Source organism: Athene noctua, chromosome 10, assembly GCF_965140245.1.
Source record: "Athene noctua chromosome 10, bAthNoc1.hap1.1, whole genome shotgun sequence".
In the NCBI taxonomy this organism is placed as follows: Eukaryota; Metazoa; Chordata; class Aves; order Strigiformes; family Strigidae; genus Athene; species Athene noctua.
The window spans coordinates 23,832,844-24,103,428 of NC_134046.1; the positions used below are offsets into that span (position 1 = coordinate 23,832,844).

The 270,585-nt window shown below is 41.3% G+C and overlaps 2 protein-coding genes across 5 annotated transcripts; both read left to right on the plus strand.

Moving 5' to 3' along the window:
- Positions 1 to 9,020: 9,020 nt before the first annotated feature.
- On the plus strand, positions 9,021 to 104,136 carry BICD2 (BICD cargo adaptor 2). Of its 2 annotated transcripts, XM_074913987.1 has the most exons (8): positions 9,021 to 9,469; positions 57,908 to 58,120; positions 80,148 to 80,300; positions 82,676 to 83,128; positions 84,124 to 85,143; positions 86,230 to 86,381; positions 98,622 to 98,832; positions 100,425 to 104,136. In XM_074913987.1, the coding sequence occupies exons 1-8, from the start codon at positions 9,230 to 9,232 to the stop codon at positions 100,470 to 100,472; spliced, it is 2,490 nt and encodes an 829-aa protein (XP_074770088.1). In that variant the 5' UTR covers positions 9,021 to 9,229; the 3' UTR covers positions 100,473 to 104,136. The 2 variants fall into 2 exon arrangements, with proteins under 2 accessions (XP_074770088.1, XP_074770087.1); XM_074913986.1 differs by having other exon boundaries at positions 98,622 to 104,136.
- Positions 104,137 to 120,469: 16,333 nt separating this feature from the next.
- FGD3 (FYVE, RhoGEF and PH domain containing 3) lies at positions 120,470 to 231,795 on the plus strand. Of its 3 annotated transcripts, none has more exons than XM_074914287.1 (19): positions 120,470 to 120,905; positions 179,053 to 179,223; positions 185,899 to 186,067; positions 187,184 to 187,775; positions 195,306 to 195,395; positions 196,590 to 196,726; positions 198,459 to 198,615; positions 202,570 to 202,708; positions 203,596 to 203,654; positions 207,113 to 207,259; positions 207,817 to 207,909; positions 208,373 to 208,452; positions 208,881 to 208,911; positions 209,433 to 209,534; positions 213,523 to 213,585; positions 219,627 to 219,749; positions 221,791 to 221,943; positions 224,076 to 224,216; positions 230,391 to 231,795. In XM_074914287.1, the coding sequence occupies exons 1-19, from the start codon at positions 120,758 to 120,760 to the stop codon at positions 230,613 to 230,615; spliced, it is 2,820 nt and encodes a 939-aa protein (XP_074770388.1). In that variant the 5' UTR covers positions 120,470 to 120,757; the 3' UTR covers positions 230,616 to 231,795. The 3 variants fall into 3 exon arrangements, with proteins under 3 accessions (XP_074770388.1, XP_074770390.1, XP_074770389.1); XM_074914289.1 differs by lacking the exon at positions 120,470 to 120,905 and adding an exon at positions 152,312 to 152,409; XM_074914288.1 differs by lacking the exon at positions 120,470 to 120,905 and adding an exon at positions 154,309 to 154,367.
- Positions 231,796 to 270,585: the final 38,790 nt, after the last annotated feature.

Genomic DNA, 270,585 nt, shown 5'->3' on the forward strand with positions numbered 1-270,585 from the left:
GATGGGCTATGATTACCATATAATTTGCATTCATTACTGCATATAAGAATTGCAGGTATTCCAGACAAGAATAGGACCATTAACATTTTTTTAATTTGTGCTACATGTTGAATGATGTTACCTGTATAATAGTGTGAATTTCTTCATGACAGGGTGATAGAGGGTTGCAGTTCTTTGGATGTGGTTTCACATCAGGCTGTCTCTGGCATTCAGCTCTTCCCCTCCAACTGCAAGTCTTTTTCCAGATATGGTGATGAAAGATGGAGCTTATGCTTTGGCTAGCCTATAGTCTTTCCTGAGAGAAGAAGAAAGCAAAAGTCTAATTCTACTTTTGTTCATATTTTTGCCAACTTTTTTCTTTGTTTATGTGTTATTGACAGGCCACTATCATGTGGGGAGCGCTAGTCAGCTACCAAAAGAAATGGGGCGTGTGCTAAGGAAGTGAACCTCTGCCTTTGCGTGGTCCCTGTGGTCAGTCTGGTGGGCTGACACTGTGGATGGAAGCATCTAGTCCCACAGATATTGCTTAGGAAAAGCTGTGGCATGTCTGCTTTTATCTTTCTATGGAATTAATTATGTTTATAGCAGCAAAGAATTTGACTGCTGGGTACAAGCATGTGCTTGTGAAGTAATGCACCTCTGGTTTTTTTATCAGTGTAAATGTAGGCTTGTTCTTGCTTTTTAAGCAAGTCTCTGTATAGAAGGGACCTGACTTGCTGTGCACCAGTAGTATCTCCAGTGAAGACACTACAGCTATATTTGTCTATAATAAGTGTTAATAGATGTCCACTACTGCAGGCTGTGAGTGCACACCCTGCATCTATACACCCTGTGTCTGCTTTGCAGATACACAAAAGCCACTTTGGAAAATAATTCAGATATATAAAACTGCAGTACAGAAAGTACACCATTAAGGTCTAGTTGTTTAAAGGGTTACGTTTAACAAAGTGCATTTAACTTGGCGCTCTGTTTCCTTGTTTCCCTGAACCCTCCCATGGGGGCTCTGAACTGACCAGTGAGGCATTTTATTATAATTGTGGATTTTATAACATCCAGTGAAAATGCTGCCCATAAAGACACATTAGAGGTATCCCTTTTTATATGTCTGATGTTTGTTTAGTTGCTTGAGGATGCTTTCTTTTGGATTTTTGGTTTTGGTTGGGAGTTTTTTTGATAGCAGGTGTTTTTAATTTGCTCTGGAAAGACAGCATTATCTAAAGGCCAGAGCAGAGGAATAGACATCAGAGAACAAACACCAAGGTATATGTCTATTTATTTCTAGCCAGATGTATAAAATAGGAACCTACTGTTACAATCTTAAATCCACACAGTAGTATGTCCAAGTGCTAAATCTGAGCCCCTCCTCAGTTACCAGCTGCTGACATTGACCACAATGATACATTTTGCTTTCACAAAACATTTTAATTGGGAATAACAGGAATTTAATAGGAATTCAAGTTATTAGTAATTAATACAGACATTATAGCAGATGTCAGTGAAATCTGTGAATTCCCAAAATGTGTAAGTAACATTCTCCAAAACCCGGTACCTTTCCGTTCCATAATTCATTAGTTTAGTGCTTAAAGCACAGACTAATTCAGCTGGTTTCTGGATCACAGCCCATGTCCTTTACCATACCACTATCAGTGAGCTAGCTGGCTGGCAGCTTTGTCCCTGCATACTGTGATCTCTCTGTGTGCTTCTAGCTCTTTCCAAAATGCAGTAATTTTGCTTTGCTACCAGCCTACACAGCTTCACCAGCATTGCGATTTTTCTTTATTTGAACCTGATGCTCTTGTCATTGAGGGCCCTTATGTTTATAGAACAGGAAAATAACAATGAGCTCAGACCTACTGTGGATTATTTAGTTGATTAGCTTTAAAATTAATGAAATGTAACACCACAGTTAGGGGGTTTTGGTTTTTTTAAAAGTTTTTCCTTAATCTAATCTAGAAAACTGGCACTGAGGAATACTATGTTCAGAACAGGGAAAAATAGAGGACTAACAGTCATTTCTCATCTTCTTGAGCTACTTAGCAGCGCAATGGGCATGTGAATGCATTAGCAAGAGATGTAATTTATAATTTGGTTTCCCTGATGTGCAGAAAATGCTCTATTAAAACTTATGTGTCATCTATTGAGTGACATTAAGTCATTCAAAATAGATCAAATTTTGGCCCATATGTGAGGTGCCACAGAAGCGTGCTTGTTTGGAAGCAGAGAGAAACTTTTGAAAGTGACATTTACATGAGCTTTGTCTTGAATCAAAAGCAGATCTGATGCACTCCCCAGAGGCTTGCTTTATATTAAGAAAACTGGCATTGCCAGGAAGATGTTCTAGCAGTGAGGAAATCGTATGACTGCAGAACTGCTGCCTTGCTGTTTCTCCCAGACGAGCTCTTCAGCAAAAATGATGGAGGACGTGGTGCCAGCAGCATCCTGGGACTCTGGCACATTGCAGAGGGTTGCAGAGATGCTCTTCAAAGGCATCAAAGCTGCTTGTGTCCTAGTGCCGTTATAAAAGCATCCTCTATGGGGCCAAAACTCTGACCCATTTTACCCATGTTACATCAGTTTGGAGTAATTCAACTCACTTCAGTGACATTCCTGCTGCATGTGACAGTGCAGCCAAAAGCAGGGTCAAGCCTTATCTGTTTCACTTCAGACCTTATGTAAGAGGGAAAATATACAAACTTCTTTTCTGACACTGGTGGAAGTAAGTAGAAAAATTTCTTGCTTGTACAGAGAAAAACAAAATCTCTCCCTGTAAATGTACTTGCTGCAATTCTGTGTGTCTGCATAATTATATTACTCCCCTGTAGGTGACCTTTGGCACTTGGGACCCTTTTGAGTTATAACAGGAGAATGGGAAGGAAAAAAAAAGAGAGAGAAATAGCATTGCAATGATCTGCTTGGTTATACCGGTACACCCGCTGTGTGGGCTCTTGTTTTCCTTCAGTTTAAACATGTGCCTGAATGATTTATCTAAAATGAAACAAGCTTGGCTGAAATCCAAATAAGGGTGTATTTACCTCATCAAAAGAGAGTGAGTAATGGCAGCTCATTTACTACTTGTCAATCAGATTTGCAAAGATGATTTAAAAGGGAACATTTTCATCAGCGAGAAGTGTAAACATGGTCCTTTACTGCAGCTCATAAGAGGTCAGCCACTTGGGATGACCTGGTCCTTTCTGCAGACATACAGGAGAGGCTTTCTCTGGTGAATAAGACCAAGGAAGAAAAATGCTGAAAAGCAAGAGGGCACAGCATGGTCTGGAGAAGCTGTAGGTGGCTCTGAGAGAGGTGTCAGGCTTGGAGTGCAGGGAGACGGAGAAGAAAACAGGGAGATGTTTGTGAGGGGAAAAAATCCTCCCTTTCTCTCTGGCTTGTTCCCTCCTGGCAGAGTAAGGAAGTATTCTGAGCATCTGCTCCCTGCGACGCCTAGCAGATGGTGTGCCAGACATGCTGTTATTTGGACCCTCCAGCCATTGCTCCTTCGCAGCTCCTGGCAGTGGGCTAAGTGCTTATCAGGCAGGATACCCAACTGCTCAGGTCAAGAAGCAATCCCCACAGTTGTTGTACATTCCCAGATCCAGCCCAGGCATTTCAGCAAATGTCCAAAGTTAAGTCGCCTCTTTCTCCTGATGCTTAGACATCTTAAGAATTCAGTTTCACGACAAACATCTCTTAATTCCTCTGCTCATTTCTTGCATGCAGATGTTACCTCCATCAGCTTTCTGCCAGGAACTAACCAAACTCTCGTAAATAAATATTTTCAAGACACCTGAGCTTTTCAGGTTCTTATTTTGAAGAACCTGAAGGGGTTTTTTAAGTTTTATTTAAGAACAGTCACTACCATATCTTACCCAAACACCTAGCCAGTCCAAAGTGTTCTTACCCTTGAAGTATTTTTTTTTCTTAAACAGAAAACAAAAGAAGGAACTGGGAACTGCTCACAGGGGTTTTTATGACTGTTTCAGAGCCAGTTTAAAGATTTTTTTTGTTCTGTTTACAGCTGAGCTGTACACAAATGCATTGGATAAAAGGAGAATGAAACAATGATGTGCTGTACCACCTTATTTTGGTACACTTGAACTAATCCAAAGTAATACATATAAAAAGAAAGGCATTTCTAAGGATTCTTATGTCTGCAGTCACCCCAGTTTTAGACACAGGTTAGGCTGGCTTTCCACATCCGTTCAGCAGGGATTATCAGAAAATTCAGCTTTTGCAGCTGATCATGCCTGCAGATACCTGAACATTTTGCAGCATTGGATTAGACTGCCTAAGTGCTTTAGGGTTTGGATTCAGGTTAAATAAAACTAGTGTTGCAGTGCTTTGCCTTTGCCGTGATTTTTCCACTGGGGAAAAAATTTTTCTGTGGGTTAACTGCCACAAGAAGAAACACTATCCAACTTTATGTTAGTATTCAAGATGGTTCTGGTATAATTCTACCACCTTGTGCTCAATAGTTAGCTTTACGATCTCAGCAGGAGAAAGAAGACCAACAGTCTGCCTTCTCCACCTACTGTGTAAGGCTTATAGTGCTGCAAATGCACTTGGTCATGACACCTTGAATCAGTGGGGTAACAGCTAAGCCTTTGCATTAACGGAGTCTGGGGACAGTGAACAGTGCCCAAAATGGGCAGTGGCCTCTGGCTGTGCCCAGGAGGAGGTGATGGGCATGGGCCAGGCTGTGCTCCTGCACTCATTACAAGTTTTTATTATGCATTACATCATTACCTTGAAGAATTATGGCAACTTTGGCTTTGACAAGGCACTCCAGTTTACTAAAGCTGTGCAGAAATGCTTTTGAAATAGCTGTTCCGATATTTATAATTGCTGCTGGATATTTTTGCCTTTGCATTTTGGGCAGTTTATCAAAATTACAAAGTGTGAAACCTAGCAACAGATCTTAGTTTTAAGAATGACCTAGAAAACAAATAATAACCCAGTGAAGTCACTTGTGCCATGACAAGTTGATCTATTAATCCCCAAAACTGGTCAGGTCTCACAATTTACTTGTAAGCCCAGCAATATTCAGGATGTGAACTGAAACTCCATGTCCTGAGAGCAAGTCATAACATGCAGATGTCAGTTTTGGAAAGGGAGGAGCACTGAAGGGGAGCTAATTTGTTCAAGTCTGGAGTTGCAGAGAAAAACCGGAGCACAATGAAGGCTCAGAAAGTATGAGATGAAAGAAAACAAAAATATCTTATTGATGAATCAGTTGTGAATGGGTGGGATTAGCGATGCTACCTAGCAGGGGTAATAAAAAGAAAAACAGAAAAGGCAACAGATTTGAGAAGAAATCCTAATACTTAAAAACATAGTGTGGAGGAGAATCTGAGAAATAGTTTTTATTTTCTTCGCTTGGGTTTAAAAAAGAATCCAGATGTTTAAACCCCCTGAAAACATTCTAGGTTGCACCGTGGCAGTTGTGGTGGTACAGCAGCATAAATCCAGTGCAAGAGAGTGAATTTACATGAGAATTCAGCTTTATGGAAATGTGTCCTGCACATGGGTTGGGGCAATTCCATGCATAAATATAGGCTGGACAATGCGTGGACTGGGAGCAGCCCTGTGAAGGAGCTGGGAGCAGCAGTGGATGGAAAACTGTGAACCAGCCATGTGTGCTCACAGCCCAGAAAGCCACCCGTGTGCTGGGCTGCACCCAGAGCAGTGTGGGCAGCAGGGCGAGGGGGGGATTCTCCCCCTCTGCTCTGCTCTGTGAGACCCCCCTGCAGTGTCGTGTCCAGCTCTGGGGCACCAACATCAGAAGGACATGGACCTGCTCAAGCGGATCCAGAAGAGGCCACGAAGATGCTGGGGGGCTGGAGCATCCCCCTGTGAGGACAGGCTGAGAGAGTTGGGGTTGTTCATCCTGGAGAAGAGAAGGCTCCAGGGAGACCTTAGAGTGGCCTCCCGGGACTGAAAGGGGCTGCAGGAAAGGTGGGAGGGACTCTTGATCAGGGGTGTAGGGATAGGATGAGCGGTAATGGGTTTAAACTGAGAGAGGGCAGATTTAGATCAGATGTAAGGCAGAAATTCTTCCCTGTGAGGTGGCGAGGCCCTGGCACAGGTTGCCCAGAGCAGCTGTGGCTGCCCCCTCCCTGGAAGGGTTCCAGGCCAGGTTGGACGGGGCTTTGGGCAACCTGGGCTGGTGGAAGGTGTCCCTGCCCCGGGGCTGGGGGTGGGACTAGGTGATCTTTAAGGTTCCTTCCAACTGAAACTATTCTATGATTCTATGAAATAAAATTAAACTTTTGTTTTCACATTAATTTTATCTGAAAATGGTGAGTTGAAGGTACTTCCATTTTAGTGTGGGCATTTCTCAACAAATCCATGGGGACAAACAACAAATCCACTCTTCCGAAGTGACTTGCGGAGAAAGATTGTTTAGACTCCCCAACTCAGAAGGGCACCAGAGGCACCAGATCTTAAGCAGACGAGGAGCAGGAGCCCGCTCTGCCACCTCAGATGAGCATGCCTGTGGCAGGATTTGAGAGGGTGAGGTCAAACGAAGGTCTCCTGCCAGGCCCAGGGCTGTCCCCACATCACTCACCTCCCTGATGGGTTTCAAGGCATTCTTAGCTGGTGCAAGAATCCTACCACAGAGCTGTAGTATAGTTTGAGTTGGAAGAAGAGAATTTTGTTAATTTACACATCATTTATGATATATTTTTCTGCCTTCCTAGCATGTTGGCTGTGGCACGTTAGCTCCCAGGGACACCTGAGATATTAAAAGTAACTCTGAGGAAATATTACTGACTTTAAGTGACCCTTAGTGACACTCTGCCTATCTCTCTGCTCTTTTCTTCATCAGATGCACCTTCCCCCACTGAGGACACCTGTCAGAGGCACCTCTCATTATCCAAATCCAAATCTCCACAATTCACAACGAAGTAACTATCTGGATTATAATAAGCCCTTTGGGGTGTAACATTAGAATTTGCCAACACAGGGCATTCCTTGAAAAAAAACCAGCTGAAATTTCAGGTTTCAGGTAGAAGTTAGAAATGAGAAGGGAAAACCAATGCAGCAGTTGTGTCCACCAGCCTCTTCTCTTAACAGTCCACGTCTGGGCCAGTGTGAGGCCCAGATGCTCTCCTCCATGTCCTTTGCTGCCAGTTTACCAGTTCTCTTAGGGGGTAATGGAGGAGAAACATATTTTGTTTCACATGAAATGGGGCTGCCTGGAGGTTTTACAGTTCTACAACCGTATGGTGTGTTTTGCACCAGTTGAAAATGATGTAAGATCACAGACAGCCCCAGGTAGTGCCTAAAAGTAACAGATGTGAATTTTAAATGAGCTTTGGCTCATGCAGCTGACATGGCTTCAGAGAAACATAAAAACCTGACACTACCCGTCCCAGCTTATTGATTACAGAGCGGGTATGTGAGTATTTTTCTGGCTTAGGCCAGATACTTATTCGCTGTTAACAAAAAAGACTTCCTTGAGGAATTCTGAAAATAAAAAGCTGAAGGAATTTCATATACACGCCATAGGCTGAGGACATCAACTTGCTACTTCTTAGATCCAGGTGACTGAGTGTCGCATCAGTGCTCATGGGACAAGAACATCCCTGCACGTGAGGCACAGGGAGCTCCAGGCAGTCTCAGGGCCCTGAAGAAAATTTGGCCAAAGCAGTTTCATGACTAAGAGGCAGTATTCAGCCATTATACAGTTTATTAAAGGGATAAGGGTTTATATGCACCAGGACAGAGCGTGATGAACACAGGCAAAATATGAAAGTAGCTTAAAAAAACCCTGCAACCAAATGCAACCAAAAACCCTGTGACCAAATACATTTCTTTATGTTCTAGACCTCGTGGAGTGCTCAAATGTGTAATTGTTTTTATTATGTTTGACATTTGTTTACCAACTATTTTTGACACTGGAAGAAACTCCGAGCTGCATTTGCTGCACTAAAGGAGGGTGAAGCAGCAGGGAAGCCGGGTGAGCTCTGGTGGGGAGGTAAAGCAGTCATCTCTTCTACACGGGTGTGGAGCAGGGGCACATTCACACCACCTTTATGGAGTTCCTTAGGAATTACAATGGTCCAACTAAGAGAAGCACGTGGCTCTGATCAGCCTTCACTGTATTTTAGAAATTAATTCTATCTGTGGTGGAGAAATGAGTATCCCAATTTCTGTGCCTTTGCCACCATAGTTGCCCAATGGTGTAACCTGTAGCCACAGCTGATCACATTTTCCTACCAGACTGGCCAGTCCTTTTCCAAGCAGTGCAGTGAGGTTGCCCAGGTGTTTCTGTCTCACGACCGTCCGTGCCAGCTGAACTTGCTGCAACATTTCCCTGCTTCTGTCGGGTGGCCTGGCGGTACGTGAGCATCCTGTCCCACGGATGTGGTTATCTTCAGGGTGACGCTGGGGAACGCGGCTTTTGTTCCACGTTGGTGGATGGAGAAGTACTTGGAGCAGGAACTGCACCAGAGATGTGAAACTCAGGAAACAACTGGGATACCGGCAGCTGCTGCGTGCGGACTCGGGGCTGACACAAGGGCTTCTCATTTTAACCTTTCGCTCTTTCCGCGCCGGCGTGGCCTTACGCTACCCTCCGTTCTGGCCAAGGGGAACCCTCCCGCCGTGCCCGTGCCTCGGGTCCCACGACACCTCCTGACTTCCAACTGCCCTGAACGAACTCGGTGGCGGCGAGCGAGCCGCCAGCGACGCGTGCGCGGTGCCTGTGCTGCCGCACTCTCGCTCGGGCCGCCCCGGGGTGGAATTCCGGGCTCCGGCTGGCGGGACAGGCCGCTACAGCCGCACCGGGCCCGCACCGGCGGCCACTCCCGCCGCCGCCCCCGCCCGTGGCCGCCGGCGCCCGCTAGGGGCCGCTCTGCCCCGCCGCCGCCGCGCCTCCCGCGGTGCATGCTGGGAGTTGTAGTGCGGCGGGCGGGGCGGCCCGCGGGCGGGCGGCGGGCGGGGACTACCGGCCCCAGCGTGCCGCGGGGCGCCGGGCCGGCCCGTTCCTTTTGAATGATTTCACTGCGGTCGGCGCTCGGGGTGAGTTTCGCAGCGGCGGCGGCGCGGCGTGAGGGAATCCGCGGCGTAGCGAGCGCCTCGGCCGTTGATGGCAGCCCGGGGGGGCTCTGCCATGGCCGTCCGCGGGCCGCGGCGCTGTTAGGAGCGGCAGACGGGCTGCGCGTCCGCCCTTTCGCCCGCCTGCCTCGCCGGCTGGGAGCCGGCGGCCGCCCTCGCCGCCGCCGACATGTCGCTGGCCATGGAGGAGGAGGAGTACGCCAGGCTGGTGATGGAGTCGGAGCCCGAGTGGCTGCGGAGTGAGATCAAGCGGCTCTTCCAGGAGCTGGGCGAGACCACCCGGGAGAAGATCCAGGCGGCGGAGTACGGGCTGGCCGTGCTGGAGGAGAAGCAGCAGCTCAAGCAGCAGTACGAGGAGCTGGAGCTGGAGTACGAGACCATTCGCACGGAGATGGAGCAGCTGAAGGAGGTGAGGCGGCGGCGGGGGGCCCGGCGGCAGGTGTCTGCTCTGCGGGGCGGCCCTAGCCCGCGCCCGAGCTCGGCCGCTGCGGGGGAAGGCGCTTTGGGGAAGGTGGGAGAGGGCCAGATGGCCCTCGGTGGAGCCGGGCACGGTGGGCTGAGGGGCCGCGGGGCTGCCGAGGGGTGGTCAGCTTCCCCCCGACAGAGTTCGGAGGAGAGCGACCAGGCCTCAGTCTGGCCCCGAGCTGCGCGGTTAAACCCTTCGTTCTGCAAAATGACAGCTCTTGCAGACGATTGCCTTTCAGATCAGGAAAGAAGGGGAAGAAAAAAAAAAAAGGTTTTCTGCTCCTAACCCCAGCCCTGTGCCCTGTGCCAGGGGGATGTGGGAGGGAAGCGAGTAAATGCTTTTCTTTCTCTTCCCGTCCCATTTTGCCTCAGGCTCTGGTAGCAGGCCGGCCTCAGGGCTGCAGCAAGGAGAGGAGCCTCTTGGCCGCCCTCGGTGAGGCAGTGCGGCTCAGCCTCCCGGCGCTGGCTCTGCTCACTGCTGTCACCTCGCTTCTCGTCGGAGAGGGGACCCGAGCGGGCGGTGCATGGCGAGGACAGAGGCTGGGGATCGGGGTTCTGATGGGAGCAGGGGTGCGTCTTGGGCGGCTGTCACATGCCTGCTTTTGTGTGGAGAGAGAGATCTTGCGCTGGTGTTAAGGTCTTCCGTCATGTGGACCACCACGAAAAAATACTATAGCAGGCTTTAGTCCACACAGCTTTGTTTCGGTGCAGTTCCTTGTTGTTGGCTTTTTTTTTCCTTTTTAAAAGGAAACTTCAGATCTAATATATACAGTGGAGTTTGTCAGAAGAAATGCTGTTTTCTTAGGTCAACTGGCACATACGTTTTTATCGTGCAAGGTCTCCAGGTCTAGACCATGGGAAAAGCACTGCTTCAGGAAGAGTCTGTGCACAGAGTGGCACTGACGTGACAGAATATGTAGACACATGATTAGCTCTCCTTATGAGAGCATAGCTGATCCCCTGCCAGTCTACTACATAGTATGGCCCATGGGAACTTGTTTGTCTGCCTGTACCCTTGGTTATTTTGGTGAGTGTTTCCAGTGCAGGCAAACCCTGTGCTGCTTTTCAACTGATTCAGGCTTTGCCTTGGTTGCAAATGATCTGATACAGCTGAAGAGATGAATATATGTGGATTTATTTGACCAGGTCAAACTGTAACCTATGGGTCTTTGGTTTAGCTTATTTAGTTGGAAATGGATTTGAAGTAACATCAAAAGACTCTTTAAAAGGGAAAGTGAATACTTGTAAATGGACTGATATAAATTCAGCTGAATCTGTGAGCACCATCACTTCCTGCATCCTTGTGTGTTTTGGTCTGGTAAATAAAGCTTTATTCTGCTTTTATTATGTTAAACAAGCATAAGCAAAAAAGGTTAATTACTTTGAATTATACAGCTATAAATTTGTTAACTAAATATGCAAGCTGAACTGATGTACCGCTATAACTAAAGCCAGCTGAGACCAACATGGTTACAGCGGTATACAGTAGGAGAGATGTGAAAGTCAAGTGTAGAGTCAGTCAGTCTTGAAAAGATGGTGAGAATGGTAGAGTTGTGCTAAAGGGAAAGAAAAGTCAGTAAACCTGTTTGGTAGGTGGAATGGGAAACATGGCATGGAGAGGTGAAGCGACTGGCCCAACCTCATTGAACAAGCCAGTGCCTGACCTACACATGGAAGCCAAGTTGCCTCAGTCACAGGTAGCGCCTTATTCACTGGGCTGTGCTGTGCACACCTGAGCACTACAGGTTTTGGCTTTCAGATGGAAAAAGGCTTGAAGATTCTTTTAGGGCTGCAACACTTAAGAAGAGATTTTTTTAAAAAATGGAAATGGCAGTATCAGCATTGCTGATTCACTCCTCCTTGCTTTTAACATTCTAAAGGATTTGCTTTGTGTGTGCATGTCCTGTTGTAATTAAGTCAAAACCTGGGAGGCAAACAATTCTGGGAACAGCTTGAGGACTCTGCTAGTTAGCCTACACAGGGAAAAAGCATGGCTCCTCTAGCTTTCTTGTGATGCTGTGGAGGAATCTGGTCTGCATTAGATCTTGTAAACCTTTAGCAGATGAATGAAGCATGCTCTCAGAGGAGGAGTTTATCTTCTTTGCTGTTCATGCAACTTCTTGCTTTTCCCAGGCACAACTAGAGGAGCGTTGCATACAAGGCTTGCCACATGTCAAGCTCCAATTTAAAGGGACTCCATCTTGTGTTACCTGAAGTTGTTCTTGGGGAAGGCAGGGGGATTGATGGCAGCACGTCTGTCTAGAACAGGAGCGCTTTCCATCTCTTGCTTCTTAATTGTGACTTCATAGAGCCTTTTAAACATAGAGCAATTCCAGTCTCTGTAGATCTTGGTTTTTTCCTCTCCGTCTGGAGACCTCAGTAGCACAAGGCCATGTTATGCTGAGTGCTCTGCAGGCACACAGCAAAGTTTCTTTCCTGTCTGCTGAGTGTTGTAGATTTGGATATACGTTTAATTTGTTTAATGTTTGAAGCACCCTGTATCGTGGCCCTGTTCATACCATAGGTAAACAGGCTTTGAGCGTGGGAACTTGTTGAAAATACAAGCTTTTCTGCAACAGTCATCAGATCTTCCGTAGCTTTCTGACCAAGTTCTACTACCTTCCCCCCATCCCTGTTTGTGGCAGAATTTAATAGCGTTTTAACCTCCACAGTTTTATCCCTTTGGTAAGTGCAGATGGCATCCTCAGAGCTGTACCTCACTTTATAAAGATGTCTGTGTACACCCAATATTTGCAATTGCTGTCTTCCTGGTGAAGCTGGAGAGCTGTCCTGTGCTTGTACTGAGGTTCCACACCAACTTCTCTTTAGTCAGGATACTTGATAAATTGTCGACTCTTTCCTGAGTTTGTCCTTTTACCTGCTTGCGTGCTGACTTGATCTCATATCTTTTATGGTAAATTGTGCTGCATTTCTTTCATAATTTTCATTTGAGAGAACTAAATTTAAATACAAAGTGTCTCCCCAGGTAAACTTAGTGGTTGAGTCCCACCTTTGCTTCTGTAATAGGGATTTTATTTCAAACTTCTATTAAACACTATAGATAAATAACACATTTTTTTCTATTTCAGAGTAATAAGATACAGGCTTTCTTGTAGTGAAATATTACACCACATTGTATACATATAATTTTTATTGTTTTTTCCCCTCTAGGAGATGAAGTAATAATGAGTTGCTTCTGTTAGGCTGTGTTCAACCAGTAAGTCATCCTGCAAGCCTTTGTCTGCAGTGGTGCAAATTGTATAAATTATAGGGCTGCCTACTTGCCTGAGCTGGGATTTCTGTACTTATGGGGAAGATACGTAGGATCAGCTCTTTGTGCTCTAGCTCGCAGAAGTGATTGTCTGAGGATTCAGTTATTGGCATTCCTGATGATTTGTAGGGGAATGTGGCATGGAAGGTTAGCTTGGAAAAGGGGTTATCTGCTTCACTCAGTACTTCTGAGTTGCTTTTGAGATGTCAGTTAAATTTATAACTAACTGTTAGCTCAGTTATGAAACTGGCTGCTATGCAAAGTCCTTTCTGATTAGGTGGTTATGTTACGTTATTATATTCTATTAAGTGGTGGTAGACTTACATTTAAATCCCTCAGAAAACATGGGTGTTGCATACTTTTACATTATTACAGAAATAAATAATTCATATTGTAAGTAGACTGTGGGTGACCTTAAAGTCTAAAAGTGTGTGTCAATACCTCACAGTTAATGTGATGTATATGGTTTGTATGTGTTTTTTAACATGGGGGAGGGGGGGAAGCTTACAAGAAAGAGTGGCAATGATTTGCACATGACTCTTCACTTCTTTGTAGGGTGGCAGTGGCTCCTCTTTCTGTTTTTTGTCTTTAAGGATCACATATTGACTATGACATGACATGAATTCTCTGTAGAGGATTCCTGGGTAGACTTGGAAGCTGATTTGAAAGAAACACTCAGATAACACCTTGCTGCTTTATTTCCCATTAAGCTAAAGTGCACTGTGCCACTGAGGTCACACATCCTGGGCTGTAATATTTGTGCTGTCTGTTTGAATGTACTGCTCAGGTGGAGTGTGCAGTATCTGTGATCGCTAACAGAAGTTTTACTTTGCTTAATTCACTTATATATGTAATAGTTAATTGGATAAGTGATACTTCATCCAGACTGGTTTAATGTTTTAGCTGTGCACCTTCAAAAGTGAAGGAGAAATCGTTCCCTTTCTTATATACCTTATATATTGCTGTGTACCTTATAGACAGAAATATAAGCTGGTTAGTCATTTTCCTCACTGGATTTATCTACTTTTATAGCATTTTACCAGTTGTGCCGCTGTACTGCTGTGCTTATTTTGTGTGTAGGAATATAAGGGCAAAGAGAGAAGAATTGTCAGGGCTAAAGTCACCTAACAAGCCAGTGGTAGACTGACATTAAATCGTCTGTGCTTGTAGTTCAGTGCTGGGTTTGACCAAGTCTTTCCATTTAATCATGGTAAATAATGATGCTTAGTACTAATACCTCTAAGGCCTCAGGTGCACCTCTGTAGCCTCCTCCTAATATTCAGGTGTAATATTGATTCCTGCAGAAAGGAAAGGATCTCAATGACATTTGAGATTACCTCTACCTTAACAGCACTGTTAAAACCAAAGGATATAGTGCATAAAATAAAGGAAATGTTTTTTTTTTTTAAATAGACCAGCTCAGGCGAAATTTATTTTCGGTTATACATATGTAAATCCAGAATAAGAAAAGTACAACTAGAAATTGATGTTGAGGAACTGACACCAGTTTCGCCCATACTAGTGGAAAATAGTTACACTTCTGTGAACCTGTCTGGTGGATTTAATGGTGATTGTTACTTGGACTCTAGCACCTGCCACACTTTAACTGTAAGAAGAGAACAGAATTGCTGTCTCCAGGGTAAAATCACATTGAAAACTGTGGCAAGAAAAATATTACTGTGTAAACTGAGCTTCTTATATTTTGATAAATCATAGTCGGTTTATGTTAAGAATAGAGCCACCTGTTATTTTAATCTGATGTCTGCAGTGGTATAGACACCTAGTACTGTGTTTTGGAAAAGCTACTTTTCTTACATATCCTTATTTTGGAAAAAAACAAGTCTGAAAAGTTAGACATTCCAGTTTTTCCTGCTATACTAGAAATAGTAACCTATAAGGCTTCATTTTGCTAACTTAATTTTCTTTTGCCAGTGTTTCTTGAACTGCCTTTCTTAAAAATCAGAAATAATATTCTTAAGGTGGTGATTTCAGATTATTTTCTTGTGAAATTGCTGAATTTTCTTCTTGGTCTTTTTCTGATAAAATTCACTGTACCATATGTAATACAACATCCATAAACATTTGGGTTTATAATAAGGACCTTCATGTGGAATTAAATTACTAGAAACCCCCTCATGTTTCCAGAGTAGTGGTTCTCCCTAAAATGCTGTAGTCTCAGCTGAGAGCGCTGCAGAATGAGGGCTGCCCCTGACCTTCTAGCAAATGTTAGATAATTTGTTTCTAATTTTCTACATTAGATTAAACCCAAGGTTTCATAAAACAAAAATTTGACATCAGTAGTACCATTTACTACATATTTTCCCCCTGGAAATATGGGGCACTGGGTGTGTGCTGTCCCGGGTGGATGGGATACAGTGAACTGCACTGTGGAACTGAGCCAGATTTTCCTCTCTATTTTTCTTTTTTTGTTAGGTCAGTTGCCCAGTTTGGGTGCAGACAGGCTGCACGTGGTTGTGCAGGTACCACCTCACTAAGAATGTATTATAGTGGCACCAAAAGAACATCAAGCTAAGCTTGATGGTGAAACTTCTACCTGAAGAGCACAAACCATAGCAGCGTGCATGGTCCGTCCTGTCTGAGGACTGGGAATCAGCAGTCTTGGGGATGCTGCGATGGCAACAGCACTGTTGTCAGGCTGGCAGTTATGGTAGGGTCTGTACTGGGATGTAGACTCTGTTGTGACGCTTTTTGTCTTTCGCCGAACAAACTGCTCCTATTGGAGACTTGAATTTGGCATCCTTCAGCAAGCAGCCCTGGATGAGGGCACTTGAGAGCCGAGGCTCTGCATGTGGGATGGAGGGCTGCTTGGGTGTTCAGAGAACACAGCCATGGGCTCAGCAGCAGGGGATAGGCAGTCTCGGCAGGAGGAACACCTCTCTCTGCAGGTGCTGCAGGGGAAGATTTCTTCAAAGCAGTGCTGCTGAGGGCTTGAGTGAACCTGGAGGGCTTCTGATGGGCACCACTGCGTGGGTGACAGCTGTGTGTTCCTGTAGCCCTGAAGCAGAAGTTTGTGCAGCCCCTGACGTGGCAGACATCCTGCCTGCAAACTGAAAGTCTCAAACCTGCAGTCATCAATGTTTTGTCATGTGGGGGTTTTCGTGCAGCTCTGCTACAGTGATACCCACAGTTTACTAATTTCAAATCATAATTCTCACTTGCCATTTCAACATCTGCTGGAACAAACTTGCTAGTTTCAGGGGTGTTAATACCCAATTTATCCCTTTGAATTTAGGACCATTTTTCTTCTAATTAGAAATAAAATTCTAATGATTTGGAAAATTGCCTGGTTTCCCTGGGAGGGGGGTGAGTGGGTGGGAACAGCAGATCTCAGGTCTGTGTGCTGCCCCGGAGTTAATGGATTCACCATTTCCTTTTTGCTCTACTGTATGTGAGGTTGTGACTAATCTGTAGCAGCGTGGGGCCATAAGATGACTTCCAGAGGGTGATGCATCCTCCAGGCATTCATTTGTTTTCTTTCTCTGCTTTTGGCAGACTGCGGAGAATTGTTTGTTCAGATCTGGTAACCCAGCAACAGAGGAGTATAACGTGGGTTTGAAATATGAACTACAAAACCTTAGCAGAGGGAAGTGACATAAATAAACTTTGTCATCCAAATGAATGCAGGAGCCTCCATTTCAGAGAAGAGCTGAAGTATTGTGACTTTTTTCTTATTTTCTCCTTCCTCCAGCTCTTGTCTTCCTTCTTTCCACCTCCTGCTTTCCTTCTCCTCTCTCTCCAGCTGTTTTCCCTACTCTGGCTGAAATACACACCAGGCAGTGGAGTCTGCCTCCACATCCTGACATGTGTCAGGTTTGCCCCACGCAGGCGTCACTTCAGAGTGAGTAGATGGGACCTACCTGAAGAGTTTGCTGAGAGCTGTGGTCTGTCTTGCCCATAAAACAGATGGGTTTGCCACTGGGGCTCTGAGGAAACAGGGACCCACCTAGTGTCTAGAGGGTCTTTTACACAGAAAAATGCTTGCCTCTGGGGTCCGTGTGCCTGGATGTGGGCCTAACTGGGAATGTTTGACCCAAACGTAGCTGAAGCACGGTGTGGGTATGGATATGGTTTCTCTGCAGTCCTGTGGCTGTGTTTGGCACTTGGGTCGGGGAGGGGCTGTGCCACGTTGGGACCTGTACAGCTCTTGCTAATGGCAGGGCTGGTAGCGTGTTGCACTCGGGCTGTATGGCCTGGCATCTTTCGGGGTGCTGCCATCCTTTGTCTCCTTAAATCTTTTGTTTCCACCCTTAATTGCTGCCAACATGCAGTCTGGATCTCGGCAAGCTCATGGAGTGCTGCTGAGCACAGTGCTGAAGGCAACGAGGCAGTATTATGGTAAATTCATCAGGAAGTCTCTCCACATGCGCTGTCTGTCAGTGCTGAACAGAACTGTTCCGGAGTTCAGCTCTGGCTCCAAGGCAGAAAAGTGTATTGACCGAATGGATGAATAAGCCTATTTCTTCAGTATTGCTACAGACTAAAGAGACATTTGAACTGCCATCTAACCTGCTGAAACCGAACAAGTTGCATTGCTTCCTACGCACAGAGTGTTTGTTACGTCTGATTTTAGTTCTTTCCAAGGTAAGAATCCTTTTTATTTTCAAATGATCAATGGTTGATGTTTGTTTGGAGCTTGTTCTGTTGCGTGAACAGATGACTCTAAAGTAGAAGGGATTTTCTTGCACTCTGCATGCAAGGCTGTGTGTGTTTCGAGGGAGAGATTTCGTTGTGATGCCCAGTTTGGCTAAATATCATGACATGTCTTCAGTCCAGCCCAGCCCTCGAGCTCTTGCCTAGAGCTCAGCAGTGAGTGCCCTGCCAATAGCCGTGAATGAAACTTTCTGACAGTATGATGTTAGGAAGGAAACAGAATATGTTTTCAAGCAGACAGTGTATAATTATTTTGTGGTTTTCTCTGATGTCATTTGGAGGGGGCATATGGCTTTTGAAAAGGGAATTGGCTATTGTAGGCTGAGTATGACTGTCCTCAAGAGGCAATGAGCAGAAGAAAGCAGTGTCATGTAGTATGTGCCCTCAGCTTGGTACATACTATCAAAAGAAGAAAGATTATTTTGCCAAAACATACTTCCTTAAATAAATTTCTGCCCTGATTTAGCTGCAGTCCTTCAGCAGTGGTCCTGATTTAAACTTTTCTCTGGCACAGTTTAATGCCGTTTCTGAGACCTGTATCTATGTGAATAAAAGGCTCCAGTCTGACTTGTATCTTCGTTTGCTGTGTTCAACAGCTGTGCAAGCAATTCCACTTGGCTCCCTTTTGGTGATGCTTTCAAAAAGTGTTTGTTTTTAACCAATAAGTGGTTAAAATCAAATATTTTCAGCTGTTAAAATCAGGTAATCATTTTTCACGTAAATAATTTCTCTTGAAGTGATGAAAAGGGATTGATCTATTAATTTCCAACTCAAATTATGTACATTCATATAAAATTTGAAGGCGACAGAAGAAAATTTAACAGCTGTAATGTCAATAACAGTGAGGTTTGACCTATGACAAGAGGTATCTTTTTCCTCAAACTTTTGTGGCTACAATCTCTGAGATTTCTCATTGTAAAAGTGCTTTTTACACATTTGGTAATGGTTTTCATTCTGTCACTCAGCAGTACTGGGATGTTCTCCCCTATTTTACAGCTGTGGTGGTAGGCAGAGGGTTATAAAGAAGAATTTGCATTTTAAATACAGGAACATATTTAGTGTGACAAAACATGTAAGAAAATGCAAACCTTTGTACACCCACTGATGTGTTAGTACCCTTAAGAAGGATTTATCCAGACCTTGTCCTCTAGAAAAATATGCTTATTTTCTTTTCTCCCAATTATAATGGAATGATAAGCTTTGTGATCTTAAATAAATCCGACTGCTCTAGCTCTTGTTGGCTAGCTTTTTGGTCTTTTATAACAATATGGATGGTTGTTTTTAGATGTGAATGGCTGGTTGGTTTTTGAGATGTGAGATCCTGTCAGGTAAAAATCTGTTTTATGTGCACATAACAAGTAATCCTAATCTGAGAGTGGGATTTTAGCATACTGTACAGCTACATGAAATCCACAATTAAGTAGCATAAATGAGGTAACTTCAAGTGCATGAAAATCAGAATATTTTTTAAGTTGGAAAATCCCCTTGCTATAGCAGGTTTATTAGGCACTGCTTGTCTGTTTGTGGAGACCTTTCTTTCCTGATGGGAAGGAGAAGATAGGTACAGTAGATCAGTATTATACTGGGCTTATTTTTTAGTCTCGCCTTGCCATTTCTTTCCTTGTGTATCTTTAATAAGAATTTTACTTTAAATCCAAACTTTTCTGATCTTTGTCATTGGTTTTGGCAAATATCTCTGAATTTTTCAGTCTGCTTGTCTTAGTTTTTTTTGTGTGTGTGTGATCAAAACCATTTCAGATGGGCAAGAAGGCATTTATCTGTCCCCTTATGTCAACTGCAAAGGTTACATAGAGCTGATGAGGGCAGAATTGGAATTTACTTTTTCTAATTGGTAAGATGCCTCTAACATCTGATTATTTGGTTGTGACGAGATCCTCTGAGACTTGAGTAGGAACAAAGACCAGCCCAGTCTAACTTTGTTTCATAGATGAGTTATGACAGTCTTCCCAGAAAAATTAATTGAAGCAAGAGGGACTTAAGAAAACATTAAGGCCTGTTTTCTCCATGTGCTGGGCTAGCACAGGACGTGCAAAGAGCAGTGCCCATACTTGTGCAGCAAATCTGTTCAGGGGAGACAAACGTGAGAAAGCTGCCTCTCTAGCCTCAAATACAGTTTTTCATAGACAAAACCTTGGCTTTTCATACTGCCTATTTATTGGCAGTCTTGCCAGTCTTAAATGCCAAGATATCGGGAATTGTGCCTTAAAAGTCATGACTACAGTTTTTTTGAAGTGAGGATAGAAGAGGGACAAATTGAGAGTTGACTTCTTTTTTTTGTGCACCCACAGAGGCTAGAAAGTACCTGAACTGGCCCTGCATTTTCCTCTTCCTCTCTCCCAAAGAGGACAAATACCATGACTCCAGTAGTTGTGTTTTAAATGCCAAATAATTTAAGACCTCTAATACTTGTGAGATGGTTTTATATTTGTACATCTGAAGTGTTAACTGAGCATCTAACTTTGTACAGTTGCTTGTACTCCTAAACCCTTAATGCATGCACAAAATCGTGCCCTTAACTCTGTAGCTGCTTTGAGTTTAATGTGAGTTAAGGCTTGTGTTTTCAAAGAGTCTTTGTGGCAACTTTTCTAAAAAGAACATAAAAGTGTAGACTATGTTGTGCTCTAATTACTTACAAAATGGGACATTTAATGGGAATGCAGATGGACCCTGAAACCTAATGAGCAGCACTGCAATGACGTTTCTCCCCTGACAACAGGAAAATTTACGTGCTAGCATTTCCTTGGAGCTGTACCTCAGTGTTTGGTGGGAGAGCAGGCATGTTGCAGCATGGAAGTTCAGTGAGACACCCTTGTAAATACATGGATTCTGTTCTGCAGTTGCAGGACCAGATTTTTGTACTTTTTTTCTCCCTCCTTTATTTTAAATGGGTTGGGAATGTTTTATGGACAGGAAATGGGAATGCCTGTTTTCGTTGAGTACAGCTGTTTTAAATAAACCAGTGGAAGGATGCTGAACTCTCTCCTTTTGGAAACAGCCAAAAACCTCATGGAATTGGAATAGCTCACTTGCTTTTCAAAGCAGCAGTCTTAGTTTTTAAACTGTTCTCTTGCATCCTTAGTTTACAACATCACAAGTTTCCTTACTGTGTCAATGAGGCTATTAAGGATGTTTCCCTCATTAAATTTGTGAGAAAGTAAATGGAAGGAAAGGGATTTTAGATTTTATGCCTTACTGCTGCAGTTTAATTTTAAATTAACATTAATTCCTTTAATTCTGTTTAGGGTTTGAATTTCTAATTCTTACCACCTTTTTTGAGAAAGGAACTACATCCTGAAATTCCAAAAATCTGTTTTCAAGTAAAACTTAATGTACTTAAGCAATTCTTGATAAAAGTCCCTTAAATACAGTTCATAAGATCAACACTTTCTCTCACATTTGCGTTACAGTACAGGCAATGAAATACAGAATGGGTGGACTTGGCTAATGTATTGTGACCTTAGTGAACTGCGCTGAGAAACCTCTCTGAACACATCAAACTTAATTGTAAACACAAATTTCCCTATGACACACAACACAGATTTCTGTATTACACTGGAAGTTAATAAAGCATAGATGTGTTCTGAATATCTTGCAACAGGAGGCAGCTACTTGCATTTTTATTCCTTACTGTCTGTGTAAAGAAGTCTGGCAAATTCTAGCAATGAGAAGACTAAAAAAGCTCAAGTCTTTCTTTCTTGCATGCAACAGCTAAACACAAGAAGACAAGACCCTCAATCTGGTTCTTTTTTTAAGAATGTATTTTTAGAGATGCTTATGATTATTCACTTTTTTATATATATAATGAAATAATGAGTAAATTGTTCCCTTATGTAAATCTCGGCAGCTGCCTGTTGAGTGGAGAGAAGTGGAAATGAGATCAAAAATGAGACATGAGCTAGCACCTGAGCTTGTAACTTTAAATCCATGTTTATGCTGAGCATTATCAAAACATTGCCCATAACTGCCCAAGCACAGTGTTCAACAGAAACCTCCTTCCTGGAGCTGCTTGGTGGAGGATGTTGCAGCCTTCTCTGATACCTTTCACTTTCTTCCCCCCCCGCCCCGGCCCCTCGAGTTTTTAAAAGGGTGTTGTGTCTGCTTTCCAAGTAAACTTTTCTGGAGAGTTTCACTGACTCTGTGAAAGGCTTTTTGAAGGCATCTTTCCCAAAAATGAGTTGGGTAGTTGCAGAGCTGCCTCTACCCTTTTCTGGCTCCAAGCCATGACATGCTTGCTATTGCACGAAGGTTTGGCCCTTTTGTTCAGATCCCTTCTGATTACAGTTGCAGAATTCAATCTCCTAAATTAATACGCACCTTTTAGGTAATTCAGTTTGGTCTTGAAATTCCCTTGTGTTCAGAAGATAAAGGAAATACATGGAAAAGATGACTTTTTTTTAGCTTTTTTTTCCTCAAAAGATGCTGTTTCTCTCGCCATCCTGCCTCTCCCCATATTTATTGTGCACTCTAGAGCCACAGTCTTCATGGACTTGAAAGGGAATCTCTGAGGCTGGGGATAATCTAAGATGGGCGGGGTAGACAACATAGGTCTGTTTGAGCTCCCCACAGGATCAAGGAGAAACTGCAGTTGCTTGGTTCGACAGACATCAGCCAACTCCAGCCTTCTTCCTGTCTTCAGTCATACGTTCCTCTGTAAACACACAGGGCTTTGGTTTTGTTTTGTTACTATCGCTGATTGTGAAATCCCTGCAGTTGGAGTGCAGAATACTTTATGTAAGCATTATAAAACTTCCCCTTTTTCTGTTCATGAAGAATTTTTACCAAAAGGTCTTCAAAAGTGAAGGCCTGGAGTAAAATAAAAAATATTATGTATTTTATTTGAAATTTAACATTACTGATCTGTTACAAGCCTGCCATTTTTCTTAAAATGTTAGCAATTACCATGTGTAACTTGCTTTCAGTTGTGCATGTATGCCATGTGTTGTCTTGCATGGGTTTATTTATATAATAAACATTACATGGTAACTTCTGTATTCACTGTATTAATATTACAGCAATGCCAGGTGTACAAGTATTTGCACAATTGGCTTAAAAAAGAAAATTATAGACCTTGTCCCTGGCTCCTTTGTCTGAAACATAGTTAGCAGGAAGGAATGTTCTGCCTGGAACAAGTAATGTCCAGACAATAGATTTGTCTGCTGCTCTTGTGACTATCACTAAATACTAGCCAACTTCAAATGGAATATCTTTGCAAGACAGATAAGTTTGTCAGTGGTGGAGAGCTGATGGTGATCTTACAGCAGATTTGCATGTTAATAGCTTGGTGCTTGTTTGTCTTGATCAAGTGGTGGTTTATCTGGGGGGAGCCTGCTGGGTGCTGTGATGGTGAGCAGCAGGAAAGGGGATATTCCACTGAGAAGTTGCCACACAACAGCGCATAGCTGACTTAAAAACTGCGATGAGAGACGGTACTTTCTGTGTGAAAATAAGCGAGATTTGCCTCGCAGTGGTTTCAGGCTGGGATGGATGGAAAGGGCTCAGAACATGCCGATTAGGAGCATTTGCTGGTAAGAACGCACACGTGTGGGTACCGGACTCTTCTGACTCTCAGGTGCAGTTTGAGGGTGTGAATATAACATCTGGTAGCTCTCACCTGCAGTTTTGTCAGTGGCTTCATTTCAGCAGTCACATTTGACTCGGACACAGTAGGCAAAATATAAGCCAGCAGTTTTTGTAAGCTTTTTCTTTTAGGGGTAATTAGTACTTCTTTTCTTCTTTTGCATGACTGCAGCCTATGTTCTATACCGTGAGTTCAAATCAGAAAGCTATTTAAAGGTGGGCTGAAGCCAAAATATCCAAACTAATCACTGGGAAATGAGACCGCTTGCACTTAACTGACTAAATTACGGCAGTGTTTGGGGAGCAGGGATGTCTTAAAACATTTCCCCCCTCCCCCACTGGTTACAATGGAGTCTTGTTCTAAGATCCTTCAATAATTATAGAAATATTTTAAGAGCATATTTGAGTCACTTGGAACAAATCCAGCTGTGGAGTTTAGCTCCAGCCTCCAGTGTATTTTGTTGCTACAGAACAGTCCATAAAAACTAAAGACTGAACCATAGCATGTACATAAGTACCCACAAACACGATGTGCCATGCTTAACTTATTCTCTCATTTTCTATTTTTTTGCCCATGGCTTAAGGAATTTTCATATTTGGAGGCATTTAGAACCCAACTGGGCAACATCCTGAGCAACCTCTTGTATATGGCCCTGCTTTAATTTAAGGTGATCTCCAGAAGTCCTCTCCAATCTCAACTATTCTGCTATTCTGTTATCTTGCTGCTTATATATGTATGGTTTTTTACATACTGTGCTTTATAATATGCCCCATAGTTTGGGATACCATTCTAAAGTTTGATCTAATTTTTATGATTTCCCTCCCCTCTAGCTATTTTTAAACAGTGAATAGATCCTGAAGGATTGAAGGATCTACATTTTAGCAAGTGGAGCATGTGAGATATGTTAGTTGTTTGACTGGATTTCAGGAGGGCTGAAGGAATGCTGACTGCTGTGACACTTAAGCATTACCTCTTAAGAAAGGAATGCAGAGATGGTCCTCTTCAGTCAGTGCTGAGCCTTTTACAGGCTTTATAGTTTTGTTCCCGCATTTAGGTTTTTGCAGTGTTCCTAGTAATCGCTCTCATTTTAGGAGTTTTGGAGCCCTCGTCTCACGCCTGCATGTACTCTGCATCATTTTACCCTCTGTCCTTCCAAACTACTATTTAAATCCTAGAATGATGTGCATGAATTATGGTCACTTTTAACTTCTGTGGAGTTCTGAGATGGGAAAAATCCTATATTCTAGGATTAATTTTGACTCAAGTGACCTGTGGTTGATTATACTTTCTTGTCTTCCTGGGTCCTCAGTGGAGGTAAGCGCAGTGGTGAATCAGAGGGGAACTGTACCTAGGGCTGTCCATGGCCAGTTGAATCAGGCTTGAAGTATGTATTTTAGCTTGTGACTCATCCTTTCTGAACTTTGGGAAGTTTTTAGGAAGATGAGAGGAGCTCTGAGGTCTGGGACGTAGGCTTTGCATCAGGGCTGCTAGGACAGTGGACTGGAACATCATCTGGCCTGGAAGTCTGGAGGAAAACTTTCCCATCAAGATGTTCTGTATTGCAGTCTCTCATGGATACATGCTAGGGTAGGGAGAGCATAGCTTTCCTGGCAGTTTCATATTTTAGACATCACCCACCCAAGGACTTACTAATAAATCATCTTGGTCTTAGCCTCTCTGTGGAAGGAGACAAGGAAGAGGAATGTCTCCAAAGATTCCTTCTTGCCTACTCATTTGACTTGAGAAACAGGTAGAAACCAAACAACAGGAGTTCAGTAAGAAATGTGGTGACCAAGAGTTTCTACTATATGCAGGTACATCTGCATAGAAGGAAAGCTGTGTGGATTTACGTTAGCTACTATAGTGGTTTGTAGCCGGTTGTTCTAATCTAGCCTGTGTGGCCAAGTGCCCTAAAATATAAATGAGTTATTGGGACTGAAGCAAATGGACTCTTTTAACGTGACACAAAGCCTGTTAACGTCAAAATTGGTCTGATATTCCCTCTGACCTCCCCATTGTTACTGTTTGCGGGGAGCATAGTAAGGCATTCATTCCTTTCATGCTCCTCAGTGTGTGGGACTGCAGCTGGGGAACGTCTCCTGGAATTTGGCTCATCCGAGGGAGGCTTTTGGGGCTGCCCCTGCCAGGCATCTGTTCACTTTTAAGGTTCTTGGCTCTGAGAATTGTGAGAACTGGCCTTGGCACGTTTATCAACCCCAGGGTCTACTGTGCCTCTTCTTGATCAGTGTGATTGTGTGTGCCCTTATTTTCACAACAGGCCTGTCCTGTACTTACTCACAATAGGCCTGAAGTAGCATTAAGGTTGACACTGTATTTCTGTGTGTGCTTCACAAGGAATGTATTTTCTCGTCTCACTATCATTGTTCTCTGTGGCAAGGTCATCTCCATAGAAAGTGATTAATTTGATGAAAGTATTTCTTTTGCCCTGGGCTCCTCTATTTGCTGCCTAGTACCGTGCTGTGTTAGTCATGTGTTAGCTTTGTCTTATTGCACATAATATTAGGCTTTGTATGAAGAAAGTGGCCTTAATCTTTAATGGGCACTGCTGTACAAGGGAATAGAGCCTCCACAAGATGTGGAACGTGCAGATACGAGTTTTGTTCCATTGCATCTTGGTTCAATGAGGCTCTAAAGCTAGATTTTACTTGTAAAAGAACAGCCCAGTACTTGGTGTCTGTGTGCACATGAATGCTTTCTAGTGCACAGGCCTGGATTGTTTAACTCTTCCTCTTGTGCTTTAAGATTAGTCTTAAAGCTGCCTTTGGAACTGGTGTTGCAACACAGCCGAGTTGTATGTTTTCCCATTAGACTTACTGATCTAGAGTCTTGAAATTTCACGACTGTAGATAATGTGTATATTTCTCCTCTTTCTTGGAGTGCAGAAAACAGCTGTAATAATGGAAAAGTTATATGTGAGGAGTTTGAATAACATCTGTGGGGACAGTGAGAATTCCTCTTAACTCCATTTCTTCAGTTTTTCTTTCACTTTGTGCCTGAAAACAGTGTCTGTTTATAACGCAACAAATAACTTGCTCAAATTACAGCTCTAAACGTGAAATGAGCTCTTGGAGAGACAGTTCTTCCCTGTAGTCTTAAATAGAACTGATCTGCTTCAGTATGTCACTGAGCGTGAGATGAGGCACTCTGCTTCTCTCAGTTCTGTGTTGGGATCATAGTTTGGTTTTTGAATTAATCGTGCTTTAGACATTAGACCTTTATAGACTTACCCAATGTTTCGTTTAAGAATGAACAGCAAGGGCAGCAGTGGCAGTGAATGCAAAGGAGTGTAATAACATCCAAGGAAATGGTGTAGTGTGCCATTAAGTGTGCGGTTAAGAGGAGCCATGTGTTTGATTCTGAAGGCTGAAGAATGTAGCTTTAAAACTTATTTTAGTCCTGCCTTTGCTTTTCACTGCAGTCTGCTGCTTACTCTTCTAAATCTGGGAAAATGTACTTTTGATCAATTACCTCTTTGTGACCAGAGCAGGAAAACATGAATGCAGATGTGCTACACCAACCCGTGAAGCTGAACACAAGAGGTGTAGCTTAATACACTCCATGGTGCTGTGTCCCTGCTGTGTGGCAGCATTAGATATGTATTGCATACTTAGGGTCTGGTTTCCTTCCATGCCCACTCTCTGCCTATGTGTAACGTCTGTCTCTTAGTACATTACATCTGAAATATAGTTAGATGTTTCCAGTCATCTGTTGGCAGTAACTTCAGCATCCCTGCAATCACACCAGAGCATGTGGAATTGCTTCACATTTGGTCCTGGGGAGAGTGGCAGAGCAATGAACTTTTAATGAGCATGCCAAGAACGTGGTACTTTGCAGTGGTTTATTCAATCAGATAATATTACACAAGCACTCTGGATATATAACTGCAAAAATGCATCCCTCATTAAAAAACAAAACCAAGCAAGTCAAAATTCCACTACTGTTTGCTACTCTAAAGTGACTTCCAAGGCATTTTTAAGTGCAAAGCCAGGCTACTTGGTGTTGAAGGGAACTTAAATGTTTAGGGAAGAATGCCCTGGTCAAATTACACAATTATGCAAGTCAGGTATTGTTCTCAACTCACAGTATTTCAAACTAGTATGTGCTTACTTAATGAAACTGAACTTTGGCCATCCACTTTCTGTTCTGTAGCTTCTGTGCAGCTGACAGAATGTCAGAAGTGGTCTGCTTGCATGTGTGAAAACTGAACAGAAAGTGTAGCTTTCTCATGCTGATAAGTTTAAAACAGTGCGTTTTCTTGTCCTGGCTAGAATGATTTCTGTGTCCTATGTAAAGACTGAAATAATTTCTTCAACTGACTTGTGTCTCTGACAGTTGCTGGTTAGCTAGACTTGGTTAATGTGTCATAATTTTAAGGACTCTCACACAGCTCTGTTGGAGGCCGTGTATTTCATCTTTGTCTTGGAGACCAGCATGGGAGACAAACTTTAGCCTTAGGCTCAGAAATTGGAGGCAGTTAGCAAACAAAGGGGATGAGGACAGTTGGCTGCCCTTCATATCTGAAGGGCAATGTGGATGAGCAGCTACAGGCTCCTGTCTTCCCACTCCTACTTCTTCTTGCCCTTGGTTTTGTTCCTCTTCCTCTGTTTCCTCCTGAACTCCACTGCAGTTTCTGCTGAGCAGGTTCCCTGAATCTCCCTGCTGCTGCTGTCACCCCGTGCCATTGTCTTGACTGTCTTGTCTTTTCCTGTGGACACATGCTCTTTGCTGCCTCCTTTGAAGTTTTGCTCTGTCGCTTGACACTAACAGTTCTTATGGTTCCTCACCTCATCAGTCCTTCCCTGACCACTTTCTTCTCCAGCTCCCAGTCTCCTTGCTGAAGAGCCTCTTTCTTCTCTCCCAGGTCCCCAGTATGTTCACAGGGCTTAGCCAGCTGGGCAGTAGCATCATCTTTCAGGCCTGAGGCCATCAGAAATGCCAGATACTGCCAAGCATGGGTAAGAAGTGGAGGGGGGAGGAGGTTCACCCTTGGCTTAAGGCCTTGTCTATGCATAGAAATTACTACTTTTCATTGAACTTTTAAAAATAAAGCTGGGTTGAGTTAAACTGCAGTAGGCTCTGGGATGTCCTATGCCAGCCTAAACTGGGAGTAGTCCAGTTTATTGTTAGAACACAGATGTAAGACAGGCATTACCGCTGCAGCAAAATCTGTTTGAACAAGAATTAAATTTTCCTGGACCTCGTTCTGGAAGAGCATTAGGCTTGCTCCAAATTAGATGACATTTGTAATGGGCTCCTGAGGGGCTATGAGCTACTGGATCTTGGCAGGGATCTGGCAACCCTACACCTGAGGCATGTCTGTGCATCTGCTCTGGCAGAGCTCTCGCTGCCTGAAAGTACAGCCTGACGCCTCTCTCGCCTTGTCACCAGGGAATGGCAGAGTGGCGCGGCAAGGTGCCTCTGCTGACCTGGCCAGACTGATGCCGAAATGGACGACACGAGCATCTCCCCCGATACCTGATCGCTGCCTGAACCAGTGAGGGCCCTGAGCTGAGTGAGCTACTGCCAGCCCAGGCCCTCTGTTCTATTTACATCTGAGCCCTCCCAGAGACTGCGGCTCCTCCAGAGCACTGTGGCACCGTCTCTGCCCCGCAGCCCGCAGGCTCTCCCCGGTTTGCATGCCGATGGATGAGGAGTTTGTGTCCCCGCGCACCCCGGCGGCCCGCGGTGGCCGCCCTGCCCGCTCCCAGCCGCCGGGCAGCCCGGGCCGGCTCGCCGCTGGGGACCTGCCGCGGGCCGCTTGGAAGCTTTGCAGGATAAAGGCTTTTCATTGCGGCCCGTGTCTGCCAACTCCTATTGCAATTAAAGGGTAATCTTTTCTAAATGGTGCTAAATTAAGGCTAAATCCCTCCCTCATGCCACATAAGAGGATGAATCCCCGGTTTTCTAAAAACAGCTTATTGTTTGGGCCACTGGCCAGCCGGCCCGTACAACAATGGTCTGGGTGATTTGTCAGTTGAGAGGCCTCGGAACTTTTCGGTCGATCTGTCAGTGTAGATCCTACTCAAAAATCCTCTGTGGGGGATGTGGCGAAGTAGAGGAGTTATGTAGCACTTCCTTGTATTGCATTTGGTTTGAAACTTGAGAGGAGTTTTTGCTGCCTGCAGTCTCCCCCCCCCCCCCCCCCCGCTGCCTGCAGCCTCCCCCCCCCCCTGCCGTGGCGGTGCGGGGGGGACTCTCCCGGTGACTCGCTGTGCTGGGCCCTGCTGGCAGCCGCCGGTTCCTCAGCCGCGGGCCCCACACCGGGAGCGTTACGGAAACACTCCTGGCAGCACGGGTTGGGTTAATCAAAGCAACTGGCGTGCATAAAACTGTACCTTAAATTATTGTCGTTTGACATAAGGCTACTACCACAACATAAATCAGTGAGGAGGGGGAGTTCTTTTGACCTGTCTTTTTTTGGATTGCTGATCTGGATTAATAAACATGATACGCAGCAAATTTCACTTTTGGGAAAGGAGGGGGCTGACTATCACTCGTTAACACTAGGCTTTTATGCCTCTTTTCAGGTGAACTGCTGTGTCTGTAGGGCAAGCTGCAATCAAAGGTTTATTTGCTTATAAATATGTGGATTTGTTTTTAAAAAGGTTGTTAAATAAGTGAATGCGGTTGAGTAGTAAGGAGGGAGGGGGCAAGAATGGGGGCACAAATGAGTGCCCGACTCATCAGTGAATGAGCTATTGTAAATCTCTGTCCAGAAGCTTGCTTTTATTCCATGTTTTAACACAAGTTTCTTGGGGAAAAAAATAATTTGAGGAATTTCAGTGGGATGATTCCAGCAATAGGATCTGAAATACTGTAGTCTACATCTTCTGCCTGCTTTTACAGTAATATTACTGTTATGTTATTATTGTTATATAAAGTGTTGTTATATAAACTACTGTTAAATTTTTTTTTTCTTCCTGTACCCTTATGACCAGATATATAAATGTCTGTAGCATCCCTACAATGATCAGATCTGGTTTTGGCTTTCCTAGCGTGTCTACAGGCTCCAGGACTAGATGACTCCTGAAATGGTCTGGTCTCACCAAAGTGTAAGAGTTGGTGGTTCTTGCTAGGATGCTAGCAGATGTGTTCAAATGCATAACCTCCTCAGGCAGGTGACCGTAGGCAGCCTGACCCTTTATAGAGATGTCTGGATTATAATTGTCAGCAATGAAACTTGCATTATGTTCCTACTAAATGTTCGTTCGGAACTTGCATCAAGATGTGTTTACTTGTTTAAAGGTGGGTTTTCAGTTAGCATCTACCATCTATAGGACGTGTTCCAAAACTGGGCTGCACCCACGTGAAAGGCTTCTGGCTGGAGATATGGTAGAAGTCTTTAGCAGACATCCCCTGTCTTGAAAAACAAAAACATAAGCAAAACTGAAGAGCTGGACAAACAGCTGTGCTGATGAAAAGTAGTCTTTGAATGAGTCCCTGCAGCAGTTAAAATGGAAAGTTCCCTCACATGTCCAAAATCCTAAACGAAATTTCCTGTATGTGTGGGGGTTTTTTAAGTTGATAATGATATTTGTTTGGTTTTAGAGGGTATGGGAGTGAGAGCACTGTTGAGGAATGTAAACATTCCTCTGTGCTTCCTGCTGCTCTGCTCTGCTTTGCTGCAGTCTCCTGCCTTGCTGAAATCAAGGGTGTGATGAGTGAACACAAGAAATAAAATTAAATCCATTCAGAGGAAGAAAAATATTTTTATTTTTAAACAATACTTTGCCATCACTTAATTTGTACTGCTTAAAAAGATAGTCTGAACTTAGTCCTTTACCTCCTTGTATTGGGTTTCTGTGTATGCAGTTCTGTCTCGTGTTGTTTAACAAGCAATTTACAATCTGCTATTTGTGGTCAGGATTTTATGTTTGTCATCATGGCTCTATTTACTGCCTGCCATGAAAATCAGAGTTCTGCACACCTTGACACAATGGATGTACAATTATACTGGATCTGCATAAATTGCATTTTGCATCGAAGTTTACAGTTGGACACAATTACTCATGGAGCAAGGCAAACAAAATTGAGATTCTTATCTCCTGAAATGATAAAGCACATGTCATTATTCTTAAATTTGTCTGGAGGGGGGAAAAAATGGGTTCACTAGATGTATGTACGAAGTTTCAGCCTTCTTAGTTGGAAATTAAATCTTTAATGAAATACAAGATATATTTATGTTTTGACAGCTATAAACAGATGTATTCCACCAGCTATTTTAGGAGCTGTAACTGTGATCTGCTTTCAAAGACTCCAAAATTCATGGATGTAATTTACCACCTTTTATTTCTGAATGTCTGAAGCTTTGGAATACAGTAACAGCGTGATTCAGGTTTCTTGTCTTTGATAATCTTGAACAGATTGCTAAAACTTGATACACTCCTTTCCTTTGTAATGTTTTTTTACAGTTTCTCACTGTGTGTAAATCCATCATGCTGTTTGAACACCTTTATTGCTCTTCATTGTGGCACTGTCATTTTCAGGTTTTCAGACCTTGGGACTCCCAAGACAGAGGTTTTCAAGATAAACTTCTGGAACTTGTAATGATCTGTATTTCTGTTGATTTCTAACTGTAGTTAAACTTCTCTTTGTGTGTATTATATGTCTGCTAAGCAATTCTCTGAAGAGTTTGGTAATTCCATTGTTTCTGTGTTGAATCCTGCAAGTTTTGATGCATCTTCTAGCTTCGAATAAGTTAATTTTGGTGTTTTTTTGATGGTTTCTTTTTCTGTTGAGGTGCTTTACAGTTAAGCCAATAATTTAAAAATCTATGTGCTTTCTTCATAGTCTTTTAATTAACAAAAAACCCCCCTTTGGCATTACCAAAAATAATCTTGTCCTGTTATCATTCAGACATTTATTTTCAATAATTCTGGTCTCTTTTCAGTATCCTGTGATTGTGTACAACTAATCTGCTGTCTGAAGACAGCATTTTCTTGACTTCTTCCTGTTGCTTGTTTGCTGCTGCATTGCTGGCAAGGACAGGCTACTGACTTTTAGCAATTTTTTGGGTTTTTTTTGCTTTCCTGAAGACAATTGTTTTTTAATGACAATTCTAAAATTGTTTAGACGTCAGGAATAGACCATGTTCACAGGACATCTTTGGGTTTCTCGGATTACATGCAATTTGGAGAATTCAAAGTTTATCCTGATTTCAGACACTGGGCCTTGGTGTGATAAGGTAACTAGACAAGGAGTCTCCTGTTGCACTTAGTTCTGTCTTACAAATGATGAGACTCATTCATTTCCTCTCCTCCCCTGGCCCAAGCTTAAATCTGTCTGGTAGAACTGAGAAGGTTCTGTATGAAAAAAAGATTGTGTTTTAAACTGTTCTTTTTGAAAATCTTGAAATACATAACAGGCTTTCAGTTTTCTTAGAGCTGTAGTTGCTCTTGGGTAGAAGCTTAGACCATGCCTCATTTGCTATAGAAGTAGTTTACTATTCAGTCCTCTTCCCATTCTTCCACAATCTGCTTGAACCTGACTGTAATTCTGGGCATCTGCGAATGTGGATGTGATGTAAAATCACATTCTCCTAGTTAGTACTTAGCAATGCTAATGAAAGTGTCACTGTTTTGCCAGGAGTGGAAACTGCGATGTCCTCATTGCCAATCCAAACAGCAGGGTGTTTACCATAGGAGTCCATCAGATGGAAGGTGTGCACTCTCTTACTATACAAAAAAGACGTGTTATGCTATACAGAAAAGATGTGGACAGGCTGGAGAAGGTCCAGAGAAGGGCCACAAAGAAGATCCAAAGTACTTGGAAGCCTTCCATATGAGGGAAGGCTGAGAGAACTGGGTTTGTTCAGCCTTGAGGAAAAAAAGGTTTAGGGGAGACCTTATCACCATGTCCCAGCATTTAAAGGGTGGCTACAAAGAAGGTAGAGACTCCCTTTTCACAAGAAGTGACATGGAAAAGAGGAGGGGTAGTAGGAGTTACTCCTGGGAAGATTCCAATAGGACACAAGGAAAACTTCACAATGAGAACAATTGGCCACTGGAATAATCTCCCCAGGAAAGTGGTGGGTTCCCCAACACGGGATTCAGCTGGACAGGGTGCTGGGCCATCTTGTCTAGATTGTGCTTTTGCCAAGAAAGGTTGGACCATATGATCCTTGAGGTCCCCCTCAACCTGGGATTCTGTGATTACATGTATGATCTGACATTTACTTGCATGAGGGCAAATCTACAATGTGTCTGCTGTGATCAATAGAGTCACATCAACATAAACCAACTGTGCTGAGTAAATTCTGGGACTCAGACTTTCAGTGCATGGACCGTGCTGACTGGTCTGTCTTTTTTAAAATAAATTAAAAAAAGGAATTTGCAAAGCCATTGAGAAGATGGATTTTTTTTTTTTTTCCCCACAGACATCTTTTGGTGAAAGAGGGAAGTATCTAAATGAACGAATTCTCCTATGTAACTCATGCAGACACATTCTAACTTGTATTTGGATGAGAAATTGGCCAATTTTGAGGAATGGATCTGTTTTTTTTCTCATCAGTTTTATTTAATGTTGCTTAGTGCAATTTGAGAAAAGATCATTATTTCCAGGTGAAGTCACTTCTGTTATTTGCTCTTTGTATTTATGGGACTGAATTTCAGGGAGGCATTGCACTGTTCTGTAAATATGGGGAAGAGAAGCTCTGAAAAATAGCTGCCAGGAATAATCATAGCTCTAGTGATCTTTGTGATGGCACGTACTGTTTAATTTATCCCGAAGTCAAGATTGTGTGGCCTCTGTCATGGAATTTCTGTGAGTCTTGATTTTAATTTACTTTCTCCTTGTTTCCATGCTAACTTGTCTGTCACCTTTATTTCAGCTCACTTAACAGTGGTTTAAGACTGCATCACTGATGTTGAAGGGCTTTGTGCTTTTGATGATTGCTAGATGATTGCTGTTACACAAGATTATTCCTGGTGTAGCTATATTTCATAAACAGAAGTCCAATACCTACTAATAAACTCTACTATTTTGTGCACCCTGCACCTGACTGCATGTTTTTTGTGTGTTTTGCATTCTAGCTTGTAGCTTCCTTAGCTGTTCACCTGTATTCTTATTTACCCCGTTTCTGTTTCCAACATCTTTATTCCCTTGCAGTTCAGGCAGGATACATAACATAAGCTTGATCTGTTTGGATCAACGTTGTTCTGCTGTATTGTCAGGGAGGAGGACCTACAACAGTCGGCAATGGGGCTGTATTTGGCTGCTGATCTCACCGTGGTCGGCGTGGCCTCCTGTCACAGGCTTCCCTTGTGCAGAGCACAAGCTGGACATTGTCTGTAGTGGGTGACTTCACTTTGCTTCAGCTTTGCTTTTGCAGCACCTCTGTCGTATTGCAGATTCCTGTGTGTTAACAATGGCAATTTTTTGTGCATGTGCACGTTATACTAAAGCCTCGTGAATTGAGGCCTACACATTAGGGTAATAGATAAATTGAAAATTTGTAAGACTCTATCTGTGTTAAATTGAGATCTAATTGAAGAAAGTTAATTGGCCAAAGGGTCTGAAAGATTTTATGAAGTGACGTGGCTGTTTTAGGATTGCTTAACGTTTTAAACACAAGGGCCTTGCATAGATGAAAGTGTGGCAAGCACTGAAAGACTGATGCTTTTAATGGGGATCTGTAATTCTTAGCAGCAGGACCTCTGCATTCACAGCCTGGGAGTGGTAATTTTTCGTAATTCTAAACAACACATGATGCTTATTAAAATCATTAAGAGCTGAAGAATGAAGACTTTGTTTTGGTAATTTTTTTTAGCACTGACCATGGAAAAAATTAGCATCTGTATTGAGTGAGGCTTCCTGGGTGTGTTTTAAGTTGTCTTACTAAAATCAGCAATGGTACCAAAAAAGTGGCAAGAAATCACTACCACAGTGGCCTATTTGCAAATCTGGGAAAGATTTAAAATGTACTGAGTGCTTGTTTTTTTCTGTGATACAAACAGGATCTAACTCTGTAGCATGTATGAAGACTTGGGTATCTCTTCTGATACGGTCTATTTTCTATACTTGTTTTTAATCTTTATTATTTTTCACTTACATTTTTGTAAATGAAAGCAGAACTTAAGCGCTTGGTGTAAAATTTAGGTCAGGTAGTGGGAACAGAAAAGACTTTTTTCTAAAGTTGCATTTTTGAGCCAGCAATTACGGCTGGAAATGGCAAGAATGCTGTTTGTCAGTAGTTAACTACAAAGGTCCTTAAAATGCTCCTGCCATCCTTTGGAATTCCTCGGTAGAGAGAGGAAAATTGCCTTTCTCTCATACTGTGGCACAACTAGTTAATTTGTGGCTTTGACATCCATTAGGAATGCACAAAGAAGGAAGACAGACTATCCATGCTTTAAGGAAAGACCTCAGTTTTTTGGGGGAATGTGAAGGTGGCTAATGTGGCCAGCAGGTCAGGGAGGTGATTCTCCCCCTCTACTCTGCTCTCATTAGATTCCCCCTGCAATGCTCTGTCCACCCCTGGTGCCCCCAACATCAGAAGGACACAAACCTGCTCGAGCAGGTCCAGAGGAGGCCATGAAGATGCTCAGGGGTCTGGAGCATCCCCCTGTGAGGACAGGCTGAGAGAGTTGGGGTTGTTCATCCTGGAGAAGAGAAGGCTCCAGGGAGACCTTAGAGTGGCCTCCCAGTACTTAAAGGGGCTGCAGGAAAGGTGGGAGGGACTCTTGATCAGGGGTGTAGGGATAGGATGAGCGGTAATGGGTTTAAACTGACAGAGGGCAGATTTAGATCAGATGTAAGGAAGAAATTCTTCCCTGTGAGGGGGGTGAGGTCCTGGCAGAGGTTGCCCAGAGCAGCTGTGGCTGCCCCCTCCCTGGAAGGGTTCAAGGCCAGGTTGGACGGGGCTTTGGGCAACCTGGGCTGGTGGAAGGTGTCCCTGCCCATGGTGGGGGTTGGAACTAGGTGATCTTTAAGGTTGCTTCTAACCCAAACCGTTCTGTGATGCTATGAATGTTATGGATGCCTTTTGATCTGGCTTTATGTGGAATTTCGTGACTCCTTTTGATGTTATATGTCAAGGTTCTGAAGCCTCGATGTCAAGGAAATAAAAGAATGGGCTTGTACTAATGTTGATTTTATCAGTGTATTGAAGTGTCTTGCTGTTTCTGGACAGTTCCTTAAAATTCTACAGAATTGCAGTTGTTTGTAATTGAAGAACTCAACACTGAGTAAAGCCCAGTGCTGAAAGGTTGAATTGCTTGTGGTTGTCTGTGTGATAACCAGAATTAAGCCACCTCTTGTTACTTGGTGCCAAATGTGGACATCTTTACTGTTCAAGTGGAGTCTGGGATAAAGTCCGAGGTCTGTACCCAAGTTAGGTGGATACCTGACTACCATTCCTCAGGTAGTTGGAAAATTATTATCTGGAAATACAGTGACTATGTATCTACAAAACAGAATAAAAAGAATGTGAAACTGATATAAAGAAATTTTTTTAAAGTTACAGTATAGCATAAGTATTTGCTTTGCAGCTATTCCAAGGAATGGCCCAGGGGCATAAAAAGCAAGCAGGAATCTTTTTGATTATATTAATTGCCGACATTCTTTAATTATTAAAACAATATGGCACTTGAAAGAATCTGTGTAAGAGGAGACGAAGCAGCCCATGGTACTGTCAAGCCTGGGCTTGGGAGACCGTGGGTTTGCTCATAAGGTGGAGACCAAAATTGAACTTAAATCATGAGAATTATGAGAAATATTTGGATGTTCATTGAGAAAGAGTAACTTGACTTTGCAGCTGATACAGCATCATGAAAATTTGGTGATTTAAGACTCTTTTGTGCTATCCATTCTAGTAAAACCTCTTGCTCTTTCTGTCTGCCAGTGAAAATGGTGTATGTTTTTTCTTTATTTTGACAGGCATTGTGCTCTGAAATAAGCAGCGACTGCTGTAAGCCTGACGGGGATATGTAAAAATAGCTACCAGTGTGTTTGGGATGTCATGTGATAAGGCTGCTTCCTCCTGGCCTGCATGGTGGGAGCCGTGGGGAGGGAGCGAGCGAGCTGTAAAGGAAGCCTTGGCTTCCTGTTTGCCAGTGTTTAAGTAATGCACCAGTGCTTCATGTTCTCCTGTATTTTGCAGTTCTCTTCCTTTTCATTTCATTTGTCCTCCCTTTTTTTTTAATGATGGAAAAAGCCTGTCCTTGAATCGTTTCTGACAGTGATATCACTAGCAGCTAGACATCTGAGCATGGTGGCAAGTACCCTGCCAGAACTCCCTCTAGCTGAATGGAACATTGATTCAGCTCTGTGTTTCAGATTAAATGGTGCACACCAGTGACTTGGCCATGTGTGCTATCACAGCTGGCAGTTGCTCTCTCCTGTCTGACTGTAGAAACTGTGTTATGAGGAGAAGGCTGTGTTTTTTCACCCTCCTTTCTTGCTTTTTAACTCAAATCATAAAATAAAGCCCCAAATGTGTCTGTCTTAATATCTGTTTTTTAAAATAATATAACTGTTGTGGGCAATGCTAAATAGATATGCTGTAGTTCACTGGGAAGATGTAGGCTGAAAGCAAGTAAGTGAAATGCAATCAAGAGACTCATCTGGAGTGCTTTGTAAATATTGTACTAGCTGGATGCAAAAGATCATGCAGTTGTAGTTGGATTAAATTCTCTGGCTCTTTGCTTAGATTCCAAGTGAAAATAAATTTGCTGTTCAGGTGTAAGGAGTTTTTAATGAACAGGGTGGTAATATAACAAGAAAAAGTCTGCTTTTGCAGTGCAGAAATCGCTGATGATGGTATATTTGGTGATACACCTTGTGCAGCCGTGTGTGTGTGTCAGAATTATTGAAAACCACTAAGATCAAAAGCCTGATTCATAGGTATGGCTTTTATAAAGCTCTCTGTGTACAAGGTAAATGAGCATTTGAGCTCACATGAGCACAGGTAACTTATGCAGTAAGGGATTTCACAGTTATTGTTCAGTCTCCTTTACTACTTCAGTGATTAAAAGTGGGCTTAGGTATTTAAAATAATTAGTCTGAGACTCTTTTTATTTTCCCTGAAAGTGCCTCATGTCTTGGTTAATTCTGGTACGAAGAGCTCACAGGTATACATGTGCTGGACTGTGTTTGTGCAACCGTATTTCTGACTCCTTGTGTACCAGGGTTTGTTCGTGAAAGCCTCTACTATTGCCACACCAGAGGAAGCCACTATCCTGTTCAACAAGCAGCAGGGTAATGAGCTTTACATTAAGTATGTTTTGCAGGATGCAACTTACTTCCTCTTGTTGTTTCTTTAGTGGGTGTGCCCACTCAGCAGGCAAGCATTGTTCTTAGTCAGGATTCCTCATGCAATGAGATGCTAATGCCCATTAGCTATTGTATTAAGAAAAAGAAAAAAAACCTTACATGAGTAATACTGCATACTCACTGTTAGCCATATAGATAAAAGATTATTTGTTGGGGAGTAAAGCCTTCCACAGCACACTAGGTCTCAGTGCTGAAGAGAATGGAACGAGGCTTCCAACGCTGTACTCTGTGTTTGTGGGTGGTCCTTTGGTTACCATTCATTAAAGAGTGAGCGGAAGCTGAGTCTTCTCATCCCTAAATGTTCACATTTACTCCCAGTTAAAACAAGTCTTCTCAGTTCTCTAATTACAAATGCTGGGTTGGGGCAGAGGAAGTGAGAGGGAGGTTAAGCCTATTTTCTTGGGGCTGGGTGCTGAGCCAGAGAGCAATTCCCTCAGCACCGACTTAAATTCTTGGTCAGCCTTGTAGAAGTCTCCAGTTAAACACTGGTTGCATAAGCACTTTGTGTTAATATTTAATAAGTAATCTTTCTTGTGTGAGATGAGGTGTTATATCTTGTATTTTATTTTTAAGCTAACTTTATAGAGAAGTTGCTCATAATATTGCAGCAACATCTCTCAATTGTTAACCCATCACACTGAAGGACATTCAGCGGTCTTTTATGATGATCTTTTATAATGAGGAGCTGATACCTCGAATTTCTGCAGTGTCACTTTGTTTCCTCACAATTACAGTCTATTACTGAACAGGCGATAAGTGAGCTCTGCTGCAGGGTTGTGCTGCAGCGATGCTTTAGAACGACTAATCCTGCTCCAACTCAAGCTACAACATTTTAGAGAAAGGCAGTCTAGAATTATTTTGTATATTAATTGGGCTTTCACTAAAGAAAGTGTAAAACATTATTTTGACAAAATCAAAGTCAGATCAAGGACTGGACTCTTTTCCGGAGTGTGCAGAAATCTTCATCTCTTGGAAGGTGTTTGGTGACTGTGTGTGGCATGGGCTGGCGTGATAGGAGGTGATGTATTGTTTTGTAAAGCCCCTAACTTCCCATAGGTACTGGAGTAAGCTGGTGTTTGTGAATCTTGCTCCTGCTGCTTAGTTAAGGTTTGCCTTTGGCCCCTGGGGATATTTGAGTGTGGGAGAAAGAGCCTGCTCCCAAACTTGTGGGAATGAGAGAGCTTTTGTAATGGTGAGAAACAAATGAGGAGCTGAGGTTTACCTGGTTGTACTGGCACCCCTGCAGTGACTGGCCACAGTCTGAGCATGGGCTGAGGCTCTGGAGGAACCTGGTGTTGGTGCTCGGTTGGAGATCGGAGGCTGCCATGGGGGGACTCGGCCATGCCTCCTTATAGGAAGGCCACACATGCTCTCGGTGGATATGCTCCAGACTGCAGTCAAACTGTTCGCAGATGTTCAAATATAGACAAAAAAGATTTTTCTTAAGGGGCATGTGTGTGAAGCAATTACGCTATCTCCATTTTGGTGTAATGTGAAGGACATAATGCATCTACTTGCTTTGTCAGCTAAGTGTAACTCCTCTTAACTTTAAATACATGTGTTTAGAGGACCAAGATCTCATTTGTTTTTTCTTTCATCCTCTTTCAGAAGGTTTTGGAGGTAACAAAAGTTCAGCTGACTCTGTGGGAATGCATGGTATGATATATAAGGCTGGATGTAAAAGAGCAAAATGGCATGTGCGTTGGGGGGGGGGGGGGAACGCTGGTGCTAATGGTATTGAATATTAATACTTATCTCGCTGTCAAGTTGTGTTTATGGGTTGAAGGTAAAGATGAGAAGGAACGCAATACTGTCAGCAGAGGTCCATGATGCGTTTGCTCAGTTTCCAGGGATTTATTGGTCAGGTGCTTGCTGAACATCATTGGGTATCTGTGTTTAACAGCACTTGATGAAAGCTGTCTCTTCATGAATTTTTATAACAAAGCCTGTGTGAGGCATGTACTTAAGATAACCCTGCATTGTACTTTATGAAGTGTGTAATTTCAGTATGATATTAGTGAGTTTTAAGTAAAGAGCTAACATTTTAAGGATGAATGGGCTTTTCCTAACATTTGTAGTCTGTTGATAGGCTTTAGGTATGTACACTTTGTGGTCAGCTGCCAAAGATCTGCTGTAGTATTTATAGATCACTGATCTTGGTTTTCAGTTTTTAAAAATGACTTCATTTTAGATAATACCTATATCATATTTCTGCACTATCATTTTTTTATGCTAGTCCTGATAGTTGCACAGCTTGAGCACCTGCAGAAGAGCAGCAGTCTAACAGGACACTACTGTTCATAATCTATTTGCAGTCACTTCTTGATTCATACACAGGGGATAACAAAGGTCCTACGGCCTGCTTAACAGGATCAAACGTTGTGAACTGGCCTGTATAAATAAAACATTCCATCAAATTTAGCAGAAGGGTTTAAAAGTCAGCAATTGGTGTTCAAAATTTCTGCAATGTTATTTTTGGAAAGAGTGAGTTTTAGCTGTGCTTTGGTACCCCAGTGGGTAGTGAAGGGCACCCTTTGTGCTGTTAAGTAGAAGTCCATAGTCTCCTTTCTCTCAAACCACTGAATAGTGCTGATGTTCAGTAGCATTAACTCCTTATCCTGCACATCTACATCTATGGCAGCATCTTCTTTTCTTTGAGGTTTGGTCTTTAGCTGTGCAGATGTCTGCTTACAGCAGACAAGACCATTAGTTTATGGATCTGTTATGATGCAGAGGATAGAAAGATGCCTCAAGGTAGCTTTTAATTTTTTTTCCTTCGCCCATTAGGCTTGAAATTGTCCTCAAAGTAGGACTTCTTTGTGTTGACTTCTGTATCGATCCTTTTCACCTTCCTGCCCCCACATGCTCTCCTTTTCTTTCTTTATAAGAAAACACAGATGTATGCACACCAAAACCCCCGCTCCTCTCTAATCTAAGCTCAGCAAAATGCATTTGGAGCCTTTTAATTTTCAATCCCTGCTGCGGTTAAAGTGATTTTTTTTTTTTTTTTTTTTTCTTAAGAAAACTCAGATGTTGGATGACTGCCCATTTCAGTAGCTGAGAACAACTAGAGCAGCTGCTGGTGAGTCCCTTAATCGCAGGCAGGCTTTGAAGCCAGCCGCTCATCCGGTGGCTTTCCCAGGAAGATGTCTAGTGGTGGAGGCAGCAGCAGGTTCTGATGTGGTCATGGGGGCACCATCCAGCTAATTGTCCCCAGGACAGGATACTGGGGGCTGAGGAAATGCTGCACATTGTCAATAAATGTATTTTTGATGTCAGTAGTCGCATGTGCTTGTGAGTGACAGAGAACACGTTATGGGAAAACATGAATGCTGATTTATAGCAGGATCTGTGAAACGAAACAAGTGTGTTGGGACTCCTTCACTGTGGGAGGTAACAGTAATGAATGAAATACCTTGTGACTAATGTCCTTTGGCTTTTAACTCCAAGCCCTCCAGTCCCTCTCCTTGGAAGTCATAGTGGACAGTAATGAGTACTGGCAGGGCTGGCTTTGCTCACCGACACCAAAAGGAGAGCACGTGTGCCCTGAGCACATTTCAGTGCTTGTGGCTGAAGGAGGATAGGATGTGTGGTGTTCTCTGCTAATCAATACAGAGCCTTCTGAGGGGAAAAAGCCTCAAATCTCTCTGAGTTGTAAAGTACAACTGAAGGAAATACCTTGGGGTTTTTTTGTCACATGACTTTTATCCTTATTTTAAAAAAAGGACATCTTGATTAACTGCACCTTTTTATGGAGGATTTGGGTTCTGTTTAGTTTTGCATAGATAAACCCCTTTTTCACTGGAAGAGTAGCTAATGGTAGCCTCCTGAAAGGGGCAGTTTCTGCAGATCCTGCTAGATTTTCAGCAGAGAAGCAGCTAAAACACATCTGCTAGAATGCTCCCAAATTGTGAACAAGCACCTCTCTTGTGTGTTTACTCTAGCAATGGTATGTACGTGATACTGCTCTCCTGGTGCACACACAAACATGGGCATCGGTTTGCTTTTCAAACTTTGAGAAAGACAAGGGATTTTCAGACAAGTTCTCTTTTATCACCTTTCTTTTGTGTCTATGCCTGCTTTTCTATTCAGTGATTTAAACTAATTCCTTTTCTTCTCGACATGCCTCTTAGAGGAACACATTGTGCATGTTCCAGTCTGTGGTGGTGCACCATACATGGTTGTGTGACAGAGATAACAAGGACTGAAGCAGACCTTAAACATCTCTGGGTGAGTGACAGCAAGGGTTAATGCCTCATGTTGGTTCATCTGTTGAGTGCAATTAGCTTCATATAGCAGTGTTTCACTGCAGAGAAAAGGGCAGCATGGCATTTATTAAAGACTGCCCCTCTCTGCTTGACATTTCAGCATCATGTGTGGCTAGATGCACAGTCTGGAAAATTGGGAGAAATGTGCTTCTTGGCTGGGTTAACAGCACTGGGGACATATACAGACAATGTAGGCTTCACTTGAGCAGAAATGAGCATGAGGGACACTGGTGTCCTATTTTCCCACACAATTCCTTTATGAAAAGGTTAAAGGAGAAGAATGTGCAAAGTTGGGTTTGTAGGCCTAGTCAGTCATGCCCCATCTCTCACTTCTAACTGACAATGCTTAATTAGAGCCTGCTGTGATGAGGCCGCCTGACTCAAGGGCATTCGCTGTTGGGCAGGAGTTGTGTCGTTGGCTGCCAGCATACTTTATGGTGTCAGATTGATCCTGTTTTCATTATGTTTTTCAAACCCTTCTTATACTTTTGAAGATCACCTTTTTATCTCACAACATTGGTTATTGAAGTAATTGTCTGAGGAATTAGGGAGGCTGGTGAATAGCAGAAAGGCATGGGTTTTCATGAGTGTCATGGTGCTGTTTGTGGGACAGAAGTTCAGATTGGAATGAAAAAAGCACTCCTTATGTAATCACTTTCCATTCTGTCATGTGATTCTGAATGTAGTAACATAAATGTGTTCATTCTGTACATTATGCTTCTGAAGAGATGGCCCTTGGCCAGTGGTGTGATCATATGGAAATATGTGGGAAATACTAGTTATGACTCAGGGTGCAACTCAGGAGTGAGCAGAAGCTTCTCATGTTCATTATGAAGTCCACAAATAAGTGCTGTTCCTGGCAAATTGAGTTTTTAACGAAGTTAAATGAAGAAGACTTCCTCATGGGAGGATTGCCTTTAAAAACTGCTGAAAAGTATAAAAGTGCAGGGGAATTATCACAGATGTGTTATGTCCTTCCTTCAGATTTGACTGTATAAATCTCTTCTTGAGATAAGTACATTTTTGGAATAGTGCTTAGATTGGCTTCACCTGCTTCTTCATATAATGAAAAAGTGCAATAGGTGAAGTATAAACCCAAAATTTGTTTATTGTGTTCCTGCCCTCCTTTTTTCTAGATTTACTACTACCCTGTACTTCACAGGGCATTGGGAGTGTTGTGTCCCTACTGTAGGTCAGGAAAGTGAAGCAAAAAGTGATGAAATGGCTATCCAAACAGTCACAGGAGAAATTCACTGAAGAGCTGGTAATAAAACCAGTCTCCTGGAGACTGATAATATTTAGCTTTCTTACTTAGCAAAGATTGTCTGAAGGGAAGCAATTGCAAAAATTAGATCACACATTTAATATTAACAAGCAGTTTTATGAATAAGAGTGGTTGATTTGTTGGGATTTTTTTTGGTTGGTTGTGTGTTGGTTTTTTTGGTGGTTTTTTTTTTTTTTTTTAATGTGTGTTTTGTTTTCTGTTGTTCGGGGTTTTTTTCTACCTGAGGCATGTTTCCTTTAGTCTTTGGGAGGGATGAAATTGGTGTGAGGACAGGAAAGTTCTGATCTTTTTAGGCAGGACAGACAAAGCTTGTGGGTTTCCTCTGTTCCTGCAGCGGATGGGGTTGGGAAAAGTCAGTACCTAAGCACAGCATGACCAGCGTAGGAGGATTTTTCTCTCCATTCCTTTTGGTCCACTCTTTCCTTTTCTAGTGTAGGTCTTGGTATCTGTGCTAATTTTGGGTTAGATTTGTGTTGGCTGATCTTGTTTTATGTAAGTTGGTGTTGATACATTATTGACCAGCCTTCTGACCTCTGAAGTGCAATCATCCTCCTGGCATCATTCTCTAATTCATTCTCTATTTTTCAGCCAGCATACAATCTGATGAGCAAGGAAGACAACCCCCCCCCCCCCCAAATTAAAAGATAGGGCTGAACTAGGTTGCACAAGGGGGAGTGAGTGTAGGATTTTTTTTTTTTTTTTTTCTGAAACTCTTTATCAAGCTATGTTGGAAAGTGCTTTTTTGGTTTGCATCCAAATTTGGATTGCCATGTACCTTGTATGTTACTACTTTTATTGTCAGGTCACTCATTCCCCTCTGGTTTTATTCTGAGTTTGTTTTATTTTTGGTTTTTTTTAAGTGTATTGATTTAATTTTGAAGAAACCTGTTTGATGCTTCCTCACAGATGCCTTGGTATATCATCATTTCTGCGCGTTACACACTGTCTGTTCAATACTGTGGTGAAGAGGCATGGGCAGGATAGCTAGATATTACTGTGCAGTAAAGTGTGCCCACAGGAATACGTTGTCAATGCAGGTATTTGCTTGTAGGGAGGCAGAGTAATGAAGTTGAAGCTTGTCTGGTCAGGAGACTCTGCAGGTGCTGCAGGTGTTGGGTTTATTCCTTCTCTCATGTTGATTGATGGTGGTAAGGCCTTTCACCTCTTTGTGTCTCAGTTTCCATCATGAAAAATGGGCTGTAACACGTCCTCCTTTTTGTGAGAGTTGAACTTCCAGGATGAGAAAGAGCATAGAAATGTTACGCGTAGCGTAAAAAGCCTCAGTAAATTACTTGTCACTTCACTTGTTCCATCTTCTGAGCATTTTCTGAGAGCACAAGTCCAAGACGTATGTGTAAATCCTTACCTGGTGTTATGTGTGTACATTGCAGTAAATGGGACCTTTCTGTAGTTTAATGCAAGTGTTGATTATGCAGGTCTTCTCTCAGAGAATAGACGTGAAGTACTAAAATCTGCAGCATGAATTTGTTAACTTGAGCTGTCATATTTTTCTTCCCTGTACCATCTCAGAGATTCTTGATGCTCCTGAAATCTCTTACCTTGCATGAAACCCAGAAGCCTTTTCTTAAAATGTGTTTCATTACTTGCCCCTGTTTAGTGGAGCATTATACCTAATACAGTCCCTCGCAGTCTGTGTATGGGTGTATGTGTTGCAGGTGGAACAGTACAGTGTTGAATCAGTGACCAATTTTTTGATCTTTACACCACCACAGAGCTACTGACTAGCAGTGCCTGGCTTAATGGTAACAAATCATGGGGAAGCTCCTATGAATTATGCAGGATAGCCCAAACCATTTGCAGGCTGGTCTGTTTGCGATTCAGGGCAGGTGACGTGGGGTCTGCAGGACTGCCTTTGCCATCAAGGCTGATGGCTGCTCCCAGTGGTGGCCCTGCATGGCTTGCCTTACCAGCCTACCTTTTGTGTGGGGAAAGGTCTTAACGTTTTTCCAGATTGTGTAGTCCCTACTGGTCTGAAGGTATCATTTCAGCAGGACTGATGAAAGAAGTGGTGAATCTAGGGGAAGTTTAAAATACCTGATGATTGCTTTTCTCTTTTTGTACTTGAGCAAAAGTGTTTCTCTATCCCCATGATGCTAGTGGGGCAGTTTTGTGGGTTGATATGTTAAGTAGGTGTTTTTAAAAGACAGAGAGCAACCTTTTCCCCTCCTTAACATGTTTTATTTGTATACCATAAAGAGGATCGGAGCTGCCTCAAATTTTATCTTGACAATGGGGTAACAGGATGGGGCAGCCCAAGAAATTTGGCCTTGGCTCAAAAGTATGCAGAAATAATTGCTACTTCATACCTGGTGTGTGGCCTTTGTGAAACAAAGGGATGGCTTTAGTGTGGGCAGGTGTCCATATCATGAAAACTTTGAAATTAAGAATGCAGTTTGAGTATCTAAGACTAGTGAGAATCACTGCCAAAGGAGCACAGGTACAAGTGTCTAAAGAAATGTCTAGTTTCTTTATTTAGGAAAAAAAAATTCCGCAAATAGCACTTTTCTAGACTTGAAGTATCTAGCTATTACCTTTTTTGCATTAAAAAAAAAAAAAACAGAAAAAGCATGACTAGGTTGTTTTGCAGTGCAATCTTCAAACTATTTTTTTGCTGTAATTTTTGCATTGTGGGTTTGGGTTTTATTTGTTTTTTCTCCAAGTAGCTGTCAGTTTGAACTTCTGTACCTGGGGATGAATGTTTAATGAAGACTCCGCTTTCACTGCTGCTGCCTGCACTTGCTTAGCTCATGCTGTCTGATTTGCCTGGGCTTATTAAGGTGGTTCCGATTCTAACACTTGCTAATGAGTCTAAGATTTATTGCGGAATGAGGGAGCAGAAGGGCAAGAATTGAAATGGCTAAGAATAATTTTCAGATTGACTTGCTGGTGAGGCTGTTAGCCTTGCCGAGGAGAGAGTGGGCAGAGGAGCAGCTCTCTGACACACCTGAGCCGTGATCTGCAAGGGCAGGGAAGAGGGTGTTGGAAGAAACTAATGCTGTCGATGCTCCTCATGCTGTATCTTGCGTGCGTTTCTAAACCTCCTGACTCAAGAGCTATCATGTTAACACCTTTTCACATGAATTCACTTTGAAAGCAAACTGATTCTTACCTGCTTCAGCAATTTCCACACCTGAAGCCAAACTCTGAGCTTCAGTAATCCCTTCCGGAGCCTCTAGACTCCTTGGTTTAGTCTGTAAGAGCATCCTATCACGCCTGTGAACAAAAGAAGCCAAGAGCTGGTGATTTTAAATGTAATGCCTCCTGCATTGCTCAGAGCCATTTCCACTGCCTTAGATTTTTTTTTTGTGTGTGATGCCAAAAGAGTATTTATTGAGGGAGGAGAGGAGGCTACAGCCCCTTCCCAGCTGTGTCTAGTATGGCCAACATGTGGCTACTAGCTCTTGTAACAGTATGCAAAGTTGCTGCTTAGCTATTGATTTAGGCACAATTGCAGTTAGCCCTCTGGACTGTGCAAGTTAATACAGTTTAAGCGTCTAGCTAACTAAGCTGACAGGCTAAATTAGACTTTTATCATCAAATCTTTTCATCCCGGTGGCACTGCACTGAATCAATATATTCTAAATATAGGCTCCAGTGTGTTTGTACCATTTAAAAAAAAATCCCTCTAAATCATCTGTGGAATGTCCCTCTAATCTGTGAGGAGAAGAACATCGTGATCTTAAAAGGCATTTGCATTTCTTCCTGCTGAGCCTGAAACCTTGTTAAATCTCGTGTAAATCTGATGATCACGCTGGCTCAGCTCGAATGGAAGCAAAGGAGCACCAGAGCTTGACCACACTGCTGCCAGCCTGTCCCTCCTGGCTTGTTCTTCCCTGGCACTGCCAGAGCATCCCTTCTGGTCTGCTACGGCTGGTGGTTTGGGCAGGGAAACTGTACCACTGACTTCTCCTCTATCATGCTGCCCTCATATCTCTGAGGAGAGCAAATAGGAGCCTGCATGGGAATAATTCATGCAGCACAAGACCCAGAAGTCATCTGAACCTTGTATTATGGTATCAAAACCTCATGGGTATTTTTGGAGGTTTTATTTTCTTTATTCTTCTAAAATTTCAGTCTCTTAAAAAACATCAACCCCTGTAGGACGCTTTCTTCTATTGCTACAAGTGCTTTTTCTGTCTGGGCTGCAGCTTCTGTGGTGCTGCTAAGGGTTTAACAGCAGTGAGGTCTGTGAAATGAAGCAAGGCTTCAGTCAAAGGTACTGGAGGATTTAGAAGAAATGTGAAGGAGCTCCTTGCTGGCATTAGGAACTTCTCTCTCAGCGGAGCAGCTGAGCTGGCTGCTGTTGGAAGGAGGGATGAGCATCTTCTGGCCCTGGTCCGTGCACCTCCATCTATCCATCCATCTGTCCATCCCTTCCATCATGCCAACGTTGCTGTCAGCCCTTGTCACCCAGCTGAGGGAGCTGAGAGCCGGGAGGGACTGAGTCAGTGGGAGTGCAGGATTAGGTTGTGCTCAAAGGATTATGATGTTTATTGGAGCACATGAAAATGCTTGTGTCACTGCAGCTTTAGGCTTTTGATTCAATCTAGTGTGTTCATTTAACGACTGCTGAGAACCTGTTAGTCAAAGTACTGGTGTATTAACTTAAAGAATGCATGAATGGCCACTTTACAAGAAAATTTCAAATAAATATATATGAATACAATGCACAAGAGGAATATACCTCCTTTTGTTAAATTCCTTGCTCCGTGTAAAGGTGTCAGTCTCTTCAGTGTTTTTACACTTTGCTGTTTTAAATCAGTATGGTCACAATGAATTTGTTGTTATGAAAAATGTGCAATGCCTGGTGAAGCCACGAAAAACATCTTTTATTTTGAATCTGATAAGCATAAGAATTAGGAGCTGAACTGGTGCTAAAATTTTGTAATTAAATTCAGACTGACAGTGCAGAAACATGAACAAAAATTTGAGTGGCTTTTAGTACTAATTAATCTTCTGATGCATATTAGCATATCCTGATTAGTTTAATGTCGATGAGACCTATTGATAATTAAAATGAGGTGGCGTTGCTAGGAGCAAAATTTGAAAACATGGAATTTTCACATAGCGGGAGGAGAATAACAGTATTGCATGGTAGCATTTGAAAATTGCTTGCAGAGGTAACTGTAGCTTGTGTGTTACCTGGCCAGCTCTCCTGATGGGGAAGGCTTTTCAGAATAAGATCGAGAGGCATCTTTCAACTCAAATTGCAAGTTGGGTTTACACACAGTTCTTAAGCTGCAGTCTGCACTTCTGAAGGTAAAACTGCCCGGTACTGATCAAACTCCCCCAAATCACAAAATGGGGAGGAGGGCCAGAGAGTCCGGAGGCTGCGGAGAGGTGAGGACTGAGCAGGAGACTTTTCATGCAGACGATGCCCTTTGGCAGCTGTTGTCACCACGGGCTCTGCAGGATGGGTGGATTGATGAAAACATTTCTCCTCTGATCTCTTGTGTGTATTTTGGGTTTTTGATTTTGAATTGCACTTGGCTATGAGATTTTAAGAGCAGCTGGTCACTGACCAAAAAAAAAAAAAAAAAAAAAAGCAGGTTGCTGTTGAGTGTGGGAGGTGGTATGAGAGTATGAATAAATTGTCATATTGAATCAGATCTGTCATATCTTCAGTTCGGTGTTTCCGCTGATGACCAGCATCTCCAAAAAGGCATTAGGAAGATGTAGAATTATACTGTCAGCACAAGGTAGCAATCCTAGTGACTAGATACCATCTTAAGCCCCAAAGCCTGAACTTTAATAACTTTTCCAAAAGATACTGACCTTTGCTTCTACACTCACATGTCGTTACTGTGTTTTATGTGCAAAAATGGCCAATGTCTTACTGGTATTTTTATCCTGGAGATATGATTCTGTAGCAATGTACTATGGTTTATACTTTCATTGAAATACTTGTGTCTTCCTTTTTATTTGTTAATTATTTGATAAAAGCAAATCTGTAGTCACTCCAGAAATGAACGTAACTTTCATTCTAAGAGGGATATAAAATGTTAATTTCTTTACTGCAAATAAATTATTAACATCTTGACTCCTTCAGTTAAAGGATTTGTGGTTAAACATTCACATAAATCTAGCATTTCTTTTTCATTTTCATTGACTTTTATTTTTAAGTCTCTATTTTTGTGTTATTGTCATACCAGGTTTGTGGAATAAGCAGATAATCCTCAAAATTAAGTATCAATAGCAAGAAATATCTGCAAGAAACTTACGATTTTATACACGATCTTATCCAGAGCTTGTATATCAAACATCTAATGCTGACTGGGAATCTGTGACAAGCAGAGAGCATATAACTATATTGACTTTCCTAGCTCCATATTTATGTTAATAAAGCAATCTGACCCCTCAAGACAGCAAAATAACCTACAGTACAAAGAAGTCTCAAAGAGAGTGGTTTGGAGAACAAAGGAAGGTTGGGCATCCTTGGGTTTAGTCTCTCTATAGTGGAGAAAATTAAGTCGTAGCCTCTAAAGTATGAAAACTGCAGTGCTAGAGTCTTGTCGTGTCCAAAGCAAGCTGGAGCTTGTAGGCTGGATGGTGTGTAATCTGGATGCTCTTTGTAATGTGTGTCCATGAAGGTTTTTTGAAACAACCCTATCCTCAGTGGGGGATGCCAGGGCTAGGCATCATTACTGTCATGCATTATAAAAGAAGGCAAGTAGTAACTTTTATTAGTAGCAAAGGCATCCAGTTACCCAACACTTTGAAAAATGGTATGAATCCTAAAAGGACAGTGTTTGTTATGTCCCCAGCAGTTTCAGGTGATTTACCACACTACATTTTAGTCTTTTTTCCCCTTGCTGTCCCTCGGTGGATGTGTACAGCTTGGTGGATAGGAGCATCCTGCTTCTCAACAGTGAACATGTGCTCTCATATATAGTACCGCATGTATGTGACTATAGAGCACCTAAGGATTTTGTAAATACTGTAATGCAAAAAACCCCCAAGACCAGGAAGAAAAACCCCATTGTTTAGACCGCATCTGTCCTTCTCTCTACCTGCAGACAGAGAGGAAAATTTTAGAAACACCCAAACCTTATGTTTATTGAAGAAGGGGTTGACGTTCTTGACGTGCTGAGGAAGAGAGGTGTGATAATCTCCCTGAACGCTGCAGAGAAGGAAGGTGTGTTAAAATAGTGAGCTTCGCCTTGCAAACTCCAGCCTTAACCGGCCCAGGAGATGATGGGGTGATGCATGGGGAGTCCCCAGCTCCCTCCTAGGAACTTTTTTTCAGTCAGGTGATGCAACTTGAGCACAGTGTTAAAGCCACTTGTAGGTTGAAAATACCCTTGGCATACCCAATTCATTTAAAAGTGTTAAAAGCAATTTGCTGTTCTACGTGGGGTTTCTTATGCGCCCTTGTTAGGACTTTTGTAGACTTAAGAAGGATGTACTCAAATTTGCAATGCTTTTACATCATAAATATATTTAAATGCAACTTTTAAGCGGTTGCAGAATAGACATTACAATCACTAATAGTTCCCTGCTGCTGCTGAGATGGCTATTCAGTAACTCATGACCGGTTGGGGTTAGCAGTCAGTATGTGAGATTTTATTTTTTTCAGAGAATAAGCTGTGTATTTCAGCAGAACAAGTAGACAGCTTGCTTCAAAAAGGACGAAATGGTCCTTTATTGTACTGTGCATGAAGAGGCATTAGCACGCTCAGTGGGGTTGGCTCCGAATGATAATCAGTGCCCAGTACTTGGCTCTAGGCTATGTATAAACTGGTTAAGCAGGTACCTGCATCTCGTTGAAAATCTGACCTTGGTTTCTGATAAATGTTGTAGAATATGTTGGGGTTTTTTTTTGTTAATTCTTAACTGATTTTATCATAGCAACCGACCAATGCGAGATAAGCTGACTAAAGGGAAAAAAAGCAAAATGGTAGGTTTTTCTTTGAAAAGATCAAAAGATCATTTTTACTTCTGTTTAGGCTTAAGAATTAAACTAGCAAAACATTTTTGTGGAGGGGGAAAAGAAAGTTTTTCATGTTTGTTATAGGCCGAAGTACTTTTTTTTTTTTTTAATCTGAAGGAATAAAATAATTTTTCATGTTACTAGGATGACACATACTGTCCAGAAGTTGATTTGTATTGTGGAGCCCTAAGCCTCTTCAAGATTTTCCTTCCTTTTTCTTAATCCTTCAAATCATGTATAAGCAGTTTTCTTTCACTGCTCCCCCCCTTCTTTAAATGGAGAACATTTTAGTTCAGTTTTAGATGACAATTTGCAAACAGAGCTCATTCACTGAAATATTTTTGTTGTTTTCTTGGGTGTGTTCTTTCATGGCACAGGAACCTCCCCGTTATTTTGACCCAGTAAGAGGGAGATTTATTTCTGCTGTTTGTTCCTCTGTAACATCTCGGGGGGGTGTCTGTGACTCTTTCCTTGTCAATGCACCTGCTTTAAGCAGCTCTGGGACTTTTTCTTTCCATTCTTGCTCTGGTTCAGTGTGTGCCTTGACTGGCACACCAGGTAAGAAGACAGCTACAGACTGGAGCGTCTGCACAAGGCAGCCTCCAGCGTTACTGTAAACGTTTTGGCTTTTCCCCGAACCTGTAGCAGCCCCTTTGCAGCATGTGGACTAGTGTGGTATCTTAGAAGGCCTTAAGGGACACCAGCTCTTTTTGCAGAAGTCAGTAGAGGATTTGAGATTGTACTGGTTTTGCTCTAGCTCAGAAAGAGCTCTCCCTAGCTTTTTAATTTATTTTTAATTTTTTTTTTTTTTTTTTTATAGTGGCATCCTAGTATTTTGCTCTATGCCAAACTCCAGGTCGACTTGTTGACATCTTGTTTTCAGCGGTCTTGTTCAGGAAGTCCCAGAAAAGAGGAAAGTGTAACCACCATACTTCGAGTGAATGTAATGATTTTTAGGATTTTTTTTTTTTTAGAACCTGCTTCTGGCTAAGTAGACATCTGGAGTGACAGATCAAAGAAAGACACAAACAAAGCAGCACTGTTCTGAAGTTCCACAAGGCCTAAAAGTCTTGATTTTGAGCATGACAGAGATAATTTTTTTAATTTCCCGTATTGCAGCAGCTATTCTGAGAGAAGCATAGCATTTGAAACTCCAAGAAGTGTGTTTCAGCGATTCTTCACATATCATGGGATCAGTGAACATCTGCACATGAAGGAACTTTTTGAAAAAGGTTATGTTTAAAATCTTAACAATCTTATTACGAAGTACTTGATACATTAACAAGTATGATAATCTTAAAGGAACCAGGAATACTTTCTTCTCAAAGCTTGGAGTTTTAGATGAAAGTCTGTTTCAGTGTGGGTTTCATGCAGAGGCTATCTGCTCATCTATAAGATGATTAAGATCAAATTCCTCCTGCAAAATACACAGATGAACCTGTGTAATCATCAAACCTAGAGGAAACTTCACCTTTTACTGAGTCTGTCTTTTGGAAATTGGTACTTTAAACCTGATTTAAATGCAGTTTGATCCATGACTTCATTTGAAGTGAGCTGGGTTTTTGACCATTTTATAGAACATCTCAGCTATTGGATGAGTCTGCCTCATCTGTTTGCTGTCCAAATTCCTTTTCCCATCCGTAATTACCATGGAGAGTTTTGAATTCTTGAGATTTAAGACATCATTGACTGAAGATTAAATTTGTAGAAATCTTAATTTTTAGCAATTATATTTTTTTCGGCTATTTAAGAATATGATAACACGTGTTTGAGTATGCTGATGTAAGTAATGCTGCAAACATGAAAACTGATTTAATAACATTTTGGTTGATTATCCTTATTTTGGTAAACCTTCATCAGCTCATTATGGTAATTTTTTCTATTGGCTTCCAGGGTGCCATAATTAGCCTTTGGGCAACATTTCCTAGTGTATTTGGGGGAGGAGGGCTGAAGGCCCACAAGTATGGGTATGGCTGGTAGGGGATGGCAGCTTGACAAGAGAAAACTTGTTGGGGTTTCATCTGATCTGCAGCTTCCCAGCAGCTTCAGCAGCAGGTAATTGGTAATAAGCAATAATCAGCATCTGAATGATGTGGCGCATTTCTCTGGACTCGGTGTGTGTTCCTTGCTGCCTTGTGGGGTGCACTGCCCTTGCACCACGTAACTGTGAGCACCCTGCCTGGGAAGTGTTTCATGTCCACTTGGTCCAGAGATAAATGACTACACAGAATTTGAGGTTGCGTGTGTTTGGGGTGGAGGTTGGTTTTAGGGTTAAAACCGAAGGAGGGCTTTCGATCTCTGTCTCATGCAGCTTTCTGAAGAGATAGATGGAAGCTAATTGTACCTTTGTCCAGCAGTGTAAAGTGTTTTCCAGTGTATTAGTGAGGGCATCAAGCTGAGCAAATAGCAAGATAGCATTTCAGTTTATGAAATCTTCGATTTTGCTTTTGACCTGACCTTGGGAAATCTGGAAGAAGGGAACTTTGATAATCCCTTAATATTAGTGTATTGTAATTCCTTGAGCCAGCTGTTGAGCAAAACATGATGCTTTGCAGCCCTTGCATCCAGTAAGGTATGTGCAAATGAGTTGTCAGAAACTCGTTTTGTGAAGAGACTATACTCCAAAGAGTTATCATTCTGATAAACTGTGAACCATTTTCTTCCCTGTTTTGGTACTACTAGCTAGAAATAGATGTTTTGAGAGAGGAAGAAGAGCAGAGTAACTTTGGTGTCTATTCCTGTGTTTTATATAATGTTAAAGCAAAAGCGGATGGGTAGATGCTGGACTTCTGGGTACATGAAGGTTTATGGTTTTCATGCATATCACTAAAAAGTCAGTTTTCCTTTTAATAGCTTGATTTAAAACAGGCCTGGGCTGTAGCCACGGAAGGTAATTGCATTGCCTTGTAATTTTGCACAATTTTGTTAAATAAATTTCCTGTTCCACACAGGCTATTGCAATTATGAAAATTACTTATAACATGAATGTATGAGGTCGTTTCTAAGCATGTACAAGAGAGATAACGAAGCCTGGTTAGAATGGAGGTGGTTTTTAAGTGTTCCTCTATAAATCCACCCAGGTGGAATTGTTCCAGGCTGCCTGCCCTGATGACCATGTCTGTTAAGGTTTCTTTTGTTCTGTGTAGTGTCAGGGTCCATTTACTCATGGTTCTGCACCCAGCTTCCTGACCCCAGACAGTAATACTGTTTTGTGGTAGGATTTGTGCTGAAATTTCACAAGTCTTGCTGGTTGAGAGCAAATGACAGCCTTGATGTGCAGAACTGTCTGGAGCCCACAGTGAATCAGCAGCATCCTTTGGTAGGGATGGTGATCCATGAGCTTGTTTCCACAGTTGGTCTGTGTGAGCTGACATCTGCAGTTCCCATTTGGTTGGGTTAGTTTTGCCATTTCATATAAGGTATAATAAAAGGCAATTTCTAAAAAAAGGGAGTCTGACTGTCTTAGGGCTTGGAAAAAACCTCCCAAACATAAAAGTGATAATTTACAGAACGTCACCTCACCTTCACCGGGGAATAGAGAGGTGTGATGAAGTCTTTAAAAAGAATGGATGATTGACAGGGGATCATGGAGTAACAACACTTTCAAGTCTGAACAAAAATACATTCTCTTTTATGAAAACGTGGGAAACTTGTAAACTGACAACATGTCATGTAAGAGTATGATTTAAAATACAGAATTTATTGCTGTAGGATTTTGAGGCCAAAAATGAATAAACCTGTGAAAAATAAGGGGATATTTTACATGGGTAACTAAATGTTAATAGCACTTCTAAATTTACATTAAGCATTCTGCTTCAAGGTTTAAGGTGATCCCCAGCTCTGGGGAGATTATGGGGTTTTTTGCACCTTTCTCTGAAGCATCTGGCATTAGCCTCTGTAGAAGACAGGTTACTGTATTTAAAAAAAAAAAAAAAAAAAAAAAAAGCCAAAAAAGCCCAGTCTCATCTAGTGTTCCAGCTTCCATGTTCAGATAAACTGTGTCAATAGTGGCTTCTGCAAAATGATGACATTTTCTTTTCAGTTGTTAAAGAAACCCAAGACCTAGTATCTGCATGGAAAGTTTTAAAAGGAAATTAGCTATTATTCTCCATAATTTCTCCCTTAGTGGTATTACTGAGTTTCTTGATTGAATCATGTTTGGACTCTGCTGTCTGGCTGATCAGATGTGGCTCTGAGTATCCTGAGCTTCAATGTGCTCTGCATTGTCATCCTGCTACCAAGAAAATGATGCCATTTCACTGGGCAAATGGATGCCCAGAGTCCCTTTCTCTGCGCCAGAGATTTGTAATAAATGCAGGTCTATAAAAGGTGGATCTTAATTCTTTATGGAAAAAAGACAGTGTATTTGAGAAGCTTGCATGTTTTTTGTTATCCCTTTAACGTTTATGGAGATCTTGGGTATTAGGCTTTTAAGCTGCTTTGTTGAAATTCATTTGACAAGGACTTGCACAGATGGTGCTTTACTTTCTGTCTGAAATGTGATGCTTTTTTAATTTCCCTTGGGTCATCTCAGTGAATCTGGATAGAATTTCTTCAATGAATATTTGTCTCCAGTATCTCTGACTTGCTTATCTGAAATAGAATTTAGTCTGATAGGAGAAATATGTGGGTGTCTTTAACTGTAGGCAGAGCTAGCATGTTCAATCATCTGTTTCAGCCCTGGTATATTCAATAATTACTGTACTATTAATACATCTGGTTTAATATACAGAAGTAATAAATTACTGAAATCTGTTTCTCTTCAAAGCAGATCTTTTTTCTGTGCTGACATTATATTTCTGAAGAGCTGGCAAAAGATGATTAATAGAAAATCTAATGCATGACTAGACGAGGAGTTTTATGAGATGCTGATCTGTCCTTGACCTGGCTTAATGCCTGATATTAACGTTGGCTGTGAAAACCTGCTGTATGGACACTGGCATCCCAAAAGATGCTGTGGCACCTGAAAGCTCCAAAGACATCTTGCTTGCATTGGGTTGTGGTGCACACACACAGAGCAGTTAAAAGATAGCGTTTGTTAATCTCATTGACTTCGGTCCATCTGTCAGACAGTGTGTTACAAATATATACCTACTTAAAATGTTAACCTCTTTGCTTTATAACATCTATTAGTGAAAGCCACTGACAGGTTTCTTAAATGCAGTAGCTGGGGTGTCTCTATGGGCTGCTTGTTTGTGTCTTGGAGAACGTTGCTGCTGGGAGCATTACCTGGTAGTTTCAAGCAAAATGAAAACCCCCCAAATAAGTGGGAGGTGGTAAAAAAAAATGAGGGTGTCAGGTCTAAACAGAGATGTGCTATGCTGAAGAGGTTGGATCTCTGACCTGCCTCAAAGTCCATTTGCTGGCGTGCTGCTAGAGATGCCGTCTCTGAGAGCAGGCAGCAGAGCTGGTTGGGTGAGCATCCACTGACCTGCTTCAGCCAGAATAACCCACGGTAGCTTAACCTGGTTATGGAGTAGCCCTGCTAACCTCACTCGCTTATGGCTGCAGTGGGTTAGCAGGTTTGAGGGGGAAGTAATTTCCAGCAATGAGCAGCTGAGGGTGGCGATATGTTTCTTTGGCATAGCTGCATCAGGAAAGGTGTCCTCCCAGCCTAAGAAGTGGAACAGGCTGCTAAAACTGAATCTGTTTTCAGTGATGCAGTTTTTGCAGAAGCAAGTCTGACCCAACTGTAGAGAATATGCACCTGCAGAGGTGTCCAGTCCTCTTACAGTAGTCTTGTTGAAAACCCAAGTCTTGTTTTAACAGCAGACTCAAGTCAATAGTTGTTCCCTCCCATAAGGCTCTATAAGGCTCTGCATAAGTATCCTATGCATCACAAAACACTATTTAGGTGCTGTGTGTTACTTCTAAGAGCCCTGTGTTGGCCACTTAATAGCATTTAAAGGTCTGATCCCAGAGGAGGGGGCTATAGGAATAGGTTACACTGTCTTGCATCAAAGAAATCTGAGGGTAAATATTTTCAAAGATTTAAAATGGAAATTGCTGATTTACTGATAAAAGATTTGTTTTCTGACTGTCCTAGGCTTTTGGGCAGGCCCATACCAACCACAAGAAGGTGGCAGCAGATGGAGAGAGCAGAGAGGAGACCTTGATTCAGGAATCGGCTACCAAGGAAGAGTACTACATGAAAAAGGTTATGGAGTTGCAGACAGAACTGAAGCAGCTCAGAAATGTCCTTGCCAACACTCAGTCTGAAAATGAGCGCCTTAATTCTGTCGCACAGGAACTGAAAGAGGTGAGTGAAGGTGTGCAGTGCACTCCACAGCTTGTATTGTGGTTGTGTTTTCTTATGCTGTGTACCAAAATAAGGAATATTCTGCGGCTGATTGATATCTGCTTAATACTGGCAGCTGCTAAGATGGGTTGTCTCTCTGAGACCCCAGTGTTAGATCCAGCCAAAGCTGTAATTCAGTAGATCAGTAAATCCAGCTTTGTGGTTCCATCTGCTGAACCAGCCCATTGTGCCCGCAATGGTTCTGACCCAATACAAATTCACTGTGCCTTGTTCAAATATCTACTAATTCTGCAGTAACCACTGTATAGTGTTGCAGGTGTTTGACAGACATGTGGCTGTGTGTTTGGGCCACGCTGGTGCTATGGGTACTGTATATCAGTTCCCTCCATCCAAGAACTGCTGCCTTAAAAACCAGAGGAATCTGTTTATTCCAAGCACAGAGATGCTTTGGATGTACTTTTTTTGCCTCGCTCCCAATTCAGATTTTCTTGCTGTGAAGTATTTGTGGCATAGTTTCTCCTTTTATAACTTTTTCCACCCAAACTTCTAAGGATGTGGGAGCATAACAAGACACTGAATTGCACAAAAGAAATAATGCTAAAGTTTATAGTCTTGTGTTTTCTTTCATGGAAGTGATGACTTTTACTATTTTATAGGTTGCATAACTTACTATCTCAAGGTACCTTTGACTTTTTATTGTTTTAGTGTTGAAACTGCCTGTTTCTGAGAGGAAATAATTGCTGAGAAATTGAGTTTAAAATTTTAATTACGAAATCTGTAGCTCAGCAGGAGTCTCTGTAGCACTGATGCAGAAAGGATTGTTTTGAGAGCTCAAACCTTTGTTGGGTAAAAGTTAAGAGACAGTAAACCACAGATGGATTTAGTAGACAATCAGCAATTATTACTCATGAGCTTTCTTGCACCTTCCTTTGAAGTGTTGGGTACTAGTCTCATCTAGCTCTGAGATAACTGACTCCCCTGCCAGGAGGGAAGGTTATCTAAGAGCCCACTTCTTAATCTCAACATACTCTAGACCACAGCTGAAAATCAGAAGTGTCTCATTTAATTTCTTTAGGACATAGTAACAAATATGTGTATAATATTTGGTGACAAAATTAATAAGGAAATGTAGGTTACTTCTGTGGAGATGTAGGGGTTCAATAGTACCTCACTTTGAGGTATGACAGAGAAGGAGATTTGTGCGGCCAACTGTCACAGGTCAAGCAGGCCAGTCAAGCTCTCCTTTGATTTTTATGGTCCTGGCTGTGGGATAACAGAGCTGGAATCAGGCCATGTGTGCTTAGGTAAGGAACCAGTCCTTGCAAGCACGCACACAACTCTTGTCTTTATTTCCTAACTTTTAAGAACACCTCAAAAGAAAAGCTCCCCACCCTAACGGCAGCATTGTGTCCATAAGGGTTCCAGACCCACTCAAAAGTGTGCTCACCTGCAGATTTCAATCCAGGTCCCTGTATCGCTGCAGCTGAAGGTGATGTTTTCCTTCTGGATACTGCCATGTTTCAGCCACTTTTGTTTCGAGCTGCATTTTGCTTTATACAGCCCTTGGATAAGCTGTCAGTTTGCAAGGTTTCTTGTGGTTTTTCTCTTGTGCTTTGTCCTTCCACCTCACCCATGCACCCTTTTACACAAACATGCTTGTGTGAGATGGACCCCAGTGAGACCTGAAGAGTGGGAAGAAGGTAAGTGGATGATGTCAGGTTTATTGTGAAAATCTTTTTTTTTTTTTTTTTAAAGACTTTTTTTTTTTAAAGCTATCTTCTGCTGAACATGGGAAGATGCATTTTGTGACTTGACTAGAAAAAAGGCTGATGATAATTAACTGGATGTGACTAATTTTAAACTTTGAATGGAAACTGAACTCTGTCAAAAAATAAATAAATAACCGGAATCTTGAAGTTAGGGGTTTCTCTGCCTGTCACTTTGTGTCATCTCAGTGTGTACATTCTTCTTTCCTTGCCCTTTTTTAGCCTAGCTGTTTCTTCTGTTGCTGGTAAATTGTGGGTTGAAGAGGTGAGGAGGAAAACAATAAATGGCATAAAAGCTTTAGTGTTAAAATGAAATAATCTGGGCCAATTTACCATGGTGGTTTGGGACTCTTTTCTTCTGAAGATGCCTATTTAAGTATTGCATTTTGGTTTGAGTATTGATAGGGAATAGTGCGGCAAGGTGTGTGAACAGAGCTATTAGTCTTTTCCTGGCCCACAAAAAAGCTGAGTCAGCATGACCATTTTGAGAGACTTTTTTCTCATATGGTGTGTCAGAAAGTGGCAGAAGTTCAAATAGTTGCTATTTCACCATTGCTGTCCAGGTAAATGGAAACAGGAGGATATGCACATCCTGTGATGATTTATAGGTCTAATAGCAAATTTAATTTTAAAGTATTGTGTGAGAGAAATCAAGGAGAACGTGTTCTGATGGTTGTAAGCTAGTGAGCAAAATGAGCAGTGTGGTTTTCCCCAGTCTCTGTTGCCATGCTTGGCTTTAGACTGTCTCATGGTAAAAGTTGTTATTAGTCCAAGGAGACTGTGCGGTGAAGAATGCTGCTGTAGTCTGAAAATGTTGGGGATGAAGGTGGAATATGATCTACTGTTTTATACCACAGAGACATAGTAGAAATTCCTTCCTTCATTTTTTCTGACTGCTGATGAAAGAAAAACTATTGTGGCTCTTCATCCTGTTGTAAAGAATGTTTATAGGCAGATGTAGTCTTTATAGCGTGTATTTTGGAAGTCCTGTGTTAGTACTGCCTATCGAGAGAACTGACTTGCAAGATATTTGGGGGAACAGGAAACTTTACTTGCAATAGTAGAAAATTTACTTACCAGCAGTTCTGGACTTGGTAATAATGATAATAAGAGGGGGGATGTCAAAAATGCTTGGCTGTATGTGCTCTAGCCAGGCAGAGGGCTGCTCCTGTCAAAACTAAAAGGAAATTTAAAAGTGAAAAAACACAAAAACCTCAGGAAATTAACTGAGGATGAATCTATGCTTTATTTTTAAGGGAGACTTGCTTGTCAGGGCTGGCAACAAAAGTTTTTATCTGCTGTTTTGTAGCTATCTGATAGGGTAAAGATTTTTGCTGTTGTTGGGGTTTTTTTGAAAAAAATCTGTTCAGTCTTTAATAGCGGCACAAGGAGGATGGTCAAGTGCATCAGGTAGCAGCTCCTCTTGAGCTGGCAGTAGTGGTGGTGGTGGGTTGAAACCAGATGTTGACTCACATTGGTTGGAAGAGCATTTGACTGCGTGTTTAAGATGTCATCATTCCTTTTGTATGTTTTCAGGACACTTGCACAGAAATAATTAGTTGGTTTTGGAAGGAGAAAAGTGACATTTGGTACACCTAGCACTGCTGTAGCGGACATGAGTGGTTTAGACGCTTTCTGTTGAATTATCTAACTTTGGCCTGTTGGGACAGGATGGCAGGGTGGTTACCAATTATGAGTTTTACTGCTGTCATTAGCTAGCTCAGCAGTTCCTGTGTCCTGGAAGAGTCACTGAAAGGAATAATTGCTCCTGAGTAATTCCTAATTGCTATTCCTTTTTAATCTTTTTTCATCTCTCCTGTGTTTTAGTAGCACCAAAACAGATTTCATAAGGTCATTTGACTGTGAAGTCATGAGGTAGCTGTGCCCAGTATAGAGCTCACAAATGAATGAGCGATTCTTTCCCAAGAAATAAAAAGGTATTGTGATTATGTAAACTAAAAAAGGAAGTATATTGGGTGTGCTTTTATTCATTAAGAGGAATAGCTGACATGACATGGTACAATATAATATGTACTAAGTAGCACGTGTTAAAAACCTCACAATTTACCAGCAACCAGCAACATATGAGTAATTTTATTCCTCCAAGGCTATAAAATGAAAGCTGTTTTTCTGAAGTCTGTTCTGAAGAAACTTTCTTGTTCTGCATTATTGTCTAATAGGCTTTATCAAGAAAGTGTGTGTCAATCTGAAGGATGACGAATACCATGTGTACCTGGCCCAGCTATGGACAGGGAATACTCTTTAATTGATAATGCTGGGATTTTAAGATCTGTGTTGAACACAGAGACACAATTGTTCATCCTGGGGTTTCTTTATTTCTTTTTAACCCTAGAGAAAAGGGATACGCAGCACGTAGACCTCTATAAAGATCTGTCAGCTTTATCCATCCTATTCTCTTGCCTCATGTTAGAGGAGTTGTTCCTGAGTTTGTTTTTCCAGAGTCTTGAGTGACTAACCATCGTGCTGTAGTCAAATCCTGTAAATAATTTCTTTCACTAAGTTTATAGCTTATGAAGCTCATCCATACTCTGAGTAAACCTAAAAAACCAACCAACCAGCCATGACATCTTTATTCTTCAGTGAAGACCTAGAACTTGGTTGGTCTCTTGTGGGTAGCCAAATGCTTCACTGAAGGACAGACAGGTAATTGTCAGCACTCTGATTAGAACAGCTTCAGGTGGAAGCTGATCTTTCATCACTGAAAACATGAGATGCACTGTATTAGATCAGGCCACTTCAACCAAGCAGTAACGGAATTGCTTGCAGTGATCTCTCCATGTTCTTGAACATAGCAATACCGCAGGTGCTTGTATCAGCTTTCTGGGTCTTGAAGTTAAAATAGATGAACAGAGGTGGAAGAGACATTGCTTGGAAGCCCAGGACACAGTCTGTTCACAATATTTGACTGTTTTAATTGCTTAGCAAGTGTTTTATTTTTTGGAGCCAGTGTTTTCAACCATGGCAGGCCATTAAGTTGTTTGTTAGATGTGACCCTGTCTGTTGAGAGCTATTGTGGCTGACAATTCTTCTATAAATACACAGTGATCTGATTGTTGAAGTTTTCCAGGTTTCCTTAATACTGTCAGTGAAAGAAGAGTATTCCTAAAGTTATGATCACACTTCTCTTTCCCACTAGGATTTATAGCGAAGGTGCTGAATAGTCCTTTGTGTTGGTTTCTACTTCTCCATCTTGAACACACTGGTAACCCATACAGGAAAATGCACAACAGATCTCCCCTGCAGTCAAGGAAGGAAAGCTTCCATGTTATTATTCCCTAAAAGCTCTATCAGAAGCCATGCTTAAAGAAGGCATAAGTTTTATTATAAGAGAATATTATAAGAGAATAAGTTGAAACAACATTTTATTGTGCTCTAGATTACAGACTGTGCAGTACTGGTAAGTGGCCAAAAAATGTGTTCAAATAGTTTATTACAGTGTATTCTAGATTTGAAGTTCATGTAGCCTGAGCTGTATTTCTGTATCAAATCAAGAGGGCTTGTTCTTTCTTCCCTTTTTAAATATGGGAGGAAGAGGGGAAACATTTTTGGTGCAATGAAATCATATGAAATTCTCAATGTTAGTGCTGTAATATTTCTGGATATATTGCAAAGGTCAAAGAAACTTGAGGTAACGTTAATCATGTAGCAAAAATATGCTTGTACAACATTTATCTTCTGTGCACACTTGCGTGGTGTAGGGTAAACCACCTTTCCCATTCCGAATAGTGTCTAATCTGTAATGCTTATATAGGTGAACAGCTTAGAGAAGGAGAAATGCTGAAAGATTTATTGCCTTTCATGACAAGAATCTTTGAGAAGAAAGGAATTAAAAATTACTTCATGTCTAGAGGAGTTCTTTCCAATCAGAAAGGACAGTAGCAGAGGAGGATTTGCAGCTTTTGAAAGCAGAAGTGTGAAAAATGGAAAAAGATGTCAGAGATATGAATGGCATTAAAATGGTGTCATTTTAATAGAAAGCAGGGAAAAGGCACATTTTTCATGGAGAATATGACTTGGAGCAAGGGGAAGGAAGATGCCTTTAGTGGTAATATTTGGATTAAATAGACAGAAGTAGGCTGAAAAGCTCTGAAAATTGATAGTAGAATTGGTTGCTGTGGAACAACAGAGCTTGAAGTTTTGGAAGTGTAAAGAGTTTTGGTTGCACTGAAGGAAGGTGTAAATAAAGGCTTTTCTAGAAACTTTGCCTCTAGGGGGTACAGAGAGTTGGAGACTCCATGGGAGGCAGAATGTGTTGAGAGAGAAACTAATCATGGTCACCAAAGAAACAAGAGGAAGGTTGATGATTTAGAGAGAGATGAGAAGAAAATGGGAGGGTTGGGGTTGGGTGTTGACAAAGAGCAAGGAGAGAGCTCCTTTTGTTGAATGAGCAAAACCAAAAAAGTGGTCTCTTAATTACAGAATATTGTGAGCTTTGCTAGAAAGCAGGGCTTTGTGGGTGGCTTTATGCTCCAGCAGCGTATACCAAATGAAGCTGCCTGAATGCTGGTATAACTACCAGTGCAATCCAGAGGTAGCCAGCATGGGAGAGGTGTACACGAGGGCAAGTGGACCAACTATACTGTCAAGTTGCTGGACCAAAAAAACCTACTGAGCTAGCAGAATTGTGTAAGAGCGCTGAGCACTTTGCATAAACTTTTATAAAAGCAGATTGCAGACTGGTGAGTCATGGAGAAAAGGCTATTTTGGTTGGGGTTTGGTTTTGGTTTGGTTTTGTTTTTTTTTTTTTAAAAAAAAAGCACAGCATTTTCCTTGCTCTCAGCCTGATGAGTTGCAAAGTGTGACCTTCTGAGAGTCGCTCTGCTCCGTCATGTTGTGACTGTCCAGTCTGCAGGAATGGCTGCAGAGTTGGTATCACGCATCATTTATGCCATTCCCATATGTTGTATGGGAAAGGCAGCAGCAGGTAGGTACATTTTGCACATTGTCTTTCTTGCCTTGAAAGCTGGTAGAAATTGATGTGTTTATCAGCATTGAATTTGGGAATAAGGCAGCAGTGTAACACGGCTTTTGGTGTAATGCTCTGGGTATAAAGATGGGGTTCTCCCCCATTTCTCCGTGTTCAGGAATCCCTTGGCAACCCTTAACTTCTTCTAATGGAAAAGCCTCTGAGCACAAAGGCTCTTGCAGAGCTGATTGCCTGTGGATTTTTAGGTCCCTTCTGGGCCCAGGTGTAATGCTTAAATAATATACCCCCACAGCAGTGTGTAGAAGATATTCCTTGATTCGTTGCTCTTTTTTAAAACTTTGCATACAGAAGTACATTTAAATAATGCTAAAATACACTGGAACAGTTATGTCTGAAATGAGCAGTGTGGCTGGAAATCAGCTGCTAAATGTGCTCCAAATGTAAAAGTGACTGATCATGGATTGGTAAAGCTCCATTTCTAAAAGCAAAGCAGTGACGAGCCTGTTTTGTGAGGGCATCACATTTAGTGTGCAGGACTGGGTTTCTTGTCCTCTAATGTGTTGAAAGAATTAGAAAGGCCACAGTGTGAATAGTTTTGTTTTATTTAAAAAACCCCCAGAACAACCCCAAAATTGCCTTGTCCAATGCAAGGAAGTTAAAAGGTGATGATAACAGTATGATAGCGATGCACTGCTGTTTGCTGGCTCAGCACATTGCAGATGGCTGCAGATGGCAGCTGTTTTCTTCCCACCTTTTTATTTTCATTGAAGTTGATTTTTATACTGACAGCTTCCTCTTTTTTTTGTTTGTTTTTGTTGAGAAGGATGAGAGCTGAGGAAGTACTGCGTGTCGTTTGTATCCATTTGAAACATAATAAAAATCCATTCCAAAGAAGATGAATTGTCATAGAAATTCAGTTGATGTGCTTTGCACGTATTCAAGGAGGCATCTGCTTGTGATTTCTTTATTGTTGTGCACTGATATATTCAGAGGAAAGATGTGAACAACAGTGTTTCTCTTTCTGTAATGGCTGCTGCCTAGAAACTCAGTGTCCAGAAATGAGTTAACACTGAAAATGGGGGTGTCGAAAGTCACCATTTGAACACTATTTTCAGATTTTAAAGGAATATTAAAATCTTGTTTTCTGACATTATAAAACTAAATATGATTCTCAACGTTTCAATTAGCAGTTAAGATTCCACAAGACTCTATTGTTTGGGAATTAACCTGGTATCATGCTTGCTGGGGATCTTTTCATTCTTCTGTGACAGTGAAATTGCTGGGTGCTTATCAGTGCTGGAGTACTGGCAGGATGAGTCCTTCTCTTTAGTCAGGGCTCCTGGCGACCTCCATTACCTTCAGCCTGCCGAGGGTTTCCGACTAGCATGAGTAGTGAAGGGAGAAAGTCTCTTGTATGCAGCTGTAGTCTTAATAGATGTGAAACCACTCTGTACAACTGAAAGAGTAGCTGAAAATGCTCTAATCAGTGAAACAGTGGCTCGAAGTTACTTCGCAAGCTGTTAACTAAAGAGGTTTGTGGTGGAGGTGTGTGTATGTCTTGCTGAGGGAAGCTTCTGTTCTGTTGGTAGTGTGGTTTTCAGGATGCAGAAGGAGGGCAATTGCTTTGTTTGCCTGTGCTTAGCACTGCTTTCATTGAAGTGGGTGATCCTTGGCAATCTGTCTAAGCAAGATTTCTTTGGGGCAGACTGGCATTTGTTCGAAAATAGGAAAGAGTGTGTACCACAGTATGCCTCAAAGCAGTACTGTAATACACTTGGGAAAAAAATTCCTTTGTTTCACCTGGTAGTTCTGTGCTGATAGATGACTCAAAACTGCACCCTGAGATTTATTTTCAAGTCACATACAGTAGGTTTTATGAACGTAGCTTGTGACAAAACATCGCTTGGGCAGCAGCACAAAGAGCCAGCTAGGGGATGTTCCTATAGTATCAGAAATAACATTGCTGTGCTGTTGCCACCCTTGTGACTGTATCAAAATCCATTCTTTTTCTTTTTTCTTTTTTTATTTACCCTATGTTTTGGTTTTCAAGTTTAGTTTTGATGTACTTTTACTGATACTAGTCTTTATACTTTTTTTTTTTAGGTGAAGTAAGTTTGAGGTGGTAATGTATTGAGTCTTCCTCCCCATCTCCCCATAAATGCTCACTGGATCATCTGCAGATGGAGGGCATCCAGATTTTTTGACATTGCTTAGTATTCTCTCCCTTTATTTCATTAGTGTAGCTAACTCCTTAACCCCTACTACTTTTTAGCATTTGATTGCCCAGAGGGAGGTGTCTGCTGCTCTAAAAGTTGAGCAGGTGAGAGAAACCCAGGGTGGCTGGTGTTTCCCTGAACCAAAGCTGCCTGCCCTCTGTATGTCAGACTGGCACTGGTCCGAGCTGTTCCTGATGTAGCCAGGACTGCAGGGAAAATACCGAACAGAATAACCAGATATTAGGTAATCACATGCAATGAAATCCAAGCTGCTTCTGCGAGTAGCTTAGGTTTCGAAGACAGGGAGGTATCCTTGTTTTTTCTTCTCTGAATTCTTCTCTTCCAGGAGATTGAAAAGATGGCTGGTTTCAACCAGATAAATAACTGGTTTGGATCTCCTTTTTGAGAATTTATAAGGAAGTTCATGGTGTTACAGTTGTGTGGCCAATATGAAAACTGGTAGCAGCTCTAGAGGTCATATTTATTGGGACAGCTTATGACTAACTAGCAATATAAAAGGTACTGACAATTGCTTCCAAGAATTGGATGACACCACTTCTACTGCATGGTGTTTTGCCCTAAAATGCAGAATCTAAAATGTAAACTTGTCCTTTTGTGTCTTAATGATGGCAGTGTATGTTCTGGTGGTTATTCTAACCAAGCTGTTTGATCTTCACAATGTGTCAGTCATTTGAGTTCAGAGGAACTTGAACAGAAGCTCTTGTGGAAGGAAAAACCAGCATGGGGTCAATGAACATAGCTTTTTCCATGAAAAAGGGGCTCTTTTGTTTTGCCGCGGCCAGTTTTACCTACATGTAGATTATTATACAGTGTAACTTTAGTTGTTAGAAAAAGAATCGTTTTTTTATAGCAGGAGGAAGGTGTGGTACTCTTATATGGCCAAAGATTGACCTTTTTTTTTTTTTTTTTCTTTCCTCCTTGCTTTATGGAAATACAGGTCTTTTAACAGGCAGGGTGCACTTTGAGTGCAAGTGGACAAAACAGTATGCTGCTCATTACTGGTACACAACTACAGTGTACTGTATTCTGCACACAGGGATTGGCTGCTCCCTCCAAAGCGTGTCATGCAAAGAAGAGGCTGCTGTGGCATAAATACATTCAGAACAACTGACCTTATGGTGTGTTTGACCTTTCAAAGTGTTTGTAGCTGTAAGATAACAGTTGACAAAGGAGATTTCTGCAAACAGTGTTTAGTCATTGTTTGACAAAGATCCAATTGCTATGTCCCCACATCTGTTTATTTCTGTAGAATACAAGCTAGATGTAACGCACTGTCTGAAGTACAACTGTGAAAAAAGGAGATTTCATAACTTAATCATGAAATATATGAAGTAATTGTATTAAGTCATCAGAAGGTTATTAAAGTCTGTTCTGCTAAGTGGTAAACAAGAATGCTGAAAGGAAGTCTGGGCTGCTTGGGTCTTGTTATAACCTACAGTTTGTTGGAAAATGGGAATGCAGGCTGTGATATGGCAGCAGCTAGGGTTATGCCTATACTGACCTCTTTCTACTCTATCCTTGCTTTCTATCCCTCTTCACTTGATCCTTTTCTTTCACCAGAGGTTCTGCCTCTGGTTTAGTGCAAGTTATACACAGCAACTTCATTAAAAAAAACTGCCCTAGAGACACTTGCAATTTGTGCAGTCCACGTGCAGGTTGGTGTGTTGTGTGTGAAACATTACTTGAAAATGTTGCTGCTGGAATAGAAAACAACAACTTTGAATTGGGAATGCTGAATTATCCTGGTTTGGCAGCATGAATTGTGCTAGAGCCTGACTATGCTAGTGTTAGGAGCTCTTTGTGTGAGAAAAGATTGGTAGGAGGATGCCATTAGCAGATCATACTCAGGAATAAGTTAAGAAGATGTTTTTTATCCAGAATCACAGTGTAGAGCTTACTGCATTGATCAGTTGTGTGGGTTCTAACAGTTCATGAGTGCCTGAGTGTTTCTGACTACCCAAGCAGCAGGGGGAAGGTTGCTGCTTCCAAATGCATGGGTGGACCTGGCAGACGCTCCTTGGAGTTAAAAGGGATGGGCATCACTTCATGACTTGTACCATGTACCTGTCGTCCTTCCAAGCTGCCAGGCAGCTTCACCCCTGCTGTACTCCAGAAGGAATGCTATGCCTTTAAAGGAAAAAAATCTTTTTTCTTTTTTTTTTAATTTTTAAATCCAGCCTCTGTGAGGCTTCCATATGATATTGTTTAATACTACGGCATTTTCCTTTATTCCATAGCTTGGATCAGAAATAGCATGGCTAGCAGGGACAGGGAAGTGATCTTACCCCTGTACTCGGCACTGGTGAGGATGCATCTTGATTACTGTGTTCAGTTTTGGGCCCCTCACCCCAAAAAGGCCATTGAATGACTTGAGCATGTCCAGAGAAGGGCAACGGAGCTGGGGCAGGGTCTGGAGCACAGGGTCTGATGGGGAGCAGCTGAGGGAACTGGGGGGGTTTAGTCTGGAGAAGAGGAGGCTGAGGGGAGACCTCCTGGCCCTCTGCAACTCCCTGCCAGGAGGGGGCAGAGAGGGGGGATGAGTCTCTGGAGCCAAGGAACCAGCGCCAGGCCAAGAGGTAATGGCCTGAAGTTGCACCAGGGAAGGTTTAGACTAGATATTAGGAAGCATTTCTTTCCAGAAGGGTCTGTTGGGCGTTGGAATGGGCTGCCCAGGGAGGTGGTGGAGTCCCCATCCCTGGAGGGGTTGAAGAGTAGAGTTGACATAGTGCTGAGGGATCTGGTGGAGTTGGGAACTGTTGATGTTAGGTTAATGGTTGGACTGGATGATCTTCAAGGTCTTTTCCAACCGAGATGATTCTGTGATAGTATTTTCGATAAAGAAGTACCACCTCCATAATCTAAATGTAAGCGAAATCTTTCATATGCTTCTGCTATTTATAAAGTGGTATAATTAATTTAGATAGATAACTCCTTTGGGTTTTAGTTCATTAAAATTGTTTGAAGTAGTGACGGAGCTCTAAGCTAGTGGTTTTGAGATGATTGTGTCTTGGCAGGATTTGGTACTGTAAACTAAGCACTTTCCACATCCAGGAAGTGTGGCACCTAGTGAAATTAGGCCACTGATGCTGGGAGTATAAACTTAGCCAAAGCTTTCATCTCATGCTTTACATATAAATTAGTCATGGCCAAATTAAGTCAGTAGGAGACCTCTAATCTTTGATAGCTGTACTAACTTCGACTTGTTGTCAATACTATTTTAATTGTAAATTCTTTTAAGTCTCACAGATGCATGGTATCTAGTGTTGCAGTCCCATAAACTTGCTTCTGGCCTGCTGCTGCAGTGTGCTAGTGTTAAATCTGCCCAAGAAAGACTGTCACTGCTGGAAACAGTTAATGGAAACTTTAAAATAGGCCTTTAATATTAGAGTAAGAACTATGAGTAAGAAAATAAATGAGCCTCCAACAGACCTTGTAACAGAGGAGGGCAGGCTTTAATTAACAAGAGAAACTTGTGCTTATGGTCATTGAAAATAGGTGGTTTGTGGACATTTCTGAATGGAACTTAACATGGATTTGCAAAGGGACATCACAGCAGAGTAAAACTGCAGTTTTGGACTGCAGGCACAAAGCATAACGCACAGCATAGAGTGCTTCTCTAATATTATTGAAGTGGGAGTTCTTTGGTCAATAATTACCACAAATTAACAGAAGGGTGTTAAAATTAAAACCCAAAAGTAAAACAAAGAAAAGCTTGACCAAGGAGAAAAGCCTCTAGAAGCTATCAGTGTGCTAGAAAAAGTGGTTTATGGAAATACTGAAACGTTAGAGGAGTTTTAGCTTGGTTAGGGATAAGTGAGACTATTCAGAACATTGACTGCCATGATGACAAGGAAGGGTTCCCTGCCGCCTCCCCACGAGGGTCACCAGCTTGTCACTGCTTCTGTCCCAAGGCTATTCTGTACCTGGGAGTATCAGCAGCAACTGCTCTGCAAGACTTTCCAAGCTGGGCAGAGGTTGGGGCTGGGCACGTGTGGGTGCAGCAGCTCACCCGCTGCCCAGCAGCCCCCTTGGCACCCTCTCAGGGCTAGGGTTTGGTCAGCTCACTGGGAGAATCACAACACTGAGGTCCAGCAGGCAGCAAATTGGCATCTCACCAGAAAAAGTCCCTATTCTGATGAGCTCTGTTGTGGATATATGGTGAGTCACATTCCAGCAGCATGGTTGTTTTTTAGAAGAGGAATGTCTTCCTGAAACCAGAGATGGAGGCCAATTTCGAGAAAGGGAAATTTGCCTGTTCCTGAGTTTGCTCCCAAATTATTGCAGTGGATTGCATGTGTTTGACTCTTCTAAGACACCTGCTGTATTAGAGTAGTCTAGATCATATGCTTCAGTTGGGAAATTAAACCCTGAGAGTTTTTACGGATCTGAAATCAATTTCAGCAGACTACTGTTTCTAAGTTTATTTTGTGATCTCTTGTTCTGTAACTCCTTAGACCACCACAGCTTCTCCAGGCAGAGCAACATCTCACTTGTAGGTTTTATTGCTGTTTTCTGTTAAGGATTGCAGATATAGGGGATGACTGATTTTGATTAGTAGCTTTTAATAAGGAGTCTCAATCTGAAACATAAAAAACTGTTTGATGGCACAATATATTTTTTATTAAATGTGACTTAGAGCTACTAATTTAAATACATCTTTGGTACTACTTTATTCCTGTAAGTGTGGGCTGTAGACAAACTGCAAAAGAGGCAGCAAAGGCTCTTTATGACTCTTATGTAAGTCTGGTTTACTGTTTATTTTGTTTTCCTGAAAGCATGCTTCATCCTTCCAGTCCCTTTCTAGTTTGCATCGATAGGTAGAATTACTGCAGTTGGATCTTGAATTCTTATATTCCCAAGGTGCATCCAAGTTTAGCTATTCCCCAGTGAACAACATCCCTGTGCCCTTCAAAACCTGGGAGAATGACAGGCAAGGCGTTGAATGCAGAGGGCTGTTGTCTCAGTTACTGAGCTCTTTTCTCCTTCACCTTTCAGTTTGAGGGAGGTTTGTTGAAACAACCTCAAACTTGTTTCATTAGCATCTGAAAATGCAAACACAGCACACAGAAAACCCTTCAAAACCTGCTAGTTGAGTCTGCAGGCAGACAGGTTTGCTGGGTGCAGTGGTGAGCAGAGCTGCTGTTGAGCATCGTCCATCTCTGTGGGTGGTTTCTTGGGGACGCTTGGGGTGGCAGTGACCTGTCTTAGAGCTGGCTCCACTGGACCTTCTGGACATAAAAGATGACAGCTACCTAAAAGGTTATTGGCAGGCCTTGGAAGGGTTAAATGTTTTCATTGTGGCAGTGAAGGACATGGAAAGCTGCCAAGCATTTAGATTTGAGATTTGGAAAGCAGCTGGAGTTTAACTGCTCTTAGCAAGCAATTCAGTGCAGGAAGGAGGAGGCAGTAATAATGTTACACAGTGCCATTCATAACACTCTTGTTAAGTTTGGGTCAGCGTTTTCCATCCCGACTCTCACGCTTGGTTGGAGGTGAGGTGCAGAGCTGGGGCCCACCCAGCACCCTGGTGCTGCAGGAGGACAAGCCAGGTTTCTGAAGAAGAAAGGTGGCTGGAAATGCACAGGGCAAACAGGGTCCCCTCTTGTGCTCCTGGAGCTCAAAAATGGCTCAGTTTTATAGGTAATGAGATGACTGTTTGGAAACAAGACCATTAACAGTAACTGACTTATTCCAGTTTTAAAATGGGTTATTTTGGATGGTTTTAAAAAGTCGACCTCTGATCTCACAGACTTATCAGTGCCTTCAGCTGTTGATCACAGGGCTCATTCCAATGTTCCCAGCTTCTACTGCAGCATTGACCTATTTGTTTCTGTGAAGACATCACACTGCTGCTGTTGCCGCCTTGTGTGGGCTTGCATCAGGGCCAGACACCAGTGTTCAGTGCTCGGTGGATTACCGGGCAAAGACCATTTGGGTGGGCAGCTAAAGCCTGTGGGTCGGGGCGAGGTTGTAACCCTTGCCTGGGCTGTAAGCTTACAGGAGGAGAACATCACTAGAGCAGGGCTGGATCCTGGCACAAGGAACTTAAAGAGAGTAAGTGGTGTATTGCTGTTTGTGCACAGGTGTTAAGCCTCTCTGTGACAAAGAAAGGGTTTGGAGGATGTGCTTTGGATTTGCCTCTGGATTGGATCAAATGTTTGAATGTGGGTCGATAAAGTGGTAAGGGATCTAGGGTAGTTGGGAACTGTCAATGTTAGGTAAATGGTTGGACTGGATGATCTTCAAGGTCTTTTCCAACCTAGACGATTCTGTGATTCCGTAACAGATAGTTACCAAGCAACATGTTAAGTAATAAGACATATGTATTGTAGCAAGACTTAATGCTGATTAAGTAGTTATAAGAGATTTAAATGGCTCCAGGATATGCTGCAGTAGGTGAGTCTCAGCTCAGGTGTCTCTAATACCGTGCAGAAAATAAATCCATGACAGTGCATTTCTTTGTTCTCCAGTGTTGCAGTAAACCCATCCTTGATGTCACAGCTTCACAAAGCTTTTTATTTAACGGTTTGCAAAAAAAAATATAAATCAATAAATCTTGAGCTGAATATATAAGTAGGGTGGTGCTGCAGTATTAATCACAACTAAAGAAAATCCTGAGACACATGTATCCATAGTAAGATGCTTTGTCATGGGGTAGGTGTTTGGATAATGGGATGACAGGTAAAAAAAAAAAAACAACAACAAAAAAAACCTCCAGCTGAACAAAAAAACCCCACAAAACCTACAAAAAACCCCAGCCACAAACCAGACAGTTGTGCACATTTGTTACCAAAGTTTTAGTGTAGCTGCATGGCTTCCATTAATGCTTCAGAGCTATTGGGGCATTATGTATAAATTATGATAAATAGCTAGTATGCTCTTTTCCCCACTTTCTGCAAGAGAATAAATGTGTTGTGAGTTGCACATATTCCACCTCTTCTTCTTCCCTGCCATCTCTGATTTTTGTTCCCTGCAGGATATTTGTCATGGAGTTCAGCCTGACTGTGCTTGGGAACACTGGCCATGTCTTGTGAATTAGACTTCTTCAGATCTTGTCTCCTAGTCCAAAAAATAGAAAGTAAGACTGCAACTTCTGCTGGGAAGGAGAAATCAGGTCATATTTGCTCAGTGACTCCAAATGCATAAAGTGGGCGTATACCAGGCCCAGGTGTAGGAAAACCTTGAAAGGAGTGAGGTGAGGACCTTTTAGTAAATTCCTTTGGCATTAGCTACAGAGCAACCCAAGGTGCTAACACAGGTGTTCCTGGTGCTGTATTTGGGAGGCTTGGATCATGCTGCTGAGCTGTGTTAGGAGGACAGAGCTGCCTGGAGTGGCATCCAAGCACAGTCTGGATTTCCACAAGAGCGCTGGGGTCAAGTGCTGCACTGGTGGGCTTGGAGCTTCTTGCCTGATTTTGACTACAGTTGCCACTGCTGGGATTTTGGTGGATTTTCGTTGGGTTTTTGTTTTTCTCCCCTGCTGTTCCCAGAATGAAATGGGATTTCAGAAGCACCTGGGAAGGGTAGACTTTGACTGGGATATGGGTCATCTGTCTCTTAGGAGTTTTTTGGCTCGGTAATTTTTTGCTGTATGAAATACAATTAAAGCTTGACTTTGTTTTTGAAAATGCACAAACAAAACACTGTTCCTTCTGCTTCTATGTGATCACAGTGCTCTGCCTTCTTCTTTCCTTCCCTATTTGTATCTTCCTGTCTGCAGTCACGCCAAGGCTTAGAAAGTCAAGCAGCTTTTCAGCAGATAGATTGTGTCATGGAATGACTTGCAACAAGAATGGAGAAGAGGTCAAACTACAGTTCAGCATAATATCTACTTTATTCTTCTCCAGTGGGCTTGTGTGAACAAGACACTGAAACCACTGCTATAAATTCTGGAAAAGACGGTCTGACTGATGTAGGCTTTCTGTACTGGTTGTGTGGTCTATTTTCTGCAGTATTTATTTTGAATATGTTTGTGTTTGTAAAACACTGCTGAGAGGAAGCTAATTTTTCTGTCACTTATATGAAGTGTTTTCTTAGTAGTTTTCCATGCAGTGTTTGGAGAAGAGGACACAGGTGCTAGATACAATTATAAAAACCAAAGATTTATATCCAAAGGATGCTCTGTTTCTGTTGCATAGGGCCAGAGAAAGATGTTTGTGGCTCATGAACTGAAGTATAAAAGCTGTGATAGTTACATTTGAGTAACTCGGTGACCACTGTATGTCAATGAGAATAGTTGAATGTTGAACAGATGTCATAAGTTTGGAGTGGTAGTTGTTAATATGTTTTTCGATACATAGAAAACCGCTATAGGTATACCTGTGCCTGGCTGTCAGCCTCCAGCAGACTTGTTTTCATTTGCTGGCATTCACTGTGTGGGATGTGTGTGTGTAGTGTAATATAGCCTGAATTTTATACAGGGATTGCATGGGAAATAGAGTTGGTTCTTTTCCTAATTTGAGGTTGCCTGAGCCATGGTACCTACAGGTGTTCTGTTTGTAAATCTTTCCTCATACAAAGGAGCATCTTACGCTATACCAATACATGTGCACACGTGATAACACAGGTGCAGGTGTGACTAGAGGCGGTTTCTCCTGTAAATGAGGAAGCAGAGCCAGGCGACCGTGGCATTTCTCCTTTGCATAAATAAATAAATGGTTTTGTATGATTTTATAGTTCTTCTAGCATAAGAACAGAGTGGGCAAAATTTTAAAAACAAGAAGGTCTTGTAGTTCCTGCATCTGAGGAAGATGAGAGAGAGAAGGCCCTTGTTAGGGGGTGCAGCTGGCCATGTGTTGCTGCTGGCCTGCCTCTCTGCCTGGAAAGCATTTCCCCTTTGCTAGGGTCTGCAAGCAGCAATGTCACACAGGTGATCTTTATTGCAGTAGTGAAAGTTCAGGTTTCCAAAGCTTTTGCTGATACATAGTAAACAATTGGATCTAATGGAACTTTTTCCCCCTCTCAAATATTAGTGCTTTCTTTAATATTGATAATAATAATAAAAAAAATTAAGAGCCAGTAGCTTGAGAACTAGTGGAAAATTTATTTTTGGTTTCTTATGCAATCTAAATTCAGCTCTGTTCTAGGAATATTTTATATCCCAGCCCTTGATTACAGTTGTGTGATACTTTCCCACAGGACCCCAGTCCTCACATGTGCAAAGGAAACACAATTAAAATCAGATGGACAGCTGTGAATTTCACACACAACTTGCAACTACTGGTCTCTGTAGCCTAAATAATGTAATTTGTTAGTTGTGTTAATGTCTAGTGATTAACCGGAAGTTTTGTGCATAGAAAAACGTTATGGTCCATATTTTGAGTTCTTAATTTCACCATTGGTACTGAGGCTAGAAGATATAGCTTTGAGGTTGGCTTTTCTGGAGTGACAGCTTTGAGTATGAAGGCAGTGTTGAGAAAAACATTGGCTGAAGTACCTCATTCAAAGAAGTGCCAAAGCAGGCGTTAGGTGTCTGAGGATTAGTCTTCCAAATTTTCATGTTGATACTTAATATGTCTAAGAGAGGATGTTTTATTGATTATTTTGTTGGACTTGGTAATTAACAGTTGGACTCAAGAGTCTTTTTCCAACCTAAATGAGTCTATGATTTTCTTCTCCTTCACAGCAACAGAATATATATGAGTGGCCATCTTTTCTGACCGCACTGTATTTCTTCCAAAGAGTCTACATACTTTTCTGTGAATCCTTCCCATGAAGAAGACAAAAGGGAATGATCATATCTGGAAATATTTATTGCATAAAGTACTAAATCTAATCCTAGAATTAGTAATAAATTGGGGCAAACTAAGTTTTGACTCTTGATGATGATAATGACATGTAAAACTAGGGGTGAGCATGTTTACTGCAGTGGGGAACTTGAACTGAGCCGTGACCTCATGAGTTGGTGCAGTTCAGGTTAACAGAAACTGCTAGTGACACAACTTTGCTTGCAAGATCAGCCTCTGGTTGGTGTCCTGGAGGTTGAACTCTGGTCAGGCTGTGCAGTGCCCAAACCAAAGAGCGAATAAACTACCTGAGATTATCTTCTTAATTATTTTCATTCTCTGGATCAGATTATACGTAACTTTATATGCTGGGCTGTACTAGAAAAGTAGGTGCTAAGGAGCAGTCTTTTGGCAGTGATAAGGAATAGTAGTTGTGTTTTTGACATGCAGGCAAGTGTGAATTCAAACTGGTCCTGAGGAAATCCCTGCTATTCCTAGCACCAGTGCTGCTCAGAGGGGCCCCTTGCCAAACTCTTCTGAGGCAAAGCTGAGAGGATGAAAACGCTGAAGACAAGCTCTGTAGCAGCAGGAGGAGGGTGGTTTGTGGCCTTTAGCTCAGGCAAAACCACTCTCAGATCACAATCTTTTCCTGGGCAGAATGGATGTGAGGCTTCTGCACAGCGGGGATATTCTCTGTGTTGAGAAGCTGAGGGGTTTTGTCAGGTAGGCTACACTCAGTGGGATTTTATGGCCATCAATTCTTCACACAGTGGTAATGATATTTTGAAGTGCTATATAATTAGCTCTGGGTGGAGGCGTCGCTTTTCTCCTGTGCTCAAGGGTTGCTCGGAGAAGGACGAAGCCACTAAGCCACTGAAGCAACAAGAGTCACAGAAAGGTTCAAACTGATCAGTAGGTGAACTCACCTTTTCTGTAGACTTGAGGAACTGTAAAAACACCACCTGTGAAAATGTGTGCAATGTCTGTCTTAAAATACATGAATACCACTTTCTGTATAGGTAATAGAAAAAATCTGACAAAGAAGGATGCAGTAGCTTCTCTCTCCTGCAGAAAAATCCCACCATTTTGACAGTTATATGAGAACATGACACATAATTTAACCTTGCAGCTTGCAAGCACGCACATTTATTTGACAAGAAAATGCTAAGATCACGCTGAATGTACAGCTTACTAAACAGCCAATAAAATCTAGATTATATCTTCCTTCTCTAAGCAGGAAACAAGGGAGCTGTTTGTAAATCTGGCCTTCCTGGACACATTGAAGTAGAAGGATTTTTCTTGTGCTAGACAGAGCATGGCAATACTTTCACGTTAAATAATGAACTCTTACTGTTGCTCTGAATTAAATGGGCAGAATTGGACAGAAACCATTCTTTCTTCAGAAAAGACTGTCTCCAATGATTTTTCCAGGCCTTGGCCTCCTCTGCAAAGATTAGATCATCCAGGGAGGAAGAAGAGCAAAGCAACCTGAATGGTGGGGATAGAAGCTTGCCAGTAGATTTGTGGGAGGTCTTCCATTGCATTTCACTTACTCAGGAATGGGGGAAATTACAGATAAGATCTCCTAATTTGTATGAAACTTGGTTTGATGCAAGAGGTTTTTGTAATTGTAAATTGAAACAGTTTGGATTATCTGGCTGGAGGCTCCCTGTCAAAGGCAAGAGGTCTTCACTGCAGTTATTAAGGAGAAGAAGTTAAGATGTCAATTCATGTCAGCCTGTAGCCTTTGCTACCTGTGGCACATCTTTCCTCATGACCCTGGGTTTGTGCAAAGATAGAACCGATGCTTGCTCAGGCATGGAATATGGAACGTAGCAACTTTTTGTTTGTATCGTTGTACTGTAGTGTCTGGTTTTAGTAATTAATGTTTATTTTGTCTTCTCAGTGTACTGGGAAGTAGTGCTCTTCACTGCTAAAAATAAACTGACAAGTTTACATAGTCTAATCTTCATTAATCTTTACCTGACATGTGAGTGAGCTATAATTTAAATGTATTAGTCTTAACAGTTGCAGGTAATAATTTGTTTGTGTTCAGAATATGCCAGATTCAAGTCTTGGCATATGCTCCTGCCGCAAACTTTTCCTTTATCTGTTAGCTTTCTGTAGGTGCCTGTTGATGCCCGTCTTATGTTACTTCTGTGTGTTCCCTCTTCACGCTTACCAGAGGACTGAGACCATATTCTGTTCATGCTGGCATTCTTGTTTCTAGCCAGAAGTGGAGAACACAAGGGAATCTGAGTCTCTATACCAGAGGATGAAGCTTTCTTGGCTAGGCTGCTGGATATATGAAAACAGAAATAAGACCCCATAACCTGAATTGATAGGCTGCCTCTTTCATGAGTTCATGTTTGGTTTGTGTCAATTTAGACCTGTCTGGAAAACGATCATGTCATTTCACAGGTACAGCTACTAAATGTCTGGATGGTTTTATAGGCAACTATATTGCCTATTTGCCTATCTCTGATGATTTTTCTGCTAATGTTTTAGAACCTATTTTTCACTTTCTTTTAATTAAGTATTTAAAGATGTGGCTTGAAGGAAAATAATGTGGAAAAAAAAAAAGAGCTAAGTACAGTGAGCCATTCACATAGCTGGATATGTGCTGGCTCAGTTTACTTAAGTGTCTGTATATATTCACAAAAGATCTAAAGATCACGCTACACCAATATATCGATTTTTACTTCCTATCTATCCTGAAACAATAATGGTGGGGTTTTTTTAAAAAAAGTTTTTCTTTAAGGTCTTGCATAAGTCTTGGGGCTGAGGGGAGGGAGCATCTTGTAAGTCAGTCAGAGCTGCTATTTTTTTCTACCTGGGATCCTAGATGTCATTTGAGCTTTAATTCAGTGTCTCTCTCTAAAGGGGATTCATTATATTTCCAAATTATTGCACTAGGCATAAAGAAAAGGTCTCTTGAAAAACAGCAACAGATACATGTCCAAATAAGAATGTCTGGAGTCATCTGAATCTGTCTTTCTCTTGTGGAAAGGCTCTTCTTGTTTAAGTGTTAACAGATTCAGGCATTGACTTCTGATCTGGAAAACTTTTGGCTGTTGCTTACAGCCAGTGAGACCACATAGGTGGCTGCTTTCCCTGCTTGCTCATTAACTTCTGAGTCAAGGATGAGAATTTGTAAGAGAAGCAAGAAAACAAAATTAATTATTGTGTAACTAACTTGGTTTTCTGTAATTTCATTTCAGGGGGCAGGGAGGAAGAGTTTCTGTTTGAATAGAATCTAATTGAGTATTGCACATAAGGAAAGATAAAATTTTCAAATTTAATTGTAGCTGGCCAAATCGACATCATTTTGGGGTTTGTTTGTTTTTCCAGGTGAATCAGAATGTGGAGATCCAAAGAGCCCGTCTGCGAGATGATATTAAGGAATATAAATTCCGAGAAGCACGTTTGCTGCAAGACTACACTGAGCTTGAAGAAGAAAACATCTGTCTCCAGAAACAAGTGTCTGTCCTGAAGCAAAACCAGGCAAGTTTTTCAAAATACTGAACATTGCTTTGACAGCATCAGTTAATTCCTGTGTTACAGCATGTTTCTGTCTCATTTGGGCATCCAACCACTCCTTTATGTTTGTACTGCTTTTGAGACTATAAGCTCTGTCGTTTAGTACCAAGAGCTGTCCCAAAATGTTTAAGTCCTTTATGACTCTGTTTATACAGAGACTTTATTGCTTCTACTTTGACCTCCAAGTCCTTCCGTTGCCTTTTCTCTCTTTGATGGGTGTGAAGTCTCTACCAGTCTGCTTTGTTACTTGGTTTAGTCTCTGCTACATGAGCTTTTCAGTGTCTCTTTGCAATGCTCTCCATCCATCCCATTCTACGGTATCTGTAACTGGGTGTATTTTTGAACATATGTTTTTATTGCTACTTAGTGCTCACATTTACTCTCCAGTTCTGTGCTCCTCCTCTCCTCCAGCTACTTTCATTAAACATGGACTATTGTGACAGTCGCTCTATACTGTCAGACCTGTGTGACTGCTCATCTGAAAAGTCACATTTAATTGCATAGTTCCAGCTATTTTCAGAATTTTAGCTGCATTTTTTTAACAACTCAAGAATTTCCCCGAATTATCATTTGTGGAGGTAATTAGATGAGATGTTGTCTTTGGCATGGCTCCATGGGGACTTGCTATTTTTATTGTTCAGATACCTGTCACTCTCACTGTATAAATAAAATTCAAGGTTCAGCTGAGAAAATGCTATGATATTCCTGAAATAAAAGCTCTTGAAGAAAACAGTAGAGTTAATAGCATCTGTTGTAGTGAGCACATAGCAAAAGCTTCTTAGGATTTGCTTGAGAACTCCTTCAGTGTTGTGAATGAAAGCTACCCTACCAAGTGAGGTATTTGGGATATTTCATTTATGTCTGGGTGAAACTCCATGTCAGTGTTGGATTACTTTGACCTCACTGCTGTGCCCAGAATGGGGTTCCAGGTTGGACCTGTTCTCACATGAATATATTTGGTCTAATTATGCTGGTTTGGGTGCTCTGAATCACATGGTAAGGAAGAAGGGGCTATTACACTCTAGATGCAGACTGGAAGAGATAGTGATCTGGTAAAAATCCAACTTATGTAGGTGGTTACTTTTGTTCTTTACCCTTTTTTTGGTCTCATTTATTGTATTCAGAGGACTGAGTGAAAGTTCCCACCTCCATGTTCACGTTCTAAAATAACAATATTCAAGAATGCTGTTATTCTGGGCTGAGCCAAGTTTAACCTTAGATGCTATCTTGTCAGTTGCTAGTAATTATTGACTACTGTGTGTGTATTCTGGAACCTTGGAAAACAGAGTGCAAGAAAGATTTGAGCTCAGTGGAGCTAATTCTTTCCATAGTAATGGATTACTTCATTTTCTACCTTGCCCTAATCCTACTTGATGAATATTATTAAGCGTTATTATCCTATTGACATAACTAGAAGCAGCCATCAAGATTTCCCAGGCTTAACTTGCAAAACGGAATTAACATGATTGGTTCCTGGTTTTTAAATCGGGTGTGGTTTGGCATTACCAGATTGGTATATGTTGGCATCTAAAACTCCTTTAGCACTTGGCAAAACTGGGTCATATACCACATAGTATGTTTTTCTTTGTTTCAGGGTAAGGAAGATGTATTCTTTAGGCTTTTTTTCCCCCCAAAGATTCAGAATTTTACACTAATCATTGGTGTTCATAATTTCAGTGCAATCGAGGTTTAAAATAAATGCAATTTTACAGGTAAACTTACAGCATGCCATCAAATTTCATGTAGGAGCACTATGAGTCTGAAGTGTAGAGTCTGAATTGTAGCGCGCTCAAGATGTGCTGGAATGATGATGACCGAAATGGTAAAACATCTTATTTTGAACGTGTAGAAGCAGAGTGTTATTGCTAGGTGCACCCCGACAGTGTTAAGCCCAGTGGCATATTCTAACAGCAGTGCAGCAGAGTGTCAGAAGCATAGCTTTGTGATCCTGGGTTTTTGAAACGTTGAGCTTGAATTTGTGGGAAGATCGGCAAGGGAATTTGTTAATCAAACAGAGAAAGTGTTTGCATAATATTCTAGGAAAGCCTGTTTTGTGATGCCTCTCTATCACACACTGTATCTCCCATCTAGTTAAGCTGGAATAGATCAGCCCATTCGATGGATTGCTTAGAGATTTTATTCCATGGTCTCTGTGAAGGTAAATTATGTACTCAGTGTTTACAGTCATAGTGCCAAAACTAGACTCCAGAACTGAGAAAATTATGCTATTCTCACCATATTTAGTGAATCAAACATTCAGAAGTAAAATTACTTGGTGCCTTGCAGGCAGACAATTTTCACTAGGTTTTTTTTTTTCCTCTCCATTTGTATATGTCCAGGTGGAGTTTGAAGGCCTGAAACATGAAATCAAAAGGCTTGAAGAGGAAACTGAATTTCTCAACAGCCAGCTAGAAGATGCCATACGGCTGAAGGAGATCTCTGAACGCCAGCTTGAGGAGGCCTTGGAGACGCTGAAGACAGAGCGGGAGCAGAAGAACAATCTTCGTAAGGAGCTCTCCCACTACATGAACATCAATGACTCCATGTACAACAGCCACCTGAACATCTCTTTGGATGGACTGAAGTTCAGTGATGAAGCCACAGAACCCAATAATGATGAAATCATGAATGGATTTGAACAAAACTGCCTCAGCAAACTCGGCAATGGCAAGAACAGTACATCAACACCCAAGAAAAATGAAAGCTTCCCTCCAGCCCCGAGTCTGGTTTCAGATCTTCTGAGTGAATTAAACATTTCTGAAATCCAGAAGCTGAAACAACAGCTTGTACAGGTAAATGGGTTTTGTGAACAACTCTGTACTTCCAGGTAGCTGCTAGAGTTTGTAATTTCAGTCTTTTCAGTATCTCATGTGGCCATCATACAGTATGAACTATATTTGTAAAGGTTCTGATTTTAGAATTTGAGGATGTTAAATGTTTGTCAATGGAAAACCATAGCTTTTTTTCTCTTGTATGCAAAGAAACTAGCATTCATGTCCTGTGTTTGGAGGAAGGCTGTAATGCATCTTCTGTGCAGTACATGCTGTGTCGTGTCTACTTCATTGTGTCACTAGCAAGAAAGAGTATTTTGTTCAGAAATTGAAAGTTACTCCAATCTTCTTCATCAAAAGGGGTTTTGTATACCATAATTTTCTGTAATTAGTTCAAAGTTCATGAAGTTTTAGTCAGTACCAAACATTTCTGTGTTATATTTGTGCTATTGGGAGGTTGGACAGTTTGAAACAAGGTACATATTTGTGTTGTTTAGAAATGTTTTAGTTATTTTGTCAAGCATTTCTTAAGTGTTCTGTAAGAAAAAACATTTCTGGAGAAAGTTACTGGATTTAAAAAAAAAAAAAATCCAGTACAAAAAAAATATAAAAACTTCCAGAGGAGAAACCTTAAATGTTTCAGTATTTTTGAGTCTTTCATGAAGCTCCAAGCTTCCACTATAGACTAGCTGCATGTTTTCTAATATTTACTTGATAATTTGCAAGATAACAGTAAAAGTTAGCTTATCTTCAGCTGAAATGATGTTTTCACAATGAGACCATCAGCTCTGGAAGAAATGTGTAAAAAAAAATGTGCATTTTGAAGTGGAAATGAAAAAGAACTGGCAAGAAACACAGTGCTTGAGTAGTTTTAGAAAAAACTAAATAGTCTTTTTCATAATGTGCTTGTGATTGGATTTCTGTAACCACATGGAGCGAAGTTGCTGTCTCTTATAATAAAACCATTTAAGTGATACAGTTCCCTTTACATCGATGTCTCTGTTCATGCATTTCAGATGGAAAGAGAAAAGGTGAACTTGTTAACAACGCTACAGGAATCTCAGAAGCAGCTGGAAAATACACGGGGGGCCCTCTCAGAGCAACATGAGAAAGTTGGCAGACTCACAGAAAATCTGAACGCAATGAAGAAGCTCCAAGTCAGCAAGGAACGTCAGTCTGCCCTTGACAATGAGAAGGACCGAGACAGCCACGAAGATGGAGACTATTATGAAGTTGACATCAATGGGCCAGAGATCCTGGAGTGCAAGTACAAAGTGGCTGTAGCAGAGATTACTGACCTAAAAGAAGAGCTCAAAAATCTTAAGGCCAAATACAAAGAATGTGAGTCTAAGTATGAGGAAGAGAAGAGCAGATACGAGACTGATAGCCAAGCTCTCACTGAAAAGATCACCTCACTAGAAAAAAGCAGTAGGCATGATAGAGAACAGGTGGCCAGACTGGAGAAGGAGCTGAAGAAAGTCAGTGATGTTGCTGGAGAAACACAGGGCAGCCTCAGTGTGGCCCAAGATGAACTGGTCACTTTCAGCGAAGAACTGGCCAATTTATACCACCATGTCTGCATGTGCAACAACGAAACTCCAAATAGAGTGATGCTGGATTACTACAAGGAAGGTAAAGGTGGACGCAGTAGTCCAGAGACCAAGGGAAGGAGGTCTCCCATTCTTCTTTCTAAAGGGCTGTTAACAATAGAGCTAGGAAAGGCAGAGAATGGGAGTGGTGACAGCAGCCCATCTCCAGTGTCATCTCTGCCATCTCCTGTGTCAGATCCTCGTAAAGAACCAATGAACATTTACAACTTGATTGCTATAATCCGGGATCAGATCAAACATCTTCAGGCTGCTGTGGACAGAACAACTGAGTTGTCCAGGCAGCGTGTTGCCACTCAAGAACTTGGGCCAGTGGTGGACAAAGACAAGGAAGCTCTGATGGAAGAAATCCTGAAGTTGAAGTCCCTGCTGAGCACCAAGAGAGAACAGATAGCAACTCTGAGAACTGTGCTGAAGGCCAACAAACAGGTAACCGGGTCTTATAGCTGTGAAGGTTGTAGTGTCAGGGCATTATGTTATAAACACAAGAGAATTTATCTTTGAGGTCATACTGCCTCAACTCAGCAGGGCTTTTGTTGCTGATACTTGTTCAGTACAAGGCTGAAGCAGGCTGTTTCATCAGAGGCACTTAACCGTCCTGCTGTAAAGCTGAGCGCTGGGGCTTTAACTGGCTTGAGCTTGTCACATACTCATGAGGTTTTTATTAAGCTTAAGGTAGCTTCAGTGTACTGTCTATCTGAATTGTATAGTTTATATTTAATGTAAGACACCTAAAATTGAGACATGACTCTTACTTAACACTTGAGAGAATTCTAGTAGTTAGCCTTAAGAGTTCTTAAACTTAAGTTCTCTCTCCAATTGCAAAATAAAAGAAAGTCTTCCAAGATGAGGATGTGATATAAGAACATGGTCAAAATAACAGGGATGAAAGGTAAAATTAGCTTTTAGGGACTGGGCTGTGCAATTTGATACACACTAGCAGTGCAGTAGATGAAAGTAAGTGCTATTAATACATGGGGCATGCTTCATTATCTCCTCTGAAGTTAAAGTAATGCAAATTGAAGTCTTAAAAAAAAACCCTCAAAACTATAGTGTTGTTTAAGAAATATATGCATACTTGCAGTTTTCTTTTGTACATTTTAATAAAGGTGGCCCAAAATGTAAGATGGGCAAAATGCTGAAAGGGTTAGAGAACTGTGCAAGTGATTGATGAATGCATTTAAATATAGAGATACTAAATAGACTACTGTTCTTTGTGTTGAAGTATGTAAAGTTTAATTTCTTCTAGTAGCTGGAGATAGGTGTCACTATATGTATATTCTGTAACTTCCTAGATGTTGCTGCATGGTTAAGGGGAGTAGGAGACCCATATCTGTTCCAGTGTTCAAAATGAAATTTTATTTAATCTGTACAAGAAAAGTCAACCAGAAGTTTAACATTCTAGTGCAAAATATATGTTTCATTATGTGAATAGTGATTAGAAATCTCTTGGCAAGCCACATTGTGAAGAGTTTCATTAACTAGTATGTTTCTGTTCTTCTTGGTAAACAATAGACTGCAGAGGTAGCCCTTGCCAACTTAAAAAGCAAGTATGAAAATGAGAAAGCTATGGTTACGGAGACAATGATGAAGCTGCGAAATGAGCTGAAGGCTTTGAAAGAAGATGCTGCTACTTTCTCTTCCCTGAGAGCAATGTTTGCTACAAGGTAAAGAACATACAAACTCTGCAAAATGTAGTTTCTTGCTTGTGTGGAAGAAGAGCTGAACCCACCTACCCATGCAGAGTATCAGGGTGGGGTGCCTTTTTCCAAGTTCATTGCTTACGGTGTTTGTCTGTGGTATGTTCTAGTTGATGAGGAAAATGCCAGGGGTGCAGTATGTTGCTAGGAAACAAGAAGTTGTTGCAACAGTATTTATTTGATTTGGGATGTGAGATTATCCCTGTTTCTCAAAGCCATTAACTCTGAGGAGGAGTGACATTTAACAGTGCAGAATGAGCATTTGTTACATCATGAAGATGCGGCTCTGCTTGACCTGTAATGATCTAGAAAAAAGTGAAGATGTTGCAAACTTCTTAGACTGTCCATCCTGTAGTTAGCATTTCTTTCATTTCATTTACTTGTGTGAGCTGTTTTGGGTTGCATATGTCTTTGGAACTTGCTTCTGCTTCTTAGTTGTACTTTGTGGTCCTCCTGACATGTCACGTGCTGTAGAAGTGATAAATGCTGGTTTGATCTGCATGTTGCTTGCTGCTACTGCCATTGATTTTTTTTCTTTAAGTCTACGCATTTCTTCTGGGAAACGTTGAGGCAACAACATCATGTTGCAAAATCCATATCTGCTTCACAGCTAAAGAACATTAGTTGGTTCCTGTGTGGAGGTAATCCTGGAAAATGGGAAAAGAAAGCACTTTATCTAAAAGTATCATAGCTCAGTGAGATTCACAGGACACCCCTGACAATGTTCATTTGCCTGCATGTTCCATGCTTTGCCTAAAGAAGATGAAGAAGAGAGACTGTAAAGGATGCTGTTTAATGAACCTAGGCACTTGCTTTTAAGCTAACCCAAGGGGATGGGAGAGTCTGTATGTGCTGTACGCTGCTTCATTGTCTGCCTTCTCTGGACACTTTTAAAAAAAAAACGAACAACAAAAACAACCCAGACTGAAAAGCTTTTCTTTCTGTCATTTGCTAAAAAGTACCATAGTAAGGAATCAAGAAGGTGCTTATGCGGATTCCTGAAGCTTTTTTGTGTGGTGTTTGGGGGGGCTCTTATGTTCCTTGAGTAATCTTAGACTTCCTGGTGATTCAGCCTTTCTCAGCAGTATCTGGGCCTGTGTGGGTTAGCATGGAAAGGAGAAATGGATATCAAGGAATGCTAAAGGTTGAGTTGTGGTGGTTCATTATGCTAGAGAAAGGCATGCCCTGTGCAGTCTGGTTTTGTCTTAGTTTCTTTCCCCTCTCTCTCCTTTTCTGGAGTGTAATTACTATGCAAAAATTGCAAACTCTTTGTTAGTTGTACATCAGCTTGAAGCTGAGAGGAAAGAGAAAAAGCATATTGTTAACTTTCGGTTATTTTTCCTAGATGCAGATAGCTAGCTGTCTAATTACATGTAACTGCAGTATGTTTTTCCGACACTTTGATTTTCCTGCCTCAGTGTGAAAGTGAGAGAGTGACTGTGAACTGGTTTGGAGAGGAAGAATTGCAAGAGAAATGCCTGAGGGGTAATTCTCTCTTTGCTTTTCTTCTGGTGTTTTATCTAGAGGTCAATCTTGTCCTTTTACTAGGAAGACAATAATAAGGATTCCTTGGCATGGGGAATTTAGAGGCAGAATAAAAGATTTTCTGAAAGTAACAGACCTAAGAGCTCTGTCCTGGAGCTCTCACGGGGTTGTGAGCGATTAGAGGCAGGAGTGAGCTCTGTTTGGGATGCACAACAGACTCCTGCCTAAATGAACAATTGTAATTTCTGAATTTATGCTTTTCTTAGTAACTGTAGTGAATAAAACAAGCTGTCAAGAGCAAATGAGGACTCAAAGCTGAGGATGGAGTGAGTGGAGACATGGTCCATGAGCCTTTCATCTCGTGAGCACTTGCATTTCTGATGGTTGTGTGGCAGATAGGCAGCTGGGCCTTGTATTTTGCATCCAACCTCAGACAGTGGCAAATGCACAGAGCATGAAGAATTGCTTCTTTCTTCCAGTGTGTCCAGTGTTTCAGATGCCACAATAGCTGTCAAGACCTATTACTGCAGGTAGGGTACTGTCACCCTGTCCCTACCTGATCTCTGGTCAGAGAGGGTTAGGAGCTTGGTGGCTGGCTGAGTGTATTCCTCTGTCAGTGGTTGTTTCATCCTAGTCTCTGTTTTAGGTGAGGTAGGTTTGGAAGGAGTATTCCTAGGTGCTTTGGTGAAGATAACCTCAAAAACTGTTTTGGAGTCTGATTATTAGGTGTGTTCAAATATCAGAAGTATGTAACAGCCCAGTTTGTCTTCAGCATCGCAAACAACCTGCTAAAGGAGCACCTCTTAACAGTCTACAGTAAGTTGTGTTTCTTCTCTGACCCAAGAGGTTTGTATCAGGGGAGACTAATAACAAGTGATGGGACTTTCACCCCATTGCATTTGTTTCAGTGTTGTGTTCATGTGAGATGAAGCAGACTGCTGCACACAGATACATGCATATTTTCCACAGGAAGGCGCCCATTTTGTAGGATGCAGGAGAGCTGTAACAATACATGAGAATTGAAGGCTGGGCATGAATATAGTAACTGACCTAATTTCCTTTTTAAAGTAGGTTAATCCTACTAATTTGACAATACTACCAGCTATTTTTAATAAGTGATGAAAATGCAATAAGACCTCAACCTGTAGACAAAGGAAGGCTTGCAAGACAGATTAGCAGCTTCTAGCACTGAGGGACTGCTGCAGCATGCTAGACAATGCTGTGCACCTAAAATTAAGCTGTTGTACAAGGGAATAAATCAAGATATGCATAATGTACTATAGACATACATGCAATAGCTGTCCTGTTAAAGTCCAGTTTTTCTTAATTAACATATGTATCCGTGTTGTATATACAGACTAAAAGCACTGGAAACCAGATTAAAATCTGCCCTGTAGAGCTGAAAATGGAATTTATCTGCTTAATAAGACTCTAATAGGTTTTTATGTATCACTGTATTACAATCAAACATTTTGATGTTTCATTAGTTTCATTCTCTCTTCACCAGAAAAAAAGTATGCAATCACTTCTCTATTTAAAATGCAAACAGAAACTGAACATCTCTTTTGTTTTATTTTGTCAAGTAGGTTTGCACTTGCTAACAGGCAGCTTGGGTGATGCAAAATGTAAACAAACAAGGCCTGACAGTGGTGCAGTAAATGTTCATTAGGGTGGAGCCTTCAGCTTTATTGTTAAGTGATAGTTCTTTTTCTTTATGGATACCATCTGGCTCCTGTACTTTACCTGCTATCTGGAGAAGCTATTTGAAAGAATATTTCACAAAATAATCTTTCTCAAAATTCATTGTACAAAATGCACTGCTGTGGCTGCTGTTTTGAGAGGCTTATGAATGTATTTACTTAGGAATTTAAAACAGAATAGTTTGTGTTCACATGATGAGATTGAACATTGTAAAGAAATCAGTAACTTTTATAGTACGCTTGCAACACTGAGCTGCAGTAATATCTGGGTGAGTATGTTCGGTATTTTAAAGAACAAATCCTTGCAAACTGGCAAAAGAAAATACAGCTCCACACAAACCACTCATGGTAGAATTTTTACCTTAGACAGTATAAACTGATAACTGATTTGGTTTTGAATAAAATCTTCAATGGAAATTTCCAAAAGGCAGAGTAAGCCTTTAAAAAGCAGTGTTTACTCTCAGAATTTGAACTGTCTCTGAGTTTTAACTGCGTCTCTATAACAAGAAGGTATAAAGAACACATATTTGCAGTTAACTCATTTCAGTCAGGTCTTTGTTCAAGTATATATGAAACAAGAGGCTACTTTCAAAGTGTTCATTGGGTATTTATTGAGTTTAATGTGACCAAGTGCCCTATGTTAACAGCACTCAAGTAAGGAAAAACTTAAGTGAGAACAGGAGTTACCAGACTAGAGGTAGATACAGTGGGTGGTATTCAGGTCACTTCAGAGTGATGCATAGGGAGCATAGAGCCAGGAGTTGCTGCTGTTTTTCCTGGCAAAAATATTTAATCTCAAAAAATACTTTATGGTAGCCTTAAATTATTTTTTTTAAACTCTCATTTAGTAGGTTAAGCAAATTGCAAGGTTTGTTTATGCAGAACAACATAAATCCCTACTGAAGGGTGAGGAGAGGGGGCTAGTAGCAAATCTGAGATAAATTAATTCATCTTCCTCTAAAATATTGTCAAAAGAAAGACTGATTCCTTTCTTTGCCAGAGAGCGAGCTTCTCTTAAGTGCTCTGAGGGATCTTTAAGTGAGTATGTCCTATGTTCTAATGATTTGGGGAGGGAGTGAAGCAGGGTTTCCTTGTCACGTAGATCAAGATATGTTTTTAGATTGCCTGTAAGCAATTTGTCATTCAAACTTGCAAGCACATTAGATGAGAAAAATTGGGCTTGGAATTTAAGCTTGAGGCTTCTTTAACTTTTCAGTAAGGAAGGAGGGAGTGAGAAGACTAGGTTTCTGCTAGTTGTTTGGAGAACACCTCCGAATCTGCTATTTCCAGAGTACGCTGCAAGTGCTGATGGTACACAGATTCACCAACTAGCAATCCAGGTTAAGGTCCTTAAAGGATGGTTAGATGAAGAGCAGGAGGCCAGTATTGGCATCACTTCACAGCCAAGAAAAGAATACATTGAGAAAAGCTTGTCATGGATTGGACAAGAAGGCAGTTTAAATACAATTTTGCGTTTTAAAAAGCAAAGCTTATTTTATTTTGTTATGCTAGGTTTTTTCCTTGATTTTTATTTGCTAGAATTTGAGTAAACATCCTTTCAAACATTCTACTAAATAGAGAAAATGGCAGAAACATGTTTTTTCACCTTTCTCTTCCCTGTGTTATTTTTCAGCTGGTTTTCTGTCTTTTGATATAGATTACAAATTTCTTGTCTCTAACTTGCATGGTAAGTACTGTGTGCACTCATGGGAGGACACCATGGTCTCTTTTCTCTAGAAGTACCTCCTGTGTGACAAGTTACAGCCAAACTCTTGCAGTGAATGGAGTAAAGCAGGCTGAAAACAGCCAGGCTGTCTCCTTGCTGGCTTATTTGCTCAAGGTCAGGCAACAAAACCAAATAACTATATTCATATGAAGTTGCATTTGTCCTGATAAATCCTGACAGACTCAAACAGGCTCTGAGAACTGACTTAGAATGCATCTTCGCTCCTCTGATTAAAGACACGGGTTTCTCAACCTTGCTGTTCATGTATGTTCTTTTCCAGAGCCTGAGAACAAGCAAGGATAGTAAGAGAACAGACATTTGTCATTCATTGAAAATAAAGATACAGTAATAAAGAAATCTAGCAGAAGCAGAAGGCTTTGAAAAGTAGAAAACAAATATGCCTAGATATAATTAATGGCTACCCCCGTGTTCCAGTGTTTCATAAACACTAAGTAAAGAGAGAGACAAACTGCAACAAGTCAGCAAGGGGCCAAGTGGCAAGTGTTAGAACATACTGGAAAGACTGACAGCATGTAACATTAGATTAAAATGACAAGATAGTGCTTTTGATAAAGAAACAAAGCCATGAATACACATAAGAAACTAGCAGCTAGCAGTTTTTCACTAATGGAGAAAAGGTGTGTTTCACATGAATACATATGTCAGTTCAGAATCATACATTCTCTGTCAGTTTTCCAAGTATCCAAAGCATTTGGGAAAATATTCTTCTGTTCATGGACTTCAAAGGCCTGCAGAATATAAAGCAGTTGAAATCATGCAGAGAACAGTACAGTCCTCACAGGATTGAGAATTATAGCTAAAGGGTCTTCCTACTGGACTTCACACAGAAGTATTCAACTGCTCTAAAAATATCCTGTAGCATAAATGCTTTGAGGAGCCAGACACAGAAAATGTGACTTTGAAAATTTCCAGAATGGGATTCCCATATGGGAGTAACAGCATTTGCCTCCTATTCCTGGTGTTAGATCTGGAGGTGATGAATGATGTCTGGAGAGAAAAATGTCTGGGCCACCAGCGCCCACGTGAAAGCAAGGAGACATCCAGGCAGGACAGAGGCATTCGACTGTCTTACAAACATGGTACAAAAACCCATGTGTGATGTCTTGCACGTAGTCATGTTCATCGCATTGATAAGCCTGCTCTAGACTCTAAATGTATCTGGCAGTTAAAATGTCCACTACAAGTAATGCTGGATATATGGAGACTCAACCTTGGTGAAGGTGCCCCTTGCAGACAGACCCTGGACCTGGGTTGCAACAGTGAGTTCTCACTCTTCTCTCGGATTTTTTTTTGAAGTGGCTGTGTCCCCAGCAGTAACTCCTCTGTGCCGTGGTGATTTGTTTGAATGCCTGCTGTTAAGGAGAGTAAAACACAGAAGGGGTTCCTGTGATGATATAGTGGTGCCATAGAAATATTCAGAGTAAAGACAATGCCAGCTCTTGAAATATTCAGAGTAAAGACAATGCCAGCTCTTGTTGTGTAGTTTGTCTGCCCTTTTTAATCAAAATGGAACGTGGGTTACTTTAGAATACCTTATATGGGAGACTACTGTAGCAGCAGTTATTTGTGTTTTAGATAGGCAATTATTGGTTTCATTTGGCAATTAATAGGAAGTGTTATAGTCTGAAAAACAAAGCATGTGCACAGCTGCAGTGGTATAGGGTAGATAGGGATGGAGCTCAGGATGAGATTCTCCACCCTTTCCCTACTTCCTTCAGTGAAGAACTGGGAACAATGTCCCCCCTATGCGATAGCTTTAAATTTACTTCTAATCTAGTGGCGTAGCATTGTTAATTTCACCCTTTCAATATATAAAAAAAGGAGTTTTCTTTTAAATTCTAGGAGGGGGGAATTTGCCATAAAAGTTTATGATCTCTCCTTGAGAATTTTTATCAGTGGAAATTTAGAAGAGCTGTAGTGTCCAGCAGTGTGGGGCTGATTGTTCCCTCTCAGTGCAGGAGGTAATTCTTCCCATATGTTCCAAACTACAAGAGAGATTCGTGGTCTGATTACTTTCTTTAATAGGTTTTACTAATGGACATTGTTTACACATGGCTGATTATGAACATTCTGGAAAACTATAGCTCGTTATAAGCTATTTTCTGTTCTTGGTGAAAATCACAATGACTTAAATAAAGGCCACAGCATTTATTCCTTTCAAATATACAACTCCAGATGAGTTTTCAGTGCAAGGTATTGAGAAAGTAATTACAAATTAGCAATTGGCTAAGGTTTCTGTAGATACTTCCTTGAATTTGCTAATCTATGATCTTAAACTGCTTAAATCTGGGGTGCTTTGCTCTTCTGCCGCCTTCAGGATTTGTGCTTTATTTAATTTTTCTGGAATTTGGTTCTGTGTGGTTTATGACTATGCAAACCAAGGCAAGAACTGAGCTTTAGTATACTTCCTAAAAATATCTAAAGCATGCTGACCTAGCAGAGGGCCTTGGTTCTGCAGTCGGATCTGAGTTCTGGTGCAGCTGCACTTGGATTAGTGCATATGGCAAATTTACCTGCGTGGAGAATGCTTGGGTGGGGTTAAACTTTTTAATACTTCTGCTTCAACAGCTTTTTAAAAACCAAATGTATATGGTTTTATGGCTATGCAAAATCATCTAGTATGAGCTCCTTCAGAGGAGACCAACTCAAACAGATTGGGTGAGAATAGCTGTGATCTAATTTCTGAAGGCATGCCTGTTTTCTGCTGTCAATCCCTAGTAACAACCTTCTCTGTTCTTCCACTTAAAAATCAAAATTGTGTATGGGCTGGCTGTAAATCTTACCCTTGGTGCTGAGGAGCACAGCTCTGCAGCACATCGCAGAGCTCATCTGCATTTGCCACACAACACAGAGTGGAAGGCCATCTTGTGAAAGGAGGTTCAGTAGCTTTATTGCTGCCACAATCTTCTTTGTCTTCCTGCTTTGGTAATACAAAATTGTTGCTTTCTCTGCAGATCAGCTGGTTTTCACCAGGGGTTGGGGTAAGGGGGAGCTGTGAGGAAAGTGTTCAAATTCAGTCTTTACTATTGATTTCTGATATAAAGATTCAGTTTGAAATAGCAGGTGGCGCATATCCCTTATAGCCGAATGCAATCAGTGCTCATTTACATGTCATTTCAACTGCTGCTCTGCTGGTACGTTTCCCAGTTTTTAATAAAGCTGAAAAAATGTGATTTTAATCCTCCATGTTCTGATTTCTTGTGTAGCTTGACAATTTAATCTCAAGGTAGAAGTTGAAGTAGTTGGTGGTTCTCTCAAGGCCTCCTTCAGTTGCATCTGTCTTGGCTTCTTGGAAGTTGTCATATGGTCCCCGCTGACTGCAGAGGAGGGGGAAAAAGTATAATTATACCCAGGTGCATTTGGTTACATCAGGTTTTTCTTCCAGAACAGATCTTCATTCAGTAATGAATTTAGCTATAAATGTTATTAAATATAGTACCTGCTAAAGCTTAAACAAAATGGTATGTAGAAATAAGGCACAGCTGGCATTTGTGGGAAGTAGTGGCATGCAGCTTTTGAAAAGGAGACAACCCATTGTTATATTTTTCAATAATTTGGCTTCAGATAGCGTTTTAGAGGCTTTAGTTTTTATTTCTCATAATTATATTTAACATTCAAGACATTTCCTCTCTGTAGATGTTCTAGTTGGTGTTGTTTTAAAAAATCTAGTTTATGTCTCCTTAAGCTCCCTTTTCTGTTGTTAATTACCATTCATAAGAAAACAGGCAACATCAAAGCCTTCTGTTCAGTATCCACTTAAAACTGTGAATGTGTAAATGTACAACAGTCTTATGCTAATTTCATATTCTTTAAAGCATGCAAGCTCAATTATTTTCTTTCAGAGGTGATTTTAAACCAGACATTTTCTGCTCTGACCTTCTAATGATTTTGGTATTGAATATGTAGCTGGGAAATAGCTCAGCACGTGGCAAATGAAATTGTAAAAGGGAAGGATCTTTTATTGTTATATCTGCAAAGCTGTGAAAATATAGATACATATACCACAAAAATATGCTGCCATTGGGGAGGCTAACTATTTTTTGGATAAAATTAAAATGGGAGTCAGTGAACAGCAGGAAGGAAGAAATTAAATAAGGCAGATCCCAGTCCACCTGTGCACACAATGTCTATATCCAATTCTAGGAAACCTTGCAACCCTCACTTGTTCTGTTCAGGTGAACAGTTGCTGTATTTTGCATTGTGTTGTGTTCCTCTGACCCTGGACAGTCATGCTTGCAACAGGAGAAGGTTTGGTTTTGAGGCTGTATCATTTCATTTGACTTAAAGATCAGGAAAACAAGTTCAGGATGCATGACTGTGTAATCATAGTAGTTAAAACTCCTGCCTCTCCCTAGTCCTCTCCTGTATGTGAAAGAACATTTATTCAGGTACAGTAAAAACTGCAGCTGTATGTATGCTACTGATAACACTTCCTTTTTGTTGGAAATGAAGGAAAAACTCCCTGCATAGAGTTTTATGGGGGAAAAAAAAAAAATCTTGATTTAGATACTTGAAATAGTGAATGCCTTGTAATTTCTAAGGACGGTCATTTGATGTTTTAAACCTTTGTGCTAACAGAAAGCTTGATGAGATAATGACTTGCTACTATAACCATTTGGAGTCAAAATCATGGCTTTAATTATAGCTTGGATCACATGTGAATGACTTGACTGCCTTTTAGACTCTGACAAGCATTTGTCAGTGTTACCAGACAGCTATCAGGTTTGGCACAACTCGATCAAGAGGCATTTGAGTAATACCAGAAACAAGAAGAGGATTAAGGGACATTAGCAAGAGACTGTGGGAAGTCCCTGCTCTGCTTTACTGCAGTGGTTTTGTTTTCATCATCTCTCATTTTTAAAATTTTATTTTTTATTAATGGGGGGAGGGATGGGGGGGTGTTGGGTTGGGAAGAAATCTGCCCCTCTTGCTGTGGCTGACTTTGATTAGCACCTCTGGTGGAAGTCAAATGAATAAACAGACTGCCACAGTCTTGACACTGCTTCACTGAGCTGAAATTTTTGGGGCTAAATTATCTTCCTGTTCTGTACAGAAAGAAAAGGATAAATTCTGATTCACATGAAAGTTGTTGGGAGAGTGGGGCTAAACCTCCTCATAATTTTACCTTGCCCAAATCTTTTGGTAGGGCAATACTGAGAGTGAAACAAGGGTAACGGGGACAGGTCACTCCAGTGACAGATCATATTTTGCTGAAGCAATCGTATTACATTTCTCAAGGACTTCGTAGCACTTTCTGGACTTTCCCCAGCTTTGCAGCAACAGAGCTTTGAAGGAATTGGGATTGAGGTGCGGATAGAAAAGAAAACAGCAAGGTAGCTTGTGATATGAGCAGATTTATGCTTTTCACCTCTAACGTGATGAGTGTGTTTGAAAACTGGATGGAAACCCCATAGCCCTCAGGCCTCCCACTGACCTTTTGTCTGTGCCTTGCTCCCACTCCCAAGTGAAGAAAATACACCGCTGACAATCTAGAGCAAGAGTGTTAGCAGTGATGCTGTGAGCTGTTCATTTCTGTAGTTGTGCCCTCATTTGGGAGCTTGTGCCACCTTCCGTAAGAGGCAAGGACTGTTGTTACTGTCTTTTCAGACTTCCTAGGGCCGTTTCAGTCTCTGTTCGTCTCTAGTGCTAATGGTAAATTAGGTAGGATCTGGCCCTTACTCTGCTTCCACACACTGAGATGTGTGGATCAGTTTTGCCTTTTAAGGTGTCTCTAGTTATGAAAAGGGCAGGTGCTAGGCTTCTAGCAAGTTTAAGTTCCTAGTTTTCTCTCTTAAAAAGATAAACCCCTCACACGCTGGTTTCCCACTATGCTCCACAGAATGAGAAGTACTGTGATGAACCTTAGAGCAGGAGGCACAGAGATTTGAGAGGATAGATTCCCGCTCACATAGTGGCCCTAAACTCAAAACCTTCTGGTATGCTGAGCTACACTGGTTGTAGTTCAGACAGGTTTTATATGAATATTTCTGGGTTATTGCTTAATCTCCATAGGTATTAAAAATTAAATCCTGTTTTTTCCCTTCCCCCCCCCCCCCTTTTTTTTTTTTTTTCCCTTCCCAGACAAATATAATTAGAAATATAGGCCTAATCCTGCTATTTGAAGTCAGGGAGAGCAGAATTCCAGACTTGATAGTAAAAGCACAGCTGATGAATCTGCATGTGAATGCGGTTTTGTTTTGTGATGTGGTGGGGTTTTTTTCCCAATCTGCTTTATATTACGTAATGGTGATAAGTGTCCCTTAAAGTCAGGGGCTTTTCCATTTTGATGTCAATAGATGCTTCTCTGCTGATATTTTTGTTTTTATGAAGAAGTTGTATTTTACAGATGTGTCCATTGTAAATTCTAGCTGGTACCTATGAATATTTATTTTTCTACCCATACTCATAATTAGTCTTCCACGTGCAGTAAATATTCATCTACATGTAAAGACATTAATTTTTTAAATTGTTCATGATGCATCGTGCAAGTTAAGTAGCTTCCAAGCTCAGTGGGAATGACCGTAGATGGAAGCTTGCAGGCATTCATACAGCTCTGCCTACAGGGTTCCCAGTAACACTCAGTTCCTTTAATTGTTTTTAAATTAATTTTGATGGTGAATACAATTATATAAAGGACACTTGCTATAGAGAAAACAGTAATAAAAACTATTATAGAATCTTTACATCAGGAATCAGAGTAGGTTAAAGTAGAATTATGAAAGATGCTTGTTCTTAACAATGTTGTTCAGTCACCACTGGAAATTTGTTACTTGGATTCCATGTGTAAAGTAACAAACTACAAAGTTCAGGTGCTCATCAGGTGCTATTAATAGCCTTAGTAATGGTCATTTTGCAGCATCCCTACTGTTCCCCTCAGACTCCCTTTTTGGCCTAAAGCTTAGAACTGTTGTGGTCTCTGTAAGTAGAGAAAAAAGTAATTTGACTGCGTTCTGTCTACTCACTATGGAAGGATATCTTACTGATCTTTAGACAGGAGTACTTATCTATCAGGTGCCATACTTGCGTTATCTAAGGATGCTGTTAATTATACTGTGTCTTGAAAGGCATTGAATGTAAGTGCAGAGTGTGGGATTGTAAGAACCCCTGTGAAAAGTAATTGTGAATTTCTACTAGGTTTGATTGAAGTTCCTATTTACAAGGGTGTGTATGAAAGCAACTGCAAAGCTGTCACTCTTGCTAATACCGGCCAGACACAAGGGATTAATATTTAATAGATGGAAACAGGATTGCTAAAGATTATATATTTCGTTGCAGATGTGACGAATATGTCACACAGCTGGATGAAATGCAGCGGCAGCTCGCAGCAGCTGAGGATGAGAAGAAGACTCTGAACTCCTTGCTTCGAATGGCTATCCAGCAGAAACTGGCATTGACCCAGCGCCTGGAACATTTGGAGCTAGACCATGAGCAGTCCAAAAGGGTGCGCACAAAATCTGCTTCCAAAGCCAAGAGCGGTAACCCTAGTGTAAGTCATATTCGGTCCTGTGGAGACAGATCTGAAGGATCTGTCCTTAACAATGAGGTTTTTTGTAGTGAGAAATATAAAATCTATTGTGACTAGGACAGGTGTGTAGAAAAATCATATTATGCATCTTATTTTAAGCTGTAACTGTCAGCATAAATCCCCACTATCTAATGTCGCAGTGAGTTGACTTGTACTAGTATGTTGTTGAACCAGGTAATACAAATTGTATTATGGTGGTCTTAACTGTAACTAATTCATAAGTATGGGGATGCTATTAACAAGTTAATAGTGGAAAGGAATTAGCTTTTTCCACAATTAACATGTATGGGGTTTGCTGTTTATGGTAAGTGTTAAAAGAGTACACCTGATATAGTATATCTGGTGCTACTAATTGTAGTTTGTATAGCACAAATGTGATCCTTTCTCCAGGGTTGCAGCATACTTCAGTAAATGCTTTCACAGCAGAAACAAACAGAAAACCTTCCTTGTTACTGTGGCTTAAGAAGTGGTGAAAGGCAAATATTAAAATTAGAGGCATGTCTTGAAAATGCAGATCATTTTGAAGCTGGAACCAAACTTAATTTGCCTGTTGTGGCAGATACTAAGAACTTACTGTCATAACACCACTGACCAAAGTCCTAAAGCTTTTATAGGCTATAAAAGCTAGACAAAACTTGGTAGGGTACATTATTTACACTCTGCTTCCCTCTCTTCAGAGGGTTAACCAGAAGAAACTTGCACATTTATATTAAAATATGCAATATTTACCCCATCTGATATAAAACTTAAAATTTTAAGAATTGGGATCCTACCTGGTAGACAATTCCACTTTAAGAAGTTATGCTGTGGAAAAGTGTCACATCCTGAAAGGATCTTTGTGGTCTCATGTTGCTCCTTGCAAGCATAACACTTCAGAAAGAATCTGTTTTTATTACTGTAGCCACACAGCATACATGTGTAGAATTAATGTGACTATGGTCTAGTATTGTCAGTCACAAAACAATTTTTCTCAGCTTTCAGTATTAATCTAAATAGGATAGTATGTCAGAGCTCTGATCATTTTTTAAATACATGGAAGATATCACATTCCTTATGCAAGCACATGTTTCACAGGGCTCTACATTATAGGCACAGGAAGTTGGACCAGATCATCCTGCTAATAATTATTTATGAAGTAGCTTAGTATACATATTAGTATTTAAAAACACATAAACCTTTGTCTACTATTGACCTTTTAAGGGGCCTTTTTAGCCACATAATTACAATATGTTTGATAATATGAAAGTGTACTTCATAATTGGTGCCTACATAAGAGAAAAAGATTGAAAACGTTGCTTCCAAAATCGTGGAAAATTTGTGGAGCACAAGGCACACATTTTTCTTTAAACCAGAGTTTTAAAGTGCCTAGCCTCAAATTTTATTTTAATGTAAAGCCCTGTTCATTTTGTACTCTTTCAAAATAATTTGTATGCCTATAGTATTACTAAAAGCAATGCGAGACTGCACAGTTGTCTGCTTGATAGTGATGTTTTTTAAAGCCATTCTAATATTCCTGGTGTGGTACTGCCTCATCTCACTACCATTTCTTGTAGATGGTCAGCAGCTTGCTTCCTGTGCATTGCCGCTCTGCCTATAAGTAGTCAGGAGATATCACAGTACTAATATAAGGTAATAAGGAGCACAGCTTGTTTTCCCAGTGAGGGGAAACCACATGGGATTTTGGCTTCCCAGATGTTAGGGAGTGGGGGGAGAAGAGAGCCTTCTAAACTCATGCAGTGAGATTTTAAACAAACGGAACCGTAGAAACCTTGCCACAAAGCTGGGAAACATCAGATTGCCACAGTCCAGTGCCAGAATTGCACTTACCAATATGGAGAGGAGGAAAAAAAGCCCCACGTGATTTCAGCCTAATGTGTTGCTCAAACATCACTGCTTGAGAAGTTTAAACAAATGGCAATCCTGGCTTTAGAAACTAGGCCCTGTGCGTCTATTATTACTCTTTTTGGAAAACACTGAATTCTCCTGAATTTGAGCTTTAATATTGTTAAATAGCAGGTTTGATATTTTAGAAGTGAGACATCTTTTAACAGTTCTCAATCCTGCTTTTCTCTTTGCTGCACAATCTTCCAAAAGGCCTTTATTCTTCTCATTCCTGCATTGTCATTTAAAAATACTTTGTAAAAGCAGGCATTTGAGTGCTAACTTTCTCTGCTCCAAAAGAAACAGTTACAATTTAGCTTCCAGTGTGGTAGGGAGCTTTAATACAGTTTTCACTGCTTCCGTGTCTCTTAATGGCAGTAGTTTTGCAAAATACTAACGGCAAAAAGGTAAATTGGAAAAACTAATTGAAAGGCAGTGTTAGGTTTTTTCAAATTAACTGGAACTTTCTGTAAAGATTTCAGTGTTACCAGACAGTGACTATTACTATCAATCTTGGCTCATGCTTTCGGTTCCAAATATGAGCAATTATAATATTAGCCCAGTAGTCTTAATAGTCATTTCCATATTCATTCATTTTTGTGGATCTTTAAAAAACAAAAAAGCCAACCTGACTGCTATCTGAGCTTGTCAAGGTTATGGCTTCTTGTAGCACCTGTTGTAAAAAGAATGAGGAATGGTGGTAAGGTGACTTGATCCTGCTGTTTGTATTTTTAGATAATGTTTAGATTGAGTCTTGTAATTCTTGATTAACAATTTCTTGAAACGTACATTTGCTGTAAGTCTTTCGTATCACTTTGAATGGGTTTGGGATAAAGCATGGAAAATTCCTTAAGCCATCACCTACCTCTACAAGCAGGCTCTTTTTCTGAATATTCTCTGCATTGGTCTGCATGATATACTGACCTGCATGTTTCTGGAGAGCCTAAAGCTTCACTGAAAATGTTTCTTGCACATTTATTGCTATTAACTTGTGCTTGAACAGCAAAGCTTTATTCAGTACTTGTAAGAAACCTTCTTTCTGCAAAACTATTGCTTCGAAGCTAAACCCATAAAGCATTGTTTCAATCAGCTTGGAGAGCATCTGTGAGCTAAAATGGCTGCTTCTACCCCAGTAAGTTAAGACACCCTTAACCAACTAACCAGCTTTTGCAGCATGTCGGTTTAAGTTTTCAGTTCTTTAATTGAGAAATAAACACTGGTTTTTAATTTATTTTTTTTTCTAATGCTATTTTATTTTTTCCATTTTTCAGCTGTAGAGTAGTCCCTGGAGAAGGCCTTTCCAACAGTGCAACAGCATTTCTTAGTCTCTTTCATATTGGTTAAAAGTGGTAGCCCATTGCACAAAGAATGGAAACCACTGACCTGATCCTAACTTTTGAAAACACCTTTTCCTATATACTACCTGAAACTTTCCTTTTACGTCTGAAGCTATAAAACAAACAAGCTTTACCTATAAGTGCTGATGCAGTAAGAAAACTTACAAGTGCTGAAGAAACTTACTTCAAATGTAACGATCACCATATTAGTTTTATGTTCTACTAGAAATGTTCGGATGGGAGAATTTCTTATTTCATTGCAGTTGCTCATTTCTTATCAGATTGTTAAACCTGTGCACTTTTGATATTTTGATATTTTTCTTTAGCTTCTTTAACTCCTTATGTAGAAGAGTTTATATAAATGCAGTGGTTTGTGCTCATAGTCTCTCTCCAATTTGGGCTTGTGATTCTTGAATTCTACATCAGCATGTGGCAGAGATTTTTGGAGGGCTCTAGATTGTGATTAGAAAAGAGTTTCAACAAAAAACAGGAGCTCTGCTAAACTGTGTGCTGTGCTTCAGCAGCTTTTTTTATTATTATAAAATGTTAAGCTTTATATGTTTAAATTACTGATTTTTTTTTTTTTAACTGCCATGTTCATTAAGAAATCCAGGGTATTCAAATTCTGGGGTTTTTTTCATATTGTATTATTATTCTTAGGAATAGTTCAATGTAACAAGAAGAAAACTTGACTTTGCTCTGGTTAAAACAGTAATAGGCACTTGAAAAATATTAAATAAGTAGTATTACCTATAAATTCCAGAATTCCTGGGTTTTAGGAAGTTGAAGTATTATTGATTAACAGAATTTTATACAACTATACCAGTTAAATTCCAAATTGGAATTGTTTTGTTACTTTTTCATTTTATTGTGCCAAATTATGGTACATTTAGAAAGAAAAATTCTAAAGTTGTCAATGATAGGGTGTTATATATCAGCGCCTTTCTGTCATTAATTATTGCCAGTAGTGCCTTTAATAATTTTAAGGGAGACTCTTAGAATAGCTTAGTCTAAGTCCTGTAACTTAGAAGACATGGAATGGCTGTTTTGGAATTTATTAAAAACATGGAGCAATAAGTGCAAAGTGAACTCCCCTTTCGCACATTTTTAATGGGTAGTCTTACTATAGAGATTATATATTCAAGGAATTGTAAAAAATTCTGTTAGTCAATGATATTTCATCATGCAAATCCTTGCAAATTCAGGGGTATAGAGAAAAAAACAAAAACAAACCCGAATACATTTTGGGAACCAAATGGACTCATGCTGAACAAATGAGCAAGATGTATTGACACATTTGTGGTAACAGTACAAAGAACGTATCAAGAATATTGATGTTATGTTAGCTTTGTATGGTGGTGGATGCAGTTAACCATAGTATTGTTTGCAAATGTGAACAACAAAACATTGATATCTTCTCTTGCATGTTGTATCTAATCATTGTAATTTCAGGAAACAGAAACAGAGAAGTGCATCAACAAGCTGTACCTATCTCTCTACTGTTTGTTGAGGCTCACACAAATGATTAAATTGGTACTTATTGGGGGGGAACCTTCCCACTCCTCAAAAAAAGTACAAATTGAAATAATATTGACAGCAGGGAAAAGATTTCTGTTTGCTGGAAAAAAAGCATTATTATTCCTAGATGTGGGGACTTATATTTCCATCTTCTGTTACAGTATTGATTCATAAGAAAAGTTGTTGCATTTAAAATTACTACATTTGTATGTGGGTATTTATTTGAAATGATGTCGAAGTACTGTATTATGTTTTATGTGCATTACCTTTTAGTGGTGGATTGGTCTCCATTTAATGTCATATGCATGTATTCTTGCCAAGTAACCTTTACACAGATCTGAAAAAAAAAAAAAGTTAAAGAGAAAATGTGAAAACTGCTTAAAAGTATAACTGTGTGTTAATTGGATAACCTTAGGAGGTATAGAGGGCAAAATGTTACTTCCAAATTAATAAAAAAGTGCTTAATGTAGGAAAGCAATCTGCCTGCGTAAAGGTAGTCACATTGGCAGTATCAATAAAAGAGAAAAGGAATCGCATTTTCTGCTTGTTGTGTTTGTGTTTTAAGAAGGCGCCATTTTAATTAGTCTTTAAATACTAATTTTTACCTGAGAGATAAAACTAAGTTTACTGCAGTCCTAGAAAATTAATTATTTATGGTCATATTTGGGGGGCACCATCCTCTCTGCTGTTTCATGGGATTTTCCTGGATTAGTTTTGGCCTGGATCAGGCTAGTTTAATCTGTTTCACCAAACAGCCATGCAAACACTGGTAGTAGTACAGGAGTGGGGAGGGTAGGACTAATGCTTTTGGTGGCAGTGGTAACAAGTCTTCCTGAAGTTACATCTGTAACTCCTCATATACTCTCAAAAATGCGTTATGATGATGCTTATCCAGTAGAATTTAACAAACTCACAAAAAAACCCTAAGTAGTATGCTTAAAGTCTGAGGGTGAGGCTAAGGTTTGCCCCGTCAATACAAGGATATGAATTGATATTGGCCCCTAGAAATATTAAATACAGTTTTATACTACAGTTGAACAACTCTTATGTCCCCAGGTAGGATTCCTAGAACTAGTCTGTTAATTGTTTATCTGGTAGCAGTCAGTTGCATTACACCAGCTAATCAACATAATTAATACTGTAACTGGAGAGTAATATGACAATTTTTACTTGGGCTTCGAAAATTTTTGTTGAATTGCGTGCAGTAAACTAGCAGAGCATATTTGCTAGAACGCTTGCCCTGACTGTACAGTTTTGCATTTGCTATAATGGGAGCTTTATCTGCAGGGTGATCTAAGGGAGAAACATGTTATAAATATATGTGCATGCAAATGACAGAAGAACAAGAACAAACCTGTTGAAATAGAACAGTGTGGTTCAAAAATGCTTTAGTAAGAAAATAAGAGAAGGAGAATATTTAGTTTAAAAGCTCGTCTAGTGACTGGCTATTCATTAAAACATCAATTTCTCTGACTCTCTTCTGTGCAGAAAAAATACAGTGCCTGGAGGGAATGTCGCCTATGCTGAATGGGGAGGGTGGGTCACCAGCTACATTCCAGACTGCAGATACTGCTGTATTTAGTCTCCAGAAAAGGAATCTGCCAGCTAATATAACGCTGCTGTTTGCCGTAGATTTAGGAATTCAGTAGTGATCATTTGTTTCTTGCAAGTAAGGCTTGAAAACCAGCTACTAACTTCCCACAGGGAGAACAGGGCAGATTGTCAGATGTACTTAGCTGCCTAAAAAAGAGAAACAGATCTAAATGTCCCCATGTGCCTAGTTTTATGGAATGAAGGCAAAGAAAATTAAGATATAGGTGCTTTTGGGAGATCCCACTGGATAAGATAGTAAAATTCAGCTACACAAATATTTACAGAAGTTAGACTTTCAAAAATATATTCCTATTCTTGTGGTTTTTAAAGGCTGATGATGTAGATTGACCTACAGGACCAGGAAAATGTGTTTTTTTTCCACCCAAGGACTTAATAAAAACAATGAAAAACTGTAAAGATCACCTATGTGAGCTCAAAAACAAGCAAAGCAGCTGGTTAACCTGATTATTTTGAGTATATGGTTAATATGATTGAGTATATGGTTAATAAGATTGTTTTGAGTAGGTACTTATTTTTATTACATTGAATGTTTATAAAAGCTTCAAGCAAGCATTTGTTAGTGGTTGCTGGGAAAAACACTGATGTACAAACTACTCAAAAGATTACTTCATCTTATTCCTTTCTTTTCTTCCAAGAGAGCTGTTTTCGCTTCCCTGTAAAGGAGGAGGGTTGCTGCTTCTCTGTGCAAAGGCAAATTTCCACAAGAAGGAGCCATCACAGCTGTAAAGTGAACTTTTTTCCCTGGTATACTGAGCACGGTATCTCCCAAGGTAGTCCGAGACATGATCTTGTACAATGAATTGGCACAGCCAACCTTACCTTACCCAACCCTGTGACTTTGGGACACACTGCTGTAACTAAGTCATCAGATGTGATAATGATTAAGTGAAGTGGCTGTAAAATGTCTTAGATCCAGTAACTGTTTTAAACAACAACAACAAAAAAAGCCAGCAAACAAGCTGGATCTGGTTCTTAGATAAAGTAGACTTATTTCTGAAGCAGTATACCAAGTGGGAGCAGTGTAATGAAAGCTGATTTTTGTGTTTACGATGGAGAAAACCTGAGAATCAGTTTAAGTTAGTTTGAGTTAGCTACATGTAGGTGAAGTGAATTTAAGCTAGGCTGAAGTGAGTTCTAAGTATGCACACCCAGATTTCCACCAGCTTAGCAAGCGAGAGTCGAAGTCGGTTAACTAAGCTGGAAATGACTTTATGGGCAGAACCCACAAATACTGTGGTTTTTTACTAAATCACATGTCAGGTTAGGAGGACACTGCGAAGGCCAAAAATGTACCTGCCCGATTCTCTTTGTTGCATGGATTTTGAACACCTTTATATTTTTAAAATACCTCTGTGATTTAACTTTCAAAAATGTCAGCAGTTGGACATTTGAGTTGTCAATGTCCTATGCTAAAATACTGTAACCTGCTTAACAGGCAGGAGAAACTTTAAAACTGATGATTCAGTATATCATTTGAATGAGATCATATGTATTAAAAGAGCAGAATTTTTAAAAGTAAATTCTTGGTAGTGCTTGCATAATCCGTTACTCTCAATAATGGTATTTTTTATCTTTTTTTTGAAACTGGTTAATCAAAGAGTAATGTATTGGAGGAATGACAAATTCCATCTTTAAGCAGAGAAGGAAAAACAACTGTTCATTTTACTATATGCTGCTTCATATTGGTTGACATTAAAAAGATAGTATATCTTCTCCTTGAAACCTTGCTCCCTATCTTTTACACAGAAATTTTAGGTTAAGAGAGACTCCCAGCATTCAGGTGCATGCTAACTCAAAGCTAAGAACAACACTCAATTTGGCAATTTCATAATCGCAAACATTTTTCACTTAATTTCTCGTGATGAGACTGTTCCTAACTAGGACAGTTTGTATCCTTATTCCACATTATATTGAGTAAACATTTGGGCAGCTTCTACTAATCTCAGATGTTATTTAGCTTATTTTCCTGTGTGGCTTCTACCCTGGAATTCAAATGAATGGAGCTCAAGGCTTTATCAAGGGATAAAGAGTAAAGTGTTTGATCCAGCAGTAGAACATTAGCTTCCTGTTATTGCCAAATGAACAATGAGCCTTTATTAAGCCAATTATCAAAGTCTTAGAGACCAAGCATTAGTATCTCTCCATTTAGAAGACTGACATCTCTGTCAGGGAGAAGACTGTGGAGCCTATGCTATTGACAGCTTTGGGAGGAGGTTTTAAAGTGTGATCTTACCTGGATCGAACGAATAGCCTGAACTTGTGTCTTATTAGGATGGGGAAATCATTAATTCTTTTTAGCTGGTAGTCATGTGGTTATTTGGTAACAGCTCTGAAGAATAAGGTTTGGTTTGTAAAAGCGAGTTCCTTGTGGTTTTGTCTTTCTCCGTAGGGTCAGAATTCCTAGCTATCAGCTACAGCCAGTATGCGCATGCTTTTCATGCTTAGGGTGGCAAGGGTTTTTTGGTTAGTGCAAATACTTGAGTTGAACAGCAGAGGCCCCAGCACCTGCTGGCAGTGAGTCACTGGTTTTAGCTGCAGGTACTGCTAGTTAGGTTAGCACTGGTAATTACTCACCACTACAGCCTGAAATGCCAGAGGTTTGCTGTGCTTCACGTTTGTTGGCAGCAAGTTGTTTACTCTCTCCTGACTCCAGATGCTTTAATAATCCGAAGAACAGACCAGGTAGCAGCAGACTTGGAACAGAGTGCAGTTCTGTCAGGTGCTCTCACGTTGGAGGGTGAAGCAGCTGCCCCTCTGAGCTGAAGTGGCGCATCTGACCATGCTTAAAGAGCTGGGTCAAAAAATGGACCACGCTGTGCCCCTCCCTGCTGTTCAGCGTCAGACCAATCTCCCTGTCTTCTATCTGTTCTCCCTAACAAGGTAGTCTTTGGCTTTCAGATCTGATGCCTTCAATCTTGCTGCAAACATGAGCACTGCTTGTCTCTTGTCGTGCTGTTGGGTTTGTGCAAGCTGCTCAGCAGCCATTGGGTATCAATTTTGGTCTTTGATGACATTACTTTAGGAACCAGCTGGAGCAAGAATGAATCCAATTTTCAGGCACCATATAATTTCGTTTTTAGTCGCAGAAACAAAGCCATCTTACTCTAAGACCTGCTGGCTGTTTTACAGGCAGCACTGTGGCTGGCACCTTCTGTTGTGCTGCTGGCAGTTCATCAGAGATGGTGCCGTCTTCTAGATGTCTCTGAATTGCACCTTCCTATCAGCTGCCAGTGAAACTGCATGCCTGACTTTGCATCACTGATAGTGGGTTTTAGTGTTTGTGGTTTTCTTAAGTTACCACTTTTAGGTACAATAACTAGAATGGTAGGGGAAAAGAAAAAGTTTACATCTTTGATTTGTACCTTTTTTCCCTTGTGCTACATAGATGAAAGCCTGGATATTTTTTATTTAAATAACAGAGTAAAACGCTATTTATATATAACATATATATATATATAAATCTATCTTTTAATAAGTTAATAAATGTTTACTTTCTGTTTAAAAATATTTGCTAAAAGCTTGTTCAACCTTTAATTGGAACAATGAGGGCATGGAATAGCTGAGAACACTTCTAAGAGCTGTTACGCCAGAGGCTAAAGTATCTTTCATCAACTCAGTAAAATATGCAGTTAGGCTCTCAGTGATGTTCACAACCCCCCTAAGTTACCAACAGTCCACAGCAGAACTGGAATTACAGCCTCAGGAAGGGCTGGGAGCTAAAGATGAAGTTTGTGTTCTGCCTTTTCTAATCCAGTTGCAGAAGCTGGTTGGGCGGTAGAAAGCATGGTAAGAATACATGCCTTTTTCTTCTCACCTTTGTTTCTTTTTACCCTTGGAGTCATTGTTATCATGATCTTTCCTGATTTCTTTTCTGACTTGGGTTAGGCTCTTCACTCTCATCTGGAAGGGTTTTCCCAGAGGTGTAAACTGAGACTGTTACTTTCGCTGCTTCATCATGTTTATGAAGCTCGGGGCTCTTTTAATAAACCTGACAGAACATCTGCCAGCAAAGGGGCAACAAATGTATCTGCTTCCATCTGTGTGTCATTTGTAGGAGGCAAAATTGTCATTGCTGCTTCTCTCATTCCACTGGAGGCCAGCTTTCACCAGTGTCCTGTTTCAGAAGGGATGTTGCTTTCACGGAGACAGAAAAAAGCTTGCAAAAGCAGCAATTGGTCCAATCCCAAATAACCTATTTGTAGAAAAACTGATGTGTTTCTGTGGGGTGAGGAGAAGGGGAGGTGGCAGAAGGGTAAATGAGAAAGTGGGGGGAAAGGGTGTGAGCATGAGGCAGGTTTTAAAAAAAAAAATGAAAAAAGGGAGGGAGCTATGTGAAAATATGAAAGAGGCAGCAAGGAAAAAATGGCAGCAATGGATTAGGATGGACTGTTGAGCAACTTGGAGCAGCTGGATCTGCCGTGGGCAGGGATTGTTTGGCATAGAGCCTAGGAACAACTCAATTCCAGAAAAGCAGCTGGCAATTTAGTGTAGTCTGGTAATACAGACTGCATAATATGCATTTCTCCATCTTAAAGGGATCAGCTAACACATTTACTAGCCGTCAGGGGCAAGGAAGAGGCACATGAGACTACAGAAAGAAGGAACAGTGCAAGAAAATGAGGAGAATGTGTGGGAGAGGAATAAGTTCCCTGGCATATTTAAATGCTTTTGTGTGTGGTTTCAGAATGTCTCATGCAAGTCTCCTGGGTTGCAGGAATCCTCTTTCTTTAAGCTTCAGTTTATAGAACGATTTTCTATCTATGTATATCAAGATATTTCTTCTAATCAATACCTGAGTCCATCTAAATACAGCTCTACTTGTCTGAATGTCAGTATCAAGTGTAAGCAGGCACATTTGACTAGCCTTAGGTTAGGCTGCTTTTAAACATGGTTTTAATAAAATTAGTTTCTATGTTGTTATATTAAGAGAACTAAGTTTGCTGCCCCAGCTGCCTATGGAAAGCTTCCAGCCAAGTCAGTGTCTGTGTCAGTACCAGCTTCCAAAGCTAAAATAGCCTGAACACTGAGATCCCTTATCCTAGTGATGGACACGTCCCTGGGGGGGGCTGGGGGATCTGCAACCCTCAGTACCCTCTGGAAACTGTGCAAAAAATCAGGGATAGAGTGAAACAGAAGGGTAAGAAAGCTTGGCAGTGCAGGACAGGTCCACAGGGAGGGAGCCACAAGACTGGTATGGGAAGTGTGACAGTCCGTCCCTGAACCTTTTAGAACTTAATATTAGAGCTGTGCTATCACTGTGATAACCACATAGTGCCCAGCTCTGCCTTACTCATTTAGAGCGTGTATCTCTGCAATGGCCTCACGAGCAGTCCCTCCTTTAGCCTTCGGTGCACACGGCTAAAATGTGTAAGTGCAGATGCTGTTTTAAGTCTGCTGTGGTGGTATGTTCACAAAAAAAGGTTGCAGGGCTTGTGTGATTACAGGGCTCCTGACACAACGTACAATTATTTTCATGTGTAGTTGTTTATACTGGACAGTCTAAAACTGGTTTAAGTAATGTGAAGAAAATTTTTCCAAGTGAGCTTTAAGAGACTAGAGGGGAAACAGGAGTGCAAGTCCTTGCTAGGCGGGACATCTGCCTGTTGAAGACTTGACAGGAATGCTTGTTCTTTGGCCTTGCTGGGCTGCGTGTTTTATTCTTAGTGTCCAGCAAATGAAGGCATAAATTTGCTCAGATGAGTTAAAATTTGCACTAGCAGATCGGTTTATGCAACATGACTGGAGGATCTGGACAATATAAAGGTGTCTATTAAATTGTATTCTTTATGAATCTGGCCACCACTGATGATCTGAGCTGTTTTTTCTTCTATGTGGCGTTTGTGCTGAAAGCAACAAATTTCCAGTTCGGCCCCCTCATGCTCTGTTATTACAGAACTGTTAAATGTCTGGAACAGCTCTCTTTGTAATCTCAGCTTTGTGAAGTAAGATTGACTGTGGTCTAAGGGAAGGGTGGAGAATCCAGAGTAGGAGATTAATCTTGTTCCCACCTTCCCAAGAACTCTTTTCCAGATATCAAGATACAAAAATAAAAACCACAACGAGCTATAGGAGCCCAAGTGCCAATGCTTTAAATTCAGTGCCAGTGGCTGGTTTTGGGGCCTTGCCTGTAGAACACTCAAATATTTTAAAAGGCAAAAACCATGAAGCTTGCAGAGAAAAAGACTGGATGGCCTCCTAATTCCTTCTCTCTGGCTCTAGGGAGTCTTGTTAAGGGTATGTTCCCGCAATAAGCACTTAAAAGCTTTGTATCCAGTTTGCAGCTCTATGTGACATGCTTCCATTCATAACTAAAGGGTAAAAAATTTAAAAGGGACACGCTTGTTATGCTTGAACATGCGGTATCATTGCTTGCAATTCGCCTGCTTTGTTTTGGAGAAGTTCTGCCGGGAAACACGAGATGGCAGCGCAATACAGGCGGCTCAGCAGCGCCGGCCGCACACACTGCTTGGGTGGGTGGGTGCCTGCAGAGGAAATGCCAGCTGATAGCAAAGCAAAAATTGTCATGTTTCTTCTACACTAAAAGATTTGACTTATGTCTCAAGAATTCCTCTTGCTTCCCCTCTAGTTTCCCCTCTGTTTAGCTCCGGCAGTGTTCCCCGTAGCTCTTCACAGCTCGTCTTGAATGTATTTCTTGCTCTTCTGACAAGCTTCCAGCTTGGCAGCTTTGGAACATGCCGCTTTATGAAGGGTTACCACTGAGTACCGTGAGAGTCACGTGATAGACAATAAATGGAACCACAAGTGTGAAGAAATTTTTTAACTCTTGTTGTTTGCACCCCTCTGGTAACTCAGCTTGGTTCCTGAGCGTGTGTCATTTGTCACTATGCCACAATAACGAACTACTTTGGGCTTGCGCTGGACCTGCCATCACCAGGAACCTGCTCTGCCTGCTAATTTTCATGCCTAGTAGGAATGGGTTGTGGGCCAGCAAAAGCTACGTTTCCAGATGCACGTTAGGTCAACAGGCTTGATAGAGTGGTTGTCAACCAGCGAGAGCTCAGCCTGCATCTTCCACTTTCCCATCCTTAATCCAGTCTGAGAGCACTGTTTCAAACCAGCATGGCCAAGGTGTCATCATGGGTGAGTAGAGTCGGCCGTGGCCAGTTCTGGGGGAGGTGGTTGCAAATAATTGAGTACTTCTACATATTTTCAGTTCGCTGCTTACCACCATTACCACTTTGCACAGGGTGTTTGTGAAAGGTAAGAAGCTAGGCGAGCACTGCAGAGGGTCTTGAAGCAGACATCAAGTCCCATAGCAGAGTTCCAGAGAGGAACAAAGCTAAAGCTATTAAATCATAAATCTCATTACTTAGTGGATAGCATGGTCACACATACATGGCAGATAGAAAAACTTAAATATGGCATTTTATAGAAGCTGTTGTGCTTTGGCTCTCTTCCCTGTCATGCTATCATTGTTTGGGGTCTAGTGCTATTTTTAGGAGTCAGAGAACCAGGAATCTGCTCTTGCTGTGCTGATGGGAGAAGTACATTGGTCTTCCTGCCACCCCCAGGCTACTTTCCATTAAGGAATGATGGGGAATTCCTGCATCTCTGATCTCCTCATTGGTTGTTTCTTGCTGTTTCTGTTGTAGCTTGCTTCAGCATACATTTTGGGAAGGGTGTCAGCCCAGGGCTCTGCCATGCACTGAATCATTCAGGGGTAGGATAGCTTTGCTTATGGAATGTTGTGTCCTACTTTTTATGCCTTTGATGCCAACTTCTTTACTTACGGATCTTTTTTTCCTCTTTTTCGATGACTGCAGGAAAATCCAGTGTCTGAACACAACATGATCAACTACTCAGAAAAGTTACAAAGAAAGATGTGTCTAGCTGATTGCTCTCTTCTGCACTCTGCCTGAACTCATGGTGTACCTTTGGTTACTATCACTCTTCACAAAAGAGAAATAATGCCATAGATGCTTTTATCATCTAGTAAAAGATAACCCCCAGTATCAAACAGCCTGTCTCTGCAATAAGACTGTATGAAAACCTAGACTTCAGCGGGGAGCATTAAGGTATGAAGGCAAGCAAAAGGGGGTGAAACTTTGCTGCTGAATCATGGTAAGATGTGGTTGTCCATAGAGATGTGGACAAAAACTGGCTTAAGAATGTTTCAGGGGAATTTGATAAACACAGAAAGGACCTAAATTTAATGGCTTGAACTAACGCTGCCACCTTTCCCTTTTTTAATGGTTCAGTCTTCACAGAGGTGGGGTCGTCCTCTCTTTCACAGGAAGGATTTGCACACAGCCATGTTTTATTCCCTTCTGGACACTGGTGGAGAAGAGTCTGTGATAGGTTACTCAGTTGTTAATAATAATGGGAAGAAGAACAAAATTCAGCAAGTTGAGGTCCAGGTGACTGAATTCTAAGTACTGAAATGAAAAGCCTAGTTTTATTAGTTTATGAAGTTTTGCTGCCTAGTGCTAATGTAGAAACTACAGTAACTAATTCCAGTGGAATACCTTCTAAAATTGTTGTAATTTCTCAACAGGAGATGGACCTGCTACATCAAAAATAGTAAGTAATTCTGTTATTTAATTAACAATTAAAGGCTCCAGGAAAGACTTGATTTTTCTCAGAGATTTAAAGAAAGTCCACTTTTGGGTTTGTAGTTCATCTTCATTTGTATTTTTTCTTTCATGAGTAAAGTCATGTGGTAGACTGGTTGGTATATTTAAGCCTAACAAAAGGATCCCTAGTTAAGACCATGCTACTTAAAGCTTGCCTTTTCTCATTACAGTGACATCTAAGAAAATATAGGCATAAAGAAAAACAGATAGTCTAACATTTTTTGTCTATTAAGTGTATCCAAATTGTATGCACAAGGTAAAAATTAAATCCACTATATAATTCAGTAGATAAAGATCTAGAAATTAAAAGTTCTTTGGCTAAAAAGCCACTCACATATTCTGATTTTCAAGGAAGTTCAGGCTTTATACAGGTATATAAATTAGATGAGATTTCAAGAGCTGTTTTTGAAGAGGTCCCATAAGATGCTTATGCTGATTCAGCCTCCCCAATGAATTCTTTAAGAGGGTTGGCCATCTGACTCCTTGAAGACAGGAGATGAAAATTGACTGTGCTTTAATAAATCGGGTTTACTTACCTGCTTTCCTGGGGACAGATGTGGCACAAGATCTTTCATATGACAGAAAACAGGCACATCCTTGCAGGGCAGGAGCTACACATAGACCTTTCTCTCCCCCTCTGCTTTATGACTTGGCTAAGCCAAATCATGGGCTGGGCAGAACTGTGATTATCACCATATTAAGATGTGGTTGTAAGGGCAGGTTTGAGGGCTGCAGGAGCAAGCTGTGGGTAATTCTTGATACTATTGCGTTCATCAAGATCTTGATAACACATGAACTAGGTCTGTGAGGAGAGCAATTGATGATGGCTGGTTTGAAACTTTTATAAATGAACATTCAAGAATGTTATTGTATGAGAACCTTTTAGTAGTTTAATGGAAGGTCGAAGATAATCTATTTTTAAAGGATATATGTTTGTACTCTGGATGATTTAGTAATAGATTACATAAATATTGTGCTAACTATGTTGGTGATTTTTTTTCTTTTCCAGAGTAAATATGTTCTACTAAATATTTTGGATTCAACAGATTTGCAGGGTCACCCATAAGTCACTGAATAATTACGTAACTGATGTGATGTCTTTAAGAGCAACAGAAAAAAGGAGATGAGAATGCCTTTACCAAAATTCAGAATAAGCCAGTGTTTGTTTCTGAACCCAGATTAACAGTGACCAGGGTGACAAAAATCAAGTGCCGTAATTCTCTCTTCCTGTTTGAAAGCTAAACCTTATTGTTTGCCAGACCATGTGTGTTGTCTTAAAAGTCAACATTTCTAGCCTCTTTCAGGCCAAAGCTGGAGTAAATCTGTAATCTAATGGTGCCTAGAAAAACAGTACTTCCTTCTCTTGTTTGACAGATATTCCAGTTTTAGTACCTCTCCAATCAAAGCAACAAACCAACAAAATCTCATTTTGGCTGATTTTAGGTTACAAAAATCTTGGGAGTAAAATCTACAGCGCCCTTTAGATTATTTAAATACGTAACTAATAATTCCTGAAAAAGCTGAATCTAAATCCCGCTCAACACTCAGAGCATTTAGGTACCTCTGTCCTTTTCCTTTTGAATAGTAGAGTTTATGTTCCTGAAAGACATTGTTTTTGAAAAATATCACCTCTGTGCCATGTCAGATGATTCAATTCATAAAGCCTATCTTGTTTTTGAGGGTAGTGTGAAAGTCAGTGTTGTTTGGAAATGTTTAATCAAATGGTGACAAGCTATAACTCCCCATTTACTTTATAGTGTGATACAAAATAAATTACGAACATGGGAGTTGAAAGAACCTTCTGGGTCACTGAGTTCATCCCCAATTCAGTAGATAAATATCCACATCTGACAAGTCTACAGCTTTCAGAAATCTAAAAATATAAATGCAAACCCACAGTAAACAGAATCTAATATATGCATAGAGGTTTCTGTAACACTGCTGTGCTCTGTCACAAGTTTAGCCTTGGTATTCTGGTTGCGGCTAGCAGAGACGCTCACGAAGAGACCAGGAGTCTGCTGGCTGCCACACATGTTGCTTTTAGCTACAGAGGTCAGTAACACCTCCTCATTCTCATCATTCTCTCTTGTGAGTGTGGATAGTCACACATTAAGTGTAGCTTTTCTGGTCAGGATATTAGGAGTCCCCTCATTTTACGTTACATACTACCCTCATTTTACACCAGAGGCACAGAAGAAAGCAAGTGGATCCACCACCCTTGTAGCTCGGTGTTATTTGTCAGGTAAGGGCAGCAGGATCATTGTTTTCCCCAGCCCAGCATTGAAAAGATGAAGAATGGCTCTGTTGCCCTCCCTGGGGACTCCAAGAAGTACATTTTTAGTTGTGAAGATCAGACTCCGGGAAGAAGTGACATACTCTGATCATTCATTATTTGTGATATGAACCTGCTTCTGCTTTCAGAGCATCCAGATAACAACTTTGATGTATATTACCTTAAGAACATCTGAATCAATTTATATGAAAAAAACTGTTAAGCCAGTGTATAAAGAATACCAGTGAAACTAGAAAGGATTTGAAATGCCTCGTTATTAAGTAGAATTAACATTGATCCAGAATACAAGCCCTAGTATATTTAAGTTCAACTCCTTTATGACGTGGGGATACAATAGAGACTATTCCACTCTCCTATAAAAATCTTATGCCAGAGCATAAAAGCTGCTACAGGAGTTGTGTCCTGAATGGAGGACGGCTTTACTCATATCTGCATTTCTTATTTTTGTCTCTCTATTGTTTTGTGGTTTTTTCCTCTGGTTTCCTGGCTGCTCTGGTAACTGGTGTTGGTGAGTATGTAATAAACTTGCTTTTGCCTAAGGTATCATTAAAAAAACCCCCAAACCCTACCTCAGTAGGGTTTCAGCTTCGAAATTCCCCCTTGAAAGCTACCTTTGATGAATCATTTTTTCCCTTTTTTTTAAACTTAAAATGAAAGCAACAGAATCAGTTTCAGTGCTGCCATAAATTTTAAATTTTTTATTGCAGTTGGTGTTTTAATCTCATTGTGAATGAGAAATAAAGCATTACTTTCTCTACAGTTGAAAAGGGTCAATTTCAGAGTCATGAAAATGAGATTGCATAAATAATCAAAAGACATGTTACGGTAATCTTCATCTTCAAATGAAAAGTAGTCTCTTCAGAAAGGAATAAAAAAGCTCTGATCAAAATTCTGGGAGTTACAAATAAGGACTCTGTACACAAAGGAACTCTGTATATTCAATAGAGTGTCATATGATGGCAAAAGCACATGAGGGTCACCCTGAGGATTACATCATCCGGAAGAGAACACGACATGCATCTTTTACATGAAAAGCATGTCAGACAAAACCCATGTATTTACAAAGCTTTAGTTTCTTGGTCTCCAATGTCTCATTAAATCTATAAAAGGTTATTTTTACCCTCTTTAGATTTATCTTTCCTGGACATGCAATGGTAATCCTTATTTAACTGCAAAGCCTACCATGAGGGAGAATTAATTTGTGTTGAGGGAGCTCTTCTTGTAAAAGAATTTTAATGTGATATGACAGGGAACTTTTTTCTTTCTGGGGGGAGAAAGAATGAGTATTTGTGTGAACTTTACTAACTGCTTACACTGCATTTATTGACCCTTTTCTCTTACCATTGCATACATGTGCATTAGACATCAAGGGTTTGAAAACAATAAAAAATATCCCACAATAAAGGCAACAATCAGTGGACATCGCCCAGTGCTTCAAAGCTTAAAGGAAAGAAGTATATTATACTGGGTACAAAGTGCAGTTTGCATTTCCAAATAAGGTTTAATAAAACTAAGACATTAAGGTGCTCATCAAGATCCAGTTCAATGCAGAAGATTGCTAATCAGTTTCTAATCTAGTTAATAGAAGCTTTGACTTCACTATTAAGCCTGAGAACAGCAGAAGTGACAGAAATGTTGACAAGGCGGACTTGTTCCTAATACAGCTTCCTCCATGAGACACCAAAGGGAAACAGCTTGGGTGCCTGAAATAGGTTAGGAGGAAAGAGCTGAACAGAGCTGGATATGGATCTACAGCCTGCAACTCAATAAAAGGTTGAGTCCTATGCTTCTACTCAGGAGTCATAAACCGTGCCGCAAAGCACAATCCCAGGTTTTGTTCCTCATGCTTTTAAAGAATTGGATGCTTTTCAATTCAGGGGTGGGAAAGTCACAATATTCAGAGGAAGTGTCCCAGCAAACACCTTCCTGTTTTAAAACCAGATCTGTACTGTTTTGCTTTTTTTGCTGGTACTGTCAGCCTACCTTCTCCGTAGCTTTTATTCCTTCAAATCTCTAGCAGAGTTGCAAAAAAGAGCCCTTCTTTTCTTTGTGCTCATCTACTGAAACTGCTCTTTGACTTCAGATTACTTACCTTGGTTGAAGAAATGGTTTATTCTTAGATGTGAAGAAACTTATACTGGCCCTTTGTTACAATCTTAGCTGGCCAAACGTAATGGCTACAATTTAATGTTTGCTTAAATTGTAAACTTTCTCCAAAATTACCCAGCTAATTCTGGTCGAAGATACAAATGAAATACTGCAAATGCCCAGACTGTAAGAGAGCACTTACAATAAAAAATGCTCTAATTCTCTAGGGGAAAAAAAAAAAATCAACCCAAAATGCTGGCTAGAGTGAGGGAATAAAATGATCCTTTTGATGAATCAGGTTATTTGGTGTTCTGGTGCTATATCAAATATGCTTACATGCTTAAAATAGTTTGTCTCAGCTTTACGCTTTACAGCATGGACCTTGCTTTCTTGAGAGCAAAGAATCTGGGTAATTTTCAACAATTTTTAAGTTTGTTTCTGCTGCTGAATACCTCTATATCATGTAGCAGTAGTTGGTAAACTGAGATCTGCTCTGGTGAAAGTACTTTGGAGATGATCTGCTTCATTGTCCTAAAGGACAGGACTAATTGCAGGGAGTTATAACTGTTTAGTACAGCAATAAATGTGGGGAGCCTAATCTCTTAAATCGTTACTTGTATATTAATATTGCATATGTATATTAATGCTTTGAGGTAGGATTCTGAAAGGAACATGTAGGATTTCAAAAGTAACATCAAGAAATCCATGTTGGTTCATTACTGATAAATGTGCTTTCTTACTCTGGTTTAACTGGACCCTATTCATAAAGTTACTCTAGAACCGTTCTGGAATAATTAAAGAAATCTATTTCATGAAATTTGTTACAACGCTTATGAAACAAAAATATTCTCCCATTCCACCACACTATTGAAGTTACTCAAAAGTTTATTTTCATAATGGGGCCTACATCAAAGCTGTCTGTTCCAGGGGAAAGTTAAGGAGCAGTGACTGGGGATCCCGGGGACTCCCCCCCTGCCCTGGGCAGCCCATTCCAACGCCCAACAGCCCCTTCTGCACAGAAATCCTTCCTCAGAGCCAGCCTGACCCTGCCCTGGGCAGCTTGAGGCCATTCCCTCGGGGCCTGGCGCTGGGGCCTTGGCTCCAGAGACTCACCCCCCCTCTCTGCCCCCTCCTGGCAGGGAGTTGCAGAGGGCCAGGAGGTCTCCCCTCAGCCTCCTCTTCTCCAGACTGAACCCCCCCAGTTCCCCCAGCCGCTCCCCAGCAGACCTGTGCTCCAGACCCTGCCCCAGCTCCGTTGCCCTTCTCTGGACACGCTCGAGTCATTCAATGGCCTTTTTGGGGTGAGGGGCCCAAAACTGAACCCACTCAGCGAGGGGCGGCCTCCCCAGTGCCGAGCCCAGGGCTCAGATCCCTTCCCTGTCCCTGCTGGCCACGCCAGTGCTGACACAAGCCAGGATGCCATCGGCCTCCTTGGCCCCCTGGGCACACTGCCGGCTCATTATCACCCCCCCCAGTCCCTCTCTGACCGGCAGCTCTCCAGCCACTCCTCCCCAAGCCCTTAGCGCTGCTGGGGGTTGCTGTGGCCCAAGGGCAGCCCCCGGCATTTGGCCTTATTGAAACTCCCCCAGTTGGGCTCAGCCCATCCGCACTCTCAGAAATCTCTCCTTCAAACACGCAGCTCACCTGCGAAGGCCGGGTTTTACGCTCGGCAGAAGGTTGTACTCTCCAGCACCGCGTTATGGAGCCGCCGCCCCTGAGGGGCAGCATCGCCCTCCGTCTCAGCTGCGCTAGCGCCCAGGGGGGCAGCTCCTGCTCTGACTTGGGAAGAAGCCCTGAAAGGGCCTGGGGTGTGTTTCTGGGAGGTGGGAAGCGGGTGGTTGTCTGAGGGGCCCGGACGGCAGGGCTGGTACCTGCGCCTCTCCCCTCCGCGGCCCCGGGTCGCTCGCTCCAGCCGGGCCTCCCCACACGCGGCCGCACCAGGAGCTTTCAGCCCCGGCGGCAGCAGCTGCCCTGGGAGCCCGTGGCCGTTCGAAGCCTCCCTCGCTCTTCCTTCCAACGGGACTTTGGGCTTTGCTCTGGGCGCGCCTCCTACTTCTTGCCCAACACAGCAGGGAGAACCCCCCGCGGGGCGCGCGGGCGGCCCGAGGCATGTGCTGCCCGTTTGCCGGGCCGGCGGCAGAGCCCCCCCGGCGAGGGCCGGCGGCAGCACCGGCCCCTCTGTCCGCGCCGCCGCGCTCTGGCTCCGCGGGAGCCTCTGGCAGCGCTGTCCGGGGGCCACGCAAGCGGCGGACGTTCCTTCCCCCGGAGCCCCTCGGCGGGCTGGCGCGGAGGCGGGGGGGTGTGCGCTTCCCTCCCCTCCCCGCCGCCGCGGCCTGCAGCGGCCCCCGCCTCCCGCCGTAACGAAGTGCTAGGCCGGGCGGGAGGTCTCCTCCCCCGCCGCCCCCGGGCCGGGAGCGGCACCTGGTCCCCCGGCAGCCAGCGCGCTCCCTCCCGGCGGGTCCCGCGGGCCGGGCCGGGCCGAGCCGAGCGGCTCCGGGAGCGCCTCCCGCCGCCGCCGCCTTTGGGGGCGCCTCGTCCCGCTCGCGGCGCCTCATGGCGCGATGCAGCTGCAGGGGGAGGGAGAGGAAGCCCACCCCCCTCGCTCGGCGGCCGCCTTTGTAACCGCGCGGCCCGGCGCGCCGCCCGGCCCCACTCGCAGCAGCTCGGGGAGCGCCGGAGCGCGGCGGCGGGAGCAGATGGAGCCGGACGGTAAGGGCTGCGCTCCCCGCGCCGCACCGGGCCCCGCTGCCCGCCCCGGGGGGCTGCCGCGGCGGAGGCACGTCCGCCGCCCCCGGGGAGAGGTTTCCGAGCGCGCTCTCCGCTCGCCCGCCAGGCTGTCCCCCTCGGCGGAGCCGGGGGCCGCGGGGAGCCGGGGCGGGGGTCCCGGCGGGGGGGGGGGCGCGCCGGCGAGGTCTTTCCGGGGGGCGAGGCGGGAGGCCGCTCCCCGGGACTGCCCCGCTCCAGGTGTGCGAGGGCCGCAGGGGCCCGCCCGGGCGCTGCGCCCCCCGCCCGCCCCCTCCCTCGTCCGGGCGCTGCCCCGCGCGGTCCCGGCGCCGCGGCCTCCTCTGCGCGCTCCTCCCCGCCCGCCCTCGCCCTGCGCGGGGCAGCGGGCACGGCCCGGGGCGTCGGCGCCGCGGGAGCCGGGCTGGCCCGCGGGCGGGGGCCCGGCCGAACGGAGCCTGAACGCGTCGGGGTGGTGGTTAACTTTTTTTTTTTTCTTTCTCCCGCGAGGGGGCTGGCGCATTTGTGAGGCAGTCCCATTGTCAGCGGGGACGAGCCAGCCCTCTCTGGGCCTGGGCTCCGCAGCCGGGGCTGGCAGACGCCGCTGCCCGGTGGAGCTGGCGCGTTGCTGCGGGCAGTTACACCGCGGTGCTTCCCTCGAGCCCTGGGTGGTTGTCTCCAGGCACCTCGGAGAGCCTCGTCCCTGCGGGGCTGACAATGCTCAGAGATTGCACGTTCGAGTAAATACAGTACTGAGCTGTGTAAATATATTTTTAGTTCTCCTAAAACCACATAAAACCAGTTCTGTTAAATACTTATTTTGGTAAGACTATTATTAACTGCATAGATCAAATTTATTTCCTGCCAGCCCATATTTAGGCACTTATGAAATGCTAAGTTTTCTCCACTCTCTCCTTTTTAAATACCTTTTGGAGCTCTTAGTACTTATAATGTAAACCATTTCTAGTTGCAAATTGGAAACCTCTGAGCTATAATGGTCTGTTGCATTTAGCTGGCTGTCTCATGTAAGCTCTACATTCTCATGCAAAAAAAAAAAAAAGGCGCCCTAAAAAACGTTATGAGATTCATGTTTAGAAAATTGGCTGCATACATCATAGCTGTTTTTTAAACCTCAGTACCTAAGTCACATTTTCCATTCCAAAACTATGGTTAAACTATGTTAAAGGGATATACTCTACCTTAGTTTCTTTGCAAGCTTTAGGGAGTTTTAACACAAAGGAAAATGGCTCTGCGATTTAAAAGAATCTGGGACTAACCGCTTCTTGCAGTGCCTGATACGCAGCAGCACCAAGGAGTGGAAGAGACAATATTGACAATTGTTAATAAGCAGAATTGATTTTGTTGCCCAAGTGGAGAAGTCTACAGAATGTAAATGGGATGTATGTGGTGACAAATAAAGAATGCAAGAATACTTCTGTCAATGTATAAGAAGTTTATTTTTAATAGAAAGCTAGTTTTCACAATGCTATTAGGATGTTTTAGTTATACAGCTCATACTCATGCTAGCAGAACTGTGTTTATAAAATCATACCCTAAAGTAGGCAAGCTGGTTTTGTTCCTGGTTTAGCTTGTTTATGACCCAGTTCTTTATTTTGTACATCTTAATAAAGCTATAGAAAAATTATAAAAAATGAAGTTGAGTTTGAAGGAATTCTTTCTTTTGAATAAACAAATCCTTATTTTTAAAAAATGGAAGTTCTCTGCCTGCCTTCTTGGATAGGTAAAGGCTGGATCAGCCCAGGAAAGATGATGCCGAGTTGCTGCTGAGGTTCCCCATCTGCCCTGGATCCAGGGATATTCAGGCAGTTTGACTTCTGGCACCTCCTGAACTACTCGGGTACCAATCTTCACTACATTAAGTTTGAGATGGGTCCTCCCACATGGATTGGGGCCTGCAGGAGCTGGAATACGTGTGTCAGCAGCCTTTCTCTCCATTACTTACAGAAGTCGAGGCTCTTCTCTTGTGTTAGATGCTTGTAGATAGGTGCTATTCGTATCCCACCATATGTGTGAATATGTAGTTTTGTTGACTGTGGTTGTCTTCAGTGAGAGACTTGTGTTTTCAGAGTTATGGCACCTAGAGTGTGGTGATCTAATGGAAGTCTGTAGAGGCTGAGCTTGCTCACTCTTGTGACTTTGATCAAATGTGCCCTGCTTGTGTAGTCCTGGCTCAAATGATTCTTGCACGGAGCTGGAATTGCTGTTGTCCAGTCCTCTTTGGTGCAGCTCCTTGCATTTAAATGTGTGTCTAAAACTCTTGCTGAAAATGAATCCAGTACTCTTTTTTTTCCGCTGAGGAGCTCTGCCTCTTTCCAAATGTGCATATGCAAGCCCTGTCAGTAATCTTCCACAGAGACAGGAAAGGAAGACAGGGGGTTGATACTAGGTTGGCCTTTCCTTAAGGAAATCCAGTGTGGGGTAGTAATGCCATACTGACCTGCAGAGTTCTTGCTGGATGTCCCCCAGACGCCAAAGTTCGACTGACGTGATAATGTGCGAGGAGGTTGGGACTTAAAAGCTTGAAGTATCTCAGAGATGCAAGAGAGGGTGTTAGGTTCAAACTAATAAAAGCGGTGGAATCGAAATACAGTCGTGATGGTCCTTGTGGCTTTTTGTGTGGGATGAGCTTCGTAGTGTGATCCAGAACGAGGAAGACCGTTTTAGGTGAGTAGCAGTGGAAGTGAGTTGTCGAAACCCAGGGGCACCAGGAGGGAAAGACTTGGGAAGTCAGAATCCAAGGTGATTTCTTACTTGTGCATTGTTTGCATTGCAGTGTTTTCAAGGCACGCTTTGTGGCTGGGTTTTTCAAAGCATCCAAAGGGTTTTCTACTCCGAGCTCCCTGATCAGGTTGCTGTGTTTGGTTTTGGGGAAGCCTTGTTCTTGAACAACCTGTGTGAGATGGGGCAGTTTGGGAACTGCTGCCCTCTGAAATGCTATCTAAAATCTGTGTGTTTCCCACTGGTTTTCAATGAAAAATGAACAACTGACTTCCGTAGGAGATCTTCGGGAACAGCTTTATCTTCCCCGTGTGTCTGTAAAGTGTCCAGCTCCATGGACAAGGGCTGTTCCTGACTGGAGCTTGACTGTTACTACTGATGCAGCTCAAAAATAATGAATGTAGGGGGTTTTGTTTGTATCTTTTCTTGTTTTAGGAACCTTGTTAAGATTATCAGACATCAATAAGATTGGTGCAAGTGGTCTTGCTTTGGTTAGTGGGTATGACTGAGTGGCCTATATGAGAACTGGGAGGGCAGAGAGTGTAAATGCAACAATGATGTGATTAATGCTTTGTTTCCGACTGTACACTGGCTTCTAAAGCTATAAACTTCAAAAATGGTTTTGAGTAAGATTCATTTTCTTCTTCAAGCTGTTGTGTAAACATTTAAAATGTTTTTCCTTTACTGAATACTGAAAAGTGAAGCTATTTAAGAGGGGCCTGGTAAAACCTAAGTAGCTCCCAGGACTGGGTACAGATACTGTGTTGGAGATTTGAGCTATTGATTATGTAGATGTTAAATTGTCTGAGTGAAGTAAATAGTGTGGCTGATTAAATGTAGTAATAACTACAGTGGTATTAATTTCTGTCTCACTTGAGAGACCTTGGTTTACAATTCTTGCATAATGATGAATATTGATGCTGTTTGCAAAATATGTCTCTTACTTCAGATTCTCTGAACTAGTTGAAAGTTCCTTTTAAGTAAAAAAGTAACTTTATATATTTTTCAGATATGAAAACAGAGAATTTGAGATAGCCTGAGATAAGGTGGACTGAGGTACAAGTGAGAGAGAGGAAAGAGAAATTATGAGGGAGTGTCATTGAATTTCTCAGCTGGTTCTTTCTCAAGCCATGCTACATACCCACCATCAGCACTCAGGTCTGGTCTACTTTCTTGTCTTCTGGCAACCCCTTTGAACTCTCCACTGAGCCTGGTTCCCCTGAGGCCTGGACCTCCACTGGGAAAATCCACATGAAATTGGGAATAGGTTATTTGCAGATCAGTGTTGCATTCTCTGGAGCATGTGGTAATTAGAAGGCAGCCAGTCATGGCATGAAACTGGCTGGTTTGGAGGTTATGAGTACTGAAATTTGAGAAGGCCTTTGTCGGTGAAACAATAGTGGAGGTACACTGGAAAGTGCTTCCAGTGAAACTTTTTGCCCCTCCCTCTACTCTCCTCCTTCCCATTCCCTAGCCACCTCCTAAAAGTGAGGTTTAGTATAACCAGATTTGCATTTTATGCTTTGCAATGTCTTAAAATTTTGTTGGTCTTTGTATTTTATTTCACAGTTCGTGGCTTTTCCATTTATGTGTACTAGCTTTTCATTGGGAGTTTCTGGTACTGAAGTGCTGCGTGTTTTCTTTACCTTGAAACTGGACAAATGCTATACCAGCCAGCACAGAGGAGAAATGCCAGTGTGTGCTGTCCTCTGCTGCAGTGATAAATGGAGCAACAGCCTGATGTTCATCTCCATTCCTTCACTGGTATGGCCATTGCTTTTTCTGGTAGTAGTCACCATGTACTTCTATTGGAAATCCTCAGGGTATGCAGCTGTGACCTGGCTTCTCAGAGTTAATTTACTGAGTTTAAATGGCATTATTTAAAGCACATTGCCTCTGTAGTCCCTGACTACTACCTCTCAAAATGCAGTTCTCTCTGCTTTTTTTTTTCTGGTGTCACTGACTTTTGTGACAATTTTCGTCTTTCTGTGCAATGAAATTGTATTTCAGAGTTCATTGGTATTAGCTGCTGCCTTGTTTTCTGGTTTTCACTCATTATTTGGCCAGGCTTAAGACCCTGGTGTGGGACAGAAAGGCAGTGATTTAACTGCTGTGGGAGGGCTGTGTGAGGAATTGAGCAGGAAGGTTGGGGAGAGGAGGTTGTTTACATAGTATAACCTCATTGGTCTCATGCAGGATTCCCTGCAGGGCCTTTGGGGGGGCTCTGAGGGGTGATTCCGTCAACTCATCACCTGCAGAATCTCCATTAACAGAGGGTTGAGGTGCCTGCCTCGGAGCCAGGCTGCCTGAATAACCCTTCAGCTACGGCCAGGACACTTCTCTCACTCTCTTTCTCCTCTTAGTATGATTAGTGTTTTGGTTATGAACTCTAAAACCCCATGACTCTTTGACAGGCAGCTGTCAGCATAAAAAAGATGCAGAAGTACTAAAATGGGTTTTTTCTCCTGCCTCAAGACACTTGGTGCTGCCTGAATGATGTAACATGCATCAGTGGTGGGACTGGGAAGTCCAGACTTTCTGTCGCTTGGCAGACAGACCTTCGTGGGTCCCACTCTGTACTCTGTTGGGCAGCAGTAGCCTGTGGAGGGAGCTTTTTTGTCTTGAGGAAATGTGTTAACCGTTACTGTCCTTTGTGTCTTAAATGCTGGTGGCTTTCTAGAGAGTTCAGTGTTATTAAAAGCAAGAATACTGTTTCTAATTTTTTAAATTGCACAGGCTTTTACGGTATGTTTCAATGTGGTGGAAGTATTGCTTCTGAAGCAAGCTCCTGATGCTGGGTAAGAAGCTGTCATCAGGCAGTGAATGGAGTAATGTGCAATTCATGGTCTTCAAATCTGCTGTTAGTAGTAGGAAAAGGCATCTCTTGGAACAACGGAATCTTCAGGGTGTTAACAGAGAAGGACAGAGCAGACCACTGGCAGCTGCTGTGAGAGGCAAGGAACTGCTGAACATTGTAGGTCCTCATAAATTTATTTCACTATGGCCATGAATAATTATATTACTGAAATTATATTTTTAAATGCCTTTTGAAAGATAATTCTAGTTCTTGAATTTCTTCAGAGACTGATTTGATGCTGCTTCCTAGAAATTCTGTGTCTTAAAGAAGATTCAGGGAGAGATTATTTTTATGCTAGACTGCTGAATGAACCAATTTTGCATTGTATTTGCCATTTTTCTCTCTTCAAGCATTTTGACTACTGTTGCCGAAGCATACAGAGCCACTGCTTTAAGCGTAGCTACCTCTACTGTTAATTTATAGTACTTTTAACCTGGTTAATTAATGTGAAAGGCTAAAACACAGACACTTTGGACTCTGGTTAGAATTCAGCCTGTTATTGCAAGCCCAACCACTATCCTTTGGACAGAGCATTTCAGTACAGTGTATGCATGTAGCATACACATCTGTACAGGTCATCGTGGCAATCTGGAGGCCACCAGCCTTCGTATTAAAGAATCTGATTTTTAAAAGTCCAAATATCCTAGTAGTCCCAGTATTTTTTGGAAGGCAGGGAGACATTGAAATATCGCTTGGATGTCAGAGGTTTCTCCTGTTTATTTTAGACTTCTGAAAAGCAGGCAGGTGTCTTGACTATAATGAAGGAATTTAACACTGGGCTCTAGTTTTCTTAAACTCTTGGCCTCTTTTTATTCTTTCTTTTTGAGTTTGCAGGCTCTGAGCAAAAATGCTCTCTTGGTAACTTAACCCTGAGCAAATATTTACATTCATGAGATTCTTGCTACTTCAGCAATCATTTTGGGCCTTGAGGTTGGAACAGGGTGAAAGTTACTGTACCAAACATAGAGGCTGGGGAAGGAGCAGGGAAATGAAGCCTCAAGAAGCCTCAAAATACGGTTTTGCCATGTTTAGTAGGAATCACCTGCTCAGTGTATTTTGGTTGTCACTCCACAAACACTGCTCTATTTCAGAATGAGATTTACAGAGATACTGTATTTCCAGCCACTGGCCCTATGCATCTGATGGGTGCTTGTGATTTGGATTTCACCTACACCTTCAAAATGCTGGATGTTTGTGTAAAAACTGAAGTAAATGAAGTGTATATGAAGTAAATGAAGATTGAGATGGAGGAGAAGGAAAAAGTGGTGAGTACAATGCAGAAAACTTTGAAGGGGTTGTAGGAAGTGATTTTGAAGAAAGAGGGTTTTAAAGTCAAAATTAGTTAAGAAATCTGAAATTTGTAAAAGAAGAAACCTGTACAAAACACTGTTTGAAATTAACCTGTGAACACTGCAGAAAGAAAGGTTCTCCAGGGTACAGAACAACAGGGAACTGAACGAATAAGTCAAAGGAGAGAGTGATCTCCCCCAAAACCAATGTACGAAAATATCACTGGGTCTCAGCCTCCTGTATTTTTGTCTCTAGATTTTACAGTTGTCGCCCAACAGCATGTCCTGGGCTGGCTGCACAGTTTCTGAGAAAAAAATAGAATGAACTCGGTTCTCACACCATTTGTGGGAGAAACAGTCAGGTTCTCATGATGGCTCTCAGCAGAGGCTGCGCCCTGATGTAGCTTCCTTTCCCCGGCCACCTGCCCACCGCGTGGGGCTGTGTGGAGCCCTGCGGTAGCGGTGTGGCCCTTGGGTTAAAGGCCCCGGCACAGGCCGCCGGGAGCGCTGGGGATCGTGCTCTGGCACAGGAGAGCCGAATGCATAAGCCAGGGCAAACTGCGTATTGAATTCCCTCTTAAATTTGGCAGAAGAAGGGTTTGTGCGCCCACAGCTACATTTGTAGTGTTGGTTGATACAGTTCTGCTGGAGCCATGGTGGAATCTACAGTAACTTACACTGATTAAAGCCCTCGCCCCCGGGCTGTAGCGGCGTATAGCTACATGTTGGAACTGTTACGGTTTGCATTGAAGTAGCATATATGGTTTTTCTATTTAAATTTTTTTCCCCCTTTTCCCCCTGTTTGTGGAATATGTGCAAAGCCTTGGATTGGAGGTGGATGCATTTTGCCTGGAGGAAAGTCTCAGCTTTCCAATTTCCTGTTGGAGCCAGGTGTGCCACCTCCATGCATCGCTCCCACCGGCTGTGGGAGTCGTTCACTAGGAGTGAAGTTTCCCATGGAGGAGCAAACAGTGCTGCCTGCTGAGCCCTCCTGGATCTGTTTTACTAATTGCTATTGAAATTCTTACAGCCTGTTTCTCGGCTGTAAAAATGCAGAGCCAAATATCAAAGTTGGGGGGAATAATCCCCCCCCTAATTATTATACAGTTGAAAAAAGAATTTCTTAAAAATTTTCTTAACTTAAGCAAGTACATGCCTTGCCATTCCCTGTTTGCTAATGGAGGTGCGAGTGCTCACAGCGAGGGGGGAGTAAGATTTCCTCAAAATAGTAAAATAAAAAAATTGTAATTAAAAAACCCTGTCTCATCCCTGCTGTCTGGAGTTGTTGGAATTGGGCTGTTGGTCTGAGTTATGACTGCTTGATTTTGATGGTTGTGCAGTTGAAAAAGTTGCTTTACTTGGAATGCAGAACAGATGCTTTTCTTATTCACTTGAAAGGATTAATTTTTTTTTTTTTGTATTTTCCAGACCATGCAAGTCCCAAAAGTTATTTTTAAAATTGCTAATCCTCTTGTTAGGACAAAGAAACTGTAGAAGTGAATTCTGAGGGTAAAGGAACTGTTGAATTAATTGTCCATCTAGTCCAGGGTTCAAGCTCTGCCCCTGGCCACAGCTGCTGCTTCAGCCATGAAAAATTTTGTAGTGAATGGTTATGGAATAGCTGGCACCAAGAAGTGGTTTTATTTTTTTTTTTCTTTTTCCCCCACACCCAGTTGTTTAAAAAATGGATTGTGTCTTAAAGCTGGAGGGTTCATAAACTTGCAGAACTCCTGGCCTCTCCTGAAATAGAAATTTTCTTATGGCTGGTAACAGATTTAGGGTTGTTATATATTATAAAAAAGGTTCTTTTCTGGTTGCGAAAATATATAGAGAGCGGTGCCTCTGTTTTACTTGTATGTTTGAAGTGTTAAAACATTGTATTTTGACAGTAAACTTGGGGAGGTGGGGGATGTTCAGCCCTGCTGCTGTGTGCACAGGCGAAACATTGCACTTTGAATTTAAGCCGACTCTCCCAAAGCAGTAAGAAACCTGCAGATAAGTTGCCTCCAACTGGGACACAATGTGCACTGTTTTGATGCTCCGTTTTACCTCCTTGCTGAATTAGGATTCAAACAAAAACACTGTTGAAGATTGAGCAGGGTCTTAATGACTATCTGTGGAAGCAGAGCCTTCATTGGGTGATGTCTTGTTTTCTGTTTGATGGAGGTTCAGAACCCAGGATCAGTAGGTGTTGCCTATAATTTGGGAATAGCTCGGTCAAATGCTGTTAAAGATCTTAAATCTTGAGAGCACAGGTTTTAAACTTGGCTGTTTGATTTCCACTGCACCTGCTTTTGCACCTACATTGCTTGTGTCTCCCAACCACACAGGTATCAGTTTCTAAGAGTATATTCCAAATCTGCCAGTTCCTATTTCCTGATTTATTATCAGCTTCATTGAATGAACCTCAAACTCCTGTTGAGTCCTGGTCACCTGTTCGCCCTGCTTCAGGATGACTGAGGAACCCTCGTGTGCTACCGATGAGGCTCAGCATCAGACTCCCTCATGCTTTTTCCATTTCTCACTGTTCTTGGTCCCTCACCTCTCGTGACATCTTGCAGTTTCTGTTGTGGCATCTGCTTGGCTGACAGTCTGTAATACAAACTGAGTTGCTACAGTTATAGGCTAACACTTAGCATTGATCTTCAGATCCTTCTGGTGGCCAGATTGCAAAAATGCACATTTGTACTTTCAGCCCTCTGAAACTTTTGGTTTTAAATCCTAAACTTTGAGGTTTAGATAGATCATGTGCGTTTAGTTTTGATAACTGCATAATTGTTGTTGTTTTTTTTTTTTTTCCCCCAGAAATTATGTTACTCTATTTTACTGTGGAAAAAATGATTTTATATATTATCAGACTTGAGCATGTAGGCTCTGGGTGTAGCTTGCAGAATTCTGGGTGTGGTGATATGATAAATAATGAGATTGATCATTGTTGTCAATCCATAGAACTGTGCATCCTACGGGGAATCTCTCAGGTGCCCTCCTGAGGAGGCACTTTGCACTGAAAACAGATTTTTTTTTTCACCATATAGTAGAGAAAAAAAGGTGAGGCTTCATCTAATATCCATTTGATTAGTAAGCTGATATTCCATATTGATCTCTCTTTTTAAATGCATTAAAGATGTCTAAATGTCATGTGCCTTAGTTTCTAAAAATACTGCAAAATCAACAGTTTACACTGAAGGCCTTAAAATCCTTTTTTTTGGTGGAGTACCACTGAGGTTATTATTTCTAAAATGTTGGTTAGAATTTTTAAAGGGAGCACAGTTATAAAAAGGGAGCATTTAAAATGTAATTTGATTCTGTAACTTCCATTTTGGTTTTGTTTGCTTATTTTTTTAAGACTTGAAAATCTGGCGGTTGTTTAAGTTTTTTTTAAGTTGGTGATCATGACTGCAGTGGTGTCTCCTTGCTAAGAAAGCATATGGCAGACCTTAAAATCAAGATCATTATTTTTTCAGTCTGGTTCAATGATGCAAAAGAGACGACTGTCATTCATTTCACTTAGAAGCAGAGTATGCAGAGTGCTCTGGTTTTTAGTTTTTCAGCAACTTTGGTGTTAAAAGACACACCTCAAAGGAATTTTGCATTTTTACCCCTGATGTTTCTGCTGCCAGATGTGGAGGGGAGGTCGAATTTAAAGGGATTAACAGAGGGTGGAGCAAGAGAAAGCCTTGTCTGAACAGCCCGAGTAGGCAGTACATTGCATGGGTATTGATTCTTCTTGGATGTATTATGTCAGTGGATAAACAGTACAGGACGAGTGTTGCTCAGCTTAGAGATTACTAAAGAAAGGGAATCTGTTTGAAAAATCCAACAGGGAGCCTGAACTGGAAATACTGGTGGTGATGTTCAAGTAACTGTTAGATTTATATGCAGAGTTCTGCTTAAAATGATGCTTCTTTGTTGTGTATTTTTAGGTGTTGTTATGGCTGGGTAATACTTGTGAAAGTGTGTCTATTGAATGAATGTGTAATTAATGCTGTATATTATATCCAGGATAAAAGAAATGTAGTTCACCAAATTTTTCTTGATAAGGACTGCATTTAGCAAATAGGTTTGTTTATTCTGTTAGGAATGTGTGGAAACTGGATGTAGATTGTTACACTTTCTTGTTTTGGCTCTGACTTTTATTGGTTTTGTGTTTTAGTGATCAAAAAGCGTTGCTGCATCTTTAGCCGACTCTTCAACTCACTCTTGAATTTGTCCCCACTCCTTGCACCCAGCTGGCCTATTCAAAATGGTGTGTGGAGTCTTTTAAACTTGTTGGTATTGATTAAACTGTAGTGTCCGATTCTTATTCCCCCCCACTTTTAAAATACACTGAATGTATTTTTGAGAGCTCCTTGCTGGATCTCACAATTGCAGGATTTGAGCTAGTTTGTTTAAACAAAAACCAACAAAAACTGGAAGTCTGCATTTTTTTCTGCATTGTTATTTTTACGTTTATTTAATGGCAGTCATGATAAAGTCTGATTTATGTAGGGTTTGTAGCATAGACTCAGCTTTGGATTTACACAAGCAGAATTTTAGAGAGCTTAGAAGTGTTTGTAGAAGTTAGATAATGACAGTATTTGGTGCTGTGCCCTGGCTGAAATACGTAGCATATTAACTAAAGATATCGACGTATCTGGTCTCTTATTTGGAGCTGGTCTGAATGAGTCAGTGTAACTTCTCTCTCCAAGTCTACCCATTAAATTTGTTCTCAGTGTAGTTTGATTATAAGGGCTAAAATCAAGTTAAATACATTTTCAGTTTTTGTTGACTATTGAAATTAAATCTCATGTGGTTTTTGGTTTGGCTTTTGTTTTGTTTTGTGGGGTGGTTTTTAGTTTGTTTTTTTTTTTCTTTTTAATATTAATTTCAGCACAATCATTTCTTGAGAGCAATCAGGAATATGACTTCCTTCCTTCCGGGCTGTTTTTCATCACTGACAATGGTCTTCTAAATACTTAGTCCAAACTGGCAGATTCACGCTCCATCAGGCAGACCTGCTTTCGAATCCATTCCCAGTGCCATAACTTTTCCAGAAGGTTAATGCAAGCACTTGCAGTTTCTTCCTTTCCTCAACTTCTGTCATGCTGACTGTGTAAAAATAACTATTTGTGTTTAAATTTGAATGGTTTCCTTTTTCTAGTCCCCAAATTTAGGAGTGCTCCTTAAGCAGTATGATCCTTGGCCATATGAGCTTTAGTTTGCATTATACATTGCCACATCTTTGGATGGATTTGCCATTAGAAAAAGAACATTATCTTCCCAATTCAGGTTGGCTAACCCCCTATTAAAAGTGGGTTTGCAATGTTCATAAGCCAGGATTATTAAAAACAGTGAAATGCTTTCCACTCTCTGCACAGTCATGTTTAGTTTCACGGTTTTTGGGATGACACTTCAAAAACAAGCACTGACACTTGTTTTTTAGTGCTGCAGGTGGCCTACAATACTAAGCAGACCTAGTACAACAGAAGATAAAATATCTACCAGTGTCTTGTCGGGGGGAAAAAAAAAAGATTCTTCTGTGTTTACTGGAATTCAGTGTATTCCCTTGCAGTTACATTCAGCTTTGTAAGAAAATTGGTATTTGTTTTGCTCAGGTTTAGGTCATAAGTATGCTCAAAGATCTGAAACAAATTTAGAGTTCCCTGCAACTGATGGCATGGGTTTTCTCTCCTTTGTGTTCAAATGTTTGGCAATCCTTAAGTTATTTTAAAAAGTGTTTTAGGATACAGATTGTAAAATAATGTCAGTGTTTAACGTGCTTAACAGTTAATTTTCTTTAGCATATCAATATCATTAGGAAAAAAACAGGCTATTATAAGTTGTTTTTCTACTCTCTTTTCCACTTTCTGATTACAGGCTTGATACGGATATTATCATTGAGATTGCATGATGGACTTTGGTCAATAAGAGCAGGAAATGACAGGGACAGATGTTTACTGTGTGGTACACCCCTCTGTTCCAGTGGGAAAATAAAAGTAGGAACAAAACTTCTTTTCTTTTTTCCCTTCATTTTCCTCTGTCAGATGGGTGTGAGTCCATTACAATGGAAATTAGTTGAAGAGGCTCCATTTGCGGTTCTCCTTATGAAGACATGGGTACATCTAGAAAGACTAGATTTCTTTGAACTTGGGAGATGAGGAAAAATTAATATAATATGATCAGTGGCTCAGGGGTTATGTATATACTTACGAGGGCAGTGAGAAAAGTAAGATGCTGGATGCTGAAAAGTGGGGAGATGTGGGTTCTGTCAAAGAAAGGAGCTTTGCAGTGATCTTGTTCAGTGAGGAATACTCTCAACCGTTGACCCCTCTGCAGCAGTTCGGAGTGTCTTGTAGGGAGTCACAGTGGTTGCAGAGATTGTCTTGGCATCTTATAATGGCTAATCAAGTCTAAGAGAATAAAAGCTCTCATTTTCTGCATTTCTGCAGCTGTTCACCAGTGCTCTGCTGGTGTTGCAGGAAACCCCTAATTGTTAATATTGTTAGGAATGCTCCCCACCCCCCAGCCCCACATGCACACATTGCAAGCCCGAGTTACTACTGTGCTGGCAGACAGCATACTTGGCACCAACAATAAAGGCAACACTAGAAAGATGTGTATTTAAGGAATCTCTAAGATGTATGTCAGGAGATTTCTTTAGCTGGAAGCTGGTGCCGTGGTGGAGTTATGTCTGTTTGTATTGAATAAAATGGCATTTAATTGAGTCCTCAGAAGACCACAGAGCTCCTCTACTGGAAAAAGTGGGTGTTGTAGGAAACTCTAGATACAGCCATGCTAATTCTCATAAATCTCTCAGCTTCTTTCCATGCCCCTAAACATAGGGTTTGCAATCCCTAATGGAGTATGAAGACACCACATTGAAGTGGCTTTACTTGGCACAGCGTTAAGACGTTCTGGTGCCTTGAGCCATAACACAACTTGATTCTGGAACTGTTGCTGCACTGCAGTTCATGGAGGAGGGGCTCCTCTTATCATATATGCAGAGTTAGGAGCTTTTTATCCTCCTAGGACTAATAGCAAGACCATGTTTTCACCTTGGAGCACCAGGGGTACGTGCATGGGACAGTATACTGATTATTATTACTTTTTTATTTTTCATAAATATTTTAACCTTTAAGGTTACCTTTAAGGTTACTTTAGCTACTTTTAAGTATTTTTAGATTTCACTGGAAACAACTGGGTATAGAATTAGGAGGTTGCAGGGAAGTGCTGCTTGAGTAACTATTGTTTCAGCTTTTTCTGCACTTTTTAGGCAGACCATGATTTGCACTTAGTCACTTAACAGTTTTTAATCAGGCCAACCAGAAACTTGTCCTGTTTCAAGTACTGACGCTGTATAATTTAAACAACTGAACCTTTAGATGTTAGTGTACAGTACTTGCTCTTTAATCTGACTGAATCAGCTACCTTTGAATTGAGCCGTGAGGTCTCAATTGCTTTTTTGGTGTTCATCAGCTCAGTTGGACTTCTGACAGCTATTGAGAAAGTCGAGAAGAGGATTGGCTTTGTTTCCTCTGATCTGTTGAAGCTTTTTGTCTCTCCCTACCTCATCTGGGGCAGCTGAGGATTTTATTTGGAGTCTGAAAAAAAAGAGGGTTACATTATTTGAACTGACTGGAAAGCCCTGCTGGACTTGGGAGGTTCACCTTTAAGGTTCCCCAAAAGCCTGGGTTGGATCTTTGTTAGAGCCAGGCAGCTCTTTGCATGAAGAACTAAGTCTCTTGGTGTTTCGGATAACCTTACAGTTTCAACTTGATTTAGAGTGTGTAATCACATAGTCTCCCTTGCAGCCCGATGGATCAGCTCTGTATCTGTGGCATCGGCTTCTATCAGTGACTTGGGATGTGGACGTGAGCAGTCCTTAACAAATGTTTTGTAAGTGGATGCTGCCTGTTAGAAATCCCTGATGAGAAGCTTGCTCTTGTCTTCTCCTGAATAGCCTGGACTTTGTTTAAAAAAAATGCTGCAGTGCTTGCCTTCTCTCTTGTGTCGGGTTTGGGGGAAGAGTAGATTTGGTTAGCAGGGGAGGCATATAAACAATTCCTGGAGTATTTTTGTTCCTGGTTCAGGAGTGGGAAGCAGTTCCAGTTGGTATTTTCCCTACTAGGATTATTATTAGTTTTTAATGTTTAGAAGTAGGTTTTGATTAGGTAAAACATTTACTTTTAGGTTAAAAATATCAAAGAAAGGAAAAATAGCTCATTTTGGCTATGTCTACATCAGCAGTAAATGCAGCCTATAGAAGTGGATCTATGGGAGGAAGCTGGTGCTGAGGACCCTACATCTGCCCTGTGTATGTTTGAAGGGCTTTTATGTTTGATCAGCTCTAGGTAGGCACTGTGGAACAAGTGCCTCTTGACTGCTGTTGTATGCTAGATGCACTCACTGAATGCCTCTTCGGATTTATTTCCTGTGAGGGGAGTCTAGGTCCTGTGCTTCAAGACTGTGCTGAGCTACAAACCAAAACACGGTAGGGTGAGGCGAGCTGGGAGAGCTCTGGCCAGAACTAAAATGGGGATGGTAACACATCCATAGTCAGCCCTGCTGAAACCCTGCACGGCGAGTTTGGACAGCTGGTTTGGTGGGGCCATGCTCCAAGGCTCAAAGTGAGTCTTGGCCAGTGTTTGCTGTCCAAACCTTTGATCCCGCACAGGAAAGGAGCGTTAGAGAGTTGATTGATTCTGTATCCAAAAGCATCAAGTTACCTTTGGATTAATACTTGAACTTGATGGAGCATAACTTCTGTAGACCTTGACAAACAGATTCATATGTGGAGGATGAGTTGTCTTCTCCAGCAGTCAGATTTCTGTAGTGGTTTCAAACAGTTAAAAGTCACTTTAGTGCCATCAATAGCCATGATCTTCCACAGCAAGTGATTAAATTGTTTGAAAGGCCAGGAAGATACTGCTGATTTTCTACCTTGTAATTTTGATTAACATTCTTTGTCTTCCTAAAAACTTTCCCGAAGGTATCTGCCCCATGGTTTGCTTATCAAGCTTCCTAAATAATGTATTACAAAATCAATATCTCTAAAGTAATACATTTGTTGAGTTACTTTTAGAGTTGAAGCATTAAAACTGATAGAAGTTAATCTTCAGTGGTGATCCTGGCAAAAGCTTTTTTTCTCCCCCCCCCCCCCCCCCTTTTTTTGTTTTTCCTCTCGGTGGCTTCATTAGGAGTTTGTTGTAGGCTCTCTTCTCTTCTTGGATTGGTCTCTTACTTCAGTGATAAGAAAGGAGATTTATATTTTTTTAAATCATGTCATCAGAGGTAGTTAATGTTGGTTTAGAGAGAGGGGACCAGAATGTGTGTTGAAAAGACACAGAAAACAGTAAGAAGTTTGGTTTCTAGTTCTTTCGTTATTTTCGCCATGAGGGAAAACAGCTTGGTGTATCAAACTGGACCTTTAAACCTCCAGTTCCAGATTCAGGTAGTTACTTACGGATCTTGCCTTATGTTAAAAAAAAATTCACTAAGGTGGTTTTTGGTGTCTTTGCTGGAGACATACTGTTTTTTAGTAGCTTTCTGAATGCTTTTTAGTGGCTTTTGGACAGTAAGTCATAACTCAAATTTCCTGAATTTCAGTGAGGTAAGTCCATAAAATCCCTAGATGTGTTATGGGAGCCTTATGGCTGATCCTCTTCTAAACACCTGCACCTGAAAAAGGTTTGTATTTCTATTATTTGCATTTCTTAGGTCATAGGTAAATATTATCTCTGCTTAGCTTGTTTATTTTTACTTCCCTAGTAAAATTTGCTCTAAGGAAAGGTTACTTTCAGTGCAGTTCTGTGTCAATCCACCAGATGACACTTGATGCTCAAAGATGAGAAGATGCGTGGTCTTGCATTCAAAATTCTGTATTACCTTGTTGATTTAGAAAAAGAGTAAAATTCAGAACATTTTATTTCCAAAATGTTTTCATGTGGTACTTGCAAAATTTCAGTTATATGTATCAGAAATATATGAGTAGAGCTTATATGCTCTACTTGAGCTTTTCTTGTGTGCCCATAAGAAAAGAAGAATTGAGGGGAGGCTTTTTTATAAAGGCTTTGAACAAAACTGTACAGAAAATAAAACCAAGTCATCATCACCTTCTGAGGAACTGTTAATAGCAATTATACTCTTATTGAATGAGAGGTTATTGGTGGGAGCAAAAACCCTCAGAAGGATGTATTCTTACAATACTAAGCTCATCGGAAGGGAGGTGTTCTTGTGATCCATTTGTGTGGTGGAGTACCGGTGCCTTTGCAGGCTTTACCACAACACTGACAGTAATTACAGATGTGTAAATGGTTCAGACACAGCTTTGTCAGTGCAAAATGTTCTTGAACACATACTCATCCGTGCAAGCCAAGCTGTGATGTAGAACCAAGGGAAGGTTACTCTGTTTTGTACCAGCGCAGTGCTGAATGCACTGTACAGCAATGGGGGGATAAGCCAGAGGACAAAATCCGGTGTTAGCATATGTCTCCTGTGTGTATTTTTGTGTGTATAGAAAACAAAGTAGAAAAATGAGCCAGATACTTTTGCTGTAGCCATATTGCTTTTCTGAAGTCAATAAAATAATACGTTTTAAAGGGTTCTGGGTGATGGTTTTTATCAACCTGGACTCACACCATCAGGTACTGAACTTGTGAGAGCAGTGGGGAGCAGTCCCTTTGTGACAGACCTTGGAGGCGTGTACATCCACAGCTTTGCAGTTGTACCGTATGTATCTCAGCAATACTTTTGTGTGCATCTAACAGTTTCTCAGTGCTGTTCGTCCTCAGAAGCAGTTACTCATTAGAGAGAGGGAAGTTTGAGACGGGTGGTGTTTAGCTGTTGTAGTTCAAACTGTGTGGTATTTAGAAGTCTTACAGATGCGTAAAAAGGGTTGATGGCTGATTTGTAAGTAAAAAGCATAATTTTATATGAAGTAATCCCCCTCCCGCCAAGTACCAACTTTGCAGCATTTGCTATCTTCATGTGTTTCTCTTTACCCACTGCGGAACATATTACTAAGGGATTGTACCTAAGCAGTGTAATCAATTACACTGCGATTTTTGGGAGTAATGTGCCTCACTGGTGTTTTTAATCAAAAGCTTTAAGATTAATCTAACATTTTATTGATACTATTTTTGAAATAATACAGCTTAGGTAGCTAGCACGTGATCTATGTTTCTTCTCCCAGTGGAAAACCTAAATCTGTGGCTGTGCCTTGTATTCCAAGGTAACTTACCTGTATTTGCTTTTTTATTTATTAAGCAGCTGGTTTGCGTTGCTCAGCAAAGTATCTGCTTTGAGGCCCTTAGTCCTAGGAAGCACTTTTGCTTCATGTGGTTGTGACCTGACAGTAGTGGCTCAAGTGACCTTCTCCAAGACACTTGGCATTCTTGTTTCTCATCCTTTGATACTATTCATGGTGATTAAAGGAGCAACAGTGTGCACAGACGTTTGACTGAGGCATTTTCAAGCTGATACGTTGGGGTGTGATCCCAGGATTTGGGAATTATTCTGGACTGATTTTCCTGATGGATTTTTTTTTTTTTTTTTCCTGGTTGGAAAATATCAAATTGTGGCACCTGATGTAATTCCTCTGAAATGCTTTGCACTTAAACATACTCAGCATCCAGGGTACAGGCAAGGGGGTGGTGGTGTTACTGATTTTATTATTAATTGATCAAATTGTGTTTGATTGTGTTTTAATTTTAGTATAAGTGTGGAACTAAAAGATATTTTAGTAAAAATCATTTTACATTTATTGTATTTTGAACCTAACAACCAGCTGCTACTCTAAATGTTCCCTGTACAGCCCCATACCAAGGCCGAAGGGATTGGCCACAATTATCTAGTAGAAACAGTTAAAACATAGGTAACCAAAACACAAGATGATTTGTAAGCTGATTTATAATACATACATAGGACTAGAAGAATGCGAGTAGTTGTCAAGGTCTAGGATTAATGGGAACTGAGGGAAGTGACCGTAACAGCTTGCAAGTACCTGCCAAGAAAACTGTGTCCTTAAGCAAAAGGTAATTCCGGCAGGGGGAGATCGCGACCACCGACTCATGGGCCACCTACTCACATTACACCCCAGACCCATTTCTGGACATTTCTAACCTTTACTACGCAGAATCGGAAGTGGGAGGAGAATATGTTAATGGTTACTTAGAAATTGTATAATTATGTATGTGTACTTAATGAATATACATAAGTAAGTTCTATATAAGATGTATGATCTTGGTGCCTGGTACGTGTTGTAGGTGAGGATACTCCCCTACACGTCCGGCCGACAATAAAGGAGTGTCTGCTTATCTACATCAAATTGGTGTCGATAAGTTATTTTATCCCGGATTTCGGTGACAGTGGCAGCACCCATGGAGGTCTCTGCAGACCCACTGGATGGGGGGAACCCAAGGTGTACCCTGGCTGCTGGCTTTGCTGCTGGAGCTGGGAGATTGCAAACTGTGGGGCATCCTCACAATCCTGAGCGCTCGGTGCTGTATTTTGCTCTTTGAAATTACCTTTTCTGATGAGGAGTATAAAGTCTGAAGAACTTAGGGTTTTATAGGGAAATTTTAAAATCTCAGTTTTAGTGCCAGATTTATTTTTTTTTTTTAACAAAAAAGGAATCAACACCACCCTACCTCTCCCATCCCTGATAAACCTAGTCTGCCTTGTCTGTTTTAATGCAATATAACCTGTTACTCTCTGGACAGCTAGTAAAGGGCAAAAAATGTACAGAACAGAAGAAGTGAAGGGGAATGATATTTCTTGCTGAAGACCTGGGAATCATCTGCTTAGCAGATGTTTAAAATAAGTCTTACAACTATTCTGCTTATAGATGTGTGTGTAGCTCATGGATGTAGGCCCATTCTTTATATAACGACTGTGTTTTCCTGATAAAACCCATGATCAGTTAGCAACATTGCAGTATATATGTTGGCAAGTCCACCTGTGTTTGAAATCTGTCCTAACATTAATCTTGGGAAAATTGGGGATGGGTCATTTTCATTAGTGGACCCTTGCTCAGGAATTTAGTTCAGTCTGCACAGTTGGAAAGATTGGGTGGCTTGTCTGTTCATGACTGCTAATTTTAAGGAGCTGCAGATTTATGCTACGTGGCCCACGCTGTAGGTTTCCAATGCTTTTTTTTTTTTTTTTCCCCTCTTCCTTAAGTTGAAGAGAAGAATACAGAGAAGGCATGGAGAATTACTTATGGATAGTGACCTGACCTAGTGATAAGTTTTTTTTTTCTAAATGATTGTAGGAAAAAAAAAAAAAAGGAGGGGGAACTGCAGGCACCTTCTGATAGCAGACCAGAGTGGCAGGATGGGTGTCTTCTGGAGAGCTGCTTCTCAGAGCTGGATTATAAGCTGCTGGAGGTGAAGGAAGGTGTGCATGGGTAGCAGTGCTGTCTGTCAGCCTAGCAATTTCTTTAGCTAAGGTCCAGGTTTGTACTGTTCAGTGTAAATGGACAATATTTTATTTATGGTTGCAGGATTTAAGCTGACTTTTACAAGTCTACAATTCTGCATTTTTCAGGTGATATACACTGTCTTTAGCCCAGACAGAAGTTCAGATGTTGTCTAATTCAGTCAACAGGTCAGTCTGAGATCAATTTGGGGATATTGTTAAGAATGAGTTACTTGTAAAGCTCTGGTGGTCTGTCTGGATGAGATGCTACAAGACATGACTGTCAGGTTACCTCCATTTAGATGAGACATGGACAGCCCTAAACACAGCTTGGAAAGCTCTTAAATGTCAGCAGGAACATTAAAGTTTGTGTTTGGAGGGTTGGCAAAACTGAATTCAATAATTGGTACCCTTTGTAATTTAAATCTGCGTTTCCCTTTGTCTTTTATCCTGTGCACAGACTAAACACATCCTCACCTCCTTTCCTCTTTCACTCCCCACCCCACCTGGGCAGTATATTAGAGGAACTCCCAAGTCTGTCCACACAAAAGCTAAACTGGGATGAAATAGTTTACAGGCCATGGTATGCAACTGTAATGTTCTCTGCTGCCCTCCTTCTTCCCTTTCCATCCAAATCCTTTTTTTTTTTTTGCTTTTGTTCTTCTTTTTATTTTTTTTTTTAACTTTTCTTGTAGCACTTATGGTCAACTCATTTCTTACTCTTTTCTTCAGTTTTGTCCTAAAATGCCATAAAATAATTTTATCAAACCCATGAAGCAATAATTCTCAGACAAGCCAAACTTTTAAACTGTGTGTTCAAAGGAGGTTTGAAATTAGGTGATGGGATGCATCTCTAATTAGAAGCAAAACTAAGCGAGCATGACAAATTTATTGACGATAAACCACAGTCCTGATTAAACATCTGTTGAAGCTCAACTTAATAAATTGCAGCAGATTATTGCTGCCTGAGATGCAGTTACTATGTGTTTGTGGGGCTCTGGAGGAGCTGCATGGTGATGTGTTTGTGGGACCAGTAATGGCAGTCCTGGAGCTCTCCACTGTGCAAGTCTTGCTGCAAGAGTTAAAGTCCCTTGTCCTTCTTAAAATCAAAGCAACTTGTTTCATTAAAAAAAAAAAAAAAAAAATCAAAATCTTCTCAAGGAGTACTACTGAAGTGGATGAAAGCACATAAAACTAAATTTTCTTCTTGATTAAAGAGGGTCTGAACAGATCCTGAAGGCAGGCAGAAGGCTGTAAAGTTCCAATGGCAGCAAAATATTTAGCTTAATACCAACTTGAGCTTTTTACAGGTTGGAGAAAAGTACAGCAGGACAACAGTCGCAAGTTGGTTCGGTGAAGCTCTGGTTTAGTATTGTTGGAAATAACCAGGGCACGGGTGCACGGGTAATTTGTTTGACTCCACAGCACGCACGTTTTCTCACTGTGGGAAACCTGGGTATTTCTTGAATATGGTGTTTTGCCTTTCCTTGCTTCGCTTGTGCCCTACTTTTTTTTTCCTGTAGTCGAACAGATCCAAGTTGTGTTTTGTTCTGTAACCAGTACAGTAGTTTTCTACCCTTTCCATACAGGATCCTATTTTTTTCATATTCATTTAGCAATATGGAAAGATATTTCCTTGAGAAAATGTGTTTTTTGAGCCAAGAATGCATTGCCAAATGTTTGTCTAAAGCATGTCATTAGTATGGACGAAACAAATGATAACCAGCCCAAATCCAAACCTCTTGGCAGCAAGGTAGAACAAAGAACTCTTTTGACTGTCTTGTGCCAGACATTTAAACCCATGCAAGAGACTGTGCTTTAAAAGAACAACATTCAAAATAGAAGCCCTGGGTGCCATAAAATAGGCAAGTTAGTGCAAGGCGAGAGGGCCTGGTAACCTTTATTCCTCAAGCCAGGGTGTAGTTTCATGGTTATTTGAAAAATAAGACAACAAAAGTAAATCCTTCTCCTGCAAATACTGAGCTTGTTCTGGGTCCAAAGCATCGCAGGCCAGGCTCTGGTCATGGAGCAGCCTCTCTGAATAGCCGTGCTTGGTGCCCTGTAAGGGTGCTGCAAAATAGCAGCTGGCAGAAATCAAAGAATTCAGTACATTGATTTGTTTTTCTTTGTCTGGTTCCCTTAAGCAAAAACCTGCTAAATCTCAGCTGGGAGGTGACTGAATTTCTGTAATTGATATATTTTTCCATATCAATGGAAACGTTACTTCATAAAGTACTTTGGGATTTTTTTAAAAATTATTTTTAAGTCTTTTGTATAATAAGATTATCATTAAGCCTGATTAATTAGGATTGAACACATTCCAGAATCCAAGATGAAGGCTCTAGAAACTATAGGCTTGAATTAATTGTAATTTTTTAGATCTTAGTAAAGGCATTGATTTTTTTTTTTTTTTTTTTTGATTGAGGCAATACAGAAATTAATAGGAGTGCCCAGATTTATTTATTTTTAAATTTATATCAGGGCAGTTTTAACTTTTCCCTTGGTGTAGCAAGATGCACTGATTTGCCATGCCAGGCAAGTGTGCTGCTGCTTGTGCCTGGCAAGGAAACTAGGTCATTTGTACCTCTTAAGCCTGGTACAGAAATGAGCAATTGAGTGAATTGTAACCCTTCTCTTTACAGCAATGGATAAAATGAAGAGGAAAATTTAAAAAAAGACCTCTGCTTTGTTTTACATGAGAGCATACACATGTACAGATAATTGCAAAAGCTGCAGAATAAAGCTTTGAATGCAAAAGCTTTTTTCATGAATCAGGAGTTGCTAAAATAATCATGGTCTCTTTGTTACTGTGCAAATTTCCTTGAAGTATTTTGTCCAACATCATCTTTGTTGCTTCTGAATCAATTTGAAAACGAAGTAAGAGAAACCAGAAGACTTCACGGTCCAGTTGGGTATTTCATTAGAGGAAGGCAGCGTAACGTTCTGCCTGCCCCAGCGGGAGATGCTTGCACCGAGCCTGAAACCAGCACAGAGGAGAAGACTCTCCTATTGCAGGGTTCTGTCACATTTACTCGTGAAAAACAGCTGTTAATTAATTCAACTAAACCTTTTAATTTCTGTGGCTGACTGCTGTATTCTGGCATGTAGATGAGAATTGGTCCCTGTTTAGAGCATTCCATATTTACACATAGATCCCTATAAAAATACAGTTTCTGTTCTGTATAGTATTACTTTGATCTAAACCTATATATATAATCCCACCTGTCTCTTTCTGTGTGCCAACGGATGCCTTTAAAAGCAATTTTTAATAGACTTTGTGAAAGGAAATCCAGTGCTCTTCTACTTCTGGAGGACAGGACCTTTCAAACATTAAACCTTGTAATGGCAGCTGTGGAATGACCCTGCTTCAGCGTAGCATGAAGAGGAAGCACGTTCTTTGAAACACTTGAAGTTTTGCTTGGAAGCACCAATTTAAATCTTTTAAGGGATTTCTTTGCAAATATACATACTGCTCAGTGCAAATGAATCTGTATGATAAAATATTGTGTTCTTTTTACTACTTCTTGCTTGAAATGCCATTATGGTATAACTTACTTGCACAGTGTTTATTCTCTGTGTTCCTGTGTGTTCCTTTAAGTTTTGGGGTTTTTTTTTCCTGCAGAATTGCATGTTCTGTTTGCATTGGACCATGACTAATGTATGGATTTGCTTTCTGTAGCACCAGTGATATTCTGCCAGTGTTTTAGCAGGGGATTCCCAGCAGAATTTCCCTGCCTCTCCCATGTGCAAGTGAGGAGTTGTGTGCATCAAGAATACATGTACGTCATTTATTTACCTTGGGAAGTGGGAAAACAAAGGCTCCCATTTACTTTTTTTTTTTTTTTCTCCAATATGATACTACCAGTTCAATAGCTGGTGCCGGAGGGGGAGGCAGCCCTGTCACGGGAGCTGGGTAGGACGACCACTAGCCAGGAGTCTATGCTCCAGTTCTGTTCCTGCTGTGAAACCTTGGCAACACTTTCTTTTTTTCCCCTTTCTTTATTTTTCTTTCATTTTCAAGCATTCTTTGTTTGGACTGTGAACAAAGAGTGTTTTTAGTAAGTATTTGTACAGTGCCTATCTCACTGGGCTCTGCTTTCTTTTGGGATTGATAGGTGCTTTTGTAGTAATAATAAAATTAAAACTAGACACTGGTCAAACAAGCTGCTATCAAAGTGTAGGGACTGGTGTTCCACATCCCAGATCTTCCAAAAAACATGTGAAATCCACAGAAATGCAGACAAGGGGTTCCCTACATCATACGTATACACATATTCAGCTAATTGCAAACATCCATTCCCTTCTGTCCCCTCGCCACACCCCCTCGAAGCATGTCCAGATGCTTCGTCCAGCTCCAGTGCTGCGTGGAGGAGTTTGTAACCATCCACCAAGGCACCAGGAGGCACACAAGGCTCAGGGGAGACCACCTCTGGGGTTTGGTAGTGGGGCTGGGTTTATCTTTTTTTTTTTTTTTTTTTTTTCTGGTGGGGAGAAGAATGTGATATCCTGAAGGACTGTGTGTGGGATTTGGCAGGAGGATATGTAACAGTAGAGCTTTGGAAAATGCAGCCTCTAATGAAGGTGTCTGCTTGCAGTTTGCCCCATGAACCCTTTTGGGAAGGATCCATGGATAAAGTGCCCCTCTTTTTGTCAAAATAAGTAAATGTGAGTGTTTCTCTGCCTGTCTTTACTGCTGGATTTTTTTCTAGTACCAGGATGATTTTCAGAACTTAATTTGAGCACTAAGTGTGCTGCTCTCTTGCACTGTCTGCTATGGCAGCAGAGATTGGTGGTTTTGGAAGAAAATTGTTCATGAATGTGTTATTTGTGCATAGGTTTTTATTCCTATTGCTCTTCAAGAGATGATGCGTAAAATTAATAATGAAAAATTACTGTAACAGCAGCAAACTGCCTCTTTAAGTTTGTAGATAATAAAGTGTATATAAGTACACGTATAATATATGCATGCACGTGTGTATATGTATATATAAAATTAAGAATTATAAATTCAAAAATTATAAATATAAAAATATTTTTAAATGAATTATATATATATAAAATAATTGGCCTGGGTTACACTCTTGCTAAAGGGGTTCAGTGTTATGTGCCATTCAGAGTAGACAACTGTGGTTCTCCTTGCACAAAGGCTATCTTTGTTTTTCGTGTGAAGTCATGGTCTATTTAAAACCCTGTGTTTTAATAATGAATTTTGCTGGAAATTGGAGGAAATGAGTCCATGGGTTTTTGTCCTGATAAAAACCAAATTGGAAATTGCAAAGTCAACAGTGAATAACTATGCATGTCATATTTTGTTGTTTCTGCTTTCCAGTTATGTTCCTCTTTTCTAAATGTTTTGGAAGAAATTATAAAGCTCACATCAGTGACTTCATACAAGTAATTTCTATTTACTTTCAAAGCGCATGGTGACCATAGAAATAAAATGAGAAGGGAAAAAGGCACTTCGTATCTTCATATTTGTTTCTGATAGACTTAATTTAATTGTACTTTCAGGACTAATGATGCTCCCCCCTTGCCCCACTTCTTGCTGGCTTGATTCTTGGCTTTCTCCTGACATTCCCTGACGTGGTTCTGGAGCAGAGCGCTCTGGTACAGGCAGCCCAAGGCTTGAACACTGTCATAAAGTGTTTGCTGCCTGTCTTGTGTTGGTGAGGATGATGATGATGTTAATATTAACCTATTGCTAGTACAGTGAAATTTAATGCACTTCTTGAACATGTGGTATGAAATAGATGTATCAAAGATCCCTCTTTATAAAGACCCGTTCATCTGGTTTTATTGCTGAATCATTTCTTTCATTTTAGACAATAAATTAGCAGGCTTAAGTAGCTGAAGTTATTCAGGTGTTTAACCTTCTTTTGACACCAGTTACACCCTACAAGTGATTTAAACGTCTCGCTTTCTTTTTCCTGCAGGATCTTAAGGGGAAGTGCCTAAATAAGTTGTAGAAATCTGTATGACCAGGGCAAAGCTTTGTTTAGTTTGTTTAAGCCTAAAAAATCAAAGGTGTTGAGTTCTTAAAGGAATATATTTTGGCAGCAGAGGTGACTGGCAGCAACGCTACTTGCATTTTCTCAAAATTTATTCGCTTTTCAAAAATTCATCTTGCAACAGTGATAAAACCCCATTGCTGGCTTAATGCTACCAAGAAAATGCCAAGTGGATTGGAACCATCATGCTTTAAAGTTGCAATGCCCATATAGTAATTGCAGATTCAGGGGAAAGAAAAAAAATAGTAACAAGTGTTTCATAAAAATTTTTTTAATTGACATTTTAAACCAGCTGTTTTTTGGGTAGCATCTGTAAGCCTTCTTAGTGCATATGAGGATTTTTTCTGCCGTTATATGAGAAGGAAATGCTGATCATTAGCAGAGATGGGTTTTAAAATGTTGGAAACTTAAGGAGGGTTCTGAAAAGTCATCTTTTAAAAAAATCTCTTTGGCTTCCTTTCTGGTGATTTCAGCTAGGTTAGAATATGTGGAAGACCTCTATGGCTCACAAAAAGCATCCTATGTTGTCTGCGTGCCCACACAGTCAGCTCTGCATAGGAGAAAATAGTAAAAAGACATATTGCAAACCACAAGACCGTCCCTGTATATAAGAGATACCTCTATAAATCTCCATTTTCATGAGCTGGTGTGCCATTTCACTTTTAGTTGTTTTACTTGGGAAGCTGTAATGTATTTACATGCTTATGTAGTGCTCAGACAGACTAATAATTGTATATTTTTTGTTGGTTATTTAAAAGTTACTACTCCATTCCAAAAAAAAAAAAAAAAGGCTCTTTTGCATAGCATTACCATATCACTTGAGTGATTTGCTGCATCTTCTGGTGTTTTTGGTGATTTTTGCTGCATGCTGCTACTGATACACAGCAATTCAAGCGTCTGAATCAAATATATAGTGGAGATATATATTGCACTTAGGCAAGCTGACAGTGTTTCCTTTGTTTCATTAGCAGGTGAATGTAGTTGTCAAGTGTATTAAATGAAGGGTAAACATCACCTTGTTCCCTGTTTTGCTGTGTGCATGATTTGAAGTGTTACTTTATCCTTAACAATGGTCTTTTTTTTTTAAAAAAAAAAATATTTTCTTCTTCCATCAAGAGGTTATCAATAATCTAAAAGCTACCAGCAGCTGAGAGATTAATCCTTCATTTCTCTGAGCGTGAACAATTCTAATAAAAAGCTTCAAGAAGGTTACAGGAGGATCACATAGTAATCAATAGCCATTCACTTGTAATTTTATTCGATTTATTCTTTCTCAATAAAAGACTAGTCTGTTTTTTTTCCCCTCAGCTTTGCACATTGGATACCTTACCTTGTTACTAGGAGACGTGGTACGATATGTATGTTACTTTCCTTGAGCACGGTGGTATTAGCCACTTAATCACAGGAATGTAGGCGAGTAAGAGTCTAGTGCTCTTTAGAAGGTCTGAAACAGTAATGCTTTTTTTTTGTTTGTTCAGGTAGTCTTTGAAGAAACCTCTTGGCTATCCTTTCCAGATATACCTGGATACGTATGTGCATATAAACATATGTTTACATGGATATATATGTATATACATATAACAAATATTCTTTGACTGTTGATAATCAACATATGCTGTTTCTGCAATTTATTGGCCTTCTACTGTGCCTCACTTGTTACCTTTGTCTCTTCCTGGCAGGCTGTCTTTTGAAGAAAAGAATAATACATCTGAGCTGCTCCCATGTGAATTCCCCTGATCTTGCTGAGCTTCCTTGGTAGTCAACAGTGTGGCTTTTTAATCTGGTTTCCTGAGGAAGTGAGGTTTATGCAATTATGCTATCTGTCCTTCGTTGCTCTTGAGACTGCAGGCTCCTTTCAGAGCAGGTTAATAAAAGGAGTAAAGAGATCCAGAATATTTTTTTTTTCTTTTTTCCTGTCAGTTTTTCTAAAATTCATTAGCTAAATAGACTGGTCCCTAGAGAAGAGGAGACAAGTGGGCAAAACCATCAGGTTGGCAGCTGTCAGCTGGGCAATGGACACATGAGTTGCTCCAGACTAGCCCCATCCTGTGCTGGTCTGCGCCTGCTGGGCACGTGAGGGGGCACAGTGGAAAGCTGGCACTGGTGTGAGGGGATAAGGCCAGAGACATGTAAGAGCAGGCTAGGTGAGCCGTGCAGAACCACTCCTTGGCTTTTAAAAGGCTGCAGCAGTAGCTGGGCTACTCTGGTTTCTCACTGTTTGGATTTTTAAGCCTTTTTAGCCCCTCCCCGTTTCTTTTTTGTAGCAGTTTGTGTTTTATGGTGTTTTGCTGTGTTTGGCTTGGCTGACTTAGTTATGCTCTTCCTTGAATTTGTGTAGGAATTGGGATTTTGTTTTGAGTGAAACTTTCCTATTAGTGGTTATAAAGACGTGATGGTGGAGGCAGCTATAGGAGCAGAGGAAGGCACAGAGAATCTGTGTGATGTGGATACCTTGTAATCATCAGAACTTATTTTTATTGTGTTGTCATAAAAAAAGATTTGCATTTTACTTGTATTAGGCTTTTTTGATATATGGCCTAGTAGATAAATGTTGAAATTCTGATTGACTGGGGAGGAAAACAGGTGGAAATATGTGGATTAGGCTGTTTGCTATATGCTTTGCAGGAAGATGGATTACTTCTCTCTGGGGTTTCTCCACTCCTGTACCAGCTGTACGTCTTCTAGGGATGGTATGTGTATAAATGTAATATTACTTCATCTTCCTGCTGTGAGATGTTTTTGGGGAAAAGATTTTTTCATTCTTTTTTTTTTTCCCCTCATAAAAAAAAATAATTGCTCTTGCACAAGGTACGTATTGTCAACTCAAACTAAAGCAGAAATTGCTGCAGTGAGAGGAGTCAGAAAGGGACCCAGCTTAGGCTATTTCTCCCACCAGTTCTCTCCTGGCCCTACATGGGTGGGAGATATCAGCCACTTCTTTAGGGGCACTGGGACCCCAGTGGTGTCTCCTTTACCCCATGTGGGACTGAGGGGATGAGTAGAGAGCTCCAGGGAGAAGGCAGCTGCTGCTGGGACTGGCTGAAGCAGCTGCAGGAGCAGCCACAGCCAGGGTTTTCTGCAGAGACACTGCAGCCTGACAGGTCTTTCCAACCTTGTGCCCAGCTGGCTCACAACTGTTCTCACACTGTCTTCGCCCCAGTGTTAATCCACGTCTGTCCTTTTGTATGGCCCACAACTCTGTTCCCTTCTCTCTTTTTGGCTTAACTTTTTAAACAAACCCACTGAAAATGGTTAAAAGTAAACATACAGTGGAATTTGTAGTGGATGCCTTTAGCTGCTGTGCTTGCAAACCCAAAACGGTCTGTTGTGTAACTCGGGCTTCTTGATGTCCACTGAGGAGAGGCTGAGGAGAGGGGAGGTCTGGCTAGTGTACCAAGGTAGATCTCTCTTTAATAACTATTATTAAAAAACCTTTAGCAATTCCTATGTGTTCAGAGGCAGTGCATGGGGACTTTTTTCACATACAAAATTTAAATACATCAGTAATAGTTAATGGTAAACTGATGTCTGTGGAAGTTGCTGTTGCTTTGTAGCAAATATTGGACAATGAGTTTGTGCTTCGATCAGAAGCATTGCATTAATGTCACTGTACCTAGCAGCTCTTAAATTGATAAAAATTAAATTTGTATCAAATTTAATCAGTTTGATGAAATTGTATTTGCTATCCTCTCCGGGATTTTGGTGCCAGACTTCAGCCTACTATGGATTATTTTAGTTGACTTTTAATGGGAACTCAGAAGATCCAAGGAGGGGGAGTCGGCACTGGCATGAAGTCAGGGTCTCACTGGAGCAGCAGCTATGGAGTGGTGTATGGCAGTGCCCACCCTGCTTTTGCTGCTGGGCTTTTTTCAATCATGCAAACAACAGTAAAATCGTTGAGGTGATCTGTTTCATACTATGTATCGGTTACAGAAATGCTACCCTACATTTCAGTGATAAGATGATGCTCCTTATTGAGCCTTCCTGAAATTAAGTCACCCTTGCTACAGCCTCAGCTCTGCAACAGGTTCGTCCTTGTTAACCAATTTTTAATTGCACTTGAGCATTAATTCCCATCTGTGTGAATTCCAATGTGTAAATAATGTTCCAGTTCTCCAGCTCCTTTTTGGAGGGCTCATAACACCACACTTGTTTCAAAAAGCATCCCCCCGGGATCTCCAAGAAGTTTCATGCTTTTCAACTACATGAAATTTGGTGAAAATGGAAGTAAGTGCAGGTAAAATTATAGTGGTAGTAGTAAAACACCTTTTCTTCTGGTGTACAGTCCCACGCAGCCTGGCCTTAAAGCATCTCCACTGAGTAGCAGCACTACCATCAGCAAAGCCCCCTCCCCTTCCCACATTTATTTCCATGGTAACCCAGGGAAGGCATTCTGCAGCCTCAAAACTACTTTTGCTCTTTCATCATGCAAGCTGGCATTGTCAAGGGCTGAGTGTATTCCTACAGCTTTGAATGAATATAAAAAAAAAAAAAAAAGGGCTGAATTTGGATGGTCAGTTGTTATTTGGGAGGCCCTACAGCAGGAAAGAACGGGCAACCTTCAAGTGACCTAGTGTCTGTACATTGCTTAGTAAGGAAAAAAGAGTCTTGCTTCATTAATTGATTAACTTGGAGGGTGGGGGTTATCAGAATTATCCTTCTGTGAAGTGAATGCGGCAATTTCCTGAAACGGCTTTGAGGTGGGGGGGAAAGGGGCAGATGGCTGGCCGGGCTGTGCCGCCGAGCCGCTGGTAAGCTTGCATGCTGTGATCTGTTGCAAATCTTGCTTTCTCATGGAGTCTTTAATGTCTTTACAGGTATCGTTCAGAAAATGGTGTCTTAACAGATGCCTGCTCTTTGACTATATTACGCATTTGCCTTTTATTGGTGTAGAAGTGGAAATGTTTAGTGGCATTTTGCAATGCATGCTCTGTGTGAGCAATTTAGAAGCTGGTAGTAAAGTGTTTGCTGTGTTTCCTGCTGTAATGAGCTGGATTGATTTTATGATCTCTATGGTGCATGCTTTCAAAAATCCGTATTTATGCAGCATTTGCATGTAGATGTCGAGAGGATTTTATTATATTTAAACAGGCTAAGGCTATTTGATTTATATGTGTGATAAGAGTAGCATGTAGAACTAGTAGTACTCGGTAAAAGAAAACCAATTGCAAACAGTATCTGCAAACGGGGAAGAATGAAATGATGTAAGTAATTATTTTTTAAATATTCTGAAAGCAGAAACCTGTCTGATACAAGCGTGGTCAGAAATGTTTCAAACAGTATCTTCATCTTGTATGATAAATGGTTTGGATTATTTTTTTAAATTTTCTACTTACGTCTGTTTCCATGTGTCTGAGCACATGAATCACAGTGCAGTAATAGTATTGATTAAAATATTTCAGGGGTGCTGCCTGATCAAAGGATTGGATGGCCCTTTGAGTGGCTTGTGATGAACTGGCAGGATTTATTTTTGTTCTTCCTTGCATTATTTGTTGGGGAAGGGTAAAAATGCAGCTTTCTTCTAAATGTGTCTGAAGTACATAATGGCTGTGAAGTCACCATGACAACATGGGGACCTGGATCAGATTTTCCTTCCACCTCTTTTCTGTTTTGTTGTTTTCTAAATATTTGTTATTTATGCGTTGGTTCTCTTACAGCTCTTGTTGGTATGCAACTTCTAATGATATCCAGCTCTTAAAGTAAATTATGTTTCCAGGGTTTTCTTTGATTAAGCACAGTCCAACGTATATAATTTGCTGCACAGCTAAGGTAGGATCTAAACAGGGACATGAGAGCACTTCCAGCTGTTGTAATTTCAGTGTTGCAGCCCTGAAAACTTCTGCTGAGCTCTTGCATGGTCCCTGGGGCTTCCTGTCTTCTCATAGCCTTACCATGTGGGATGTGGAGCCTGGGGACTTCTGAAAGTTATGTACGAGTTAACGTGTAAGAGCATTTTCATTCAGGCATGGCTGGAGTTCGGGGCAAGCTTGGGGAGAGCAAGAAAAAAAGTGATCGTGTTCAAGAAACAAACAGTTCTTTCCACCCTTCTTTGCTAAGGGGTGCTGAATGCACCACCAACGTAGGAAGAGGGTGGAGATTTTTGCAAGATGTGGTGCTAGCTGTTCCTTCCCACTCTTTGGGACTTAACTAAAGACATGCTGCCCAGGGTGGAGTGAGATTTTTGTTCAGTTCCCCTGTCAGTCTGAGGCACTCAAATTTTACCACTCACAGATTTTTCCAGCCTGCCAAGGGTTAGACTGTACAGGGCACTTCACGCTCTTCTCAAGTGCTGGCACTGTGTTCAGAAGGGAGTGAAAGGCTAACCAGGTGAGAGAGGGTGTGCAAGGAAGGCAGTGGCTGCAGTGAGGCTTTGTTGGGGAGTGGTGGTGGCAAAGCATCTGGCTTCTGGTCTTCACTCCCATAGCTGCAGGCACATGCATGGAGTTAGACAGGGGCTTAGTTTGTGGATAGTGTTTTGGGGTGACCCATCTCAGGAATCTACTAGGTGAGTATTTACTTCAGGGAGTAGACATTTTACCTGGAGATTTCTCCCTAGTGCTACCATCTGCCTCTTCTTGGCAGGGTTTGTAGTATGGGAGGAAAGGTGTTTATTTCATACTTGCAACAGCAACCTGTGTATAATTTGTAGTGAATTTAGTGGAATGACAAGTAGTAGTAGATGTTCTGTGGAGGTGATGTTTCAGTGTCAGTAGAGGAGGGTAATTACATGCTTCTGAGTTACCATCATACTTCTTGATAGGACAAAACTGCTGTAATTGGGGTAAATGGAAGTAAAAATCGTTGCAGTTGTCACTTGTGCCTATGTAAACCTGGAGGAGAAGTTTAGTATCCATGACATTTTCTAAGGACACACAGATTTGCTTGCCCATGTGGCAGAGTTGTGAGCATGTTTCAGTACTGAGGCAATTAGAAAGCAAATACATCATGGCAGTGACTTTCGTCTTTGTCTTATTACCCTACATGCTTGACATGGGAAAATGAAGAACGAGACGTTTTCCTCTCCACTCCCATCAACCTGATGCTTTACTTGCTGCCACATGAATAATATAATGACTACTTTTAATTTGGAAAAGTGTTGAGTTCTGCCTGATTGCTGGGGTGAAGTTCCAAGTAATGTTTAACAGGAATTACCTAGAGCCAGGTAGGATTGTGTCCTTTGAAGCATGTTTACGTGACACAGCCTATTTCCCCTTCTACTTAATATTGCCTATTATTTCGAATATAGCAAAATATGTGCAGAAAATCCAGTCCTTTGGAAATTCATCTTGAGTATCTAAGATTTAATTTGAGCTAGAGGCTTAAAACAATGAGATATATCAGTGATAAGAACAAGTAAGAGCAAGAGTCTGATGGAGTTATGTAACCACAAAAATCTGTATAACCTATCTTGCTTTCTAGATCCTTAAAGTTATGAAACATACCATAAATGCTAGAGGCAAAGACTTGAAAGTCATGAATTTAGGAGTAGTGAAAAAATACACCAAACCTAACATAAAGCAACCCCCCCACCCCCCAAAAAAGCCCAACCACAGAACAACAAAACAAAACCCCCCCTCTTACTCCCAAGCTTTGAGCTAAGCTTGGTGCTGTAAGGAAATCCACACCAAAACAACCCCCTGTAGATGTATGAAGGCCCAGTGGGGACAGGACAGATTGGCAGTGAAGATGGCATTACAGCATTCCTGGTACTTAAGGGTCCCGGAGATTGAAGTTATGCTTTTTACTCCATCTAATGTTAGCAGTAGCGCTTTAAGAGCTCACTAACACCTGAAATCAAGGCATTTGTATTTATTCCTATTAATTTTGTCCATTTCTAAGGAAAGAGAAGGAAAGACTTGGTTTCAGTCCTACAGAATAGGACTGGGTAGTCTGCAACTATTCTGAATACAGAATAGCCCTACAAATATCCTTTTGCAGTATTTTATTAGGAGCAACCTGGTTTTGCTCTGTGTCAGAGACCGGTGCTAGCTTGCAGTTTAGTTCTTGGTCTTTCCCAGTACATGGGGTCTGCCATAAAGAACTGTATCCAAGGTCCAGAAATTCTTTCCAACTATAGGGTCCCTCCCCCTGACCATCCAAAAAAGTGAAGAATTCACCATAGTGAATAATTTCACAATTCAGTGTTAAAATCCTGTTTTCATAGAGCTATTGCTCTTTGCCTCCCACCCCCCAAAAAAAAAGTTTCTGCATTTGCAAGTTCCAACAGGAAACCAAAATTGAGCATTTTCACTTAAGCATGGGATTAGTTGAAGTTTCATTTCCCCTATAAATGCAGATGTGGCATTAAAAAACCCTTGCCACAAAAATGATAGAGGTCTGGAAAAAATGCTTCACTGGAAAAGTTAAAGGTCTCGACCTCTTTGGTTATCAAAGACAAGCTGGTTTTAAATTTATTGAATGACTGCCCAAAATACCATGATCTTAGAAGGTAGGATGATGAAACTGGTTATTTTACTTGTAAAGGTGACTTTGTTTTTAAGAAGGAAAAAAAAGTATCATTTTTTGGATACTTTGAATACTGCTGATTCCCAGTGAGTTTTTGTTGGAAAACAAGGTTTCTGTATTTTTTTTTCCTTGCTATTAGGCGAAAATAATTGAGATGCAGTGCTGCTGCTTACTGGTCAGTTGAGTTGCTGTAAACCATATCATTCCCAGGGTTCTCAGAGCGTGGGACCTGTCAAAACAGCTGCCCTATCTGTTGTACCATGGTAGGAGATGTCTCGGAGCCCAGTTCCACTTTCTGCTGCCTGTGGTCTTGCGGGCACCCAAAGTGCAGCCTGCTTTCACACCACTTCCCCGTGCATGGGATGAGCTGAATCAATTCAGAGTTGGGAGAGTTTATTGACCTGACAGAAACCTTCTAACCAAGAATGATGCAGTGTCTGGCTGACTGAGCAGGGCAGGAGGACTCCTTCAGCTGGAGGAGGTTTAGTATAAATCTGTTCCACCATCTCTTATCTTGCACCTGTGTTAAGTTCTGTCCTTCAGCACAGGATTTACCATTTCTTTCTGCTATTGACTGTTTGGTTTGATAAAATGTCCTTTTTTGGAAACGTTGCTGTAAGAAGCGGAATGAACGGCAATTGCCGTTAACGTGTTCTAGGAGCCTGGAAATAGGTATGACACAAGAGGGCTAACGGAGCTCGTGGCCTGATCTTGAGAGGTGTTGAGTTTCCCTTCCAAAGGAGGTGCCCAGTGCTCTTGTGTTCCCTCTGAGCAGCCTGGATGGAGAAAGGTGAAGGGCTTCAGGACTGGGCCCTCAAAGAGTTAAATGCACAGAAATACTAATCAGTGAATATTTAGGTCATGGAGGGCTGGGACTGGAGAAAGAGTGAACGTTACTGACAGCTGGTGGCTTTTATGTTGATAATAGAGAGACTGGAGAATATGTTCTATTTAATATTAACACTAGACTTTGAGTTTTTAATTGTACTTTACGTTGCATTTGTGTTCTTAGTTGCATTTCTGTTGCTTTGCAAGAGGTGAGGTGTGCAGTGGTTCCCTAAGTGCATGTTCTACAACCATTACTTATGTCTTTCATCATGTCCTACAGTCCTAGTTGGACCTGACTTCACAATAATAGTAGATGTTTTGAAGATTAAATACAGGTAATTTTTCATCTTTTCTGAGGCAATGCTTACAAAATTCAGTGTATTACTGACTTTCTCCAGGGCTCTGACCCATACACCACTTCTCAACCGTATAGGTAGTCCCGGCTTTGAAAACTGTGGATGATACACGCTGCAACTGTAGTCCTATGAACAGTCCTCCTGAAATCCATCGGATTACTCGTGTGTCTTGCCATGTCCACCTTTAGGCTTGAACAACTTTAACATCCTGGATAAGTCTGCAAGACTCAGGTCTGATCTGCTGTGTCCTCTCTCTGCTCTGAGCCAGACACACCCTAGAAGACTGGTCTGACCGTGCTTGCCTGCAGCTGTACCTGTGTAAAACAGTTCTTCTCAGGGAGACTTTCATTCAAGCACAGCCATGCTAATACGGCTGGAAAAGAAAAGAAGTTGGATTAGCACAGAATTTTTAATAGTGTTGTGGGAAAGACTATTTGTCAGTGTTTTGGAGAAGAATCCACTGAATAAAGCTTACCAAAAATGCTACCTTAATAGGACCTTTTCTTTTCTGGTTAGTCTGTATTTACATGGGGAAGGCAGGGTGGGAATGATTAAGGGACAGCAAACATGCTGCTGTAGCAAAAAAGTGACCATGTTTCCAAAAGGGTGAGATTTGGTTCTGGAAATAGGTTTATTTCATGCCTTTGGTCATGGTGCTAGAATCTGTAGATTGTCATTCAGTGAAAACAACTCTTGGTAATTATTTTTTCTTATCACTGGACTTGGTATTTCTAGTTAGTTTCTTGGCTGCTTCAGGAGAGGGTCATCTATTTTGAAATTAATTGGGTTTTTTGCTTGGTGTTGCTGAGAACTGCTCAAACTACGGTATTATCATAAATATTCACAGTAAATGAAAAGCAATTTTGGAATAGGTATAAACCCTAAGTAGCCCCCCCCCCCCCCCCCCGCCCCGCTTCCTGCACTCATGATCTCATGATTAGAAATGTAACTTTAAAATGTCACGGAAAGACAGGCAAACATTCCTATTAATACAGTATTCTCTCCTGCTTTCTTATATTTTCAGGGAAGTGAAATTACATGCTTTTTTAAACTTTAAGGTAAAACTAGATAGCATATGCTTTGCTGTATACAGTGGAACTTTCATATCTTCCTAACTTTGATAATAATTCTGTTCAGCAATGGTGTTTAGCATGGGTAGATCAAGGCAGGGGTATTGCTGGTTAGATTAAATGGTGATGTCTTTGCAGTTGAGAGAGACTGTTAAGAAAATTCAGATGTAGCTATATCTAGTGCTCTTGAAACAAAGAGCTTTGAGACAGTATCTGTAACCTTGATTTGAAAGATTGTTCTGTCTTTTACATGAAAATGTAAATTCTACCATATGCATTTTCTGAGCAGCAGTCTCTTGTGCCTGTTCTGAGCAGGGTATTCTGATGGCAATGTTTCATTAACTTTCTGTTATTATTTTCTAAAAGTAGAAATAGACTCTGACAGTCCAGTGCCCCGAAGTATTCAGTTGACAGCTAAATTATCTAAATGATACATCCTCATTTATTCCTGCACTTGTCCTATGTTGTGTGTCCAAAGTACAGCAGTTTGGATGAATGTTCATTTTTATGCTGAGATAGAGTGAGAGAAGACTAAGAGAATATTTCAAAGTAAGGAAAATCCTGAGGTGTTTTCTTCATCCTTAGGTAAGTAGAAACTGACTGAAGAACTCTCTCAAGCAGTATGTGAATGCTTAGTAAATAAATGTGAAACGGGTTTATTTCTAAGCCACTTAATTAAGTCTAGGGGGACATGCAAGTCTTTCAGTGTGTGCATTTGCTGCCAGTTTGAAGCATGCCCAGAGAGAAGGGGAGGACTATAGGGTCAGGCAGCAATGTGGTATGCTGCATGGTTTGAGTCTGAGTCCTAGCAGGTAAGTGGTGGGGAGAAAGTTGTCTTGACCTTAAAGAAAACAAATAATTGAAAAAGGTCAGAAGAAAAGTGTTTAAGAAAATAAAGTTATGCGTATCATGAACTTTTCTACAGCCAAGCAGTGCTAGCTGGTAGTTATTACAGGGCTACTGCCTGCAAATTGCATGATTGCATTAGCCCAAAACAGGTTCCGTGCTGCCAGATCTGCCAAGTTTATGGGTTAAAATTTTGATGGGGGAAATCAAAACAGGAAGAATTCAGAGCTATCTTCTAGAGCAATGAGTTGAAAGTACCTTTGCCACAGGTTTACTTGTAGTAATAATAATAATAATGACAATTAGACTGATATGAGTGAATGGACTAATGACAGTCCCCTAAGGATCCAGATTTCATATGGTTTCATTAAGCCCTGGATGATCCAGCTCCCTTCATAATGAGTTTTCCACCCAAGTACTTCCTGTTTCTCAACACAGCTATGCATAATGTAGGCAGTAGGGTTTTTCAAATCAGTACTACTATTGTTCCATGCAATCATAAAATGTTGCTTTCTTGTTTATCCTTCACTGATCATACCACTATTAATACTTTCTTTGGTGGTATAGATTACATACCTTTCAATCTTGGTAATTACATCATCTTCAATGTGCAGTAAAATTTAAGCCATTGTCCACCCAGTGAGGACTGTGTGTTGATGAATAGCTGCATTCTCTGGTACTCAAACTCACTCCAGTTCATCTGTGAAGAATTTTGGATGTTAATTATCCAGACAAATCAGGAATTGGTTTCAAGCATTGTTAAGGATAAGGCAAAGAATAAAAAGCTTCTGCAAAATATGGAATTGTGAATGCTACTGGTACTGTCTGCTATAATTTATCTGTCTACCTGTGAAAGCACTGTGCAAAAAGATAAGCTTAGCTTTTTGAGATAATTATCCATAGTGAATATGAATACTACCCTGTTTTTTCCATGATATTAAAAAACAAAAGAAAAATTCGTTATGTGCTTCTGCAAAAATAAACAAACAAAACCAAGCTAATTAAAACTTGGTTGGAATCTTGCAGTCCTCAAAAGTGTCACTGATTTTAGTATTTGTGTAATGGTTTTTTGCTGTATAAGAAGCGTTGGCAAGGTGGGAAATTAGTGCTCAGAACTGTGATGAAGTGAACTGCATGTTGGAACAAGTTTGGGAGTTGATTTATGTCAGATTGGGAGGATGATTTTGTATATGTATGTATGTATGCACAGGTAGTATTTAAGCTACGGTAACAACAGCAGTGAATCCAGCGCACAGATTCATTCTGACTGTGAGAAAGGAGATGGATGCACATATGAAATAAGGTTTTGACCTTGTTGTGCTGCTTCATAGCTAACGAATGCATTCTTGCTTGAGACATATTTTCTAACATAATAATAACTTCAAAAGTTTGTTCATCTCAGAAATGCATGTGAATGGTTGTGTGACACACGCAAGATCTTTAAACCAATTTTTACCATTACCCTTTATGGTTTAGTAGCTAAAGATTAGGGCCTGAATTATTTAGTAATACCTTTCTACCAAGCTGTCTTGCTACCCACGTTGTCTTGTCTGAGCTGCTCCCTTACCCAAGTACCTACAAATTAAAGTGGATTTAGAAATAGTGAAGTGTTGATTCTCTTTAGATTTGTGGATGAGTGCTGTTTATGGGAGTTCTATTTTTGCTTCATGGGACTTTCCTCTGTTAATTTCTTAAAAGAAATTCTAGGTTTTGTTGGAAAGCAGAACATTTGAAAAATCTCCAGACATGATTTCCACCCCTCCCTCCCAGTTTTAACCTCAGAGTCGGGTGAGAAAAGAGGTTTAAATGAGATACTGAATCCTTCTATGCTGTTAGACTTTGTATCTCTTCTCAGGTACCCTGAAAATGTTAATTGAATTGAAGTAGATAAGGGATAAGTACTGGCCTTTGATATGGTCCTATTTGAAGTTTGGGGTATTTTGGGTTGGTTTTGTTTTTTTCTTTTCTGTTATTTTTTATTTGTCCTCAACTAAGGAATGTGATAAACCGAAATAAGAATTTTAACCTTTTAAGAATCCAAGAATGTAACTGTGCAGTCAGATTATGGGAGAACACTGTTACCATCTACCAGCTCAGATCCGAAGTGGTTAAAGTGTGAGCTTTTAGCCTGCTCCAATTTTGAGATAAAATGTGTCAGTTTAAGTTTTATTGTTCTCTGTGATCACACAGGCAGTGATGGCAGGTCTTCTGAAAAGCTGCAGTAACTGGGGGTGCCAAGCTAATCTGAGTTATGCTGGTGCTGCATCCCTCCTACCTGGAATCAGCATCAGAGGATGAAGACAGTTGTTTTTCCTGGTGTTAAATGTTTTCAGGCATTTTTTCCCATTGCTTGCTAACTTCTGGAGCACGTGCTGCTGATACCCATCTTATGATGCAATGTCGAGTGGACTATAGATTTGTACCTAAATGAAAATGGAATGAAAAAATTATCTTTACTGCTTGAGACCTGGTTGTTGCTGGTTCTTACCTACGGGTGCCCCTGTTAGTCACAGGTTGACCTTCCTTCTCCTCAGTTTGACAAGCTGTTACAACTTGTAATTATTAACTATTTGACATTGTGGCTGTCGTTGTAGTGCTTGACTGTTTCCAATGCATCAACTGCTTATTCCAGAGAGTTCCCAACTTTGTGGTCTCCTTCCTTCATCAAACAGGGGAAACTTAGACATGGGGAAAAAATTGACCTTCAGTTCAAGCTAGAATAAATTTCTAGACCTTTTCACTCCAAATTCTCCCTGCCATTACTAACGATCCCAGCTCACAGGGAGGACCACGCTTTCCCTGTGGATATGTTCTATGTTCTTCCCTCCCCAGAACTGGCAAAGCTCTTGGTGTTGCACAGAGTCAAATAAGGTAGGAGTAAGTGTCCAGACTCTGTCCTCTGTGCTTGCTGCTGCAAATGTGCCAAAGGGACGGGATGCAGTGTGTACGGAGGGTGCTTAGACTTGCTCACAAAGGCTTATGCCACTTCTGCTCATGCGGCTTTGCTCTGTCCTAGTAGATTTTGATTCCCACAGGCAGGGCTTTCTAGTCTTTTATCTGACTGTAAAATGTCATTGAACATCTATGGTGTGGTGTAAATACTAATGGTAATGAGGGTTTTGCAGTGTGGTGTGTTTCCCCGGGGAGAGCAGAGACTCCTGCCCCACTGTTCCCAGTCCCTGATGCCTGGATGGTGGTGACACTTAATAGACTCATTTGCATCCTTTTTAAACGCCAAAACTACTAGATTTGGCAGCCTTTGCCATTTCATATGCAGTCATTATGAATCCTGCAATCAGCCTTTCAGGTGATTTTTTTTTTTTTTTTTTTATGTTTAAAAGTGATTTGATTTTTTTTTTTCCAGTGCCAAAGCCCAGTAATTTTAATTTAACATTATCATCTATATTTCCAACAGATCGCTGAGTGGTTTGGAATTTTATGCTGTTAAATGGAATTACAATTGAAGTTCTATGTTTAAAGAAACGAATGTATTGTTACGGCTTAAGCTTTTATATTTGTAATTCTGAAAGTGTTTTGAAATAAAATATATCTTACTGTATAGAAGAATGATGAACCCCAGCATATAATACAGTTTATAATATGTGATAAAATGAATTTTAGTTGATATGAAAAAGTTTATATAGTTTTCATGGCTAGAATTAGTTATACAATTTAACTGTAATCTGACCATTGTAATTCCATCATCAAATGAGATCAGTGAACTGAAATACTTGGGGTCACTTATTTTGAAAACTGCATATACTTCATATATGGTATGCACTCTGGCATTCAAATATTATTTAATGTTTTTAAATTACATACAGAATTCTAAGATTACTAAAACATGTATTGGGTATCCACTTAATTAAGCTTGTCAATGCAAAAAGAACCAATCATTAACACACTTGTTTGTTACACTTAAGGCAGTCACACTTTTATCAAATGCATCTCCTTGTTTCAGGAAATGGAAGATTAATGTAGCATTCCTCAGCTTGTATTTGGTGCTCTGTGCCTTTCTCTTAGCATAAACCTGTTGCAAGGTATGTTGTCTTTCTGTGCATCTGAGAATCCAAAACTGGCTGCTCTGTGGGAAGGAAGAAGTATCTGTTCAGTCCAAGGATGGTTTTCCTAGATACCTGATTAGGAAAATAAGGCTGTAGAAGTTGCATTCCTGTCTTTAGTCAAGTGGAGAAGGTGCACCATGGTGAGAAAGAAGAAATCCATTCTGATATGTGACCAAGAAAAAAGGAGAGATTAACTAGAATTTTTTGCCATTTGACTCAAGTTTTAGTCTGGTTATTTTGTCAGCAACCATGCATCTTGCAGTGAACAAAATAGAGGATTCTTCCTGATCATTAGTGCAAATGAGCTTTTAAATTAAAAACCACCTCTAAGCAATTATTTAGCTTGATGGTTATGTTTTTTCCTCTGCCACAGTCTGTAATAAAACCTGACCAGAGCTTTTCCAATTTTTGAGCACAGCCTCAGCTAAGGGACCCTGGAGATGAGGGTCAGTCACTCCGAGCTTGTTCCTGTGGCATGTCTGCAGGATGGCCGAGGGGCTGAGGTGGGCGTGCAGGAGGGACCGCTGGGGACACGGTGTCACGGGGCCCTGGCCAAGCAAGGAGCAGCGGGGGGAAGCTGGGCTGTGTGTGCTATCAGTGCCTTGACTTCACCCTAGAAACCGCCTGTGGCTGCAGTCTTCCTGCCTGGGTTTCTCTGAAGAGACCTGTCGCTCCCTAACAAGGGAGGTGGGAAGATGTGACTAATGCAGACTTTGCGTAGAATTATGAGTGCCAGATTTGGGGGGGGGGGGGGTATGCCTAAGCTTTGAGCATCTCCTAGTTAGCCCCCGTTTATTTATGAGCAGGATAACATGACTGAAGGCACCTTTGAGCGCTACCTTTGGTGACAGTCATCATGCATGTTGAGGGAGTTGCTCATCATATGCCACAGGTCAGTGGTGGGCAAGTGATTGTGCAGCAAGTTGATGGCAGTCACTTGTGAAGGGGAACAAGGTGGGCTGGAGCTAGTGTGACAGCATAATCAGACTTTATTGCAATTCATGTATGCACATGCTTTGTATTTACTTCTTTTATTTTTGGGAAGAGCTTTGGAGGGCTCGTGTTTGCTGACACCAAGCAGTGTGCTGCCAAGGAAGCAGAAAGTGTACTAGGGAATTTGCAGATGTACTAGTGTTACTGTTCTTTTGTTTTTTGATTGATGCTAACTCAGGTCCTCACTTCATGTGTAAAGATGTTGCTCTAAGAGGTGTCCTATCTCCTTGCGAGGTAACATTTGCAGAAATTGAGGCTAGCTGAAGCCAATATGCAATAATAGATCTGAAAAAACTCAAAGCAAATCAAAAATCACTTATCCATAACCCATTCAGAGGAACTGATACAATTGTGATGATATAAATAAATTATACTTTCAATGTCAATGATTATAAGAGCTCAGACTTATAAATTCATGAAAGGAGTCATTCATTATCTAAAATAATCTTGTAATGATCTTTTTGTACTGTTTTTCTTCTACAATGAAAATTCTTTGCATTTTTCTAAATAGCTTCTATATTTCTGTAATCACTTTTATTTTTAAATCCCTCCATTATTTCCAGTCATCCTTTCTCCTTAATAATGCAGCTTTGCCAGCAAGCATACGTTGTATGCATTAAGAATTCTCCATCGATAAAAGGGCGCTATGGAACAATGATGCAGAAATTCAATGAAAACCAGTAATTATTGAAACAGTAAATGCTGTTTTATGCAATATAATTTTAAACACAAATATTCAGATATGTCCTGTGCAAGCAACATGGTTTATAATTATTGCTATTAGCTATGCATTTATATTTGAAAATGCTAGTGGCCAGTTACATTTCATGTAATGATAGACCAGACTCTTAGTTTATTTCAGGATTGATACCTATCATCTAAGCAAGAGAAAATGTTTACTATTATCAAGGTATTAATTTGAATACATGTTTTAGGTTAATGATCTGATTCTGAAATAGTTACCAGTTTTTTTGTTCATCTTGAGCTTCAGATTTCTTCAGAATTTCTCTAAAATCATTACCAGCAGAGTTGTAATGCAATTTTGAGATGAAGTATGATAGGTTTTTTCTTTAGAATGAAGATTTAGCAGTAAGTCACAAGGATTTTATTGTTCGTGATTTAAAACTGTTGTCCGAATAGTCACCTAGGCGCTTACAAAATGTCCTTGTTTTCACATCTTGTAGTTACTGATTTGATTAAAGTGCGATTACAGATAACAGGAGAGATGAAATGGTTGCTACAGATACAACAAATTAGCTGGACTTTTGTTGGGAAAACTAATAATAGTTCCTTTTACTGCAGCTTTTTTCTGTAGTCTGTGTTACAGGCCTTTGAGCTGGTGTTACTTTCTTTGGAGCTTGCCAGGCTGAAATAAACATAAAGGATGCTTTATACTATCCTGCATCTGCTCTGGGATCCAAAATACTGGAGCCAGTTCAGTGGATTTCAGTCACTTCCAATTTATTTGTCTGTGCGTTGTTTCTGTGGAACACCTATAACCTTTCCAAGTTCTTTTTCTTGCTCTTGCTTTAGGCCTTAGAGACTGTGGATCACAGAATGAAGAAGCATTGATCTTGGCTAAGGAGATGTTAGTGCAAGGGAAATAATGCTTTAGCTCTCGGTTCCTCCATCCGCAGAGTACAGAATATGCTTGTGTATCCCCGTGGAGTTGGAAGCAACATGGATTTTGATGTCAGGAGCACCTGCGGAATAACCTTGCAGGCTGTTGACTGCCCTGTGGGTCTCTGGTGGAAGCAGTGTGCAGAGCCTGAGGCTGCATAAGTGGTGGTGTAAGGACGGACTGTGTTTTCTAGTTAGCTGAGAAACCAGTGCAGTGTAGCATGGACCTTTGGTCATCATTGTAGGGTGCCCAGAGTCTCTAGAAATTTGTATTTAGGCCGTCATTGGCTGGACCACGATGAGGCTTCCACTGCAGTGACTTTCCAGTAGCTATGTGGAGCTGATCTGTTAGAAGCACAGGTATGAGGAAGCAGCATATAACTAAGGATGCTTTTGCTTTTAGCCCCTCAGTGCTGTACAGACTTTTAAAGGCTTCTCTTGTGGCCCTGTGTGGTACTCGATCTTCCAGTATTCAGCAGAGGGTACCACCGTGACCTGTCAGCTCCTCTCCACTTCCTGCCCATCAAGACAAAATTAAACTGTTTTCTTTTGACTCATTTTCTCAGTAAAGTGTTTCTTTATTGAGAAAGAACAATTCACATTGTTTTTTCATTACATTTGTATTAAATAGAAAAAAAATTTTTTGTTGTTGTTACTATAGATGTTGTACCATTACATGTGTGTCCCTCCTTGGAGATAGTCAAACCAGGTCATGAGGAACCTGCTCTGTGTGACCCTGCTTTGAGCAGAGGGGTTAGACTGGACAATCTCCAGAAGCCCCTTCCAACCTCAAAGACTGTGCAGCTTGGTAATTTTCTGTAAAGGCAGTAAACTTCAGGTAGGGAGTTGCCGAGCAGCGCTAAGAGCTGAAATATGTTCTCCTTTAATGATTACTGTTAATTCCTGGAAGTACACTACTGTGAGACTGTTCTGTATTTTGCAATGTGCAGCTCTGCCAACCAATATAGTGTATCAGTGTAAACACACTCATTATACTTTTCAGTAATGAAGTTGAATTTTCTTAACTTCTACTGTCTGGAGTGGCAGCACACCGAGGTAACACAGAAAAGCTAGTCCTCCCCTGCAGAGCTCAGTTCCATAGCAAAAAATCTGAGCTCAGTTTTACCTACTTTTGTTTAATACCTAAATAGACTTTTCAATGGGCAGAGGCTCTTTGATTTACTAAAACTAATAAAACAATTCAGGATTAAAAAAGACAGACAGTTGGTTGTGACACTGTTGGAGATGTCATTAAATCTTAAGTGAAGGGTAATTTTTAGTCTCCTTATTGGTTAAATGAGAGTTCACTCACTGTAATGTGTGCCATTAAGAAGACTCACAAGCACATCAACTGAGCAGTGTGAGAGTGGTGCTTTTGTCATTAGCAAAAAAAATTAATAAGCTTCTAGTCAAAGGAGAGAAGTGAAGCACATGAAGCCTTTTTTTATGTCGCAGTTTTAAATGAAGGCTGGAATCTTGTTTATAGGGACTAACGTCTGGCTGTTTCTTGCCTTTGTGTAAAGTAGTCTTTTAAATCACTGGAAGGTGGGCAGTGTGATGTTTTTCCCCTCTTTTTTTTTTTCCCTCCCTTCCCACCATATAAACAATTCTGGGAATTGCAGATCTGCCATCTTCCTCTTTGTTCTTAGGAGAGACTCTTCAGGACAGTAAATCACCCAGATGCAGGTAATCTGAAAGGAACAAATTGAAATGGCTTTGGCCGGGATAATTGGTTTGCGTCTTAAGTGGTATAAAATCTGTTAAGGTTTTTACAGTAATGGATTGCTCTGGTGTTACAATTCCTGTGTTAAAGCAGTACAGATGTGAAGTCCCAGGAGTGTTGTTACCTTGAAATATGTTCTTTGATTTGCATAACCAGTGTAATTATACCATCAGGACTCTTTCATCATAATGAAAAACCTGTTACCTGTCAAGAGAAAAAGAAAAGGGGAGAAAAAAAAAAAAAAAAAAAGGCAAGCTCTGTGCTCATCTAAGAGGGAATTCTCAGGAATGCTGAATAATGGTTCTGCCTGCATCCCTTCATCAGGGGTCCAGCATATGCATCTTCTCAGAGAAGCCATGTTGCATGTATCTGGCATCAGTGACGGCTGTGAGGTTCTCAGATAGACAAAATGATGCCTTTAACTTAGAAAATCCATGGTGAAAATGTGTTTATATTTGCAGCTACATACTGCACTTCGCCCTTGGTGGCCTTTCAGCTGATACCGGAGGAACCTGTGTATAGAAATCAAAGACAATTATGTATGGGTGTTCCCTTCTGGGGGACGAGGGGGTGGTCCCTGGGTAAGCACCCTTATGTTGTGCAAGAAACGTCCAGGCTAAATCTGGAGACCAGAGCTAAACTGAGTTAATAACCAGAAAAAGGTGGAATGAGAAGCCAGTTTGAACTGTGAAGAGGAAGAGGGAGGGAAAGGTAAGTTGAAACACTGCTGCTCTGCTGCAGGACACCACAGTGGTGGTATGTGGGACGCAGCCTGTGAGTCTGAAACCTAGCACTGAAGTTAAGCAAGTTGCTTTGCACTTCAGAATGCAAAAATAAGACAAGACTTCTATACACCAAAAAAGATGAGTCTGGCTGCTCTTCTCTTTTTGCATACATTTCTGTTGTAGAGGAAGGTCGTCTGACATCCTCACTTGATGGCTGAATCCCTGATGTGCACTGTGAGCAGTGTTACTGGCAGGTCTTTTGTCACCTGCAGTGTCAGGCTGGCTGACATCTGTCCTAGGCTACCTCTTTACTTTGTCACTCTTTATGCTGCAATCTTTATACATAATTTAACCTGCTTTCCTAACTAGATGGAAGCTGCTCAGAGTTTTCTTTCTTCATCCTTTGATCTTGGTGTCACAGAAAGCTACTGTGCTTATTATTTTAGCCTAGAGTTGTGCCATTTGGCGGGGGGGGGAAGTCAGCTAAATGGTTTCTCCAAAAGAATGAGGTTTTTTTCAGTCTGTCCATTTTACTTTGTTAAATCATAGAAGTTCATATCTCTGCCTTCCATATCCTACAACATTTACTGTCTGTATGCCTATAGGAAAAGCAGGCCGAGTGTAAATTTTGAGAAAATTGTAGCTAAATTCAAGAATTGACTTCACTGTCAATAATCTCCCAACACTAGAGTGAGATTTTCAGTTTAAAAAACCATTTTTAATCTCTTGTTTCCTCCGTCCCTTGAAAGTCCCTGAAGGCTTGAAATTGTGTTGCCAAAGTTTGGGACCAGATCTGGTAAGATGTGCCCAAATTCTGAGATGTGATAGAAATGCTGTTGTACTGGAAAGGTTACTGGCAGGCGTCCGTGTCAAAGTCAGCTGTGGAGATGAAAGCTAAGGGCAGACTGATATTCTCCAGAGGGGTACAAAATATAAGCAAAATTTAAAAAAATTACTTTGGTACAGGTTTGTCGCAAAATAGTAAGAAAGAGCTTGAGAGTTGCCACTTAGATAAGGCTGAGAAGCACACATTTTAACATTGTCATTGGTCAGGTCATTGACTATGTAGTTTGTTATCATAACTCAGATAGCAGCGTTAAGGACACAGGAACAGAAATCAGAGTTAGAAATTAAAATATTTGAATTAAGCCACAAGAGAGAACACACAAAACTACTTAAAAAAAGCCTTTAAAACAAACAATCCATCACCCCCCACCTAAACTCCAGCAGAGTGTAAATGAAATTCATTTAGAAGTTTCTTAGCCAAGAGATAATTACATGTGGAGTTTTACACTCTTGGGAATTGCATCCATACAGTGCTTGGATAACAGTGGTGCGTGGTTAGGAGCTGCTTCCCCAGGGTCTCTCGTCCTCTGAATGAGATGGGATGAGGCTGCGCAGTGTCCCTGGGGCACCAGCCTGGAAGAGCCAGGTACCTTCCTGCAGAGAGGATTTGGTACAGCCCTGACATCTGGGACTGACTCTTGTGACTGAAGGAAGGCTGGGGCTGTGCAGTGCAGCCAACCATCTCCTCAGTGTTCATGTGAATGTTAGCAGAGGGCTCAGTTTGGTTTAGAAAGACAACAGCTTTTTTTTTTCTTGTCATTAATAACCTCAGGAGATGGTTGCTGACTGTGATACCGCATCCTGTTTTGTACAGGAAAAGAAAATATTTTTGGTTTAGGGCTTTAATGTGCCTATTATTAGTCCTGATGGAGAATGTATTCAGTGGTGCTTCTTTTTTTTTTTCTCTCATTTTCCTCTTAAATATTTTTATTCTGTTCTCAGTATGGATTTTCTGGTTGCTACTTCTACAGCCCTCTTGGAATTGCTGGGGTTAGGAGCTGGTCCTTGCTTCCTTTCAGCTGCTGTTTTTTAGCCTTTGTCTTGTTTTTAGTGAGAAATGGCTTGACAGCCTGCTATAAAATAATAGTGAAAAAGTCTATTTATTTTTGGCCAGGGAAAAATGACCTTCCACAAAGTTAATGCTAGATTCTGCCTTTTTGTAGGGCAGAAGGCTATCAACAGGATCAGCTCAACTTGTCAACTGTCAGTGGCAAGTTGAGTTGATCCTGTAATTACACCTCAGCAGAGATTGTCATTCCCACTTTGGCGGGAATGTGGACTATCTGAAAGGTCTTCTAAGACCCCTTCGTTTGTGTTGCCTGTGGGTTATATGGTGGCCAGTTGTATTCAGAGCAACATGAAAAGCCTAAAACTAGAAGTGAGTGCCTGCTTGGTTTTTTCTCTCTTTTTTTTTTTTTTTTTTCCTTGCCTCAGCATGAGGTTGTGTGTAATGACTATCTAGCAGCAGGATTTCTAAGACATGCTTGGGTTTCTGCCTTTTCTTTACCTTGTCATGTAATAAGTATAAAGATCTCAGCAGGAATTTGGTTTACGCACCTATGTTGAGCGGTGCTGTATACAGAATTGGATGTGAAGCTCCTCATTTCTGTTGCTCAGAGATCTTCTCCTAACTGTTGTTATAATGTATATATTATATATATATATATTATATATATACATGATATAACAATAATATGACAATAATAATATAATAATATATATAAATTATATACATACATATACATGTAGAGCAAACACTTAAGAATCACTTTTATAGCCAGCTTTTAATACCAGTTTGCCAGCTAAGCCATGTCTAAGGGAGAAGCCCTAATGATCAAGCTGCACCCAGTGATCCCAGGAGGTCAGAGAGCCTGTACTGACACCCACAGTCCTGCCTTCTGTGGTGAACTAGCAAGTCTGTTAAAAAGCTAGTTCTTTAAATGATATTAAATCAGATTAAAAGAATCATTAAAACTCTGCAATGATTTCTTTAAAGCAGTTGTGGAGTAATCCCTGACTGTGTGATGAAGAATGAAATGTCCCAGAGGCAGAGGAGGGTTTGAGTGGCATTGCACAGGCACCTGGATTAGATGCTATTCTGGATGAGGCAATAAAAACAAGATTGTAATGAGAGATGCAGAGACTGCACTAAAATAAGCATGTAAAAAGAGAGAAGCACTAGAAAGAGTTCTGAATCAAGAGTAGAATCTCAGGCCCCTCTAAAGACAGTAGTGGAATAGGCAGTGGTCAGACAAATATCCTTCATTTCAATGAAAGCTGTGTGGGTACCTTCGTTCGTGGTTCTCCAGCACAGTGTGCGGTACAGCTGTACTTGGGGAGCTCATTGCAAGGTGTGATATTCAGTGGAGCCATGGGCCCTTGGGACCACTTTCAAGAACAGAAATAAATCAGTGCTGAAAACTGACTTCTCAAGAATGTCTGTTGTGATTCAGATGATGAGGCATGTGTACCAGTGCCTTGAATTACTTGGATTAGCATGCAGGAACTTGCTTTAAAACAATCTGATGAGGTTAAAGGTGGGAAATCTTGATTCAAGTTTATGGAAAATACTATGACAGTGATGTTCAGTAGTGACCCTTGGGACACTATAGAAATGTCTGTTAACAAAGGAAGTGTCCTTACCTAAGGCATTTAAAAGTAGTCAGAAAGGATAAAAGTACACTAAATCCCAGAATCCCAAATCCTAACACCACAGGTCTGGGGAAGCTACTGGTACTTTTTGTACTTTATATGCACAAATTTGTTTATTTTAGCTATTTGGGTTTTTTCCTATGAAAAATCCTCTTTTGTTATTGTTATAAGTGTGTTAATTTACCAAATTTCTCACAGTCTTCCTCATGGTCTGGCATGGTTTGCAGGCTTTGTGTTTTTCTCGTAAGGACGCAAACCAGCAGCCCTTCTGCAGCTCCCTGGGGATGGCACTTACCATGAAATGAAGTGTTTCGTTTGAAAATTTTACATTTTGTTTCTTCCTTTATTGTTTCCCGTGGTAGCATTCTGCTGGGAGAGAAGGAGCGTTGAAGATTTTCTGGACTTTTGATGGAAATCTTTTAACCAGCTCCATCCCATGTCTGCTGAATTGCATTTACTGTCACTTCTGGGGGCAGCAGTGTCTGCGCTTCATCGCAGGCTTAGCACCTTTACCTTCAGAAAGCTCTCTAAGACACCTTGATCCAGCCTTTTTGGGAAGGCTGCCTGTGGTTGCACTGGGGCTCTTCATTTCCCAGAGGACCTGTGAAGCAGTCTGAGAGTTTGAGTGCTGAGATCTGGGATTTTTTTGGTTTCAGTGGCATGTCACTGCTGTTACTGACTGTTCTTGCATTCGTTATTGAATTGTGTCTATGCAGAAAGCATAAAGAGCTCTAGCTTTCTCTTCTACTTCAGAAAGATTCAGGCTTCTAAAGCATCTGCATCCTATGTATTGTGTTTCAGATGTGTGTGAAACTTAAAACCAAAGAGCATTTTTCTGCAGACTCGCAGCAATCTCCTGTAACTTCTGCTTAGTAAAGCTCCTCTGCTGGCGTTTGCCACGTTTATGTTCTTTGAGTCACCTAACCGCACTGATGGTAGGAAGTGGGATGGGGGAGGTCAGTTCCTGTGAGCATGGCATTTTAAGCCATGAAATGAGAGCTGCAGCAGGGAGCTGGTCTCCCTTATTTTTGGTTGTCGTATAGCTTGAGCAAATAAGAAAAAATGTGGGGGTCTGCTTGAACACAAGTAAGTTATACACATCTTTTTTGATACAGAATTACAGTCCATGTCAGATTCTCTCTTACTTTTGAACATGTTTTCTTGATTGTGTCTGTTTCTGAAAGCTTATGGTGATAACTTTGCTTTCACTATTTTTACTGAAGCTGACATTTTGGAATGCCAGAAAAATAGATGTCATGTGGAGTAACCAGTGTTGGTGTCACTGAGCTGGGTTTACACCCCTCCTAGGGGGTCTTATGGGCCATGGGCAGGAGGAAGAGGTGAGGTTTTAAGTGGATTTGAGGAAAATGCTGGGGTTAATGAAGCAGCATAAGAGAAAAGGTATGTCTGTTGGCAGCGTGGGAAAGGCTTTGCTCCTGTCTGCTCATCAGGAGAGGTTTGGGAGTTAGACTAGTGCAGGGCAACATGTGACATTGGAAAGATTAGGGAAAAAACACAGGCTCTGGGGCTGCTGGTTGTGGATGACTCTGAGGGTGGTGTTTGAATGCTTTGTAACTGTAACAAGCAGGATAATGTGCCATTACTAGAGCTGCCACCGTAAGATAAATTTCACTGCAGTGCGTGGCAGGTAAAGCTAGCTGTCCACACTGGGTTTTCCTGCGGTGTAGTGAGTGCTGTAGCTTCTTTAAAGATGTCCTTGCCCGACTGTGCCTGTAATACAGCCTGAGCATGAAGGACAGACAATTATACTGCTTGCCAGATTCCTGCTGACACAGGGAAGAAAATCAGCACGTTTTAATTTTTGTCAGTTCCTCTTAGTTTGTTTGTTTGTTTGTTTTAAATTCAGATACATACATTAGCTCTGCCCTTGAAGCCCTTTGCTTTCTAGCAGTAGGTTTCTGCATCTCTCCTCCTTGAAAGGCTATTACTGCGGAGGAAGGGTCGAAGAGAGAGAGAACTTCACTATCAGTGACAGTGTTAGGGAATGCCCAAGTGGATGTTTTGGTTGAAAATAGAGGGATGCTTGAGCTGGGCATAGTCAAACCTGTTAGCAGAAGTTAGAGGTACATGGCACATGCTCAATTTGTAGCCAACTTTGGGAAGAGCTAAGTTCCTGTTAAGATGCCTAATAAGATGGGTAGGCAAAGAATGGCTTTCAAAATAGCTCTGCATGTTAACAGCTGAGGGTTTTGTGTTATTTTTTAAACCTGGTCAGTTCTGGGCACATGCTTAGTTGTCCAGACTCCTGTTAGCTGCAGAAATGTCTTTTACCATTATATAAATTTTAATTAATTTATCTTTGTGTATTTTCCCGCAGACAGTTTTTAATCAAACTGATGATGGTTGCTTATCCATTTGATGTGCATGATGCATATTGCAAAGCAGCATTAGAGAGGGAGATGCCACTACTGGATGCATTTCTGAATTCAACAGCCATTTTCCATCTGGAATAGTTCCTTCCACTTGTAGATGCTTGAAGAAAGATTAGAGAATTATAATGCAGAGTGCTTAGAGTTGGACCTGGTGGGTCACATTACACTGAGTTGCCTTTTGGAGCTGTTGTCTTCACTGATGTTGCAGAGAGCCTAATTCAGCAAAGAATTAGGAAGAACTAGGAAGCTCCCCAGCTTGTTTAACTTGTGGGTGACAGCAGTGGATGGTACCAGTGATGACAGGAGTAGGAAAGCCCTTCAACTGGTTGCTGAGACTATCTTCTCTTCCCTTGAGATGATAGGGAAGGGGAAGGTTTCCTGGAGGAGGAGCAGTGGGGGCTCCATGGCTGGGGACATGCTGCCTGCGGGGCAGCTGGGAGCCCTGGGGAGAGCCTCCATGTCCTGGGGGTCCCAGGTTTGGGCATGGCAGAGCGCTTAAGAATAACCCCTGGGTAAGCCTCTCTTGAGCAGGCATTCAAAGTCATGTCCATCATTCTGGATGGATGGAAAAATCCCCCAATGGTATTAACTCTTGGTGAAAGCAGACTTTTCAAGCAGGTGTTGCTTGTCAATGCCTTTTTAGTGTGTCTAGTCTGTAGAGCCTTTTTCTGTTAGTCCAGCATTTGTCATCCCTTTTACTTCTTGCACACTCTCCATGCCTTGTATGGGGGTGTGGGAGGTGGGCTAGTCTGATGAGGTGTAGGCTTTCTTTGTTTCAGTGGAATAAAAGTCTCTTCCTCTAAAACAGGGCTGTGTGGGAAGTCCTTCTATCAGATCAGCAAACGTAGGGCTTGCCAAACCAGTAGCTTGTCATAATATTTGAGGTTCTTGCTGCTGTCTACCACAGGCCTTCAAGATACTTTTTATTTTAAACTGAGATTATTTTTGAATGCTGCTATCTGGGGACTAGGTGCCAAGCACAAGATTTGAATCTGGCTTGTGCACTGTGAGAAAACCTGAGAACTGAAGCTTGGGTTCAGCTGGTCTTTTTACTACTACTACACTCAGTGGAGCACCCAAAATCCTTATATTTTTATCTCTGTCTAATAGAAAAATATATCATAGCCTTGAAGTTTGCAACAGTGTCTACGAAATTTTTCAAAAATACAGGCCTTCAAACAGCTTAGTGAGGATCACGGGAGATACTTGAGAAATTTCTCTGTGCATGAAAGAGTTTCCTGGTGGCATTGAATTCAGTCAGAAAGGCTGAAGTTATTTTTCCATTTTAGTAAAATATAAATTGTATGTTATCTTAGGCATTTTCAGAAGTTTTATTTAAGTTTTACCTTTGCAGGAGCCTTAAATATATATTATTTTATTAATATGATGCAAAAAATTATCTCCATAAAGCATCACCTTTGTCCTTTTCTGCTCGGATTGAAGAGAGAAATTACAAGCAGCTTTGTTCATACGAGTAAAATTTAACAAACAAGCTGTGAAGTACTTGAGCTTAAATATGTTAGAGACACAAGGTCTGTGCATAGCAAGGCTCAGTTTTACAGCAGAGTTTTATACGTTTGGAAGTGCACGCTCAGATGTTAGAGCTCTGCCTGGTGTGCGTGCTTGGGAGGTGCTGGCACGCTCCGTGTCCAGACAGACTCTAACTTTCTGCCCAGAGCTGTCGCAAGTAACCAGGGATCAGATGTGAAGTCAGCATCAGCTAGGCTCTCTGGGAATAACAGTTTATTATTAGTAGCCTTTTATAAGGTTTGGACACAGATAGCCATTTTTTGTCAATTTGCACATCGCAAGTGCTTCTATGGCAGTTACAGCTAATCCAGTCTAGGGAGGGTTTCCACCATCCGGCGCTGGAGAGCAGAGAGGAGGCAGTTTCTGCGTTGGGGCTGGCAGGTTTGGTGGGTGCAGGAGGGCCGGCAGCGGGCGGCCTGTCACCTGCTCACGTCTCTGGCAGTGTCTGGCAGAACCACAGACATCTTGGGGGGTGGCTACCTGGGTTATCTATGCCTGGATCTTATTTATGTTGTCCTCTTTGTTTTCCATTTCCAGGAGCACCCTGGAGTGTGCTTGGCAGACACTGGGTTTTACTTTCAGAGAATTCCATGTGAAATAATCCAGGAAATCTTGTTTTCACAGATCATTTTATAGCACTTGAAAAAATATGTAAGGAAAGCGGATTTTTGTCTTGTGTGCAAAAAGCAGCCCTTAGGGGCCACATCAGAGATGAATAGAGAGAACCATCTTGCCTTAAATTAAATAAAAAAAAAAAAAAACACTTCTGTGGTTTCACCCATGCATATTTTTCTTGATTTAGGGCCAGCACTACATTTGGTGTTTAAGGCACTTGTGGCTTTCCAAGTTCCTCTTCTTTCCAGCTACTTATCAATTTTACTTTCTGCTTTATGCCCACTTGCTCTTTGGATGTACTGTCAATAAACCTGTGGGTTAAGTGCGTGCAGTAGGTGAACAGCAGTAACCTATATATACAATGTAAAAAATTATATAAAATACTGTATTTTTAGAGAATGATGGATTTTAAATTTTTAATATCAGTTCTTATTTAATGGGAAGTAGCGCAAGGCTTCACTAAGTATTTATTCTGCAAATGCCTCTGACTACAAGTCCTGGCGCATTCAGAGTCAAGGTCAGAGCTTGTTTTGGGCAAGACAGATGCCATTTGTTGAGTAATTACCAGTGGAGGATTTTGTGCCTTGATTGTTGCACAGGATTATGCGGTAGAAGAGAAGAACTTATATGTGGATTCATAAAATAAGGATCAAAGCACTTCATTTTTTAGTAGCGCAAGCAGGTTGTAAGAGCTTTTAGCCCAGACATAAGAGGTGTGTGGTGGTGACACTTGAAAGCAAGCAAGTAACCACTAGCTCTTACTTTTAAAGTAAAGAAAGAAAGGGGATCGGACCTGCTTTCACAATGGTGAATCTCAGTTGGAAAGAAAAAGGAATTGGGTTTTAGTTCTTTTTGAAACTTTACAAAATTACACCAACAAGACAGTCCCTTTTTGTGGCAGCGGTTGAAGAGGAATATGGAATGCTGAGGGCAACTGGTGTCTCATCCAAAGTCAGCAGAGGGATGGCTGGGCTTGGCTTAGGATGCCCAGCTGAGGACCCCCCAGGTACCCGAGGACAGGAGGAGCTGTGGCTCTGCTCCCTCAGCTGCTGCAGGGAACTGTGGTCACATCCAGCATCTCCTGGGGGCTTCAGCACTTGCCAGAGCCGAGGCCGCTGCTATGCTTCCATGATCAAACGACATAACGTGGTGAGAGGTGTTTTCTAGAAAGCTGTTGTGGGTACAGAGATTTGTCCCTGACAACTGGATCATTAAAGTAATTTTTAGGAAGATATGGCACTGCTGGATTGCCTTCCAGTCACAGGCGCTGGTGAATCCCTGCTGGAACACAGTCTTCTGTATGCTGCCTTTTTTTATTTGAGTTAGAGCTTTTCCCTTGGACACTATTTTAATTTCTTGTTCTGCTGAGCTACTGTTAATAAGGAAGAAGTCTTAGTCCTTTCCCTAAAAAGCTGGCCCATTGTGGCACTGCTGTTGCTGTCACAGGAGCTCTTGGTACCCAGAGCTGAGAGGCATCTGCATAAACTCTTTCTATGATGACGTGCTTGAAATAATCTATTAATCTGCTCTAATAATGTACTCTACTTTCACTGCATTTTCCTAATAAATAAAATTATTTTTGAATAAAACCTAGTACTTATAAATTCCTGACTTCAGCTGGAAGGATGTTTTAATAGCTGGTCTCAAATCTGCTGAAAAGCAGATTTCATGGTAAAAATGCTAATGAAGCTTCAACAGCAACAACTGGCAGCCATACAGAGAAACTCAAGAGTTATATATTTGGGTGTCAGAGATAGTAAATAGATTTGTGCCACCTGAATTTATTTTTGTCAGCAAAATTGACTTTAATATTTTATGATTATTTTAAAAAAAATAATCTGTATTGCTGTGAAAGTTTCTGCTTTTTGAGGACAGCTCTCAGTTAATCTTCCCAAGCAGTCTGTATGGCTCAGATTTCAAAGTCTTTATTCAAAAGGTCACATCCTGATTTAATACCATTAGTATAAACTAAGGATAATGTACTTGATGTGGATGAAGGTGCTTGTAATTTCAGTTTTTTGATCTTTTTATAAATCTGGCCAAGAGTACATCGCATTTGTGAAGCTAATGCCATGTTCTTGAACACATCACAGGAAGGCAAAGATTGATTTTTTTCACATTGAGATGAATCCTTTCTACATGATGCTGGTCACCTAATTTCAGCTAGTCCAGTTTAAAATGGGAGTATGGAAAGAATGTTTGTCATGTTTTCTTTGCCTTTTTTTTATGGATTAGTGTTCAGATTTCTACATTTGATACATTTTCCGCTTCTCAGTACTGCCGGAAGCATATATATTCATGGGTTCATATGCAGCAATTTTAAACCGCAGTACTTTTTAAACTCTTTGTTTTCTGCCTTCTTATGACACACTAGTAAAGCTGGCATGAGGATTTCATGTAGCTGTAGGCTTGCCACAAGTCAAAAAAAACCCCAAATAAAAAAAAATGCAGTATCCGCTATGTGAAAGTGGATATATAGGTTTATTTCCACAGTGCCCACAAAAATGAATAAAGAATGTTAAATTAAAAGACAAACAAACATATTAATCACTTCTTTCTCTTTTTTCCCACTGGATCATATCTTAATGGCCTCCTCTAGATTGGAGCTTTCTGAAGGAATGTTAATATTTTATGTAAGGAGGAATAATAAATAGCAGTAAAATGCAGGGTGAATGATTAAATCTCCTGAAGGAATGGTGCTTATTCCAATCCCCCCACCCCTTAGACGCATTTCTAATTCTGTGTAATTTAGGTGTGTTTTACCAAATAACATGATGTTGTATGCTGGGGCACTTGTATTTCTGTTTGGAGAAATCCTTTTGAAATGGTCTTTATCTTTTATATTTCCTCTTTTCTTTTCCGTGTCCATAGTAAATCAGTAAGTAATTAATTAAAGATAGGATTACCAAAATTCCATCTGTCTTATCAGTCAGCTAGTTTGATACAGTTATTAAGGCTGGATATATTGGTTGTAATGACTTGTGAGTAAATGGATCACCCTCTTCTACCCCCCTCCCTTCCCTCAGGAACTTCAGTGACTGATATGCTTCTAGAAGTAGCTCAAATTTTCTTCAGGATTAATACAACAAAATATGTACTTTTTTTTCTTCCCCCCCTCAGGTTGCCCTTGTTCTCCTTTTCAAATCAAATGTCACATTGAGTCAAATCCAGCATTGGAAGCATGTGGGGAACTGCAGCACATCAGCCCAGCGCAATGTATCCATCAAACTGGAAGGAAGCCCAAAACCAAAACTCCACTAGCCAAAATGCATCCTCTGCAGAAACCCCAAGGCAAGTGGCTTTGTCCTTCTAGCAATTGTACGAACTTCTATCACATATGAAGTATAATATTTTAAAATGAAATGTTTTAATTTTATGTCTCAGCAAAATAGTTATTTTTATGTTCTAAGATTCCAGTACAGCCGATAGGGTTTTATTATCTTAACTTTTTTTCTATGTTAGATAACCTCTTAGGAAAGCCTTTAAGAAGAAATTATTCAGGAATAACAGATTACCGAACTTGTCGATTTATATTTCCTGTACTGTTGTTATACCACATGCAGCTGTGAAATGTAAGTTTAATTTAGCAATATTGTTTTCATTTTTTTTTTTTTTTTTAAGTATGTAGGTAAGAATAGCTTATTGTTTAAACCTGGTCTGTTTTCCATTTATTGTAAGAACTCTGCATAGCAACAGGAAATGCCTAAATGGAACGAATGTGTTCTAAAAATGAGAAATAGGAGCTAAACCAGTCACATGCAAGAGCAGCATGTGGGCTGTGGTAATTCCACAGACCTGCTAGACTCACAGACAAATAGGTGGCAATCCCCAAGTATGGTAGAAGAGAAGCCAGGAAGAAGCATGTTCCAGCTGGTCTCCAGACAGGTCTTCTGGTCTCCCCAGGCTTTTCTTCCCTAAAACTTCTGAATTCTAAGAAAGGCTGTAGTAAATTTCTTGAAAGAGAATAAATTGTTCTCATGTTGTGCCATCAGTAAAATCACATGTGGTCTCTCTTTGTAATGTCAAGTTGCCAAGTGCCTTCACTGCCACCACCCCTTGCTTTGTAGAATTGGTTGCAATACTCTGTATAATGGGTGCTTGCCTTAAGGTAACTGGATTCAGGAAGCATATAGTTTGAGAGATACTTGGAACACAGGAGAGTGAGCCTTAAGAAGATACTAAGTTTATAAACCACAAATTTTCTAAGAAGTACGTCCATGTGATAGACGCTCATGGTCATGTGAGAAAAAAAGAAAAGGTGCTTTGGTTACCGTTAGGATGTGTTGTACGAACTAGCCTCTGCATCCCCCCCCCAATTCAAATAACAATATGAAAGCTGTTTTCTAATATGTATTCAGCCTTAAACAACTACAAAGAAAGCATTGTATGTTCTGGTTCTGGAAGTAGACCTTAAATGTTAAATTAGTGTACTAGTTCACGCTTGAAACATCTCATGATGTCTGAGTATTTATGGAGCTTTCATGCTGATGTCTTGGTTGTCCAGGTTTAATTAGTGGATGTTCCGTGAATGTTGTTAATAGTAACAATAAAAAGAAATAGCAGAAGTGTCTGTACAGTAAGAAATGGAATGAATTCAGCTATTCAGCTGGTGTAGATCCTTCGCTGTTGTACTGACTGCACTGATTTCCAGTTACTGAGGACATAGCATGTTTTTTATATGTAAGTATTTCAGAAGAGTTGAAGGGACCCTACTTAGCTTGCTTCAAATCATGCTTAAATACCCAAGTAGATTGGTATAATCTGTTTCCATTACTGAGATAGGTACTACTTTTTCTTTCTGCTGCTCACACACATCCAAGCTCTCTCTCCCATTACAGCCATAAGCTTAGAACCAAAGAAGTCGGTACATCTTACTGGCTGCTTAATGCTCTGAAAAGGATGGAGATTTGTTAATGAGGTGAAATAGACACCCAAAGGTAATATGCTTTCTTGACTTTTGCCAATACTTTTTTTGACAGAACTTGGGCTTTTCTTGATGTCACTGTAAAAGCACTCCAAGAAGAAACAGGAGTCCCAGTGAAAATTTCCATGGGAGACTGTTGTGCAGTACCCAGTACTCAAAAATCAGACTACTTGATGTTGTCTCAGACTGAGCCAGGTGTGGTGGGTTGACCCTGGCTGGACTCCAGGTCCCCCACGAGGCTGCTCTATACTCCCCCTCCTCAGCTGGAGAAGGGGGAGATGAACTACAACGAAAGGCTCATAGGTTGAGATAAGGACAGGGAGATCACTCACCACTTACTGTCATGGGCAAAACAGACTCGATTATGGGAAATTAATTTAATGTATTACCAGTCAAATTAGAGTAGGGTAATGAGAAATAAAACCAAATCTTAAAGCACCTTCCCCCTACCTCTTTCTTCTTCCCATGCTCAACTTCACTCCCGATCTCTCTACCTCCTGCCCCTGCCCCACGCAGGGGACAGGGATTGCAGTCGGTTCATTGCGCGTTGTTTCTGCTGCTCCTTCCTCCTCACGCTTTTCCCCTGCTCCAGCGTGGGGTCCCTCCCACAGAAGACAGTCCTCCGTGAACTTCTCCAACCTGTGTCCTTCCCACAAGCCTCAGTTCTTCAAGAACTGCTCTGGCATGGGTCCCTCCCACAGGGTTGCAGTCCTTCAGGAACAGCCCGCTCCAGCGTGGATCCCCTGGGGGGTCACAAGTCCTGCCAGAAGACCTGCTCCAGTGTGGGCTCCTCTTTCCACAGTGTCACAGCTCCTGCCAGGAGCCTACTCCACTGTGGGCTCTCCAGAGGGTCACAGCCTCCTTTGGGTGCATCCACCTGCTCTGGTGTGGGGCCTTCCACAGGCTGCAGGTGGGCATCTGCTCCTCCGTGGACCTCCCAAGGGCTGCAGGGCACAGCTGCCTCACCATGGGCAGCACCACGGGCTGCAGGGGAACCTCTTCTCTGGCACCTGGAGCACCTCTCCCACTCCTTCACTGACTTCAATATTTGCAGAATTGCCTCTCTCACATATTCTCGCTCCTCTCCCAGCTGCTGTTGCACAGCAGCTTTTTACCCCCTTCTTAAATATGTTATCCCAGAGGTGCTACCCTCATCACTGATGGGCTTGGCCTTGGCCAGTGGCAGGTCCACCCTGGAGCCAGCTGGCCTTGGCCTTGGCTCTGTCAGACATGGGGGAAGCTTCCAGCAGCTTCTCACAGAAGCCACCCCTGTAGCCCCCCTCCTACCAAAACTGGGCCACGCAAACCCAACACACCAAGTTAGCCAAAACTACAAATCAGTGTTACAAGTCTTGGTCATCTTCCTGAAAGACACTTCTTTGTCACAAATTTTAAATAATTATTTTATTATTTCACTTTTTAATAATAAAACTACCTTTTAAAAGTATCTGTAGTTAGCTTACATATGATAGTAGAGATCAGTACATATGATACTTCGCAAGGAGGGGAAGATGATACAGGGTTTTTTTCTCTTCACTTTTATGGACTTTGTGAATTTGAAATGGCCCTTCTCCCTTGATAGTTCATTGGTCCCCTGTTACTGTAAGAGTTGTATACCCAGTGAAGAAAGGAAAATGCTTCATGTCTCTCTAGGAAAATGAAATTGTCATAATAATAATAATAAAAAAACACTTGTTTTTGTAAAATTAACTGTATTCAAGTTGATGTTTTTCCTGTTAACCATCCTTGCTTTGTCTTGGTGGCCATGTCCAAAAAAGTAGTTGTGATAGTGTGGTGCATTTCCTTGCACCAGACATAAATCCTTCCTCGTTTTTTTTGTTGGTGTTTTTATACAAGAACCTTTCTTCAGGGGCTTTCTCCCTAGAGCTACATGGATGCCTTATTAAAGCCTATTTCTTGATTTGCTGGCATCACCACCTTCGACTCTAGGAGCAGCTCTTTACTCCCACTCAAGGCTGTGCTTTATTCTTTTCTGGGGTGTATTCACTTCCCAGAGGATAACCCTTCATAATCTGCTTCATCATGTATATTATTTTAGGTCTCGTCCAGGGACTTTAACCAGGTAAATCGTCAAGTGTGGCTCACACCACTTGCATTTCTCTTTATTAGGTCCTCCCAGCTTTCCCAGCAAGTCATGACAGACACACCACAGCTGGGGTGATTGATGGGAATGCCTCCATCAGGTCACTACACGGTGTGTAGACTGTTGTGAGAGAGAAATTCATGGTCAGGGGCTGGAGTAATGCAAAGGCTGAGGTGCTCTTTTTGCAGTGGGGGAAGGGTCCTTAGGGTCCTTATTCCCTGCTGTTCTACAGACCCAGGGCCAAACCCAGGCTGTACCTTCTCCCACATATTTCACCTTACCTTTCCCTTTTCTAATTCTGTCCTGCTGCTTCTTGTCATTTCACTTGTTCTTTCTGCAAGAAAGATTTTGTGTCTTGGTTTCTGCCTCCTCCAAATAGCCGCGGGCTGCTATGTAAAACCTTCAGGAGGGCTGGGCAAATACCATTCCAGCACTTGGCTTCAGCCTTCAGGTACCACCTGAAATGTGCTTTGCAATACTAATACTTCTTCCATGCAGCCTTCTTTTTTCCACCAGTTTACCTGTCTGTGTGCAAGACAGGCACTGGAAGCTGCTGCATACAAGGTCGTGCTGCTTTGTGGCTGGATTCTGGAGCGAGAACACAGCAGCATTGGTTCCTCTGTGGGCTGGGACTTGTGGAAGGTGGCTTCGGAGTGTGGGCAGGAGTTCTGCTTGGGTCTGGATCCCTACCTAAAAGCAGCACCAGCTTTCTTCTGAGGCTGACTGTTCATTTAGTACTGGCGAGGATGGCACACATACATATGAGCTCAGCTGGTGTTGTTTGGTTTTAGTGTGCAGATCTTTCATTCACTCTTTTGTGGAAGTCTAAAACAGTTTCGAGTTTAAAAGTCTGTATTGTGATACTGTAATGGCATGTCCTTGTAAATTCTGAATGCAGGCTTTTTGCGTCAGCTCTGGAGTAGACATCTTGTGTGGTTTGAATTTTGCTTTGTAAGTAGTGCTTGGTAAGGTCAGCATCTTTGCCTCCATTATGATCTCTCTGTTTCTCAAAATTATTTCAGTAAATAAATATTCAGAACTAGAAGAATTGTTTTCCTCCTTCCCTTTTGTCTAGTGCAGAGTGTGTTGTCTCAGGTGATTCAGGTGGAGTCCACTAACAGGAGAGACATAAAATGTTTACACAGACAGCAGTGACACCCATTGCTATTAGTGTAAAGGCTTTGGCAGTCAACTTCAGCTTTGGAGTGTAGTGGATCAGTCTAAAACTATGAAGGGCCTGATAGGAGATGTGGGGTAGGTTCTTGCCTGTCTGCTTGCTGCTTTATGCACTTTCTATAAAGAGCCTTGAGCTTGCTTTTTCTGGCTGGATGAGCCAGATGGCAGCCTAGAGACCTTTTTTTTTTTTTAGATTTTGTTTTGTTTTTACAAGGAGAAATGTGGCTGAGCACTCGCTGATCATGTGGTGAACAAAACCTAGAGCTCCACCATCTCATTTTTATATGCAAGATGATTTTCTTTTCCTGCTTACCTGTTATTCCTCTGTAAGATAGGTTTTGTGGTATTCCATTTTGAAAATTGAACTATGACACCTTTTTTTAAGAGGGGAATCTCATGTTTTTGGAGACTGCTGAAATTAACTCAGTAATGCAGGTAGTTTAAAATCTAACCTGTATCAGAGCTCAAAAACTCTTAAACAGTCCTTCATCACTGACCTCAGACAATGACCATCCATAGCAGCTCCCCATCCGCTGGAGCAGGGAGGACATCTGGGCTGATGGGAGCTTAGGACAGATACAAGGACACAGGGACTGGCTTTTTGGGTGCATATGCCTCCATTTAGCCTCCTAAAGAAATTAACCCTGAAATTACATTCAGAACAGTTGCTAATTAAAGCTCCATTACAGTATTATTCATATTACACTGATGTGCCATCTGGACCATTTGAAAATTGGAAATTCTTGAAATAAATTATTGAAAATGTTTGATAAAACACGTATTTAGTTTCCTCATCTAGTAGGTTAACTCTTTGGGTAGTCTAGACTGAAGGGAATACTTGGCAGCACCACTCCAAGTAGCCTGTGCTTTGGAAGTAATCACACAGTAGGTTTTCCTGCCTTCTAGTGTCAGGTCTGCCTGTGTGAGGTTGCTTTCACTGCATGAAACTGTAACAGCAGGTGAACCTGTTGCCATGAGTTACTGCCTGTCTATTTCCAAAACTGTTTATTCTGCAGTCAATATAAGGTCTGAATAAAGTCTAAAATTACATTACATTTAAATTACATTTTTTTAAGTACTATATTAAACTTTGTACCTTCGCCTAGTGAATCCTTAAGCAGAACATACACGTTCTTACAATGTGTGTTTTATTTATATTGTATGTAACTCAATGTAGAACCAAAAGAGGAAGGAAATCTATGAAGACTACACCACAGAAGAGATGGGGGAGGGAGAATGAAAGGAAGAAAAGCTATTATGTTCTGTCTGTGGCATTTTTGACCAAGCAAATGCAAGGCACTGAAGTCCATGGTGGGATTGTTTTTGGTGGTTTGTTTTGGGTTGTTTTTTTCTTTTTTTTCCCCAGTATAAGAGATTCAACAAGAGTGCCTGAGTTTTGAAAAATCATGGGAGGGGAAACTCGTTAGTGTGATTGAGATGGTGAGCACATTTGCAAAAACGAAGTGTGAGCTGTGCATCCTGTTTGGTAACAAGGAAGCGGTGAAGTGCTGTGAGCGGCTCAGTTCGTTAACACATCTGATACAGCTGTAGAAATACAAAATAGAAGACTGTCATTTTTCTTTACTATACAGCAGCTTGCTTTGATGTTAGAAATACTTCAGAAATGTACCTGTGCAGTTTATAAAGGATGGTGGAAGAATGGATGCCCCTCATTCTGCATTGAGCACTTGGATTTTGTTCCCAGTTTAGGATAAAGAAGATGGAGATTTATCCTCCCATTTTTTCCCCTCTCTTTTATTAGTACCTCCTAAGCCTGTCCATCTCAAATCTGGGCAGGAAAGGATTCCTCCTGCACCTTCTCGGCCTTTGCCAGCTGATCCCAAGTCATCAAGAAGCTTAGCACCTGGAGAGGAAGAAATACCAGTATCAGCAGGAGTCAACACGCTCATTGAGAAATTTGAAAGTATTAGGTAAATACGGCTTTGTGAATCTGCTCTGATCTCCATTTTCTGCATTTTTAACTTAGAATATAACAGTGGAAAACATTAATTGTAATTATCACATAGAAACTCTTCTTGGGATGTTTTCTACTGGAAGTCCAAAACTTGCCTGACTACGCAATGGCTTTTGTTTTAATAAAAGCATGTATTTCAGTGACTTTTAGTTTGTGACATGCAGTTTTTCTTAAGGGGCTTAAGAATTTGGTAAGTGTTCCAATAGAAACAAGTGGCCCAGGGTCTGCTTTCAGTAAGTTGACCTGATGTCGGGACTGGCTTTTGCTTTATAGGAACTTGATTATTGCAATATAAAATAATTGAGTTTTCTGTCTAAGATTCAGTAAATGTCAGACATACTGTTAGCTTGCAGGGGAGAGTTAAATCGCAATGTGCTGTGAAACAACATCATGTAGAACAGCTTTTCCTCTGAAGAGGCATTAAATAGGATAAAATATATATGTGTTGCTGTAAAACCAGCTCATTTTACAAACATATGAAAACTCTCTGAAGACCAAATCTGCCTGATGGAGCTAAGTGGTTTTTTTCGTAAAGAGGAGGATGGAGACAGACACCATACTGTGCCTTGGAGTGTGTTATCACCTAGGTGAATCTGTTAAGGTGTCTTTCAAAATGAAAAAGTAGCACCTTCCTGTGCTTCAAAAATGTTTTCTCTGGCAGAAAATACCTTGACCCAAGACTTTGTTCTGCTGAAGCATGTGGGTTCCTGTTTAAACAAACCCACAACCAAATGTTTCTTTTAAAAGATGATTCCTCCTTCCCCAAGATTCCTCCTTCCCCAAACCTTCAAACTAGACTGTTCTTCAAGGCAATGTGGGGAATATTAAAGGCCAATGATTCTAGTGATGCCATTTCAGGAGCACTTAGGACTAAATGTGATGTGTTTTTATTGGAAATTGTTGGGTGAATATTATTATAGCAGTGTGCACACACTTGCTTCCTAGGATTGTCAAGGGGGTGTAAGAAATACAGCTTGAATCAAATGATAATCAGGCCCTCTCTCATTTGGGACACTCTTGAAACCTCTGAATGTTAATGTGAATAACTGTGGTGCTTTCTTTTCACTCACAGGCAACCTGTACATATTCTTCAAAGAAACCAGCTAAATTTAGCTCTTAAGATGGAACCTGGTGTGGACTCATCCAAACAACCAAGTTTGTATGACTGTGACATGGTGGCTTCCAGTGGATCTTCTACAAATGAAAAAAGTGAACTGGATGAAAACGAGCCAGACGTACCGTACAGCGCGGATCTATCTAACACAGACATATTGAAGATTAAAGAGCTAAGCATAGGTGACAGCAAAAGCCATGAAGACTGTACTGCTGTGACTGTGAGCAAGGAGCCCTCTGGAGAGCTTGGTAATAAAGACTCAACTGCAGAACTGAATGGTAAAATTCCCAACAGAGACAGTGGCATTGACAGTCCTTCTTGTAGCGTGGCAGGGGAAGCTTTCCCCAGCGAAGAGGGTGCAGAGCAGAAGAAGCCCAGCGTAGCTGGGAACCCAGGGGAGATGGAACCTGACAAAAAGGGCACCAAGCCTTCCTCTGCAGAACAGAAGAGAGACTCCACGCAGGATGAAGACAGTGACATTGATGAAGGAAGCAGCGAGGAGCAAGAGACAGCAGAAGTGCCAAAGTTAGAGTATTTGGATGTAAACAAGGTAAGGTAGTTTGTTTGTTGCTATTAAGTGCTCTGAAACTAGTTCCTGACTCTGGCCAGAGATGTCTTGCTTCACTTTCATACGTTGTTTGGGGTTTTTGTTTGGTCTTACGTCAAAGGATCATGGCAGTCATTATAATTTCCTGCTTGATGCCACTGTCATAACTTCTTCCTGACCTAGATAGTATCTTTTAGAAAGGTTCCTAGTTTTGATTTAAAAGGTTTTATATAAGAAAACCTATCACAGCCAGAGATAAATTGTTAAAATGTAAGTGCTTTTGTAGGTAAAGACTCACACCTTGTGCTTCTTGTTTGGATTTGCTAGGTTCAGCTTCTAGTTCTTAGATGATGTTGTTTTCAGTGGGGCTCTGTGATATGCAGAGGGCTAACTGGATAGTGCACTTGCAGGGCCTTGCATCCCAGTGTAGGACATGCACAACTGAAATCTCTTCTAACAGTTTGGGGTTTTTTGTTGGTTTTTGGTGGGGGTTTTTGTTGTTGTTGGGTTTTGGGGTTTTTTTAATACAAAGCCTGTGCTTCTGTTGGTGGGACTACTTGAGTGCAAAGAAGTTTTGAGGGTAGTTATATTAAATTACTCTTCAGGAAACTAGCTAGAAGAGATTTTCTTTGAATCCAGAGTAATGTAGTCCAGACTGGTTTGTATTTGCTGCAGCTGTGTAAGATTAATGACAGATTCTTTTGATTATCTGTTTATCAAGACAGTTATTTTTAGAAATAGTGATGATAGAATGGGTTAGATTTTTCTAGAAAAAGAAAACAGAAGATGCTTTGAGCAAAACATCTGCAAAATATTCCACTCCTTGTTGGATGGAGTTTTTGTTTGTGTTTGGGGTGTTGTGTTTTCTTCTTTTTTCTTTTTCCCCCCTCAGCCATCATGGCAGTAAAGTTAATATACTGGATTTTTGGTTTTTTTGAAGAACATGATGACCACTAGCAACTAGTGAACTGTAGCTAGCGAGTAGTGTTCACACCACAGTTGTACAAATGAGGTGGTTCTGTTGAAATCACTGAGTATGTCCTGATTTGTGTACGTCAAGAGCTTGTCCCTTGGGAAATGTGGCAGTTAAAACTTGTGTAGTAGCTTCTGGGTCAAATCAGCCAGTGACTATTGGCCAATTCAGAGTGATGAAAATTGCATTGGGTGTATGTGGTGTGCAAGAAGTTCTGTCTCTCAGAGCTGACAAGTGCAGTTTCAGAGTACAGTTAATGCTCTGTGGTGTCCCCTTTTTTTCCAAGAGTAGAAGACAGCCTGATGAAGCAAACATACAGGAAACTATGAAAAAGCCCCAGACTTTCTCTCATGAGTGCACTGCTTTATGCAGCTGTTCTACCCACTGCTTTATCTCAAGCTGTGACTGGACTCACCTTCCATTCAAGTCCTTTAGATGCTGTCTTTGTAGCCTGGGGCTCTCCAATTGCTGTGCTGCTCCCTCTGCAAATTTGGTGAATTTTATACCTGCCAGGTGCTGACGTGAGGTTAGTCAGAGGGAAGTGGAAAGGACCCAGCAGTGTAGGAAGCAGCAGGGGCTATGTGAACCAGGTCTGTTTGGCCCAACCCAGCTGCGTTCTGTAGATGCGGAGGACGTGATCTCGTTTGCCTCTCTGTGAGTCTGCAGTCCCACCTGGCAGCTGGTATGGGTTCAGGAGGAAGAACCCATCAACCTGTCGCACCTCCCTGAGAGCCAGGGAGGGCACCCCTGCCTCGGCGCTGTGGACATTTGCTGTGAATGCCTGGGCATGGAAGGCTGCAGTGCAGATTGCCTTGGGTTTGGCAGGAGGAAACCCATGGTAATGAGTCAGGATCTCAGACTGAGGGGTCTGTGCTGCCAAAGGAGACCTCTGTCTTTGTCTCGTTTGCAAGAATTTAATGTAGGGGTTCACAGGAAACTTCTTGATGGTGGAGACTCCAATTAACATCTGTCTATTAACACAACATTGACTGCATCCATTGACGTCTGGTATCTTTTCAGTAGTCTGTGGAGAAAGCTTGTTTTATGTCTCAAATGGTCAGCATCACCATCATGATGCAAGGCTTCTCATCTGCTGTTGTTGGTTTTCTCTCGTGTGTATATACATAGATACACACACTGTAAAGTATTTGAATTATTTTATATTCATAATATATTTGTGTGTGCAACCAAAATGTTATGCAAAAGATCCTTTATTAATTGCAACATGCCAGCAAGAAAATAATGCATTAAATTAAAAAATTTTAAATCTGGTGATTAAATTTACTGTTTGGACTAGGAATGCAGTATCAAAACAACTGTGACAAACCCAAGCAGAAGACTTTACCATATGATTAAGAAGTGCTCTGCTGACAAATGCCAATGTTTTGTAAGACATCAGAGTTTTGATGGCTGTTTTTAGTCTTATTCCTTAGGTTAAATATCCATATAGTCTCAAATAATACTTATAAAACACAGAGTTTTGAGGGCATAATTTTCTGTAGCATGCTTGGTGAGCTTATAAAAGAGATATCTCTAGAGGAAGATTTTTTGTTTTCTCGTTTTACTCTTCATACAAATGCACTTCAGGTTTTCCCTTGCATTTTCAGTTGATTTCACCTTCCAAAAGCCAGCTTTGGCACTTACCAAGCTACACTGTTAGCTTGTTTTTGCAGCCATGTGGCTGCAAAATGTCTGGAAGGCTTAGAGACTTGCTGCCTCTTCTGTAGTGTAAGGATTGTGCCCTCTTCTGGGGTTATGGTGTGTGAAGCCAGTTTGTGTGATAGGTGTCCACAGGATCCTCCCACTCCCCTTTGATTCTCTTGCAGATTTGGGGCGTTATGGACCAAGGGTTAGGGTAACGGGCCGTAGCTTCCAGCGAGGAGAGCCAGTGCAATTTGAAGTTGGCTTGTTCAGTGGTTAATCTTTAGGCTGGAAGTTCACATCACTCTTGACAAAACCGGTAATTTTCCAGAAAAAACTGTACCTGCCCCACTGGAAGGGAGGAGAGTTCATTTAACACCAGCTGCTGGCTTGAGAGTGGAGGAGACCCCATCTCCTTCAGAAAGCTTTGTGTCAGGAGCCAGCCTCTTTTTCCTGCTTCCCCCTTCCTACCCCTAGTACCAGGCCTTGCAGCTGCCTGACGGAGGTAACCATTGCTCTCATTAAATATGCAAGTTCCAGAAAGCTTTGTTATAGTTGGAGAAGGATGCATAAGAAGTACAGCTGCAGAATGATTTAATGGTGGCTTAGTAACTCCTAGGATATCAAGTTAAGTGAAGCTCATGAACAAATACAAGTAGGAAAAAAAAATCAGATCTGCGTTTTCTTCTCTTATTTTCTACTTCAGATATCTCTTCATCCACCACCCAAGCTTTCACACATCCCATGGCTGGTGAAGTAAGGTTGCCTAGTACATGACTCGTATTGTTTTATTTAGTCTGGGTTTAGCTCTGCTGTGTGATGTGACTTCCTTTGGGAGTCTGTCCAACAGGTCTCACTATTGGCACAAAGTTATTGGAATATGTTTTAAAATCTCAGGAGTGACTTACTGGGATTTCCAGTTATACTTTGTCAAAATGAAAATGAACAAGGGGAGCTTATTAGTTTTGATAATGTCTCAGAAAATGTCAGGAGCTCTGGGAAATGAGGCATGTTAGCCTTGGTGGTTACAAAAAAATGACATAAAAGTGAGACTGGGGGGCTGTCATGCTCTGTAGCCATATACTCAAGGCTTCTGCCAACTGCCTGGGAGCAATGGAGTAATGCTTCTGCAATGGCTAACACCTCTTCCTACCTTTTTATTTAGATATTTTTCAATAAGGGTAATACGTACTCGTTAGTAATCACCAAAAAAAAATGCCTTTCTCCATCTGTCCTGCTTCCTGCTGTGTAAAATAGTAATAATGAAGTCCCACGTGGGCCTCATACAGCCACTGACACACACTTCCATTCTGCCTGTATATGGCTAGAGTTTCACTTCTCTTTTCATTGTACAGTTTGTGTTGGAAAACTTGGCCTGCAGTCCTGTAAGTCAGACCTTTGGGTAAGATTATCTTCATGTATACTCTGAAAAAACTTGTATAGCTCGATGTTTTAGTCATAATGCTGGTTAAGAAAAATCAGGTATGTTCTCATTATCTTTTTTTTTTTTTTTTTTTTAAATATCCTGAAGAAAATGAGATCTCAATGCAACAAAAGCAACAACCAAGCATAGGATAACATTTCCACATTGTTTTCAGCATTTTTGAGCAGGAAGTTGTCTGTAATCTTTCTGGGATGTTGTGTACTTTGTAGGGGTGACTGGTGGGGTTTTAAAGCATAACCATAGATGATTTTAACCTAAGCTGTATCCCAGCAGCTTTCTTGCAAGATTTGCTGAAAGCCCCGTGTGATAGAGGTGCTGACTGAATATGGTTGTGCACAACCAGTTGTATGAAAAATGGTTGTTGCAGGGTATTGCCCAAGTTTTCTCATATCAAGCTTTTGTTTTTTACTTTAAATTTCCATTTCAAATTTGCATTTCCTGATAGCTGGGTCAGCCTTTGCATGGGTGACTCTGTGGCCTGGGTGTGCTGGGCGGGCGCCCAGCTGGGCTGCGTGTGGGTTCTCAGGAAGCAGTGATGTGCTCGTGGCCACTGGATTGCACAAACCAGCTCAGCATGTGTGTTCCCCAGTTTGTATGTGTGACTGGGGTGTTTGAGGTGCACATGCATTCCCACCACAAGTGTGAATCTGACCTTTATGAGAAACTGGTTCTGTTTGCTTTCAGGCTGGCATTTCCATTTTCTTTAAAATGTTTTGTGGACAGTTACAGCTGGAAATTAATTTTTGAACCTTCCACAAAGAAGTGAGAGAGTATTGTGCGACTGTTGCTTCAAGTGCTAGAGTGAGCTTCCTGTGTCGTGAAGTCAACACCTACCACTTCTCTTTTCTCATCTTTCTTGTCACCCTGCCAGCTAAACTGTTTTAACAAGCCTCTGCAGTAATACACGGTTGTAATGTGTGACTGTGGAGAACCATCATAACCTGCCGTGGCCGTGCCGAGCAGTCAGTCAGCAAGAGCTTTGGGCAAAGCAGAATATAATTCACATTTGAGTTTGCAAAGTTGTTTTACTTTTCCTTTAGAAACATAGACCGTGAAGTTCATAGTGAACTGAATTATGGCACCGGCTTTGTTAAAGCAGTCCTGCCATGGCACAAAATAAGGTCAGAAGAATAAGATTGCCTGAGGTTTCATTAATCTACTGTTTCATTTAAAATGTTATGTCCATTGAAAAGCAAATATGTTGCAAATTAGTCTGAAAAACATGCCTATCTGTCCCTAGCAAAGACAGCAACTGAAGATAGAGTGGCTCTCTAAAACTGAGCTCAAGCTGAGAGTCTGTTCAGCCATTGTTTGGTATTTAAGCAGATGTCAGCAAGTTTTTTGAAAATATAAACTGAATTGCAGATGGTAAAGGTCAGGAGGTTAAAAAGTGCCTCCGCTATGTAAAGATTTACTTCTGAAAACAAATGTGTTTGGTTGGAAATAATTATTTTTCAAATTCTGAATTCAAACAAATGAAAGGATGCTCTTGGCAGCTGGCATGCCAGCCTATTACGTCAGTGCCTTTCTTTCAGGCCCTCTTCTGTGCCCAGCAAAACTGGCAGATAAATTCTTTCTCAGTGAGAGATCCTGGTAGTTACTGGAATTTGAATGGCCAGCAATGCATTTCATTATAAGCTGTAATATGTTGTATTTGCTTGTAACAAGTTCAAAGCTTTGTTGTGATTTTTTTTTTCTTTTCCCCTAAATATTAATATATATCACATGAATGAACAAAGCAGGATGTTGTATAGCGTGTTAAAATAGCTTAAAAGAATATTTGAGTTTGCTTGAAATAATTTGAGTAGCAGGGTAGGCAGAATATATGTCAAAGCTTTATTCATGTCTTGGTTGCCCATCTCCAGGTTTGTGCCCAGAAAGATTTCTTTAAAGGAAGACTGATGCTGTTTCAAATCCAGAAAAGCTATTCACCTTCCTTCAATTAATAGTTACATCATGGAACTGTGGGTGCTTCATGCTAAGGGGTACCTTGTTTCATGTAGGATAACTGTGGGTCTGGTTTGTTTGAATTCATGGCTAGTTTTGAAAAGTCTTTGAGGTCTTTCAGTTGTATTGCAGTTTACCTAAATATGGGGGGGAGGTATTTAAATTTTTCGTGTCAACTTTGGAAACCAAATAAGGTGATGTTGAAGAAGCTTAAAGAGAGCATTTAATTGACGTTTTCTAACAATCTGCTGGTGGCCTGCAGGGTTATGTCTAGAAATGCCTCCCATAAATGCCAGCAAGTGCACAGAGATGGGCATTTGGGTTAGAAAGTGTTGTTGCTGGTGAAGGGCCCAGGTGCTTCCTGAACTGGAAACAGCCCCACATGTTTAATAGATTTTGGCTGGACTTCTACTGCATGGATTTGTTCAGTCCTTTTGTGAACTTGCGTGAAGGTTTACTGTCTGCAGCGGCATGTTGCTTGAGGAAGTGGCTCTTGGTCTTGAAGCAGCACCTTGGTAATTTTATTTGATGCCTTTTGTTTTTCCCATGGAAGAAACAGTGAATAATTGCACCCAGCTGATGCTCTCTGTTCCATTAATCATTTATACGTCTCTCTTACCTTCATTGCAGTTGTCTTTTTTTCCTGATTCATCCAGCTCAGTAAAATTTCCTCACATTTGATCATCCTTGCTGCCCCTTTTAGATGTTTGTTTTCCTGAACACAAAACAGCCAACCCTCCATTCTGGACTGGTTTGGTTATATGTACGCATGACATTTAAAGTCTAGACAGCTAAAAAGTATCTAGAGTTTGTCAGAAAGCTAAAGCCTGTATCCTGATAATTCAAGTATTTTTAAGCATTTAGGAGAGTGAAGAGTCTGTGTAGCTTTTGGCTAAACTGTGAATAAAGTCAGTGCTTCATAACTGCATTCAGGTTTTTTTAATTCATCCTTTCTCATTTTATTTTTTTAAATGAGCTTAATGAAAGATTCCACTGAGTAACTTGGGTTACATTGCTGAAAATTCTTTCCAGGGAATTGGCTGGTGTTTAAAGCTGCACAAAAATCTTAGAAGTATGCCATAGAGAGTAATGCTGTGCTGGCTAGGGACAGAAATCTGTGGCCAGACAGGTCTGGTTTGTAGTTTTCTTTTTAGTCACAGTACCTGAATCCAAAAAGGAGAACAGTTCATTTATAGTCTAGTGCCTTAGTTACCAAATAGACTGGACTTATTTCCAGATTTGAAGGATGTTTCTGTTTCATTATAGAAAACCTTGATGAAATAAAGTGATGTCCTGACCAGCCATTGACTGCATTATTAATTACTCTTTCAGAAAATAGTTCTAGAAATGTCTCTGGAGCAAAACAATCCTTTGATGAGGGGTTCAGAGCAGATTCTGAAATGTGTTAACCTCCTCCACTTTAGGCTTCTCTACTGGCCCATTGAGGAAATGCAAAAGAGAAAGTTGATGAAACTTAGGTTTGTAGGTGCAGATGGATTGTTTTATTTGTAATTTTTTTTTTTTTCAGTGTACAGAGCCCCAAAAGCTATTCAACATCGCAAACGAACTGCTCCATACAGAAGAAGCATATGTTAAAAGACTCCATCTGTTGGACCAGGTAATTCAGTTTTGAATAACCTCTGCTTTCTTCTCTGTGAGCAGCAATGATGTCTCCTGTTCATCCCCTAACCTATAGCCCAATAGTGTGAAAACACTGTTTATAGGTGGGAGATGGAGTTTGCTTGCCAGGCTGCATGCCATGAGTCCCAGAGGTGAGCTTTTGGCAAGAGGGTTCCCTGAGCTGGAAGCCAAGGTTTAGGGTGTCAGAAAGAGGGAGGGAAAAGCAGTGGCCCAAGATAGAGACACCGTCAGCATTTGGTTCCTCCCTGAGCATACATAGAAAGGAAATCACAGGAACACTGAAGGCACTGAGAAATGATGAAATCCGTGATTGCACTGTAATGTGCAAGAAGAGTCTGAGCTTTACTAAAATCAAACCACACGAGTCATACCTATGCTCACAGCAATTTTTTTTTTTTTTTACCCACACTGTTTCGTAATTGTTGTCCATCATGTTTACATGTGGGGATAAAGTAAAACTGGTGGGATGAGTTTGAACTTCCACATAAACACTGAGGTGAATCTACATGGTTCAGGCATTTCTATAATTACCTCAAATAAAAAAAAAAAAAAAAAAAAAGAACATGAAGGAAAGAAGTAAAAATGAGGATACATCACATTGCTAATGCAAGTGCTTTTTAAAAAAGAAAAGAAGAGAAAATTGTCACCTTGCTAGAAATCTTGTTAGAAGCTGTAACTTGCAGAGCCGTCTACCCTCTGACTCTAGGACCTCTGTGGAAGACTTTCCAATGCTTGATTTGGATGAGCAGAGACTGAAGACCTTAGAAATCTAAGGAGTGTCTTTCCCTTTTGTTCAGGACAGTGTAATTTTTCCCAGTGTAATCACATGATTTTGCTTCATGTAAATAAAAGTAAGTGCTCTTCAGGGACTGGTGGTTCTTTGCAACTTGCACTCCCAAGTAAGAGATGTCTGATTTTCTCAGTAGTTTCAGTCTTTCTTGACTTACCCCTCAGATTTTTCTGATTTATGACCCTGGCCCATAGTTATAAATCTGACCCTAACTGACAGTGGGCTTATGTTTTGTGAACCTCCTGAAGGACCCCAAGGACTGACTACCAGAAGTCAAAAATTGTAGCTCTGTTACAAGGCAGTCAGCTTTGTAGTATTGCAATCTAGTCTAGGATTGGTTTTTGTAAATATATGTTGGTACTGTCTTGTTTTCTTATGCAGGTATTTTGCACTAAGTTGTCAGAAGCAGGTATTTCATCTGAAGTGATAACGGGCATCTTTTCAAATATTTCTTCCATCTATTGTTTCCACGGGCAATTTCTTCTTCCTGAGCTCAAAACAAGAATTACACAAGAATGGTGGGTAACTGTCACTGCAGTTATTTTAAAAATACATTTTCCAGAAACTGTAACAACCATAAGGCTTAGTCTAATTCCACATTTTTAGTTGTTTAATGTGGTAGTTCACTTGTTATTTGATACATTAGTATGGAGTCTCTTAAACATTTCTGACTACAGGAATAGACCTGAGCACTCAAAATTTCCAGAGTACATTGTGAGAATTTTTTAGGCCAAAGTATTGCCAGAACTGTTTTCCTTACTGTATTCTCACTCTCCTATTATTGCACTACTATGAAATGGCAGTACTAGGAAAGAAGGAAATTGCTTATTTTGACCCCATACATGAAGTATTTTGGCCCCACTGTGAAGTATTAAAAAAATAGAGTTCCTTCTCAAAGGAGGAAAATGCATCGTCATGTCACAGTCTCTAGGCTTTGTGTGCCATGTTGGAGACATGAGAAACATCCATTTTATTTTTTCTTTAATAAATTTTGTTATTGTTATATAAAATTTAATTTAATGTTATAATTAGCGTTATAGCAGGCAACCAATAGAAAATCTGGACAGCTAAGGTAGATGACTTCATATGTATAAATCTGCCTATGTCTGTTATGCAATCACTTCTGTTGTTGAGCATGGCAGTGATGCACAGGTTTTTACCCCAGAATCTGCTGGCCTGCTGCTCTAGGAGATAATAAATGTTACTGGTTGCAGTGTACATATACTTCCTTTAAGAAAACAGGTGTGGGTTTTTGGTTTGTTTTTTTCCCAATGAGTAATAAAGGTCAAATAGCAGTTCTAATGTGCCAGCTGCAATAAGTTGTAGGTAAGGCAGAGATGCAGTGATAGGTAGAAAGATTAATTGTAAAGCAGACCTAGGAAGCTTGATTTGAGATGACACATTAGCTGCAAAGTGTCCTGCAGTGGAAGGTGCAGGTAGTGCTGACACTGCACCTTTCCAAGTGCCCTAAATGACAAAGACCAGAGTTCACATCTTTCTTGGCTGAGTCCTGTCTTCACATAGTTCATCAATGACCAGAAGGAATAAAGGAGTCTCAGCACCTTTGCACCTGACTTGCATTTACAGAACAGCTGTAGTAAAAGGGAGATAAAATAAAACTGGAAACTCTGGAAGTCAGAAGAGGGCAGAAGCTTGTTAAATGGCTAAAGAGGGTCTAGTGCTGTGTGACTGCAAATCATGAGGTCAGCAGGAGAGAAAAGCTGTGGAAAAAATGGCTGATTCTCTGGCTGGCCGTGACTTTGGAGGAGACAAAGATGTGTGGCTACCACTGCTACGAGCCTGGGAGGGTCTCTAGGCAAACATATGTCTGTGCCTCTGGGACTGTCCAGAGGAACTGAGTGATTAAAACCGCTTCAGATGTTTGGCTGTGGTGGAAAAAATGCTTTTTAAAAAGTAAAAGTTTTCCACAAAATTTTGTGCCGGACAGCAGAGAAACCTAAATGCTTCTTTAACAATGCATAGTCAGTTTGAATCTGATCTTCACTTAAGAGAGTGATGGTGAGGGCAGAAACATCATCCTTTGTACATCTAGATTAATGTTTAAGGTTTCATCTAGGGTACTGTATAGATTACTTTAAACTAAACTTAGCCTGAAATATCTTGATTGCCTATGTGTGTAAGTGCTTGTGCATGTGGAAGAGAACTGTGAAAGTCTTACAGTTGTGTTTTCTCTCTGCAGATAGTATTGATTTCCAGAGATTTCAGTGCTTACCTGTCTCTTTCTCATAGGAACGTCAACCCACGACTGGGAGATATCCTACAGAAACTTGCTCCTTTTCTGAAGATGTATGGAGAATATGTAAAGAACTTCGACAGGGCAATGGACATGGTGAACACATGTATGCAAAGGTCATCTCCGTTCAAAGATGTTGTTCAGAACATACAGGTATGTTGTTAATTGGCATAATATGGCTTGGAGATCCTCATTCATTGGTGTGAGGTTTTTCTTTCCTGGTACAGGACACACAGTGTTGAGCTCAAGATAACACTGCTCTAATAGTAAAAATATATCATTTTAGTGTCAGTTCGTTCTTCTCTTTTGCTGTGCGACACAGATTTTTCACATAGGTAGCTTTTTCTCCCCTTGTGTATTTAAGAGCAGTATCAGAAGTCACAGAATGAAACTTTGCCATTGACCTGGCAGTTCTGACTGCGAACATTGTGCATTTATCAACTCTTCTTGATTTCTCTTCCTCATTACTAATTTTAATTACTTTTTAATAAATGCATTTTCATTCTGAGGTGGATGTGTTTGAGTTTGGGCATGTCACTGGCAGCTTCTGCTGTTGGTCTCGTTTTTCTGAGTCTCCTGAAGTGGCCTGCAGGTCTCAGGGATCACAGCTCTGCAGGAGGATGCTTAGCATGGATTGTCGTGTATTTTCTCTTAATTATACAAAAAGCCGTGTGGGGAGGGGGGAAGAGCTCTGCTTGTGCTGGTGTATCTGTAAAACCTCTCTCCCCCTCAGGCCCCAGGCCAGCTGGAGGGATGCAGCAGGCTCTAGCACGTTTGCAAGCATCCCTCCGCCAGTGCTGGGAAAGCAGATGCCGTCCTTTGGGAGGGAAGGGCTGGCAAGGAGCGGGTTAAGCTGAGGAGAGAGCACAGCTGCCTGCCCTAAATGGGAGGATTGTGGCTGGGCCAGCTGTTGGGAATCAAGTAATCCCCCAGCAGGCTGGGAGAGGAGAGGCCCTGTGCTGAGGGTCAGGGCTGCCAGCCGGCCAGTGACTCTGACAGAAGCTTGGAGAAGCAGGAACTGAGGAAGCTCCTTTCCTACCAGGCTCTCACTCCACTTTTGTTAACTTTTTCTGTCTGAACCCAGCCTGCTCTCACTGAGGTTCTGTGAAGCAAGCGCTGTTTAAAAAAAAAAAAAAAAAAAAGTGCACAGGCGTTTGGCGTTTTGCTGTCTTCAGTTTGTGTCAAGCCACCGACATGGCTTTCCGAAGTGTAAATCGGTTTGTGACTGTTTTCCCTACAACACAGGCTCTGCCCACCCTTAAATTCATCCGTCTCCTCTCACCACCAAGCTACCAACAACAGCGATCTGTGGTAGCTGTCAGTCTGCAAAACTGGTCTGTAGTTGTCTGAGACCACGAGTATTTTTGATGTGCCCGAGCAAAAGTCTGACAGGCAGGAGGAATGCAGGCAGTGAATATAGGAGATACATTTCTGAAGCCTGTTTCACTGTAGCATATTTTAGCAGCAACATCAGAGCACCTTCTGCTTCTGTCAATGATTGTAGCTACATGAGGCAAAGATTTGACCCAAAATACTTAGTCCACTTTCTTGACCTATCTCTGTGTTATCAAAAGCCACAGTTACTTCTCAAAATACCAGCTGAAGTCTGCTGTGATCCTGCAGTAACGCATGGTCCACCTAGGCTATTAATGGAATATTTATGCAGCTTAAGACATTAAAAATTATTAATTATGCTAAACTAGGGAAAACAGAAAACAAAAATCAAATGGTACTTATAAGTGAATGACTGAGTTGTCAAGTTTACTTCTGCTGATTGAAGAGAAATGTTCTTTCTGTTCAGTTCACATCCACCTACAGAATCCAAAACTTGATAGCTGGTGAGTTTATTAGGACTTTTCTTTCATTGTCTTTCTTCTTATGCCATCACATAAGTATTTTTAATATGTATTTCTGTGGTTTGGATTATCAGATCAATTAAATAGAATAAACATTTATCCTTACTCTAGTAAAGTCATTTGAATTGCAGTGTAAACTCTGTAAACTTTTAAGAACTGCACAGCATTAAACTTTCCCTATTTGAAACAGTTGTTTTGTCACTGCTGACTTTTTAGAGAGGGTACACTTTGCACATGAATACAGCTGATGTGAGCCTTGAAGTGACTTCCTCCTCTGCTTCCCTATTGCTTTTCAGTGTTAAGGTTCATGCTATTGCAGGAATAAAAAGACAGTGGAGAAGGTTACAGTAAGTGGATTTGTGAATCCACCAAGCGCTGATATGCAGTAGTGCAGTTCTGTGCTCCTTTTAGTTCTTCCCAGAATCTCTGATTCTTTCCATACCAGTTGTATTTTCTGTGAAACATGCTGCTGTAAAACTGTTGAGAGATAATAAATTCACTTCATCTCCTATAAACAGAAAAATTGTTCACCCTGCTACATTGTGACAAGATACTTTGAAAAGCAGATTTACATGTTTGGATTTCTGGAAGGATAGCTAATATTTTTCTATCAGACATTCATCTCATTATCTCCAGGCTTTGCTTTGAGAATTGGGCGAGTCAGCAGTGTGTCATGGGCTGTAATATTTATGAGGAAAATTACAGATAATCTGAAACAAGTACCTTTCTTTGAGAAAAGCATACTGAAATTAATGTGGTTGTTGAGGGTCTGCTTACCCTGGAACAGATCAAGACATGGCATTAGTGAGTTGATGTAAAAATAATGCTATGGAGAAGAGAGTGTGTGTATATATGTGGTTAACATGCTGATGTGGGATTCAGGAGTCAGATTACATTGCTAACAGAAACTTCCTGTGTGCTTTGAAGCACGTTACTTATTCTTACTGTGTACAACACTCAGTACTATTGCAAGAGCAGATTGGTGCCTTATCAGGTAATATTTAGTGTAATCAGTCTTAAACCTACCCTCTTCTTGGTCAAGTTAAAAAAAAAAAAAAAAAAAAGGATTAGAGGCAGCTCCTTCTTAAGAGGTGCTGTGTGAACAGTGTACCTGCCACTCGTACAGTAAGCTCTAGTAAGCAATATAGCCCCATGGGGTTTCTGATTTTATACAGTCTTTGGGGGGAAAAATGCTCTATGGGGCCATGGATGGGAAGAACCTTTCTGAGCCTGTGAAGAAACATGCAAAATCTAAAAGAAGATTGCTGCATATCTGAAGAAAATGCCAGACGTGGGACAAAGCTTCACATGAAACCTGTCAGCTCTTGTCTTGTCCTGTCTGCTTGAGGGTAGGAAGGCTCCACAGAGGGATCTGGACAGCTGGGGCCAACTGAATGAGGTTCAGTGCTGGGTCCTGCACTTTGGTCACAACAACCCCCTGCAACACTACAGGCTTGGGGCAGAGTGTCTGGAGAGCTGCCCAGCAGAAAAGGATGTGGAGGGGTTGGTCAACAGCCAGCAGAATATGAGCCCATGGTGTGCTGAGGTGGCCAAGAAGGCCAGTAGTATCCTGGCTTGTATCAGAAACAGTGTGGTCAGCAGGACTAGGACCCCACTGTACTCAATGCTGGCAAGACCACACCTCAAATTCTGTGTTGTAGTCTTGGGCCCTTCACTACAAGACAGACATTGAGGAGCAACGAAGCTGGTGAAGGGCCTAGAGCACACATCCTGTGAGGAGCAGCTGAGGGATCTGGGGTTGTTCAGCCTGGGGAAAAGGAGGCTGAGGGGAGACCTTATCGCTCCCTACAACTACCTGAAAGGAGCTTGTAGCAAGGCAGGTGTTGGTCTCTTCCCCCAAGTAACAAGTGATAGGACAAGAGGAAATAGCCTTAAGTTGCGCCAGGGGAAGTTTAGACTGGGTTTTAGGAAAAATTTCATCACTAGAAGGGTTGTCAGGTATTGGAACAGGCTACCCAGGGAAGTGGTGGAGTCAACATCCCTGGAGGTATTTAAAAGACGTGTGGATGTGGTGCTTGGGCACATGGTTTAATGGGGGACTTGGCAGTGTTAGGTTCATGGTTGGACTTGATGTCTTTTCCAACCCGATTGAGTCTGTGATTCTGTGATAGCTTGAGAAGTTGTTTTATGCTGCCCTAACTGTATGTGAATGGTCATTTTTCACTGCTGTTTAACACCAAAGGCAGGAATAAAAGCAAACCCTTCTGTGCTTGTTTTCTCTCTGTTACAGAAACAGGAGGTGTGTGGAAACCTGACATTACAGCATCACATGCTTGAACCAGTGCAAAGGATTCCTCGCTATGAGCTTCTCCTAAAGGACTATTTAAAGAAACTTCCAGAAGAGTCTCCAGACAGGAAAGACGCTGAAAGTACATGTAAACTCCTCTCTGTGTAATGAACAGGCACAATACTATCTTGGAGAATTTTTTCCTCACACTACTTTCCACACTCCTTCCAATACTTTCAGCTAGGGCTTTAGTAGAAAGAATGTAGATTTGAATTAATCAAATTATTGCCAGACATAGCACAAAGGGGTTTTGCATGCTCTTAGAGCAGAGAAGAAAAGAGTTGATATGTCAGTTCTAGGAATGAAGGAAGCTTTGGTAAATAAACAGTGACAAAATATTGAAGTTCGTAATGGTAGAACATCTGGCATTTTTATTTAATCCATTGTGTGGCCAAGGACAAATACAAGAAGACGTACTTGCAATTGCCAGAGGAAGAAAATAAGAATGGTCTCAAATGTATATGCTTGCCTAGGAAAACTGGTTAGACTCTGTTAATGCAAAGGAATGGAAGAAATGGACTTCTGTTGGAAGTTGGTAGAAGTTTGTGATCTTGACCAAAACAGGGTTCATGTTACTGTAAGCACACAAGCCCTGTTTTAGGAAAACACTCTTAAAAACATGCTTGTGAAGACTTAAGTGAGACTTAGGTTAACTTTCAGTAGGTTGATTCCTAGAGGATGATTTTTGGGTTTTTTGGTCACTGTGTGCTTTGGCTCACCTAGACTTTTAGGAGAGAAAGATTAAACGTTTAGATGCACGTGGACCAGCTGAACATGCAGAAGTGATTGTGTATATAACTGCTTATAGGCACTCCTTTTACTCTATGGAAGGAAAAAATACAGTCCTTGCTTTTGCAACAGGAATTTTGCAAAAAAAAACACTAATCAGGGAGGTTAAAAAACCTCCCAAGGTGCTATTATATAAGATATAATCTGGAGAATACATAACTGTTGCTACCTTTATTGCAGAGTCACTGGAGCTCATATCTACAGCAGCAAACCATTCAAATGCAGCCATCCGAAAGATGGTGAGTAGAAAATGCTTAATGGAATTGTAATCTGATTGAAACACTTGGTTGAACCAATGGTCCCCCATTGTAATAGGCTCCATAAAGTAGGCTGGGAGCATTTTCAAGTACAGTGAGTCAGGCTTTAAACATCAGTTGGATATCGGATTTATCTTTTTCATAAATGATCCTACTGTGGTTACCATGGGTTGATGGGCCTAAATTTCACTTTCCTTGTTCTTAAGGACGTAATAGGTTGAAAAAGGAAGTCTTCATAATACTCTTTATTTGCTTCTCACTGAAAAATGTTGAAAGTATTCCAATTAGTTCCATTCATAAGATGTCCTTGCAGACTTTTGCGCTATTTTTTTAGTCCTACAGGTCTTCATCAGGCCAGAGGTTGTTTTGGTTTGATTTTTGCTTGCCGTAATTGCACCAAGTGCATTTAGCTTGTGTCAGTAGCTTTGGTAAGCTGTACTTCTGAAGCTGGGCAGTCTGAGACTATGGGGATTCTGAATGTTGGCATGTGCTTCACGTACAGAACACCTAGTGCTTTACCATTAAAGTAAATGGGCTTTATAGTTACAGGTGTTACCCATTTTGTGCACCCAAGTGCCTGTCCTGGTTTAACCCCAGCTGGCAACTAAGCCCCACACAGCTGCTTGCTTACTCCCCCTGGTGGGATGGGGGAGAAAATTGGAAGGGTAAAAGTGAGAAAACTTGTGGGTTGAGGTAAAGACAGTTTAACAGGTAAAGCAAAAGCTGTGTGTGCGAGCAAAGCAAAACAAAACAAGGAATTTGTTCACCACTTCCATCGGCAGGCAGGTGCTCAGCCATCTCCAGGACAGCAGGGCTCCATCACATATAACAGTGACCTGGGAAAAACAAACAGCATCACTCCAAATATCCCCCCTTCCTCCTTTTCTCCCCCAGCTTTATGTGCCGAGTATGACGTCATATGGGATGGGATATCCCTTGGGTGAGTTGGGATCAGCTCTCCCAGCTGTGTCCCCTCCCAGCAACCTGTGCACCCCCAGCCACGCGCTGGTGGGGTAGGGTGAGGAGCAGAAAAGGCCTTGGCTCTGTGTGAGCATGGCTCAGCAGTAACCAAAACATCCCTGTGTTACCAACACTGTTGTCAGCAGGAATCCAGAACACAGTCCCCTACCAGCTACTATGAAGAAAATTAACTCTGTCCCAGCCAAAACCAGCATAGTGTATCTAATAGACCTGAAATGCCACATATCTGGCTTAACACTCACTGACCATTTGTGGGTACAAGGTTTATTGTGCCTTTCCGGATCAGACCCTTATTTCCTTCTCCCGGCCGGTGGGGGCACACTCAGACCATGTTTCCTGTGGCTTAGGGGAAGTAACCAGCTGATGTCTGTGTATTTTCAGTATGTCTCAGTGAAAACCAGTTTTGAAACCATCCGTTTCTATTTGAGTCTAGCATGTTCTCTTGATGAATATGTATTCTGGTGGAAATTTTTCTGGTTTGATGCTTTGAACAACTATTTTGCTGGGGACCACATACAGTATCTCCACAGACAGCAGGAATATGAAGCCACCAGCTAGTTGCTTTCTGTGTTGGATGTTTTTTCTGTTAGCACATTAAAACCTATTAGAAAAGACTGCTATAATAATTTTGGACCTCCTGTTTATTGCTGATAAGAACCTGAAGCCTCTAAGCATGGCTTCCTACTGCACTGAATTCTTCTGTAATTAATAAGTTTTGCCTGAGCAGAGACTCGAAGGAAAAATATCTGAGTAAGAATTTCAGGTTTGAACTCCTGGTTTCCCAGCTGACATGTCCCAGCAGAAGGTGCCGTGGGTGTGCTGGGGCAGTCGTCGAGTGCTGGCAGGGAGCAGTGCACGCAAAAGCCGCGGCCTCCCACACACACACCTCTGCAGAGCCCTGCGGGAGGGCACGAGCAGCTGCGGCGGGTTGGAGCCAAACCGAAAGAAGAGCAAGGGCTGTAGTGAAATCTCTGAAAGTCAGTGGAGGTTTGAGTAACTGTTGGCTGTTTCCTTCTATTGTGGTGTAGTAGAAGAATTAAATCATGCTTCCAAAGCTGACTGTTCCTAGAAGTGCAGGTTTTGGATCTTCTCTTAGTGTTCTAGTTTCTCCTTTAAAAAAATGGCTTGATAAGTTCACTGGGTTGTTTTTGTTTGTTTTAAGTTAGTGGGATCTCTTGCTCATCTCCCCATTCGGTGGAAAAAAATCTACTGCTTTTTTGGGCCTTAGGTGATTTGCTTATTTGCTTTTAGTCCACAGCATCCCACCTTCCATTTTGTTTTGCAGTGTGTTTATTTTGAGAGTTTGGTTTTGTTTGGGGGTTTTTGATGGTTTTTTTTTGTTGTTCATTTGTTTGATCATTGGCCAGAAGAACTGATTAAAACAGGAACTGGTGTGATGTATATTTGTGGTGAAAATTCTCTAGTCAAATGGGATTGAACAAAGTGTGTAAAGACCTGAAATTCCGACTTGATCTATGAATAGGTAGAGCTGTGATTTAGAGATGCATTTGGGCATATATTTGTGTGTAATAGCATAGATATCTGTCCTCACTTTCTGACATTTGTTGACAGTGCTGTTTAAAGCACCTCAGTCCAGCTTGTGGTTGAAAGCCAAACCATTCCAAATTCTGTAACTCTGTAGCAAGAGTGGATGAACTAGTAACCTGTATCCGTTTGAACACTGTGTAGAGGCACTTTAGTATTAGGATGACAGTATAAAGTAGAAACAGTGCTTTGCTGAAAATGAAAAATTAATCCCTTCATAAAGAATTTTGACCAAGACATAAGGATGACTGAATGACATTAAAGCTATATTTTAAGCACTTTGTCCTGGCCTGTTTCAGAGGTACTTTTTGCCATGGAGGCTCCTGCATAGGGCTGCATCATTCCCCATACAGCTGAGGTTTTAGGCTTAGCTTAGAAACGCAGAATATAGCCATGCTTCCTGATGGAGACCTACCTGCCATTCTATCAGCAACAATACAAGAGTTGAAACTTCTCAGAAGCTGAGAAGCAATCATACTGCGGCAGAAAGTTAGTTAAATTAGTCTGAGATGTGGGGTGAAAGCTGTTTTAATAAATTCAAACCTGGAAACGATTTGTTAATGTACTAGTCTCCAACTTGGCCATTGATTTTATGGGACCTGATGCCATTGCTTTCAAAGATGTGTATTGATTGTTGATGAGGAATATCTAAAAATATCAAATAGATTGATCTCAAAGTGTCATTAAAAAGGTAAAATACAAGTATGACTCACGAGTGACTAATATAGAGTGGGGAAGAGTACTGAAGAGTATGGAACAGGTATTCATTAATTTTTGAAAATGCAAAGCTATAGCAGAAGTGAAAGACTATTTTTTCCCTTCTTATTTACACTTACCACAGAAATGATACTGTGGGTAATAGACCAAGTGGAATTTTTTTTTTTTTTTAATTGCTGGGGTTTTTGTACTTGCAGGAAAAGATGCATAAGCTTTTAGAAGTTTATGAGCGACTCGGTGGTGAAGAGGATATTGTTAACCCAGCCAATGAGCTCATTAAAGAAGGACACATTCAGAAACTTTCAGCAAAGAATGGCACAGCACAGGATAGGTATTTATTCCTGGTGAGTTCTTCTGTTACTCTATTTTCAGAGTTGTACTGTGAAATGGTACATTTCCATCTTCCTAATCTCAAATACAAAAGCATTCACCCACTGAGCCCAGCTACTCCTTCCTGTGAGCAGCAGTTTTCTCTTGATGCTCTTTCCTTGAGGATTTCCTTCCTTCTTCCACACTTGTGCCTTTGCTGATAGCTTGTCAGGCTCAAAGAGGTCTTTACCATCTCCTTGCTTAGAGGCTGCATCTTTGCAAAGTGCCCGAGGAGGTGCACCTCCAGCTGTACCACCTTGCTGCGTAAGATGGCCAGCTCTCACTAACACGGATAGCTCTCATTTGCTATCAAGGCTGTCAAAGGGGTACCAGAGAAAGGGGGAGAAGGGGCTGGCTGACATGTTTCTGTCTGTCTGCTTCTTTCAAGTAATGGTATCTGAGCCTAGCTTGCTACTTAAATCCCTTCTTGAGAACTGAATGTTAGAGTAAAACCCACCGGAGTCCTAAACTGTAAAAACGCAGGCTTTGTCCAGCATGGAATCCCTTAACTTAAAATCTTCCCTTGTTACAGTTTAACAGCATGGTGCTATACTGTGTGCCAAAACTGAGGCTCATAGGCCAGAAGTTCAGTGTTCGAGAGAAGATGGACATTGCAGGACTGCAGGTTTGCATCTCTTCTTTTCCCCGTTTTAATGCTTCCCCACTCAATAGCATCAGATCCTCTCTGAATCAAAAAACATAACTATCTGTATGTGGAAATATAATAAAATTCTAAAATCCAGCTTTGGATCTCTCTTTTTTTTGGAATTATTATGAAGTAATCACCCAAAGGTGAGTAAAAAAATGGTAACTTTACCATGATTTGATTGAAAGCCTTCTCTTGTCACCTAACTCATACTGCAGCCACCTTTTCCCTCTACTGCTGTAGGGGACTGGTTGGTGTCATACAGATTCAGAAGTTTTGTAGCAAGATAATTATGGAAACAATGCGCTTTTTTTTTTTTTCTTCTTTTTACTGTATTCTGAGTGATTATTTCAACTAAGTATTTCAAAGAATGAATATATTTGCAAGTCGTTAAAAATGATGCAATGGAGACGAGTAAGAAGCTGGCATGTTCTTTTCACAGGTCCAAGAAATTGCCAAGCAAAATGTGGCTCATACATTTTCAATAACAGGAAAAAAGAGATCGCTGGAACTACAAGCCAGGTATGGTGCTTGTTCTGTCTTTTGAAGTTTGTGAATATTTGTTGAGAAATTTATGGTCTGGGGGGTGTGTCTGTGCTAGTATGACACAGCTTGAAACCAGGAGATGAGCATCAGAGGTGTGTAACTTACATATGTAAGAGAATATGTTGGTCCTAAGGCAGAGTGTGTTAAAGTGCTATAGTGATTTGCTTTATTGAATGCTTACGGTGTTTGTAATAGTGCTTGTAGGTTCCAATGTATTAATAATTCAAACATTTTTGACATTTGGTAATAATTGAGGTCAATAATTATTAATAATGTTTACAAAATAGTGGATAGCAAAGCTAAAATCTTAAGGGATATAAAGCTGTTAAGATGTGAATTGAATTTACAGAAAATACTAGAAGTGGAGTTATGATGTTTTCTGTATTTTTCTTTTATTTTAACAGGACGGAAGAGGAGAAGAGGGAATGGATTCAGGTTAATACAAAACCATTACGATTTGGGTGGAAATCACTATGCAGTCAGCACCTTCTGTTTTTAAAATTATCTTTTTGGGGGTCTGAATGAATGTGGCTGTGAAAGGTATCTGGGTAGTCCAGTCTGGTGAAGCTGTTTATGGAGAAATGTGGGGCCACAGTCAGGGTCCCACTGCTGACCCACTGTCTCCAGGCAGTGAACAGGGGCTTCGAGTGGACTCCTGTTTCCTGCAGTCCTCCAAGCCCAGTGAGAGAAGAGACTGAGGCATCAGAGATTAGCTTTGTATATTCTTGCAGTCTGACTTGTAGAGACAGTGTCTGATAACAGTCTTAGTTTTTAACTGAAACAGCAGTGCGTTAACACCACCACTCATAGTTATTAAGGCTCTTAAGTTTCCATTTAATTTATGCAAATGTAAGGGTTTTTCACTGAAATTATAATCGTAACTATCTTCCTATGAGAGAATTTTTCCAGGGCTCCTTTTGTGACGCTCCTCATCTTTGCTGGAATTTTTGTCTCAGGTCATTCAAGCAACAATTGAAAAGCACAAACAGAACAGTGAGACATTTAGAGCTTTCAACAGCTCTTTTTCTCAAGAGGAGGAGCATCTTCCTGATTCCTCAGTAAGTACAAGTGCTTAATTCTCCTTCTTTGCTGTAACAGTTTCACCAACAGTGAAACCAGACTTACAGAGCTAACTTTAAAACGGTGTAGTCTAGTTCTAGATTTTCATATTACATTACATTACAGTCAGCTCCATTCCTCTGCCTCTCAAATGCATATCAGTCATAGTTACTCAGCCGTGCAGGTATGGAATAAATTACCCAGGGTAATTCAGTGCAAGAGACCTATCAGTCGTGTTTTCCAGACTCGTGGCTCATTTATCATAACAGGGGTAGTTCTTCAATGTTATGAGTGGTTGGCTGTCTGGAATGATGTTTGTGTGCTGGGGAGATTTTGTTCATTACCTTTCCCCATCTCCTCAAAGATGAGTTTTGGGATTATTTTTTTTTTCTTATTGTTATATTAAAAGTTCTAGACTTAAAGGAAATTGATGTATTTTAAAAAGATCTTTAAAATACTGTCTTATAGATAACAAATATATTTCAGAAAAAATACTCCTCCACTAAATAGACAAAATAGTCTTTGAAGTTTATTCAGTTTCTCTACAACTGTAATGTATTAGTCTATGCTGTGTTTGCTAGGAATTTTGTTTTGGAAATATTCACACGAGGATGATAGCAATATCTCTTCATTTGACTTGAAAATGATGGTGATAACCTTAGCCACAGACATTTGCTACAAGCTAAAGAGGAGAGGGCCTGGGAGTAGGAAATTTTTAGGAGTTTCATGTGAGCTGCCTCTGTGTTGATGATGTCAGTGGTCAAGCGTAGTAGACCTTGGAGCACAGGGAGAGAAGGTCCATCTGCAGAGATTAAACTTGGGGATCTTTCTTTTTATCTTCCCCCTCCCCTGCCCTCCTAAACAGTTTGGTTGGTTGGTTGTTGTTATTTAACCATTTATGAAACTTCTCCTTTCCCAGATCTGATTCAGTGACTCAGTAATGCTGGATTTTTATCTGACTGATTTCTCAGGGGGCTCAGGGGAGATGTTAGATTTTCTTTTCATCCCAGCATTAATCTGACTGACAGTGAAAATCTTCACAAACCTCTGCAGAGACTAGGTTTCTGGTGCCAATAGCAGCCAGCAATGAGCCATTTTCAGAATATGGCATAGCTTACTGATCATGAACTATTCATCAGCTAAAAATGCTTGGAAAAAAACCAGAAAATAATCAATTTATGCCTATATTTTTAAGTTAACTCATGGCTGCTCTGATGGAAAAAAAAATATTCTGTTAGTAAGCAAACTTATTTCTATCCAATTAAGACACCATGTCTGTTCAACTTCATTATTATTATCTTGCTTTGTAAATTCCATTTTATTTTCCTTCTGTTAATGGTGTAGCCACATGTTTATACTCCACTGCTTCATAAAAGTCAAGCAGAGCAAAACTCTGGTTTATCTCCTGGCTGTGATATTAATGCAGTATGAGCCTTCATTTCTTTTATGCCAGAATACTAACCTGCATTTTTAGGAGATTAGTTTATCTAGATAATCAGTTTTGAAAACTCATGTCACAGCTAAATGTGGCAGAAGTTGCTGTCAGTTTAAAAGAGTTGAAGGTAGTTCTGTAAGGAAAACTGAACAAATATAGTGAGAGCATTCTTAGTAGCAATATGCTGCTGTAGGCAGCATCCACCGTACATATCTCATCATCTTTAGGGAATATTGGGCAGTGTGCTTTAGAGGAAAAAATGAAAATAATCTTCCTTTTTTTGTTCTCATGAGTCAAGAAATAGATATGCATTCTTGGATTCCAGGCTGGAAGAAGCTTCTAGAAATTGGACTCTGGTTCTAATACGCCTGTAGAAAAATAGCCAAATTGCTTTTCTCCCATCCTTGGCCATACGTTTGATATGTTACAGTGCTTATGATTAATTCCAGTTGCATGACCAGTGCATGCTTTTGCATGCAATTCTTATCATGCTTTTGTTTTCCCTGCTGACTTACATAAGCTCATACAAGCATTAAGGGATGATCTTCAGCCTGTAATTTGCCTACAGAAGACTTGTGGTTTCTTGGAGGTGCAGAGATCTGACATTTGACCTGATTCTTAAGGTTATGCCTGTGCAGTAATCTACAGCAATTAATGAAGTCCCACCTGTCAGGAGGTGACTATTCAGAGTCATTGCCAGTCAGTCACCTACAGGGTGACTGTAGCAGTCGTCTTTTCAAGAAGGCTTTTCAGAAAGCCTTTGTGGCTTAGTTCCTTCCGAAAGAGGACCCTCGTTTCCCTGTTTTCCATTTTCATCTGCAGCATTTCAAGGCTATGAGAAGGGTTTTTTTTAAAGCTGTCTGAAAATATTCCCAAGAAAAAGGACTTCTTTTACCACTGCTTGATGTCAGGACCCAGTTCGTGTGTTATCAGAAGGCTGGCATGGAGAAGTGCCACAGAGGGCTGAACTCTGCAGAAGTGTCATTCCATAAGATTTGAGACTTGGGAGTGCTTCTGTTAGTTACATCATGATTTTTAGATCCAGTTAAATCATCATTATTTCCCACCTCCATTTCTGTTCCTACTCCTAGCTCTGAGGTAGTTCTGACACACATGTGAAGAAATGTCTTCCACCATACCAAATCTTACACACTTTGAATGGAAATGGTAACATAAGAGGGAGAAGCCTTTTTGAGATCTTTTCCGGGTTAAGAGTAGAGGGTACTTGATTTTTAGGACATTATTCCAAATAAATATTAAAAGGGCATGGGGATCTGAACAGGCAACTAGAGAAATTTAGTCTTTTCCCTCTTTAAATACTCTTTAAATTCTGATAGGAAGCTACACTGAGTGCTTGGGAGGGAGAAGGGCGAAGAAGGACACTTGCTGGGTGTTTTCTTGATCTCTCCTTCAGACCCGTTTTTCTCTCCACATTTTTCTTTTCCTTTCCTTTCCCAAGTGTCACAGCACACAGGTGTCCTTTTACTAGGAAGAGTGATCTAAATACCTTCGTTGATTAGAATTCCAGTGGAAAGAAACCCCTTTCCACAGGATTGGGGAATAAATGAGGTGAAGACTCTAGAGTTGCTGGGTTTTTGTAGAGGCAGAAATAGACCTGAGCTGAGTCCATAATGCTTTCCTTTAATTAAGTTGCATTCCATGAGGAAGTGGTCCAGGGGTGGCACAGCCCTAGTAGCCCCAAGGGGATACATTTGCTTTTTTGCTTATTCTCAAGAGCCCATTGATTCATTAGTATATAAATAGGTACAACTGGGTATCAGAATGAATAGCTCATCAGTTTGGCTTGTTTACTCAAAACTACAGTTCAGGTTGTTTCTAATAACAGAGATTAAACTTTTTTGCTTACAAATGGAATGAAACTAGAGTGCAAAAACACACTGGAGATTTGGATAACCTCAAAATGTGAGATGTTATCTAATTGGTAAAGGAAGAATGATCTATACAAATAATTTATCATAAAGAGTCTAATATTTTGAGAACCCTCTGTAAACTAGCAAACTCCCTGTAAATTAATGACTGATGAGATGGTTTTCCTTTTAGTATAGCCTATGATTTTGGTGTACATAAGTTTGTTAATTGCCCTCTATATGTATTGAATACATAGAGATGCCAGTTTGCATTTATTAAGAAATTAAGAGACGTATTGCAATTAAGAAAAACTTAACTGGCTTCTACTTGAATGGAATATTCTTCATCCTCCCAACCCACTGACTACACAAAGTACATTTGCTGGTTTGACTTGCAGGGCTCAAATGGAGCCGTGTAATTCAAAACGTGGCCGTTTGCTTTCTGGGTGCTTACCGGGGGTAGGTACATGCTGCAGCAAAAAGCAGGCTTGGCACTGCAGTGCCACTGCACAGCCAGCCCAGTGTTTGGGGGTGGCTGGGGGTGTGTGCAATTAAAGTGTATTCACAAGCAAGCAGTTGAGGGGCTACAAGAAAATGATGCCATGTTTTGTTTTTTCAGCGTTTAATATATTTTAGGAAGAATGTCCATGTTGAAATTGTCCTGTCTCGTTCTGTTTCCCTCAGATAGCAAGCACCAGCTCTGTGGAATCGATGCCAGGAGCAGATGGTGGTGGCGCGTTTGGAGGGGTAGGTAATTTGAAGCTAATACTTTTCGGGGGAGCAAGATGTGGGTGGGTTATGTTTCTTTTGTAGCAGGAAAAAACATCGGAGATACTTCAGTATATTGGCTTATATTCTGCTGTGTATTGCTGCAGCTATGCTGTCCTTAACTTCTTGGCCAAGTTACACCCACAGCTACCTGCAGAGCTTGCACCCTCAGTGAATTTAAATCCTCCTGTTCAAGATACATGCTGCACATGTATGTGAACATAGTTAGGGGGAACTTAGCTGGGTGGAAGTTGAATGTTCCATTTGTAGCATTGGGGATTTTTGGAGAGGGGTTGTTTGTTTTTAATTTCTGATAGGGAGCTACACTGAATGCTTGGGAGGGAGGAGGGCAAAGAAGGGCAGGGAAACCTGGCTGGTTAATACTGTCATGTTGTGTAATTCAGGATTTCATCTCCAGAACCAAATTTTGATTAATGCTTCTTTCATAGTGTCCTTTTCATGTTTCTGCCAATACAGAGGAGATGATAGTACTTTCATACATCTCTGACCTGTAAGTGATTGGCTGCTGCAAAGGCAAAATATACTTTTAAAGGTATTTTTCATTTTACTCTGTACAATGTCTGTGACTGCTGCTGAGTCAAACCAGAGGTTTTGAGTCCTCAGTAAGTTCTATTTTTTAGCATTCTTATCTCTCCCTTCTAAAATGTCTTCTGAGAATAACAGGTTTTCAGGAGATGCCTTGGGGTCAGCTGAGTTTACTGAAAAAAGCCCCAGCAAGAAGAAACAACCAGAACCAAAAAACTCTGTTGAGACCTGCTATAGAATATAATATATTAGCATAACCATTTTAATAACAAAGGAGCCACTTAGCAGGCTGTTCCAGACCTCTGGCCAAGCTACTTACTGGTAGAGTTTACAGAGTATCAATGAGAAGCTGTTAAAACAAGCCAGCAGCCTGACCTGAACAAACAAGAGCTTATTAAATGTGTAATTATTGTTTGTTCACACTTTATATTTTCCCTAAGCAATTTTTTATTTATTTGTAGTCAGTTCTGCGGTTCGTGCCCCTGTTCCTTGAGTTACAGATGTTTTAGTGAGCTAGCTACTTAATGAAAAAGAAGCTTTATATAGTATTTAACAACACATAAAAATTTCTGTTGGTCTTAATTTTCTTAGGGAAATGTAAAACTTAGTTGTAATTAAATAAAAAAAAATTTAGATCTTTGTAGTTGATTGTAAAGAGTTGTGTCAGTGATTTGCATGGTATATCTTGACATACTAATTAATTTTCCTTAAGTTGTGTATTTAAAGAAAAACTGAATTCCTGAGGTAGCAATAGAAAAGGAGTTGATCCAAAACACAAAGCTAAAAATATCCAAAACTGTATTTTTGATTCTGGAATATCATTCTGCTTTATTGTAGCAAATGGATATCATCAGCATGAGCAACGAATTCAGATGTTAGCTGCAGCTTTAGAAAATACTAATTTTTTCATTATGACATCCCTTTAGAAACATCTCAGTGAGTGCATGAGCAAGTACATATGTGCTTAACAGCTTCCACATGTAAACCACTTGGTGGTAGTGGTGGTCAACAAACTAATATCTCCTTCCTGTGGTTCTGCTGACTCTCCTGAAGAGGCTGCTGGGGTTTTCTTCGGTGTTGCACGTTAGCATAACCAGGCAGTGAAAATCTACTGCAGGAAGTGCAGCCTGCTTGCTGTACAGCGTGGTGGTGACTCTGCACTCTACTGCTGGCAGGGTTCACACTCAACCTTCTGCACACACGAGGAACGTACAGTCCAGTGGAAGACTGTCCTGTGCGTAACCTTGTGTGTAGGACATTGGGATATAGAGAAACAAACTAAACTGTTTTGCTGCATTACAAAGTGCAAAATATACTGTGTAATTTTAATTAATTTCTCACTGTGCATTCTGGAAATGTATTCAGCATTTCCAGAAGCACGTGCTGACGTTCTGCACCATGGTGGGTGTCTCCAAATATGTAATTTGTAAATGGAAAATATGTGACTGTGTAAGCATGATGAGAAGAAAAAGATTTGAAACCCCTTTGTTGCTCGTGCATCTGCCCATAGAAGAGTCTCATCAGACTGTGTGTATGTTGCATGTACAGCATTGAGGCTTAATTTCTACCTACTGGTTCAGACAGAATGAAATATATAGCAAGATATAAATATATAGCAAGTAATAAATAACAGAACAACAGTCTCCTGAGACCACTGGTTTTCTTGCTGTTCTAGCAGCTCTTCAGTGTTTCTTCCCTGCTTTTCAGGAGCAAATGGAGGCTCCAGTGGTTCACTGATGATGTGATGTCTGCTTTCCTAAGCAGGCCAGCCACACGCCTTCACCTTGCAGTCACCTAGCTCTAGGCATGACTTGTACTCTCACTGAGGTATACATTCTTTTTCCACCAAACTTTTAAAGTTGGAGGAAACTGTCAAGATTTAGAGTTATATGCAGCTGTAGAGTAAAAGGAAATTAGTGGTCAAAACAGCCCAGTCTGAAAGAAGTTATTGTAGATCCTGGCTCTGAATAGATTTATGCAAATGTTTTTTCCTGTAAGACTCACCAACTTCAAAATAGAGCTGGGTATGCCAAGAAAGATGAGAAATATGGCAGTTATTAAAGTATGTTTGGATCAAGATATTCCAGCTGAATCTAGGGCAGCTTTGTATTAACTTCCCTCTTAACATACATCAATAGTAAATAATGCAACTAGTGAAATAAAGGACACAGTTGCAAAGTGACAGTTGTTTAACGAGGTTTGTGAAGTACAGTGCTTGTCCTTGGTTTTTACACAACCTTCTCTGTTCGGATGGTGTATAGTTAAGCGTATGTGGCAAGATCAACTTCCTGGGCCGTCGCTGGGAGGGATGGGGTTACTGCCCATGCAGCAATATCTCATGGTTTTCACAGGGTTGGAGAGCAAAGGGCTTCTTAATTCTTACCCAGTGTCAGCAGTTAAATAACATTATATTGAATAAGTCTTTGTTCTGTAATTGCTCTTTGGAATTTGCCAAGTTGTAAAGAAAATACATTTTAATTTTTATTATCTTTTCTACAGCTGCAATAGCAGTGTTTTCAAACTCTTGTGTTCTCACTACATTCTCATAATGTTGAGAAATACTATGAAAGTTTGCTGGTATTCATCAAATACTTAAAGACCTCTTTATACAGGGCCTTTTTTGGTTAGTGAAGTTACTATCAAATGGTTGTTGTATGCTACAGCACAAGTTAAAATATAGTGGTCAAAAATAAATATAATGATCTAAAATAAAAGCTCATGCATAACAGTCATAATAAATCTTGCCTGATAAAATGCCCTTTCTGCTTTCTTCCCTTGTCAAATATATGGGGCATGTATTTCTGAAAGCAAATGCTGTCCAGACTGTTTCACATTGAGGAGGAAGCAAAATACAAGATTAATTAGAGGAAGTATTCAACTTGGGTCTTATCTGTGTTATAGAAACATGCATGTGGGTGATGATGGATGTTCCTATTGAAGTACAAATTAAATTAACCAATTTCCACATGAAATAGTCCATTCAGTTCATGTTAAGAGGAACTTCAGCATTTTTTCTATGCAGGCACATGTAGGGGTTGATGGGAAGCCAAAAACTAGTTTTGTTTAGCATTCATCAAGATTATCTTCCAGTCGCAGCTCACAAGGCTAAATAAATGGTGCCTTCGTTTTTGCTCTTGCTGTTCCAGTAACACTAGTGAAATTGCTGTTAACATAAGAATGAAAAGGCTTGTTGTGCTATATGCAAATTTCAACTGTTAAGAAAAGAAAAAATAAGGCTGAACAGTGAGAAAGTGCTCTGATGTGACAACTTAAGGGGAATCCATCCCTAGCCAGTGGAAGGAAAATCAGTCTTCTAAAAAATAAATAGCATTGTCATCAAAATCAGGCTGAGAAATGTCTGACTTTAGCCAATATATGTAATACAAATAAAAAAGTTACTCTCTAGATTGCTGCTGATCAGTAAAAGCTTTTTGAATCGCCTTAATTATATGCCTTACTTGGAGGGGTCTAATAGAGTCTGAAAGGGATGTTTTTGCCAGTGATTCATCCAAGGCATTGTTCAGTTGGTGTAATTCAATGTTGTGCTGGTTACATCTGGTTCTTCACAAGAAAAGTGAAATACTGCACTCGCTTATGTGTGTGGGAGGACTTGGATTTGCAGGCATTCTGTTTTGCTGAGCAGTTAATATGTGTGTATATGGGGGTATAGTGATTTTCCTGAATGAACAAATCTGAGTGCTTCACCAAGCTGAATTCCAAACATCCTATGTACTTGTATTCAAGTTTGAAACATTGCTATTGCAGCTATAGAAAAGATAATAAAAATTAAAATATCCAATCCACTTAAAAGGAATTAGTTGTGGTTTTATTGTGTAATGCCGTTACAAGCCAGGGTGGTTTCAATAGCTCTGCTGAAAGACAATGTGCTTTCCTCTGTAACCAGGGAAGGGCAGGGCAGAGACTCAAGGGGGCTGAAAGATGGGTGAGTGGTATTAGTTTATAAAATTTGTGGTTTTTTCATTTTTGATTGTCCTGAAAACCTGTATTAGTGATTTCTGCCAGTTAGTCATAACCTCCAAGCTGAGAGTTTAGGGCAAATGGCACAATTTCCCTCATGCTGGTGACACCTGCCTGGTGATCCATGGGCAGACTCTGCAAACTGTAATTGCTGTTGCCTTTCATCCCAACACCACATGCCCACATCCTTGTGTTAAATAAAGGCTTTGAAGAAGGGGAAAGTTGTTGAGCCAATTGTTCTCTCTCAAGAGGACTTAAATTGTGACCTAGTATGCATGTGTTTTAAAGGGGGTGTTGTCACGGAGTCCAGAATCTGTGTAACCTACAGTGGGCCTGATTTTTCACCTGGTTGATTTTCAGAAAAAATGTAAAATACCTCTGTTCTTTTGATTTAGACAAAATGTTTCTTCTCCTGGTAGTTCGTTAAATGAGTGTGTCAAACAAATGAAAATGAAGAGAGTTATCAAACCTATTCTCATCGAAGAGCTGTGCGGGAGGAACATGATGCGGTCATCCTTTGGGCTTGGGTCTCCGTGCAGATGCTACCCAGCTGGGGGTGCCCCAGGCTTACCCCTAGGGAGCTGCTGTTTCCTTACACTAGCCATCCTGACTAGGAAGGAGGAATAGTATTTATTTATTTTAACAATAAAACAAAGCAGGGTCTGCTTAGAGTTCTGTGTGGAGCTATATTTTTGTGACCTGCACATTGTCATGTTAATGTTCTTCAGTTTATCAGAAAATGGTACAACTGGGCTTAATTATACCAAGTGACTTTAAGTACCAGCTTAGGTGTTTAGCTTAAGAGGGTAAACTTGTTTGAGTATCTGTACAGCTGATAGAAAGTGTCTTCTGCCCAGAGCAGTTGATAGCAGGTCCCTGGTGTAGGTGTCCCTGTCTTCCTGAGGAGCTTTATGTTTCATCATGGGCTGGGAGGGAGCCTAAAGAAACTCCTAAATTAAGCATTTGAAGTTGGGTGGTGCAAAAATCCACTGTCAGCACCATTCATGTCTTCAGTCAAGCCATTTTTCCCAAAACCTTCACATCTCCTCCCTACAAACAGAAGAGTTAACAACACACTCACAATGTCAACAACATCTACCTTAACCAAGTCACCTTGCAGCAGGGAGGAAGAGGTGAGTGCTGGAAGGAAAGCTCTTCTTGAGAATCCCCCGTTGCCAGTTGCCAGTTGCTCTTCCTCCTTACCAGCAGATGGTGGGATGAGGTTGCTCAGTGGAAGTAAGGGCACAAGTGAGCAGAGGGGGAGTTGAGGAATTGTCTTTAGCAATCTGAGATCATGTAATACCACACCAGAAACACCTGATGGCTGAGCCAGCCATCCAACCATAGGCCATCAGCAGAGTGACCTGAATTCTTTTCTAAAATGTTGTGAACCCCAAAGAGGATCTTTGTCAGCAGAACTCTGTGAATTGTTTTGTGACCTTTTTTTTTTTTTTCTAATTAAAAAAAAAATCACGTAATTGCACTTTTTATTTCAGAGTGATTCATGTAGGAAATCTTCCAAATCCAAGCGAGACAAGGAGAAACAGGCTTGCAAGAGCTGCAGTGAAAGCTTTAACTCCATCACTAAAAGGCGGCACCACTGTAAGCAGTGTGGGGCAGTAAGTATCAGAGTGCACTGTGCTTTTTAGTTTGTTCTGCACAGATTGTTAAAGAGAATTTTTTTTCAGGGCAAGAACTAAAAGATGTTCTGGCAGGTCATTGACAGAGCAGATCTTTCCACTTGCTTTACTCTCTGGGAATCAGGGGGAAAAAAGAGCAGAACTCTGGCACAAAGAGCCTAGTCTGTGCTATTTTAAAGGCAAATACAGTGCCTCAGTGGATAAAAAGAAAGGTGGTGCCTTCCCTGGGGATATGCATGTATCTGGGGAGGCAGTTGTCCCCTATATTTTTGCAGAAACAGAAGAGCCTTCTGACAGCCATACTTGACACAGCAGCTCTTTCTGGGATGAACAGCTGAACATACAATATTCAAGATGGACAGGTGGTTCTTTCCCTAAATCAGAGTTGTCAAGGATTGCTTGCTCCAAAGTGGTTTCCTCCTGCTTGAGAAGTCAAAAAAAATCAGTTCTTGAGCTTCAAGGCCAGGTTACTGAAGTGCCATTCACTGATGGCTTAATTCTCAGGTTTTTTTCTCAAAATCACAACCACAGCCAAGATGAGATTGATTTCTGTAATATGACCTGAAGCCTGCCTTCTGTGACTTGAGTTTCATAGTTCAGTGTTCCTAATGTAACTAGTGCAGAATAATGTTATTTAAATACCATTATTCATTTGAAGTGGAGATAAATTTTCAGCTGAAGAGAGACCTAAATGCATAGTTAAGATGTTTAAAGAAACCTCAGTCTCAGCAATAGAAATAAAATACTGTGGAGAAGACACTTTTACACTGGGATTTTCAACCTTCTGGGTTTATTTTTATTAAAAATCACTAAAATAATGAAATACATTTTTGGAGGTTTAAAATGTGCCATTGCAAAGTTCAGTATTATTCGAGAAATGAAATAATAGCTTTTCCCTATGGAAAGAGAGAGATAACAAGAATTAATACTGAGCATTGCAATGGCACATTTTAAACCTCCAGAAATGTATTTCAGGATTTAGGTAATTGTCAAACAACGACTCATCATTAATAATTTATTGTTAAACTGTTATTGGTTATGTGATGTTTTGTGATGTGGCAATAGCATTCAAATTAAAGAAGGGAATTTCTCTCAAGGAAAGACTATCATGTTTCTAAAAATACCAGCTTGCTTTTTTTTACATAATTTGAGAGAATGGTGCTTCACTTAACAGTTGCTGAATTAAGGCAGTTACCTTCATATAGTAATTAATGACTTGCAGTGAAGTATGTAATAACATAGACCTGTACTGAAGGGCATTTGTGGTGTATTACTGTAAATATTCAACATCAGACTGGATGTCGAATGGGACTGGCTGTCCCTGCCTTGCACCCCAGGGGACAGTTTCTCCTCCTGGAGCAGCTGTGCAACAGCAAGTGGTAGAGTCAGATTTTAAGCATGAAAACAGGTTCCAGAGCTGCAGATATGTCACCCTTCGCAAGCACTGGTTTCATGGGACTGATATGTCATTGTGTGCTCTTGGCAGCTGAGGAAAAGAAATCAAAAGTTGTTAATTTGGTGTCAGACGAATAGTTTTTAATGGATAATGTGTTGGACTGTGTTCTTAAAGTGGTCAGCAGTTCTTGGTTTCGTCAGTTCTATCAGGCTGAATGCCTAATTGATGAGGAAGCATCAGCCACCTTTACTCTGAAAATCAGTCCTTTCTAGACCATTTTATGATTGGCATTAAAAAGCACTAATTGCTTTGTCAACCTTTGTTGTAGCCCTTTTTGACTCATAAAGTCTTATAAGAAAAGCAAACTTGCATGATGTTAATCACAAAGTATTTCCCAAAAGGCATATGTTTTCTTTAATTAGGTGTATTGGTACACAGCATGGATCACAAAAATGTTAATTATTAATGGCGGTAAATAAAGCAAGTACTATATTGGTGGCTCTAACTTATGCTTACATTAGTTTTCAGGATTTTGCTTTACTAACAACCATTCTGCAAGTCACTTTCTTTGGAGAACGGTTATGTTTTAATGATGGCTAACAAAGCACCATCTTTCTGATACAGGTGATCTGCGCAAAATGCTCCGAGTTTAAACCACTTGCAGATAATAGCCGTCATAATCGAGTGTGTAAAGAGTGTTTTCTGCAGTTGCCAGCAAGCTCATGCAGCTCTGGAGTGGAAGCAGTTGGAGAACAGAAGAAAAGACTAGCTGCAGAGGTACAGTATTTAGCTAAGAAACTTTTTGTGTGCTAGCTGCCCTTGTGAGTGTCTCTTTTTTGGAAAAAAAACTAAAAACCAAAAAACAACCACAAAAACCTGTATTCATTTAAAACACATAAAGTTATTTGGTTATCCTTTTTTTTTTTCCAATGGTGATATTTGACCCTCTGGCCTATAACTTGTGTTGAATGTGCAAAAGCTTGGCATCCTTCTGAAAGACTGTCAGGATTCACTGAAGCTTTCTCAAACCTGCTATAATGCAGACTCTTTTCTCCAAGACATGACTTACACAAATTCTACTGTGTCAACTACTGCATCACAATTGCCACAAATGTCACCAAGCTTTATACCATGATAGCAGCACATCCTACCCTTATTTTTTACAAGAACAAGAAACGTATTTGCAAACTGATTTGTTTTATCCTCACCCACAACAACTGAACCTTCTCTTACCAATGCTCTTTTTAGACTGCGGGCAGAGCTGTGAGTACCATTACGTGCCACACTTTTCATGGGCCACCTTGAAGAAAAGGTTTTTATTTATTTTGCCTGTGAAATACAGCCAGAAGTCACTACATGTGTAAAAGAGGATGTTCATCTCAATTGAAAGTGAACCTACAGGGACATCAGATTCTTGAAAGAGCCACTGACAAACTGAGAACTTAATTTCAGTGCAAATCACCCTCCCCCCTCATATGCTGACCTACACCATCCTGCTTTGAGCACTGCATGGAAAACTGGGGAACAGTTGCAGCCTGCCCTGAAAAACATCTTACCTTGAAAAACATCTTTCTGGAAGCCACCCCTCAGAGCCATCAGGCTGCCTCCTAGCCTTGTTATACTAGCTAGAACCAACCTATGTGGAAAAGAGCTAGTCTCTGAGTAAGAAATGTAAACCTTCCAGTGCATATCCAGAGCTCCTGTAATAAATGCTTCCTCATATAGTCTTCTTATCCTGCCAGGCTCTGCTTCCCAGCATCTCATATATCTTTCCAGGCTACGAAATGTATCTACACAGGTAAAATTACACTAGCACGGTGTCCCAGAGTGAACTCTGCTGCTCAGGTGCTTTGTCAGCTTTGTACCCAAACACATCCAGAATCTCAGAAATACAAAGCAGGGTAAAGCACACTGTCCTTCCCTAAGTTACCATGTCTGCAGAGCACAGAGAAGATTCTGGATCTGGACCTTGATACCATCAAGAACTTCAGATATACTCTACAGCTATGCATACAGATGATGAGCTCTTAATAGGCATCCGTATAGTCTACAGTATCTCATGATAAACTTTCTAGCACTGTTTCAGTAGAGGTGTTCGCCAGTAAAGTGAAAACCTACACCTACCCAGCCAAGAGCTCTGTTAATCTGAAAAGTCAAAAAGCAAACCAGTGAAATGTGACCTATGGCTTTACTTTAGAAAGCAGATTACAGCAAAAAACTGTAAAATCCCAAGGAAAAGAATCAGTTTTCCCTCATACGCTCAGGCTTCTAACCTTCTGCTAAATCTTTGAAGATCAGGTAAGAAGCAAGGAAGTAGGTGTATAAAAATGAAAGATAAGAGTTGGTCGTCTTCTTTCCCTTCTATTTACATTAAACTGTCCTAACAAGCTTAATAGAGCAGAGGAGATTTACAGATGTTACTAGAAGATGCCCCAGGAGACTTCTGTGCAAAGTCTAATGTGAAGAGGAATTTTGTTTTCCTTTGTTTTCTGTCAGAAGACAAAACTTTTGTTTCAGTTTTTTGTTGCCCTCGTGGTCTCTGATTTGGCTTACATCTCTGCATCCGTGCACAAGAGTGTCTGTTAATACACCTTTTACATTAATTTGAAATCATCTCCCAGCCTACTTTGCTAAGAAAGAAACTAGCTTTATCATCTGAATCACCATTCCCAGTGGAGGTGGAATTTAACTTCATGTCCGCTGGGAACAGCAGTTCAGCGTCTGCCTCTATTACATGGAATTGTGCTATTTCTTGATGGTATATAATAATGATTAAACTTCTGTTCAGTTATGGGCTCGCCAACGTTTGCCCTACAGTATTATTTGACTGGACCACTTAAGTATATTTAATTAATATAATAACAAGATGCATCAGTGGAAACAGCTTTTTTCTTTTTTTCTTCATCCAGAAGCAAAACATCTTAGCAGCTGAAAACAGCCTCTTCAGCAGCTACCTCCAGTTCCTTGAAAAAGGGAAGACTTGGTACAAAATGTGGGTGACCATCCCCAAGACTGAACCTCTTGTTCTGTATCTGCAAGGAAGTAGCCAGGTAAAAAGACATTCAGGGGAAAAAAAAAAAAAAAAGCCTAAGTTTAAATATGTCAAGCTGAGAAATAGGTCAAAGGATTTGGCTTGGTTTCAACAACAAAAATGAACTTGGTATTCTGAATATAGTACAAAGCCTCAGAGATTTCAGATTTCCTTGTTATCTGTAGTTACTGCTGATAGAGTTGTGAGCACATGTTTAAGTTTGTAGCTCTTCTTTTCCATTTTTTAACAAAAAAGGACAAAACTAGGATAATTTGGTTATATTCTGGGGGTTTTTGAGGTTTCAAACAGGTATATTCAAAGGTTTTATTAGCCTTTATTAGGGAAAGCACTTTCCCATTAAATGTATAGAGCTGTAAAGCAGTTGGAATATTGCAATTGCTGGTTCAAGCTTTCCTTTGTTTTAAAACGTAGTTCTGGGTTGAGAGGGTGGATGAATTTGTGGAAATGTAGATGAATGTTCTTTAGCCTGAAAAATGAGCTGTGTTTGGTAAAGCTCCTTGTCGTTGCATCGTGTGATTTTATCTTGACTTAAAATAATTACTGTGGTAAGCATTTTTTTTAAAGTGTGCTGTTGAAGCTAACCAGCATTCATGTGTGATGAAAGTCAGATGATAGAAATATCTATATCCAAGATAGAATATCCAAAATAGAAATATCAGCCAGGCTTTCTTAGTGCTGAAGATAAAGAATGACAATGCTGAAGTGAGATCCCCCATATCCAGTTTTGTATTTGGCATTTGACACATTTACATACAACTTTGTTTTATCTCCTGAGTGGGATAGAAGAAATGAGTCTGAATTCAGCTTACCATTATCCTGCCGTAACTGTAGTGATACAAAGGGTTTGCTTTTTGTTAGCATCAGTTTGTAGGCTGTGGCTAGGAACAGTCTGGGAACTAAATATTACCCATGACTTTATAAAGCTGTTCAAAGTAAAGCAAACGATTGACAGGAAGCACGCATTGTCCTTAGAAGTCGGTTTTGCTGCTTGTCAGCAAGAACACCTTTGGTTTTAAAAAAGTGTGTGTAATGTTTTAAGCATAGTGCTCAAGAGGCTGAAAGCCTGGATGTGGAGCTCCAGACAGCCCACTTGGCTTCATCTGGGATTCAAACCCCATGCTGGGTAAGCTTCCAGTTCATCCCGCGGGAAGTGAGCTGCCTGCCTTCACTCCTAGTTGACAGGAGATGCAGGACTGAAATTACAAGTTGAAAAAGCAAATGGCCTCAAACAAGGCACTAAAATGCAGGAAACCCAATCTTTAGATCTCAGAGTCTGGGGAAAGGAAAAAAGCTTTAAAAAGCAAAGCAGAGGGAATGTTGTCACTGCATAACTTTTCAATGATGTGAAAGCTGTCTTCAGCAAAGGACCAGTGCAAGCCCTGTACCCGTACAAACCAAGCCAGAACGTCTCACACAGCCAAGCTTAGTGAAGGAGAGTGAGAGTAGAGGGAGAGGGGGTCTAAGTTCTTTCACCTTTCTCACCCAGGAGCACATACGTCATCTAAGAGAGACTGGAGTGAGGAGCTGAGAGGAAGCAACGCCTCTTACACTGTGTGACCTAGAAAGAGAATTTCTCCTAACGCCCAGCTGATGGTCACGGGACAGCACAAATAATAACCCATGGGATATAAATCAGCTGTATTTAGTGCACGGCAGAATGATGCTTGATTTTCCAGGCCCCCTCCTGACAGTGGTGCAAAGCCAAGGTTGGAAGCTGGAGGAGCTTCTGTGCTTCAGATGCTATGTTCCTTGCTCCATGCCCTGCCAAATTTGATCTTGAGCCTCTGTTGATGCTATTAGTAGGATCCTATTTTTTAGGGGAAAAGGGTGCTTTTGACACTGGCTGTCGATTTTACAACAGTTAAATTTAGAGGTTCTCAATATAGTTCTCAACTATAACTCAATAATAGTTCTCAACTATTTCAGGTATGAAATAAATCTCCCAATGAAGTGGCAAGAAAGCATACCGGACAAGGTTGATCTATCTCACATTCAATAACCAAGCTAAGATTTACTATCAGGAATCACTAGTTGCAGGCTGAGACTATTAACAACAAAAAGTAATCCCTTCTTCAAGGGCCTGCCATTCCCACTCGTATACTTTTTTTCAGTATGCATACAGCTGAAGGAAAGAATTATGAAGCAAAGCTTATTCCTTAATCTTAACCCAAAGTTCTTGTTAGTTCTGTTTTACATAGTATACACTAGACTTCTGAGAAAAATCTCTTCCAGAGCTTCTTTCCTGGTGCCTGAGTGGAATCAGTCAGGAACCACTCATGTGCTTGAGTGTTATTTTTTCAGGTGTTGTTTTGTTCTGTGCAACCATGTCAACACACCTTACAAACTTTGTTTGTCCTGCAAAGAAGCATTTTGGTGCCTAAAAGTAAGATGCCTTTTGGAAGAATATTGCCAACAATGGTACTTTCTTGAAACACAGACCAAGTGAAACTTGAACATAGGAGCTTGAAAGTTTGGGGATTATTTTTAAAAGCAGAAGGAATAACTGCCTCTTGGGAAGAAGTAAACCAACCTGAATGTGGAGCTTCTGATACAGTAAAAGCCCTACAGAGCTTTCATCCTCTGCACCACTGGCCCTCACACCAAAGGAGAGGTGCCAGCGAAGATGGAAATAGTACTTTTGCTTTAGATTCTTGTTCCAGGAGAATGAATTATTCCCCGTGAGTGTTCATGGTTTAATCTTGCATGAGGCTTCATGCATGATGATAAAATTCACACCTTATTTAGGTACGGAAATCACACCAGTTTTAGCTGTCCTCAAACTGAGACAGAATTTGTGCAGCTGCTCATCATATTTATCTGAGTGGAATTATAAGAGTTTGCTTATAAACAAAGAACTTCTCAAGCTTAAGGATCAGCAGTTTTATAGAAATTAGTCTGTCTTTCCAAGGGCTCTACTTGGAGCTTTGGCCCCCATTGGCCTTGTAAACTGCACAGCTACCTCCACAGCTCTGAGAAATGCAGTTAAGGAAAGGAGTCCCAGCTACCTAGAGAAGTCATGAATTTTGAAGAAATGCAGAGGGTAAATGTAGTATAATGAGAGTTAGTGGGTATAATAATTACCAGGTTTGATCCAAGAGAAAATTTTGCTTTATAAATTCTGAAGAAAAATCTTTTATTTATCATGTAAATGTGATTTAGTCCTAGAAAATAAGGGAGTAGATGAGTTTGAAGTTGAGCTCGGGGTTTCAGAGAAGTATTTTTGTGGCTTGTCTGTTGACCCTGTTTAGGTGAAGCTTTAATCAGTCCTGCACAAAACTCTGCCTGTTGTTTTTCCTGGTCCTGCAGAGCTTTGCATCTTGGCGTGCCATTGAGTCACAGAGTCTCGACGGTTTGTACAAGGTTGGGATTAGATCATAAATTGGTAAAGAGTGGAGCCTGGGTGAGAAAAACAGGCATTTTCTAAGCCTACTCAGAAGTAGTAGGGAAGATGATAGTGGGTGGCTATTGTTCTGTGTATTTGTGAAAGACACCTTACACACTGCAAAGAGATGTGCAGTGTGAGAGGGATGTCTGCATGGAAGGGTGCGTGAAATAGAAGTGCCTGTATGATGAAATTGAGCTATCATTCCCAAATCTTAAACCCAGGGTGTTGTAATGGCTGTAATAGAGAAATAAATGTCACTGTAATTACCCAGATAAATAACCCATTGGTGTTATGCTGCTTAGAGTCAGGATGAGTGCACAGTGCTTGTGATTACTGACAGTATTATACATCCAGTAGATTCTTGTGTGTCACTCACTACCTCGGGAAAATGATTGAAATCGACCCTAAACCAAAGCTCTTCTCAGCACTGGGTAGTTTGATGAAATACTGATACGCAACCCTAGTATGTTGCATACAGAAATATTTTAAGGAATCCACATAATTCAACCAGCCAAATCCAGTAGGCTCTTAAAAATTGAATATGAAGTTTATCTCTCTGTAAGGCCTGTAAATCCTACTAACATGCTTGGTGTAAGGGCCAAATTCCTTGTGGGTGCAGAATAGCCCCTGGATTTGCTGGACTCCAGGTAGGAGGGGAAGGGCTTTGTGTCAGAGGAAATACAGAGATGCTCATGGTCCCTCAGAGACATCTGGTTTGCGGGTGTGGTATGACTTGAGGCTCAGTGCTTTGCCTTTACCTGTCAGTAGTGCAGCTGTTCAGAGATAATTTAAAACCCTTCCTTTTGGATCAGGCAGGTACAGAGAAAGTGACAAAGGCATCATATTAAGAAAAGAGAGGAAGCAAGACCAAAGGCAGTCTGCTTAATTTGCCTGTGTCTGCACGTGTTGGGTAGGTGTAACATTGTACAATTCAAACATCAGTTTGCTTTTATGCTGCACTTCTTGGCTACAAAAGATACCATTCTTCATTGTCATGGACAACCTCCAGTTGTATATGTGACAAGTCTGAGTGTGTATTTTTCTAAAACAAGACCAGTGAAGCAGGCATGGTTGAGCTTGCATGTGCTCTGGTGCATTTTGTGTTCATCAGTCCCATATTTGCTTGCTTTAGCACTGCTGTTATGCAGGTCTAGAGCTACTCTGTAGATGCCAGTTCAAACTTCTGCATGTGCAAGACCTCCCTGCTCATACGGATGCAGCTGTGGGGTCAGGGTCTAGAAATTGTATGCTGCTTTTAAGACAACTACTTATACTCAAATAGGAACTTAATTCTTTAGTGTTTGACCTAAAGCTGCCATAAATCTATTTGAATAGTGCTTCAAGCAGATGGACTCTTGATATTTTTGCATAACAGTAATGAATAGTAGATTAATAAATCAGGGTTTAATAAAATGTGTAGACACATTTTTGACTGTACTTTTTACTCCTTTAGTCAATGTATGCGTTTGCATTGATGTGAGCAGTTCTGAAACTTGAATTACTTTAGTCTAAGTGTTAGAAAAGTAGATTTCTTTTTTTTGCCATTCTTCTCAGAACTGTGGTCTCCTTCCAGATTTACTAAGTCATCTGCATTCAGTGTGGGGTGACAAAAGAATTACAGTGCCAGCTTTTTGTGGGGTGCCTTGTTAGCTTCGGTAGGAGGCTGCTACACAAGTAGCTGCTACAAGAGGCAACAGCTTCTTAGAGATATTTGATCCCTTGTGGTTTAGACTTCAGTTTGGGGACCCGCCTTTGAAAATGCTTTGCTGGCATCCATTGAAATATGTTGCTTGGTCATGGCACACCCTGCCTTGCCAAGTTATGCCTTTCCTGAGAGCTTAGTAGAGGAGTTGGTTGATGTTCAAGATGTGACTGTTACAGAGCTGTGTTGCTCCTTAGATCTGTGAGTTAATCTGGCCTTTAAAAGGTTGTTCAAGAATCTGAGCTTAGACTTCCTTGACAACTCTGAAAGACATCATAAATAACCCAAGACCTTCTGAGAAGATTTACTGATTGATTTCAAATCAGAAATTTTATTTCAAAGTCTCTTCCCTGGTCTTTGTGTCTCTCAGTGTCCTGTTCTGCTTATTGGTCTCCTTTTAACCAGTCTTAGAAATGTCCCATGAGGTTCAAAAGGGACTATGCTGAACTGTTCTCAACTGGATCCGATTGCCTGTACCTAATGCAGAGATTTTTTTTGTAAATGACAATGTGCATAAGTTATGTGAAGTTGTATGAAAATCCCCAGCCATGCCACTGCTGGATCTGTATTCTTACTGCGAAAGAGAATCTGTTAAAAAAAGAATAAAGCACCAATAAGTCTTTACCTTTTATTGTTTTAAGTTAAGCAGTCAGTACTGCCTCTTGTCTGTTTTCTACGCTACAGAGCTGAATGCACGTGTACTCTGGAACTGCATTTGTGTGCTTCTGGAGGCACGTAGGTGCCTGTTGGCTCGGGGCAGGGGGGCAGGCTGTGGCTCGGGGCAGGCTGTAGCTCTGGCACCGAGGGTTGTCAGCCAGCAGCACACCCAGAGACACCCCGCTTTGATGAGAGTTGCGGTGTAGCTGCTTAGCCTGAGCGTGTGTTTGGTGACCTTGTCTGGAGTGTGGGGTAATGCATCTCCAATCACATCGTACTGCTTCTAAGTGAGTTTTCAACTGCTTGAAACAGGCTTTTCTTTAATCCCATTGAGAGGAAAGCTTTCTTCCCTGCACAGGATAACCCCTCTCCTCCTGTTTCAAATACCATTTGCTGCTGAATTTTCACATTTGTTCTTTCTTCTTTAGGATGGACGGAGCCCACGTCCTATTCCTCTGCCTGGATACGAAGTTAGTTTACCAGGTTCTGGTGAGAAGTTTGAAGTGAAGCATGTTTTTAAGCTTTGCCAGTCCCAGCAAACTCTGTATTTCAGCGCGGAAGATGAAGAACTGCAGATTAAATGGATGGAAATTCTCACCAAAGCAGCCAAAGGGGAAACTGAAGATACAGCTGAAGGGCTTGGCAACCCATAGAGCAAGTTCCATTTAGTTTCTTTCCTACATGCTATAAACCATCACTTGAATTTGGTATTCATGGCACTTTGGAATCTGTATGGCTTTATATTTTCATGTGTCTGCATAGGAAGTTCCGTGTTTTCTCTCCTTTTATTGCACATTTCTCACGTACAGTAGTTACCTGGCATATATTATGTTAAAGGTAGTTGTAGTTGTTGATGGTGTTGATGCTGGTTTTAAAACAAAAGACAAGGAGAAAAGCATTAATTTTAACAAAGGTAATGGAAAACCATCGGTCTCTTGTTTTCCTAAATGTATATTTTCCAGTCCTTTGATTGCTGTTCAGTACAGGATGTGTATAGTCTGTGATTAGTTCTATAAATGCTGCCTTTTAAGTTAAATGTTGTAAAGGCTTGTGCTGGCCACTGACATTCCGTTCTCTGTCCTTTCCCTCCTGGTAAAAGGTCTTCGTGAAGTGTGAGCAATGTACTGAATATTTTCCCTTTGCTAAAACTATGTCTCTGCTATTTTGAGATGACCTGTTCACAAGACAAATACTGTAGAAGGGACTTCTAAAAATGACTGCAAACTGTGCAGAAAAGAACATTAAGAAGCCTCATTGATTTTAAGCATTTATAATGTTGTTTTGTTTTCTTTTGAAACCGATACCTACCTTCCTTCTATTTGAACCCATTTTGATGTAAGTGAACAAACGTTTTATACTGCAAACTGGGTTATGATCAATAAACAAGAACATTTTTAGTACACTCAGTACAAAAAGGTGACTTTTTTGTTGTATCGGTTAATTTAAAAGTGACCTAGAATTTATTTATATAATTTGTAAATAATGTTTCAATAAGTATTTTAAGAATTTTTAAAATATCTCAGCTAATTAACAGGATTTAGTGCATAGAATAAGAGGTATTTGTATGAACTGAATTTGTAATTTAATTTTCCTGTTCACTTGTATTTGTCTTATTTTCAAACTTAAGTGCTTATCTATTTAAATAAAAACTCATGCAGTTAACTCCTTAGCCAGGTTTTCCAAGGTACAGCAAGCTTTAGGTCAACATTTAATATACATTTAAAAAAAAACAACAAAAACCAAACCAACCAAACAAAAAGGGCATGTCTGTTCCTAGGGGTAGTAAGCATGTAGTAGTGAAAAACATGAAATAAAATCTGTCACAGTACTGTATTTTTAAATGGTTTGGTTTAACTTCTGTTTCCTCTTCAGCCTTCTACATCTTCTGATACTGGTAGAAAGAAAGAGCTACTTCATACAGAGTTTGTTAGGATTGTTGAAAATCAGTGATCTGAATCAGTGAGTATTTTTCTTACCTAGAGAAAAGGATTTGGTTTTTTCCTTATTTGGGTTTTGTGTTGTTTCTTTGTTTTTGTTTATTTTACATTGGTGTAATAAATCATATACCTGAGGTCCATGATGATAAAATTAGAAGCCATGTATTTAATTAGCTACTGGTAAAATTTCATGAGACTTGCACCTTCTCCCTCCTCCCTACCTACCCCTTCTGATCAGCTAGCATGGAAAAGGTTTCTTGCAGAGTAATTTTTGTCATATAGTTCATGAAAAGGAATTCTTTTCAGTGTGTGTTATTTCTTCCCCTGAGCTTCCCTGAAAATGTAATGATGCAGAATGCTTGTCTTGAAAATTTACTCATTTTGTAATATTTCTGGTTTGGGCTTTTTCAGTTGGGTTTTGGGTTTTTTTTGGTTGGGGGGGAGCATGTTGGGTTTTTTGAAGTTTTTTTAGAGTTTCCCCCCTTTTTTTTTTAACTAAGTACAAAATACACATCAAGTGATTTTATATTCCTCAGGTCACCTTCTTTTTAAAAAAAAAAAAAAAATATGCAAAAAAAATTTGTAGTGTACCTGCAGTGTTAACACACGATGGCACCCATGGGCATTTGTGTCACTCTTCTCGTGTAGCCCCTTTGTTTCCAGCATGTCTTTCCACTTTCAGGGGACATGGCCAGGAACCTGCCTGGGGAATCTCTGCTTTATGACTAAGCCCAAATCATCAAGAGCTTTATAGTTTAAAGCCAGCAACTTAAACCTTTTCTGGAAAACTCTAATACCAGTCCACTGCAGATGCCAGAGCTCTGCTCTTGTTCAAGGCAGCATGAAAATGCTCAGCCTAGAGACTAAAATGAAAGCACTCATGGTGTTACAGATTGGGATCTCATTCCCTCAGTCGTAGTCAGCAGTATGACTGTTGCCCAGGTCAGTGGTACTTCTCCAGTTGCCTTATTTCAAAGCCTGATTTAGCTCCTGGTGAAGCTGAAGGAACAGTCTCTGTTGACCACAGTTGGAGCTATGTTGTACTGGAGTGAGCTAACTCTCATCCTTTTTTTGTGTTACTCAGGCTGTGGATTGTTCTTTCCTGTTCTTGGGACACATGTGTGTTATTAACATAAATGAATTCAGTGATAGGAAGGTTGAGAACGTGATCCTGCGAGATTAATCTTTCAAAGCATCTGAATGCACATCTTTCAAGAATACAAGGAATAATCACTTCAGACTTCCTTGAATCCTGATTAATTCATATATCCTGCCACATCAAGGAAATAAGCTGCTTTTTTCTTTTTTTTTCCTTTTTTTTTTTTTTTTTTTTAAATTTATGTACACAAAAGAAGGCCTGAGATGATGACAGTCTAGTTCACATGATGCTAAACAGGCATGCCAAAATCTTAGTTGGCTAAGACAAGCAGGGGTCCATGAAGACGTGAAAGAGATAAATACTACCCTTTAGTAGATGTTATTCAGAGAAAAGACATCAATACTTGATTCTTGTTCTTTGGGATAAGGTAACAAATGATTAGGGTTTTTCTTGCCTGTCTTGCATCCTAGTATAGTTTCCCAGAAACAGCTGCCCAGCAATACTGAAACTGTAGATTAAAATTGGTGGTTAACCTATCTGACAGCCACTTCCCTCATTGTCTTTCACCAGCAGCATGGAACATTTAACTGCTAAATATAAATGACTGCATATCCTGTAAACAAGCACCTTCCCTTTTTACCTACCTACCATTTCTCTTTTTCTGTTCTTCTATCCATAAGGGGCATGGCAAGGTTTTTCCTTGGGCTTGCGCTTATGTCTGGGTTTTCACTTGGCTGGGCACTCTGCAGGCCCAGGGAAGCTTGGCAAAGTTGAGTGATTGCATTTTGCTGTAAAATGAAATAGTGATAAAACAGGGTTTTCAGAAAGCAGTTGCTGCCTGTCCTCACCGATACTGTGTGGTCTGTGACCACAGGAGTTTAGACTAGAGGACAAATTCTGTTTGTTGTGTCTGAAATAGAGTTTTGGGGAGCTATAACCAGCTTATGTTGGATGACTTGTTCAAATGCAGCAAAATAAACTTAGCCTTCTTAGAATTGCTGCTAGCATCAACATCAAAGGGCTGATCTCAATTCACTCATTGCCCAGCCTAGATTTGTGCTTGGAATTGCCCCGACACACATGCAGGACCTTGCCCTTGGCCTTGTTGAACTCCATGAGGTTCACACGGTCCCACCTCTCCAGCCTGTCCAGGTCCCTCTGGATGGCACATCCCTTCCCACCAGTGTGTGACCACACCACACAGCTTGGTGTTGTCAGCAAACTTGCTGAGAGTGCCTTGACCTCACTGACCATGTCACCAACAAAGATGTTAAATAATGCTGGTCTCAACACTGACCCCTGAGGACGCCACTCACCACTGCTGTCCATCAAACTGTTGACCACAATTCTTTTAGTGCGACCATCCAGCCTATTCCTTACCCACCGAGTGGTCCATCTGTCAAATCCATGTCTCCAGTTTAGAGATAAAGATGTCATGTGGGACAGTGTCAAATGCTTTGCACCAGTCCCCGTAGGTGACCTCAGTTGCTCTTCCCTTGTCCACCAGTGCTGTAACTCAGTCGTAGAAGGCCGCCACATTAATCAGGCACAATTTGCCCTTAGAGAAGCCGTGTTGGCTGACACCAGTCACCTCCCTATTTTCCATGTGCCCTAGCAGAGTTTCCAGCAGGATCTCCTCCATGATCTTGCTGGGCACAGAGGTGAGACTGACTGGCCTGGGTCTTCTTTTTTTTCCCTGTTTTCAAGATGGGAGTTATGTTTCCCCTTTTCCAGTCAGCGGGAACTTCACTGGACTGCCACGACTTCTCAAATGTGATGGATAGTGGCCGAGCCACTTCATTCGCCAGTTGCCTCAGGACCTGTGGATGCATCTCATCAGTCCCATGGACTTGTGCCCCCTGAGGTTTCTTAGACGGTCCCAAACATGCTCTTCTCCTACATGGGCAGTTCTTCATTCTCCCAGTCCCTACCTTTGCCTTCTGTGTCTTGGCCAGCGTGGTTGGAGCACTTGCCAGTGAAGACTGAGGCAGAGAAGTGGTTAAGTACCTCAGCCTTCACCGTATCCTGGGTAAGCAGATCTCCTGTTTCCTTCCGGAGGGGGCCCACATTTTTGCTAGTCTTCCTTTTATCACTGACATAGCTACAGAAGCATTTCTTGTTGCCTTTGATGTCCCTGGACAAGTTTAATTCTGTCAGAGCTTTGTCTTTCCTAACCTGATCCCTGTCTGCTTGGACAGTTTCTCTGTATCCCTGCCAGGCTACCTGTCCTTGCATCCACCCTCTGTAGGCTTCCTTCTTGTGTCTGAGCTTGTCCAGGAGTTCCTTGTTCATCCATGCAGCCTCCTGGAGTTCTTACTTGACTTCCTATTTGTTGGGATGCATCGCTCCTGAGCTTGGAGGAGGTGATCCTTGAACATCAACCAGCTTTCTTGGGGCCTCTCTTCCCTCCAGGGGATTATCCCATGTTACTCTGCCAAGCAGATCGCTGAAGAGGCCAAAGGCTGCTCTCCTGAAGTCCCGTGTGGCCAACTTGCTGTGTGTCCTCCTCGCTGCCCTAAGGCTCTTGAACTCCACCATTTTGTGGTCCCTGGAGCCAAGGCTGCCCTTGAGCTTCACATTCCCCACCAGCCCCTCCTCGTTGGTGAGAACAAGGTCCAGCACAGCACCTCTCCTCATTGGCTCCTCTGTCACTTGGAGAAGGAAGTGGTCATCAGTGCCTTCCAGGAGGCTTCTGGATTGCTTATGCCCTGCTGTGTTGTCCCTCCAAGACAGCGGAGTGGTTGAAGTCCTCTGTGAGGACCGGGGCTTGTGAACGTGAGGCTGCTGCTATCTGTTTACAGAGGGTGAGCATCCATTCTGTCTTCCCAGTTGGGTGGCCTGTAGTAGACCCCCCCAGTAATGTCCCCCGTCCCTGCCCTCCCTTTAATCCTGACCCATAAGCTCTCAGTCGGCTCCTCACCCATCCCCAGCAGAGCTCCACGCATGTAGCTCGTCACTGACACAGAGGGTAACCCCCCTCCTTCTCTCCCCTTCCTGTCCTTCCTAAAGAGCCTGTACCCTTCCATTCCAACACTCCAGCCATAGGAGCCATCCCCCACATCTCTGTGGTGGCAGTAAGGTCATAGCCCTGCAGGTTCTAGCTCTTGTTTATTCCCCATGCTACGTGCATTTACATTAGAGGCATTTAGGTTGGGCCTCTGCTGAAGCTGACTTACTGGCTGGAATTCCTCTGTGCTGCTCTCAGGTGCTCTCGTGCTGCCCTGTGTCCTCTCTCCAGGCTCTGGGCATCTGTTACTGGCACCGGCACCAGACTGGTAGGAGTGGGATGGATTGAGGTTCCCCTCTGCTGGCAACTTCAGTTTAAAGCCTCTTTGCCAGCCTGGCCAGCCCATGGCTGGAGATGCTCTTCCCCTTCTCTGACAGATGGGCCCCATCACCCCCAGTAGAGCCTATACTGAAGCTGTAAAGGGATCTCAGAAATTTTTCATTTTCAACACTTTGAAGTTGCCTGTGGTATTAAGTTATAGCAGTTTGTATGCTTTGGACAAACCTGGAAATGTTGGGCTGTACACACAGGCAGCCATTGATAGGAAGGTGTTTTATGAACTCGGGTGCCATTGTGCTTTTCATAGGGTGGACAGTCTGTTCAGTTCTTTAACAAGGAAATTTGTATGTTGGGTTTTCAGAAGCCCTAATTATAATAAATGCTGCTGAAACCACATCATGAAGAAAGGGCATAACTCAGTAACAGAATTTAAATAGGAAAACCTTTGTAGTGAAAACAACATGAAAAGGAAATAAATAATGTGTGTGTCGTACAACTCTTAGAGCTAGGTAGGACTTCAGGGGTGGTGTATCAACAGCTGGGGAGAGGCAGCAATAATCTGCTAGTTTGGGTAGTAAAGTTTTGTATTACAGAACAGAGAAAATCTGAAGGCTGTGCTAGAGACACCCATTGCTAGAATCATGCTGAGTCCTGCACACATCCAGTTCATCTGGTAAGAGCTAGACCTGTTTGTACAACTTGAGTGTTCAGAGAGAGGGTATGGACCACATGCTTGTCAATCCCTTTTGATAATCAAGCTCAAATTCCTCTGTTAACCAGTGTCAAGAAGCATCAAATTCATGGAGTTGGGTGGCAAAAGGTCTCCTTGAAGTCATGGTAAGTGACAGTGTAAGATTAGATTGACTTAATCAGCCATAACAGGCACGTCTGTTGGGGTTTGTCAGTACTGTGTATGACACGGTGGTGTGTCCATGTCTGCTACTGTGTTTCAGTAGGAAGGGGACTTGCCCTAATGCCCTTGTTCCTAAAAGCAAAGCTTAAAGGTAAGTGAATGATGCTCTCCTGTGAGCCAGTGAAGCAGTAGGACTTCTGACTGCGTTTTGTACAAAAGCAATCAGTCTCTGTTGTCTCTGTTAATGGAAAAGTTTCTGGGGAAAGGGAGATAGGGCATACCTGTAATCATCTTACAGTCGTTGCACAAAATGAGACAGTAGAGAGTAACTGCCTCAGTTATGTGGACCTGAATCCTCCCTGGAGCAGCTTCATCCTATGCACTGACTGCATATCTCAATACTTGCAGAAAGGGGGATCAAATTAAACATCTAAGACAATGGATGTGCTGAATATGGACCAATTCTTAACTCATTAGTTTTGCAGTGTAATGTTTATCAAGTAATTTCAGGAGAGGGTTGAAATGGTTATTGCTTGAAAAGTAATTTCATTGAAAAAAACCCACAAAACTCGTCGTTCTCCCACTTCGGTTATCCAAAGAGTTGCAACAGCAAAGATTTCTGCCATAAGCTAATAAATTAGGAAAAAATGTCTCACAGATAGAGTGGTCAGAGAGTGGAACAGGCTGCCCAGGGAGAGGGTGGAGTCCCCATCCCTAGATGTGTTTGCGGGTCGTTTGGATGAGCTGTGGGGGCATGTGGGGTAGGGGAGAACTTTGTAGAGTTGGGCTGAGGGTTGGACTTGATGATCCCGAGGGGCTTTTCCAACCTGAATGGTTCTGTGATTCTGCGAAATGGAATCATTACTGAATGTCACCAAATAAATCACTGGTAGGTATTTGAGAGAGGGGGTGCAAGTGGGTTTGCTGAATGGTCATGCATTTATGTGCAACTGCAACTGAGGAGTGATTGGGACCTGGTAACACCCAGCCTGTGGAGGAATTCCTAAATTCATGTCTGTGCGGGACCATAGCTACAATTCACAGGGCACAGGCAGGAGTAGGGTTGCTTTGCTAGCTCTGCACTAGCAGCTCTCCTTCTCCTGTCCTTACTTTTTCCAGCTGTCCTGCTGCATCTAGAGGTATTGCAGCAGTTGGTGACGTTATAAATGGACAACCATAAGGGGAGAGCCCTCATGGAGCCATTGTGTCCACAGTTAGGGCTTAAGGCCCAAGCCAAAGGAGGGAGAGTGCTAGAGCTGGTGATAACACGACCCAATTTCCCAGATACACATTTTAGCAGAGCATTAGAGAATATATTGCAAGGTAAGAAACCACAGTGTGACTGTGTTGTTTCCTATAGCCTGGTGATCATCTGCAATTAGTGTGATTTTTAAAGCCGCTAGTCCTGGGGGATGTGGAAGGAAGGTCAATAAATAATACACAGAAGAAATGGCTTGGGAATAACTGAGTTAAGTTAAACAGAAGAATAAAAAGGTATCCTGAGCACAGATGCTTACTGAAAAAAAAACCAGTGTATTTGCCCTGTGAAGAATCTTTTCCCCTTTGTTCTAGTCATTGCCAAGAGCCACTCCAGCCTGGTCATGCCCTGGGGGGAGGTGGGTAAATCTGGCCCCAAGCAGGTTGTAAATCCCAGAGCAATCTTAAAAGAAGGTGTGTTTTATTAGCTGTTTCCATGCAGGGGGTACTAAGGTGGTAGGCACCAATTAATGCAGTTGAAGGTTAATCAGACACACAAAATCATTTAGAGGAACATGGCAATTCCTGAAGAATTTCCATTTTCCTGCCATCTCCTTTCCTGTCCTATGCTTTGGATGTACCTAATAGCTTTTGTGGTTTTCAAGCTCATCGTTTTTGCTGTGGTTATGGATCACCTTTCTTCCCTTCAAAATTCTTTGAAGGAATTTCAGAGAATCATCAGAGGCCCAAAATTCTTTAAAGGAAGTATGCTGTGTAGCCTTATTTGCATGTTCAGTTGAAGGGAAAAATACCATCTGGAAGTGGGAGCTAGACATATATACTCTGAGCTGTGGCTAAATTTAAGTCTTCAGAAGCATACCACATTAAAGCACACATTTTCTTACGAAGTAGCATTGGATATGCAGTGGGTACACAAAGTCACACTGCAATGTGCCTAAACTGTGACTGCGGTATGGTGCAGAGAGATGCAGCCTGCCTTCTGGTGGACAGTGGAGAAGAAGCAATAAATATCTTCAGGGTCAGCAGGAGTGCACAGAAACAAGAATGTTTCCGTCCCCTTTGGGCCACCCACTTTTCTTTGCTTTTATTTCCCTCTGCTTTGTCTTAGTTCTTTACCCCATCACTGCAGTTTACCCCCCAAACCTCCTTTCTTGTCCTTTGCCCTCTCCCTGTATGAGTTGCTTGGGTACCACTCCTGTGCTTGCTGACAAGTGTATGTCCTGGCGGATCTTCCAAACCCCCTTCCACCAGGTAGCTCCTCAGGTTGACTGACACAAATGATAAAGTGCTATGTGGTGCTCCTTTAGAGTCTTTAATAAGGAATTATCCCATGTTCATTAAACATGCTCTCTTGTTGCTAATGAGGTCTCAAATCAACATCTTGGTGACAAACACCTGAAGCTGCTCCCTGTCTCATGCCAAGACAAGTGCTTAACCATGCTGTGAAACGTGAAGTCTGCTGAAAAATAACTTCTTTCTCTTTTAACCTGGGTTATTTTACAGCTAATGCTGCGACCAAGCATTCTTCTATTTACTCCTACTCTTCCAACAACACTAAGGAGGAAGAGGAATGTATGGCTGAGCTCTGCAGGGTGTTAATAGTTCATGGGCCACAGTCACCTGTGCATTTGTGGATCACAGTGCAATGTCTCAAAGTTCTACTTTCCAGCAGAGGACTCTTACCCTCCTCGAAGGCACATTGATGCAAAAGTCAGTAGTTAAATAAAACCTGTGTCCATCCCTGCTCCAGTTGATTCACTGCACTTTGTAGACATGGCTGAAATTAGGGCACAGTGGTTTGGGCTTTGTATTTTGGAGCTTTTTTCCTTACTACCCTGAAGAAACTGTGGAGATGGTAACCTTCCACTGTGATGGGCAGTGGCAGTAACTTCATCTGCTACAACCATGTGCATCTTGCCTGAAGTTTAAGTCTCCAGAGACTTAAATTCAATGCTAGTTCCCTTCCCACATCTTTTGTGTCTACACTCACAAAATAATTGCTTGCAAATTGATACGAGCTTGTTAATGAGCTCGCCCTGGAAGGCTGAGCTGCTCAGCAGCACCTGGCTGAAGGAAGAGCCTCAGCAGTGCCATGGCTTGAGTGCCTGTGGTCCAAAGCAAGAGTGCTCATGGCAGCTTCTAACCGGTGCTAACTGGTACTCCCCATCTCAGTACTGTTATATTCATACCCCGAATTACAATAACTCTGAAGAATTTCCACTGGTTGCCTATAAATAATTTATTATTCAGCAGTGTCATCCTTGAAAATGAGTAGTTGCTTGATTTTGGGGTTTGTGTTTTGACAGTGGATTTATTTTTTCAAATTTATAGATTTATCCTACTTTGATCTAGTGAGAACCGACAACGTGTTGTTTGGATATTCATCACAACCATCCTACCGTGCAAACTGTGACAAGCTGTTTAAGCTCAATCTCTTTTATTTTTATGTTTCAATCACTGACTTTTATAAAAATATATCGTAGGCATGCCATTTCTGCATAGTAAAGCTGAAAGTAACTGGCTGCAGTTCAGGGCTCCTGGTGGGGGCTGAAGGGACCATGAATGAAGAGAAAATGATAAGCCCTGAAAACTGGGGATGGTGTGGGAGACAGTCAGATGTGTAGGGGTAAGAGTGTGCATCTCCCTTCTGCCTGCCTGGAGAGTTTCCTATCCTCCTGCAATTCCCACACCCAGTTGGTGACATTTACCTAACGCTGTTTATATTCCACCCACTCACCTCAGCTATGTCCTAAAATTGTATCCAATTTGGTCCACTAATCAAACCTGCATTTCATGCAGCCAGTCATGTCGTTGCTGGATACCAAGAGCAGCCCCAGCAGAGACTGGCCCAAACGGGGCATTGTGTGGCCATCCTCACCTTGTCCCTCAGCCACCACCTCTGTCCCACTGGCTAGAGAGAGGCGTAGAGCGGCTGCTCCCTTAGCTGGTTTAGTGCTCGCCTTCGGCGCACTGCTATAGGGGAAGGAGACTCGTCACAAAAGTGAATAATAAATTTATAAGATTTACAGCCTATCGCTCATTTATGAGTCATAAAGTTGTTTCAGGTGGTGATATTTTCTTCATTTTGCACCCGACTATGTTGCCGCCTTAGGAGATCACTAATAATGATATCTCAGTACAGGAATTGCCAATAATCTAAATGGTGATTTCTAGTAACTGTCAACAATCTTTAGGTTTAATTACTGCCATTAGCACTTTCTTTAATGGCAGTCTTAATAGAGAGTTCTGCATAAGCATCAGATAAATTGAAAAGAAAAACACAGGAGCTGGCAGTGGAGGGAAAATAGCTATAATTAAAAAGTGTGAAGCTTTGTTTTGTAATCTCTTAAAGTTTTCCGTATACACTGTACATAATGAAGCACTAAATTAGAATGCGATTTAGGTTGAATTTATTTTCAGTGGACTAGAAGAAATGAATACCATCTCCATGAACAGAGCTAGGATTCAGTCCACAGTTTAGCCTCAGCAGTTTTGTAGTGGTTTTGCATTTACACAAAGAACATGCTATTTTGTCCATAGTAAAGCGTTGGATTTGGTACCCTACCGTCTCTGTTCAGGTTTCCCTTTGTGTGTCAAGGTTGTTGCAGGGAGTTTTTTGGTTTGTGTGGATTAGTTCACAGCAACAGTAAAGTTTCAAGAAGATCTGTAAAGGCTGCTTTAATCGCAAATAATCTGTGTCCTTCCAGAGAGTGCTGCAGATGGTATGTTTTTAATAGACCCAATTGTCTGTTATTAAGAAATGCATCAATATAACACTCCTTTTGGTTAATGCAGAATGCAAGGAGTTGTGCAGGCTGCTCACAGTGATAACAGACCAGACTAGGAGAGGAAACTGTCATTCTGAACCTTGTGGTTCAGGTTAAAATAATGGCTTTGTTCTCTGAAATAGGGGGAAATGGAGGTATTTACCTTACTTATGTTTTCACAGTTTGAAACCACATCCTGGCTGCTTAGAAATCCAGTGGTAAAATTCCCGTTGACCTCTCTTTAGACCTATTTTTCCTTTGTCAAATATAATTTTTTTCCTCCCTAGATTTATAGAGTTGGGTTTGGGTGTGGGTTGGTTTGGTTTTTTGGGTTGTTTTGTTTTTGGGGTTTTTTTTTTGAGGGTTTTTTTTGCATGTTATTCACTGCACCTTTTAAATTCCCCAACCTAGCAAAGTGGATGCTTAACTGTAAGGATAAATGTTCTCAGTCAGTAGAATTACTATCATGTATAGGGTTAAACCCACACTTCAGAGTATCTGTGGAGCAGTCGGAGTGCCAGCGTTGCCTATGAGCAAGCCCTAAGAGCAGCCCCAAGCTCCCTCTGCCTTTTTGAGTCCCTTATACAACTTTGAACTAAATTCCATATTTACTTATTTCTTTGCAAGCCCAGTGATTTGGTGTGGGGAGAGCAAATGCAGTGTGCTGGGTCCCCCCACTGCTCCTGCCATCTTCTCTGGCCCCAAGGAGCGATGCCAGGGGCTGCTTGGGGATGGGCAGAGCCAGGTGGAAGAGTGAAGTGTGGTTTAGATAAATCCAGAAAACTCCAAATAGCTCTCCCTCTTCTTCATTTCCAAATGTCTGTTCTGATGGGGTAAGCTGGGAACACCCTTTTTTTTTTTTTTTCTTCTCTTTTCTTTTAAAAAGATTAAAAACCACCTCACTTTCCTCATTGGCAAGTTCTGATGGTGGGTGGTTTTTTTTCAACTACTGGGGAAAATAAATGCATAAAATAAAAACTGGTAGATGTTTTCCCAGACAGTCTTTCAGAGCCTGAAGAGAAGTGTAAAGCCAACCAGCCAACTCAGCTGGTTGCCTGCAATTCTGGAAAGTTCACAGTGCCAGTAAGAGCAGCACAAATAATCCTGCAAATCTGTATGTGCCTGTAATAACCTGTGAGATGTATGAAATTCAGTCTGAGGTTGAAGCTGAGCTGCTTGGACAGTTTGTCTTTCAAGTTCCTTTCACGTATAAAGCAAGAGCCCTGATCTGAGCATTGTACATCCCACAGATTCATACCACCCTTAAGGACTGAATTTATTAACTAGTCAAATAAATATATAGAAACAAGAATTCAGAGATATTCTCTCTCCAGCACCTAGATCTAGCAGCCCCTCACTGCAGCTGTCTCCAGGAGACACCCAGCTGCCCCTTTCCCTTTTATCTCCACTAGAAACAAAAGGTGGTTTCTCAGGAGCGAGGCAGTCGGCCTTACAGGCTCAGAGTGACCTGGTGACAGACCCTGAATTCATGAAGCAGGGTAAGACCTAGCGTACATCCCTTCATGCCTTCATCTTGTACAACTCTGGGACATGCAATCTGGGTTTGAATCAGCAGCCTTCTCAGCACACAGACTGCCAAGTGTGCTTTTGAGTTTCTCAGTAAGTCCTTTTTTTTTTCCCTGGGGAATATGAGTTTATTTTACGGAACAAGAGTAAGGGGGACCATATGATCAAAAGGGAAAAAATGCCAATGGGTAAATGAATAATATAATGCATTGTTTTCCAAAGATGCTTTTATGCAACTCTGGACATAAAACTCTGTGAAATGACCAGTAAGAACTCATGTCCAGTGTCTTTCTGTAAGTGTGTGGAATGTATGGATTTTAGATTTTTATTTCTAATTCTCTGCAGCACTAAAATGGGCATTTTGTCACCTCCTCACCAGCACTGGCAGTAGACGTTTGCTGGCCAGGTTTGTTCAAATGATAATGCCAGGTTTTTTCAGGAAGAAAAGTGGGTCATCCAGATCTAGAAAAACACAGGGGAGTAAGTCTTGTCACCTCTCTATCTCTCCATGTCATACACAACAGCCTTATGTCAGCAGTCCCTACCTTGCCTTGTGCAGCAGCATCCCAGCCTGGAGGTGCAGGGGTGCCCGCCAGATGTTGCCCCTGGTGTGTGTATTTGATTCGAACCCTATGAACCTTATTCTTCAAGTATCTCTGGAGGGCGTTTTGAGGTTACTCACACTTGCTCAGGTGGCAAGTTACAGAGCATCACACCACAATCTCTGCCTCAATTCCCCTGCCTCTCATTCCAGTACAACCAAGCAATAGGAATGGTGCTTCCTCATCCAGCATTTACAGTAAACTAGACTTGATGAGCAAGTTGATTAACTCATCACCTAAGACCTTCAGCAGTGGAGCAGATGTTATAGTAGAGGGCACAATGAAAGTCAGGATCTTTTTCATGTCATTTGTCTTTCCTTGACAGTGCAGCTGTGCTCTGAAAAATTAATGGGGAAAGAGAGGGGAAATTGCCCATGTAGGTCTGCTCTCTGTGTGTGAACTCAAACTTCTGGCTTCAGCAACTCAAATAAGACTTTGCTGCATTTACTCGTCATTCCCTCTCCCCAACAGAGCTGGTACTGTGGCACTAGCAGGAGGGAGCTGCAGGACAGCAGAGCTCTGAGGGGTCCAGTCCTCACCTGTGCATGCCACTTGGTAACACTCTCTTTCTTTATATTAATTTTTGTTTCAACACCACTGCAGAAGGAAGAAGATCTTTCTCTGTCCTCTAATCAAGCAAAGACCAATTCCTCCTAACAGCATCTGCTACATTTACATGTTCAGGAAACCCCAGTTTCATCCACCATTTGGACTACGTGCAAATGTGAAAGACTGTGAAGGGATTACAGGATGACAAATAGGAATTATAATACAGATAGGAACAATACTGCTGAAGTTTTCTTCACATAAACACAAGTTCTAGATTACAGAACTGTTATGTGTGATTTTTATTTGTATTTTTAATGACTGCTTTATTTTAATAGCTGGCTCTAAGTAGACATCTACATTTAAGATTACAGGATTAAAGCAATTATTTTCTTTGGGGTAAACTTGAACTGAAGCAGTGCATTCATATTTAAAATAAATACTAAATATTCAGAACCTTGTGGCAAACTGTTAGACAAGAGGTTTGGTTTCCCTTATGTTGTTATTTTCACCACTGTTAATAATGCCTCCTCTTATCTCTTCTCAAAGCCATGCTACTGAAATTGAACTGTATCACCAAATATATCTCATGTCAGGATGAGTAAAGCTGGGAAGCATAGGCAGTGCCTTTTTCATTAAGTTTTCCTACAATCTACTATGTTGTCGAATCTTTTTTTTGTAAGAGTTGTTGCATCTTTTTATAAAATTACTCCAAAGAAAGCAGATGAGTTTCCCCAGTTTTCACAGGACTGGACCAAGGTAGAGCATCATTTGTGCTGCTTTGCTGATACAGAAAACCCATTCATTTTATACAGCTTTTTTGATATGTAGATTTTGCAGTTATTCCAAGTATTCAAAGTGTTTAGGAGAGGAAAACACTTGATTATGAGTTAACTTTGCTTCAGACAATGTCTCTGGAAACAAATAATTCTGGTAACAGCACCAAGGCTGTTCTAAGCCCATCTTGCTCAACAGGAGGGTTGATGTGTTGTAGTGGAGTGTGCTGGGGAAAGAGGCCAGAGAGTGCCAGTTTCTCTACCTGTTTCCAGCCTGATCAATGATTTGTGACAACTCTTCTAGTCTTTACTTACTCTTCCTCCTTTCACTTCTTTGTTTTTGAACACAGACCCTCTGGTTTGACTCTTTCTCTAGGTTGTCTACACTTATGTGCCTCAACAGCACTAAGCATAAATGGTCTAGGATCTTGGTTGGAGACTTCCAGTGCTATTGCACGCAAATTCAAATCTAGCCACAAATCCAAGTTAGATCATTAATGTAAGGGATGTGTAATACACTACATTTCCTACTAAGTGTGCTGACAGTCCGTTTAAAGGTGGGAGAGGAGCTTTGCTCTATGTTTACAGAAAGAAGACTTTGAATTGTCTGCTTATCTCATTGAAGAAATGAGATAAGAAATTTTCACTGTGGAAACCATGTCAGTTCATTCTGAATATACGCAAATGACAAACTCTATTCCACAAAAACCTTTTACAGCTTCTTTTGTTTTTCTTTTATAATGAACCAGTCAAATCACTTGCTAGTAGGCAAAGCCTATTTCCTGTGAGGTTTCGTTGCTTAATGTTGCTGTTCTTGCAACTAAATGCACCAAGAAATGCAGCAGAAGACCTGGATCTCACTTACTGTGATTTTGTTAATATAAATCCTTTGGGGAGGGGCGTTATAAACAAATCGAGAGAGATACGCTTAATGAAAATGAACATATTAGCAAAGCAACATACGCTACTGCAATAGCAAAGCACCCTCAGAGAAAGCATGCATGCTACAGAATGCTTTTGTAGTAGAGTCTGTCTTAGTCTGCATCGATTTCCTGTGCCAAAGAAACCAGCGCAAGGGGCCCAGAGGACGGTGCCACCTTCCTCTGAGAACATCCCTGCAGTTCTCTGGAGGCTTGTCACAAACCTACAGCAGCATCTGATGTCGTCCAGGTGAAAGGGTGTAGGGTCAGGACCTTAGTTTCATTCTCTTTCTTCATCTTCTGTCATTTGAAAGGAAGCAGGAGCTTCCAAAGCTGAAGAAATAGGAGCCACTGGCAGTATTTGTCATAAAAGCTGTAAGCTTAAGACTTTTCTTTGTCCTAAAATCTGTTCTTCTGTGTACAGCTTGCTTCAGCGCTGAGGACTAGCACAAGGATTAAGTATCACATAAGTCTTACTTTTGCCTTCATATTACTGCATAAATAAGATTTAAGCTGCTCATAGCCTCTTTCTAGCTCTCTGCATAGAGCTGAATTTTATATGCTAGCCATGATAAAACTAGAGAATAAAATGTAGTTGTGTCAACAGCAGACAAGTTTAAACAGGGAACTGAAATTAAATGAAGTGGGGATTAAAAGTGCAATAGCCATAGCTGAGATGTCCTGATGTCAAGCATGTTTCAGAAATGATGCCAAAACCAGGCGATAAGTCAACAAGCTTCTCTGTGTGTGAGGTACATGGTCAGTTGAGCTGCACCAACAAACCGTTTTCACCTTGTTGATTGCAACCTTGGAGTAAAATACATCAGGTCTCTGTGCTACCAGCTGACAGATCAGGGACATCACTACCTGCCTCAGAGTCACAAAACACCTTTTCTGAGCTTGGTCAGTGCAGAATGAAACCAAGCTGTGATGTTCTGAGCAACCAGGTACTGCAGGATCCCCAGATACTGCTGTGCCTGGGAGCTAAACCTCTTGGATTTGGGACAGCTTGCTTTGTTCTTCCCAGCAGTGGTTAGGGGAGGCTCTCCTCTGATGAGCTGCTTGTCCAGGAGTCGCTGTCTCCATCTGAGGTGCCCATCATCCCCGTTCTGTGCTGAATTAAACTGATGCCTGTCATTTTTTTCTTTTTTTAAAACTGAGAATTACAGACTGAGGGATTGGAACAAAAGTGGGTTTGTTTCAAGAGGCACTCATTAACAAATCAATTAGGTGTACTTAATACCATTCTAGCACTGTTTTCAGTCTGAGTGCTTTTCTATTAATTTTCTTTCCTATTTTGCTAAAATGTAGTGTTATGCTGGCAGAAAGAAGAGTTGTCAAAGGCAAAAACACAAACAAGGGAGCTGCCAAATGCAAGGGTAAAAGGAAGTGCCAATGCAAGTAGATGCGGTGAATTTTCAATTATGTATTCCCTTCCTTAGATGTGGGATGGACTTTGGCAGGTGTCTAATCTGGGACATGGTGTTGAGGGTGAAGAGCAACACGCCACAGCATTCCAGGAATGAGCCTGCTCCAATTGGAATCTCTTTTCCAACTGCATTTGCGCCTTTAGTACTTCATAAGTGATAACTGAGCTCTTTATACCTGCACTGTGATCTCTGCAGCCTAGACAAGACCTGCTGTCAGCGCCAAGGCTGCAAAAATGCAAACCAGTCACTGAAAGAGGGTTTTCTTCCAAATCACTGTTACCACTTAATGAAGGAGGAATCAGAAATGGCCAGCATAGAAGTTATATTTTTGCTAAATGATGTGTGACCTCTTACTATATCTGGCTCCTAATTACTTGCGGGTATCCACCTGAGCTGTTACACTGTGCGCAGGGTCCAGCGGGGCTTGCACAGGTGCAGATCTAAAGAGAAATGAGAAACTAAGATGGATGGTCCGTGTCTGCTGTGCCCACTGGGGACCATCAGCACAGGGTAGTCTGGGCCAAGTTTTGATAGAGGAAAATGAGACTCGTCCATTCATCTAGATATTTAGTATTCACTGTAATCTTAATATCTAGATTTCAGCATGCTTGTTTGGTTTATTCATTCTCCAGGCTCTGTGTTGGCTATTAGAGAGTACACGAGGTTCATTTGACCTTTTTTTCTAAGAGAAGAATGAATCTGAGGTTTTAGAACTAAAGCCACCATTTCAGAGCTTTGTTGTAAGCAGGTGAGGGCTTCTGCCAAATCTGAACAACAAAAGGCGAGTATAATCATGTAACTAATAGCCTCTCTGTGTAAAACTGCTTCTAAAGGTGGCATGTGGCAGCAGGGAATGTGAGTCCCTGTACTGGGTCTGGCTGAGCTGGAATTGGTTTTCCTCTACAGCAGCCCCATGGTGCTGTGGTTTATGCTGGGAGCTGGCAGGGTGTTGCAGCACCCTGGTGTGGTGGCTGCTGCTGAGCAGTGCTTACACAGCACCAAGGCTCTTTCTGATATTTCCCCCAGTGGGACGGGGTGGGCAAGAACTTGGGAGGGGACACAGCCAGGACAGCTGACCCGAACCGACCAAAGGGATATTCCAGACCATGTGACGTCTGCTCAGTATAAAGCTGGGAGAAAGGAGGAAGGGGGTGGGGTCACCCTTGGTCCTCAGAGGCAACCACTAAGCGTATTGGAGCCCTGATCCTGAGAAGGCCCCACATCGCCTCTTCATGGGAAGTAGAGAATAAATCTGTTTGCTTTTGCTTCCACACGCGGACCTTCGCTTCACTTTGCTTATATTAAAACTGCTTCTGTTTCACCCACAAGGGTTCGTTTATCTTCTTTCCCCTCTTTACCCTGTTGAGAAAACAAAGGGAAGGGGGGGGGGAAGTGATAGAGCGACTTGGTGGATACCTGGCATTTAGCCAGAGTCAAACCATCACAGTCCCAAATCTTTTTTTCTCCTGTGCTCATGCACTGAGGGGTGCTTACAGCCGCTTCAGAGAGGAAGATAACAAAGCTTTGAATCTCTCGTTTGATGCTGAAGCTGTTTAGAGAGAGAAAACACAGTAGAGCAGCAAAAATAATGAACATGTCTTTATGTTCATTATAAACATCTCTGTAGATGGAACAAAGTTATCACTGTACTGGAGTGCATTGGTGCTGTGTTTGTGCCAGTCCCCCTTCTCTGACAGTGACATGGAGATGAGTCTGGTGGATCTGAGAGGCAAGCACCAGCCCAGGGCACAAAGCACAGCCAGGTGAGGAACCTGTCTCCAGCCACGGCCAAGAGCAGATGTGCAAGAGCATTTAGAGATGCACTCTAGTGTGACTGCCAGCTGCCTGATGCTCAAAGACATCCCAAGCTGGAGCTTGTACCTGGCCTTTAATAGCGCCTTAGGGGATTTTTGTCCTAGAACTTAGCTGATGGGGTTTTTTTCACTGTATGTATTTTTCTTATATCCACAATAAACTGTGTCGAAGAATCCTATAGCTAAACACCACTTTAGGTAGAAAGTACCTTTCTTGGTTTTGAGGCTGCTACACTGGCACCTTACAGGTCTTTCCTGGGGAGAAGCACTGAACAGCACACCCCTTAACCTTCCCCGGGCCCCCGAGGTTGTACAGAGCTCTCTTGGGTCTTCCAGGGGCCTCTTTGTGGGGCTGAAGAGTCTGGCCCACTTACGCATCCCTTGCTGGGGAGCTCTGACCATGTTTGCTTCCCCTCTTTAAAGCTCATTTCTTTGAAGCTGCCCCAGTTCAATAGTGCTCTTTGTGGAACCACATGGGGCAGGGGCAGGGTCTGGGACAGGTTCAGGGTAAAGGGCAGGGCCAGGCATTGGGTCAGGGTAAGGGGCTGGGGCAGGGGCAGGAGCTGGGGCAGATACATGTTTTTCCAAGTGGCTCATCACTGGTTTATACCGTGGTACAATGTCTGTTTGGTGAGTTCTCTCCTCCTTTCCAGGTGATTTCTTGTATCCTGTTTGTAAATATAAGCTCCCCAACATTTGTTAACATTTCCAGTCTGACCTCAGTTACTCCATTTAAAGTGGGCACTGGTGTTTGTCAGGAGGATGGAGTGGGAAATGTTCATACCTTCATGACCCTTGCATGCAGCCTGCTGGTTCAGAGCATAGGGGTACAACACAGTCTGCTGATATGAGGAAAGAGAGTGAAAAAATAGCTCCTTTTGATGTTCTGCAGTGTATGAAGCGTGGGAAGTATTTTGGAAGTCTTCCCTGGAATAATCTCCCCAGGGCAGTGGTGGATTCCCCAACACTGGACACTTTTAAGACTCAGCTGGACAGGGTGCTGGGCCATCTTGTCTAGACCGTGCTTTTGCCAAAAGAGGTTGGACCAGATGATCCTTGAGGTCCCTTCCAACCTGGAATTCTATAATTCTATGGATATCTTCCTGCCAGCTGAGTGCTGCAGTGTCCTGGGTGATTTTCTATTTTAACATTTCTGTCCCAGAATGCTTGTGTCTGTGGGCAAAGAATATTTTCCTTCTCCAGCATCTCATGATATTTTGACTGTCTTGATCAACAGTGATGTGTCAGCACTTTGCTGATTGGCATTATTTCCTTTGTTCAGTCATTTTAACAAGTTAGAAGAAGAAGTATTAACCAATATCAGCTTCAGGCTTTTCTGAAGTTGATACTAGATTTGTGATTGTGTATCCTTCAAGCACTGCCCTTTGCTAAATGAACAAATTGATGATGTTGTAGAGCATCTGTGCAATTATATTTGAATGCACCATCTAGAGACTGTGACAAATCCATTGCATGAAGTGAAAAGGGCAAAAGGTTTAAATAAAAATGGCTTAATAAAATGAATCATTGCAATAATCCATTTAAAACTGCACAAGGGAAAATGCAGCACTGTGAAAGATACTGAGCATTTACCATGAAAAAAACCCTTTGTTTGTAAAAATGGATAGTGGGCAGCTCCTTATCTGGTAGAAATAAATGGATTTGATTGCAATTCTGTCTGTTAAATTAGCTGAGGATCTGACCATATACCTTTGTTTGATCTATAAGCATGAGATCATTTCTGCTTCCTGCCAAGCCTCAAATAATCAGGGATTTACGTCATGGCTTTTGCTGTCCCTAGATGTACAGAAGACTCGTGCAGTTATTCAGTTTCATGATACTGCTTCCCTCTTACAGCAAAGCTTGAGACTTTATAATTTCAGGTTGGTTTTTTTTTCCCCTCCAAAACCAGATGTGAAACTCTTCCAACACTTGTGGCTACAGGCAAACCTGCTCTCTGCCAGGAGAGGCGGAGGCTGAGCTGGTACAAGCAGCCCAGAGCAGGGACCCTGAGTGGGGCCCATCATTGCTGGAGCCAGTGCGCAGCAGTTTCCCACACCCTGTACCAGCTCTGAGCCGGATGGCCGCGCTCCCGCCAGCTCCAGTTAAAGCACACGCCGCTGTAGTTTTGCTGTGGGCTGTGGCTCAGTACCCAGACACCAGCACAGACAGCTGGTGAGCTGGCTCCGTGCTGGGCAGGGCAGGCAGGCAGGTTGTCCCTGAGATCAGCCTTGGCATGGACAAAGGAGAATGGGGGGCGGGATGCACTGTCTGGGTCAGTCTTCTCGACCCCCAGGGTAAGATTGCAGTCTTTGAAGAAAAAAACCCAACTACATCTATGTTGCCAAATGCAGCTACCAAAATTGAAGACTTCCAAGCTGGGGCTCAAAAATTTGTCCTTATTTTTTATTCATAAGGAGCTGTGAAGCGACTGTGTGCTGGCAGCCGCAGTGCCCACGGGGGCCAGTGCGAGCTGCAATCGGGTGGCCAGTGCTGGAGCCAGCTGCTGCTGCAGCCCCTGCGGAGGGGTTGAGCCTGCCCACAGCCACCGTGCAAAGTCACAGAAGGGAGTCTCCCAAAAGAAAAAAAAACCTATGTCATCTAATAGAAATTGCTAGCTGGTGTGATAGATAGTTTTGCGTATTTTTCATCTATGTGGATGTTGGTTTTATCTTGCTCAAACTCATGTCAGTCAGCCAAATTATCATAAGGCAAGATAAGATTGCACTACATGCCCAATATAGTGAAATCATGGCTGTTTGCAATTCACTTCTTGTGTGGAGTGTAAGGGTGTGCTAAGTAAAGCTGTGGGCGGGTGCGATCGTACCTGGATATGGGTAAAAACATATTTGAAAAAAACATTACTTAATTAAGCATTTTTTTCAAAGATTAGTGATTGATTTGTGGTATTTGTGGCATTCATATCAGAAAGATGTAGTTAAAATAGAAATGATGCTCTCGTCGTCAGGTCATCAGATACTGGTAAAGGCTTGAGAGAGCTGCCTTGCTGTGGCTGGGTGTGAATGTGAATTTGACTATTCACAGCATGTGCAGCCCAGGAAGGTGGCAAAAAATGTTACCAAGAAAAGAATTCTAGTTCCAGTTGGCACATGGGACAGGAAAAGTCATTATTTCTCTTCAGTTATATTTGAGAACTCCCAGAATAAGAAACTGAGGCAGCTTCAGGGTCTGTCACCAATTTCAGATAAAAGTGTGTTAGGGATGTGGTTGTCCACAGGAAGATGTCATTCAGACAGCTGACTGAGTCCTTGGAAGTGGAGCTTTTGGGACTAAACGGAGCTGAAGTCAAGCTGGGCTTAAACAGTGCTGCAACGTGCTTGTAGGACTGAGTGAATTTCATAGTTGCAGCAACAAAAAAAAGGCAGCTTTGTAACTGAATTGTTCTTTGCCTTCACAAAAAGAGCTTTAGTTTTAAATTGGGAATAATAATTGGAAAGAAAATGTACTTGTGGCCCATTGGGTGGAGGCAAGGGGTCACTTCAGCTGTGTCTGGCTCTCCAAACAGGAGCTGGATGTGGAGGTGTCTGCCAGGCAGGAGCAGGCGTCCCCCCTCTTCCTGCCCCTCTCGGCACAGGGCATGAATCCCAGCACCTGCAGCTGCCCCTCGGCACTGGAAGGCCCACTCCCCACAGAGTCATTTGGAGACCAGGTCTCATCAGATTTCCAGTGGTCTTTGCCTCCAAATAGCACTTTAGCTGATTTTCTCCCTCTTCAGTGAATTCTCCCCAATTTCCATTAGCACGGGGTCCCAGTGCTAATGAAAACTGGGGAAATAGCCACTATTTTAAATTTTTTTTTGGCCTGAGAGATCATTTTTGTGTCAAATTTGTGGCATATTAGCACTTCTTCCCTGATTTCCAAAGTAAGCACTAGGCTTAGGATAGTATTGCATTACTGTAAATCTGTAAAGGAGCCATCACTGAGGAACAGTACACTAATGCTTTACTATATCTCTTGGAGATTACTTCCTGTTGCTGTTTTGAAGGGATAAAGCAAATCCAGCGTGTATCTCATCAAAGTTTCTAAAGCAGGTACCGGTACCACATGTATTCAATCTTCTTCTGAGTTACACAGATCAAAATCCCCAGGACTCATTTGACCTAGGGCCTTGGCAGCTGCATGTGTGCCAGCTTCGTTCCACAAACATGACCCTAGCATGGTGGTTTGGGACAGACTTGGACAGGCAGGAAGCAGGTTCCACTAAGTGAATGGCATTTCTTTGAAAACAGGGCAACTTACTTAATATTGGAGCAAGTTGCTCATGTGTCACCTTTGGCTCCCCCCCAAAACATCCCAAAATAGAGTAAAATTTGTAAAAACATAATGATCTTACATAAAAGACGGGATGTAAAAAAATCTGTTTTCTGTATTCTAACACTGGAACAATACTTTGGTTAAGAATTTCTGAGAAAATTAATACTAGTTTTCAACTGGAGGAGAAACTTCAGCCATACGCTATAGTTGGACAAGTTTTAGGTACATAAAACCAGACTCTGATAACAGCAGGTGTCAGGGCCTTTGCCTGGGAGAGCCAGAACATTGACTCAGGTAGAACATGGCTTTGGTGGTTCTTCCAAAGCAAGATGCTCTGAAGCTTTTTCCAGAAGTATGAACAAGATATGGTGACCCTTGGAGTCTTTTGCTGACCCAGGCCAAGAATTAACTTAGTGGGAGCTAAGAGGAAATGTCAGCATGTGGAGGTAATGTGGCACTGTCATAAATTTAGCTGTCTTTTTCTTTATGAACAATCCATCATTATTATTATTTATAGAAACTCAGGCTGGATACAAAATTTTAAGTGTATTGGTCCAAGAGACCAGATAGACAAACTATTCTAATAATAATTAAAAAAATAGACATTTCTTGTCAGCCATTGTCAGAATGGTTTATAAAGTGATGGGCCACAGCTCTTGAAATGACAAGATGACAGCTTTCCTATATATTACCATTATAAAAGCACCCTGCAACCGAATTCCAGTGGAAGACTGGGGTTGCTTGAGGTTATCTGCATTTAGTTTAGAAATATGCACTGTTTTAAAGGCTGCCTGCATTAATATGAAGAACTGCATTTATGGAGGAAAATATCATCACCCTACTATTAAGGGTTCATGGTGTCCTCATTCCTTATTCAAGGCAACACAAAAAGCTATTTTCAATTTTAGTAGCAAACATGTATGAAAACTGACATTAATGCTTTTAAGGTGGTACACAAAACCCATAGAAATTGGAATCTAGGAAAGCAAACAATGAATAATATGGTTTACCAAGGTACAAGTGTACAAGGTACAAGTGACCTATGTCATGGCACTGCAGAATCATAGCAGCAGGCAACTGTAAATATCTCAGTCGGGTATGAGCACCCCAGCCCGGTTACTGCAGGGCAGGGTTACCAATAAAATGCTGAGCAAGAGAGAGAAGCAATTATTTTAGCAGTAAAACTGTAACACCGGGGTGACTGTTTGTGTAAGGATTCTCCTGGACTGTGTTTAAAACTGTAAGTCTCCAGCTCTTTCAGCACCAACAGCATTGTCACAATGTCATGTATACAGAGTGTTCTCAACACAAGGTCAAGCTTTTCTCTATTTGGACACTCCAGCTGCCTTAATCCACAGCTTCCTGAAGTCCCCATCCTTGGGTGCTCTTTGGTCACAGAGCTGACACTCTACATTTTGCTGTTTAAAAATGCATGTTATTAGCCTACATCACACTTACCAGATGAACTGGATTTCTCTGTGCCAGTTACCTGTTTTTTCTGTCTTTATGACATTAGCAAACTTTAATCATGGTGATTATATTTTGCCATCAGTAAAAATATTAAATAGTTCTGAGTCTGGCACGGTGGGAATGCACTGGATATAGTGACGTAACACCGATGAGCGCCCGGTTGCAGTTAGGTTTTGAAGGCTGTCAGTCTGCCAAGTCACTAATCCAGGTGAATCCTCCTGAAAGAGGACTGCGATTCAGGAGTAGGCCTTGCTCCAAGAGGGCTCATGTGGGAATTCAGCATGATTTAACTTCTGCACACTGACTTTAATCGGTTTGTCTTCCTTTTCCAAGCGCTCCTACAGAAGTAGACTCCTCCATGAAGTATCCTCTTTGTGGGGTGGCTGTGATAGACTGGGTCTAAGAGAGACTAAACTTGGGAGGGGGGGAATGAGTGAAGCTGAACAGGAGAAGGGTGTTTCAATAAGCTTTTGTTTTTGACTTGCACTGGATTAACTCTGAAAGTTCTGAGAAATTAAGCATACTTTCCAGAAGTACGGCTGCCTCATTTCCCAGATGGAGGACTGTAAAGCTCAGATACTCAGTCCCAGATCTGTGGACATATTTACACATGTAGCTCCTATGTAATAAGTATTAGACACTCAAATAGGAATAAGGCATCCAAATACCTTTGTAGAGCTAAACCAAAATTCTCACCCTTGACTAGAGAAGGAAGGCTTTAACATATAAAAAGTCAAACCTGTCCCCATATCTTGAGCTGTTATCCCAATCATTTGGTCTGTGCTGTGGATGCTTCAGGGTCAGACTGTTACAGGTATGATACACTCTCACACTGACTTACAAGGAGACCCCAAAGAGTTTAAAACTTTTTTTTTTTAAAAAAAAAAGGGAAAAAGAAAAAAAATATCTATAAGCAACAAATCTTTCCGATGTTTAAAAATGAACCCTAGAACTGCATCCCTTAGCAAATTAGAAAAGAGCAAGTAATGGATTACTCTTTTTTTCTCATTTCATGTTAGTTTTCACATAATCTCAAACTCCAGGAAGTATTATGTGTTCGTGTTGCCTTCAGTGGAGTTTAGCAGATCCTCAGTTCTCTGTCCTGGGGTACCAGCTGTAGCATGGCACACTTCTTTGATTTCTAATTTCTTCACTTGATCAGAAATCTAAGTTTTGTTTGAGGTGTGATGTAAAACTTTAATATTTGGACCATATACCAACTCTTGAGTGCTTCTGTGGGACCCAGCAGATGCATCTCAAACATTGTCCTGAAAGATTGCTGCCTTAGTGAAATAATTTGTACATGTTACTGATGTTGTCCACTGCCCATGCTTTTGCCCACATTAACTGAAGTAATTGTTTCAGCCTGCACCGAAAGTATTGTCTTCTCACAAGCAGAAAAAACCCCAAAGTGGGTATGTATGTGTGGGTGTACATATAAAATATTTATATATAAAAATATATATATTCACATAAATGTATATACGCACATATATACATAAGAAAATACATATATATGTATGTATGTGGTGCTCTGTGTGTTTGTGCATGTATACTTTATGTATTTTATATATATGTACTATGTATAGAGACATAATATACACACATTATATGTGTTATATATATATTATGTAATATATATGCACAAGCACACAGAGCATCAAGATAGAGCTGATGTGCTAAAGTGTTTCTGAAAGATTAGCAGGCTCCTGAGTGCTCTAATGTCCAATATAAATCAACCCCGTGCTGAGCAGATGCAGCCATCTAGAAAAAAAAGGGAGTTAAATTGTTCTGTGTCTGTTGGGAGAGAAGGGAACCTGAAAGGTTCCAGTTTTTATCTGAACTCCCTTATGTTCTCCAAGTGCAGGGAGGATGGGGATTTACAGAATGCAAAATGGTTTTAAAACGCATAACGAGGTGGCTCTGCTCTTTTATGAGCCCTTTTATGAATTCCTTTGTTAAAAACACAAATGCAAAAGTCAACAGCCCCCAAGATGACATGTTGTATAATACAAATATATTAGGCAAACATCTGTAGGCATGAGTTAGGGTCCCATTGTATTGCACACTGTGTGGGAATGAAGAGCCTATGTCTGGAAGGGTTTGTATTCTACACAGACAAGATAGCAAATGAGAAGCCAAATGGGGACAAAAGGAAGCATATTAGTCTTTGTCTCTGCCATTTCCCCAATATTATCATGTTATTTAAGGACTGGAAGCAATTGGAGCATCTGTAGCCCCCTTTGACTGGTACTTTACCAAGTGATCCTGCTTCTTGCAGCTCTGAGGGTAACACACTTCTTCGGGTTAGACCAGGGCTTCTGACTGACTCAGAGTCTAGAAGAACATTTTCCTGTTATCCCAGGTAAAAACCTGGAGTTTGAGGCAAGTGAAAATGTAAATCACCACCATACATTCGTATATACTATGGCTATATAAACAGGGAAATATTTTCTTTTTTGTTTTAAGAAAATAAAAGGGTTTTTTTTCTTAAAAAAAAAAAAAAAGTTTTTTTCTTTTGTAAAAGAAAACTCACCAAATGAATCTTTGTTTGAGATACATGCAGGCTGGTTTTTAGCTGAATGGTCTCTTTGCTCAGGTTTTGCCTTATCACTTGTGTTTGGTGCAGACTGAGCCCGTATCTGAAAGCATGGCACACTGTGTGCTCTATTAGAGAAGATAAGATAAACGGCACGCATGCACTTCTTCTCTAATATTCAATCTATTAATGGCAGAGTGGACTTTGTAACTCCTGCTATGAAAAGCCAACCACATGGGGCCCAGGGAAGGTGCCTGGTTTCCAAGCCTTCATCACAAGGCCCTTGAAGTACATCTGGCACAGGGAGGGGGATCCAGAGAGGCACCTGCTCCCTGAACAATCCGGGCACCAGGTCCCTGTGACGTTCCCCTGGGCTCTTGCTCTTTCCCATATCCATGGGGGATACAGGAAGGCCAGAGCCATCCCTAAGGAGAACAGAGGGGGTGGATCAGAGGAGATGATGACAGGACACTTTTATTTATAGTTTAACTAAAGCAGTGAGAAGGAACTGTTTGGTGTGTGAAAGGGGAGTGAAATCACACTCCCCCTCCTCAGTCCCTTCATGCAGAGCAGTTGGAGCTCGAAGGTTTGGCTCTGCAGAACTTACCTGTCACCTTAACCGCTCCTGATTGCCTTAGGAGACAGTTCCTACAATTCTTCTACGGGAAACACACAGCCAAGCCCTGTGCCTTGCTTCAGAAGTGCAATTTGCTCCTTCAGCCTGCTACTTGTACCATTTATTTTTTTTTTAGTTCTATCCTCACTCTGCCTGCCAATTGTGTTTTATTGCAGTGATTTGGAAATGGACTCCTTAATCTTTCACATTGTTAAGAGAATGATGGTAACTTCACTTCCCACTTCACAGAGAGCAGGGGAAAAATGATTACTGCACTATAATGTGATACTTGCTAAATAGGGACTGGATCAAACCCCTGTCAGCTAGCATTTCTCCTTTTGAGCTGAGGGGGCTGGGGAGACCGAGGCTTTCTTAGCTGCTTTGTGATTGCTAATAAGCTTGCTAATATCTACAACTGTCACTGATAGAACAACCAGTGCTTTGCTAGGCATAAAGAAAACCTGTATCTGCTGGTGGACTATGCAGAGCTCCTGAAAAGTGGCATGAAATTTAAATAATTGGATCCACTGTAATTCAGATATATCAGTTGCTTGGAGTGATGACATACCCAGCTGTAAGGAAAGGTAGCGATTTTGTAAGATACAAGAAAAGTACCCTCCTTTACTTCTCTCCACCTCAAACTTAACCTACTGCTGAGATTCCTGACCTGGAACTATAGAAAGGTTTCCAGATAACTGTCTCTGGTGGTTGGGGAATAAAGACGAATCTTAAACAACTAATGAGGGCAAAAACATGTTTAGAAAGAAACTTTGTCATTAGTGTCTTCATCCCATGTCACTGGAAGTGGCTGAGTGTGTGCTGATACTCTTGGGGATATTATTCTCTGTGGGAAGCAGCCAAATGCCTGCCTTCATCATCAGTAATTTGTTGTTTTCTCAGGGATCTGCTGGAGCACATAAGCACCTCCGTAGTGTGTTTTCAGATTCATTAGCAGAAATAAAACAAGGCTGCCTTTTAAGGCAGAGATGAGGTGCATGACTCTGTGAGCCCAGGAACAGAGTAGGACCATTTGTGGTCAGTTGTTCAGCACGCTGGCTGTGGGATATATTGGTTAAATGATACTGGGGTTTAGTAGCCGTGGTATGTGATATTTAAGGTTTGGATTGGTTACATTTCTCCTGGCTTCTGTATGTTTTTGCACTTTTGTTAGTTTTCTGTAGCACTTCATCCAGGTTTGGCTGAAGGGAGTACAAGGGGGATGCTGATGAACTGGAGCAAGGCCACTGGAGGTCAAACAAGATGGTAAGGAAATTAGAAGAGGCAGCGAAGGGAACTGAGTTTGCTTAGAGGGGGGCTGTTATCCACTTCCTGAAACCAATGAGGAAGAGCTACTGAGGTGCACAGCAGAAAAATAGCAGTGAACACAAATTGAAGCAAAGGACCAGAGATAAGGAAAAATATTTTAAATTTAGAGGATAATTACAAGAACAGAAGTCCACAGCACTCCAAGGACACCACTGACTTTGGAGGTCTTCAGCTCCCATCTGGGTAAAGCGATGAGGAACATGGTCTGAAATCAGTGTTCACCCTGCTCTAAAGGCAGAACTGGAGATCTCTCAAGGCTCTGTGCAAGCTGAAAGAGTTGCTGGTTCTACAATATTTAAGTTTGGCTCTATTCAGCATCACCCAGGTTTAATTAGGACTGGAGTCAGAGTTAGAGCAAAAAGGAAGACAGAATGACAAATGCTGCTTCTTGCTGGATCTCCTGGGGCTTGGACTTTTAGGTATAGGCTGGGTTTTGATGTTAATACGTGTTTGCCAAAATAAGACAACTTAGGTCACTTTGCTTTAAAAACCTTATGTGAGAGAGTGTCTAGCTAAGGTTCCCACATCAGAATCATCATCCTTTTTTGCTAATGGGTGACTGAAATGGCAGGATGGAACTGTCATTACCAACTGTGCAAGTGAAGTTATCTTGTTTTTAGAATAATAACGCAAATGAAAACCTATATATAAAATTCAGAATCAAAGTAACACACTGTGGGAGGAGCAGGATCAGTCCAGTGAGTTGCCTTTGTAGAATTTATTTGAATCTCTCAAAGGGAATAAAGAAGCTGGCAAAGTCTACCCGCAGCAATTTGGACAGAAGACCTACTCCAGATCTTGCAACTGTTTTGCCAGGAGGCTTGAGTTATCCCCACAGAGCCACACCGCCAGCATCAGGAACTGCAACATGCAGAAACCTGCTGCAGTTTGGGACTTCGTCTTTCATTTCCTATCTTCTCCAAGGGTGAGAGTCTCTTTCCCATCAACTCAGCGGAACAGACATACAAGAGTCATCTTCAAAGAACACACCTACCAGGAATAAAGTTTCCCTTCTCATTCATTTAAATAAGGAATAAGAAGCAGAAGGTCCTGTATGCATGTAGAGCTCAGATCTCTTCTGTCACATGCTGTACTATGTAATTCATTAATATTAAGTATGTCAAAGTTTGATTTTAGAATATCAGCTCTAGGAGAGATTTTACGACTATGAAAGCTGGAGGTGACTGCAGCTGACAGAGTGTTGATGTTATGTTTATGGTACCTAAATACTGCTGGAAAATTCTCAAACCTTGGGACATGACAGGGAATGTTTCCTAAAGGACTGAATCTATATTTGTGTAGAGTACAGTGCTCTGGGATATTGTCCCAAGTGAATTCCCTGCAAAAAGCACTCTAGAGCAATATTGTGTGGAGTCTCCTTTAAATCACATTTCTTTTAATTTTTCAAGTAAATATAGTAAACAAACTCTGCAGAGCTGCGTTGGTGTGTGCAGAGGGCCTGCAGTGCTCTTCCCTCCCATGAGCAAGAAAAATGATTCTAAATGTCCTGTTTTGTTCTTGCATCTTCCAGATGTGCTATCCTGCCATTCCTGGGGCTCTGGAGAAATTCTGCCGGATACAAACAGCTCCCACATACTCGCTGTAACATGCTTCTCCTTTGTTTTACTGCAGTGGATTAGCTAAAATCAAGAGAGCTCTTCTGGGGGAAATACTCATTTTATGTTCTACTTGGTTTTAAAATAAAATATGAAATCATCTCTTAGTTCTTTCCAGTTTATTGTTTCTTATAGGTATAGAACAGTGTCTTACAGAACATTCATGCCAGAGTGAGAGGGAATATTCTTTTATGCTATTTAAAAACTAATCAAGCACAAACTGCCACCACACTTACGCACTTAATCTAGATGTGAGGTTTGTATGTGAATATGTATTTGTATCCATGTGTGTGCATCTATCTTTATAGAAAATTAATACTTATCCATTTATAATTTTAGTATTTCAAGCATATAGGAGTGAAACTGATATAAAAGCCACAATTACAAAAAGAAATTGTCTGCTTAGATTTGGGAATAGATTGAACATCCTGGTCTAGAAAGACCTTACTGATAAAGACTCTGATTTCACTGTAACAGAAGCAATGTGATTTCTAGCCCAGGCTGATGGTCTCCTACAGTGAGCAAAGACTCTGTTTCTAAGGAAAAACCTAAGGTTTGTAATTTGGATGTATTTCCTGCACTAAATTTTATGCCAAATACTGAATACAGAGGTTGAAACTCCTGCAGAAACTCCTAGGGACAGCATTATTGTCAGACACAAGGAGACAGACCAGCTGCAGGCTGGAGACAGCCTGGTTCTGTCAAAATGTTTGTGAAGTCAATCTTCTGCTTGTGCTCAGTATTCAGGCGTTTGCAGATGGTGGAGAAGCCATATCATCTTGAAGGTTAAATGCTTCACCAGCCAATAAAACATCAATATTTCCAGAGTTCATCTGCATCCACTGATTGTTCATGTAATCGTCTCAGACATTAAGATCCTCGGGTGGCAGCAGTGTGTGACAAATGCACCTGTACAGTATAAGAAAATGGATTGTGTTATCTTGGGAATACTGTCAATCCCTTATTTTAGGTAAGACTCCCTGCAAAGGCAGACCTCCCTGACTTCTGATCTGCACTGGTCAGGGCCCATTTTTTCTCAGCCATCTGTGGGCATTGTACACCCCAGTGCTGCCAGCTCTGACCCGCCGGCATGGAGGAGCTGAGGACTTTGGTGACAGCTCTGCACAAACCACGGTGCTGTGTACACTGAGGGGGCTGAAGTTCACTTCTGTTACAGCTGAAAGGGGTCTTTCAGAGAAAGCAGTGACAACAAAAAAGAAATATTTGCCCAACAGATAAAAGAATAAAGGTTTCTTCCATCACTTTTTCAGTACAAGGAGGAGAGGTGCTCTGGAAATCCTCTGTGGACTTTCTTATTTGGTGAAATGTTCCCTTCCCTGAATTTTTTATTTGATCATATGTACTCTTTCTATTTTTAGCTTACATTTTACTTTTGTTACCCTGCAGATTTCTGTTTTTTCTTTTCCTAAATTGGAAGGCTAATTTAAAAGAATGAGACATCACTAAACTCTATTGGGTCTAGAATTCTGGCCAAGTAATTTTGGATTTGTAGGAAATCGTTTTCAGCTTTAAATAAGTTCAATGCAAGCAACAAGTCATATACTTCTTACAACTCTTTTCAGGTTATGTTTATTTACTTTAACGCAGTTATTTTAATGATAAGCTAATTTAGGAGATAGGAATCTCAGCCTGTGGTGATAACGATCCCAAGGGGAAGCTACTGTGCCAGTTAATAGTTCTTTCTCTTTCAATTTCTGTTGGGCCAACACCTGAGGAGACAACATACGGTGGCATTAGGTACCATCAATTTTGTTGGCTAAAGAATACACAGGGATTTTTTTCTTTGTCCAGCAGCTAGAACAGAATTTTCTTTCCAGCTGTGCCGATCGTGCAATGGTCCATTGTGGTACGTGTGGTGATGGTGTTATGATGGGACACCACGGTGAACTAACTCCTACACAGAGGAATGCGCATGGGGGTAATTTTTAGCAGAACATAACCCACAGTGCAGTGCAACTTAGTAAACAGATGCAGAAATAAGAAAGTGGGCTTTGAATTCTCAATGATCATCAGCAATTTTAGACAGTATTTTTTGGATTTGAGTTCTCATTCTCTGCTAGTTTGGAGTCAGATTTCTGAATTCTGGCAAGCTTGATTATTTGTAAATTTTTTTTTTTCCAGCTTATTTCTTGCTAGATTCCTGATTGAGGAGAATCATGACTTATGGTTCCCCTGTGTGAACCCAAATGATTAATTTGCACATAAGTATGGACATGTACAGTGTTTCTACATACTCCATTGCCATAATGGCTCAGTCCGTAGACGAGTACTCAGCGACAAGAAACTCTAGCTATGATGGGAATTGTGCCATTGCCTTTACTGAGTGCAGGATCTCAGTACATAAAACTTCAGCTTTGTCATTCATGTGTCTGCAGAGCGAAAGAAAGATGAACGTGCTACTTCAACTGTACATGGTTTTTAAATGGAAAGTTTATAATTTTGACTGGGTAGCCTGAAATGTGTCTAGTTCATGGTATTTTTACTGCTCAGCTGTGAACATAGTCCAAAAATGTGACACAATTGTATTGCTTTTTCACCTAATGCTGGATATTAAATACTGAAGCAAAACAGACAACCAAGAAATTATGTGTTCTAGTAACCAGATAGCTGACTGTACTTAGAAAGCTCTGTTGCAATTTTAATATATCATGGAGTAAAAGCAATTTGTAATTAATTTAAACAGATATAAGTACTTTCCATTAAAGATCACAAATTGTACCTAGGAGTGTTTCTCTCCCTTTCTCATCTTTTCTCCCTCATTTCAATAGTTACCAGAGATACTCTCATTATTCATTGCTGATAAGGTATCTTTTTTGTCAGTTAAGATGAAATGACTGTTAATGGCATACTCTGGACTACAATTTTCACTGGGAAAGCTTTTGTACAACTTTAAGAAGATTGCACATGTTTCAGTACCTTCACAAAGCTCTGTTGTCCGGGGAAAACCTCGCCAGCAGGAGTAGGAGCATTCTGCATGCTTTGGCCAGATGAACTCTGGGCTCTTCACATTCAGGAAAATATTTTTATATTTATTTGTGTTCTTTGCTACTCAACCAGATCTGGCTGGCATTGACCTCCACAGCAGAGCATGGCTGGCCTGAACCCCAATGTAGGAAATGAAACGGCAAACCATGCATAGTTTCACATCTTCATTCCTCCTTTTCTCTCTCTTTGTGGCCAAGTGACTGGGATCCTCCAGTCTATGGAGCTGGAGCAGTTTTACACATTTGTGTACTCAATAGCTGTGTTGTCTGTTGTCCTTAATTACCGTGGAGTACTGTGCTGAGTAACATGTGCATTGACACTCACTTTCTTCATTACTGGTGATATCTGAATTTAACTTTTCCTCCTTTCTGCCAATTCTGTCATTTTGACAACATTGGCATTATTTCTTAACCATTTTGGAGCCTTGAGAGATGCCCATCAGGAATTAGTCATTCCTTCTGGCTAACCAGTTTAACAAATGGGATGGCCTGGCTGCCTTCTGTAGAAAAAAAATGTTCAGCAAATGAGTTGTTTTAATTTTATTATTTGATTTTCTTAACTTACTTTTTATGTATCATCTAATTCTGTTCACTCTTTTCTCTCTCATGTGCTGTTATCCTTTCAATGTTTAGGTTGGAAGCATCTGAGATCCTGTGGGTGTCTGGTAGGGGACTGCAGTCACTGAATAAAGATGAGTCTTCTAATGCTGCTTCCCTTGAAACTCAAGAACAATCTCATCTAGCTATAGGCAAGATTTTCCAGAGACCTTTTTTGTCTTTTTCAGCTTTTAGTATGTCATTCATGCCTCTGATATCACTTGCAGATCCACTCTTTGTATTGCTCTGGTATTAGCACATTCTCATTTGACTTTTGGGGTAGCAGGGATTGGTTTTGTCAGCTGCGGTCAGAAGGCAAAAGAAAATGGCTGGTCATATACAAAGGGCCTTGTAGTGCTGATAGCAAGTGAATAACTTGAGTTTTCTCCTGACAAACAGTTTAGATCTGCTGGCAGTGCCTCCACATATTTATTTGAGAATGGAGCTGTTGGAGGGCTGTAGACAAGGCCCAGCAATTCCTCAATAAGCTCAAGTAAGCCATGATATCACTTGTAGAATGAAATGTTTTCTGTAAACTACATACCGGGCAGACTTGGGTCAGAAAGACTGCTGTTCTTCTTGGCTTTTTTGTTACGGTACGTTATTTCTTGCTTGAATCAGATGGACTTGAGACCATCTCATTTAATAGCCCTTGTTAATATAATACAATATACAGGTAATTCTGACAATGCAAGTTTTCATTTCAGGCCAAATATTTAAGCTATAGTTCTTCGTTCATGCTATTACAGGGTAAGCTCTAACAAAAGGTTATTACAAGAAAACTGCCTGCATAAAGCATAACTTATTTTATACAGATTAATAAACAGAGAGCAAGTAGGTCCCCTTGACTTACTCTAGCCACCAGCAAATGTATAACTTGCACTTTGAAAAGTTGCTGATGTCTCTCTTCATAACTCCTGTCAGGTATGTATTTTCATCATTGCTCTACTCATTAAAAATAAGCACCTCAGGTGTCTTGGATACTCAGGGTACAAAGACTGAGTGGATACAATGAAGTAAAAGGTACTAATTACAGAAGGGAAGTCAGTGGGATTTGGAGTGCTGCCAGATCATGCAATGTGTTTTGGATGACTAACTCCAGGGGTGGGAAAAAAAAAATAACATAAATATCCTAATAATTACTTTCCTTGTCTCTGAAATCAGATTGACAAGTCCTGTGGGGAGAAATAACCCCTTTAGCTAGCCTTTGCAAAGGTGATGGCTGCTGGGCGTTTGCTTGCTGGTATAAATTTGAACTTTCAGGAGTACCTTGTGGCTGTCCTGGCTACTTCTTGTTTTCAAGAGAAGAAACAGGACATAGAAGTGCGCATTTATTTTCAATTTGCAAAGTAAGTACATTCAGGAATACATTTCATGCCTTTGCTTAGAATCCATCTTAGTGGAAAATGTCATGCATGGGTAAGATGTACAGGCTCAAACTCAGCTGCAGTTGAAGCCCAAGCTCTTGATGGCTTCAATATTCTTTCACTAATGTGTAATAGGAGTGAACTTTGCCCATCTTCTTGGGGATAATTTAAAAATTATTACTTGAACCTCAAGTTTATTTGTGAACCTGTCAGCACTGTCCTTTTTATATGCTTTAAAACAGGCCATCTCACTACCACTGATAACATTATGAACCTATATAAATCCTGTCTGTGGCATCGGACTCAATATCCTGTCAGCCTTGCATATTGTGTCCCATAACTTCCCAGTCTTAAACTCTGTTTGCTTACGTTATCTCAGCCCTGAGGCTGGATTTGCAGCACTGAGGAAGAAGAGCCCTGGTGATGGGGCTGGAAATGCAGAAACCCAAGCTCACTTCGGGATATTGAGTACAAGGCATCATTGAGCACGGTCATTGTGATTTCTTCTGCCTCTTTTTTGGTAGTCCACAGGGAGGGAAGGGATCATCCTTTTTCAGAAATTAATACCCCCCCCCCCCTCACACGATGAATTTTGCTACTTGTTGATAATACCAGGAGACGTGCTTCTGCAGACAGCTGCTTCTGCCCAAAATCAGCGGTGCTCTGATTTTCACAGAAGATCTGCTTTCCAAGAGTTCTGGGTCTTAAGGGAGAGGAAAATCCTGCTGCTTACTTACATTTTTATTCCACCATACCATCTCTGTACTTAATGCCTCACAGCATTTTTTCTTTGAAAGCGGCTCCTGATTTTTGGAACTGTTTTCACATTCAGATCTTAAATATAAGAGTAAAAAAAAAAAAAAAGAAGAAAAAACATTATTTGTTAGAGCAAGTCTCAGTATGAACAGTACCCCAATATCTGAATGTCCCATATTTTGGGGCATTCAAATCAAGGACACCTAATGTGAATCTAGCTCCGTTCCAAATCCTGTGGGAATGCAGTTTTCTGCTTTGAAGTGTCCATCTTCCAAGGGATGGGGGTGAGGCAACCTGAAAATTATCCTTTTCTTCTTCATGTTCTCTCTGCTGGATCCCTGTAGGCCTTGGTGTCCATGGGGACCCCGATCTATTCTGCAGGTGCTGCTCTCCTTATCTTTGCCATTTAGCTCTTCCTCAGATAACAGCCATCAGCAGGCATAACCCACTGGTTTGTGAGCCTTTGCTGTTTTCTGACTCCTCGCTGAGGCACCATCTCATCCCCTGCAACCTGCTGTCAGACACTTTTTCATGGACTCTGAATTCTCTGTCTTGCTAGAAGCCTGGAAATGTCACACATCCACACTTTTTTACCTCTTTCTTTTTTTTTTTTTTTTTTTTTTTTAAATAAGCCACTTGCTTTCTGTCTCTCATTTCCCAGTTCCTCTCATCGTCCTTTGTTATTTATCTCCCATTCCTTTATGTGTATTAATTCTGATACCATGCCTCTTAAAAACATCTCTACCAGCTCAAAAGCTGGTATTTGAGCATAAAAGGGGATTGTGAAAGCTCAGCAAAGCTGAGGCTGCTACGCAGCACACTCTGGCACATTTGTAGCAGGGTCCAGGCCTGTCAAACCCCACGGTGTGATGCAGCATGCATGTTTGTAATGTAGGGATTTGCATGTTTTTACCATTTTTTTGTCTTATTCCTATAATCAGGCACAAACAACTTAAATAGGGAAACAGAATTATCATTATTTGCTTTCCATTATAATGCTAAGAAATTAAGCTGGAGAAGAAAGTGTGACATATGCCAGATTACCACAGGCACCAAATCCAAAACGAAACATGAATTTGTAAGGCCATGTCTGCTTAACTGTAACTGTGCTGATTAGCTCCCAACAATGCTGGAGGAGATAGTTTGCGTGCGAGTGTACACAGCAACATTTTATCTTCTATTGAAGACATAAATGGTTGTTCTCAGAGTGTTTGTTTTTCCAAGCTACTGGCAAAACGGTATGGATATTGATGCCACTTGGCCTGTCACACTGTATTTATTCATTTCTATTTCAGAGGGAACAAAAATGTTCCCTCTTCAAATTAGCTTAACATTTTCAGTCTCTGATGGGACAAACATAGCTGCATGTTGCTGTATTTTTCTATACTGTGGCACTGCACTATACTTAATAGTAGTACAAGAAAATGGTTCCTGAGCTACGGCCCCTCACGGAATCCTCTATGTCCCTGACATCTGCCTACATCTCCTGGGGGGAAAAGTGTAGAGTCACTAGACAAAAGGAAAATACGTTGGGCTTTTTTGCAGCACATGAATGGGTCACTTATCAGCCACAAGCTGTCACTGCATGAGCACAACAGAGCTCTGCACCCTTGACAGCCCAAGAGAGTTGGTGGAGGGGCTGAAATGGAGTTTGGCATGGGCATGCAGCTGGCCCCTGGCAGAGACGACCCTTCAGGTCCCCGTGTGCAGTATTCCTCACTCCAAAACCAGATTGATACTCCCCACCCTGAAGATTTCTCATCATCACTCCTCTCTGCTGGGAAAAGCAGCCCTTTATTCCCATCTTTAATCCCTTTTTTTAATTTGTGCAAGGTCCTTTCCTGTTGTGCCATAGCTGTTCGAGGTCCTTTGAGAAGAGATTTTGCTGAAAGCCCTTTTATGAAGACCCACGTAGAAATTATAAACTAGATTTCCCCTATTTTCTGGCCTCTTGTAAACATCTCCAGAGGATTTTTGAGATATAACTTACTTCCATTCATAAAACCCATGTTGACTTTTCCTTAGTATATTAAATATTCTTATTTGCTAAAACATTTTCTATTATTGTGGCTGGTAAGATTTCAAGCTTACCAGCCAGTAGTTTCTGAAGTCTTATCTGAAGGAAATCCTTTTAAAAAGCTGGTGACACACTTCCTCTATTTCAGACCTTGGGTAATCAAGAAGATTTTATGTGAGAGGTTATGCACCATCATTAAAAATTAATTTGGTTATTTCATCTTGAGTTTCTTTTGCACTCTTGCTGAATGCCACTTGCTCTTGTTCTTTGTCTGCATGTTCCACAGCATCCTCTACCAACACACAGACCACCTTGTGCCTCCGCTCAAAGAGGGGCTCTGGCTTTCCTCTCTGCTTTCCTCCAGGGTAAGCAAAGAATTAATTTAGCCTTTCTGCTGTGACTTTATCTTATCTGAGTGTTTCTTTCAGATGCTGATCAAGGACCCCACCAGTTCTCTGACAGACAGACTGCAGGGCATCCAAAGCCAAATTTATGATTTGGCTTGATGCTTTTTGCAAGTTGTTCTTCCATTCTTTGGCCTGCTTCTTGTGCCTTTCATGTTTAATCTGCCAGGTTTTCTACTGTCCTCATTCGGGCACATCTTCATATTTTTTCAAAAGGAGATTTGCCTTTTCCCTCTGCTGCTCTGTCCTGCCAGCTTTTCCTTTCTGATTCTTCTCATCCTTGCTGACAAGCAGGTGTGTCCTGTGCTTCCAGCCCAGTGGCAACCAACAGTCTCCCATCTGTCTGGGAGGATCTGATGGTCTTGGCTCTTCCTCAGGGGCTGTTTTCTAACAGCCAGTTTGCTTTCTGAGGTCAGTACAGTGGTGGTGAAATGTCTGGCTCCTGTTGCTTGTGCAAAGAGATTGGATCTAGAGTGTATTGTGGTCTCCGAGTCTCAAAGGTGGCAGTCTGAGCTAGATGGTGTGCTCTGGGTCATTCCTCCTCCGGAAGGTTCCTTAAACAGCTCCATACAGCAGTCCCTGATCGTGTCTGAAAACGCAGCCTCCCGGGCAGACCTCGAGCTGCACAGGGGTGGCTGGAGCCATCAGTGACAGTCGTAGATGAAAGAAAAGGTGAGGGCTTCAGGTTCCAGTTTCATAAGGCCTGGGTTGCGCTAACAGCCCCCTGCCAAGGCAAGAGGAAAGAGACTGCTTTCCCACTCCGGTTTTGCTGGGTTAGCAGGTTTTGCTGGCATCTTGATGTAGGAGCAGCAGAAGGGCAGAGATGAAACGTATAGCTGGGAGGAGGAGGAGGAGGACGA

Bases quoted from the DNA above. Each gene is read 5' to 3' on its own strand.
- BICD2 (XM_074913986.1), top strand. From the start codon at position 9,230: ATGTCGCTGGCCATGGAGGAGGAGGAGTACGCCAGGCTGGTGATGGAG. The intron at 58,121-80,147 runs GTGAGTGAAGGT...TTGTTTTTCCAG, and splicing joins TCGCACAGGAACTGAAAGAG to GTGAATCAGAATGTGGAGAT. The intron at 83,129-84,123 runs GTAAATGGGTTT...CATGCATTTCAG, and splicing joins TGAAACAACAGCTTGTACAG to ATGGAAAGAGAAAAGGTGAA.
- FGD3 (XM_074914287.1), top strand. From the start codon at position 120,758: ATGCAGCTGCAGGGGGAGGGAGAGGAAGCCCACCCCCCTCGCTCGGCG. The intron at 195,396-196,589 runs GTAATTCAGTTT...TTTCTTATGCAG, and splicing joins GACTCCATCTGTTGGACCAG to GTATTTTGCACTAAGTTGTC. The intron at 219,750-221,790 runs GTAAGTATCAGA...TTTCTGATACAG, and splicing joins ACTGTAAGCAGTGTGGGGCA to GTGATCTGCGCAAAATGCTC.